We start from the raw sequence: 288,358 nt of genomic DNA, 5'->3' as shown, positions 1-288,358 counted from the left end.
ATAGAACTGAACTGTTCAAAATGAAAAAGAGTTAACTTTTTAAAACTCACAGTTGCTTTATTGAACACATTGCTGAAAATACTGTATAATGTAATGCACGAAACACTGTAAATATGGCAGTGAGTGAAAAAATTTATAGAGTTGCAGTAAGGTTTGGTTAAGACAGGTTCGGGTTTCACAGTGTAAATATGGCACTGAGTAAAAACAATTATAGAGTTACGGAAAAGTGTAGTTAAGGCAGGTTGGGGTTTCTGCCGTGGATTATTAGATAGGGGTCTTTCCAGCAGCACATTACATGATGTATTCAGCTCCTACAATTAAGAACAGCTGCTAATTATTGAACCGTACCGCACGTTAATTGTACTTTACAGTCTTACTTTCACCTCATGTTTGATAAGTTAGTACAGCAAAGATCATATTTAATTCTCAAATACCAACAGAAATAAACCACGGAAAATACAACAGTATTTTACATGCGTACGCAAGTTGAGAACCAGCTATAGCTACTTGAAACTTGCATCAATAAGGTTGGCAGATCGTCTGAAATTACACACTAGTTAATAAAGTATTGTAGGTTGTCGAATTAAATTGATAATGATATAGAAAAAAACATGTTGTTTATAGCTAGTCAGCATCCTTTAGTAAATAACTAAACAAACAAACTAATCAGATCAGTTTGTTGGTATAAACATCATTAACTTTTACATAATCAGAACTCATAACATTTCACTAAAATACACAGATAAGTTTTCAAAAATGATGAACATAACTCATTTTTTTGCAGCTAGATAAGAAGATGCCATATTACTAAAATAATTGTTATAGTGAATACAATATAGCTGAAGTATACTTTAACATAGCCTTACGTAAGTTGTTTAGCTAAATGCAGTAAACATGTTATTAAAACAGTGAATATTATAATATCATGAAAAACATCAACCAATGTAGCGACAGTTACATTTATTTGTTGCAGACCATGATTTGTCTAGAACTTCTGTGTATGCCATCAGTAGTTTAGATTCTTTATACATCCATGAAAGTTACAAGCTTTATAGTTGAGTATCATATCGACTATACTCTAATCATAATCAGCTAGTTATATTACTAGCTATTCTAACTCTTTAGCTACATAAATCCTTATTAGTTGTATATTGTAGGTAGTGCTTAGGGTGCTGTTTAACTTTATTCTGCCTGTGAAATTTTGTACAGTTACGATCTACCATCTAAAGGCAAAGAGTAACAGCTGTATAATCTTTGCTTGGCATTAAGTAATGGTCATTTGATAGAAAGTGAAAAGTACTAACTTCTTAAAGCGATTTTCTTGTTATTTTTGTTGAGACGGTAAAAAGGTGTTGCAGCTACCACTATTCAGCGGCAGCTGTTTTACAATATATTTATGTAAATGTCAGCGTTAATCGTTACCCTGAAATGCAGCATTAAAAAGCAAAAAAGAAAGAAATCATCTAAGTTTTTTAGAAAACTACTTCAACAGCATACTCAATCTAAAGAAACAAGAGTGATATGGTTACTAGATGTGTTGATGTCCTTGACAAAGAGTTTCAAATAAGGTAGTGAATGAGAATAGCCAAATCATTAATTTCTAAAAAAAATATTTATCAAGTGTTGATTCATAAGTTAGTGAGGACTATACATTAAATTCTGCACAAGCTGGTAAACTGAAACGGAAGCTTATTTATTAAAAGCTATTAAAAGCTAGATGAATTAAGTCTATTATTTTCTTGTCTGTTTGCGTTATTTCATCAATAATATATGAATATATACAAAAAAAACTAGACATCGAACATTTAGAGAAGGTGATGATGAGGCCATGTGCCTGATTTATTTATTCAGTGCTATTTCATAAAATATGTTGCTTACAATGTCTACAAGTTAATTTGAGTTTACTCGGTTTGTTCAGAGTTACCTTTCTTGGTTCGTAAATGATGAAATAATATTCTAAATTACATAACTTGCATTTCCCGTTGTTTTCCGAGCAAGGCTTGGCATGTGATAATTATTTGCCAGGTGATGGAATAGTTGGCGCTGTTTTATTCTAGGTCCCATAGGTAACTGTTTAGTTTGCTAGAGTGGCGTTTAGATAAGCCATTAAATGTAACTTTGTGTAACTTTGTAATTTTTTATGCAAGTAAAAATAAAGTGTAATGACCTGTAGTTACGCATAAGTAAGCCTCAGACTTTATTCGACCGGCACAAGTTGTGCTACCAGCTGCATTTGTTACAAAAAATATTTTTTAAAGATCTTATGTAAATTTCTACAAACACCCACAAAGATTGGCTTGTGAACAACCAAAAACATAAGCAAGTTTACCATTTGTTATTTCACGTGGCTAACTTTCTGCAGACTGCTCTAAAATAATTAAAGTGATTGACTCAAGCGATTGTTAAACTCCTGCTGTTTTATTGACTCTAACTCAGCTGAGATTACTGTATAATGTGATAAAAGAAATGAGTGTAAATATAGAACCAGAAGCAAAAAATTATAACAAAATAATCAAAAAATTACCATAGAAGTAGTAAGACGGATTAGTTGTTCTTGACCTTTCCGTCGAGGATATTTAGATCTGTCTTTTAAGCATCACATTACACCATGTCTTCAGCTTCTACAAACACAAACACCTATCAAGTGTTGAGGTCAGTTATACTTTACAACCTCAACATTATCTCATATTTAAAAACAACATTTAAAAAGGTGTCATTTAGTTCTCAAATACTGATAATATAGTCAGCAATAAGTAAAGTATTACTTCAAATTAAGTTTAAGAACTAATCCTACCAATGTGAATCTAGATCAACTTAGGACACTAGTTTAGAATACAATTAGCACTTTTAGGTTTTGGTGATACAAATTAAAACTAAAGTGAAATCACCAATTGTTCCTTGGTAGAAAAAGGTATAAATTTTCATTTGGACTAAGTTCATATTATCTTATAATATGCTTGATAAATTAAATTTTGCAATGTTAACTTCCATTAAATATTATAATTAGGCCTTTAAAGAAAAACACAATAACTGGTTGTACCTGTACTAACCTACTAAGTTGAAGGTAATTAACTGAATAAGAGCTAATGGTAACAAACTCACTTTTCTTTAATACTCCTCCTATTCAATCAGTGAACATCAGCAATAGAGTTTCTGAAATATAAAGTTTAATGTTAATCACATAAAATAACCCATTGGTGTTTGAGAACAGACAGAGTGATTAAGCTGATTATTGTGTACAAAAGATTTTTAACAGTTTAGCAGCCAGTAATCAAACAGATTAAACTTACCAGCTACCCAGTTAGAATCCATTTTTAGCTCACTCTGCTGAAAACAGCATGAACACCTTCACAACTGTCTGATGATGAGTTCATCTGTATATATATACAAACAGAAGTGTGAGTAAAGCAAGGAGCTTATCTAAAGCTTTATACTGTGTGTATTGTTCGTAGTTAGGTTACCTTATCTGCTAATCGTTATGTCTTTAACAATAGTTGTAGCTTTTATGTTTTGTGAAATTTAATATGGAATTAGTGACTGTGTGAACGCAACATAGTATCTAAGCCCAAGTATTTTACTAACAAGCAGAACGTTGATTAGAAAAAACTGTAAAACAAGTGAAAGGGTTCCCATTAACTAATGATCATATAACTCTGAACGTACTATCATAGTTTTTAACATAAAACACTTTTTGATGTTTACTTTCAATTATGTTTCTCACTTGCATTGAATTTTTATGAAACTGTCAATACTCTTATTTTGCATTTGCTGTAGATAACCATATATAATTATGATAATATAATAACTGTTATCGCAATGATAACAACTAGTGACATCATCTAAAACATTTTTTTTTTCTGAGCACTCTGTGTAGCCCTATAAATAATAGTTTTTAAAATCATCTTTAATACATTGAATAAACTAAATAAATGTGCTATCAGATATAAATTATCAAAAATATCAACTTTCCAATGATATACTGAACATAATGTTATCTCCAAGACTTTTAAAGCATAATAAATATATATCGATATGTATGCTTTAGCACTCAGAATATAGTCTAAAGATCAAGCAATATTCTTAGATACATCAAATTAGTTAAATAAATGTGCTATCAAATTTAAAATTCCTAAACTGTCAATTTTGTAATGATATGCTGAACATTATGCTACGTCTAAGATTTTAGGCATGTGAAATATACATGTAGACCTTGTCACTCAAAATATAGCCTAAAGCCAAAAATATATTCATCAGGCTTATATTACATCAACCCTTTTTGATATACTGACTTATTAGATCTTTAATAAACAGCTAAGATAAGGCTCATACTTACCAGGACTATCAAGGTAGAACTTATCTGTTATAAACATTAACTGAAATTTGATGCCTAGCAACTATTAAACCATAACTGTCACGTACAACTTTTATCGTAGTTTCTAGGTAAATCAGCCACACTGATTCCGATTTTGTACTCAAAATAAAAATTGGTCCACTAACCTTCAAAGTCGTTTAAACTTTTTTAAAGCGTTTCAGTATCCGTTTCGAAAACAACACAATCGGCATTACAAGCTCTGCCCACAAATATGTGACGAAACCTAGCTTTTTCAGGAACAGAAGTTAGGAATGTTTAGTCCAATTTAGAAGAATAGAGATCGGTGTCTTAAAACTCATATTGTCTAAATCCAGCCTCTAAAATAGTTGGACTCTTTTATGAAAGGTATATGAGCTGTTTAAAATTGTTCGTAACTTGTTACATGATGTTTAAATAGGCTGGACGCCGAGAAAAATGAGCTCAAAAAGCGCTTTATCACAAGCTGGCGTTGTCATCGGGCTTTTTTTAAATATGCAATGCTAAATAGCTTATCTACCTTTCAGAAAAGACTGAGATTATTTTTAAGGCTGAATTTAGATATTAATGGATTTTAAAACACCCATCTCTATTATTCTAAATTGATCTAAACATCCCTACGTAACTTCTGTTCCTAAAAAGCTAGGTACATCACGTATTTATGGGCGGAGCTTGTTGTGCCGATCAAGTTGTTTTCGAGACCGATAGTAAAACGGTGTAAAAAAACTTTCATTACTCTGAAAGTTAGTGGACTAATCTATATTTTGAGTGCAAAATCAGATTCAGCATGTCTGACTTACCTAGTAAATCCGATAAAAGTTGTATGTGACAGTTACGGTTTAATATATGTGTGAAGCGCCCAGCATTTGTAATATTTAGTTACACAGCCCATGACTACCTGTCATTGTGAAACAAAGAAACTATCACGTTAATCAACTTCTATATTAGTATTTATGCATCCTTTCGTAAGAGTATTATAAACCTCTTACGGAACCACTCATCCCCTTTTATTTAACCATTTTTGATATGATTAGGAAACAGCTTTCTGGACTCTTGGTAGCCTGACACGCCGGTTTGTTATTCCAACTTCCTAGCACCTGCTATTTTACTGCTTAGCATAAATGTTATCTGCTTCTTTGTACTTACTCGCTTACTGCCTAGGAAGCTTTGCAGCGCCCAATCGTCTGTGATCTACGAATGTGACGATTGCCTAACTGATTAGGCAAACATATATAAGCCTGCGTAGATGAGAAACAATTCGAATTCCATATTTTACTCACGCTCTACGTATCACTCTGCTCTTGTATCACTCTTTATATTTTTAGACTTGCGCAATTAGTATCAGCCATTGACTTGATTAGCCTTCATATATTTTATGTTTTTGCAATTGAAAGTTTGAATTTCTAATAAATATAATCTGTTTTTAAGTTTTCAGCTAAAACAAACCCGTCTAATTCTTGACATTAAATCTACACCTGAAATACAGTCCTCTAAATTTGCAAATCATAAACCAACTGCTTGAACCACCAATCCAGCACTTATAGTTAATAATCCTTTTAAACAGAGGGTCATTACATATGTCAGAAAAACTGACATGTCACAAATAGTGATCATATACATCAAGTAATCACACCATAGCCACTGCTTAAGGTTTCTTTTTGGATAAACTCCTTGTATGTGTGTGTGGTTGAAGATCCCTCAAAGGTCCTAATGTTTGTTTTGCTTGCTGCAAAGTGGTTTCTACAAACTTGAGAGCGGAAATTTGTAATCCTAGTCAGTGGTAAAGGAACCAAGACTTCTTTGACAAAAAACTTTTAAAAGTAAAAAAACCACAAAGTTTTTTTTCTACTTAAATTCTAAATAACCCACTACCATTATCAATATATCATGAGTGATGGTTTCTGTGTTTTAACCTCTGACATATTTGGTAATATTGAGCCTTACCTTAAAGCTGTACATCAAAGACTCAGTGAATCACAATATCACGGCAATTGGAGCAATCACAAATCGAAACTCGATTGCATCTGTTTAGCGATAGGCTTCTTGCTGTGCATATTTGCTATGAAAATGTAGATGGGTTTTTAAGCTGTGGTACTAGTTCGATCAGATTCATGGCATTTTATAACATATATGAGCTCAAGAGCAATGTACTAGTCAATTCATTGGCCACTAAGATTCACTCAATTGATGTTACCCATTAGATCTGTCAGCTTGTGTGTATGCTGTGACTAAGGTTTTAATGTGCTGGAATTGCCTGAACACAATGAAAGATTTGAATCATACTCAGAACAGTACACAATATTAATAATAAAGACAGATATAAGTCTATTTTGGTCAGCAGCAAGGGTCCTAAAGAAATATATCATCAGAAAGCGGGTCATTGGAAAACTTTTGTTTGGCCAACTTTAGACCATCTATTGTTAATACTACAAAGAAAAAAACATGGACATTTCTTATCTTCAACTGAAAGGCCATCAAGTTTCACAGTAGAAAAGCTTTGAAACCACTGATGTACCATTTATTTAAATGCTATGTTCTATATTTCCTGAACACAAATGAATGTTTCCATATTCTCCATTTTGATTGATTGTTTCTGTTTAAAAACATTATATTTTGTATAAATTCTTCCTATCATTTAATTTCATTAAATATCCAACTAACTGGTATTATATTATTATTGCATTAAAATGTGTATCCGTAACTCTAGACTGATTCCTTGCTATAATTTCTACAAAGTTTCTTCCACAAAAACATCTAAGCAAGTAAGCAAAGCTATTGTAGCGCTACCTTTACAGTGCCAAGGTCTACATGTATATTTAACATGCCTAAAGTCTCAGAAGTAGCCTCTGTTCAACATATCCTTAAAAAGTTGACATTCTAAAGGCTCTAAATCTGATAGCACATTCTTTAATTTGCAAGAGACGACGTTATTAGTAAACTATAAAAAATTATTGCATGTTTATATGTAGATTTACGCCTGACAAAAGTACGATAAAAACTAATAAAAAGATATCCATTTGAGTCAAGACTAAAGTTAAGGCTAGATAAATCACATTATGTAATAAAACCTGAGTTTTTGAAGTAACCCAACTTGGAAGGCTGGTCAAAAAGACTTCAGAGAAAAGCAATTTCGGTTTACCAAAGTGCTACATACAATTATTATTATTACTATTATTATGATTTTCCTTATTGATTTCTTCAACTCTTCAGGTGGTGATAAGTTGATATTGGGCTAGGGCCCCTAATCTGGGATATCCAACACCTTTCTTAGAATCCTCACTATTAGGAGGATAATGAAAAAGATCTGTAGATAATAGACAAATATGATTATTATTATTAATATTATTATAGACATAATTATTATTATTATTAGCTGTTCTATATACATGTACTACGTTTTGTGAAAAATTTATTCATAGAAATTTTGTTTTTGTTCGTTTCGTCACATCCTCTAAACCAGGGATCGGCTACCTTTTCCACTCGAAGAGCCATTTGGACCCGTTTTCCACAGAAAAGAACGCAGTGGGAGCCACGAACCCCTTTTCATATTTCAAATCAAAAAACATATAAATACCACATGTAACTTTCTTGTTTAGTTTTTAATGTTTTTATACAATATTTACATCAAAAAACGTAAAGTTGTGGCATGTATAATGATATAGTTGCTGAGAAAAACCAAAATTACACTTTTGCAAAGAGCAATAAAATATTTTCGAAGGTTTTATTGGTGCACAAATTGATAGGAAGTGTACTACCTGTATTAGTGTTGTTGTTGTTTGTCAGTAGTGTTGTTGACAATACTGTAGAACTAAGTGGCTGGCCAGCTTTACTAGATTTAGAAATGTTTAATTAATCCAGTCTGTTGACATAATTTCGGGAGATATCTCATAGCGATCTGACCTTCCGCGCGAATCCGCGCGAATTCGCGCGAATCCAAATTTTCACCATACTTGCCATTTTTAAAATGATATTACAAAATCTAGTGATCAAATTTCTATATTGTTAGGAATTACTTGGCATATGGTGATAAAAGGAGAAAATTCCAAAGTCAGAGGGAGCCGCAGTGAGGGGATGAAAGAGCCGCATTCGGCTCCAAAGCCACAGGTTGCCGATCCTTGCTCTAAACCATGGTCAGCTCATTTTTCAAGTAATGATTCACCAAGTGACCCGCTAAAATGTATAAAATGCTTTAGAGACAAAGACAGTTATCAGATTTTCTCACTATACAAAGGGGCTCTCAAAACTGCACCTTGGTTTTTAAAGTTGCCATCATATAATGATAAAAACTAACTGCATTACTATATTTTTAAAAAGAAAGAGGACATGTTTTACTTTGAAGGTTAATCTTAAGCTGCTTAAAACATGTCACTTTTTGATTTATACACCAAGATATAATAAATGCCATCAACAAATGACAAATGAATGTTACACACTTGGCCATTCACTAAGTGCCAGATGTTTAAACAGGCCTTTTTTGTACACTGTATGTTAAAGCACTACAATAGTTACACAGCTAGCTATATATGTCTAAGTGAAACATCAAATACCTTTCTTGAGCTGTATTAGAAAGTGAGCTATATCTTTGACAATTGTTTAACAAAGGTTAAAGATTAGGTTAATATGATTTCAAAGGTTAATATGATTTCAGGTTTATATATACCTCTAGAGCAACAGGTGAGATTAATAAACTCCTTCTACTTTATGGCAGTTGAGTTATCACTCCCTAAAACCATATCATCAGTAAATGATATAGGGCCATATAGGAGGCTCAGGACAGTTATACAGTACTATAAATAGATCATGCAAAACAAGCTGAGTGCTAGAACTCTATAACTTTTACTGTAACATTTCTATTTACTGTAACACAGCACACCCCTTTTAAAATTATAATCCAGATCATTTTATGAAACTCTCACTGGCTTGAAATACAAGATCACACCCTGCTCCTTCTGACAACTTTGAGAAGTGCGGCATATAGTTGCTTCTTTTCTCACTATGTGATAACTTTGTGACAGAAGTAATTAGCAGTGGAGTTGTCGCTTTTTGAAATCATGTCATCATAAAATGACTGAGGAGGTTCAGGGCAGTCATACAATTTTATCACTCAAAACACAGAAATTTTGACAGCAAATTGAAAATTGGAATAAGGATAAAAATGTCTGACTGTGCCCTCTCTTTAAAATTTTATTACTAGGAAACTTCGGTTTACTACCCATATATAGCGGGTGAGAAATATGTTTGTTCTTGTGGATTAACTCATCACAATAAGCATCATTTCACCGTACGAAGGCGTACAATAGAGCTTTAACCTCATGAACATAGAGTGACTTTAAACTGTCTACTAACAAGACAAGCAGTGTAAGGCTTTAGATAAGCTCCTAGCTTTACTCACTTCTGTTCATATATATACTGATAAGGTCACCTTCAGAAAATTGAGAAGGTGCTCAAATTCTTCAGAGCAGAATGAGTTATAGATGGAATTCAACAGGGTAGATGGTAAGTTGAATCTCTCTTTTTTTAACAGTTAAATCGATAGAGACACAACAAAGACTTGGAGACCAAATTTTTTGTATGGTTATAAAGATACGAGTTATTTAACAATGTATTTCTTAATACTTTAGAAACTCTTTCTGGTGTACAGCAAATAAAGGAGGAAAAGAAGAGTATGGAGGTAAGTAGTTGCTTAGTTCAGCTACAGTTTATTCTGTTTGTGTTGGTAAACTCTATGAATGTGATTAAAAATTACCAATACTTCCTTAGAGTGAACAAACAGTTTCAATTGGCTTTTTGCAACAGTTGGGCAAGCATATGCATTAGGTATTCGGTTGTAGATATAAACATTCTTTCAGCATTTGCATGTTCACATTTACATGTATATACAAAAAAATCATAGTCAAACTTTTATCTGCTATTGGCATTGGAGTATTAAATGTTTCTTTTGAGAGCTTGGAGATGAGTGTGGTAAGTTATAGAGCTATTTTGATATGTAATCCACTCTCACAGTCATGAGTTTTTGTTGTAGATGCATGGGCTGAAGAACTAGTATATTGTGATGCCTGCAATACCCATCTAATGATCTTCGGCAGATACGTCAAATGTGACTCGTCTGCCTTCCCACTCAACAGTTCTATGAAGACTTTTATTATTATGTTCTATATTTACACTCATTTCTTGCATCACGCTATACAGTATTTTTGGCCAAGTTAGAATCAATAAACCAGCAAAGAGTTTATGGGTTGTCGTCATCCACAATTACGTAATGTAGGATTCTGGTATCGAAGACTGACTGAACCTACCAAATTTGATTATAAAAGCATTCTCTAAACACTCAACCTTAAATCGCCACAGCGTAACATTGTTACGTGAGGCTGCACGTAGTTTCAACGTGTTCTAATGTGTTAAAATATTCTGCTGTTGTATGATATCAGAAAACCTAATCAAAATTTCTTAAACAGTTCAAGAAAAAATATATATTTCTAAATAAATATAGTAGTGTTACCGGCAAACAACAGTCGCTGAAAGACACTTTCTAGCAACTATGTATGACAAAAGAAATCTTCCACGTAAAATATGGTAATCTTTTACAGAGAATCTCATTATAATTATTTTTATATGTTTCTTTTTGACAAAGCTTCTATGTGCACGTTCAGCAAGATTGTGAATGGGGACCTCCTAAAGGCCAAGCATGATGCATGCTTGGCTAACTACAGACACAAAGCACCGGCAATATCAACAAGAAATAGGTGGGCCCTGACTTGTGGAACATTGGTTTCTCACATAAAACAAATATTTTTGCAAAGGTGATGAAACTGCATCACCTCTATATATCTCTACAGCATTGAATCACAAATGATGATTGCTTTTTAGCCTGCGATATTTTGATACTAGCCTATGAACTTTTCTTTAGCTTTCATCAAACATTTTTGAATCACAATTACATGACTATTACAGAAGTAACAATTCTCATAATTAAATTCAATGATCTAAAGGTAGCAATTTTGATTGATGTACATACTAGCTCTGGAACTGTTTGCGGGTTTGTAAAGTAGCTAATTTAGAGCAAATATAACGCACGTTGAAGTATATGATTTCTAGAGGAAAGCAAAAGTCATTGTGTATATTATAATTACTATGGTAACCATTTAGAGTTACTTGAATAATGTTAACCATTTGATATGTCAGTTCAGCTCTCTTATGACAAGGGTATTTTTATATTAAGTGAAATTGACATAATCCTGGAGGTATAACCCCCTTGTACACATACCAGAAGCTTGTTAAAAAGGAAACCACTAACAGTTTCTATAGTAGTTTAATTGGCTGTATATGATCACTGTCTATAAATGGTGAGCTTTGTTGAAACACAAGCGTGTAGACACCAAGTTTAGAGACTTTTAGCTATTTAACCAACAATATTTGGATATATAACTAACTATATTTGTCACCAATGGTCCATGTCATATTAATGGCAAAGATATATACTTGTTCCTTAACTATGTTAAGCACTTCTTTTATCCATGTTTTGTTTCATCTGACAACAGCACAATGTTTTTCACACATTACAACATTTTAATACCAGTACATACAGGCTCCAAACAATGCTACACTTCAATCTCACACTTTATAAAATGATCTTGCAAACAGATTTGGTAAATTAAGTCAAACTCTGGTACCAGAAACCTATAATGTAGACATTGAGATGATTACCTAAGATTAATAAAAAAGCGACCATAGAATTTTATGCTAGTTTATTGGCTCCAAACCTGGCTAAAATACTGTACTGTAATGCAAGAAATGAGTGGGATATATAACGTGATGGGAAAAGATCTTATATAACTGTGTCTAAGTTATAAAAAAGTATGTGAGTCAAACAAGTTACTCTTTGACGTACCTGCTAAAGATCATTAAAGGGGTATTTCAGGCATTACAATATACTAGTTCTTCAGCCAAGGCATCTACAACAAACACTAGTGGCTGTTAGACTGATTAACATATCAAACAAGCTCCATTTTGTTAAACCATTAAATATTCCTTATTGTGTGATATAACAGCTTTTAAATCTGTGAATTACTGAAAATGCTGCTTTTTTACCAAACTCACTCTTCAATTAAACCTCTAGCAGAAATGCTTATGTTCCTTAGCCATTTTCTTCTACTGTTTTGGGAGTTAAGGGTCAACCAAATATTTTTCGCTAGTGAGCTGACATACAGCAGCTATTGCCGAGATCAAAATATGGTTTGAAGGTCATTTTTCTATAAGAGTCTAATTCTGAAGTTGTTCGTCATTGCTGTATTGGAAGATATGAGTATAATAGTGAATCTTCAAGATATGTTTAACACTTGTGGTCATTTTAAAGATTGTTGACTGCAACATGAACATGACATGCTTGAAAGGAAATGGCCAAAACAAAAAAACTATTTTTAGTGCTATTCTTCAATGACTAGATTTGGTCCCATGCCGATCATGGGAGCTGATCATCGTTAGAGCATTGTTAAACTGACTGACCCATTTGAACTGGACTGTTTAAAAGTAAAAGCTAACTTTGTTAGACTCATTGATACTTTATTGGACACATAACTGAAAATACTGTATAATGTAATGCAAGAAACACAGTGTAAATATGGCACTGAGTAAAAAATAATAGCGTTGCAAAAAAGTTTAATGAAGGCAGATTGGGGATAATTAGATGGGCTGAGGCTGAGGCGGGCTGAAGGTAATTAGATGGAATTTTTCCAGCAGGACATTACACCATGTCATCAGCTCCTTCAATGAAAAACAACTGCCAAGTATTGAACCACACTGCATGTTAATATAACTTTACAGTCTCACCTTCACCTCATAGTTGATAAGTTAGTGCAGCAAAGAATACATTTAATTCTCAAATACCAACAGAAAAACCACAGGAAATACGACATTATTTTACATACGTACGTAAGTTGAGAATCAATTATACCTACTTGGAAGTTGCATCAATGAAATAGGCAGATCGTCTGAAAATACAGGCTTGCTTATAAAGCAATGTAGGATTTGTCGGAGTGAAATGGTAATGAGGTACAAAAAAGAATGTTGCTTGCTGTTAGCCATTACAATAGTAGCGCAAGTAACATACTAACCAACCAGATCAGTTTGTTGCTGTGAACACTTTCAATTTTTATCATGTCAAAACTCGTACCATTTTATGAATATGCTTCAAGAAAACTTTTAAAGAAGATGAACATCACTCTCTAGTTTTTCTCAAGTAAAATATGAACCATTTGTGTAAAGTGTATCAATATTTTTCAGGATTATTCTCATTCTAGTGAATTCACTCCTTAATTGAAAAAACAACAGAGACTTTTTTATATTTAAAAGGCCTCTTACAATCAGTGGACTCTAATTAATCTATTCATACTCAACAATCTAAAGTTAATTTAAGTTAAGTTCTCAGACGAGCTTTAAAACTTTTGTCAAGTCGATCTTCTGCTGAAATTTTAAATATGTTAAAATCATGGTCCTAAAGTATGGAAAAATTGGGTTAAAGTACTAGGCCTTAACATCCTCATCATCAGGCTAAAAACAACAGAACTTAAGCTGTAGGTATCTCGAAAAAGCTGACTTACCTTATCTTAAATCTCCTTTCCCTTTTCATTCAAGGCACATCAGCAATAGAGTTTCTAAAAATTAAAGTCAAAATTTACTAGCTTAAATCAACATTCGCATGTTCAAAAATTGACAAGCAGATTTACTTACATGTATAACACTCTCTCCTACTGACTAACCGTAATTTGACTATAAAAGGAAAGACGCTCAACTCACCATCTGACCAATTAAAATCCTTCTAGCTTTGTATCTGCTCATAAAAACTGAGCACAATTTCCATAACTTCATGATGGATCAACTAGCAAATATATACATTATAAAAAAGTATATATATTATATATATGTAAATATATATAAAAAAGTATGTTAATATATATGTATAGAAGTATACTTATATACTTATATACCTATAAGTATACTTATGAGTATACTTATATATAAGTATACTTCTATACTTCTACACTTATAAATATATATATATATATATATATATATATATATATATATATATATATATATATATATATATATATACTTCTGTACTTCTGTACTTCTACACTTATATATGTATATTAACATAAAAGTATATTATACCTTTCATGCAGAAAAGTGCGCTGTTGGGAATAGCTAAGATCTTGAGGCGAGTGCTCAAACTCCCAGGTCTCTAGTAGGAGACCCCAAATGGAACAGAAATTACCACCTATATGGGTTAATCGGAGGGAGGAAACAATTTTTTTATATATACATAGCAGATTCACTGCCTTGAAATCAGACAATACCCATAAAATAAAAAATAGCTCAAAGAATTCATCATTGTTTGTAATAAGAATCCTAACTCTGAGAAACAGTTGTCAATTAATATAGAGAAATTAACAATATATGTGTTTAGGTAAATTTCCCATCATAGCCATGTAACCCATTCACATTTTTCTCTCCTATTTTTCATCTTCTTTATACTTATGCCAGCATATTAACACTTGTTCTAGCTTGTCACCTTTGGTAATGACTCGTATGCTTGCACCAGAATTAACTTATACCAACGTTTTATTGGAAATTATAAGTATAATGCTACTTGGTGCTTTATAATGGATCCTATTCAAACTGTGATGGTGTATTATGTAAAAAATCTACAACAAAGATGTTTTCCCAAAAAAATCTTTTGACATATTTCTTCAATGTTTGTTAACATAAGACTTAAACTAGCACGAAGTAAGTTATATGTTGAATAATTAGAGAGGATTAGGTCAGTGTAGATTAGGTCAGTGTAGGTCAGAGTAGTGACCAATTTAAGCAATAAGATCAATCATTGTAACTAAATTTCCTTATAGTATAATCATCCTGAAAATTATTTCATTTGTAAAAATTAGAATTTAAAAATGAAGAATATGTGATATCAGTGTAAAACTTCTTAAAAATTATTGGTAATTAGTTTCCTTATAAATCAAATAAATACCTAGCATCTTTACGTGGAATGGTGGTGCACTCGAGCTGCTCATAGCGTACACATCTCAAGATTGTATGCACACACTACCTTGCTTATGTGAATTAAATTGTACTACGCAATAATACAGACATAAACATCCTGGCACCTGCTAACATTTTGAGCTGCATGTTACCAGAATAATAGTCATTTCTAATAACCAAAATTTTCTTAAACTCTCACATAGTCACACTCGCAAATAGAAAGCGAATACAAATGTTAAAACATGCTCTGGAAAAATGAGCAACAGGGCAGAATATTTTATGTACTAACCTGAGTAACTCTTTTGGCAGTTGAATCTTTTCAAGTGCTTATTAATAAGAAAATAATGAATAAATGAAAAGTGTTTAATAATTGCAATTAGCGATTACATTATCACCATCATCAACATCTGTAAACCAAGCAATATTTTCATAAATGTGATTAGGAATGTAAAAAGAAACTAAGGAGATCAAACATGCTTCTCTGCCAATTTACCAGTGCTAAAGTTTTTGTTTATTCACGAATAACAATATCATCTCACTGAGCAACTTGACAGCGCTGGATGTCATCATAATATTTTAATTAGAAGCACTAGTTGTTTCACATTAGTAGCATCAGATATTTAATAGTATCATATTACACAGGAATTAGCTTATTGTTAAGAATTCAAAAAGCTTCTGTTTAATTTAATTATTTATACAAGGCATCTGAATAGCATCTGTATTACAATCGTTTAACTCTTTGCCATATTATTGTGTCTGTCATAGTAAAATATATTGTATAGGATGATGCAGGAAATGAGTGAAAATATAGAACAGAGTCCTAGAATAAACATTTATAACAGATTAGTCTTTCTCAACCTTGTCAAAACTGACATTTTCTGTCAAAGATCATTTGATGGAGTCTTTAGAAAAAAGTAAAATAATAGAAATTCTGAACATGAAAGCATTTTTATTAGAAGTTATACAAAACTTGTTACCTGAAGGAGCCAGATTAAATTATTCACTAGAGAAAAAACAGCTAAAGAGTAGAAGATATTTCATATTCTAATAATGAAAACAACAAGTTTTTTTAAATAGTTTGTTTATAGATAGGTGAGTTAGTGACTCAGTGTGCATAGAAATGATGGCAAGTGTTAACAAGTGTGTCAGTTGTATGATAAACTACACTAACTCAAATCAGCCCTTCAGTTCTTTGTTTAAGTTACGGTATAAGTAAGAAATATAGTAAACCTTTCACAGTCATGCAATAAGTTAACTTACGTGTATGAACTGAAACTATGCAGATTTAGTTACAAAAGCTAAACTAAAGGCAATAACTACAGTCATGTAGTTTTTCAAAATTATCTATATCTCCAATAATATTCACGCAAAAGCAACAAAACTTTTCAATATTTTTAGATTCTATTTTACTTAATATTTATTCAAAGACTGTATTCCAAAGTCTAGAGGAACATTCGAACTGAAAATTAGGCAATTTGCAATTTTTGATTGATAAGTCAGACAATGCTTATTAAATATGATTAGTTCAGAATATACATGTAGTGTACATCTGGGCAAAGACGAGTCCAACTATTTACACACATATCTTTTAATATTGTGAACAAGAATATTTTATTACATTTTTATTTAGTGTAAGCTTACATATACAGTAATATTTTAAATTCTGCTAAATACTTCTTTTATCATTAAATCTCAAATCTGAAGCAAAAATGCTAAACACATATTTAGTTTCTTGATACCTTGAACATATTGCTAAAATAACAATGATTAGATGCTTAAATATTCTTGTTAGAGAAGCTTTGTAGAAATTGGAGAAAATATCATTGTAGAGGCAGGTATACACAATTTTAGGCAAAAGATAGCCTTATGCAGTGCTGGTCAGGTGAATATTTAATAAAAGGAGATGGCTAAAAAAAGTTATCAAAAAATGAATCTGTGGGAAAAAGACATCTGTTAAAAGAATGAATTAGAATACCATTTATCAACAGTCAGGCAAATATAGAGAATACACTAAAAGTGATTGGGTGATCAGTAAGTTTTGAGTTCTCTCACAGTGATGGTTGATAGTCTTTTGAGTTAGAGGTAAGAAATGTTCATGTATTTCTGTTTGTAGTATTAAAAATGGTTATCATAAAGTAGACTAAATAAAAGTTAACTAGTGACACAGCTTTTAGGGGTGGGTTTCTTTAGCACCCTGGCTGCTAACTCAAAGAGAATTTGATCTTAGTCTGTAATTATTGTTATTGGCTATGAATATGATACTACCCTCTCATTGTGTTCTAACAACTTTAGGTCATTAAACTGTTTGTCAGTGTATTGCATAAATGACTGATCTGACTGATTAAATTATCAATCTTTTAACTTTTATTGAATACTATAACCTTTACAGCAAAAGAATGATTGCACTGCATTCAAGCGGATTCCAGATAGTCGAATTTTACACCAATCATACAACTATTGCATCATCTAGGAGCAATTGTGGACATAATTATTACACATGACAATCTCTTACAGATCAAAAGACTGAGCATAGTAGTATTTATAATATACAAGAGGTTTTTGCTCACAATTTTTACTAAAATGGCTGCATCTTAAAACTTTTCTATTAAACTGCACCAAGTTAGCTTACGTGAAGCCGTACTGAAAATTTTAAAGGTACGATAATGTTGCCCACTAAATGCTTGATAAACAGCTAAAATAAGAATTATTACATTATACAAATCATTACACAACTAAGCACAAACTATCACTTATGATATAATAATATAAAGTCATTTAGAAGTCAAGCAGAAAGAAACACACAGTTTTCCAAGCTTTACAAGTTTTGTTATGTAGAAGAACAGGATCTCTTGCTGCTAGATTCGATCCTGTTTAGTTAAGAAGTGCTTTTTTGCAGTGAAGAAAACAGACTTTATCTTTGAGGGATCACCAACTCATACTCATGCAAGAAGAGTGTTAAAACAGTCAGTTGCTATAAGGTTGTTTGTTGTATTCAATCACTGTATGTGACATGTCAGTCTTTCCTTGCCGCGCAAGATTACTTGGCACCGAGTTTCAGCAATTCTTTACTACATATAAATACTATTTTAGGTTGATGTAAAAATGTATACTTTTTTTCAACTACTCTAAGTTCTTTTTCTATCACTTTGTTGTAACTTATAAAACCATGATGACCGTAACTTATTACAACATGTTAGTACTTGTACACATGTACTCGCATAACAATGTTAAAATTCAGTTATTTGAAGTTTAACAAATGAAATATGTTTTTGTAATCGGCTTTGGTAGATTTGGGCAGACTGTGGTAACAGAAACCTTTAGTATGCTCATTGAACTGATTAACTAAGTGTAGTGAGCCTTCCAACCCATAAACTCTTTGCTGATTTATTGACTAACTTAGCTGAAAATACTATATAGTGCGATGCAAGAAATGAGTGTAAATATAGAACATGATGGGAGAAAAACCTTATAGAACTGTGTTTGGCTATAGATTATAGAGTTAGTAAGGCAGATGAGTCTCTCTTGACGTATCTGCCAAATATTGTTTGAAGAGGTATTTCAGGCATCACAATATATTAGTCCTTCAGCTCCCACATCTACAACAAACACTGATGACTGTTGGACCGAATCATCTATGAAACAAGCTCTACAACTTATCACTCGTATCTCTTATATTTGAAATTAATTCTTGACCAAAAACACATTTAGCACTAAAATATCAATGGCAGAACAATCATCAACTAAGATTCGTTTCTGTTTAAACATACTAACATGCATTGGCATGATACAAAATGCTGATAAAACGGCTTTATTTACAACAACATAGTTAATGAAGATGATAGCCAAACTTTCTCAAAAGAAACATTTCAACCTCACTTGGATCTCTCTTGAGAACCTCCCTCATTAGGCACTGATAACTTAAAGCAAATTCTCAGATTCTATTCTAGCATAAACACATAATAAACTGTGGCTACTGAGCTAAGTTAACTACTAACCTTACTTAATACTCTTCGTCTTTTTTCATTCATTGCACATCAGCAAGAGTTTCTAAAAGAGCAAAGCAAAATTATACAGCAAAATAAAGTGACCATTTTTACAAGTTGAATAGTAAAACTGTAGTTACAGTATTGCCTTTAGATGTCTCACATCTATTTCACTGTTATGAACAGGGAGATTCAACATACCATCTGACCAGTTAAAATCCACTCATAGCTCACTCCGCCAAATAAGAACTTCAGCACCTTTGCAATGACATGATGATGATCATGTCAGTTTATATATGAACATGAATAGGTGAAGCTAGGGGCTTATCTTAAGCCTTGCACTGCTTGTTTGCTTTGTAATCAGCTTGACACTCAGCTATTCTCTCTCCATGTCTGAATGGTTAAAGCTTTTATTGTTTGTGTGATATTTTACTAAATATCATAAGTTAATCCGTAAAAACAATTTTGTGGTTTTTTCTAATTTATTTGTACTTTACTGTAAGTTACTGCTTGTTGCTGCTATGTATATGCAAGCATAAAAACCATATGTTTTTCATGCCCTTTGTTGTTGCTATAATAATGAAGGCTTATCAGATGACAGTGTGTTGGACCTTTGGAAATTTAAGGGGATTTCAAAGAACACAAAAAGTTCTTACTTACAAACACTTTTTTACTTACAATAAAGTTGAACCAATGATCAACAAAATAAGTTTGTATCACGGGCTCGAGATAAAAATCTGTTCGTTTTGAAAGAGAGTAAACCTCTATTCCAGTTTTTTTATATTTGTTTTGTGACTTGTTCTCATCGACAAAGTTAGTTAAACAAAAGAAAAAAAACTGGAAGAGTAATGAAGCCCATAATACGCAATAGCATAACTAGTCGTGGCATTGGGCTTGTCTTCTTCGCGTAATCAATGTCAATTTTTATGGGAAACTAGGTTTTATTGACCTGTTAAAAGATGCAACAAAAGTTCTCTCTTAAAACAGGCTACCTTCTCTATGCTTTTAATAATTTGGGAATTGGTTCCAAAATTTGCCTGTTGGTAATCCACCTTGCGATGGCCTGCATGGCAAGAAGGTTGTGGAAAATTTATACAGAAATTTTAGAATCCGGTTTAATATATTGTGCGAGAGATGTAATTACAATAAAATTCTTGATGAGCTAAAAGTTTAATGCGATATGACTAAAGTGAATTGATAGCTAGTATGAACTGATAGGTAGTATAGTGATCAACCATTTTCTGGAAGAACTTTGTAGCCAAAACACACACATATATATATTTATATATATATGTATATATATTTATATTTATATATATATGTATATATATATTTATATTTATATATATATGTATATATATATTTATATTTATATATATATATATATGTATATATATACATATATATATGTATATATATACATATATGTATATATATACATATATATACATATATATCCATATATATACATACATATATATACATATATATACATATATATATATATATATATATATATATATATATATATATATATATATATATATATATATATATATATATATATATATATATATATATATATATATATATATATATATATAAACTAGTCTGATATTCCTATTTCAGTACTGAACAATTTAACTGTGTTCATAAAAATAAACATTGAGTGTGAGCAGATTAGTGTTTATTTTAACACTTTGAATGCTGCCATCTTTGAAGTTGTTTGTGTAGCATGGCTGTTGTCACCATTTTTATAAAGCGATGGCAATAACAAAATACAGTTACACAATAACCTTAAGTTATACATAAATAAAAGTCTAGCCACTCAAGTAACATTATGATTATATGTACAGCTACGATTATACAACTACATGTATTACAAATTAAATCAGCTGATAAATCAAGAAAATTTATGAAGTTCTAATATTAACATCACGATTTATTAGTTTTCAAATACCAATTCTTAGAAATTACTTTATGCTTACGATGACTATACTGGCTATACTTACAATTACTGACCGTATTACTTAAATGGGTCACTTATCTGACTTAAATTGATCTAATTCATACATCTCTAATTTACACTGTCCTCTCATCTAATTATTCAACAAATAGCTTACTTGCTGTAATATACTATATACTGTATACTATATACTTACTTGCTGTTACTTGAAGTTTAATGATATCAAAAAATGACTAGTCTTTTATAAAATATTTTTCAAAACAGCTTTGTGGAAACTTTATTTAATACAATGTAGCATTCCGAGTGTTTTCCATTAAAAAGTACCGATAGCATTATATTTACCAATAAAGCTTTGGTATAAGTTAAATCTGGTGCAAGTATATGAGTCATTACCAAAGGCAGAACATAAGTTAGCATAAATATGCTAGCATGAGCATAAAGCAGATAAAAGTTGGGAGAGAGAAATGTGAATGGGTTTCATGGCTATGAGTAAAAACTTACCTTAACACATATATTGTCAACTTGTCTATATCGTTTGACATGTGTTTGTCAGAGTTATTTTTCTTATTACAAACAATGGTGAATTTTTTAGGTATTTGTTTCACCTCAAGGCAGTACATCCGCTAATATATTCCTTCCCTAACAAATTTAAGGTTGACCTCGAAATTGTTGAGCTGTGCTAAATTTTGTTTAAAGTTTCAACTCTAGACAATTTATGGATTATTTTCATAAATTTATGGTTCTAAAGATTTAACAAAAATAACTAGGGATATGCACTTTCAATACTAAGATTATGTAAAAGTAAACATGTGTCAGCAGACACTTCATCAAATAGAATTGCTTCCATTCTGTGCCAGAGTTGTTTAAAATATTTTTACAACTTACATTTCTATATTTTACGTTTTTATTTTTCTAGATCCTTCTATTGATTCTAGGCCAACTGTAGCAACTTTCTAGCCTATGCAGCAACTATTAAATAAAAAATGAAGGTTGACAATAAAATAGTTTTTACCAAATGGAATGATTGCCGCTATAAGTAAAGGTGACACTTGTACAACAGAAGCTTATATCATTAAGAAACATTGATAATAGCTGAATATTTAGGCTTACTACAAATTCTTCAGATAAGCTCCTAGCTTTCCTCACTTGTGCCTATATATACTGGTTGGGTTATCATGACATCACCGAGAAAGTGCTCAGTTTCTTTGAGCAGATAGAGTGGTAGAAGGATTTTAGCTGGTGAGATGGTAAGTTCAACGCCTTTGCTTTTGATGGTCAAATTACGGTGAGTCGGTGTAAGGGAGTCTTGTAAGTAAATCTGCTTGTTTAAGTTTGAAAGTGTGAATGTTGATCTAAGCTAGTAAATTTTGACTTTATTCTTTAGAAACTCTGTTGCTGATGTGTTGTTAAAGACGAGAAAGTGACTTGAGGTAAGGTGAGTAAGTTGGCTTTTTCAAGTTAGCCACAGCTTAGGGTCTGTTTTTTTTATAATCCAAAACTTTTTTTAATGGTGTCTATTATTTCGGCTCAAAGTGTCAATACTTTATCACCAGAAAATTTGAAATTTCAGCAGAATATTTAAAATTTTAAAAGTTTAAAAGTTTAAAAGCTCGTATGAGAACTTAATTCAAGGTTGTTGACTATGACTAGATTAATTAGATAGTCTACAGATTGTAAAAGGCTTTCTAAATAAAATTGGTCTTTCATCTCTTCAATTAAAAATGAACTCTCTCGAATTGGAATAATTCTAAAAGCTATCAATACTCTTCACATGAATTACTTATATTTTAGTCTAAGATTTTCTCACAAGTTGATCACGAAGCTAGTTTCTAGCACGGGCTCATTAACTTGACCTTGAACTACCAACTTGACCAACTAAGAAGTGACTGATAAGCAGGGGTTCTTGGATAAAAGTCTGCACTGCTCGAATATGCTTTTATTTGTCATGGGTCAGCGCTAAGAACCATTTGAAGAAAAATTTGATAGTGGTGTCGATTATTTTTGAAAAGCTTTCCTGTACCTTTTAGTGAAATGTTATAAGTGTTGATTATGTAAAAATCAACGATGTTTACACCAAACAACTGATCTGATTAATTTGTTTGTTTGGTTAGTTACTAAAGGATGCTGACTAGCTATAAACAACATGTTTTTTGTATTTCATTATAAATTCACTTCGACAAAACCTACAATACTTTATTAACTAGTCTGTATTTTCAGACGATATGCACACTTTATTGATGCAAGTTTCAAGTAGAAATAGCTGGTTCTCAACTTACGTACGCATGTAAAATAAAGTCGTATTTCCTGTGGTTTTTCTGTTGGTATTTGAGAATTAAATGTGTTTCTTGCTGCACTAACTTATCAAACATGAGGTGAACGTGAGACTGTAAAGTTGAATTAATTAACATGCAGTTTATTTCAATAATTGGCAGTTGTTCTTGATTGTAGGAGCTGAAGACATGGTGTAATGTGCTGCTTGAAAGATCCCATCTAATAATCCTCGGCAGAAACCTCAACCTGCCTTAACCAAACTTTTCTGTAACTCTATAATTTTTCTTACTCAGTGCCATATTTACACTGTGTTTCTTGCATCACATTATACAGTATTTTCAGCTATAGATCCAATAAAGCAACAATGAGTTTTAAAAAGGTAACTCTTTTTCATTTTGAACAGTTCAGTTCTATTGAGTTGATCAGTTTAATTAGTCTCTAACAGTTCCATGATCAGATCTGACTAAATCTGGTTATTGAAGTGTAATACTAGAATAATACACTGTACACATGTCTTCCAATAGAGCAATGATAAGATTCAGATTTAGACCTTTATTTAAAAATGCTCTTCAAACCATGTTACAGTTTTTAACATTGTTATCATATGCCAGCTCACTAATGGACTAAATATTTGATGTCAACTCCCAAGACAGTAGGAAAAACCGGCTAGGAAAAGTGAGCTTTTCGGCTAGAGGTTTATTTGAGAGGTTTGATTAAACAAAGCAGTGTCTCAGGTAAGCACGATGATTTGAAATCTACAAATGCACACAATAATGAGTTTTTGAAAATTCAAGTAGAACTAGTTTGGTATGTAATTCAGTCTAAAATTCAGTGGCGTTTGTTGTTGGTTGGTGTGTGAGCTAAAAAACTACATGTATATAACAGTATAAGACTCTATTATCAGAGTTTGGCTAAATTTACCAAATCTGTTTGCGAATGCATTCTCTTACCATGCAAATATAAATTATAAAAGTTTGACATTGTTTTGAGTCTGTGCACTAGTATTAATGTGTCAGATATAACAAAAATGCAAGAGAGAAGTGGTTAAGCTGAGCAAAAAGTAAATATTTTTGCCATCAATCTAGCTCAGACCATTAGTGACAAAGATAGTATACTATATGTTCAAATGCTGTTAGTTATATAGCTAAAAGTAACTGAAACTTGGCACCTACACGCTGGTGTTACACTGAAGCTGACAGTGGTCAGTGATCATATACAGCCATTAAAATTACTATAGCAACTGTTAGTGGTATATTTTTAATAAACTCATTATGCGTGCAAGTTGATTATACGTCAAGGATTGTACGTTTCACTTACTACAAGAATACCCTTGTCCACTATACCGCTGAAGTGACAGATCAGATGGCTAGCATGAGTTACAATACAGTTAAACCAACAGATCAATCGGCTAAAACATGAATCAAGTAAGTCTTAATTGTTACCATGGTGATTATAATACACAAGAAAAACTCTCGCCTTCCTTTAGAAATCATCTATGCTTCAACATGCGTTATATCTGCTCTAAATTGTTAGTTTACAAACCAGCAGACAGCTTCATAGCAAGTATGTACATCAATTAAAATTGCTACCTTTAGAAAATGGCATTTAATTATGGGTGTTGTTACTTTTTTTAAAAGTCATGTAACAAATGTTTGATGAAAGCTAAGGAGAGGTTCATAGGCTGGTATCAAAATATCGCATGCTCAAAACAACAACTATCACTTGTGATTCAAGGCTGCAGAGATATATAGAGGTATGCAGTTTTATCACCGTTGCAAAAGCTTTGTTTTATATAAGAAATTAAGGTTCAACAAGTCTGGGCCCACATATTTCTAGTTGATATTGCCAGTTCTTTGTGTCTGCGGTTAGGTAAGCATACATCATGCTGGACCTTTGAGAGGTCATCATTCATGATCTTGCTAATTCACAATCTTTAAAATGGATCACCAACATTTACGAGCAAGTTGCCTCTTTCTATACATACATGTAGTTGCTAACCATTGTGTTTCAGCAAATGTTTGTTGTCTATAACACTACTATATTTACTTGAAAATACATATTTGTTTCTCAACTGTTTAATAACTTTTGATTATTTTTTTTGCAACAGAATAACTTGGCACATTAAAATACATTGAAACTATGTGCTGGTTCGCGTAACAATGTTACACTGCAATGATTTAAGGTGGAATGTTTAAAGAACTCTTTTGTAACCAAATTTGGTAGATTCAGTCAGTCTTCAATACCAGAATCCTACATTACTTAATGGTGGACATAATTAATTAATTAACCTGTAAACTCTTTGCTGGTTTATTGACTCCAACTTATCTGAAAATACTGTACAGTGTGATGTAAGAAACGAGTGTAAATATAGAACATGGTGAGGGAAAAACCTATAGAACTGTGTTTGACAATTGGTTATAGAGTTATTAAGGCAGACGAGTCTCTCTTGACGTGTCTACCAAAGATCATTTGAAGGGGTGTTTCAGGCATCACAATATACTAGTTCTTCAGCTCACGCATCTACAACAAACACTAGTAACTGTTAGACTGATTAACATATCAAAATAGCTATATAACTTACCACACTCATCTCCTAGCTTTAAAAAGATACATTTAATGCTCCGATGCCAATAGTAGAAAAATGAGTTAACTTATTTTTTCTGTAGAAAAAGCGAACATGCAAATTCTGAAAGAATAGTTAAATCTGCAACCGCATATCTAATGCAAACCACCACCTAGCTGTTGCAAGCATCCAATTGAAACTGTGGGTTCTCTAAGGAAGTATTGGTAATTTTTAATCACATGCCTAGAGTTTGCTGACACAAATAGAATAAACTGTAGCTGATGATCTAAGGAACCACTTACCTCCATACTCTCCCTCTTCTTCTCCTTTACTTACTGTACACCAGAAAAAGTTTCTCTGAAGAATTGAAAAGATTTTGCCAATTAACTCATATGTATCTTTAAAACATACAAAACATTCAGTCACAAAATATTTTTTGTGTCTCTATCATTTATACTGTTGAAAACAGAAATATTGCACTCACCATCTACCCGGTTGAATTCCATCTGTAACTCATTCTGCTCTAAGGAATTTGAGCACTGTCTCAATCTTCTGAAGGTGACCTTATCGGTATATATATGAAAAGTAGCGAGTAAAGCTAGGAGCTTATCTAAAGCTTTACACTGCTTGTATTGTTGGTAGTCAGCTTAAAGTTACTCTATGTTCATGAGGTAAAAGCTTTTTGTCAACCTTTGTACGGGACATGTTGCTAATTATGATGAGTCAATCCCTAAAAACAAACATTATTCTTGTCAAGTATAGCTATATTGGTATTTAACAGAAGTTTTTTAATAATACAAGTTTAAAGAGAGAACAGTTAGACATTTTTAATTCCTAATTTAGAGACCTAATGATTGGCTGATAAGGTAAGCTGACTACAAACAATACATACAGTATAAAGCTTTAGATAATCTCCTTGCTTTACCCACACTTTTTGTCAAATGAGTCTCTGTTCCTTTTAGATTGAATAGGACTAAGAATTTCTGCATAAAAAGGCTATTTTAGATCAAAAGGCCTCTTTGCAGTTAGCGAAACAAGTATCAGGATATTAAAGCTCTTCACCCATGCGCACATACAAAAAGCTTATTTAAAAATAAACATTTAACACTGGCTATAGTGTGATTATTTGATGTATATGATCACTAGTTGTGACATGTCAGTTTTTTTCTGACATATATAGTTGCAAGGCATCGAGTTTCAGTTAATGTTTATTGCGGATAAACTCTACCGTGATAGTGTAGGTAAATATGAGCTTTATCTTAGCTGATAATCAAACATGTAATATTAGATCATCAAAGAATGTTGATGTAATAAGATTCTCATGAATAGATCTTTCAGCTTTAGGCTATATTTTGGATGTCCATGTCTACAGGTATATTTCACATGCCTAAAGTTTTAGAAATAGCATTATGTTCAACATATCATTACAAAATTGACATTTTAAAAGTTTTAAATCTGATAAAACGTTTATTTATATTTAATTAGTTTAATTTATCTAAGAAGATCTTAATACTATTATGCCTACGCTGAATGCTTAAAAGAAAAATATGTTTGAGATAATATAACTTGACGTTGTCATTGCGATAAAAGTTATTATATTATTATATTTATATATGGTAGTCTACAGCAAATGCAACAAAAGAGTTTCTAAAGTTTCATAAAAATCCAATGCAACTGAGAAATATTATTGAAAGTAAACTTCAAAAGGTGTTTTTATGTTAAAAACTATGATAGTACATTCAGAGTTATATGATGATTAGTTAATGGGAACCCTTTCGCTTGTTTTACAGTTTTCTCTAATCAACGTTCTGCAGGTTAGTAAAATACTTGAGCTTAGATACTATGTTGCCTTCACACAGTCACTAATTCCAAACTAAATTTCACAAAACATAAAAGTTACAACTATTGTTAGAGGCATAACTATTGGCTGATAAGTTAAGCTGGCTACAAACAATACACACAGTATAAAGCTTTAGATAAGTTCCTTACTTTACTTACACTTCTGTTTGTGTATATATATATATATACAGATGAATTCATCATCAGACACTTGTGAAGGTGTTCAAGTTGTTTTGAGCAGAGTGAGCTATAGATGGATTCCAACTGGATAGCTGGTAAGTTTAACCTGTTTGATTTCTGGCCGTTAAACTACTAAAATCTTTTGTACCCTATACTCAGCTTAGTCACTCTGTCTGTTCTCAAACACAAATAAGTTATTTTATGGGATTAGCATTAAACTTTATATTTCAGAAACTCTATTGCTGATGTTCACTGATTGAATAGGAAGAGTATTGAAGAAAGGTGAGTTTGTTACTATTAGCTCTTATTCAGTTAAATACCTACAACTTGGTAGGTTAGTACAATTACAGCCAGTTGGTTTGTTCTTCATTAGATGACTAATTATAATATTTAATGGAAGTTAACATTGCAAATTAATTTATCAAGCGTATTATAAAATAATATGAACTTAATCCAAATGAAAATTTATACCTTGTTCTACTAGGGAACAATTGGTGATTTCACTTTAGCTTTAATTTGTATCACCAAAACCTAAAATGGCTAATCTTATTCTAAACTAGTGTCCTAAGTTGTTCTAGGTTCACGTTGTTATCGTTAATTTTAAACTTTATTTGAAATAATAGCTTATTTAGCGCTGACGATATTATCAGTATTTGAGAACTATGTAAATGTACCCTTTTTCAGTGTTGTTTTTAAATATGAGATGATGTTGAGGTCGTATAACTGAACTCAACACTTGATAGTTAATTGTTTTTTTGTAGAAGCTGAAGACATGGTGTAATGTGATGCTTAAAAGACAAATCTAAATATCCTCGACGGAAAGGTCAAGAACAACTAATCCGTCTTACTATTTCTATGGCAACTTTTAGATTATTTTTTGATAGTTTTTTTGCTCCCGGTTCTATATTTACACTCATTTCTTGTATCACATTATACGGTCTCCTCAGCTAAGCTAGAGTCAATAAAATAGCACGAGTTTAACAATCGATTGAGTCACTCGCTCACTTTGATTATTTTAGATTAGTTTGCAGTAATGTTGTTTTGGATCAATGTCAAGTTAGCCATGGGAAATAACGAATGGTAAATTTGCTTACCTTTCTGGTTGTTCACAAGCCAACCTTTGTGGGTGTTTGTAGAAGTTTACATAAGATCTTTAAAAACAGTTTTGTAACAACTGCAGTTGGTAGCACAATTCGTACCGGTCGAGTAAAGTCCGACACTTACTTATGTGGAATTGCATGTGATTAAACTCTATTTTATTATGCATGAAAATTATAGGTAACTAAGCAATAACCTGTAATAAAAAAAATATCCAAATCATTGAGATGACTAACTAACCTTAATAACTAGTTTATGGGAGGAATGGATTCCCAGTTAATACTCTCCGAAAACTACTTTAAAAAAAGATATAACTATCACAAAGTTACATTTATTGACTTATCTAAACGCCACTCTACCAAACTAAGCAGTTACATGGGACCTAGAAGAAAACAGCGCCAACCAACCCATCACCTGGCAAATAATCATCATATGCCAAGCCTTGCTCGGAAAACAACGGGAAATGCAAGTTATGTAATTTAGAAAACTATTTCATCATTTACGAACCCAGAAAGGTAACTCTGAACAAACCAAGTGAACTCATATTAACTTGTAGACATTTTAAGCAACATAGTTTATGAAATAGCATTAAATAATTTAATCGCGCACATGAAATCCAGCACATGGCCTCATCCTCACCTCCTCCGGATATTCGTTGTCTAGTTTTTGTTTCTTTTGTATATATTCATATGTTATCGATGAAATAAAGCAAACAAACAAGCAAATAATAGACTTAATTCATTTAGCTTTTAATAGATTTTAATAAGTAAGCTTTGGTTTCAGTTTACCAGGTTATGCAGTATTTCATGTTTAGTCCTCACTAACTGATGAGTAACACTTGATAAGTATTTTTGTAGAAATTAATGATTTGGCTCTTATCATTCACTACCTTATTTGGAACTCTTTGTCAAGGAAACTGACACATCTAGCGACCCTATCACTCTGTTTATTTAGATGAGTATGCTGTTGAATTAGTTTGCTGAAAGTCTTAGATAATTTGTTTCTTTTTTTGCTGTTTAATGCTGCATCTCAGAGTAGCGATTAACGCTGAATAGTTGTAGCTGCAATACGTTTTACTGTCCCAAAAACCTAACAGGAAAATCTCTTCAAGGAAGTAAGGTTTTTTTCCCCACTTTCTTTCAAATGACCTTGACTTAATGCCAAGCAAAGATTATACAGCTGTAACTATTTGCCTTTAGATGGTAGTTCGTAATTGTACATAATTTCGTCAGCAGTATAAAGTTAGACAGCACCTTAAGCACTACCTACAATATACAACTAATAAAGATTTATGTAGCTAAAGAATTAGAATAGATGGTAATATAACTAGCTGATTATAATTAAAGTATAGTTGATATGATAATCAACTATAAAGCTTGTAACTTTCATGGATGCATAAAGAATCTAAACTACTGATGGAATACACAGAAGTTCTAGACAAAACATGGTCTGCAACAAATAAATTTAACCGTTGCTACATTGGTTGATGTTTTTATGATGTTATAATATTCACTGTTTTAATAAAATGTGTACTGCATTCAGCTAAACAACTTACTTGAGGTTATGTTAAATTATACTTCAGCTATTGTATTCACTATAACAGTTATTTTAGTAATATGACGTCTTCTTTTCTGGCTGCAAAAAAATATAAATTTGTTGAAAACTATACAAGTCTACCAAAACTGTATTGCGTAACAATATTAATTGGGATAAAAAAGTAAAAAAATAAAATGGAAATATAAGTTGAAAAATATGTTGAAAAATTTTAAGAATGAATTTCGTTCTATTTGACAACACGACGGCAGGTTTATGGTAACATTTATAGAATCTTAGCCTCAATTCGATCATTCCATTTAATCATACCATTTCTAGAATAACAAGTTGAAGTAAATAATTCATAAACTATTAGAGTTTAAACTTTAGACAAGGTGTTGTCAATGCATCCAATCCGAACAATAAATTTAGCCCTAGTTACCAGCCATTTTTGTAATATGAAACTTGTAGTAATTCTTATGCTTAGTCAATCATCAATACATTTCTTACCAAATTTACAGTAAGCTCTACTTCAGTATCGAGCACTTTATGCAAATTTTTAGCCTATATTTTATATAGAACAATATATATATATATATATACTTTAAAGTAACAAGTTAATTTAGTATACTTCTCCCACTATCTGATAACTATGCCAGTAGGCATAACTAGTAGTGGATTTGTCACTATTTAGAGTCATGTTATCAAAAAATTGTTCATGAAATCACAATCAGTGAGTCATATTAATGATTGGGCGTTTTTATCACAACTAAATTTTTGAAATTTTAATCCTGAAACATCCTAGCAGTCAGATTACAGCAAACACCAAAATTTATTGCAAATTATGAAAAAATTCTGATAAAAACTTTCTGATAAAATCTATAAAAAATGTTGTGGAATTTTATCTTTAGTTTTTATTTATATAGTATGTCTAGTAAGAACTAACATAACACAAACAGATAAAACTCATCAGCACACTTGAAATAAGTTCTTATGAATTGTTATAGACAATCAAGAACCATGTAGTCCACCTAGAAGAAATATAATACTATTTAGTATTCTAACTCAACAAGAATATATTTGATATACTGATATGACCAGTTGTCTACAAGTTTTATTTTATGCTCTTAACCAACTCTTTATTATTAGTAAGTTAGTTATTTTGGATTAACTGTTTCCCAATGTTAAACTTTAAATTTTTTATCAATGAAAGCAAATTAGGCTTTTTACCTAGTTTCCTTTTACCTTTGCTTATATTAAAACAGTTATAGTTTTTTTGGATAAAGACAGCCACATATTTACATGTGCTTTTATAATCCGCTGATTTGATTTGCAATGGTTGTATGACCATAGCTGTATCTGCAAATATAATGTTACTTGGGTGACTAAACCTTTCTTTATGTGTAACTTATGGATATTGTGTAACTATAATGTGTAATTGCCAAAGCTTTATAAATATGGTGACAGCAGCCATGCTACACAAACAACTTCAAAGATGGCAGCATTCAAAGTGTTGAAAGAAACACTCATCTGCTCACGTTCAATGTTTATTTTCATGAACAGAATTGTTCTTTCAATAGTGAAGGAGATTACCAGACTAGTTTGTGAAAATATTTTGTTCTGTACAACTTTACTCTACCCATGTCCTCTTACCATCTAAATGACTGTAATGGTCTATGATACTCATATTATATATTGTATACATAAAACTATTTTTATGATACAAGTACATGATACTACATATATATGTGCTGGCTATAAAGCTCTTCCAGTTCACTAAAAAGTTTTAATAGAGGTTTAGTCTCCCAAAACAAACAGAGTTCTATCTTGAGCCTGTAATAGGCTTACAAACTTAGTTGATTATTGGTTCAACTTTATTGTAAGTTGAATGTTTGTAAATAAGAACTTTTTGTACTGGTTGAAACTCCACCCACATTACCAAATGTCTAATACACCGTCATCTGATAAGCCGTGATTGCTGTAGCAACGACAAAGGGCATACAAAACATCTAATTTTAATGCTTGCATTTAATAGCAGCAACAAGCAGTAACATACAGTAAATTACAAATAATTGAGAAAAAAACGCAAGATTTTTTTACGGATTAACTTATCATATTCAGTAAAATATCACACAAACTAAAGCTTTAACAATTCAGACATGGAGAAAGAGTATAATAGGTGAGTGTCAAGCTGATTACAAAGCTAACAATCAGTGCAAGGCTTAAGATAAGCCCTTAGCTTCGCCTGTTCATGATCATATATATAAAATGACACGACATCATCATGCCATTGTGAAGGTGCTGAAGCCTTTTTTAGCAGAGTGAGCTACGAATGGATTTTAACTGGTCAGATGGTAAGTTGAATCTCCCATTCATAACAGGGAAATAGATGCGAGGCACCTGAAGACAATGAAAGCTGTAACTACAGTTTTACTATTCAACTTGTAAAAATGCAAAGAAGTTACTTTCTTACTGCTGTTACAAAATGTTTAGCTTTTTTAGAAACTCTTGCTGATGTGCAATGAATGGAATAAAAGAAGAGTATCGAGTAAGGTTAGTAGTTAACTTAGCTGAGTAGCCACAGTTTATTTTTTGTTTATGCTAGAATAGAATCTGAGAATTTGCTTAAAATTATCAGTGCCTAATGAGGGAGATTCTCAAGAGAGATCCAAGTGAGATTGAATCATTTCTTTTGAGAAAGATTGGCTATCATCTTCATTAACTATGTTGTTGTAAATACAGCCGTTTTATCAGCATTTTGTATAATGCCAATGCATGTTGGTATGTTTAAACAGAAACGAATCTTAGTTGACGCTTGTTCTACCATTGATATTTTAGTGCTAAATGTTTTCGTTGTCAAATTTCTTTCTTCAAACATAAGAGATACCAGTGATAAGTTGCAGAGCTTGTTTCATAGATGATTCAGTCCAACAGTCACTAGTGTTTTTTGTAGATGTGGGAGCTCAAGAACTAGTATATTGTGATGCCTGAAATTTCCCTTCGAACAATATTTGGCAGATACGTCACGATGGACTAGTCTGCCTTATTAACTCTATAATCCATTGTCAAACACAGTTCTATAGGTTTTTCCTCATGTTCTATATTTACACTCATTTCTTGCATCACACTATACAGTATTTTTGGCCAGGTTAGAATCAATAAACCAGCAGAGAGTTTATGGGTTGGAAGGCTCACTACAATTAGTTAATCAATTCAATGTGCAAACTAGAGGTTTCTGTTACCAGATTCTGTCCAAACCTACCAAATCTGGTTACAAGAGCATTTTTCATATTTTCAATTTTAAATTACTGAATTGTAACATTAAGTGAGTCAGTGTGTACAAGTATCTAAATGTTCTAATGAGTTAAAACATGCTGTTATAAGATATAACAAAGTGATGGAAGCTTAGAGTAGTTGAAGAAAAGTATGTGTTTTTACATCAACCTAAAAAGTATTTATATGTAATAAAGAGTCGCTGAAACTCGGTGCCAAGCAATCTTTCATGGCGAGAAAAACCGAAATGTCACGTACAATGACCAAATACAACAAACGATCTTGATAAATTGAGCAAAATAATAATTAAGCATCCAATCGTAGTTATTTTAGCAATATGTTCTGGTATCAAGAAACTAAACATATGTTTAGCATCATTTCTACTTCAGGTTTAATATTTATTGAAAAAATTATTTAGCAAAATTTAAATTATTATTGTATATGTAGGCTTACACTAAAAATATATTAAAGTATTATTTTTCAGAATTTGAAAGATTATCTGTAAATAGTTACACTCCTCTCTGCCCAGATGCATATTTTAATCTAATCATATCTAATAAGCATTGCTTGACTGGCTTGCTGACCAAAAACTGCAAGTTGCCTAATTGTCAAGGTGAACTTTCCTTTAGACTTTGAAACATTAAGTCTTTGTTTTAAGGTTGAGTAAAATAGAATCTAAGAATATTGCAAAATTTTTTGCTTCACGCAATTAATATTAGAGATATAGATAATTTAGGAAAACTACATGACTGTAGCTATTGCTTTTATTTTAGTTTCTGTACTTAAATCTGCACAATTTCAGTTCATACATCTAAGTTAAGTTAGCTTATTGTATTACTGTGAGAGGTTTACTATATTCCTTACTTAAACCGTAACTTAAACAAAGAACTGAGGGGCTGGTTTGTGTTAGTGTAGTTTATTATACAGCTGGCACATTTGTTAACGCATGCCACCATTTCCATGCACACTGAGTCACTAACTCACCTATCTATAAAAGATCAAAGTATTTAAAACAAAACTTGTTGTTTTTATTAATAGAATACAAAATAGCTTTTTTTCTTCAGCTGCTTCTCCTCTAGTGAATAATGGCTCCTGCAGGTAACAAGTTGGCATAAATTCTGATAAAAATACTTTCATGTTCATTTCTGTTATTTTGCTACTTTTTCTAAAGACTCCATCAAATGATCTTTGACAGACAATGTCAGTTTTGACAAGGTTGAGAAAGACTAATCTGTTATAAATGTTTAATCTATGAATCTGTTCTATATTTTCACTCATTTCCTGCATCATCCTATACAATATATTTTACTATGACAGACATAACAATATGGAAAAGAGTTAAATGGTTGTAATACAGATGCTATTCAGATGCCTTGTACGAATAATTAAATTAAACAGAAGCTTTTTAAATTCTTAACAATAAGCTAATTCATGTGTAATATGATAATATCAAATATCTGATGCTACTAATGTGAAACAACTAGTGCTTTTAGTTAAAATATTATGATAACCTCCAACACTGTCAATTTGCTCAGTGAGGTGATATTGTTATTCATGACAAAACACACTTATCACTAGTTAATTGGCAGAGAAGCAAGCTTTGATGTCTTTAGTTTCTTCTTATATTCCTAATCACATCTATGAAATTATTGCTTGGTTTACACTCTGTTGATGATAGTGATAATGTAATTGCTAATTGTAACTATTAAACACTTTTTATTTATTCATTTTTGCCTTATTAAAAATCAGTTGAAAAATTTCAACTGGCAAAAAGAATTACCAAGGTTAGTACATAAAATATTCTGCCCTGTTGCTCATTTTTCCAGAGCATATTTTAACATTTGTATTCTCTTTCTATTTGCGAGTGTGACTATGTGAGAGTTTAAGAAAATTTTGGCTATTAGAAATGACTATTATTCTGGTGACATGCAGCTCAAAATGTTAGCAGGTGCCAGGATGTTTATGTCTGTATTATTGCGTAGTACAATTTAATTCACATAAGCAATGGTAGTGTGTGCATTTTTTACATAATACACCATCACAGTTTGAATGTGATCCATTATAAAGCACCAAGTAGCATTATACTTATAATTTCCAATAAAACGTTGGTATAAGTTATTTCTGGTGCAAGCATATGAGTCATTATCAAAGGTGACAAGCTAGAACAAGTGTTAATATGCTGGCATAAGTATAAAGAAGATGAAAAATAGGAGAGAAAAATGTGAATGGGTTACATGGCTACGATGGGAAATTTACCTAAACACATATATTGTTAATTTCTCTATATTAATTGACAACTGTTTCTCAGAGTTAGGATTCTTATTACAAACAATGATGAATTCTTTGAGCAATTTTTTATTTTATGGGTATTGTCTGATTTCAAGGCAGTGAATCTGCAATGTATATATAAAAAAATGTTTCCTCTGATTAACCCATATAGGTGGTGATTTCAGCTCCATTTGGGGTCTCCTACTAGAGACCTGGGAGTTTGAGCACTCGCCTCAAGATCTTAGCTATTCCCAACAGCGCACTTTTCTGCAAGAAAGGTATAATATACTTTTATGTTAATACACATTTATAAGTGTAGAAGTATATAAGTGTACTTATATACTTATATACTAATATACCTTTTTATATATATTTACATATATATAATATATATACTTTTTTATAATATATATATTTGCTAGTTGATCCATCATGAAGTTATGGAAAATGTGCTCAGTTTTTATGAGCAGATACAAAGCTAGAAGGATTTTAATTGGTCAGATGGTGAGTTGAGCGTCTTTCCTTTTGATAGTCAAATTACGGTTAGTCAGTAGGAGGGAGTGTTATACATGTAAGTAAATCTGCTTGTGAATTTTTGAACATGTGAATGTTGATTTAAGCTAGTAAATTTTGACTTCAATTTCTAGATACTCTATTGCTGATGTGCATTGAATAAAAAGAAAAAGGAGATTTAAGATAAGGTAAGTCAGCTTTTTCAAGTTACCCACAACTTAGGTTCTGTTGTTTTAGCCTGGTGATGAGGATGTTAAGGTCTAGTACTTTAACCCAATTTGTCCATACTTTAGGACCATGATTTTAACATATTTAAAATTTCAGCAGAAGACTTGACAAAAGTTTTAAAGCTCGCCTGAGAACTTAACTTAACTTAACTTTAGCTTGTTGAGTATGAACAGATTAATTAGAGTCCACTGATTGTAAAAGGCTTTTTAAATATAAAAAAGTCTTTGTTGTTTCTTCAATTAAGGAGTGAATTCACTAGAATGAGAATAGTCCTGAAAAGTATTGATACACTTTACACAAATGGTTCATATTTTACTTGAGAAAAACTTGAGAGTGATGTTCATCTTCTTTAAAAGTTTTCTTGAAGCATATTCATAAAATGGCATGAGTGTTGACTTGATAAAAATCGAGAGTGTTCACAGCAACAAACTGATCTGGTTGGTTAGTTTGTTACTTGCGCTACTATTGTAATGGCTAACAGCAAACAACATTCTTTTTTGTACCTCATTACCATTTCACTCCGACAAATCCTACATTGCTTTATAAGCAAGCCTGTATTTTCAGACGATCTGCCTATTTCATTGATGCAACTTCCAAGTAGGTATAACTGATTCTCAACTTACGTACGTATGTAAAATAATGTCGTATTTCCTGTGGTTTTTCTGTTGGTATTTGAGAATTAAATGCATTCTTTGCTGCACTAACTTATTAACTATGAGGTGAAGGTGAGACTGTAAAGTTGTATTAACATGCAGTGTGGTTCAATACTTGGCAGTTGCTTTTCATTGAAGGAGCTGATGACATGGTGTAATGTCCTGCTGGAAAAATCCCATCTAATTACCTTCAGCCTGCCTCAGCCTGAGCCCATCTAATTATCCCCAACCTGCCTTCATTAAACCTTTCCGCAACGCTATTATTTTTTACTCAGTGCCATATTTACACTGTGTTTCTAGCATTACACAGATTATACAGTATTTTCAGTTATGTGTCCAATAAAGTATCAATGAGTCTAACAAATTTACCTTTTACCTTCAAATAGTCCAGTTCAAATGGGTCAGTCAGTTTAACAATGCTCTAACGATGATCAGCTCCCATGGTCGGCATGTGACCAAATCTAGTCATTGAAGAATAGCACTAAAAATAGTTTTTTGTTTTGGCCATATCCTTTCAAGCATGTCATGTTCATGTTGCAGTCAACAATCTTTAAAATTACCACAAGTGTTAAACATATCTTGAAGATTCACTATTATACACATATCTTCCAATCAGAGCTGTGCTACTCGAGTACAAATTCGAGTACAAGTATTACTCGAATACCGATTTCAACTACTCTCTACTTTACTTGAAGGGGCCATAATATGGGATAAATATACTCTACTTGTACTCCCTTGGGAAGAAAGTACTCGGAATCTACTTGCAAACTTAAATACTCTGCTCTACTTTACTCTACATCAAATATACTCTACTCTACTTTACTCTACATCAAATATACTCTAATCTTACTTGTACCAGAGAGTTGTCAACTCCCTGTTGACACATAATATTTCTCTTTACTTTACCTAGACTGTGATCCAATTTGTATTGTGTACTACCTGCTTTGTTCAGCACCACAATTTTTCTGTTTGTACTCTGTACGTGTGTAATCTATGTTGGAACAAGGGCTTTTTCTTATTGAAATGTCAATCCAAGGTCACATATACTACTGAAATGTTGTGCGAGTAACATGGTATGATAGTTAAGTGCCTGTGAGAATTCAGAAAAATAAAATGTGAGGAGAGATTTATTTTAACAATGGCAGAGGCAGGACCGTTGGTGTTCTGGCACCGAAAGCGGGAAATACTCTTCAAGCTGTACCCTCTTGCCCAAAAGGTGTTGAGTGTGCCGGCAAGTTCTGCTGCTGTCGAGAGGATATTCTCTCACGGTGGCATCTTGATGAGGCCACATCGCACCTCAATGAGCGATGCCGTTCTGGAGAACCTCGTTTTCTGCAAATGCAACAGGCTGCAGGGCCTAGTATAAATAAAGAAAACTAGAACCCGGGGATAGTTGGACATTATACTTTTATATTATCATATTATTTTATCATATTATTATCATACCCTAATCATTATCATATTATATATATAGGCCTACCTGTACTGGTTAATTTGGCTGTTTTACTTGTCTGTTCGTTTTACTTTAATTTACCGTACAGGATGAATTCATTCGCAGAATTATATTTCGCGAAAATTGTCTTTTCATGCATATTCGCGGATGAATTTATTCGCGGTTGAAAACTGCCACTCTCTAGGAAAAGTTAGCTCTATTACGTCTAGCAATAGAGTTAATCTTATGCATGTGCGGCTACGCGCATCGCGCATTTTGTTTTCTATTTAGCTTACAACTACGGGTGGATCGTGCTAAGCTATAAGTTCTTTGCTGCGTTCAGAGGTTTTCACGAATATTCATGGATTTGGAGGCCTTTGATGAACCAACAATTTGTGGTAAGTAATGAGTTTTTCACATTTACTAAATTAATTGAATTTAACTTTGGTTCTTCGGTAAAACGCAATATTTATTTTTTCCATCCCTACCGCTTCATTATTTGTTTTAGTGTGAGAGAGAAATTTTTCATCATACGCGGAAGAACAATGATTGCAAGGGTGGTAGATGTCATTCTTAGAAGATCACCAATCATTCAGGGAGGTCTTGAAATTGAGGTAGAAGTGGCCGCAGCTGCTAACGAGGATAATATATGTTTTAAAAAAGGAACAAAAACGCCTTTACGAGCACAAATCTTTGGCCTACCGGCAGAACTTTACAATAGTGAGCCACGAGGAGAGTTCTGATGATAACTTCTTTACCAGTCATGTAGTAGCAAGAGAATCGCCTTTGACATTTACCCAAGACAGTGACAGAGCTGCTATTACCTAAATAACTAGTCAGAGAGCACCATTACACGCTAGTATTTACTTATCAAGAGTACCAGTTTGATTTTATTGTTATATAACCGCCATAATGACTAAACTGTTTATATTTATTCCATTCATCGTTTGTAAAATTTTATTTGTATTTGAAATATTTTATTTGTACACTCAAGTTTGTAATAAATTATAATATATCTATACATAAAATAAAATATATAAGTTAATCATGTTTGCTGCAGCGATATCAAGGAGTTGTTGTCGATGAAGGCGTCTAAGTTGACTGGTTGCTTCTCTGCCAATATTCCTGCCTTGATGAATATTACTACGTGTCTATAGCTTTTGTAATCGGAGTAGGTTGTTTCATTCTCAATCTGCAGTAAACACAAAAAAGAAAAAAAATATTAACAAGTGTCAAGTACAAAAACAATAGCTAAAGTATTTAATGAAAGCAATCAGTTTTTAAACAAAATAATTAACTAATGCAGTTAATTATGGAAAAACGTATCTGCACTGCAAATCAATTACATACCATAATGTCCAGATCAGAATCATGATCGTCCTCAACTTCGGTATTAGAGATTGATGGAGTTGATTTCAATGTAAAAATACTAGGAGAGATTTTTTTGCGATGACGAAGCCATGCCAAATAACTTGTGAAAACCTTGAATAATTTTGTAAAGTTTGATGCAATGGCAATAAAACTCGAAGCCCGGCGACGACTTTAAAGAAGTTTTAGAACTCGGCTATGTTTAGTACTTCTGCTTAGTGGCTATTTTTACGATGACGCCATTCTGCATATCTTGTGACAACCTTGAATAATTTTGTAAAAAAATGTGATGCATTGGCAATGGTGTTAGCTCAAAGCCCAGGCAATGATTTTAAAAATGTTTTGGAACTCAACTACGTTTAGTATTTATATTAAAAACCAGCCTAGCGGCTAGTTTTTAATTTGATGCAGTAGTTATTCTCCCTTGTGATTAAAAATAAAACTAATTATTCACGGAATTTTATAATTCGCGGAGTTGCCTGTTCGCGAAATCGCGAATTTTTATAACCGACGAATATTTTCATCCTGTACGTTAATAAAAAGTACTTGATATTTGATTAATGTACTCTGTACTTGTACTTGAAATTCAGAAGGAAAACTCTGCTTGAACTTGAAATTTGAGAAATAACTCTACTTGTACTCAGAACCAAGTTGTGATACTCTACTTGTACTCGGAATCAAGTTGTGATACTCTACTTGTACTCGGAAGGCAGAAACATGTGTATACTTGTACTTGTACTCGATTTTGTTTTGAGTACTCGCTTACTCTACTTGAACTGAAAAAAGTACTTGAGCACAGCTCTGCTTCCAATACAGCAATGACGAACAACTTCAGATTAAGACTCTTATAGAAAAATGACATTCAAACCATATTTTGATCTCGGAAATAGCTGCTGTATGTCAGCTCGCTAGCGAAAAATATTTGGTTGACCCTTAACTCCCAAAACAGTAGAAGAAAATGGCTAAGGAACATAAGCATTTCTGCTAGAGGTTTAATTGAAGAATGAGTTTGGTAAAAAAGCAGCATTTTCAGTAATTCACGGATTTAAAAGCTGTTATATCACACAATAAGGAATATTTAATGGTTTAACAAAATAGAGCTTGTTTGATATGTGATTCAGTTTAACAGCCATGAGTGTTTATTGTAGATATGGGAGCTGAAAAACTAGTATATTGTAATGCCTGAAATACCCCTCTAATGATCTTCAGCAGATATGTCAAAGAGTCACTTGTTTGACTCACATACTTTTTTATAATTTAGACACCGATTTATAAGATCTTTTCCCATCACGTTATATATCCCACTCATTTCTTGCATTACAGTACAGTATTTTCGCCATGTTTAGAGTCAATAAACTAGCATAGAATTCCATGGTCACTTTTTTATTAAACTTAGGTAATCATCTCAATGTCTACATCATTATAGGTTTCTGGTACCAGATTTTGACTTAAATTACCAAATCTGTTTGCAAGATCATTTTATAAAGTGTGACATTGAAGTGTAGCATTGTTTGGAGCCTGTATGTATTAGTATTAAAATGTTGTAATGTGTAAAAAAAATTGTGCTGTTGTCAGATGAAACCAAACATGGATGAAAGAAGTGCTTAACATAGTTAAGGAACAAGTATATATCTTTGCCATCAATATGACACGGAGCATTGGTGACAAATATAGTTAGTTATATATCCAAATATGGTTGGTTACATAGCCAAGTCTCTAAACTTGGCGTCTACAAGCTTGTGTTACAACAAAGCTCACCATTTATAGACAGTGATCATATACAGCCAATTAAACTACTATAGAAACTGTTAGTGGTTTCCTTTCAACAAGCTTCTGGTATGTGTACAAGTGGGTTATACCTACAGGATTATGTCAATTTCACTTAATATAAAAATACCCTTGTCATAAGAGAGCTGAACTGACATATCAAATGGTTAACATTATTCAAGTAACTCTAAATGGTTACCATAGTAATTATAATATATACAATGACTTTTGCTTTCCTCTAGAAATCATATACTTGAACGTGCGTTATATTTGCTCTAAATTAGCTACTTTACAAACCCGCAAACAGTTCCAGAGCTAGTATGTACATCAATCAAAATTGCTACCTTTAGATCATTGAATTCAATTATGAGAGTGGTTACTTCTTTAATAGTCATGTAATTGTGATTCACAAATGTTTGATGAAAGCTAAGGAAAAGTTCATAGGCTAGTATCAAAATATCGCAGGCTAAAAAGCAATCATCATTTGTGATTCAATGCTGTAGAGATATATAGAGGTGATGCAGTTTCATCACCTTTGCAAAAATATTTGTTTTATGTGAGAAACCAATGTTTCACAAGTCAGGGCCCACCTATTTTTAGTTGATATTCCCTGTGCTTTGTGTCTGCAGTTATCAAAGCATGCATTGTGCTTGACCTTTAAGAGGTCCCCATTCACAATCCTGCTAAAAGTGCACATAGAAGCTTCGTCAAAAAGCAACCTATAACAGTTTTATAATGAGATTCTTTGTAAATGCTTACCATCTTTTATGTGCAAGTTTTTTGTCATACATAGTTGCTAGAAATTGTCTTTCAGCGACTGTTGTTTGCCCGGTAACACTACTATATTTATTTAGAAATATATCTTTGTTCTTCAACTGTTTAAGAAATTTTGATTAGGTTTTCTGATATCTTACAACAGCAGAATATTTTAACACATTAGAACACATTGAAACTACGTGCAGCCTCGCGTAACAATGTTACGCTGCTGCGGTGATTTAAGATTGAGTGTTTAGAGAATGCTTTTATAATCAAATTTTGTAGATTCAGTCAGTCACTGATACCAGAATCCTAAATTACATAATTGTGGATGACGACAACCCATAAACTCTTTGCTGGTTTATTGATTCTAACTTGGCCAAAAATACTGTATAGTGTGATGCAAGAAATGAGTGTAAATATAGAACATAATAATAAAAGACTTCATAGAACTGTTGAGTGGGAAGGCAGACGCGTCACAATTGACGTATCTGCCAAAGATCATTAGATGGGTATTTCAGGCATCACAATATACTAGTTCTTCAGTCCATGCATCTACAACAAAAACTTATGGCTGTTAGACTGGATTATATATCAAAATAGCTCTATAACTTACCACACGCATCTCCAAGCTCTCAAAAGAAAACATTTAATACTCCAATGCCAATAGCAGATAAAAGTTTAACTATGATTTTGTGTATATAAATGTGAACATGCAAATGCTGAAAGAATGTTTATATCTACGACCGCATATCTAATGCATATGCTTGCCTAGCTGTTGCAAAGAGCCAATTAAAACTGTCGGTTCACTCTAAGGAAGTATTGGTAATTTTTAATCACATTCATAGAATTTACCAACACAAACAGAATAAACCGTAGCTGAACTAAGCAACCACTTACCTCCATACTCTTTTTCTCCTTTATTTGCTGTACACCAGAAAGAGTTTCTAAAGAATTAAAGAAATACATTGTTAACTAACTCGTATGTATCTTTCAAAGCATACAAAAAATTCGGTCTCCAAATCTTTGTTGTGTCTCTATCCATTTAACTGTTGAAAAAAGAGAAATTCAACTTACCATCTACCCTGTTGAATTCTATCTATAACTCATTTTGCTCTGAAGAATTAGAGCACTTTCTCAATTTTCTGAAGATGACCTTATCAGTATATATACGAACAAAATTGCGTAAAGCTAGGAGCTTATCTAAAGCCTTAAACTGCTTGTCTTGTTAGTAGACAGTTTAAAGTCACTCTATGTTCATGAGGTTAAAGCTTTATTGTCCGCTTTTGTACGGTGAAATGATGCTTATTGTGATGGGTTAATCCACAAGAACAAACATATTTCTCACGTACTTTATATGGGTAGTAAGCAGAAGTTTCCTAGTAATAAAATTTTAAAGAGAGGGCACAGTCAGACATTTTTATCCTTATTCCATTTTTCAATTTGCTGTCAAATTTTCTGTGTTTTGAGTGATAAAGTTGTATGACTGCCCTGAACCTCCTCAATCTTTTTATGATGACACGATTTTAAAAAGCGACAACTCCACTGCTAATTACTTCTGTCACAAAGTTATCACATAGTGAGAAAATAAGCAACTATATGCCGCACTTCTCAAAGTTGTCAGAAGGAGCAGGGTGTGACCTTGTATGTCAAGCCAGTAAGGGTTTCATAAAATGATCTGGATTATAACTTTAAAAGGGGTGTGCTGTGTTACAGTAAATATAAATGTTACAGTACAAGTTATAGAGTTCTAGCACTCAGCTTGTTTTGCATGATCTATTTATAGTACTGTATAATTGTCCTGAGCCTCCTATATGGCCCTATATCATTTACTGATGATATGGTTTTAGGGAGTGATAACTCAACTGCCATAAAGTAGAAGGAGTTTATTAATCTCACCTGTTGCTCTAGAGGTATATATAGACCTGAAATCAAACACATTTGTTAAACAATTGTCAAAGATATAGCTCACTTTCTAATACAGCTCAAGAAAGGTATTTGATGTTTCACTTAAACGTATATATCTGTGTAACTATTGTAGTGCTTTAACATACAGTGTATAAAAAAGGCCTGTCTAAACATCTGGCACTTAGTGAATGGCCAAGTGTGTAACATTCATTTGTGATTTGTTGATGGCATTTATTATATCTTGGTGTATAAATCAAAAAGTGACATGTTTTAAGCAGCTTATATACTTATATACTCATGCTACAGACAGTACTGTTTCGGCTATTGAAGCCTCATCAGTGCAGCTCAGAGCTTAGGCAAGGGACACAAATCCCATTACCCATGAGAGTTGACTTCCTGCCATGAAACAACTAAGTTGCCTCGCAGACTTTAAAAAAGTCAATGTGCTGGCACCAGAGTGCTCAAATCACAAAAGTGATGAGCTTTGCACAAAGGCTAATAGTGCCGCACCTCTCACAGAGTGCTCAACCAAACCAAAGTGAGGGAGCATATACTCATGCTACAGACAGTACTGTTTTCGGCTATATATATATATATATATATATATATATATATATATATATATATATATATATATATATTTGACTATATATATATATATATATATTTGACTATATATATATATATATATATATATATATACTTCTAAAGTAATAGAATGATTGCAGCTATAAGTAAAGGGCTCACTTGTGCAGCATAAGCTTATACCATTCAGAAACATTGATAGTAGCTGTATATTTAAGCTTACTACCAAGTCTTCATATAAGCTCCTAGCTTTATTCACTTGTGCCTATATATACTGGTTGGGTTATCATGACATCACTGAGAAAGTGCTCAGTTTCTTTGAGCAGATAGAGTGGTAGAAGGATTTTAGCTGGTCAGATGGTAAGTTGAACGTCTTTGCTTTTGATGGTCAAATTGCGGTTAGTCAGTATAAGGGAGCCTTGTAAGTAAATCTGCTTTTCTAGGCTTATAAATGTGAATGTTGATCTAAGCTAGTAAATTTTGACTTTATTCTTTAGAAACTCTGTTGCTGATGTGTTGTTAAAGAAGGAGATTTGAGATAAGGTGAGTAAGTTAGCTTTTTTAAATTAGCCACAGCGTAGGTTTTGGTTTTTTGTCATCCAAAAGCTCAATGATTTTGAGGTCTAGTACCTTGGTTCAGAGTGTCAATGCTTTATGATCAAGATCTTAACATATTTAAAATTTCACCCGAGGATCGACTTGACAAATTTTTAAAGATCATCTCATAACTTAATTTTAGACTGCTGAGTACGACTAGATTTGTTAAATAGTCTACAGATTGTAAGAGGCTTTCTAAATATAAATATAGTCTTCAATATTTCTTCAATTAAGAAGTGAACTCACTTGAATGAGAATCATTCTAAAAGCTATCAATAATCTCCACATGACTGATTTATATTTTAGTCTAAAACTTTTATAACCAATTGATTGCTAGGCTAGTTTCCAACAAAAGCTCATCAACTCTATCAACTTGACCTTGATAAAAAGATGACTGATAAGCAGGGGTCATTGGATAAATTTCTGTACAACTAGAATATCTTTTTATTTATCATGGGTCAGCGCTAAGAACCATTTGAAGAAAAGCGACTGATGTTGAACATTTTAAAAACTTTTCTGTGTATTTTAGCAAAATGTTATGAGTTCTTATTATGTAAAAATTAAGAATGTTTTTACAAACAAACTGATCTGATTAGTTTGTTTGTTTGGTTAGTTACTAAAGGATGCTGACTAGCTATAAACAACTTCTTTTTCTATATCATTATCAATTTAATTCGGCAACTTACAATACTATATTAACTAGTGTGTAATTTCAGACGATCTGCCAACCTTAGTGATGCAAGTTTCAAGTAGGTATAGCTGGTTCTCAACTTGCGTACGCATGTAAAATAATGTCGTATTTCCCATGGTTTATTTCTGTTGGTCTTTGAAAATTAAATATATTCTTTCCTGCACTAACTTATCAAACATGAGGTGAAAGTGAGACTGTAAAATACAATTCATGCGGGTATGGTTCGATACTTGACCGCTGTTTTTAATTGTAGGAGCTGAAGGCATGGAGTAATGTGCTGCTTGAAAGATCCCATCTAATAATCCTCGGCAGAAACCTCAACCTGCCTTAACCAAACTTTTCTGTAATTTTTTTTACTCAGTGCCATATTTACACTGTGTTTCTTGCATTACATTATACAGTATTTTCAGCTATGGATCCAATAAAGCAACAATGAGTTTTAAAAAATTAACTCTTTTTCATTTTGAACAGTTCAGTTATATTGAGTCCATCAGTTTAATTAGTCTCTAACAGTCCCATGATCAGATCTGACTAAATCTGGTTATTAAAGTGTAATACTAGAGTAATACACTGTACACATATTTTCCAATAAAGCAATGATAATCTTCAGATTTAGACCTTTATTTAAAAATGCTTTTCGAACCATATTATAGTTTCTAACATTGTTATCATTCGCCAGCTCACTAATGGACTATATATTTGATAACAACTCCAAGACGGTAGGAAAAACTGGCTAGGAAAAGTGAGCTTTTCTGGTTAGAGGTTTATTTTCAGCATAGGTTTGATTAAGTAAAATTGTCTCAGGTAAGTACAATGATTTGAAAGCTCAAAATGCACACGATGGTGAGTTTTTAACATTTTAAGTAGAATTTGTTGGGTATGTAATTCAGTCTAACATTCATTGGTGTTTGTTGTTGGTGTGTGAGCTGAAAAACTAGTGTATTGTGATGCCCAAAGGACCCATCCGATGACCTTCAGTTGAAATTTCAAGTGACATTTGTCTATCTTGCAAACTTTTTATAATACAAGCCAAGTTCTATAAGATCTTTTCGGATCATGCTATATATCTACACTCCTTTCTTGCAGTATTACACAATGCACACATTAGTACACAATGCAGTATTTTAGCAAAATTAGACTCGATGAACCAGCAAAGAGCTTAATGGTTGCTACTTACTAAACTGGAGTAATCCATTTAATGTCTACACTACAGGATTCTATTATCAGAGTTTAGCTGAATTTAACAAATCTGTTTGCAAAAGCATTTTATACACATTCAAACCATAACTTATCAAAGTTTGATATTGCTTAGTCCAGGTGTACTAGTATTAATGTGCCAAATATAACAAAATACAAGAAATAATAAGTGCTTAATGTAGCTTAAGAACAAGTATACATCTTTGCCATCAATATGCTACATACCATTGGTAACAAAGATACAGTAGTTACGTATATATCCAGATATCTTTGCCTATATAACCAACAGTCATTGAAATTCGGCACCTACACCCTTATGTTACAACGAAGCTGACAGTCTATAGACAGTGATCATATACAGCCAACAAAACTACTATAGCAACTTTTAGTGATTGTAATAAACTTATTGTATGTGTGCAAATGGAATATCTCTCCAGGATTATGTCAATTTCACGCTATAAAAATATATCTGCCAACAATACAGCTAAACCGACAAATCAACCCGCTAACATAAATCAAGTAAGTCTTATTGGTTACCATAATAATTATAATACACAGGAATGACTCTTGCCTTCCTCTATAAATCATCTATGCTTCATCATGCTTTATATTTGCTCTAAATTAGTTAGTTTACAAAACCTCAGACAGTCCCATAGCGAGTATGTACATCAATCGGAAGTGCTACCTTCAGATCATTGCTCATATTCAGATCATTAATTATGGAGATTGCTACTTTTTAATAGCCTTTTTAACTGTCATTTACAAATGTTTTATAAAAACTTTAAAAAAATCTCACAGGCTAATAATATCAAAATAAAGCGAGCTAAAAAAAGCAACCATCACTTGTCCCTCAATGCTACCAAGATATATAGAAGCTACGCCGTTTGATCACCTTTGCAAAAAAATTGTTTTTTTTTACACACGGAGGTTCTACAAGTCTGGGTTCACATATTTATAGTTGAAACTGTTAAAGAGAGTTCCATAACAAGTATGTACATCAATTAAAATAGCTATCTTAGCATCATAGCATTCAGTAATGGGGATGTTACTTCTTTAATAGCCATAGAACCATGATTTATAAATGTATGATCAGGGGTAAGGAGAGGTTCATAGGCTCATTAATGAATATCATAGGCTAAAATAGAAACTATCACTTGTGATTCATTGCTACAGAGATATCTAGAGGTTATGCAGTTTTATCACCTTTGCTAAAGCTTGGTTTTATGCGAGACCTCAAGGTTCCACAAATCTGAGCTCACATATTTGTGGTTACGATTGCAAATGCATTGTATCTGCTAGTAGCAAAGCAGATTTTATGCTTAACGTTTAAGAGGTTCCCATCCATAAATTTGCTGCACCCCAAATTGGGTAGTTTTAATCAGTTTCTGATACTGGAATCAGTATTAAAAATAGTATCGGTTTTGATTTGGTTACTTAATTGAGCACGCCGACAACCCATAAACTCTTTGCTGGTTTATTGACTTTAACTTGGCTGAAAATACTGTATAGTGTGATGCAAGAAATGTGTGTAAATATAGAACATAATAGTAAAACCATAGAACTGTTGAATTATAGAATGTTGTAAGGCAGATGAGTCTAACTTGACGTATCTGCCAAAGATCATTAGATGGGTCTTTCAGGCATCACAATACATTAGTTCTTCAGCTCACTCATCTACAACAAACACTCATGGCTGTTAGACTGGATTACATATTAAACTAGCTCTATAACTTACCACACTCATCTCCTAGCTCTCACAAGATACACTTAATATTCCAATGCCAACAGTAGATAGAGGTTTGACTATAATTTTTTGTAAAGAAATGCGAACATGCAAATGCTGAAAGAATGTTTATACCTACAATCGTATGTTTAATGCAAATGCATGCCTAGCTAATGCAAAGAGCCAATTGAAACTGTCGGTTCACTCTAAGGGAGTATTTTTGACCACATTCCTAGAGTTTACCAACACAAACTGAATAAACTGTAGCTGATTAACTAAGCAACCACTCACCTCCATACTCTTCTTCTTCTCTTTTACTTACTGTACATCAGAAAGAGTTTCTAAAGAATTGAAAAATACGTTGTAAAATAACTCGTATGTATCTTTAAAACATACAAAACAGTCAGTCACAAAATCTTTATTGCGTTTCTGTTTTTTTCAACTGTTGAAAACAGAGAGATTCAATTTACCATCTACCCTGTTTAATACCATCTATAACTCATTCTGCTCTAAGGAATATGAGCACTGTCTCAATTTTCTGAAGGTGACCTTATCGGTATATATATGAACAGAAGTGAATAAAGCTAGGAGCTTATCTAAAGCTTTACCCTGCTTGTATTGTTAGTAGTCAGCTTAAAGTTACTCTATGCTCTTGAGTTTAAAGCTTTTTTGTCCACTTTTGTAAGGTGACATGTTGCTGAATATGATGAGATAATCCATAAGAACAAACATAATTCTTGTCAAGTATTGGTAAATCGGTAATCAACATAATTCTTTTCCAAAAATAGAAGTTTAGAGATAGAGAACAGTCAGACATTTTTAATCTTTATTCTAATTTTCAACTTGTCAAATTTTCTGTGTTTTGCGTGATAAGATTGTATGGCTGTTCTTAACCTTTTCGGTCGTTTTCTAATGATATGATTTTAAAGAGTGACAACTCTATTGCTAAATACTTTGATTACAAAGTGATCACGAAGTGAGAAGAGAAGCAACTATATGCTCCACTTCTCCAAGTTGTGAGAAGGACTAGGGTGTGACCTCGTATGTAAAGCCAGTAAGAGTTGCATAAAATGATGTAGATTATAATTTAAAAGGGATGTGTTGTATTACAGTAAATATAAATATTACAGTAGAAGTTATACATGTATATTTTAAGCACTCAACCTGTTTTACATGATCTTTTTATAGTACTGTATAACTGTCCTGAACCTCTTATATCATTTACTGATCATTTGATTCTAAAGAGAGACAACTCCCCTGCCAATTAATCCTGTCAGTTACCTGAATTTACCTGAACAAAATTAGGTAGAATGCAATTCTCTGCTCTACTAGGATCAGAAAAGATACTGAGAAAAGTGTTGGACATCCCAGGTTAGGGTCCCTAGTCTGATATCAACGTATCACCAGCTGAAGAGTTAAAGAAATCAACAACTTCAATAACAATAATAATAATAATAATAATTGTATGTAGCACTTTGGTAAACCGAAATTTCTTTTCTCTGAAGTTGAAGCGACCAGCCTTTCAAGTTGGGTTCCTTCAAAAAGTCAGGTTTTATTACCTAATGTGATTTATCTAGCCTTAGCTTCAGTTTTGGCTGGCATAGATATCTTTTTATTAGTTTTTATTGTATTTTTGCCTAGTGTAAATCTACATATAAACATGCAATTTTTTTATAGTTTACTAATAACGTTCTATTTTGCAAATTAAAAATTGTGTTATCAGACTTAGAGCCTGTACAATGTCAACTTGTCAAGGATATGTTGAACAAAGGCTACCTCCGAGATTTTAAGGATGTTAAATATACACAGAGACCTCTGCACTGAAGAGTTAGCCCTACAATTATATTATAACCATACTAACACGCTTAGATGTTGTTGTTAGAGAAACTTTGTAGAAGTTATAGCAAGGAATCAGTCTAGAGTTACAGATACACATTTTAATGCTAGGATAATATAATGCCAGTCAGAGTTGCGGATACACATTTTAATGCAAGGATACATATAATACCAGTCAGTTATGTATTTAATGAAAAGATTTGGTAAAAATAATTAAATGAAATAATGTTTTTTAAACAGAGACAATCAGTCAGAATAAAGTATTTGAAAACATTAATTTGTGTTCAGAGAATATAGAACAAGGCACCTAACTGAATAATAGGTTAGTGACTTTAAAATTTCGATTCTTGAGAATTTGTTGCGACAATTGCCATGATATTGTGATTAACTGAATTTTTGATGAACCGCTTTATAGTAAGGCTCCAATTTACCAAAAATACCAAGAATTAAAGCACAGAAACCATCACTCATGATATAATGATAACAATACTGCGTTATTTGGAATTTAGGTAGAAAGAAAACTTGGTGCTTTCCTTATTTTTAAAAGGTTTTTGTCAAAGGAGTCTCTGTTCCTTTGAGATGGAAGAGGGTTATAAATTTTTGTGTAACATCATAGAGGCCATTTTGCAGTTAGCAAAACAAATATCAGGACTTTAAGGCTCTTCACCCATGCGCACATACAAAAAGCTTATTCAAAAATAAACCTTTAACAGTGGCTATAGTGTGATTTTTTGATGTATATGATCATTATTTGTGACATGTCAGTTTTTTCTGACATAGATAGTTGCAAGGCACCGAGTTTCATTAAATGTTTATTGTGGATAAAATCTACCCTGATAGTGTTGGTAAATATGAGCTTCATCTTAGCTGTTTATCAAATATATAATATTAGGACATCAAAGAATGTTGATGTAATATGATTCTCACGATTAGATTTTTCAGCTTTAGGCTATCTTCTGAATGCCTAGGCTTACTTGTATATTTCACATGCCTAAATTCTTAGAAATAGCATTATGTTCAACATATTATCACAAAATTTACATTTTAGAAGTTTTAAATCTGAGAGCGCATTAATCTAATTATTTTAATGTATCTAAGAATATTTTAAAAACTATTGTATATAGGCCTACACTGAACGCTCAAAAGAAAAATATGTTTAAGATGATGTCACTAGTCGTTATAATTGTGATAACAGTTATTATATTATTATATTTATATGCGATAATCTACAGCAAATGCAAAGGAAAAGTATCTAAAGTTTCATACAAATCGAATGCAGCTGAGAAATATAATTCAAAATTAACTTCAAAAAGTGTTTTTTATGTTAAAACCTATGATAGCACGTTCAGAGTTATATGATGATTAGTTAATGGCAACCCTTTTGCTTGTTTTACAGTTTTCCGTAATCAATTTCTGCAGGGTAGTAAAATACTTGGACTTAAATACTATGTTGCGTTCACACAGTCACTAATTCCATATTAAATTTCACAAAACATAACAGCCACAACTATTGTTAGAGACATAATGATTAGCTGATAAGTTAAGCTGACTACAAACAATACACACAGTATAAAGCTTTAGATAAGCTCCTTGTTTTACTCACACTTCTGTTTGTATATATATATATATATATATATATATATATATATATATATATATATATATATATATATATATATATATATATATATATATATATATATATATATATACATGCTACAGACAGTACTGTTTCGGCTATTGAAGCCTCATCAGTGCAGCTCAGAGCTTTGGCAAAGGAAACAAATCCCATTACCAATGAAAGTTGACTTCCTGCCATGAAACAACCAGGTTGCCTCACAGACTTTAAGAAAGTCAATGTGCTTGGACCAGAGTGCTCAAATCACAAAAGTGATGAGCTTTGCACAAAGGCTAATAGTGCCGCACCTCTCACAGAGTGCTCAACCAAACCGAAGTGAGGGAGCATATACTCATGCTACAGACAGTACTGTTTCGGCTATTGAAGCCTCATCAGTGCAGCTCAGAGCTTTGGCAAAGGACACAAATCCCTAATATCCCTAAAGGACCAAATATATATATATATATATATATATATATATATATATATATATATATATATATATATATATATATATATATATATACACAGATGAACTCATTGTCAGACAGTTGTGAAGGTGTTCAAGTTGTTTTGAGCAGAGTGAGGTATAAATGGATTTTAACTGGATAGCTGGTAAGTTTAATCTGTTTGATTTCTGACTGTTAAACTACTAAAATTATTTTGTAGACTATACTCAGCTTAATCACTCTGTCTGTTCTCAAACACAATAGAGTTATTTTATGTTATTAGCATTAAACTTTATATTTCAGAAACTCTATTGCTGATGTTCACCGATTGAATAGGAAGAGTATTGAAGAAAGGTGAGTTTGTTACCATTAGTTCTTATTCAGTTAATTACCTACAACTTGGTAGGTTATTACAAGTACAGCCAGTTAGTTTGTTCTTCATTAGCTGACTAATTATAGTATTTAATGGAAGCTAACATTGCAAATTAATTTATCAAGCGTATTATAAGTTAATATAAACTTACGTCAATTGAAAATTTATACCATGTTCTACCAGGGAACAATTTTTATTTTCACTTTTGTTTTAATTCGTATTACCTAAACCTAAAATGGGTAATTTAGTTCTAAACAAGTGTCCCAAGTAAATCTGGATTCACATTTTTACGGTTAGCTCTTAAATTTCGTTTGAAATAATAGCTTACTTATCGCTGACTATATTATCAGTATTTGAGAACTAAATGTACCCTTTTCAATGTTGTTTTTAAATATGAGATGGTGTTGAGGCTGTAGAGTATAACTGACCTCAAAACTTGATAGTTATTTGTTTGTAGAAGCTGAAGACATGGTGTAATGTGATGCTTAAAAGACAGATCTAAAAATCCTCGACGGAAAGGTCAAGAACAACTAATCTGTCCTACTACTTCTATGGTAATTTTTTGATTATTTTTTGATTTTTTTTTGCTTCCGGTTCTCTATTTACACTCATTTCTTGTATCAAATTATGCAGCATTTTCAGCTAAGTTAGAGTTAATAAAACAGCAGGAGTTTAACAATTGCTTGAGCAACTCACTTTAATTATTTTAGAGTAGTCTGCAGCAATGTTGTTTTTGATCAATGTCAAGTTAGCTTTGTGAAATAACAAATTGTAAACTTGCTTACCTTTCTGGTTGTTCACAAGTCAACCTTTGTGCGTGTTTGTAAAAATTTACATAAGATCTTTAAAAATATTTTTGTACTGACTACAGTTGGTAGCACAACTCGTACCGGACGAGTAAAGTCTGAGGCTTACTTATGTAGAACTACATGTGATTAAACTCTATTTTACTATGCATGTAATGTATAGAAGGTAACTAAGAAATAACCTCTAATAAAAAACTTGTCCAACCTATTGAGATGACTTACTAGCTTTTATAACTAGTTTATGGGAGGAATGGATTCCCTGGTAGGACTACCAAAAACAACTTTATAGAACAATATATAACTATCACAAAGTTACATTTAATGTCTTATCTAAACGCCACTCTAGCAAACTAAGCAGTTACATATGGGACCTAGAAGAAAACAGCGCCACCCAACCCATCATCTGGCAAATAATTATCACACGCCAAGCCTTGCTCGGAAAACATTGGGAAATGCAAGTTATGTAATTTAGAAACTATTTCATCATTTACGAACCTGGAAAGGCAACTTCAAACAAACCCAGTGAACTTATATTTCCTTGTAGACATTGTAGGCAACATATTTTATGAAATAGCGTTAAATAAATAAGTCTAGCACATGGCTTCATCATCACCTTCTCTAGATGATCGATGTCTAGTTTTGGTTTCTTTTTACAGACCCGGAAAGGCAACTCTGAACAAACCAAGTGAACTCATATTAACTTGCAGACATCCTTTTTTGTAATAGTGTTACATAATAGACTTAATTCATCTAGGTTTTAAAAGCTTTTAATAAATAAGCTTTGGTTTCAGTTTACGAGCTTATCCAGAATTTCATGTATAGTCCTCACTAACTGATAAGTAATACTTGATAATTATTTTTGTCGAAATTAAAGATTTGGCTATTCTCATTCACTACCTTATTTGGAACATTTTGTCAAGGACATCAACACATCTAGTAACCATATCACTCTTGTTTCTTTGGAATGAGTATGCTGTTGAATTAGTTTTCTAAAAGTCTTAGATACTTTCTTTCTTTTTTTGCTGTTTAATGCTGCATTTCAGGGTAGAGATTAACGCTGACATTTACATAAATATATCAGAAAATAGCTGCCGCTGAATAGTGGTAGCTGCAATACCTTTTTACTGTCTCAAAAAACTAGCAAGAAAATATCTTCAGGGAAGTAAGATTTTTTCATTTTCTGTCAAATGACCTTGACTTAATGCCAAGTAAAGATTATACAGCTGTAACTATTTGCCTTTAGATGGTAGTTCACAACTTTACATAATTTCACAAGCAGTGTAAAGTTAGACAGCACCTTAAGCACTACCTACAATATACAACTAATAAGGAATTATGTAGCTAAAAAGTTAGATTAGCTAGTAATATAACTAGCTGATTATAATTGAAATATAGTCGATATGATACTCAACTATAAAGCTTGTAACTTTCATGGGTGTATAAAAAATCTAAATTACTGTTGGCAAACACAGAAGTTCTACACAAACCATGGATGATGTTTTCATGATGTTACAATATTCACTGTTTTAATAACATCTGTACTGCATTCAGCTAAACAACTTACTTAAGGTTATGTTGAAATATACTTCAGCTATTGTATTCACTATAACAATTATTTTAGTAATATGGCATGTTCTTATTTTGCTGCCAAAAAAATATAAATTAGTCGAAAACTATACAAATGTATACAAAAACTATATAAAAGTCTACAAAAACTTCACTGAGTAACCAGATGAATTGGGATAAAAAATAGAAAAGATAAAATAGAAATTTAATTTGAAAAACATTTTGAAAAATGCTGACTAAGAATGAAAGTACATATAGTTTTATTTGACAACACGACGCCAGCTTTAAAGTCACATTTATAAAATCTTAGCCTCAATTCAACCATACAATTTTATCTCTAGAATAGCAAGTTAAGGAAAATAATTCATAAACTGTTTAGAGTTTAAACTTTAGCCAAGGTGTGGTTGTCAATGCTTTGAGTCTGAACTATAAATTTAGCCCAAGTTAACAGCCATTTGTATAATATGAAACATGTAGTGATTCTTATGCTTAGTCAAACTTCAATACATTTCTTACTAAATTCATAGTTAGCTCTACTTTAGTATCAAGCACTTTATGCTAATTTTTATCTTAGACTTTATATACAATAATATATATATATATATATATTATTATATATATGTATACTTCTAAAGTAATAGAATGATTGCAGCTATAAGTAAAGGCGTCACTTGTGCAGCAGAAGCTTATACCATTCAGAAACATTGATAGTAGCTGTATATTTAAGCTTACTACAAAGTTTTCATATAAGCTCCTAGCTTTACTCACTTGTGCCTATATACACTGGCTTAGTTATCATGACATTATTGAGAAGGTGCTCAGTTTCTTTGAGCAGATAGATTGGTAGAAGGATTTTAACTGGTCCGATGGTAAGTTGAACGCCTTAGCTTTTTTTGTGTAATCTTACGGTGAGTCAATGTAAGGGAGTGTTGTAAGTAAATCTGCTTTTCTAGGCTTATAAATGTGAATTTTGATCTAAGCTAGTAAATTTTGACTTTATTCTTCAGAAACTCTGTTGCTGATGTGTTGTTAACAAAAAGAAAGGTCTGAGATAAGGTGAGTAAGTTAGCTTTTTTAAGTTAGCCACAGTTTAGGTTTTGGTTTTTTTTTGTCATCCAAAAGCTTGTTTAATGATTTTGAGGTCTAGTACCTTGGTTCAGAGTGTCAATACTTTATGATCAAGATCTTAACATATTTAAAATTTCACCCGAGGATCGACTTGACAAATGTTTAAAGCTCATCTGATAACTTAATTTTAGACTGCTGAGTACGACTAGATTTGTTAAATAGTCTACAGATTGTAAGAGGCTTTCTAAATATAAATATAGTCTTTTATTTCTTCAATTAAGAAGTGAACTCACTTGAATGAGAATCATTCTAAAAGCTATCAATAATCTTCACATGAATGATTTATATTTTAGCCTAAAACTTTCTAACCAATTGATTACTAGGCTAGTTTCCAACAAAAGCTCATCAACTCTATCAACTTGCCTCAATAAGAGGATGACTGATAAGCAGGGGTCATTAGATAAAATTTTGTACCACTAGAATATCATGGGTCAGCGCTAAGAACCATTTGAAGAAAAACTAGTAATGTTCATCATTTTTGAAAACTTTTCTGTGCATTTTAGTGAAATGTTATGAGTTCTGATTATGTAAAAGTTAATGACGTTTATACCAACAAACTGATCTGATTAGTTTGTTTGTTTGGTTATTTACTAAAGGATGCTGACTTGCTATAAACAACATGTTTTTCTTATATCATTATCAATTTAATTCGACAACCTACAATACTTTATTAACTAGTGTGTAATTTCAGACGATCTGCCAACCTTATTGATGCAAAATTCAAGTAGATATAGCTGGTTCTCAACTTGCGTATGCATGTAAAATAATGTCGTATTTCCCGTGGTTTATTTCTGTTGGTCTTTGAGAATTAAATATAATCTTTCCTGCACTAACTTATCAAACATGAGGTGAAAGTGAGACTGTAAAATACAATTAATGCTGGTATGGTTCAATAATTGACAGCTGTTTTTAATTGTAGGAGATGAAGGCATGGAGTAATGTGCTGCTTGAAAGATCCCATCTAATAATCCTCGGCAGAAACCTCAACCTGCCTTAACCAAACTTTTCTGTAACTCTATAATTTTTTTTACTCAGTGCCATATTTACACTGTGTTTCTTGCATTACATTATACAGTATTTTCAGCTATGGATCCAATAAAGCAACAATGAGTTTTAAAAATTTAACTATTTTTCATTTTGAATAGCTCAGTTCTATTGAGTCGATCAGTTTAATTAGTCTCCAACAGTCCCATGATCAGATCTGACTAAATATGGTTATTGAAGTGTAATACTAGAATAATACACTGTACACATACTTTCCAATAGAGCAATGATAAGCTTCAGATTTAGACCTTTATTTAAAAATGCTTTTCAAACCATGTTATAGTTTCTAACATTGTTATCATTCGCCAGCTCACTAATGGACTAATATATTTGACAACAACTCCAAGACGGTAGGAAAAATGAGCTTTTCTGGTTAGAGGTTTATTTTCAGCATAGGTTTGATTAAATAAAATTGTCTCAGGTAAGTACAATGATTTGAAAGCTACAAATGCACACGATGGTGAGTTTTTAACATTTCAAGTAGAATTTGTTGGGTATGTAATTCAGTCTAACATTCATTGGTGTTTTTTGTTGGTGTGTGAGCTGAAAAACTAGTGTATTGTGATGCCCAAAAGACCTATCTAATGATCTTCAGTAGAAATTTTAAGTGACTTGTCTTTCTTTCAAACTTTCTATAATACAAACCAAGGTCTATAAGATCTTTTCGGATCATGTTATATATCTACACTCCTTTCTTGCAGTATTACACAATGCACACATTAGTACGCAATGCAGTATTTTAGCCAAATTAGACTCAATGAACCAGCAAAGAGCTTGATGGTTGCTACTTACTAAACTGGAGTAATCAATTCAATGTCTACACTACAGGATTCTGTCATCAGAGTTTGGCTGAATTTAACAAATCTGTTTGCAAAAGCATTTTATACACATTCAAACCATAATTTATCAAAGTTTGATATTGCTTAGTCCAGGTGCACGAGTATTAACGTGTCAAATATAACAAAATACAATACATAATAAGTACTTAATGTAGCTTAAGAACAAATATACATCTTTGCCATCAATATGCCACATACCATTGGTAACAAATATACAGTAGTTACGTATATATCCAGATATTTTTGTCTATATAACCAACAGTCATTGAAATTCGGCACCTACACGCTTATGTTACAACGAAGCTGACATTTTATAGACAGTGATCCTATACAGCCAATAAAACTACTATAGCAACTTTTAGTGATTGTAATAAACTTATTGTATGTGTGCAAGTGGAATATCTCTCCAGGATTATGTCAATTTCACGCTATAAAAATATATCTGTCAACAATACAGCTAAACCGACAAATCAACCCGCTAACATAAATCAAGTAAGTCTTATTGGTTATCATAGTAATTATAATACACAAGAATGACTTGTCTTCTTTTAAAAATTATCTATGCATCAATGTGCTTAATTTGTATAATGTGCTTACAAAACTTCAGACAGTTCCAAAGCGAGTATGTACATCAATCAAAATTGCTACCTGCAAATCATTGCAATTAATTACGGAGGTTGTTACTTTTTTAACAGCCATGTAACTGTCATTCACAAATGTTTGATAAAAACTTTAAAAAAAAATCTCACAGGCTAATATCAAAATGAAGCGGGCTAAAAAAAGCAACCATCACTTGTGGCTCAATGCTACCAAGATATATAGAAGCTATGCCGTTTGATCACCTTTGCAAAAACATTGGTTTTTTTACACAGAGGTTTTACAAGTCTGGGTTCACATATTTATAGTTGAAACTGTTAAAAAGCGTTAAATTAGTTAGTTTGCCAACCTGCAGAGAGTTATAACAAGTATGTACATCAATCAAAACAACTACCTTAGCATCATAGCATTGAGGAATGGGGTTGTTATTTCTTTAATAGCCATAGAACCATGATATATAAATGTATGATCAGTGGTAAGAAGAGGTTCATAGGCTCATTAATGAATATCATAGGCTAAAACAGAAACTATCACTTGTGATTCATTGATACAGAGATATCTACATGTAGAGGTTATGCAGTTTTATCACCTTTGCTAAAGCTTGGTTTTATGCGAGACCTCAAGGTTCCACAAATCTGAGCTCACATATTTGTGGTTACGATTGCAGATGCATTTTGTCTGCTAGTAGCAAAGCAGACTTTATGCTTAACGTTTAAGAGGTTCCCATCTGTAATTTTGCTGCACCCCAAATTGGGTAGTTTTAATCAGTTTCTGATACTGGAATCGGTATTAAAAATAGTATTGGTTTTGATTTAGTTACTTAATTGAGCACGCCAACAACCCATAAACTCTTTGCTGGTTTATTGACTTCAACTTGGCTGAAAATACTGTATAGTGTGATGCAAGAAATGTGTCTAAATATAGAACATAATAGTAAAGCTATAGAACTGTTGAATTATAGAAGGTTGTAAGGCAGACGAGTCTAACTTGACGTATCTGCCGGAGATAATTAGATGGGAATTTCAGGCATCACAATACACTAGTTCTTCAGTCCACTCATCTACAACAAACACTCATGGCTGTTATACTGGATTACATATTAAAATAGCTCACTTACCACACTTATCTTCTAGCTTTCACAAGATACATTTAATATTTCAATGCCAACAGTAGATAGAGGTTTGACTATGATTTTTTGTATAGAAACACGAACATGCAATTGCTGAAAAAATGTTTATATCTACAACCGTATATTTAATGCATATGCTTGCTTAGCTAATGCAAGGAGCCAATTGAAACTGTCGGTTCACTCTAAGATAGTTTTTCTAATGTTGACCACATGCCTAGAGTTTGCTGACACAAACATAACAAACTGTAGCTGATTAACTAAGCAACCACTCACCTCCATACTTTTCTTCTCCTTTACTTACTGTACATCAGAAAGAGTTTCTAAAGAATTGAAAAATACGTTGTTAAATAACCCGTATGTATCTTTAAAACCATACAAGATATTCAGTTACAAAGTCTTTGTTGCGTGTCTTTCCATCTAACTGTTGAAAACAAAGAGATTCAACTTACCATCTACCCTGTTGAATTCCATCTATAAATCACTCTGCTCTAAAGAATTTGAGCACTTTCTCAATTTTCTGAAGGTGACCATATCAGTATATATATGAACAGAAGTGAATAAAGCTAGGAGCTTATCTAAAGCTTTACACTGCTTGTATTGTTAGTAATCAGCTTAAGGTTACTCTATGCTCATGAGGTTAAAGTCTTTTTGTCTAGCTTTGTAAGGTGACATGTTGCTGAATATGATGAATTAATCCATAAGAACAAACATAATTCTTGTCAAGTATTGTTATATTGGTAATCAACAGAAGTCTTTTCCAAAAGTTGAAGTTTAGAGAGAGATAAAAAATTCAGACATTTTTAATCCTTATTCTAGTTGTCAACTTGTTGTCAGATTTTCTGTGTTTTGCATGATAAAATTGTATCACTGTTCTGAACTTCTTCAGTCATTTTCTGATGACATGGTTTTAAAGAGTGACAACTCTATTGCTAATTACTTCTGTCACAAAGTGATCACAAAGTGAGAAGTGAAGCAACTATATGCTGCAATTCTCCAAGTTGTGAGAAGGACCAGGGTGTGACCTCGTATGTTAAGCCAGTAAGAGTTTCATAAAAAAATGTAGATTATAAATTAAAAAGAATGTGTTGTGTTAGAGTAAATAGAAATGTTACAGTAGAAGTTATACATGTATAGTTTTAGCACTGAACCTGTTTTACATGACTTATTTATAATACTGTATAACTGTCCTGAACCTACTATATCATTTATTGATCATTTGATTCTAAATAGAGACAACTCCACTGCCAATTACTTCTGTCAGTTACCTGAAATTACCTAAAAAAATAAGATAGATTTCAATTCTCTGCTCAACTCGGATCAGCAAAGATAGTGAGAAAGGTGTTGGATATCCCCGGTTAGGGGCCCTAGTTCGATACCAGGGTATCACCAGCTGAACAGTACTTTTGTCTAGTGTAAGTCTAAATGCAAACATGTAATAATTTTTTTGTAGTTTGCTAATAACGTTCTCATTTGCAAATTAAAAATGTGTTATCAGATTCAGAGCTTCTAGAATGTCCACTTGCCAAGGATATGTTGAACAAAGACTACTTCCGAGATTTTAAGGATGTTAAATATGTTAAATGTTACATATACACGTAGACCTTGGCACTAAAAATTTAGCGCAACAATTATACTATAGCCACGTTTACACGCTTACGTTGTTGTTAGAAAAACTTTGTAGAATTATAGCAAGGAATCAGTCTAGACTTACGGATACACATTTTAATGCTAGGATAATATAATACCAGTCAGAGTTACGGATACACATTTTAATGCTAGGATAATATAATACCAGTCAGAGTTACGGATACACATTTTAATGCTAGGATAATATAATACCAGTCAGAGTTACGGATACACATTTTAATGCAAGGATAATATAATACCAGTCAAACATATATTTAAAAAAAAGATTTAGTGGAAAGAACTTAAATAAAACAAGATTTCAAAGACTTGGTAACATATTTAAATACTTTATGTTTTTTGTGTCATTATTATACTTAAGCAAGTCTACGCAAAAATGGTTAAATTTGTTGACGAGATTTCAGTACAAGGGTTTGCGTCATTATTGATGAATAATTTTTTGTGAGTTGTGTGCACATGCATTTATCATAAAACTCTCAAACCTTCGCTCCGCTCATTTGATCATGAGATAATAATAGTAATGATAATAATAATAAAAATAATAATAATCATAATTAATAATTATTGTTAATAATTTAATATTAATTTAAAAAATGTGTTTAATTATTATTAAACACTCCCACTTCGGCCAAGCATACTTGGCCAGAGTGGGAGTGAACATGCCTTTTGAGGCTATACAGAAGACAGCCATATTAGGAACAGCTCACATATTAAGGAAGGTCCTCTTTTAGTGGAATTGAGGAAGATGTTGGATCTTTTGGCCTTTTGTTAAGCCCCGGACTTAACACGGACTAAAACCAGTCATTTACCACAACACAACTGTGAAGAAAAACCTTTACAATAATAATAATATTAATAATAATAATAGTTGTATGTAGCACTTTGGTGAACCAAAATTGTTTTTCTATGAAGTTGAATTGGCCAGCCATCCAAATTGGATTACTTCAAAAAGTCAGGTTTTTTTACATGTGATTCATTTAGCCTTAGCTTTAGTCTTGGCTGGCTTGGATATATTTTTATTAGCTTTTAATGTACTTTTGTCTGGTGTAAGTCTAAATGTAAATATGTTGTAATTTTTTTATAGTTTACTAATAACATTGTCTTTTGCAAATTAAAAACTGTGTTATCAGACTTAGAGCCTGTAGAATGTCAACTTGTCAAGGATATGTTGAACAAAGGCTACCTCCGAGATTTTAAGGATGTTAAATATACACGTAGACCATGACACTAAAAATTTAGCGCAACAATTATATTATAGCCATGCTTACACGCTTAGATGTTGTTGTTAGAGAAACTTTGTAAAAATTATAGCAAGGGATCAGTCTAGAGTTACGGATACACATTTTAATGCTAGGATAATATAATACCAGTCAGACTTATGGATACACATTTGAATGCAAGGATAATATAATACCAGTCAGTTATATATTTGATGAAAAGATTTGGTGCAAAGAACTTGAATAAAACAAGATTTTTTTAAGCAGAGACCATCAGTAAGAATAAAGGATTTGAAAACATTAATTTGTGTACAAAAAATATAGAACAAGGCAACTAACTGAATTGTAGATTAGTGATTTCAAAATTTCGATTCTTGAGTTGTTATCGCGACAATTGCCGTGATATTGTGATTAACTGAATTTTTGATGAACCGCTTTATGGTAAGGCTCAAATTTACCGAAAAGATCGAAAGTAAAAACACAGAAACCATCACTCATGATATAATGATAACGATTCTGGGTTATTTGGAATTAGAGCAAAAAAAAACTTGGTGCTTTCTTTATTTTTAAAAAACTTTTGTCAAAGGAGTTTCTGTTCCTTTGAGGTTGATTAGGATTAAATATTTATGCGTAGGATCATAGAGGCCATTTTGCAGTTAGCAAAACAACTATCAGTATTTTAAGGCTCGCCACCCATACGCACATACAAGAAGCTTATTCAAAAATAAACCTTTCAGACTGGCTATAGTGTGAATATTTGATGTATATGATCACTATTTGTGACATGTCAGTTTTTTCTGACATATATAGCTGCAAGGCACCGAGTTTCAGTAAATATTTATTGCGAATAAATTCTACCCTGATAGTGTTGGTAAATATGAGCTTTATCTTAGCTGTTTATCAAACATATAATACCAGGATATCAAAGAATGTTGATGTAATAAGATTCTCATAAATAGATTTTTCAGCTTTAGGCTATATTCTGAATGTCCAGGTCTACATGTATATTTCACATGCCTAAAGGCTTAGACACAGCATTCTGTACAACATATCATCACAAAATTGCCATTTTAGAAGTTTTAAATTTGATAACACATTTCTCTAATTAATTTAATGTATCTAACAAGATTTTAAAAACTATTATAAATAAGCCTACACTGAACGCTTAGAAGAGAAACATGTTTGAAATGTCACTAGCAGTTATCATTGCAATAAAAGTTATTATATTATTATATTTATATACAGTAATCTAAATCTAAAAGAGAGTATCTAAAGTTTCATAAAAATCCAAAGCAACTGAGAATTCTAATTGAAAGTAAACTTCAAAAAATGTTTTTATGTAAAAAACTATGATAGTACATTTAGAGTTATATGATGATTAGTTAATGGCAACCCTTTTGCTTGTTTTACAGTTTTCTCTAATCAATGTTCTGCTTGTTAGTAAAATACTTGGGCTTAGATACTACGTCAATAATTCCAAATTAAACTTCACAAGACATAAAAGTTACAACTATTGTTGGATAGATAACTATCAGCAGATAAGTTAAGCTAACTACAAACAATACACACAGTATAAAGCTTTAGATAAGCTCCTTGCTTTACTTACACTTCTGTTTGTATATATATACAGATGAATTCATCATCAAACAGTTGTGAAGGTGTTCAAATTGTTTTGAGCAGAGTGAGTTTTAAATGGATTCTAACTGGATAGCTGGTAAGTTTAACCTGTTTGATTTCTGGCTGTTAAACTACTAAAAATATTTTGTACACAATGCCTAGCTTAATCCCAATCCCTCTGTGTGTTCTCAAACACAATAGAGTTATTTTATTTTATTAGCATTAAACTTTATATTTCAGAAACTCTATTGCTGATGTTCACTGATTGAATAGGAAGGGTATTGAAGAAAGGTGAATTTATTACCATTAGCTCTTATTCAGTTCATTACCCACAACTTGGTAGGTTAGTACAGGTACAGCCAGATAGTTTGTTTTTCTTTGGAGGTCTAATTATAATATTTAATGGAAGTTAACATTGCAAATTTTAATTTATCAAGCATATTATAAGATAATATGAACTTAATCTAATTGAAAATCTATAGGCCTACCTTGTTTTACTAGGGAACCATTGATATTTTCACATTGGTTTTAATTAGTTTCACCAAAACCTAAAATGGCTAATTTTATTCTAAACTGGTGTCCCAAGTTGATCTGGATTCACGTTTTTACAGTTAATTTTCAAACTTTACTTGAAATAATAGCCTACTTATCACTGACTATGTTATCAATACTTGATAACTAAATATACCATTTTTCCATGCTGTTTTTAAATATGAGATGATGTTGAGGTTGTAAGAGTATAACTGACCTCAACACTTGATAGTTGTTTGTGTTTGTAGAAGCTGAAGACATGGTGTAATGTGCTGCTTGAAAGACGCATTTAAATATCCTCGACAGAAAGGTCAATAACCACTAATCCGTCTTACTGTTACTATGGCAATTGTTTGATTATTTTTTGATATTTTTTTGCTTCCGGTTCTATATTTACACTCATTTCTTGTATCATATTATACAGTATTCTCAGCTAAGTTAGAGTCAATAAAACAGGAGTTTAACAATTGCTTGAGTCACTCACTTTAATTATTTTAGAGTAGTATGCAGCAATGTTGTTTTTGATCAATGTCAAGTTAGCTTTGTGAAATAACAAATTGTAAACTTGCTTCCTTTTTGGTTGTTCACAAGCCAACCTTTGTGGGTGTTTGTAACAATCTACATATGATCTTTAAAACTCTTTTTGCAACATTTGCAAAATTGGTAGCGCAACTCAAACAGGTAAAGTCTGAGGCTTACTTATGTCGAGTTACATGTGACTAAACTCTATTTTACTACGCATAAAAATCACAGAAGGTAACTAAGCAATACTCTGTAACAAAAATCTTGTCCAAACCATTGAGATGACTAACTAACCTTAATAACTAGTTTATGGGAAGAATGAATTCACTAATAGGTCTCTCCAAAAACAACTTTAAAACAAGATATAACTATCACAAAGTTAAATTTAATGACTTATCTAAACGCCGCTCTATCAAACTAAGCAGTTACATGGGACCTAAAAAACAGCGCCAACTATTCCATCACCTGGCAAATATCATATGCCAAGCTTTACTCGAAGAAAACGGGAGATGCAAGTTATGTAATTTAGAAAACTGTTTCATCATTTACAGACCCGGAAAGGCAACTCTGAACAAACCAAGTGAACTCATATTAACTTGCAGACATCCTTTTTGTAATAGTGTTACATAATAGACATAATTCATCTAGGTTTTAATAGCTTTTAATAAATAAGCTTTGGTTTCAGTTTACGAGCTTATCCAAAATTTCCTGTATAGTCCTCACTAACTGATGAAGTAATACTTGACAAGTATTTTTGTCGAAATTAAAGATTTGGCTATTCTCATTCACTACCTTATTTGGAACTTTTTGTCAAGGACACTAACACATCTAGTAACCATATCACTCTTGTTTCTTTAGAATGAGTCTGCTGTTGAATTAGTTTTCTAAAAGTCTTAGGTACTTTCTTTCTTTTTTTGCTGTTTAATGCTGCATTTCAGGGTAGCGATTAACGCTGACATTTACATAAATATATCGGAAAATAGCTGCCGCTGAATAGCGGTAGCGGCAATACCTTTTTACTGTTTCAAAACAACCAACAAGAAAATCGCTTTAAGGAAGTAAGTCTTTTTCACTTTCTGTCAAATGACCATGACTTAATGCCAAGCAAAGATTATACAGCTGTAACTTTTTGCCTTTAGATGGTAGTTCGTAACTGTGCAAATATTCACAAGCAGTATAAAGTTAAACAGCACTTTAAGCGCTACCTACAGTATACAACTAATAAGGGTTTATGTAGCTAAAGAGTTAGAATAGCTAGTAATATAACTAGCTGATTATAATTAGAGTAGTCGATATGATACTCAACTATAAAGCTTGTAACTTTCATGGATGTATAAAGAATCTAAACTAATGATGGAATACACAGAAGTTCTAGACAAACCATGGTCTGCAACAAATAAATTTAACTGTCACTACATTGGTTGATGTTTTTTTATGATGCTATAATATTCGCTTTTTTAATTACATGTGTACTGCATTCAGCTAAACAACTTACTTAAGGTTATGTTAAAGTATATTTCAGTTATATTGTATTCACTATAACAATTATTTTAGTAATGTGGCGTCTTCTTATCTAGCTGCAAAAAAATTACATCTGTTAAAAACTAAACGAGTCTACAAAAACTTTATTGAGTAACAAGATGAATTGGGATAAAAAGTAAAAAAGATAAAATGGAAATGCAAGTTGAAAAATAATTTGAAAATGCTGACTAAGAATGAAAGTAGTTCTATTTAACAACACGACGCCAGGTTTATGGTCACATTTATAAAATCTTAGAATCAATTATATTATACAAATTTATCTCTAGAATAGCAAGTTAAGGAAAATAATTCATAAACTGTTTAGAGTTTAAACTTTAGCCAAGGCGTGGTTGTCAATGCTTTGAGTCCGAACTATAAATTTAGCCCAAGTTAACAGCCATTTGTATAATATGAAACATGTAGTGATTCTTATGCTTAGTCAAACTTCAATACATTTCTTACTAGATTTATAGAAAGCTCTACTATGGTATCAAGTACTTTATGCCAATATTTTTTCTAGACATTATATACAATCATATATATATATTATTGTATATAAATACATATATCTACATATATATATACTTCTATGTATATAAAGTCTAGGATGAAAATTGGCATAAAGTGCTCATTACTGAAGTATATAGATATATATATATATATATAGATATATATATACTTTATATATATAGGAAATATATATATATACTGTATATATATATATATATAAAGTGTACAGCAGACTGTGAAAGAAGAGGAGCAAAGCATCAAAGCATATGCAGCCTCCATGGCCATCTCAGATAAGTTGCTAGCTGAATTTCAATCGGCTGCTCTTACAACGGACCTACGCCTTGATGATGAGGAAATTGACTGGCACACGAAACCTCTTCATGGTGCTTACCACCAACAAATATCTAAGGTTGGCGATCTTCACCAGACATATATGTTGCTGAACAAAGGAAACCTAACGGCCAATACAGAGTCGCTAATCATGGCAGCCCAGGAGCAAGTGCTCCCAACAAGGCAACTCCAAACGAAAATCTATCACATTAGAGACGATCCTAGATGCAGACTGTGCAAAGATGCACCTGAGACCATCCAACACATCATCAGTCGATGCAAGCAGCTAGCAGGAAACGCATACACTGAGCGACATAATCATGTCACAGGTGTTGTGTATAAAAGTCTATGTGATGAGTATGGCCTTAATAAACCACAACACTGGTGGGAAGCTCCTGGTAAGGTCAATGAAAATGAACGCGCTAAGATCCTCTGGGACTTCAGCATGTCCTAGCAAACCAACCAGATATAGTGGTGGTAGACAAGGAGAACAAGAGGGCTACTTTAATAGATATAGCAGTACCCAATGACTACAATATAGCCAGGAAAGGAAAATAAAAGGTAGAGAAATATCTCCCTCTTGGAGAAGAAATTGAAAAATGCTGGAATGTAAGAACAACTGTAATCCCAGTAGTCATTGGGGCACTGGGCGCAATAACACCGGCGCATATAATGTGGCTTGCCCAAATACCAACAACAATCAACTCAGGTGAGTTGCAGAAAAGTGCGCTATTGGGAACAGCTAAGATGTTGAGGCGAGTGCTCAAACTCCCAGGTCTCTGGTAGGAGACCCGAGTTGGAGCGAATTTACCACCTATACGGGGTATCCGGGGTGAGGAAACAATTGTTTATATATATATATCTACTTCTAAAGTAATAGAATGATTGCCGCTATAAGTAAAGGTGTCACTTGTACAGCAGAAGCTTATACCATTCAGAAACATTGCTAGTAGCTGTATATTTAAGCTTACTACAAAGTTCTCATATAAGCTCCTAGCTTTACTCACTTGTGCCTATATATACTGGCTTGGTTATCATGACATTATTGAGAAGGTGCTCAGTTTCTTTGAGCAGATAGATTGGTAGAAGGATTTTAACTGGTCAGATGGTAAGTTGAACGCCTTAGCTTTTGATGGTAAAATTACGGTGAGTCAGTATAAGGGAGTTTTATACATGTAAGTAAACCTGCTTGATTAAGCTTATAAATGTGAATGTTGATCTAAGCTAGTAAATTTTGACTTTATTCTTTAGAAACTCCGTTGCTGATGTGTTGTTAAAGACGAGAAAGAGAATTGAGACCAAGGTGAGGTAAGTTAGCTTTTTTAAGTTAACCACAGCTTAGGTTTTGTTTTTTTTTTGTCATCCAAAAGTTTGTTTAATGATTTTGAGGTTTAGTACCTTGGTTCAAAGTGTCAATACTTTAGGAACAAGATCTTAAAATATTTAAAATTTCACCCGAGGATCGACTTGACAAATGTTTAAAGCTCATCTGATAACTTAATTTTAGACTGCTGAGTACGACTAGATTTGTTAAATAGTCTACAGATTGTAAGAGGCTTTCTAAATATAAATATAGTTTTTTATTTCTTCAATTAAGAAGTGAACTCACTTGAATGAAAATCGTTCTAAAAGCTATCAATAATCTTCACATGAATGATTTATATTTTAGTCCAAAACTTTCTAACAAATTGATTACTAGGCTAGTCTCCAACAAAAGCTCATCAACTCTATCAACTTGCCTCGATAAGAGGATGACTGATAAGCAAGGGTCATTAGATAAAATTTTGTACCACTAGAATATCATGGGGCAGCGCTAAGAACCATTTGAAGAAAAACTAGTAATGTTCATGATTTTTGAAAACTTTTCTGTGCATTTTAGTGAAATGTTATGAGTTCTGATTATGTAAAAGTTAATGATGTTTTTACCAACAAACTGATCTGATTAGTTTGTTTGTTTAGTTATTTACTAAAGGATGCTGACTAGCTATAAACAACATGTTTTTTTCTATATCATTGTCAATTTAATTCGACAACCTACAATACTTTATTAACTAGTGTATAATTTCAGACGATCTGCCAACCTTATTGATGCAAAATTCAAGTAGGTATAGCTGGTTCTCAACTTGCGTACGCATGTAAAATACTGTTGTATTTCCCGTGGTTTATTTCTGTTGGTCTTTGAGAATTAAATATAATCTTTCCTGCACTAACTTATCAAACATAAGGTGAAAGTGAGACTGTAAAATACAATTAATGCTGGTATGGTTCAATACTTGACAGCTGTTTTTAATTGTAGGAGATGAAGGCATGGAGTAATGTGCTGCTTGAAAGATCCCTTCTAATAATCCTCGGCAGAAACCTCAACCTGCCTTAACCAAAATTTTCTGTAACTCTATAATTTTTTTTACTCAGTGCCATATTTACACTGTGTTTCTTGCATTACATTATACAGTATTTTCAGCTATGGATCCAATAAAGCAACAATGAGTTTTAAAAATTTAACTATTTTTCATTTTGAACAGTTCAGTTCTATTGAATCGATCAGTTTAATTAGTCTCCAACAGTCCCATGATCAGATCGGACTAAGTATGGTTATTGAAGTGTAATACTAGAATAATACACTGTATACATATTTTCCAATAGAGCAATGATAAGCTTCAGATTTAGACCTTTATTTAAAAATGCTTTTCAAACCATGTTATAGTTTCTAACATTGTTATCATTTGCCAGCTCACTAATGGACTAATATATTTGACAACAACTCCAAGACGGTAGGTAAAATGAGCTTTTCTGGTTAGAGGTTTATTTTCAGCATAGGTTTGATTAAATAAAATTGTCTCAGGTAAGTACAATGATTTGAAAGCTACAAATGCACACGATGGTGAGTTTTTAACATTTCAAGTAGAATTTGTTGAGTATGTAATTCAGTCTAACATTCATTGGTGTTTTTTGTTGGTGTGTGAGCTGAAAAACTAGTGTATTGTGATGCCCAAAGGACCCATCTAATGATCTTCAGTAGAAATTTTAAGTGACTTGTCTTTCTTTCAAACTTTCTATAATACAAACCAAGGTCTATAAGATCTTTTCGGATCATTTTATATATCTACACTCCTTTCTTGCAGTGTTACACAATGCACACATTAGTACACAGTGCAGTATTTTAGCAAAATTCGATAAACCAGCAAAAAGCTTGATGGTTGCTACACTTACTAAACTGGAGTAATCAATTCAATGTCTACACTACAGGATTCTGTCATCAGAGTTTGGCTGAATTTAAGAAATCTGTTTGCAAAAGCATTTTATACACATTCAAACCATAATTTATCAAAGTTTGATATTGCTTAGTCCAGGTGCACGAGTATTAACGTGTCAAATATAACAAAATACAATACATAATAAGTACTTAATGTAGCTTAAGAACAAATATATACATCTTTGCCATTAATATGCCACATACCATTGGTAACAAATATACAGTAGTTACGTATATATCCAGATATTTTTGTCTATATAACCAACAGTCATTGAAATTCGGCACCTACACGCTTATGTTACAACGAAGCTGACATTTTATAGACAGTGATCCTATACAGCCAATGAAACTACTATAGCAACTTTTAGTGATTGTAATAAACTTATTGTATGTGTGCAAGTAGAATATCTCTCCAGGATTATGTCAATTTCACGCTATAAAAATATATCTGTCAACAATACAGCTAAACCGACCAATCAACCGGCTAACATAAATCAAGTAACTCTTATTGGTTACCATAGTAATTAGAATACACAAGAATGACTTGTCTTCTTTCAAAAATTATCTATGCATCAATGTGCTTAATTTGTATAATGTGCTTACAAAACCTCAGACAGTTTCAAAGCGAGTATGTATATCAATCAAAATTGCTACCTGCAAATCATTGCAATTAATTACGGAGGTTGTCACTTTTTAACAGCCATGTAACTGTCATTTACAAATGTTTGATAAAAACTTTAAAAAAAATCTCACAGGCTAATAATATCAAAATGAAGCGGGCTAAAAAAGCAACCATCACTTGTGGCTCAATGCTACCAAGATATATAGAGGCTATGCTGTGTGATCACCTTTGCAAAAACATTGTTTTTTTTTACACACAGAGGTTTTACAAGTCTGGGTTCACATATTTATAGTTGAAACTGTTAAAAAGCGTTAAATTAGTTAGTTTGCCAACCTGCAGAGAGTTATAACAAGTATGTACATCAATCAAAACAACTACCTTAGCATCATAGCATTGAGGAATGGGGTTGTTATTTCTTTAATAGCCATAGAACCATGATATATAAATGTATGATCAGTGGTAAGAAGAGGTTCATAGGCTCATTAATGAATATCATAGGCTAAAACAGAAACTATCACTTGTGATTCATTGATACAGAGATATCTACATGTAGAGGTTATGCAGTTTTATCACCTTTGCTAAAGCTTGGTTTTATGCGAGACCTCAAGGTTCCACAAATCTGAGCTCACATATTTGTGGTTACGATTGCAGATGCATTTTGTCTGCTAGTAGCAAAGCAGACTTTATGCTTAACGTTTAAGAGGTTCCCATCTGTAATTTTGCTGCACCCCAAATTGGGTAGTTTTAATCAGTTTCTGATACTGGAATCGGTATTAAAAATAGTATTGGTTTTGATTTGGTTACTTAATTGAGCACGCCAACAACCCATAAACTCTTTGCTGGTTTATTGACTTCAACTTGGCTGAAAATACTGTATAGTGTGATGCAAGAAATGTGTGTAAATATAGAACATAATAGTAAAGCTATAGAACTGTTGAATTATAGAAGGTTGTAAGGCAGATGAGTCTAATTTGACGTATCTGCCGGAGATAATTAGATGGGAATTTCAGGCATCACAATACACTAGTTCTTCAGCTCACTCATCTACAACAAACACTCATGGCTGTTATACTGGATTACATATTAAAATAGCTCTATAACTTACTACACTTAGCTTTTAGCTTTCACAAGATACATTTAATATTTCAATGCCAACAGTAGATAGAGGTTTGACTATGATTTTTTGTATAGAAACGCGAACATGCAAATGCTGTAAGAATGTTTATATCCCAACCGTATATTTAATGCATATGCTTGCTTAGCTAATGCAAGGAGCCAATTGAAACTGTCGGTTCACTCTAAGATAGTTTTGCTAATGTTGACCGCATGCCTAGAGTTTGCTGACACAAACATAACAAACTGTAGCTGATTAACTAAGCAACCACTCACCTCCATACTTTTCTTCTCCTTTACTTACTGTACATCAGAAAGAGTTTCTAAAGAATTGAAAAATACGTTGTTAAATAACTTGTATGTATCTTTAAAACCATACAATATATTCAGTTACAAAGTCTTTGTTGTGTGTCTTTCCATCTAACTGTTGAAAACAAAGAGATTCAACTTACCATCTACCCTGTTGAATTCCATCTATAACTCACTCTGCTCTAAAGAGTTTGAGCGCTTTCTCAATTTTCTGAAGGTGACCATATCAGTATATATATGAACAGAAGTGAATAAAGCTAGGAGCTTATCTAAAGCTTTACACTGCTTGTATTGTTAGTAATCAGCTTAAGGTTACTCTATGCTCATGAGGTTAAAGTCTTTTTGTCTAGTTTTGTAAGGTGACATGTTGCTGAATATGATGAATTAATCCATAAGAACAAACATAATTCTTGTCAAGTATTGTTATATTGGTAATCAACAGAGTTCTTTTCCAAAAGTTGAAGTTTAGAGAGAGATAAAAAATTCAGACATTTTTAATCCTTATTCTAGTTGTCAGTCAACTTGTTGTCAAATTTTCTGTGTTTTGCATGATAAGATTGTATCACTGTTCTGAACTTCTTCAGTCATTTTCTGATGACATGATTTTAAAGAGTGACAACTCTATTGCTAATTACTTCTGTCACAAAGTGATCACAAAGTGAGAAGTGAAGCAACTATATGCTGCACTTCTCCAAGTTGTGAGAAGGACCAGGGTGTGACCTCGTATGTTAAGCCAGTAAGAGTTTCATAAAAAAATGTAGATTATAAATTAAAAAGAATGTGTTGTGTTAGAGTAAATAGAAATGTTACAGTAGAAGTTATACATGTATAGTTTTAGCACTGAACCTGTTTTACATGACCTATTTATAATACTGTATAACTGTCCTGAACCTACTATATCATTTATTGATCATTTGATTCTAAATAGAGACAACTCCACTGCCAATTACTTCTGTCAGTTACCTGAAATTACCTAAAAAAATAAGATAGATTTCAATTCTCTGCTCGACTCGGATCAGCAAAGATAGTGAGAAAGGTGTTGGATATCCCCGGTTAGGGGCCCTAGTTCGATACCAGGGTATCACCAGCTGAACAGTACTTTTGTCTAGTGTAAGTCTAAATGCAAACATGTAATAATTTTTGTAGTTTGCTAATAACGTTCTCATTTGCAAATTAAAAATGTGTTATCAGATTCAGAGCTTCTAGAATGTCCACTTGCCAAGGATATGTTGAACAAAGACTACTTCTGAGATTTTAAGGATGTTACATATACACGTAGACCTTGGCACTGAAAATTTAGCGCAACAATTATACTATAGCCACGCTTATACGCTTACGTTGTTGTTAGAGAAACTTTGTAGAAGTTATAGCAAGGAATCAGTCTAGACTTACGGATACACATTTTAATGCTAGGATAATATAATACCAGTCAAATATATATTTAAAAAAAAGATTTAGTGGAAAGAACTTAAATAAAACAAGATTTCAAAGACTTGGTAATATATTTAAATATTTTATGTTTTTTTGTGTCATTATTATACTTAAGCAAGTCTACACAAAAATGGTTAAATTTGTTGATGAGATTTCAGTACAAGGGTTTGCGTCATTATTGATGAATAATTTTTTGTGAGTTGTGTGCACATGCATTTATCATAAAACTCTCAAACCTTCGCTCCGCTCATTTGATCATGAGATAATAATAGTAATGATAATAATAATAAAAATAATAATAATTATAATTAATAATTATTGTTAATAATTTAATATTAATTTAAAAAATGTGTTTAATTATTATTAAACACTCCCACTTCGGCCAAGCATACTTGGCCAGAGTGGGAGTGAACATGCCTTTTGAGGCTATACAGAAGACAGCCATATTAGGAACAGCTCACATATTAAGGAAGGTCCTCTCTTAGTGGAATTGAGGAAGATGTTGGATCCTTTGGCCTTTTCTTAAGCCCCGGACTCAACACGGACTAAAACCAGTCATTTACCACAACACAACTGTGAAGAAAAACTTTTACAATAATAATAATATTAATAATAATAATAGTTGTATGTAGCACTTTGGTGAACCGAAAATTGTTTTTCTATGAAGTTGAATTGGCCAGCCATCCAAATTGGATTACTTCAAAAAGTCAGGTTTTATTACATGTGATTCATTTAGCCTTAGCTTTAGTCTTGGCTGGCTTGGATATATTTTTATTAGCTTTTAATGTACTTTTGTCTGGTGTAAGTCTAAATGTAAATATGTTGTAATTTTTTTATAGTTTACTAATAACATTGTCTTTTGCAAATTAAAAACTGTGTTATCAGACTTAGAGCCTGTACAATGTCAACTTGTCAAGGATATGTTGAACAAAGGCTACCTCCGAGATTTTAAGGATGTTAAATATACACGTAGACCATGACACTAAAAATTTAGCGCAACAATTATATTATAGCCATGCTTACATGCTTAGATGTTGTTGTTGGAGAAACTTTGTAGAAATTATAGCAAGGGATCAGTCTAGAGTTACGGATACACATTTTAATGCTAGAATAATATAATACCAGTCAGACTTATGGATACACATTTGAATGCAAGGATAATATAATACCAGTCGGTTATATATTTGATGAAAAGATTTGGTGCAAAGAACTTGAATAAAAAAAAAATTTTTTTAAGCAGAGACCATCAGTAAGAATAAAGGATTTGAAAACATTAATTTGTGTACAAAAAATATAGAACAAGGCACCTAACTGAATTGTAGATTAGTGATTTCAAAATTTCGATTCTTGAGTTGTTATCGCGACAATTGCCGTGATATTGTGATTAACTGAATTTTTGATGAACCGCTTTATGGTAAGGCTCAAATTTACCGAAAAGATCGAAAGTAAAAACACAGAAACCATCACTCATGATATAATGATAACGATACTGGGTTATTTGGAATTAAAGCAAAAAAAAAACTTGGTGCTTTCTTTATTTTTAAAAAACTTTTGTCAAAGGAGTTTCTGTTCCTTTGAGGTTGATTAGGATTAAATATTTCTGCATAGGATCATAGAGGCCATTTTGCAGTTAGCAAAACAACTATCAGTATTTTAAGGCTCGCCACCCATACGCACATACAAGAAGCTTATTCAAAAATAAACCTTTCAGACTGGCTATAGTGTGAATATTTGATGTATATGATCACTATTTGTGACATGTCAGTTTTTTCTGACATATATAGCTGCAAGGCACCGAGTTTCAGTAAATATTTATTGCGAATAAATTCTACCATGATAGTGTTGGTAAATATGAGCTTTATCTTAGCTGTTTATCATACATATAATACCAGGATATCAAAGAATGTTGATGTAATAAGATTCTCATAAATAGATTTTTCAGCTTTAGGCTATATTGTGAATGTCCAGGTCTACATGTATATTTCACATGCCTAAAGGCTTAGACACAGCATTCTGTACAACATATCATCACAAAATTGCCATTTTAGAAGTTTTAAATTTGATAACACATTTCTCTAATTAATTTAATGTATCCAACAAGATTTTAAAAACTATTATAAATAAGCCTACACTGAACGCTTAGAAGAGAAACATGTTTGAAATGTCACTAGCAGTTATCATTGCAATAAAAGTTATTATATTATTATATTTATATACAGTAATCTAAATCTAAAAAAGAGTATCTAAAGTTTCATAAAAATCCAACACAACTGAGAATTATAATTGAAAGTAAACTTCAAAAAATGTTTTTTATGTAAAAAACTATGATAGTACATTTAGAGTTATATGATGATAAGTTAATGGCAACCCTTTTGCTTGTGTTACAGTTTCCTCTAATCAATGTTCTGCTTGTTAGTAAAATACTTGGGCTTAGATACTACAGTCAATAATTCCAAATTAAACTTCACAAGACATAAAAGTTACAACTATTGTTGGAGAGATAACTATTAGCAGATAAGTTAAGCTAACTACAAACAATACACACAGTATAAAGCTTTATATTAGCTCCCTGCTTTACTTACACTTCTATTTGTATATATATATACAGGCGAACTCATCATCAAACAGTTGTGAAGGTGTTCAAGTTGTTTTGAGCAGAGTGAGTTATAAATGGATTCTAACTGGATAGCTGGTAAGTTTAATCTGTTTGATTTCTGGCTGTTAAACTACTAAAAATATTTTGTACACAATGCCTAGCTTAATCCTTCTGTGTGTTCTCAAACACAATAGAGTTATTTTATTTGATTAGCATTAAACTTTATATTTCAGAAACTCTATTGCTGATGTTCACTGATTGAATAGGAAGAGTATTAAAGAAAGGTGAGTTTGTTACCATTAGCTCTTATTCAGTTAAATACCTACAACTTGGTAGGTTAGTACAGGTACAACCAGTTAGTTTGTTCTTCATTAGATGACTAATTATAATATTTAATGGAAGTTAACATTGCAAAATTTACTTTATCAAGCATATTATAAGATAATATGAACTTAATCCAATTGAAAATCTATAGGCCTACCTTGTTCTACTAGGAAACCATTGGTATTTTCACATTGGTTTTAATTAGTTTCACCAAAACCTAAAATGGCTAATTTTATTCTAAACTGGTGTCCCAAGTTGATCTGGATTCACGTTTTTACAGTTGATTTTTAAACTTGAAATAATAGCTTACTTATCACTGACTATGTTATCAATACTTGATAACTAAATATACCCTTTTTCAATGAAGTTTTTAAATATGAGATGATGTTGAGGTTGTAGAGTATAACTGATATCAGCACTTGATAGTTGTTTGTGTTTGTAGAAGCTGAAGACATGGTGTAATGTGCTGCTTGAAAGACCCATTTAAATATCCTCGACAGAAAGGTCAAGAACCACTAATCCGTCTTACTGTTACTATGGCAATTGTTTGATTATTTTTTGATATTTTTTGCTTCCGGTTCTATATTTACACTCATTTCTTGTATCATGTTATACAGTATTCTCAGCTAAGTTAGAGTCAATAAAACAGGAGTTTAACAATTGCTTGAGTCACTCACTTTAATTATTTTAAAGTAGTATGCAGCAATGTTGTTTTTGATCAATGTCAAGTTAGCTTTGTGAAATAACAAATTGTAAACTTGCTTCCTTTTTGGTTGTTCACAAGCCAACCTTTGTGGGTGTTTGTAACAATCTACATATGATCTTTAAAACTCTTTTTGCAACATTTGCAAAATTGGTAGCGCAACTCAAACAGGTAAAGTCTGAGGCTTACTTATGTCGAGTTACATGTGACTAAACTCTATTTTACTACGCATAAAAATCACAGAAGGTAACTAAGCAATACTCTGTAACAAAAATCTTGTCCAAACCATTGAGATGACTAACTAACCTTAATAACTAGTTTATGGGAAGAATGAATTCACTAATAGGTCTCTCCAAAAACAACTTTAAAACAAGATATAACTATCACAAAGTTAAATTTAATGACTTATCTAAACGCCGCTCTATCAAACTAAGCAGTTACATGGGACCTAAAAAACAGCGCCAACTATTCCATCACCTGGCAAATATCATATGCCAAGCTTTACTCGAAGAAAACGGGAGATGCAAGTTATGTAATTTAGAAAACTGTTTCATCATTTACAGACCCGGAAAGGCAACTCTGAACAAACCAAGTGAACTCATATTAACTTGCAGACATCTTTTTTGTAATAGTGTTACATAATAGACATAATTCATCTAGGTTTTAATAGCTTTTAATAAATAAGCTTTGGTTTCAGTTTACGAGCTTATGCAGAATTTGTACAGTCCTCACTAACTGATGAAGTAATACTTGACAAGTATTTTTGTCGAAATTAAAGATTTGGCTATCCTCATTCACTACCTTATTTGGAACTTTTTGTCAAGGACACCAACACATCTAGTAACCATATCACTCTTGTTTCTTTAGAATGAGTATGCTGTTGAATTAGTTTTCTAAAAGTCTTAGGTACTTTCTTTCTTTTTTTGCTGTTTAATGCTGCATTTCAGGGTAGCGATTAACGCTGACATTTACATAAATATATCGGAAAATAGCTGCCGCTGAATAGCGGTAGCGGCAATACCTTTTTACTGTTTCAAAACAACCAACAAGAAAATCGCTTTAAGGAAGTAAGTCTTTTTCACTTTCTGTCAAATGACCATGACCTAATGCCAAGCAAAGATTATACAGCTGTAACTTTTTGCCTTTAGATGGTAGTTCGTAACTGTACAAATATTCACAAGCAGTATAAAGTTAAACAGCACTTTAAGCGCTACCTACAGTATACAACTAATAAGGGTTTATGTAGCTAAAGAGTTAGAATAGCTAGTAATATAACTAGCTGATTATAATTAGAGTAGTCGATATGATACTCAACTATAAAGCTTGTAACTTTCATGGATGTATAAAGAATCTAAACTAATGATGGAATACACAGAAGTTCTAGACAAACCATGGTCTGCAACAAATAAATTTAACTGTCACTACATTGGTTGATGTTTTTTATGATGCTATAATATTCGCTTTTTTAATTACATGTGTACTGCATTCAACTAAGCAACTTACTTAAGGTTATGTTAAAGTATATTTCAGTTATATTGTATTCACTATAACAATTATTTTAGTAATGTGGCGTCTTCTTATCTAGCTGCAAAAAAATTACATCTGTTAAAAACTAAACGAGTCTACAAAAACTTTATTGAGTAACAAGATGAATTGGGATAAAAAGTAAAAAAGATAAAATGGAAATGCAAGTTGAAAAATAATTTGAAAATGCTGACTAAGAATGAAAGTAGTTCTATTTAACAACACGACGCCAGGTTTATGGTCACATTTATAAAATCTTAGAATCAATTCTATTATACAATTTTATCTCTAGAATAGCAAGTTAAGGAAAATAATTCATAAACTGTTTAGAGTTTAAACTTTAGCCAAGGCGTGGTTGTCAATGCTTTGAGTCCGAACTATAAATTTAGCCCAAGTTAACAGCCATTTGTATAATATGAAACATGTAGTGATTCTTATGCTTAGTCAAACTTCAATACATGTCTTACTAGATTTATAGAAAGCTCTACTATGGTATCAAGTACTTTATGCCAATATTTTTTCTAGACATTATATACAATAATATATATATATTATTGTATATAAATATATATATCTACATTTATATATACTTCTATGTATATAAAGTCTAGGATGAAAATTGGCATAAAGTGCTCGATACTGAAGTATATATATAGATGTATATATATATATATATATATATATATATATATATATATATATATATATATATATATAGTCAAATTGTAGTGAATAGGAGGCCACTTTGGAAAATATATCCACGATATAGGGCTTTTGGATAATAGGAGGCTTCTGATAGGAGGCTTCGCTAAAAACATGCTAAAACAACTCTACTCGTCATGCTGATCGCATACATATCTATTTTGCATTTTGCAAAAATTTTGCCGGAGAATGCAACATTTTGGAAAATTTTGCAGGTTGGGAGGCTCTGTAGTATGAATTGGAGGGCCTCCCATTAGCGCACAAATTGAATTTTTTTATATAAAATTTGGAGTTGTCTTCTCTTTTGCACAAGCAATTATCTTCTCTTTAATTTCATGGACTCCTATTAGGTTTTTGATGTCTAGCATTAGATAGTCTTAGTGTCAAGGTCTACATTACTTATTTTTATATGAATTTAGCTAAATTCCATATGATATTTAATTTTAAGGATTTTAGTTGCAATGAACCTTGATTGTAAGATAAAATGTTTTAATAATAGGTTGCAAAAGCCAACTAATTCGGTTTTCAGGACTTTGGTCAACTAATGCTAAAAAAAGACTTATTTGCAAATATTTTTGTACTTTGATCAAATGTTTGTCATATTGTTTATCCACATGAAACTTTTGTTTCACCCTTTATAGCTTGTTCATGTTAAGCAACGCAACAACTAGCATTTTGTTAGTTTTAAACAAGTAGCAATAATGATTGGATTGGTATCGAGATCATCATAGTTTTCACATAGAAACAAATACACTTTGTGATCATATATTAAAGCATCGCATATATTCAAGCATGCTGCAAATATGCCGGTTACATTCACAGAGCTAAAATGTTCAAAACATAAATTTCAAACATGAACTGTGACCACTTTCGCTACTAAAACATGTTCATCAAATCCAATCATTGTTACTAGCAGACAAAACTGGAAAAGATAGCATGTGGTGGCCTTTGAATTATAAAAAAATTTACGATAGGAGCATTCGATGAAACCAAGGAGTAACTTTGAACACACTGTGAAGATTACATAGATATTCATCTCGCATTTATCAACATTGGTCAACACTTTCATTTCAAAATATCATTCTTAGTCAAAAGAAAAACATGAATTCATAAGCGGCCCCTTTAGGGAGTGGAGTTTAGATATGTTATAAGCTTAATATAGGCGTGTCAAACAAATAGTTTAATTGAGTGCAACGATGACAAAGACAATATTATTACAAACAATGAGTTTGTATGAACCTAAAGGTCTTTTGTGAAAATGGAGCCAACCATCAAAAGCAGCCCAAACAGTTGTTGCAATACCAAAATATTGAAAATTGAAAGATTTACAAAGCATAGCATCAAACCTTTTGTCAACAAAAGTGGATTATCTGATTTTTTTCTGTCAAATAAAGTTTTAGAGCTTCAAAACACTGCTGCTACAATAATTGTCCTGCGATTTGTGTGAGCAGTCCCTTGCATGTTGAGTATAGCGCAATATGTTATGGTTAGTGTAACCAATGGCTAGGCACAATTTTTTACAATAATATTCTAGCAAGACATCTCTAAAGTAATTGGCAAGGGAACTTTGCTGATTGCAGACACGCCCAGTTGCAGAAAGAACTTCAAGCTTGGATGTCTTTCCTGTCACTGGAGGCCTTTTTGGAATTGGAACAACAACCTGTCGTTTGAAGGTCAGGCATTCTAGACCACTATGCTTCAACGGGTAGAGTTGCTGCTCTTCCTGCAAAGAAACCATTTAGTAACCCGCTTGTATAGTTGAAAATTAGGAGAATTTTGAACACTACCCATTTTACAGACTTTCCCAAAATATCAAGGAGGTTTTCTAACATTACTAAAAAGTGTGTTCCATCACGTTGTTTCAAAATACTTAGGAAATTGACCCGAACTTTAAAAGGAAGCTCTTGCAGCGGGTTACTTTGGCAGCACTACTACATGTAGGTGTGGCACAGAGGATGTCTTCCTACTGAAACTGCATAATTACATTTCTCCTAAAGATATTGCAATTCTCAGTATGCTGATGCTCCGCCTAACAATAAAACTTTAATCAATAAGCCTTTCTTTGAAAAAGTTTGTTTAATGTTGTGGTTAACACAAATCATTTCACTCAGTAAAATTAAAAACAATGATTATCATCAGTGATTTATTTCAAGCTAATGCTTGTTTGTCCAAATCTTAGTTAAGAATGGTATCATTGAAATATAATATGTAATAAATAGTTGGATTAAGAAAAGCTCTATTTTACAAACCAACAATTACAGCGGTACTGTTACTTTCCCTTCTAAGCAAAATGCACAAAAATCAACAACATTGTACACATTCAGCCTGTACTATTATGAGAACAGTATATGTCCATCTAAAGCCACAGTTGGAAATCAGAAAAAAAATTGTGTCACATAGGATTTAAACTTGCAAGATTCAACGCGTTAGACTGACACAATAACAATTGTGCTAATTGACCTTCTTGCAATAGTTTGTAATAATTGAATGTTTAATTATTGTAACTGACAATATTTTACCGTACTCTAGACTGCCATGGTATTTTTGGTACAAACCAAGTTTAGTCCACTCTTGAGCTGATTAAATTATTAACTGTCTAACAGTCAATGTTTTTTCATGCACAGATTGACTATTTAATTGTATAAAAATCCCTTATTATTCAGTTGGCCTTTAACACTCTAAGGTTGGTGTGTTTATATATGCCTATTGCTGCCATCCATGTACCAATTAAGCATCGGCTTACTGTCAGTCATTTTACTGAAAGATCGTGATTTTACTTCATGGTATGTTCGCGGGTTTTTTAAACTTCAAACTCTAAAACATTTTTGTAACATTTTATTTTGCAAATGTGTTACCAGAGCTATGCACCAAATCGACATGTTTATGCTTTGTGCATTACTAAACCTATGTAAAGCTGCGATCGCAATGAAACTAAAATGATCATCTCCAATGTTACTTACACTTACAAAACTATTATTTCCGTCAGAACTTAGCAGATTACCGTCAGAGTTAGTGCTGCGTCTTTCATTATCTTTCTAATTACTAAGCCAGATTTTGAATTGGCTGCAATTTCATCAACTTACGTAATTCTTTGTTTTTTAAGTCGCGAGGTACTTGCGAAGGCCATAATAACGCTAAATAGTTCAAATGTTGAAAAAAAGATGAGCGTTTCCGAGTTGAAATTTTCCAAACAAAGACTTAAAACAGACTTGCGAATTGATGCAACTTTCATAGAAAAATATTTAGACAACACTGTCAATACTATAAAAGTACTAAAGGTCGTTGGTTATGTTATCAACAAGTAATAAAATTAAGTTACTATGCGACTGCTTGAAAATTTGCTATAGTGTGCATATGACAGTTGGCCATACACTTTGCATAAATGCGCATATGGCAGCAAAAGGGATATCTTGCTATGAACAGTTTCTCTAGTTACATGTTTTCCATGCGCTTCTGCCTTGCCAGTATTTAGGTATTTTATATAATAAAGACATTTAGCTTTAGCTGCTACTTACCACACTCCTAACTGGTAATAGTTTGAAACACCAGAATAGGGTTGTAGTCTATAGCACTAAGCTATTGTACAATACTGTTTTGAATGCATCTTGGGGTGTATCATCTAAGTACTTTTACTATCGCAAAATTCTGCTTGCGACCTGAAACACGGAGGTAAAAAAACTGACTGAAACACGACCACACAGTGGGATGCCAATTTAAAAGCCAAGCAAAACTTCATTGAGACAGCTGATCTAAAAAAGAAACAACATTTACTTGCAACAGGCTGAAACAACATATACATACAGCAGGCAGTGCAGCTCGGCACAACATACGCGTATAGCCAAGATCAATGTTCTATGGCTCTTACAAATATGTTTGTACAAAACACATTTTTATTGAGTAGCTGATTAATTAGCCTGTCATACATGTACCTATTTGAAAGAAAAGAACCATCTGCCTGCATTGAACCAATAGAAAACATGTCAACAACCCTCACCGACCTGGGATTTTACGTTTTTTGGGAGCACATATTTTTGTTCTCGCAATTTTGTTTTTTACTACAAGTGTAGTAAAAAAACCTTGGTAACTTTAAAGGTCTGACACGGCTGGTTACTTAACCAGCCGTGTCAGACCTTTAAAGTTACTAAGGTTTCAGAAATGGGTAATCAATAGACTTTTGAAAATGGATTACTGATTGCTTCCTATGTTATTAGCGGAAAAAGCTGAGAACACGACCGAGCTCCCACTGCAACACACTTTTAGCTTTTTCTTTGCATCATTAGATGTAAAAAGTTCTGTTGATTGATATGTTTATAAAAATCTCATAGGCGGTGTGGTTCAAAAATAGGGGCCATTCTAACCTGAGGGCACACTTCATTCATTGGTGAAAGTTAGGTCTTTAACAAAAGCCATTACATTTATGAGAATAGCGATTTGTATACCAAAATATGTTGTATTCTAATAAAAAGTGTATTACGTTGATCTATATAGATTGATATGGTAATGATGCTACCACTACCAGGCACACTGGCTTTTTAGCTATAACTAAAAAACAATTTGTATTAACCGTTTTAGGCAACACTCTAAATTCTTGAGTTGTCTGCTCCTGTAATAATATTATGTCTTCCAAACTATGATACAATTAAAAGTGCTCTTGTGAATCCTGGTCATCAATTGTTTTAGCCCTTTTTTATAACATCAAATGGCAATTCAAATTTCCTCTCTTCCAACAAGATCAATAATTTTTTTAATCCGTCTTAGCATTTTCAACTTATTGAAGAGTGAAGTAATAAATTGTTCAAAAATCATGAACTTGTGGTATGACTCTTACTCTATTTCTTACATCTATCGCAAAAAATTATCGTCGACTTTTACGGACCTCAATTGCAATTTAAGAAAGCTTAAGATGAAGAGCTAAATATATAAAATAAGTACATTGAGTCAGTGCAAATTTACCAATTTTTGATGAACTGAAATAGAAGTAACATAAGTTGAGTCAGTGCTTTTATTGAATAACAACAGGTTTTATGTAAACTAAAATCATTTATTGTAGGCAGGTGACACTGGAGCCAAACATAAACAGACGAGATCTTCACGCACGCTTTTCGAGCAATGTGGATTTTATTTGTATTATTAATACTGATTACACTAAAACTATTTAGTTCTTCTCAAATGGCTAGTAATCAAATTTTGAAATCTCACATTGCAGATGCCTAGGAACCGACTTAGCGTTGGAAGGCATTTGACACCACAACGATCGTTTTCCCTATATATTTTAAGTATATTAAAAATCTAAAAAGTTTACATCACTTCTATCATTTGAATTATTTTTATTCTGTTCAGACAAAAAGTCACTAACGATTGCAAAATCAAATAATATTTTATTTTACTGTTTTGAGAATTGAGCTGATGTTGACTGGTTTTTCCAACTTTTATTCTTTTCCAAGGAGGCGTGATTTGTTTAGCTTTTAACACAAAGCAATGCTTTTCAGATAATCGTTTCATATTGCTAATCATGAACCGATATCTTGTTGATGATATTCAAATGTTACCAGTGTTCATATTATTTGTTTAATATTACTAGGCAACAGTTTTATAAACGTCTACCGAAAGCGACATAAAGTTTGTTTCCCCACGCAACCGGTAAACGACATTTTGGTCGTTTCCCTGCCAAAGGGTTAACACTAAAATAGTACGTCCATCAAGTCCAGCAAAATCAAGCAAAGTTCAAACTAACAAATTTTGTAAGCAAACAATTTTTTAACAAATATTCTTCAAGATATCATTTCTTACAGAAATAATTTTTTCAGTTGTCTAAGCTAGGATCATTAAAAATAAGTAAGCTTTTTTATAACTCGCATGTTTTTTAGACCATTTTTAATTACTCTTTCTAGGTTTAATGTTTTCTTCCAAAATACGCATGATACAACTAAAACACAATTAACATTAAAATAGTATGCCCTAAGCTCAAAAGAACAACATAAGCCTTCAATTGCTGTGCAGACGGCTTTTCTCCAAAAAATTGTAATCTATGTGAAAAAGGTTCAATGCTGGGACAAAAAATATGAAGTTGCCCTCTCGAGCACTTTAAACAAATTTCTAAAAATCTGACATTCTTAAAGTCCTTTAAATAGCTCAGAAGTTTCTAGTGGAACAGATTTTCAGCCTTGATTTACACGATTATGGCCTGTGCTTCTATAATAAAGCTACTCTGCCATTGGCACGCAAGTGCCACTGCGCCTGTTTGTTACAGTTCGTCTTTGTAACACTATTCAAGAAAACTGAAATAATTACTAGCTCAGCTAAAATTTCAACTTTAATGCTCATATCAACCGATTAAACAATTGAAAAAATTTCCGGTTAAAAGGCAGTAGACATGAATTTGGAGACAAAAAAGAAGGTGAAGTAAATAAAAGCAACAAAAGACTGATTGATACTTGTTGTTGCTAACTAACAAGGTGAAAGCAGTGTCTGTCTGAGTTTTCATTTATCCATCGTCGGGATAAAGTTAGGACCAATATATCTTTTGATGAGACTAGAGCTCATAACATTCAGCTGAGTATATCAATACTCCTATGCTTGCACCAATAGGTAGCTTTCAAATTTTTGTGAATTTATGAGAGGCTAGTCATTTTTTTCTATTTTTTGACACAACTGACATCTTCTAATGGCAAACTAGTTTAACTCTTTTGCTACTGCATAAAATTCTGACCGAACGATTAACCTACCCAAATTAATTCAAACGGTTTTTCGAAAAAAAAGCGATATACCGCTAGTATTTAAGCAATAACTCAAGAATGAAAACAGATATTATTCTACTGTAAAATGTATCTTATTTCAAAAAATGTTCTCTACAAGGTAAGCTTAGAATTGTTTGGTGAATCTCACTCTCACAATTTTTCTGACGCTTTATTTGCGATAACGATCTGGTTATGCCGTTTTGAAAAAAATGATTGGAAATTGAATAGTTGAACCAAAATAATGTATATTGGTTGCATGTGACTAGCAACAAAGTGGTCTCGTGCGAGACCAGATTTTATTAGTCTAGCTAATGTGTAGGTTTCGTAATGAAATGCAAAGTGAAACCCTATTGAAACGTCAATACACTGGCTTACTGTCTGTACTTAAATTACTGCGAAATGTTAGAATGGTTGAACTGCAAACGAATTATATTGGTCGCACCTGCTTGGAAACAAAGTTGTTTCATTGGAGGCATAATTTGATGTGTCTAGCTAATGTGTGGGCTTCCTAATAAAAAGAAATGTGAAACCCTATTGATAAGCTGATACATAGGCTTGCGGTGGCAAAATAGTTAACAATGTACTGAAATCTGTAATAGCGAACCCTATACATACTCTTATTGCTCCAGTTCGGCAAAAATGTAAACTATATTTTTAAGGCCAGCTATAAAATTCTCGTCATTGAATTTGAGAATTTGCACCAACTTGAGACTTTACTTCATGTGAAAGTATTTACGTTGCATCAAACAAAAGCTTTACATAAATTATTAATGTTAGGTGGAGTTCCCGTTATAAGAGGTATACATTATAAGAGCATTTACTGGACAGATATTCCAACCAGATAAAGTCCAAACTATGCCCATACACTTGAAGTTCATTCTTTGAATTACTATACTGGGATTGAAATTGAAATACGACATAACAGTCAATCAAGAGAACTTCAATTTATTTATCATACAGGAAACAAATACATTATGTTTAGAGAAAAATGCAAGTGTTTTGACAAAAAAATGTTGAGCCATGTATATATATTGTTTGAAAAAAAACTGCTTTTTATTTTGCAATTTCACTTTTCACAAAGAACCAATGTCCCTGTGTATCACGAAAAATGAAGGATAACTGCAAAAGATAGCTATGACAAGCAGAACGGGATTTTGAGCAAAAATTGGATTTCTCACAAACAGATTGTAAGTAATACTAATATGCGAGTCAATCTATTAACCAACATGAATGCCATTGAAAGTTAAAAAAGGTATAGCATGGGGCAAATTATTAACTCTTTCGCTACCATAAGCTGATGTTACGGCTTCCGAGGTAAAATAAGTACAGACCATAAGCAAATGTATTGGCTTATCAATAGGGTTTCACTTTTCTTTTCATTACGGAGCACACACATTAGCTAGACACATCAAACTCTGTCTCTACCAAAACAATTTGGTTGCCAATCACACGCAACCAATAGAATAATTTTTGGCCTATCAGTTTCATTTCTACTTATTATCAAAACAGGAAAACCAGATCATTATCGTCATGGCAAAAAGAAACACACAGCGTTCATTCAACGCAAAGAAAGCGTCAGAACATTTGTGAGATTGGGACTCACTAAACAGTTTCATAATTATTTTGTAGAATTTTTTTGAAAAAGATGCATTTTACAGTGAAGCGGTAGGTTTTGATTTTAGGGATATTACTTAAATACTAGCTGTATATCAGTTTTTTGAAAATTTGTTGAATTAATTTCGTTTGGTCAGAAATTAATGCGATAGCAAAAGTGTTAAATGTATTTGCCAAAAATAACATAATTGAATTTTTAAGACTAGAAGTGATTTTTTATCTCTATAATTGTAAAATACATCTAAAAAAAAAATTTTTTTTTTCACTAAGGCTCATTCTACGTTTCTCAATATTTTGGTCTATAAACACCGTGATTTACCTTCACTAAGTTCTTGTGTCCACTCTCTTCTGACCAGAAACATCCCAAAGATGTATGTAAGCTGTTGGAACCTTAAATTGCCAGTTCTGTAGATAACTTGGCTAGCATCAAGGTGGATGCAGGACATGTTATGGCAACACTCTGCAATGATTCATAGCAAAATAGAAATAACAAGTTTTTTTTAATAGAACCTTTTCCGATTTATATTAAACGTTTACATCATACGTTTACAGCTAATCGTTTGCAAGTTCATTGATTGCTGCAGAAAAAATAAAAACTGAGCAAGTAGAACTGTATTTGGTATTCTAGCCCTGACATTCAATCACAGCTTTTAGATTCCTCACCGGTGTAGTCTTTAAGCATTAGAAGAGCATGACTTAAACAATGTGAACAAAATTTCAAAAGCGATCACCAAGTCATGAAATTGATTGTCAGTTGTCTGACCTTGATTTGGACTTGGCTTCTAAATATTATTTTAAGGTATAGTTTAGAGCTCGTCACCATGGGTGTTAACTGCAAGTTTATGTTCCTGTCCCAGACGCTATGCTAACCTACAGTTTGTACAAGTGCTATCGCCGGTGAACAGGTAACAGGAATGCAAGAACACGACAACTATAAACATGCAAGGGCGAATAGGAGCTGTGTACATAATTGAAATTAAAGATGTAGTTGCGTCAAAATTTAAGTTGATCTTAAAAGAAAGCATTTTTTTTTCTCTATCAGTTGATATGTTGTTTGTTGTGTTACGCGATCGCATTGCCAAGATATTTGAAGATTAAAACCGAAAAAATCTGATCGCTGTAAAAACGCTCAGGCCACAAAAACGTGCCCAGCCTCGCCAAAAATGATGTCACGCGTTTGGCAACCTGTCTCTATCTCTCGTATTCACATCGGCTATTTGCGATAAAAGTCTAGTCTTACGCGGCTCTATTGGCATATATCTTATTTTGTATTTGCTCATGTTAGCTAAAATAAAATTTTAAATCCTGCTACAGATGCATTATTATGAATGTTTCAAAGGCCTCAAATAACGAAAATTGAAAATTTGTTCTACTCACTTTCTCCAAATGTTGTTTAAACATTTGGGTACCGACTACCAATTCTACCGGTCTACGGTAATTCTGTCAAGTCACTTTATGTAGGACGCGGTCTTTGTATCAGCAGTTTTGCAGCTACCCTATACAGCCTCCCATAAGCCCCGCCCACATTATGTCGCCTATTACATATCGCCTACGTACTAGTTTCTTACTAGTAGCAATGATATACATTGCTGTATATCATTGCTAGTAGTATTCTTATCGAATACTAAATTAATGAAATAAGCAAGCCACCTCTTTGAAAAGAATATAGACAGGGATAGAGTTTTAAGGATGAGAAGTCTGCTGCAAACTGGATTTGAACTCACATTCTTCAGTTCTGCGGACACCCATATACCATATCCGATTCACTACAATATTCTGCAAATCATGTTTTGCATTATCTTTAACAATATTATTTTATTATATAATTTTTACAAGCAAAAATATTTTCATCTCGGCATAAAGCTTTTATTAAAGATATTCATCAAGTCGTGGCCACTCACATAGTATTAGCTGATACAATAAGACAAATTCATCTACTGCAACAAACTCAACAAAACATCATCCAGCACGCATTCAATTCTCGCTTTCTCCTTTATGGCAGTTTCCACACTGACAAAGCTTCTTCGGCTGGTGGGACGACATAAACATTCTGTAATCAGTAAAACAAGTAAATGTAAACAAAGTAGATGCAATAAATATGTCATTCATAGATATGTCATTCTAAAGCGTATCTATTGACAGCTTCCAAATTGGGAGTTGAATAGATTGCGAGTGTAATTTTAAAAACGAATAAACATTTAATAAAGGCGCAAGTACGCCAAGCCAACGATTCGAAGCTTTGGTTCTGGAAATTAAAGATTTGCAATGATCAATCGATTTTACCCACTTCCTACGAGTGAAAATAATTTGTAATCATGACTCTAATTTACCAAAGAAAATTCGAAAAAAATATTATAGCTAGGTAAAACGGCAGATAAGCTATGAAACGATGATTGGAGATAGCAAAGAATTATCATTTTATTAATTAGTACATGTATTTATGACTATAAAAAATATTACATTTACTAAAGTATAGAAGACTCTAAGTTAATTTACCTCCATTCTCTCTTCTTCTGCAGCAAACGCCTGTCAGCTTTGGCCATAGGCTGTCTACTCTAATATTTTACTTAAAGTTGCTCAGAAAACTCTGAGTAGCGGTCGCTCGAACTTGAAGCCATTTTAAAACTATGTATAACTTAGTAATTGTTGAAACGCGTTGAATCAGAAACAATGAGAATGAATTCTCTATGACGAGAATCTTCGAGACCACAGACAACGCGTTTTACGAGTGATAACATTTATTACGGCCTATATAAAAATTTCGCACGCATGATTGGCTAACGAATCGACCTCATTTTTATCGCTCGTGGTTTCGTTTCAGATAACAAGCTTGTTACGTCACGAAATTGGCACCCGCTGGAACGTGAGCTTTTTAACAGAGGGTCTCATTCAAACGCATATATCTCTGGACAGGGTTGGTCTACAAAGACAAAAATGGCATCAAATTGTAGCTGATGTTTTAGCCTTTTATGGGTCCTAATTTCATTTTTGACGCAACTACATCTTTAAGCAGTTATTCACAGGGCATAGTCCAATTTGTAAAACATAATAACCAGAACCTGACGTTCAACCAAATTACTGTTAACCTTTTCCACACCGTTCTCGTAAATCTTATGGGCTGAGAGAGCAGCCTCAGCGCACCAAACCCGTAATTGCCCATCAGATCTGAGTCTTCTATAGGTATTTTTTAAATTCCTTTATTTATTTTAAAAACGGCACTAAAATTTTTCATTAATATTTTAAGGAGTTTTAAAAGATATCATACTACTGTTTTGAGGCTATAATTACTCCCTTCTACGCATGTGCAAAAAGAACACTTTGTTAGAAGTTGAACGGTCTTTATGGAAAGCTGATCATCATGAACGGATGCGATATTTGAAGCGCTGCTAAAAAGATTTGTTTACAGGAAGATAACGACTGGTTTGAAAGTGAAGAAGGGAATTTTAGACCGGAAAAATGTAAGGAAGACGATAAAAGTAAAAAAGAAAATCAACAGAATGAATTGGATTGCGAAAGTGAGACTGAAACGGCCGGCGTTGAAACGGCTAATAATGACGGATATCAAAGAGGAGCTGATTTAAAACCAAAATAATTACATTTTGCTGACAGTCTGGCAGGAGTATAAGTTTGAATTCTTAAACAGGTAGGTGTTTTTTATTATTCAAAGCTTTTTAAACATCGGCCATTATAAATATTATTTTGAACGGAACAAATAAATATGGCCTTCAAAAACATTGCGGATGCTTCGGAGCCTGTTGATGATAAAGATTTGGCGAGTTGTTTGTTTAGTTTTGCATTTAGGTATTCTCAAAAAGCCTACTATGCTGCCTTACTGGTCCACTGTGACATTCCTTTATTATCTACGCTGATTTTTTATCAATTTAAAAATTGAAAGAAAATTAGAAGCAAGCTTACACTTTATTGACAATTTTGAAGACCCTACTGGCAATAAATTGTTCAAGTTAGAAAATGTTTTTGCCATGACATGCAACTGGTTCTATCCTGTTTTTCTCTCTGATAAATTTGTATCTGTAGATGAAAGCTTGCTGGCATGGGAAGGATGGCTCAACTTCAGACAGTATATTCCATCTAACAGATCTAAATTTGGAATTAAGTTATTTGCTTTCCGTTGCTGTCTCTGGCTATGTGCACCAGTTGTCTGTATACATCGTCGATGAGCAAGCTGAATGCACTGGCAGCGAAGTCACATGTAGAATATATTTGTGCAAGTCATTTTTGATCTTTACCATGCTAACTAAATTTATTTACAAATGGTATATTATTGTTTCTGCAAATGCTCCACTGCTTTGTATTGCTAGTTTTTGTACATAAATTTGCTAATCTATTGTATTAGTTGTGCATTGGTGTGCTGTATTTGTTGCACACTGCCATCTTCAGAGTAGCAGTCTAATCAAAGAGTTCAGTTCTCATATTGTTTTGCAATCTAGCAGTCCATGATTTGCTGCTTCTGCTCATAATAAATGTTGCTTCCTGTCTTTTGCTGCTTCACCAAATGTGTGAATATAGGCTCACCACTTAATTCTTCTTGCACACAACCAGTTAACCTTTTGCTGCAGCACGCATGAACCGGTGCAATGACTTTATATGCAAAATTTTTACATAGATCTAGTCTCAAGAAATGCATAAAAACTCAGAGCAAAAAATCGTAGCTGCATATATATATATGTCAAGCTGCAAAGTTTTTGCAAGCTGTGTGGAGGAAAAAATCTCATTCTGCAGGACTATGTCTCAGCTTCCAGATGCATATTTATTCGCAGTTTTGTGCCAATTTGCATAAAAGTTGGAGCAACCTTGTCGGGTGACTGTCTTGCGCTGCTTATGGACAAGGCGTCTCGAGCATTTCCAGTGGCGCTCCCGCTATACATTGGAGCTCATAACTCCACTTTCAATGCTCTTGGACGACTAATTTTTTTTGAAAATTGTTGTGAACATATAAATCCATGCAGGAATTATTTATACAACATTGCAAATTGCTTTTAGCAAATATAAAAAATAATTGAAAATGACCAACAAAAATAAAAAAACTCGTCGCTTCAATGAATTGAGACTTTTGCAGGAAAGCAAATGCAAGCTAGCTACATAAAAAAATAATCAGCTTGTAGAGAAATTTCTCAGCATTCCTATGCATGTTAATTTATGTATCTACCTCAATTTTGATGAAAGTTGATGCGGTTTTTACGCAGTGGTATCGAAGGCTCAAATCGCCATAGTGAATGCTCTGGTGCGCTGGGGAATTTCCAGCCATAAGCCCGCGGTCGCTAAAGGGTTAGTAAGCACTCTGCACCAGCTTCATGAAGCTAAAAGGTCATACATAATAGTTACATATATATGGAAAAAGAGACAAACCAAAAAGCAGCAACACTTATTCAATACTAAGAATGATTAACAAAGCTGAGAATATTAACCAGCATAATGCTCAGTAGCACTGACATACATTTGCTGCTTGAATGGTATGTTTCCAAAAGAAAAGCGGGTTCATTTTTTTAAAAGATTACTCCCTAACAAGCAAAATGATAACAAGCCACGGAACTACGAGTTAGCAACCTAGGCAGCTAAGTTGTACATGTAATCCAGATGAGTCTATTACGGTTTTTAGCAAGGCAAATAATTAACCAATATTTGAGTATTCACCAAACTAAATTTTCTTCAATGAGCCATTTTTAGCGGCACAGAAAAATCTAATTTTTGATGATCATTTGCACCGACTTGAGGCAGGTGGTAAGAGTGAAACAAACTAGATTTGTTCGACTTAGTCAAAAGCGTATAAAAGCATTAGGCACAATTAGCCACATGAATACTTGTTACAGAAATATCTATCATACTAAGATAGAGTTTAAAATCATTTCTATGAAAAGCCTGTTGCAGTTGCTTCATTTTGTCCTGGGAACATTTAAAATCCTTTAATAAAAACTGTGAAACTTATATAAAATATATAATATAAAATTAAGACTGGTAGCAAATTTATGTTAGTGATGACATATTTTTATTGTAGTTTTACATTAGCACCATCTGTTCTAAACAGTGTGGTAACTACATGATGTATTTAACAAAAAAATGTCAACTCCTTTACTACTAAAGGAATTTCTTTACTGCGACATAAGTAATCAGTGACACCTAACTTCTAAAATGAGTCTGTATAAATGGTTATAACTTTAAACCACATGATCTATTAACAGTATTTTTATAGCAAGTTAATCAGTATAATAATATGTTAGTTGATGCCGCGAAAACTATCAAAAATGCGTTGCAGAATGAGAGGGAACACTTTTCGTTCATTTTGAAATTACCGTGAGGTGAGCATAAAACTCGAGTCAGATGATTCATGAATATTATTAGTTTACAATATATTATTACTGATAAAAATAATTACTCTCATCAGCACTATTACTCAATAAAATTACCCAGTCCATAGAACTAAAACTAGTAAAAATTTGTGGCTGTTATGCTTCCGACATGACTGTCATTTCTAAGAATAAATTGTCATAAAACAAGTATTCGCAAAGCGAAACCACACTTGGGTTGTAAACATATTTTATTGGTTCAACATATACAAACAATTGCTTCTTTCATTCAGGTATATATACAATAAAGTAATTTGTCAATTACTCACTAATAATTAACAATTTGGGTCATGATCTCAGAAACCATGGTTAAATCTGTGGTTTGAGATTGGGAGTTATCTACACTACTAGCAAAAGGAGTGAGTTCTCAGTTATTTTGCAAAAAAAAATTTTGATTTTACCTTAATTACAGCAGGTTTTATGGTTAATAAACTGAATGAATGTTCACCATTAATGCGAAAACATAGTTCCGAGAAAACAAATGTTGAAGTTTGAGAAACAAAAACTAATGCACAATTGTGTTTACATTTCAAAATGTCATAGCAACCAATATCAATCAAGATGTTGTGATATTTATCTAGATTTCTGAATTTATATCCAGAAAATTATGCTGAAGTTAAAAATCTAAACAGATTGTAGCTGGTTGTCAAAGAAATAGCTGTATATTTAAAAGAAAATGTATTACTTCTTCAGTTAGTGCAGCTTTATAGTCGGATAACTCAACTTCGTGGTTTGCGACTTGACCATGGTTTCTGAGATTGCGACCCATTCGTACAAAAGCTTGACAAAGCCACATCATGCAGCACTTGGCCATACGGAAACACTTTGACTAGCTTTACTGTACTACTAGGTTCACAGTAGCTAAGGAGTTGAACAATTTGATTCGCACTGAAACAGCTTCGTCAAAAGAAAACAGAAGCAATCAGTGTAAAATCTGCTTTGTATTACTTTTACGTCATGCTTTGCTGTATTTGAGAATCATATTGCATACGCGTATAATTCAGAAAAAATCAGGACCAGAGGTTTCCAAATTTTTAATAATAATCGAGCTAATTATTATTATAGCTAATTTAATTCTTAAATGATTAAAAAAATATCTGAGACAATTTATGTGTAAATTATTGGTGAGCTTGCAACAAAACTTACATTACAGTTATTTAGTCTCAAACCATTTACCATATCTTACTCTGCTGTGTTGTAAGTGCAAAATATGTGGAAAAGTGATCACAAGATCTTAAAAGATCAAAAGCAAACAGTTAAGCGCAGCCATCGCAAAAACGTCATAGGTTGGAATCCCTTTACGAAACGGCTCAAGTGGGATGTAAGTTGCGCAATGATGGCTTCTGTTTAAACTTTTGCGCAACCTCATTTGTCGAAATATTTTTAAAAATTTACCTCATGTATTCAATAAATCATGTCTATTGTCCTTAGGTGACTATTTCCTGATCATTGTAATGCTGCCACTTCGAACACTGATATCTCAAAACCTAGCCTAAAAATTATTTTATTTTTTAACTTTAGTTCGAAGGAATGTATACCATCCTCTAATGACATGAGGAGCCTGTTGGTCACCTGCGATAGTCAAAAGATTCTGCAGAAATTGCTCATGCTTTTTGACAGGAATTATGGGTCACATGATCAGATTACGACAAAAAAACTACACCAAGCTGAAAAAAATTGTAAAGTAGCGAGCATTTATAATTGAGCATGTATATTTGATGAGAGCTTCCCGGTAGAACCCGAAGTGTTTGTCATAAACTAGTGCTACGAGATGCTTTATACCGAGGCTGTGATTGGCTTTTAATTTTACGTGATAACACTGCATGTCAGAACAATAACTACATTGAGTTGAGTACGTAATCAAAATAAAGAAATTCTAACCTACGATGTTTTCCTGATGGCTGCGATTAACTGTTCATTTTTTAGCTTTTAAGAGCTTGTAATCACCATTTTACAAATTCTGCACCTACAACCCAGCAGAGTAAGACATGGTGAATTTTTTGATACCAAATAACTGTAATGTAAATTTTGTTGCGAGTCGACCTTTAAATGCAACTGAATTTTGACAGCATGTTTATAAGCAGGCTTGATGTAAGAAACAGAGTAAGAGTCATACCACAAGTTCATGATTTTTGAACAAATTATTACTTCACTCTTCAATATGTTGAAAATGCTAAGATGGGTTAAAAGATTATTGATCTTGCTGGAAAATAGGAAATTTGAATTGCCACTTGATGTTATAAAAAATTGCTAAAACTATTTGATGACCAGGATTCACAATATCACTTTTAATTGTATCATAGTTTGGAAAACACAATAAACTATTATTATTAAATAGGAAAACTTAATTGCCACTTGATGTTATAAAAAAATGCTAAAAACATTTGATGACCAGGATTCACAAAAGCACTTTTAATTGTATCATAGTTTGGAAAACATAATATTATTACATGAACAGAAAACTCCAGAATTTAGGTGAGCAAAAGTGTTGCCTAAAACGGTTAATACAAGCTGTTTTTTAGTTATAGCTAAAAAGCCAGTGAGACTGGAAGTGATATGGTAGCATCATTACCAAATCGTTCTATATAGAATAACGTAATACACTATTTATTAGAATACAACATATTTTGGTATACAAATCGCTATTCTCATAAATGTAATGGCTTTTGTTACAGACCTAACTTTCACCAATGAATGAAGTGTGCCCTCAGGTTAGCATGGCCCCTATTTATGAACCACGCAGCCTATGAGATTTTTTATATACACATCAATCAACAGAAAGTTTTACATCTAATGATGCGAACAAAAAGCTAAAAGTGTGTTGCAGTGTGAGCTCGGCCGTGTTCTCGGCCTCTTTTGCTAATAAAATAGGAAGCAATCAGTAATCCATTAATCAATTGATCAATTAATCAGCTACTCACTAAAAAAAGGTTTTTTGTACAGAAAATTTTGTAAGAGTCATAGAACATTGATCTTGGCTAAACACGTACGTTGTGCCGAGCTGCACTGCACAGCCTGTTGTATGCACTCAGTTAATGGACTACGTACAAACCTGCTTGTGTTTTAAAACGTTTCAATTCTGAGAACCAAATTCTAAGAGTTTCAAATTAAACTCATTAAAAAATTCAGTCAAACTCTGCAAAAATGGTTAATATTTTTATATTAACATTGAAATATTAATATTAAAAATTAATATTTTAATAAACTTTATACTAAATTTATGCATAGTTGAAATACTGTACATAAATATAAAAAACTGATAATTTGTACATACAACTCCATACATTAATATTTTGCATCCTAACTATTGTTTTAGTTATTTTTTTGATTGCCAGTGCTATGGTATTTTGGTTTAGCCAACTGCCCAATGTAATTAATGACTGCATTCTCCAGAGCCAACTATAATCATCAGAAGATCAAGACTAAAAAAAACAAGGGCTCATCAACTCACCCTTTAGCTTTTTTAAAAACTTGTAGACCGATATGATTGGTTCTATGAGGACATGATCGAGGGACTATAGTTCGGTGTGGAGATCTCATCTTCATTCTCCAGATCAAACAACTTCTACAAAAGTAAAATGTTAGTAACGTAACATTAAGTAAGAAAGTTGATGACCACTTTATGCATTGGGCCTCTGACCACCTTTTATTTGGTATTTGCAGACATGTTGAAAGTGGGCTACCGTTAAACCTATATTTGAATGCTAACTCTATTTTAATGGTACTGCTATTTGAGACCACTTAAGGCCATTGTTTGAAAAATTGAGGGCCATTTTTTTATTGAAGGATGGGAGTAGGACTGAAAGATAGAGTGTTGTTGCATCAAAATAGATGCGTTATGGTATTTTTTTGAGGTATTATTATCGCGTTTATCAAAAGTTAAAAAAAAAGTTTGGGGTATTGATCGAGTCTAAAATAAATTAAAATTATACCGCAAAAATGTTCACTTTATGCAAAGAAATTCAAAGCAACAGACAAATGGCAACAAGTGTTGAAACTAATGTGTTGAAAGGTCTATGCGAGGTCATTGAGTAAAAAGCTTATTAAGTGAACTAGTTAAGGATGACCTACCAGCCCTTGAAAATCAGGTTGGGTACGCATCCAATGACGGGCATTTGAGATCTGTTCATCATTGTAATATCTCTCAGGAAAGAGGACTTTAATGACTACGTAGGCCTAAACAGATAACAAACTACTGATCCACGACCAGTTGATATGTTGGTGGACATGCCGATAAATTGGATATAGGCATACTTAAAGTGCTTGCCAAATGGAAAGCAATACATGAGCTGTTATGGATGAGCAGCTTTCAATGCAAGCAGCTGGACAAATGGCTTTGTACTAGCCTTTGTTATGAAATATTACCCAAGCCTGTGTCAGTAGACAGCTCGCACCTCTGGTAGTTAAAGTGCTAAAATTTTCAAATAAATTAAGTAATTCCATGTCAATAAGATAATACCATAGTCGTTAAATATAAATACAAACTTGAAAAAATTCATGACTTGATGATATGTCGTGTTTTATCGCTTTGATCCTTGCCGATCTTATCAATGTGTGTCAGTAAACCTGGGCAATATTTTCAGCGATCCGAAGAATAGTATAATGATATTTGATCAAACACCAGTAAAAAACCTACCACTGATGTCATCAAACAGAAAAAAACGGTATTTCACCATTGTTCGGGCTGAAACTATAAACTTTTGTACAATTTTAAAAACTCGTAAAAAAAATTTACAGATCATATCCATCCAGCACACGCTCATCATCATTTCATGACTCAAAATATACTGGAAAAATATAGTTAGTAAAATATTTTCCACCTACAACACAACGAAGTAAGACATGGTTAATCTTTCCATACTAAATAACTGTAATGTAAATTTTGATGCAAGTAAACCTTTAACTCTTTCACTACCACATTAAAATCTTACCGAATGAATATTCAGCCCAAATTAATGAAACAATTTTTTGAAAAGCTGATATACTGCTGGTAATTATGCAATATCTCGAGAATAAAAGCAGATATAATTTTACTGTAAAATGCATCCTATTCAAAACAAGGTTTTCTACAAGATAATTACAAGGTGATTTTTACTCTTGTACAATATCCAACGTTTTATTTGTGTTGAACGAACGCAGTGTGTTTTTCCTTGCCATGACGATAACGATCTGGTTTCGCCATTTTGAAAAATAATTAGAAATGGAATAGTGGAAACAAAGATTTTTAGGTGCACGTGATTGGCAACACAATTGTTTCACTGGAGATAAATTTTGATTGGTCTAGCTAATGTGTAGGCTTTGTAATGAAAAGAAAAGTGAAACTCTATTGATAAGCCGATATATCGTTTTACGGTCAGTACATTTATCACCGCGATTTGTTGACAATATTTAGCTAAAAGATTTACATTGATAGCAAGTGATTGGCAACAAGGTTGTTTCACTGGAGACAAAATTTGATTGGTCTAGCTATTATATAGGCTTCGAATTAAAAGAAAAGTGAAACCATATTGAAACGCCGATATATAGGCTTACGGCCTGTACTTGAATTACCACTAAAGCCGATATATCGGCTTACGGTAGCGAAAGAGTTAAAGACAGGGTTTATTTTCATTGGAGGGTGAGTGAATGTCTCAATAGCTTAAAATCTTCCAGTTAGGAAAACCAGAATACATTGAAATCAAGGCTCAGAGGCTAACCATGACACTAAACCATAAAAATACTCATTTTAATATTATCACCAGAACTATATTTAATGCGAATTTTGGTTTTTTGTAATAACAGAGAAAAACCATTCTAAGTAGTAACTCTATGTTGTTATTATTGTTATATGAAACAATACCATTTTAAAGTTCTTGTTGGCATAAGTAACAGTAAAAAAACAACAAGAAAGGCGCACAGCTAATGACTAAGTCTTGGCAGTTGTTGTCTAAATTAGAGACCATATGAATGAAAACTTGGAAAGAAAATATGGAAAAAAGTTAGATTGTTTTATCTGGTCAGTATGTACCTGCAATCAAGAGCAAGCCAGGCATTGTAGCATTATTACGAAACTCAATATCAGACTCTACAAGAAAAAACGGTAATTGCTGATTAGCATCCATTTATGTTGGCCAAGGCAAGTTAGACAGTACATCACAAGTTAGACAAAGACATGAGTAATGAGTGTAACCAGTGCCAGCATGTGGTTTACAGTGATTGATGAGATTAGCTCTTTCTCTGAACTAAACAGCCAACAGGTATGAGATTACATAATGCCATACACTCAGCTATATACAAAGGGGTGTTTAAATAATGCTTCTTACTAGTTCAAGACCTTTATTTCTTGAACGGGTTCTATGTTTGGCTCTGAAAGCTAAAGCTAGCTCGAGACAAAACATGTCCTGCAAGACACTGGAGAACTATCCTGCAAATTTTTGTCACTGAATTTTCTGATTCTACCTGCAAATTCGTTGCAAACTAGCATATTAATGTGTATACGAAAAGCTTCACGATTTTGCATGTACCTGTATCATGGTGGGTTAGCGAATCTTCAACAAAATGTTTACAAACAAAAGCAAGGCTAAGTCAAAATAGTCATTTTATCTCAAATAATATCTGATACTGTGAATGTTTACATAACCAGATAAACTCATTCGCACCCATGCGCGAGTTAACGCAAGTTAACATGCGTATTCATAACCTTGCTAGGCACTCAACGCGTGTTTACTCACGTCTGAAATTTACCAACTGCTTGCATCATTATTTTTGAGTTATAAAATAATACTTTTGATTCTTTATAAAGAAAGATTTCTGGCCAATCAGACAAACTTTAAAATATGCTTATGTGACGTCTCCGGCAAAAATTATAACCAGATTAGTACGCCTATCTCAATATCTACCAAAACCGGAAATCATCATGCTGACTTGAAATTTTATCGTTTGTGATAATCTTTTTTCAACTCCAGCAGTAAATATGCAGATTAAAAAGTGGTAAGACACTGAAAGACTGCATAAATCAAATTAAAACATTATTTTTAATGTTTCAAAGTTTCTATGAACTTTCAATTTTGCCAATTTGAATCGTTATGCTCGAATAAAAATGCATTCTTCACGCTGCCATCTGTAGTCAGACTAACGTTATCTTTCAGTTTCGATAAGATCAGATTGGTTCTGAGAACTGTCTATAATACCTGAAAAGTCAATAACAGAGTTATTGAACATATTTTTATTATTTGAAACATTTTCATGAAGTTTTATTCGTGTTATATTGGCATATAGATTTGCTATGCATTTGTTTGAAGAAAAAATTCAAAGTTTCTCGATGGGAAAAATTCGAAGTTTCATGATTTTCGTGTTCGTGACTAACTACATCTGTAAAAATAATCTTTATAACTATGTATTGTCTGTAATAAATAACTAATTTCAGTCAAACTTAGTATATTTTGCAATTTCTATGGTGCAAATCTAACTTTGTTTCAGCAAATGACAATTTTTTGAAGATTGGAAATTTCCTAAAACTACCTTTTTTAATGCATGAATCTACATAAAAGGAATACGAGTTGTTTGTATGAATATAATATAATTTGAAAACGGAGATTTAGCTGGTTCTTGTGAAATTTGAATGAGTAAATTATCTCAAGTTTGTTTTTTGTAGTAGTAATTTGAATTACGGCAACTTTCCGAAAATCAGCAGTATCTGGGGCTAATCGCCTAAAAATTAGACGGGTGCGAATGAATTAATATCATTCAATAAAATCAATAATATGAAAATTCGCGACAAAGAGTTTTTCTCATGTCATGCATATCTAATACGCTTCACAAAGCCCTGCAATTATCAGTTCCTGCGAATCATTTGACATTTCTACCGCTTGCTTCAGCTTTTATGACTACGGAGCTATTATTGGCTTGCGCGCTCTGGTGGGTTCTTGTCCCAGCTTAGTGCTTTATGTATGTACGAAGATGTTGGTTCTAGTAAGTGTTTCCGATCAAGTTTTATTATTCACATGTGTGTTTTGCCACTTTCTAGCTAGCTCTGCCCTACAAGCCTGACTCTTATTAGCGCTGAGAGCCACATAATGCGTGCATAATGAGTCTGTGATAATATTGCAAAATACTAGATAAACCGCAGTGAAAACATTGGCCTTGCCTTGAATGTGGCATCAGTGAATAACAACCCTGTCATATCTAGCCATACCATGACAATTACCTTTTTTGGTCGCTATAACTTTATCTCTATCTCTTTCTTCAAGTATATGGAACAATTCAAGTACTGTTCCATATACTTAAATTGTAATTACAGGTGAAAATCATTTTCTATCATTTTGCAGGTACAACTACAAAAACATTGAATCTTAAATCCGAAGAATGGAGAGTAAACTTTTAAAAACACTACCCTGTTCATACTAAATTTAGCAAGTAGCATTGACTGAAACATGTTAGATATGCAGTGTTATATTTCAGCAGCCTAATTTAATCCATAACACCAGAATAGTAATTGTGATATTAAAATACCATTATAATTATTTCCATAGATGCATTAGGCCATAGCAGGCATAGTTGTTGAGTATTGCTCATCTTTCAAGTGACTAATCCCAGCATTTATTCATTGTGCTTCAAGAATTCATGTGCCAAACTCGATCACAGAAGTCAAAATTCTAGCAAACATGATAAAAATACTCAAATTTTCTAATGCCATAAATTGAGAGAAGATAAACTCGCATTTCCAGTGAGTATAATTACTCAGGACAAATATTAGGGGAGAAGTGGGATATATGGAAACAGGGGATACATAGGTAACCCCATTATTAGAAATTGTTTACTTTATTTTAGTTTTCTATTGCTTGTATAATATTGTCCAATCCAAAAATAGGTCACTGCTGCCATCTTAGTTTCTGTCAAAGTGAAACTGTCAAGCATGGAGGTAAGTTACCTTTCATCAGTACTGTTTCGTAAATTCACTTAATATTCTAGCAGGTTTAACATGCAGCAAATAAATGACGTTTACTCAAATTTTTGTTTTCAACATAAATAAACATCTTTTAACCAATTTGAGACAAAATTTAAAACTAATCTGTAAATAACTTGAGAGTTATGGCACTTTACAAAAGTTATAAGCTGGGTATACATGGGCCATTAAGGATGAGGATAGTTGGACCAGTTGGCCCAACTAATCTACTGCAATGCAAGCGCAAAAACGGATAGATGGGTCAAGCGGCCAAGTATAATTCTATCATAACCCATTCAATTTACGCTTTTAGCCAATACCATAGTTTTATAAAAAGAAAGCAGCAAAAATCTATACGTCAAATAATGTTATGGGTAGTGCTGTAATATGATATTAAATGAAAAGCTTTCAGTTATATGTATAGCCAAAGATCATGAAATTTGCCCTTATGCCCAAGTTTCCTCAAGTGGTGGCCTCTGAATCCTCCATACTGACCCATGCATCTTTCTTCAAGGATAGATGGCCCATTGACTTTACTATAGGAAATTATTTGAATGCAGTTGAGAGAGCAAAAGTAAAACCATGTTCACGGATGCACTTAACCAAGCTTTAAGAGCATGCAAAATTATAAATACAACGCAAAAAAAACCTTGGTTATTTCACATTAAAAATGTAACTCTTTTATTGGCTCAAGTATCCTACTTCTCACCTACTCTGCACTAACAAAAACCAACCACAATACAAGGACAGCACAGCGCAGGATGGGTAAGGTCTGTTGGTTAGGTTATCGAAAGCTGGCTGAAATCATCAGTGTTAAAGACAGGGTTTATCTCTATAGGGGGGGTCAGTGTATGTCTCAATAGCTCAAAAATTTTAAATTAGACAAAAACAGAATACATTTAACTCAAGGTTCAGAGGCTAACCAGGATACTACACCATGTAAATATTCGTTTCAATGTTATGACTAGAACTATATTGGTCGCTAAATATGATTTTTGGTAATTACAGAGAAAAACTATTTTAAATTGTACTCTTTTTGCTATTATTATTACTATATAAAACAATGTGAATATTAAATTTTTTGTTGGCATAAGTAACGGTAACAAAACAACAAGAAAAGCGCACAGCTAAAGGCTAAGTCGTCGCAGTTGTTGTCTAAATTAGAGACCATATCAATGAAAGCCTGGAAAAAAAATGGAAAAAAGTCAGATTGTTTTATCTTGTCAGTGCATACCTGCAACCAAGAGCAAGCCAGGCATTATAGCATTATTACGAAACACAATGTCACACTCTACAAGAAAAAAAGACATTTGATTATTAACATGCATTTATGTGGACCAAGTTAGAGAGTACATCACAAGTTACACAAAGACACATGAGTAATGGATGTAGCCAGTGCCAGCCAACAGAGACAGTGATTGTTGACACCCTGTTGACAGTGATTGATGAGATTAGCTCTTTCTCTGAGCTAAACAGCCAACAGGTATGAGATTACATAATGCCATACACTAAGCTATATACAAAGGGATGTTTAATTAATGCTTGTTACTAGTTTATGACCTTTATTGCTTGAACTGGGTTCTATGCCTGGCTCTGAAAGCTAAAGCAAGCTGGAGGCAATACATGTCCCGCAAGATACTGGAGAAATATCAAGCAAATTTTGGTCGTTGAGTTTTCTGATGCTACACGCAAATTTGTTGCGAACTAGCATAATAATGGGTATACGAAAAGCTTAATTATTTTTAATGTACCTGTTTCATGTTTGGTTAGTCAATCTTCAAAAAATGTTTAAAAAAAAAATCAAAGCTTATGGCAAAATATACATTTTCCCTTAAAGAATATATGCTACAGTCAATGTTTACATAACCACATTAATTATATCAATCAATAATATAAACATCTGCAGCAACAGATTTTCCTCATGCCATGTGTATTTAATATGCTTCACAAAGCTTTGCTAGCAAAGCTGATGCTACACTTAGTTCTAGGCTTCTAGCATTATAAAACGTTTATTTTACATGAATTTTTTTCGTCTTGAATCTCTATACCGAAAAGTTAACTACTGCTAACCTTTGCCTTGAAACGGTAGCTTTGATTAGCATATAGTACGGAACTAATTTTTGAATGAGTATTACAATATAGATTATATATTCTTTCAGAATTCAATTAAAAACTCTTTCTGTAAACCATTTTTAATTAAACTTTTGTTATAGATCTTTGAATCACTTGAATTTTTGAGAAGTTGAAAAAATTTGGGATTTTAAGGATATAACGTAAAGCATGCATCTGACATCCAGCTAGCAATGGAAAATTATTCAGTGATGCATATCTACCAATGTCTACCAATGATCGCAACACTCGATTCCTGAAAATCGGTTGACATATGAGCTTGACTTGACTTGAGTATGAAGCAAATGTTAGGCTACAGTCATCAAAGCTTTCATTGAAAGTCGTATATTTTTGTTACTTTGGATGAGCAACAACAACAAATCCTGTAGCCCAATGTAGTCCCCAAAGTTCAAGGTAAAGTAAAGTCTAAAGCAAAAGCACACATACCTGCTGCTTTCATTATCTGTTTCATTTCTTAAATACAGTATTATCTACTCACGTTGGTCTATATCAGAAACTTGCAGTCTCATAGATCTTCTGCCAGTTCAGTTGTCCTCCATTGATAATACTTGCACTAAAAAGGCACGTGGTACCTGCACGTGGTACCTTGGCACCTGCTTTGCTAGCGATCCCGAGTGCACTCCGAGTTCACGCAAGCGATAGTAAGTCCTACAGAAAGAAATGTGGTTATCAGCACAATTAAATTAGGTTGATGCCCATACGCAGCTAGACAATTTGTTTAATTTTTTGGCTGTTGTAATAATGAAAACTCAGAGTTTACACAGCTGTCTGCAGGTCTGAAGCAGGCCTTACCTCAGCCTGTGCAGAAACAGTATTGTAACTCTTTGATGATTTCAATATAACAGAGAGAGTTTACTACCAGGCATGTACATTTTTGATGGTTTTAATTTATACGCTACAGCACGTACACTAATATGTATAGACAATATACATACTGTATATGTTTAAACCAATAGCTGGGAGAGACTTGCCAAATGATTGGTTTAAAAGGCAATGATGAAAGCCTGCATTATTATGAGCACAATTTTTAAAAAACAGTATTTTTGTATTGTATAACATGTTCTAGGACATACAAGTTTGAACCATACCAGTGATTTTAATGCCTTGCCAACCCCTTCTTGTAATCTCTGCTATCTGGTATGCCTATGGGATTTATTTGAAGATCTTAGGGCTTTCTGCAATGCTTAAAAACAGCACACAATTCACAAGCTATCGGCATGCGAAATGCATCATGACTAATCGCTTGTCAAGGAGAGAAGTTTAAAAAACACTGTAACATTAAGCGTCAATGAATTTTTTTTTCAAATCAGTCAATTTGAAGTTAATTACGTGATTGCAGCAACATGCCCTATCTAGGGCAACAAGCCATAATGGAGAGCTAGATTTAATGATGAGAAGTTGTGGTTCATGTGACTCTATTTAACCCAACTGGCTCAATGTGAAGTCTGCATTGTGAACTACATGACATGTAAATCAATATAAAACAGTTGCAAATACTTCTAACAGATTAAAATATACATATTGGTGCAAATGTTTTAGAGGCAGCTCAAGTGAATAGAATTAGTCATAAATTGTAAAATAAACATGAAATCAGAAATAGGCAGTGAGTGTAACAAATATTAATGTGTGTAAAAGTTCAACAGTTTGCTAAAATGAAATACACAAAATAATTGAGAAAAAATTGCCTTGTTGCCTTCTGTGGCTCGTCTTGGTAGAATAAAATTGAAAATATTGTGGACTTTGAAACTTAAAAAGAAAACTTTATAAACTTAGAAACTTTATCACCAATAGGGTAAGCTTGTTAAGCCATATTGCTCAGGACAACAACTGCTGCTTTACTGACCAGATCTAGAGAGGACAGTAGACCCAGATGAGCCGAGAATGCGTAAAACTAAACAGAATTAGTGCACATCTTGGTGCCTAAAATAGTCCTAGTCTCAGCCCACCAATCGCCGCAGAAGCAGCAGCAGCTCTCCATCTTATTCATCCCAGCATTCAAAGACTGGAAAGATCATTAGAATTTAATAAAAATGTACCCGTTATATAGTCATGACACATCTGTTGAAGTAATTATCTATTACACCTTGAAAACAAAGAAGTCTGGGGCTGATTTTTACTAGAAATATGTTTAAGAAATGGCTAAAAATAATATAAGTATTTAAATTTATTACATATATGTTAAAGCCTATAAAGTAAAAGCCTACTCATATTAAAAGATTTGATTGCACTGAAATATCACTTGGTACTGCGCTATGATGACACAGTGTAGTGGCAAATTGTCACTGCCATTGATACAAGGTAAAAGATTTGGTAAAATGTTATCTCAGCATTACAGCATCTACTGAAATGTCAGTATCTAGGTCGTGTCCAAATGACATCCACTGCTTTCATTTAGCTACCAATTATGAAGCCTGGTTATGTAATGTTAAACCAATTACTCATAACACAGAAAATCCCTCTCGCTACCCCTTTTATCTAGATAGTCTGTAAATCATAGGCCAATCATGAGAACATATCATGTCCTATGCATATATAACAAAGTTATTCACTGCAACTGCTTGCTGTTTCATTTAATTTTTTTTCATATTTATTAGATAGAGCTATGGAAAAGCTAGAAACACTACACAAGTTTCTTTTCAGATTGATGATGTTTGATAGGTATAGAATTGGGCTCGATGTACCTCGGGTTTTTTTAATCTCTGTTGTCTAAAGCACGTCAACAGACTATCCTGCATACTATGCCGCAACTTTGATGCCACAAAATATCCTGATCTCACAAAAGGTTTGCTATTAAAAGTTGTTAAGTTTTTGAGTCATTATAATTGCTCTTTTCTTTTATTTCCACACAACATCACTTGCTTTTACCAATTCTTCCATTAGCCAGTAAAATAAACTTCATACCAACATGTCAATATCATGTAACTGCAAGGTTTAAAGACAAGGTCACAAAACATTTTTATGTTATTCTAATCACTTAGCTTTGGTAGGGGATTACGTTATTCTTGCAGATTAAGCGGATTAACAGTTGACATAAAACCATGGTCAGGGTTGTCACCATTATGAGAAAACATAACTACTCATTAATGAGCTCTGCCCTCACTTGTGCTTGTATATAAAACTCATTGCAATTTCAACAATTGCCAGTCTAGACATCTATATATTTGCATTAGCCGTGCAGTAGCACTAGTAAGTGTGTCACAGTCATGATGCTGTCAGGATAATTGCATTACAAACTTTTACTATGGGTAGTATGCACTATACATGCTGTACAAGTATTATATAATGCATACTAATGAGTATCGATTCAGTGACAGTATTACCTTCTGCACAGTGTGCAATGCTAGATACAGTGGAAGTGTTGCTAAGGTACATTTCGTAGTGTTACAAGCAATAAAAACCTCTGCATTACAGTTGATTGTACATACATGCACAGTACATTTTCATGAAATATCATTCCAAAATCAAGTATAGCGTTGAAAATTGCAACACAATTGCAAGATGTGGATGGTATTAAAATTTGAATGTACATGTAATTAGGCAAACAAGTTGATCACCACTAGCATATTGTAGCTTATATGATCGGAATCTGGAATATGATATGGGACTTACTAGACAAGTTCAGTAGTGCTAACAATAGTATTGAACGATCTTGTACAATTCAGTACAGATGCTTAGAAAGTCAGTAGTGTCAGCTGGTTCACAGTATCATTTTCATACTAATTCACAATTGCAGTACGCATGCAGTTTCAAGTATTTAAGAATGTGCATTAGTACTATGTATGAATTGCTGGGTTTTAGGTAATGAGTCATGAAAGTAAATAGGCAGTGGATGAAAGTAGGAAATTTACAGTAGGAGCACGGTTTAAGTAACAGAAAATGTCCATTTTGCCTTGTAAAGTTGTAATGCGGTGGAAAATTACTGCTTACTGAGCTGCAATTACACAATACAGATTTAACGCATCACAACTCTGAACCATTCACACAAATCAGCAGTCTGATTGCATTGCAATTGTTTAGCGGAGTTTAATCAGCAAGAGCTTGGTTTGAATGGGTCTAGTGTTATATCTAAAAGTACAAGTATACACCACAAAAAGTTGCATTGTTTCAATAGACATTATTAAAACTGCAAATTAATAAAATGTTGCAAATAATCAACATTTCACTGTAAGTTTAAAGTCTGTTGTTAGAAAATTCTGAACAATGTTCATACTCCTTGAGATAATTTAATCTTTAGTTTTGCGCAATGAGAATGCCTAGGCAAGTAAATGCATTCAGCTAGTTTATAAACAATGCTTACATTAGTAGTGCTGCGGCTCACTGAGATTTTTTATTTTTATAAACAATCATGAAAACAATGTAGCATAGTAACAAACTTGCGTTGGTAAACTAAAAATTTTCTTTCCGAACTCAGAGTCACGAAAAACTTCAAAGGCTGAAAAGAAATTAACTTCTAAAAGCTTTCCTTGAAGCAAAGCAGTTGCTACTGCTCAAGTATGTAAATTTGATGTAGCTTGTCATGTTTTCACTTTTCAGACCCCAACTATATATCTTACAAAGGCTTTAAAGATGTGGTTGCATCAAAAGATTTGATTTAATTAAATTAAGACCCATAAAAGGCTGAAACATCAGCTACAATTTGATGCCATTTTCGTTTTTGTAGACCAACCCTGTTCAGAGATATATGAATTTAAGTGGGGCCCGCTTTTAAAAAGCTCACGTTCCAGCGGGTGCTTCTTTCGTGACGTCACAAACAATATATCTGAAAAGAAACCACGAGCGATAAATATGAGGTAGCTTCCTTAGTCAATCATCAGCGCAAAATTTTTATATAGGCCGTAACAAATGTTGTCACTCGTAAGACGCGTTGGCTGTGATCTCAAATTTAGGAATTTTACTCTATTATTAAATCGCACGGACATCGATATTTACTAAATTAATTACCATCATTACTTTAATCAATTACTCGATCGACACGATTTATTGGCGAACAACATGATTGTAAAAATTGCTGCGAAGGTGACTGTGAGTTTTCTTGGCATCAGGTAGTAAAAGTTCTACGGAGGAAGATTGGAAAATGGAGGTAAATTTATCTTTTACTATGATTCTCCTATAGAGTTTCTTGTTGAGTTTACATTTAGATTATATTTCCCTGTTTGAGGCTGAAATGTAATTTCCTGCGCGTGCGAGATACGTATGTGCAGTGAATTTTTGATGGCTTCTTTTTAATCTTTAGCATCTAGCAATACAATGGCTTAGATTGATGAATATACTAAAGGTAATATTTTAGTACTCAATAATACATGTACTAATTAATAAAATTATACATTTTTGCTATCACTAATTATCTTTTTATGTTTTTTTATTGGTTCTCCTAGCTGCATTTGCTTCAAATTTTCTGTGGCAGTTTTATGTAGTAAATTAGATTTATGATTTGACTTTAGATGTTCACTTTTCACTTGTAGAAAGTGAAAAAAATTGATTGATCAATGCAAATCTTTAATTTCCAGAACCGAAGCTCCGAATCGTTGGCTTGGCGTACTTGTGCCTTTGTTAAACGTTTATTCGTTTTTAAAATTACACTCACAGTCTATCAAACTCCGAATTTGAAAGCTTTCAGTAGATACGCTTTAGAATGACATATTTATGAATGACATATATTTATTGCCTTTGTGTTACTGATTACAGGATGTTTATGTTGTCCCACCATCCGAAGCAGCTTTGTCAGTATGGAAACTGCCATAAAGGGAAAAGAGAGACTTGAATGTGTGCTGTATAAACCATGTTTTGTTTAAGTTTCTTGCAGTAGATGAATTTGTCTTATTGTAACAGCTAAAACTATGTGAGTGGCCACGAATTGATGAATATTTTTAATAAAAGCTTTATGCCGGGATAAAAATATTTTGCTTGTAAAAATTATATAATAGAATTATATTGTTGACGATAATGCAAAACATGATTTACAGAATATTGTATTGAATTGGATACGGTATATGGATGTTCGCAGAACTGGAGAATGTGAGTTCAAATCCAGTTTGCAGCAGACTTCTCATCCTTAAAACTCTATCCCTATGTATATTATTTTCAAAGGTAGTAAGAAACTAGTTTTCAGTGTTGGCAATGATATACGGCCGCGCCCCAAGGATAGGCGACGGACATAATGTGGGCGGGGCTTTTGGGAGGCTGTATACAGTGTCGTATAGGGACATGTCCCTATACGACACGGGCTGTATATCGTTAGTGTGGGTAGCGGCGGAAGTGTGCTGATACAAAGACCTTATTATACAGTTAACTTGACAGAATTACCGTAGACCGGTAGAATTGGTAGTCGGTACTCAAATGTTTACACAGCAATTAGAGAAAGTGAGCAAGACAAATTTTCAATTTTTGTTGTTTGAGGCCTTTGAAACATTCATAATAATGTATCTGTAGTAGGGTTTAAAATTTTATTCTAACCAGCATGAGCAAATACAAAATAAGGTATATGCCGATAGAGCCGCGTAGGACTAGACTTTTATCGCAAATAGCCGATGTGAATACGAGATATATTAACAGATAAATTCACTTGTGACATCATTTTGGGCAAGTCTGGGCATGTTTTTTTTTGCCTGAGCGTTTTTATGGCGACCATATTTTTCTGATTTTAATCTTCAAATATCTTGGCAATGAGATTGCCTAACACAACAAACAACATATCAACTGATAGAGAAAAAAATGCTTTCTTTTAAGATCAACTCAAATTTGACACAACCACATCTTTAACAGTAAAAGCCCTACCAACAGAAAACAGTATAAGCCTACAAGCGTTGCGAGGTAGCATCATATCCTAAAAAACAAATGAGCTAACAACGACTTTTTTCTATATATGTTGGGTAATATGTGATGTGCTCTCATGTGTGACACAACAGTTGTGATGCAGTCCACCAAAAAAATTCACAGACGTTGAAAATAATCACTTTTTGTCAGATTTAGCTTTCTGTAGCAGAGTTTAATGTATGACACGAGCTAATTAAAGTTATCAAAGCGTTTTTCATGAAAATATTAAAATGTTGATATCATCTACATGTAAATTGTTGCAACTTTTGCCTACTATTTATTGAGTATAACGCATAACTAATCTTGATGTCATTATTTGGCAAATAATTTCCATAAACTTTTTGAAACAAATATTTTGAAAGGGTCCATTACATAAAATTTTAAAAAGTGTTTTAAAAAACTATTGGCATTTTTCAATTTGTTGAATTTCTGCATGTGGTTTTATGTGATTTGGTTGCTGGGATGTTTCAAATTTAAAATTGTTAACATTTAAGTGCAATTATAAGGCTCAGAAGAAAAAGATTTCTCCAAAAGTTATGTCAATCGTTGCACTTCTTGTTTTTTCCTCCCGTGATGCCATCGGCTATTGCAGCCAAGTTGCAGTGTTATGCATCTTTATTGACATACATCTTATTTTGTGTTTGCTTATGGTTGTTTAAATTAAAATTAAAATATAGGCCTATACTTAGATACATTGCTATAGCTGTTTCAAACTTTTTAAATATAGTTTGATTAGAATTAGTCCCATTGTTTTCCATTAACTACTGTATGAACACATGAGGAATCATTGATAATGAGACAGTATGTCTATTTTGATAAACAACAAGCATGACTATTGATGTAATTTTTGAGGTCTGGGCACATTTCTTTTCTTGTGAGCATTGTAATTGGAATTGAGTTTCGCAAACTTTAATCTTAAAATATCCTGCTTGTCCGAACTCCGAAAACCACCAGCAAAATTCCATATGATAAAAAAACTTCAATACTTTTTGATTAACTCTTCAAATACTTGACAGGTAAAATTGCCTTAAAGGTATTAAAGCAAATGAACTATGTATAAAAATTGAGACTAAAATGTCACAAGCATCTTAATTACTGTTTAAACCATATAAGAATTGCTGACATTTCGGGAAGCACAGCGAGAGTTATATTAACGTGTAATAGACAGCAAGGAGAACCACACGTTTTTAAAAAGCTTGCGAAAAATCATGGCAGCTTTGACAATCCATCATAAGTGGCCTCTGAGCACAAGTTTTCTCATCCTGCATATATGCAAAAGCTGCAAACAAGATGCCTGGATGCTTGTATAGGCAGTTCATTAGCTCAGCCTTTTCATTAGCCTTTTCATCACCCAATACAAATTCCAACCAGTTCTATTTGTAGATGGATGAGAGTGTAAACTAATCAGTGGTAGTGTTTTTTTAAATAGTTTTTACAAATTTTTGTTGCTCCTTGCTGATTTACTAGCCATAGTACAAGATTGCTAGGATTGTTCTTGGTCAGTGTGACGACCTAATCTTCTAAGCTCTCATTATCCATGTGTTTTTCTTTTAACTGTCTCTGGCAGTAATGTTTCATGAATGGGTCAAATTCTAAAAACTATATCTCAGCAAATTATCACAGCAGGAATATATTTTTCAAAAATAATTTTTTCGTTGCAACTTTTCAGTCTTAACCTATTACAGAAAATTTTATTAAATTTTGCATGCTTGTCACACAAACTAAGCAAACAGCCCATTTATTCAGTAGTATCATTTTTAAACGACACAGATAATTGCTTGAGAATAGCAAAGCACATCTGCCCTTTATCTTTGGTAAACGATATTGTTATGAAAGTAATGTGCAAGCTATCTTCACAACTAACTGTCAACCATGGTAATGTTATGCAGATGTAAGTGTGTCATGAGTAGATTATCAACAAACAATTTTTTCCAAACTGTTTATATATACCAGTACAGCCTACACTAACATATGTGTCAATAAATTATAGTGAGTATGCCTAGGCAAACAATTTAAACCAATTGAAGCTGAATGGTGGAGCTGGTAGCGGCATTCTTGGGAATCAGTTTGCATGTTGTAGGTTTGACTTCCCTATTACGCAATGTTTATCCCAAACCTCCAACCATGGCTTGGAACCAAGGAGGTCCAGGGCTCTTATTACCAGAAAACTAGTAGCCTACCCTGTCAGTCTGGCACGCTGAATTTGCAAAATTATTACACATAGCTGCAAGGTGGTTAAGCTGAGCCATCGTTAGGGTGCACAGCTGCTCAGCCAAATATTTTGAGTTCAATTCTCTGTGCAATGTTTTTCCTAACCTTTATATTTAGCTTTAGACAGATGGACAGACACGGCTTTTATTAATATTTTTAGTATCATTCTAAAAACTGTCTTCACAACCAAGTGGCTGGTAGTAAGTGAGGCAAGGCCTTAGCTTGAGGAATTTGACTTTAACGAGTCCGTCTACTGAGGAGTCTTCCTTAAAATCTGACATAAATATTCCTATAAAGTATACCTATATGAGTATAGTCACTGATATGGACCATTACACAAAGAGGGCTCCTGTTTGTAAACTAAGGAAAGAGAAGATAATTCTGACAACTTATGGAGAAGTGCTTTCTGCAAATCCTACTATTTTAACTGATTTTAGATTCATCAGTATTCATAAGAATACTAGCTCCTAGCAGCACTGTTTTCTAAGTTGTTTGAAAAACTGTTGAGCACTGCCCTCAGAGAGATATGAGAGAAGCTAGCTGATTAATGTCTCAATCACTCCAATTACTACAGATAACACTTTCGCTTGGACATTCTCCAGCCTTCAAAGCTCAAATCTTGCCCTTTGTACATCTTCTTAATATCTTTTTTTTAGTCTTGCATCACCTGGGATGGTTATATAACTAATCTAAACCCATGTTGTTTCTTTTATGATTAGTTCTAAACCTTTCATTTTGTCATTTTCAGACACTGGCTCTACCCTATTGTTATACCAATATGCTGTGTGTGGCATGTGATGCTTCTCACAGAAAGTCCAGCAACCTGCTGCAGTCACTTGATCATGTCGATGGTTGTATTATGTTTGTGCAATCTTTGAGCACTCATTTACAATATGGCTGGTACATCCTTTGTCTTACACAATCTGAATTTAACATCATTCATACTCTTCTCAATCCATGCTTTCCTGGCATTGGTTTGCAGTGCTTAGTCTTGTGCTGCTGTTATTAGACTATCTACCTCTTTCTAAAGGCTTCTTCTTGTCATCCACTTTTGTGTCCCCGTACTCTCTGATTACTTGTTTTTATTTGTTATTTTTCATTCATCAGTTTCGGTGTATATTATCTGGCATAGCAAATTTCCGTTTTTCTCTAAATTCTATATTTGTATGTCTTCTTCATTGTTAGTTATCAGTTCATTTAAAATATGTATAATTTCTTCACTCTGGTCATTGTGTATTTCTTCAGAATGCGGCCTTCATACTTTACAGTTATTATTGTTATTATTATTACTAGTCCCATGGCAGTCCACTGTATCTTGAGGAATGGTCATGTGTGTCGATAATGTGCAGAGAATAAGTATATTTACGGTTATTCTATCCTTAAAGAAGGCAGCTCATTATTGCATGCGTTAAGGTAGTCGACTCTTAAGCTGTATACCACACATTTGAAACCAATAAAAACAATGATTTCTAAATCTCTAACCCTGGCTTCAGAGGCCCAGACAAAAATTCCATATACTATAGAAATTATTGACCAGTGTCTGTTCTGTTTGATGTGCTGTTATTAAAACAGGTAGAAAAAGAATGCCTGAACTGGTTCTTCATTAAATGAAGTAATGCGCTTAAGCACTCTCTGCTTGATAAGGTAGCATTTTATTGGCAAAAGGCAATGTTTTATTATTTACAATTATATAAATATAAAATGCTAGTAGAAGCAAGAAAATATCTTCTTTGTAACTATTGATGCATCATTGTAGTGGTAGCCAATGAACTAAGACAAAATAACTGGCGTTTTGCTGCCTTCATCGCAAAACTAGCTGCATGCGATTCTCACAGTATGTTTGTTCGATTGTAGACAGAACAGTGTAAGCTTGTTAATTAGTGGCTTGCTTAATGGCCTGTTCATGGTTTTCTGAACACCTGTTAAGAAGTCGATTAACACTTTCAAGCAGTATAGGCCGTGCGCCAAGGCAGTTTATCTTGCATTTCCGTTGGCACCGTTTTTCAGTGAAAATTTATGCAGTGATTTAGACTAATTGTTGTATGGATAATTCAAAGCTGAAGAAGTGCCGTAGCTGTCATTTCCACTTCTATGAGAGATTTGATAAAAATGATTTTTTAGGATTTATCTCCCCTGTAAAAACGATTCCTTCCATAGAAGCATCAGATTAGCAACTTTTTCATCAAAATTATTTTGCAGTGATTTAGAATGTCAGGGTAAAATCAAAATTTACCTTCTATCTATTGTTGAACATTCCATATCCTATGATTATAACATGCGCACTTAAATTATATACATGTACATACGTATATGTACATAGGTATATAACTGTACATTTCAATAGCTTGATTTTACAATTCAAAATAAAAACATTATAACTATGTTTTATAAACTGACACTGATGAATCATACAAAATAATAAAAACACATTGTGAACATTTTGTATGTGTTTGAATAATGGTGTTTCTACTTTTGTAGAAATTATCTTTTAAATTTATTTGTTATTGTATCATATTTTTTTAATTATGTGTCAATATGTTGTTGATTAATTAACATTAATAACCAAAGACAAATTTTTTAGCGTAGTTCTGCATGATCATACTATGTTTGCATAAATTTATTGATGTGTGCTATTTATTTTTGGCACCCTTGGGAGGTAATAAAATACAAACTAATTTAGTTGGTTTTAATGCATTTACAACTTTTTGGATAAAAATGTTAGGTAAACCAGCTGTTCTAGTACCTACCATTCAGTCCCTTTTTGCCATGACCATAACCAGTCAGCCAACATCCACATTTGCAAACTATATTTGTTGTGCAATAAATAAAATGCTATGAATTTTCGTACCTTGTGGAAAAGTAGCCAATTTACAGACAAGTTCGAAAGATAGACTACCATCATCGAAATCAAACCATCAGTTTTGCGGTTTTATATTCACAAACCACTTCTTGGTAATTCAATTCATAATTGGTTTGTTTTTCTTTTACATCCCAAAACACTTTGATTTCATGCCTGATAAAAACCTGCCTATAAAAGCTCTGCTGGCAGCCATCAGTTGTGCATTTTATGGCAAACTTTGGTGTAAGGAGACTTAACTTTTATAGTGTGAACAAATTTTACCAAAGAATTCATTAATTTTTGGACACAAATCAACGAGGAGACAACTCCAAGTTCAAAACTACCTCTAACGAAATTAAAAATATATCCATGATAGGAGGCAAAATTGTTCCGCCTCCTATTATCAATTTGCTATACACATTTTGAATAATTTTTATATATACGAAGGCCTCTTATTAGGGGGCCTCCCATCCTACATATTTTGAGTATATATATATATATATATATATATATATATATATATATATATATATATATATATATATATATATATATATATATATATATATATATATATATATATATATATATATATATATATATATATATATATATATATACTTTATATATATAGGAAATATATATATATATATATATACTATATATATATATATAAAGTGTACAGCAGACTGTGAAAGAAGAGGAGCAAAGCATCAAAGCATATGCAGCCTCCATGGCCATCTCAGATAAGTTGCTAGCTGAATTTCAATCGGCTGCTCTTACAACGGACCTACGCCTTGATGATGAGGAAATTGACTGGCACACGAAACCTCTTCATGGTGCTTACCACCAACAAATATCTAAGGTTGGCGATCTTCACCAGACATATATGTTGCTGAACAAAGGAAACCTAACGGCCAATACAGAGTCGCTAATCATGGCAGCCCAGGAGCAAGTGCTCCCAACAAAGCAACTCCAAACGAAAATCTATCACATTAGAGACGATCCTAGATGCAGACTGTGCAAAGATGCACCTGAGACCATCCAACACATCATCAGTCGATGCAAGCAGCTAGCAGGAAACGCATACACTGAGCGACATAATCATGTCACAGGTGTTGTGTATAAAAGTCTATGTGATGAGTATGGCCTTAATAAACCACAACACTGGTGGGAAGCTCCTGGTAAGGTCAATGAAAATGAACGCGCTAAGATCCTCTGGGACTTCAGCATGTCCTAGCAAACCAACCAGATATAGTGGTGGTAGACAAGGAGAACAAGAGGGCTACTATAATAGATATAGCAGTACCCAATGGCTGCAATATAGCCAGCAAAGAAAAAGAAAAGGTAGAGAAATATCTCCCTCTTGGAGAAGAAATTGAAAAATGCTGGAATGTAAGAACAACTGTAATCCCAGTAGTCATTGGGGCACTGGGCGCAGTAACACCGGCGCATATAATGTGGCTTGCCCAAATACCAACAACAATCAACTCAGGTGAGTTGCAGAAAAGTGCGCTATTGGGAACAGCTAAGATGTTGAGGCGAGTGCTCAAACTCCCAGGTCTCTGGTAGGAGACCCGAGTTAGAGCGAATTTACCACCTATACGGGGTATACGGGGTGAGGAAACAATTGTTTATATATATATATATATATATCTACTTCTAAAGTAATAGAATGATTGCCGCTATAAGTAAAGGTGTCACTTGTACAGCAGAAGCTTATACCATTCAGAAACATTGCTAGTAGCTGTATATTTAAGCTTACTACAAAGTTCTCATATAAGCTCCTAGCTTTACTCACTTGTGCCTATATATACTGGCTTGGTTATCATGACATTATTGAGAAGGTGCTCAGTTTCTTTGAGCAGATAGATTGGTAGAAGGATTTTAACTGGTCAGATGGTAAGTTGAACGCCTTAGCTTTTGATGGTAAAATTACGGTGAGTCAGTATAAGGGAGTGTTATACATGTAAGTAAACCTGCTTGATTAAGCTTATAAATGTGAATGTTGATCTAAGCTAGTAAATTTTGACTTTATTCTTCAGAAACTCTGTTGCTGATGTGTTGTTAACAAAAAGAAAGGTCTGAGATAAGGTGAGTAAGTTAGCTTTTTTAAGTTAGCCACAGTTTAGGTTTTGGTTTTTTTTTGTCATCCAAAAGTTTGTTTAATGATTTTGAGGTTTAGTACCTTGGTTCAAAGTGTCAATACTTTAGGAACAAGATCTTAAAATATTTAAAATTTCACCCGAGGATCGACTTGACAAATGTTTAAAGCTCATCTGATAACTTAATTTTAGACTGCTGAGTACGACTAGATTTGTTAAATAGTCTACAGATTGTAAGAGGCTTTCTAAATATAAATATAGTTTTTTATTTCTTCAATTAAGAAGTGAACTCACTTGAATGAAAATCGTTCTAAAAGCTATCAATAATCTTCACATGAATGATTTATATTTTAGTCCAAAACTTTCTAACCAATTGATTACTAGGCTAGTTTCCAACAAAAGCTCATCAACTCTATCAACCTTGACCTTAATAAGAAGATGACTGATAAGCAGGGGTCATTAGATAAAATTTTGTACCACTAGAATATCATGGGTCAGCGCTAAGAACCATTTGAAGAAAAACTAGTAATGTTCATCATTTTTGAAAACTTATCTGTGCCTTTTAGTGAAATGTTATGAGTTCTGATTATGTAAAAGTTAATGATGTTTATACCAACAAACTGATCTGATTAGTTTGTTTGTTTAGTTATTTACTAAAGGATGCTGACTAGCTATAAACAACATGTTTTTCTTATATCATTATCAATTTAATTCGACAACCTACAATACTTTATTAACTAGTGTGTAATTTCAGACGATCTGCCAACCTTATTGATGCAAAATTCAAGTAGGTATAGCTGGTTCTCAACTTGCGTACGCATGTAAAATACTGTTGTATTTCCCGTGGTTTATTTCTGTTGGTCTTTGAGAATTAAATATAATCTTTCCTGCACTAACTTATCAAACATAAGGTGAAAGTGAGACTGTAAAATACAATTAATGCTGGTATGGTTCAATACTTGACAGCTGTTTTTAATTGTAGGAGATGAAGGCATGGAGTAATGTGCTGCTTGAAAGATCCCATCTAATAATCCTCGGCAGAAACCTCAACCTGCCTTAACCAAAATTTTCTGTAACTCTATAATTTTTTTTACTCAGTGCCATATTTACACTGTGTTTCTTGCATTACATTATACAGTATTTTCAGCTATGGATCCAATAAAGCAACAATGAGTTTTAAAAAATTAACTCTTTTTCAGTTTGAACAGTTCAGTTATATTGAGTCGATCAGTGTAATTAGTCTCTAACAGTCCCATGATCAGATCTGACTAAATCTGGTTATTGAAGTGTAATACTAGAATAATACACTGTACACATATTTTCCAATAGAGCAATGATAATCTTCAGATTTAGACCTTTATTTAAAAATGCTTTTCAAACCATGTTATAGTTTCTAACATTGTTATCATTTGCCAGCTCACTAATGGACTATATATTTGACAACAACTCCAAGACGGTAGGAAAAATGAGCTTTTCTGGTTAGAGGTTTATTTTCAGCATAGGTTTGATTAAATAAAATTGTCTCAGGTAAGTACAATGATTTGAAAGCTACAAATGCACACGATGGTGAGTTTTTAACATTTCAAGTAGAATTTGTTGGGTATGTAGTTCAGTCTAACATTCATTGGTGTTTTTTGTTGGTGTATGAGCTGAAAAACTAGTGTATTGTGATGCCCAAAAGACCCATCTAATGATCTTCAGTTGAAATTTTAAGTGACCTGTCTGTCTTGCAAAGTTTCTATAATACAAATCAAGTTCTATAAGATCTTTTCGGATCATGTTATATATCTACACTCCTTTCTTGCAGTATTACACAATGCAAACATTAGTACACAGTGCAGTATTTTAGCCAAATTAGACTCAATGAACCAGCGAAGAGCTTGATGGTTGCTACTTACTAAACTGGAGTAATCAATTCAATGTCTACACTACAGGATTCTGTCAACAGAGTTTGGCTGAATTTAACAAATCTGTTTGCAAAAGCATTTTATACTCATTCAAACCATAACTTATCAAAGTTTGATATTACTTAGTCCAGGTGTACGAGTATTAACGTGTCAAAAATAACAAAATACAATACATAATAAGTGCTTAATGTAGCTTAAGAACAAATATGCATCTTTGCCATCAATATGCCACATACCATTGGTAACAAATATACAGTAGTTACGTATATATCCAGATATTTTTGTCTATATAACCAACAGTCATTGAAATTCGGCACCTACATGCTTATGTGACAACAAAGCGGACAATCTATAGACAGTGATCCTATACAACCAATAAAACTACTATAGCAACTTTTAGTGATTGTAATAAACTTATTGTATGTGTGCAAGTAGAATATCTCTCCAGGATTATGTCAATTTCACGCTATAAAAATATCTGTCAACAATACAACTAAACCGACCAATCAACCGGCTAACATAAATCAAGTAACTCTTATTGGTTGCCATAGTAATTAGAACAAGAATGACTTGTCTTCCTTCAGAAATCATCTATGCATCAATGTGCTTAATTTACATAATGTGCTTACAAAACCTCAAACAGTTCCATAACAATTATGTACATCAATTGAAATTGCTACCTTCAGATCATTGCAATTAATTCCGGAGGTTGATTCTTCTTTAATAGCCATGTAACTGTCATTCACAAATGTTTGATAAAAACTTTTAAAAAATCTCACAGGCTAATAATATCAAAATAAAGCGGGCTAAAAAAAGCAACCATCACTTGTGCCTCAATGCTACCAAGATATATAGAAGCTATGCCGTTTGATCACCTTTGCAAAAAAATTTTAAACAATTAAGAACAAGTATACATATTTGCCATCAATATGCCACAGACCATTGGTAACAAAGATACAGTAGTGATGTATATATCCAGATACTTTTGTCTATATAACCAACAGTCATTGAAAGTCGGCACCTACACGCTTCTGTTACAACAAAGCTGACAGTCTATAGACAGTGTTCATATACAGCCAATAAAACTACTATAGAACTTTTAGTAATTGTAATAAGCTTATTGTACATGTATGTGTGCAAATGGAATATCTCTCCAGGATTATGTCAATTTCGTGCTATAAAAATATATCTGTCAACAATACAGCTAAACCGACAAACCAACTGGCTAATATGAATAAAGTAACTCTTATTGGTTGCCATAGTAGTTATAATACACAAGAATGACTCTTGTCTTCCTTTAGAAATCATCTATGCATCAACGTGCTTAATTTGCATAATCTACTTACAAAACCTCAGACAGTTCCAAAGCGAGTATGTACATCAATCGGAATTGCTACATTTAGATCATTGCAATTAATTACGGAGGTTGTTACTTTTTTAATATTCATGTAACTGTTATTCACAAATGTTTGATAAAAGCTAAAAAACAATCTCATAGGCTAATATCAAAATAAAGCGGGCTAAAAAGCAACCATCACTTGTGACTCAATGCTATCAAGATATATAGAGGCTATGCCGTTTGATCACCTTTGCAAAAACATTGTTTTTTTACACATACAGGTTCTACAAGTCTGGGCTTGCATATTTATAGTTTAAACTGTTAAAAAGCGTTAAATTAGTTAGTTTGCCAACCTGCAGAAAGTTATAACAAGTATGTACATCAATCAAAACAACTATCTTAGCTCAACTATCATAGCATTCAGGAATGGGGTTGTTACTTCTTTAATAGCCATAGAATCATGATTTATAAATGTATTATCAGTGGTAAGTAGAGGTTCATAGGCTCATTAATGAATATCATAGGCTAAAATAGAAACTATCACTTGTGATTTATCGCTACAGAGATATCTAGAGGTTATGCAGTTTTATCACCTTTGCTAAAGCTTGGTTTTATGCGAGACCTCAGGGTTCCACAAATCTGAGCTCACATATTTGTGGTTACGATTGCAGATGTATTTTGTCTGCTAGTAGCAAAGCAGACTTTATGCTTAACGTTTAAGAGGTTCCCATCTATAATTTTGCTGCACCCCAAATTGGGTAGTTTTAATCAGTTTCTGATACTGGAATCGGTATTTGTCATGCAAGTGCCAAGTATTATTGGTACTTTGCCAACAAACATTATGCTTATTAGCTAAAGCTTTATACAAGCTAATATTATATAGTACTGTCTCATTATAGCTATTAATAATGCTTGTAGCTTTTTACAAAGCTTTTCTATGACCAAACATATAAATACTTGGGTTTTCTGTTATCAAATCAGTTGTCTCTGGAGAGTGCAATAAACCACATTTCTCTACTTTAATACTCTATTTGATTGCTTCTGTGCAGAAACATAACAGAAGCTAATTGGCGACAAGGATTTCTCTTTTGAACAGTTACAAAGAGTTTTGTTCAGATTTTATCATTGATAGAATCGATACAAAGAGTTCTAGTTTATTACAAGAATAACTGTTCAAAATTGCACCACTACAATGGCAGAAGTAGCAGACCTGATCAAGCTAATGCAGAAGCAGCAGGAGGACCAGAGACAGCAGCAAGAGGAATACAGACGTCAGCAAGAAGAGCATAGACAACAGCAGCATGAGGAGTTCAAGCAGCAACAAGAGGAATACAGACGTCAGCAAGATGAAAGAATGGAGGAGAATAAGAAACTGATGGAGCTACTACTACAAAACCTACAACGGAAACAAGAAACAGCTGCAACCGCTGTTCCAGCCTTCCCAGGTTTTGACCCAACAGCAGAGCTACTAACAGATTACATAGACAGATTCAACACCTTCATTGCAGCAAATTCTATTCATCAAGACAAGATTGCTGGCACTTTTCTCACCAACCAACAGCCTACACTCTACAAGCAGCTTAGTAATATGGCAGCTCAGCTTTCAACACCCAAGCAGATCAACGACCTCAACATGGATGAAATACTGGAATTTCTCAAAGACCAGTATGACCCTAAGCGCATCATTGTTAGATAGCGTTACAAGTATTGGAGTGACATGCAGAGGAAACCTGGAGAAACTATTCAAGAGTTAGCTGCCAGAATTCGTCAAGATGCAACTACATGTGCCTTCATAGACATTACAGATCCATTAGATGAGGCTCTCAGAACAAGATTTATCTGCTCTGTAAACAATGAAGCAGTTCTCAAATCTCTCTTCAAGGTCAAGGACAATGAACTCAACTTCAACAAAGCTATACAGGTAGCACAGGAAACAGAAGAAGCAGCTAAAGTTGCCAAAGAGACAGTTTATGGAAACTCGTCTAAAGTCAACAAGGTTGCTCAACAGAAATCAAGATACAAACCACTCCAGAAAAACAACTCTACACCTGACAAGCAGAAGGAAGGAAAGCTATGCTACAGATGTGACCGAACTAACCATACAGCGGATGACTGCAGATTCAAAGCAGCCACCTGCAACTTTTGTTCTAAACAAGGTCACATAGAAAGAGCATGCAAGAAAAAGAAATCATCTGCAGCAGGAAAACCAGTAAAGATGATAGAATGCACATCAACCAAGATGGTGAAACTTGCTGAAAACATCAAACTGGAGGGAGACAACTTCACACTTGAACTGGACACTGGAGCTTGTGACAACTTCATCTGTACATCAATATGGGAGAAGCTAGGAAAGCCAAACCTAAAACCTACTACAGTTAACTACAAATCAGCCTCAGGACATCTCATAGAGACGCTTGGCAGATGTGAGCTAACTGCCCAATTGGATGCACAGAAAGAAGTCAGACTACCATTTGTGATTAGTGCTGTACAAGATCTCAACCTACTAGGAAGAACTGCTATACAGCAACTAGGCATCTCTATTGATGACAAGCTACAACAGAACCTTGTATCAACAATCACAGAGAACCAGCCAGATGGGAGGTTACAAATCAAGTGTAAGGAGATGTGCAAAGAATTTCCAGAAATATTCAAAGACGAGCTAGGATGTCTCAAGAACTTTGAACTAGAGATAAACTTCAAACCTTCAACAAAGCCAGTCTTCTGCCGACCCAGACCAGTTCCTATTGCCTTGACAGAAGAGCTCAACCAAGCATACGAAGCAGGTGTAGCTAAAGGCATATGGGAACCAACTCAATTCAACCAGTATGGAACACCAGTTGTACCTGTACGCAAATCTACAACAGGTCAAGCTGCAGGGAAGATCAGAGTATGTGGAGACTACTCCAAGACTATCAATAATCAGCTAGAAACACATAGGAAACCTATCCCACTACCAGAAGATCTAATCAGAAAACTAGGTGGAGGCTATTGCTACACAAAGATTGATTTAGCAGATGCCTACAATCAAATATTGTTGGCACCAGAAAGTCAACGACGACTAGCACTATCAACACACCGAGGAGTACTACTACAGAAGAGGTTGCCCTTTGGCATAAGCTCAGCACCAGGGTATTTTCAAGAAATCATGGAGCAACTGACACAAGACCTCCCAGGAGTAGCAGTATACCTAGATGATATACTAGTGAGTGGAGCCAATGCAGAGAGCCATCTACAAAACTTACGTCGACTTCTTCAAAGATTAGAAGAAAGAGGGCTCAGATGTAGAAAAGACAAGTGCTGTTTTGCTCAACCGACAGTAGAGTATCTGGGACACAAACTCACTTCAAAGGGAATCACTAAAGGAAAGAAGGCAGATGCAGTACAACAGATGCCAGTCCCAACAGACTTAACTCAGCTAAGATCTTTCTTAGGAGCTACACAATTCTACAGCAAGTTCATACCCAATCTGTCACAACTCACAGGACCATTGCATAAACTGACACGCAAAGGAGAGACCTGGAAGTGGGGCACTGAACAAGAAAAGAGCTTCAACAAACTGAAAGATATGCTATCAACTGATAGTGTCTTAGCACACTTCAACACAGATCTTGACATTGGAATCTCATGTGATGCTTCAGAAACTGGACTGGGAGCTGTACTATTTCATCGTTATCCTGATGGAAGTGAGAGACCAATAGCCAATGTTTCAAAAACCCTGACCAGCACACAGAGGAAATATGGACAAATACAAAAAGAAGCTCTCTCAATCATATTTGCTCTAAAGAAGTATCACCAGTACCTGTATGGTCGACGGTTTATCTTGGTAACTGACCACAGACCTCTTCTCACACTTCTAGGACCTACCAAAGGAGTTCCAGCTCTAGCAGCCAACAGACTAGCAAGATGGGCACTGGTACTAAATCAGTATGACTACACCATAGAATACAGATCTACCCAGCATCATCAAAATGCAGATGTCCTCTCAAGACTGCCAGTTGGACCTGATAAAGAGTTTGATGCAAGAGAAGATGAGGATGATGTTGATACAGTATGCACTATTCACACTATTGGACAACAGCTCAACTCTACAGACTACAATGTTCTAGCAAAGGAGACAAAGAAAGACCCAACACTAGCCACAGTAATGCGCTACACAGCAGAAGGATGGCCTGGTAACAAAGAGATGAAGGAGACTCAGCTGTCACTCTTCCACAAGATCTCAGATTCACTTTCTATCACTGAAGGTTGTCTTCTATATGGCAACAGAGTAGTCATTCCTGTCAAGTTACAACAGGAAGTATTAAAGATCCTTCACCTTGGACACTTTGGAATGGAAAGAATGAAGAAGCTAGCTCGAACTGCTGTCTATTGGCCTCGCATTGACTCTGATATAGAGGAGACAAGCCGACAGTGCACTGCCTGTGCGGAACACCAGAAGCTTCCACAGAAGTATCCTATACATCCCTGGATGCTACCTGAGAAGCCATGAAGTCGTCTTCACTTAGATCATGCAGTAAACTTCATGGGCAGCCAATGGCTAGTGATGATAGATGCCTACTCAAAGTATCCATGCATACACAGGACTTCATCTACTTCTACCAGAGCTACCACAGACATCTTAGAGGAGATATTCGCACACTTTGGATACCCTCACGCCATAGTCACTGACAATGCTACCAGCTTCACCTCAGGAGAGTTTCAGCAGTGGTGTCAAGAGAGAAGCATTGTTCACCTCACTGGAGCACCCTACCATCCAGCTACAAATGGCGCAGCTGAAATACTAGTACAATCCTTCAAACAAGCCATGAAGAAATCGTCACTCCCACCTAAATCTGCACTACAACAGTTCCTGATGCACTATAGAAGGACACCACTTCCTACAGGATACTCTCCCAGTCAGCTGCTGAATGGAAGACAGATGAGATGCAAGATTGACACCCTATTGCCATCACCCGCACACATAGCACAGTTTCATCAATCCAGAGAAGTCAACCGATCTGCAGAAAAGACAGTTAGCAAGATACACAGCTACAATCTTGGAGCACCATGCTATGCCTTGTGTATCATGGACCTAGACGCAACAGACAACCTAGATGGGTTCCAGCCATTGTTACTAAGATATATGGAACTCGTAGTCTCAATGTCAAAGTGGTACCAAAGGGACATACTTGGAGAAGACATGTTGAACAACTCAGACCAAGATACTCAACAGAAGAAGATCAAGACCCTGGAGATAAACCTGATATAACAGAGGAGACAAAACTGCAACTACCAGCCCCTACAACTGTAACAGAGCAACCTCCGTCTAGAAGAAGACCACGCAACCCTCGTCTACCTGATGGAGATGAGTATAGCAGAGACAAACCCCGAAGGTCTAAGAGAACCAGAAAGAACCTTTAGCTTAGTGAGGAGGTGTCATGCAAGTGCCAAGTATTATTGGTACTTTGCCAACAAACATTATGCTTATTAGCTAAAGCTTTATACAAGCTAATATTATATAGTACTGTCTCATTATAGCTATTAATAATGCTTGTAGCTTTTTACAAAGCTTTTCTATGACCAAACATATAAATACTTGGGTTTTCTGTTATCAAATCAGTTGTCTCTGGAGAGTGCAATAAACCACATTTCTCTACTTTAATACTCTATTTGATTGCTTCTGTGCAGAAACATAACAGTATTAAAAATAGTATTGGTTTTGATTTGGTTACTTAATTGAGCACGCTGACAACCCATAAACTCTTTGCTGGTTTATTGACTCCAATTTGGCTGAAAATACTGTATAGTGTGATGCAAGAAATGTGTGTAAATATAGAACATAATAGTAAAGCTATAGAACTGTTGAATTATAGAAGGTTGTAAGGCAGACGAGTCTAATTTGACGTATCTGCCAAAGATCATTAGATGGGTCTTTCAGGCATCACAATATACTAGTTCTTCAGCCCACGCATCTACAACAAACACTCATGACTGTTATACTAAATTACATATTAAAATAGCTCAACTTACCACACTTATCTTCTAGCTTTCACAAGATACATTTAATATTTCAATGCCAATAGTAGATAAAGGTTTGACTATGATTTTTTGTATAGAAACGCGAACATGCAAATGCTGAAAGAATGTTTATATCCCAACCGTATATTTAATGCATATGCTTGCTTAGCCAATGCAAGGAGCCAATTGAAACTGTCGGTTCACTCTAAGATAGTTTTGCTAATGTTGACCACATGCCTAGAGTTTGCTGACACAAGCAGAAGAAACTGTAGCTGATTAACTAAAGACCCACTCACCTCCATACTCTTCTCCTCCTCCTCCTCCTTTACTTACTGTACACCAGAAAGAGTTTCTAAAGAATTGAAAAATACGTTGTTAATTAACCCGTATATATCTTTAAAAAATACAAAACATTCAGTTACAAAATAGTGGTTGTGTCTCTATCCATTTAACTGTTGAAAACAAAGAGATTCAACTTACCATCTACCCGGTTGAATTCCGTCTATAACTCAATCTGATCCAAGGAATATGAGCACTGTCTCAATTTTCTGAAGGTGACTTTATCAGTATATATATGAACAGTAGTGAATAAAGCTAGGAGCTTATCTAAAGCTTTACACTGCTTGTATTGTTAGTAGTCAGCTTAAAGTTACTCTATGTTCTTGAGCTTAAAGCTTTATTGTCCACTTTTGTATGGTGACATGTTGCTGATCATGATGAGTTAATCCATAAGAACACACATAATTCTCATAAGGGTTTTATATTGGTTTTCAAGAGAAGTTTCCTAATAATAAAAGTTTAAAAATATGGAACAATCAGACTTTTTATCTTTACTTTAATTTTCAACGTGCTGTCAAATTTTTTGAGTTTTGCATGATCTATTTAACAAACTGCATGACCGTCCTAAGATTCCTCAACTATTTTCTGATGACATAATTCTAAAGACTGACAATGTTATGGCCAGTGACTCCCGTTCGCAAGGTCATCACAAACTGGGAGGAGAAGCAATTATATGCTGCGCTTTTCAAAGTTGTGAGAAGGAACAGGGTGTGACCTCATCTGTCAAGCCAGTAAGAGTTTCATAAAATGAGCTGGATTATAACTTAAAAAGAGTGTGTTGTGGTACAGTAAATAGAAATATTACAGTATAAGTTATATACATGCAGACTTGTAGCATTCGGCTTGTTTTGCATGAAATACCTATAATTTATAAAGCTGTATGGCTATCCTGAACTTCCTCAATTATTTACTGATGATATGATTCTAAAGAGAGACAACTCCAATGCAAGTTACTCCTGTCGGCATGGCAGTCACATAGTGGGAAGTCACATAATATATATATATAGATATATATATATATATATATATATATATATATATATATATATATATATATATATATATATATATATATATATACTCATGCTACAGATAGTACTGTTTTGGCTATTGAAGCCTCATCAGTGCAGCTCAGAGCTTGGGCAAGGGACACAAATCCCATTACCCATGAGAGTTGACTTCCTGCCATCTAAGTGAGTAAGCATGGCTTTTGTAACACTACCTTTTTAGTGCCAAGGTCTACATGTATATTTAACATGCTTAAAGTCTCCGAGGTAGCCTTTGTTCAACATATCCTTAAAAAGTCAACAGTGTAGAGGCTCTAAACCTGATAACACATTTTTTAATTTGCAAAAGAGGACGTTTCTATATATATATATATATATATATATATATACATATATAGAAAAATTTATTCATGTAAAACCTTAGATAAAAACAACTTCATTACTATTAGTTTCATGTCTGTTACGCAGACAATCATCAGATAAAATTGTTTTGGTCCAACTGAGTTATATATGTTAGAGAGGTGTAATTACTATAACGACTGATAGCTATGTAATTGCATTTCGTAGTGTGTATTTAGCAGAATGTCGGCATGTGGAAGCTAGCTCGTTACGCTTTTTGAGTGAGCTCATTTCTGGTTTTGTGAGGATGATGTACTTTTCTGATATGCACAGGTTACAACGCTTGCTGGCTGGGTCGTATGGCCTTGCATGTTGAACGATTTTCCATTTAATTGTATACGGTGTGTTCAGGCCTTTTAGCTGCCAGATGTAGTTACTAAGCTCTGTGGCAGATTGCTTGTCCTGGTGCCTGAAAGATGATATGTGGCCGCTGAATCGTGTCTTAAAGGTATTTTCTGTGAGGCCAATATAACCTTCTGTAGGTTTGCTACCGTCGTCTGCGGTGACTACTGCTTGGTAAATGAGCGACTTGCTAAGACAGTTTCCCTTGAGAGGGCATTCATTTGTTGCGCGACAGTTGCATGTTTTGTTGTTTGCTGGGTGCGTCGAGGCGTTGTTCAAAAGCTTCTTATTGTGATTGGTGATGGTTTGTTTGATGGTAGGCATGCAGCTGTAGCCAATCTTTGTGTTGTTTCTATTAAATAGCTTTCTTAGAGGGTGATTGCTCGGAAAAGATTTATTTAATATTTTGATGAATGTCTGACCGATGTTATTTGCCACGTTTCTGCTATATGGTGGGTTGAACCATGTGATTTTTCTTCGTCGCCTGTGTTGTTTAGTTGGTGTAGTGGTCTCATGGGGTGTGAATGTCAGCTGGTGTGTATATCCGCTTGTTGTCAATGCCTGCTGGTACGGTGGTGCTGCTCGGTTGAACTCATTAGCATCGGATGAGATTGCTGATAGTCGGTGGTTGATTGCTTGAGGTAGCTGCTTTATAATGCAGGGTGGGTGGTTGGATTGAGTGTGGATGTATGACGGGATGTTATTGGGTTTGTTGTACGGTGAGTATTTCCCAGTTGTTAGGTCGAAGGTGACGTCTAGGAAGTGTGTCACTTTTTTGTTGGTTTCGGCTGTGATGTTTAGTCCGGGCTTCTTGAAAATAAGGCAGAGGTCTTTTTTTATTTTTTCGGCTCGGCGGGGTGTAGATCCTGTTACTGCTAAACCGTCATCTCTATACAGTCCTAGGTTGATGCTGTGCTTTTTACTGATCTCGTGTAGTAAGAATGAGCCAATTAATTCGCACGTTTCTGCTCCGTCGTAACTCCCCATTGTCACGTCAAAATGGGAGTTTTCTCCCTTTTTGCCCCACGTTGTATTTCCGTTGAATAATACTGATTGTTTGGTGTGCATGATGATGTCTGTGTCCTCAGGTGTAATGTTATCGTAGTTTGATGCAAATTTCAATGCTGATTGGAGGAGTTCGGCTGAGATAGAGGGGTAGAAATTGACTACGTCAAACTCTATAAAGATAGCTCTATCTCTGTTCTGGATATTCTTGAACCAGGTAATGACTTCTGCGGTGTTTTTCCACTGGTTGATGTTTAGACTCTTGCTGATGTTACAGTTTATGCGGTCGAGAATTGCTTTGCTTATGCATCCGATGTTTGATTTAGCAGGGTTTATTAATCTACATGCAGGGTTCTCTTTGAAGTTGGTTTTGTGGTCTTTCAATGTGATAAATGCGTCTCGTTGGGACATGCCATTAATTCTGTCGTCTATGTCGAGAGTTGTAGCGATCTTTTTGGCTTCTCTGTTAATACTCATTGAGCACTATTTGGCAGCTTTAACACACTACATTGAAATATATATATATATAGATATATATATATATATAAATTTGGTAAGAAATTTATTAAAATTTGACTAAGCAAAAAATTACTAAAAATTTCGTATTACACAAAAGGTGTGTAACACTCATCAGATAAAATGCTTAGTGAGGACTATACACAAGATTCTGCATTAGCTGGTAAGCTGAAATAAAAGCTCAGGTATTAAAAGCTAGATAGATAAGATCTATTATGTAATGCTATTTCGTAAAAGGTGTTTCTTAGCATGTCTACATGTAGATATTAGTTCACTACGTTTGTTAAGAGTTGCCTTCTCAGGTCTGTAAATGATGAAATATTTTTCTAATGTACATAATCTGCAATTTCCGGTGCTTTTAGAGTATGGCTTGGCGTGTGATAAAATCTTCCAGGCTATGTTGTAGTCAGCGCCGCTTTCCTGACAACTAATCCTGGCTGCAATTGCAGGAATAAGAACACCTGCCCGTTACCAGACAATTGCCTAGCAAAATCAGTGATATACCAGGCAAGCGTAACAACCACCGATAACAATAAACCTGCAGCCACATATGTAGGGCTAACCGAAAACAGCTTCAAAACTAGATATAACCTTCACAAATCCACATTCAAGGACATTTCTAAACGCTACTCTACCGAGCTAAGCAGCCACATATGGGAACTCAAGGAAAGCGGCGCTGACTACAACATAGCCTGGAAGATTTTATCACACGCCAAGCCATACTCTAAAAGCACCGGAAATTGCAGATTATGTACATTAGAAAAATATTTCATCATTTACAGACCTGAGAAGGCAACTCTTAACAAACGTAGTGAACTAATATCTACATGTAGACATGCTAAGAAACACCTTTTACGAAATAGCATTACATAATAGATATCCATCTAGCTTTGAATACCTGAGCTTTTATTTCAGCTTACCAGCTAATGCAGAATCTTGTGTATAGTCCTCACTAAGCATTTTATCTGATGAGTGTTACACACCTTTTGTGTAATACGAAACTTTTAGTAATTTTTTGCTTAGTCAAATTTTAATAAATTTCTTACCAAATTTATAGTAAGCTCTACTTTAGTATCGAGCACTTTATGCTGACTTTTAGCCTATACTTTATTGTATATATATATATATATATATATATAGAAACGTCCTCTTTTGCAAATTAAAAAATGTGTTATCAGGTTTAGAGCCTCTACACTGTTGACTTTTTAAGGATATGTTGAACAAAGGCTACCTCGCAGACTTTAAGCATGTTAAATATACATGTAGACCTTGGCACTAAAAAGGTAGTGTTACAATAGCCATGCTTACTCACTTAGATGCTGATGTTAGAGAAATTTTGCAGAAATTATAGCAAGGAGTCAATCTAAAGTAGAGGATACACATTTCAATGCAATGGTAATATAATACCAGTTAGTTGGATATTTAATGAAATTAAATGGTAGGAAGAATTTATACAAAATATAATGTTTTTAAACAAAGACAATCAATCAAAATGGAGAATATGTAAACATTCATTTGTGTTCAGGAAATATAAAACAAAGCATTTAAATAAATGGTACATAAGTAGTTTCAAAGTTTTTCTACTGTGAAACTTGATGGCCTTTCAGTTGAAGATAAGAAATTTCCATGTTTTTTTCTGTGTAGTATTAACAATAGATGGTCTAAAGTTGGCCAAACAAAAATTTTCTGATGACCCGCTTTCTGGTGATATATTTTTTTAGGACCCTGGCTGCTGACCAAAATAGACATATCTGTCTCTATTATTAATATCGTTTACTGTTCTGAGTATGATGCAAATTTCTCATTGTGTTCTGACAATTCCAGCCCATTAAAACCTTAGTCACAGTACAGACAAGCTGACGGATCTAATGGGTAACATCAAGTGAGTGAATCTTAGTGGCTAATGAATTAATAATAATACCATTCAGTTAGATATTTGATATTTTTAATAAATATTTTTTTAATAAATCAAAATGGTAAGAAGAACTTATACAAAACAAAATGTTTTTAAACAGAAAAACGATCAGTCAAGATGACGACTTTGGAAACGTTCATTTTGTGTTCAGAAATTATGGAATAATTAAGGTATTTAAATAAATGGTAGATCAATGATTTCTAAACTGATTTTTCTGATGAGCAGTTTTATATATATATATATATATATATATATATTTACAGTATTACTTTACTGGCAATAATTTCATTTCACAAATATAAATGTTTTTCAAATTAGGCCTTATAACAACAGTAAAACAAAAAAGGGGAAAAAAGCAACAGTTAGCCTTTAAAATTGAATAAGTAGTCTGACAAATGGTGTTTAAAATGCCTTTCTCTGCTAAGAGAACGGATATTTGGTGGAAGATTTTAAAAACAGCTGGCAATGATATTTTCTAAATAATTGTTAGTGATTGTATGCAATTTGTTCACATCACGTAAGTTGAAATGAGTTGAGAACCTGTAATTGTCATGTAAAAATTGAGGAGACAAACCATGAAAAATCTTGAAACATTGAATTGAAGCAAAATAAATATTTAGCATAGGCAGAGTAAAAAGACGCAGAGATTTAGAAAGATCATTTGTTGGAATAGTATATGCAGGAATATGATGTAAATTTGCAATGAGTCGGCATACTTTTTTTTGCAACAAAAATAAATCCATAGTGACATATCTTGGAGCTACTGTAGATTATAATAAATGTGGATACCATAAATAATATGGCAAACTATAAACTGATAACAAAATGCAATAGCGGATTTTGAGTTCATGTATGGCCTGCAAAACTGGAGCAGAGTCAATGACTTCGTGACCTTACTACAAATAGTGTCGACATGATTATTCCAAGAGAGTCGATCTGTCAAAACAAATCCTAACAATTTTGTCTCTTGTCTACAGGTGATGGATTCACTGTTAAACTTAAGAGTAAAGCTGTTTCGAAGGTTTTCATCAGTATTATAAAGAAGAAAGCGTGATTTTTGTAAATTGATTGTCATATGATTTGAGGTACATCAGTTGCTGAGAATTTGCATGATGAGATTGCAGTTTGCCTCAAGAAGCTGCACATCTTTGTGATAACTTACAAAACAGTATCATCGGCGTAGGCAAAGCCTTTTGGAATAAGTCTAAGAAGATCATTTTTATATATTAAAAATAATACTGGCGCAATAAGTGACCCCTGTAGAACACCAACATCTATTTTTTGTGTCAATGATTCATTGTCAATCAAGACGACCTTTTGGCGCCTTTGGTAAAAATAGGATTGAAGTATTTGCAACAATTTATTTTTAAAACCAGCAAGTTCTAGTTTATGATGTAATATTTTGTGATTGACGCAGTCAAAAGCTTTGCTGAAATCCAAAAACATCAAGCAAATCTTCCTACCTCGAGTTTTTAAATCCAAACAGTCTGATATTAGTTTATGAACAGCATCAGTGCAGGAATGACTTTTTTCTGAGACTACATTGATAAGGGTAAAATATCATTTTTGGATAAATGCGAGTAGATGTGGATATTTAAGTGCTTTTCAAAAACTTTAGATAAAATAGGGCGTACTGAAATGTAGGGCAGAAATTTAATGGGTTGCTATTATCTCCTCCTTTAAACAATGGAGTATCTCGTGCATGTTTCCATGCTGAAGGAAAACAGCCATCAATCAATATTCCGTTAAACATATCAGTGACAATACATGTAGGTACAATGAATGGAAAAGTTGCTTTTATCATTTTTACAAAAGTATTGTCTATGCCTGAGGCTTTGGATTTAGGTATGTTATTGATATTTTTTACAATATCATGAGGAGTTAATTTTGGAAACTCATTAAATGTGTTCTTCAAATCAGTGTTTTGACAAGACAAATAAGGATTAGATGACTGTAAAACTGAATTTGAAACTTTACTTGCAATAGACACAACATGTGAGTTAAGTTCTGAAGCTGACAAACAAGTGTCACAGCCTTGAGGTTTCTTATTTTTTACATTCAAAGCTTGCCAAAGCTTACGCGCATCACCAAGCTTTGACTGTTTAGCAAGTTCGTCGATACATTTTGTTTTTTTCTTTTAATGATATCTGTGACAAAATTGCGCTGCTTTTTGTAAGCAGTCCATTCTTTGCAGCTTTCAGTTTTTCTCTCAACTTTATATTTTGCTGTACTTCTTTGTCAAGCCAGATAGGTAGAGATTCTGACTTGATCTTTCTAGTTTTAAGAGGTGCTAGTTCATTGACAGCCATAGAAAACTTTTGATTAAATGGGTTAATCACGTCATTAGTGTTCTGTTTAATCAAAATGTCATTCGAACTGATGAAGGAAAACCTATTTAAAACATTGTCAAGAATGCCTTAAAAATTTACCTTAAAAGCTTTAAGGTAAGGCTGAAATTTACCAAAAATATCAAAGGTTAAAAACATAGAAACCATCACTCATGATATAATGATTAGGGTTCCGGATTATTTAGAATTTAGGTAGAAAGAGAACTTTGTGATTTTTATTGTTAAAAAGTCTTTTTCAAAGAAGTCTCAGTTCCTTTGCCATTGAATAGGATTTAAAAAAATTTGTGTAAGATCATGGAGGCCATATTGCAGTAAGTAAAACAAATATCAGTATTTTAAGGCTCTTCATCCATGTGCACATACAAATGAAGCTTATTCATAAATAAACCTTTCCCACTGGCTATAGTGTGATTATTTGATGTATATGATCAATATTTGTTACATGTCAGTTTTTTTGTCATATATAGTTGCAAGGCACCGAGTTTCAGTTAATTTTTATTGCAGATAAGTTTTACCCGGATAGTCCGGGAAAATATGACCTTTATCTTAACTGTTTATTAAACAACTAATAAGTAAGAATATTAAAGACTGTTGGTGTAATAAGAGTCCAATGAATAGATGCTTTAGCTTTAGGCTATATTCTGAGTGTCAAGGTCAACATGTATATTTCACATGCCTAGAGTCTTAGACATAGCATTATGTTCACCATAATATGGTGTCGATCAACTGGCAATCCAAGTGGCATCAGCTGGTCAGGCATGGAGTTATCGATTGGTTTTATATTGAAGGATTGAGTAGCGCTGAGGGTTGAATTGCTGAATTGTCTAATTGTTACATTTTCTGGTGATTTTCTATCAAATACAAACTGATGTGCTGTTTTGATTCCTGGAATTTTTCTGTAGTAAGTTTGTAGGTATGAACTCCAATCATACGTAGGCACAAGGACTTTTCCATCTTGTGAGCCTACAAGAACTCCCAAATTAAGAGTAGAAGATCTCTCAATACAGTGTTTTATTTCATCTAATGACGAAACAAACTCTTTCCGGTATCTTCTTTTGAATATTCCAAAAAAGAGATCAGGCCCAAACTTTGTGTGTCCCGCTATCATAAAATTTAACTCGACTCTATGATGACAGCCTTTAGCCACTCTCCAAGCCAGGTACATAAGCATGTAATTATTTTTATTTTGTCCTGCGCAATTATCTGCGTGTATGATCAGGGAGTTTTTAGCTTCGTCAGACTGGTGTGTCTCCAAGTAGTGATGCAGATAGGATATCACACTGTTGCATCCTTTGCCTATGCTAATCGCCTCGTCAACTAGGTAGTTTGTCTGACGGGGTAGGGATTCATCTGTGATTCCAAATATTGCACACTTTCTTGGTGTCTTAAAGTATACAGGTCCTGGCTGTAATGGATTTGATGGATAATGCACTTGCTGCGCCATATCAAATGAAATGTGCATGCATTTTTTTGATTTAGCTTTAGCTATCATATCTCTGTAATGTAATCTAGCCTGGGAGGCAACTGCTAGATGATCTTCCTGTTGCTTCAAGACTGCGTGTTTTTCCTCATCAGATTTAGATGTACTTCTACGATAAACAATATCAAACCTTTTACAAGAAAAAAAACTGATATGAAAACAATTGATTATTAAATCATAGCACAGACTGAAAATTAAATTATTGTATAGAAGCACACTAAAGAGTCTTGTATAAAGATAATTCAAGATTTAGCTACATCAAACATTAGACTATAGTAGCAAACCTTAGTATACTTACTGGTAAATAAAGGTGTTGTTCCGCTGACAAGTCCAGCACAGATCTGACATTGGTTTACAGCAGTGTACTCCAGGGAACAGCAACTTCCACAGTCGTTTAAAACTAGAGATGCTGACTTTTAAAAATTCAGCATTAGAGTTTGCTTCACAATATTTGCTGTAGACATATTTTTTAGTCATGTGTGAAGGCAACACTTCCGTAGCTTCTCTAGATATTCCGTTCAATCTACCAGGTAGCACTAAACTGTGCTGTTGCAGGAAATTTGTCATGAATCTTTGAAAGCATACGGACTGTTCATATGTGATTTTTGTTTTGCTTCCGCGATTTAGCTTCCTTGGAATGATTGACCGGACCGACTTGTAGTGCTTTACCATCTTGTCCAGCGTGTTGACACGTATAGTGTGCATATATGCAAACATATGTCTGCATACTGGCTTATTATAGTGCTTATATTCAGTTCTAGCTTTCTGTCTAAGTAGATTACTAGCTCTTTTGGTCGAAACTGTGTGCTCACTAGCATGAAATCCACATTCAATCTTTGCTAAGATAGCAATGTCCAACTCAGTAGTGGATAGCTCAGAGCAAGCATATCTACAGAGACTGATTTCATTGTTATCAAATTGAAGTAAACACTTGGAGCCTTCTGGTCCCAACTTACAGGAACATTTACAAAAAAGAGAGTGGTTAGGAAGGTTAACATTTTCATTACCAGCGTGAAGTTCACTTTCGTGAAGGAAATTTCCTAACGCAGTCTGAACTCTAACGGCTTCTTGCTCTTCTAACCGTGCAATTACCTTTTCATAATTATCTTCAGCATCGATCGGACATGAAACATCATCCACATCAAAACCTTCCTCTTCATCAGATGATTCTGTATCAGTTACATTGCCAAAGTATTCTTCGAAGGTATCATTTATTTCTTTATTAACACTCGAGTCGATGAAAAAAAAACGCTCGTTCGACTTTTGCGACGCCATGTTTTACTATTTCCGGTTTGCATAGCAACGGCTTCGCGAGGCAAATTTAGGCTGTTTTAAGCTTCTGTTCGTTAAACAGAGTTCAGATTTTGAAAGAGCATTCTTGATTGGCCTAAATAAATGTAGTTTTCAAAACACAACAAATGCACGTGGAATTGAGTTCACTAACTTGCGATCGCTATAACGCAAATTCAATACGTGCGACTTAACCCCACTTACCGAGATCGCGACCCATATCATTAGAAAATTGACATTTTTGAAATTTTTAAATCTGAAAACACATTTATCTAATTAATGTAATGTATATAAGAAGATTTTAAAAACTATTATATATAGGCCTACACTGAACGCTCAAAAGAAAAATATGTTTGAGATGATGTCACTAGTCGTTATCGTTGTGATAAAAGTTATTATATTATTATATTTATATACAGTAGTCCACAGCAAATGCAAAGAAAGAGTTTCTAAAGTTTCATAAAAATCCAATGCAACTGAGAAATATAATTGAAAATAAACTTCAAAAAGTGTTTTTATGTTAAAAACTATGATAGTACGTTCAGAGTTATATGATCATTAGTTAATGACAACCCTTTCGCTTGTTTTACAGTTTTCTCTAAGCAATGTTCTTTATGTTAGGATAAAAACATATATACCTGGACTTCAATACTATTTTGCCTTCCTAAAGTCACTAATTCCAAATTAAATTTCACAAAACATAAAAGCTACAAATATTGTTAGAGACATAATGATTAGCGGATAAGTTAAGCTGGTTACAAACAATACACACAGCTTAAAGTTTTAGATAAGCTTCTTGCTTTACTCACACTTCTGTTTGTATATATATACATATGAGCTCATCATCAGACAGGTGTGCAGGTGTTCAAGTTGTTTTGAGCAGGGTGAGGTACAAATGGATTTTAACTGGATAGCCGGTAAGTTCAATCTGTTTCATTTTAACTGCTACACAGATCAAAGCTTTTTGAAAGCCATGCTAAACCTTAATCACTTTGTCTGTTCTGTTCTCTTGATCACCTGACCAGTTCTCAAACACAATTGAGGTATTTTGTGGCTAGTTTTTATTGAACTTTGTATTTCAGAAACTCTATTGCTGATGTGAAGTGATTGATAAGGAAAAGTATTGAAGAAAGGTGAGTATTTTAATGTTAGTTCTTATTTAGTTAATTACCCGTGACTGATAGTCTAATGTTTACCTGGAAGTTTTAAAAACATGTTCAAGAGGATCAATGATTAGTAAAAATGTCTTTGTTTTCTCTTCACAGGAGTCAAACTTGAAACTCCATATTTAAAGCCTAATGTTTGTAGAAAAACTTCCAATTTACTTCCATCAGGCTGTTTGTTGCATCTTGTTAGCCACAGGATCATAGTTTACAACTTGAGCGACATTTCATTCGGTTTTTAAAACATTCTTCAAATTTTTTATAGTAAACAGAAGTCAGTTGGCTAAAATGCTTGTAAAATGCATCACTACATTTGATACGTAACTCAACCAAAGTAAAACTTTTGGCTGCAATAGGTTTTTGTGTTCCAAACTATGATAGCCTTTCCAAAAGGTGAGCCTCAGCATTTTACTATGTCTACTGTCCGAAAGTGACGGCCTCAGTTTCACAGAAAATTGACTTTAATTGGAAAAGGCATCAGTTTATATGCTATGATGAGTTAGTGATTTATGTTTCAGTGACCATGTATTAAAGGCCGTTTTATTTGAGACCAGCTGGCTTCTTTTTTTTTGAGATGTTATAAGGTGGTATGGGTTAACTTTGTAAATTTTAATTTATCGAGCATTTAGAAAATGATACAAAATTATTTTGATTGAAAATCTATACCTTATTCTACTAAAAAACAGTTTGTATTTTTATTTTGGTTTTAATTTATATTACCAAAATTTACAGTGGCTAATTTTGTTTTAAATTAGTGTCCCAAGTTGATCTGGTGATCAACTGGTGAACTGATGAGCTTAATCACATTGTTAGGGCTTGTTTTAAACTTTATTTGCAATAATAGCTTACTTATCGCTAAATAGATTATCAGTATTTGAGCACAAAATTTACCTTTTTCAATGTTGTTTTTAAATATGAATTGATGTTGAGGTTGTAGAGTTTGACGAGTGACCTCAACACTTCATAGTTAGTTGTGTTTGTAGAAGCTGAAGACATGGGGTAAGGTGCTGCTTGAAAGACCCATCTGAATATCCTTGACGGAAATCATTAGACATCTACACACACGCACGCACGCACAGACACGCACAGACACGCACAGACACGCACAGACACGCACAGACACGCACAGACACGCACAGACACGCACAGACACGCACAGACACGCACAGACACGCACAGACACGCACAGACACGCACAGACACGCACAGACACGCACAGACACGCACAGACACGCACAGACACGCACAGACACGCACAGACGTACGCACACATGCACACATGCACACATGCACACATGCACACATGCACACATGCACACACGCACAGACGCACGCACAGACACACGCACAGACGCACGCACAGACACACGTACCCATGCACACACGCACACACACGCACAAACGCACACACATGCACACACACGCACCCGCACACACGCACACACGCACACACGCACACACGCACACACACACACACGCACCCACACACACACGCACCCACGCACACACGCACACACGCACCCACGCACACACGCACCCACGCACACACGCACCCACGCACACCCACACACACACGCACACACGCACCCACGCACGCACGCACACACACACACACACACGCACACACACAGGCACGCACGCACAGACACACGCACGCACACACGCACACAGCAAAAAGAAACCTTGAAAAGTGGATATAATGTGATTACTTGATGCATATGATCGTTATGTTTGACTTGTCACCTTTTCTGACTTATACTAATAGTTGCTAGGCACTGAGTTTTAGTTGATATTTATTGCAAATAAATTCTACTCTAATAGACCTGGTGAGTATGGGCTTTATCTTAGCTGTTTATCACACATCTAAAAAATCGGAATATCAAAGACTGTTGATTAATAAGAGCCCCATTAATAGACCGCTTTGGCTTCAGGCTATATTCTGAGTTTCAAGGTCTACATGTACGTGTATATTGAACATGCCTAAAGTCTTGGAGATGGCTTTTTGTTCAAGATGTCTTACAAAGTTGACATTTTAGATACTTTAAATCTGATAGCACACTTATTCAATTAATTGCATGCATGTATTTAATATTTTAAAAGTTTTTATATATAGACAAAAAATATAAATTTATATCCCTAAAAATATGATAAAACATAGTTACTCATGTTTTAAAATATTGTATGTGAAAGTAGTTAGACTTTCTTCTGCTCAATTGTATATTCTAAAAAAATCATATCTATATGGTTGCCTGAATAGCTCCTAACCAAAACCTGCAATTTGCCTATTTGTCGGAGGCAACTTTTCTTTAGGGATTGAAATATATATGTTTGGTGGGTTTAACTAAACTGGTATTTGGAGAAAAAAATCCTGGGCTTTGCTGAGCCAGTTTTAATCCTTTGGAAGATATAGGCAACTTTTCAAAGCTACGTAAAGCAGTAGTAGTCGGTTTTGCTTTAGTTTCCGCTACAAAATCTGCACATTTTTGGCTCATAAATTACGTTAGCTAATACATGCATTACTGTGAGTAAGGTTTGGTAAATGCATTATTTATATTGAAACAAAAAGTGAGTTTATGTCAGCGTTTTGGGCTAAACTTGTTGGGTTTCCCATTTTGAGTTCATATCTGCTGACGGGAACAGCTTATTAGGTAAATAACTGTATCTAAATATTGTTTGCTCGTGAAAGGTTATTGGTCTTGCAACAATAGTACTTTAGCATTTATTTCCACAACCTTGTGTGCAATCATTATTAGTCACAAAGTGTGCAAAACCAAATTAAGCAGTCCTTATGCTTTGATAAAATTTTACATCTCAACCTCGGCTTCTTTGATTATTTTTCTAACTAAAGATATGTTAGTAAACTGGTAAAATTTAAACTCAAGTGAGTAAAAAGAAAGTGCTAAACAAGTTCAGAAAGCTTTTAATAGAATATGATAAAGTTTAAAGGTCTGCTTATCTTTGTTATCTGTTATTCACATTGCACGACCTGTTTGTTTGTGAATGTATTCAAACTATTTTATGACTATTTGCTTTTCAAAAATCTAGACAAAAAATATAAAAAGTGTACAAGTAATTATATAAACTTATTTTAAAGCGAAAATATTAAATACTGAATGATTATAATAATGAGTTATAGCAATCAGCTATTTACTGTTTCCAAGTTCAATCCCTCAAGTTCTTTTTCTTCAAATAACACGAAGTTTTTGGGACCATATGTGGGATTGTTTTTATGGATTGAATTGTCATAGTAATTTAAATGTCTCATAAGCAGTGGAAGTTTATTACCATACATTAATAAAGAACCTAGCCTCTAGAAAATAGTTTCTATTGATGCTGACTGCAAATAGTACAAGCAATGTAAAGCTTTAGATAAGTTCTTAGCTTTATTCACTTCATTGTATATATATATATGTATATATGTATATATGTATATATATGTATATGTGTATATGTATATGTATATGTATATATATATATACATGTATATATGTATATATATATACATGTATATGTATATGTATATATATACATGTATATATATATATATATATATATATGTATATATATATGTATATATATACATGTATATATATATATGTATATATATGTATATATATGTATATATATGTATATATATATGCATATATATGTATATATATATATATATATATATATATATATATATATATATATATATATATATATCTACTATATAAACGGCAATCGTTGTGTGTGTGTGTGTGTGTGAGTGTCCGCCTTATAGAGTACCGTACTTTTCCGACTATTAGCCGCTACTAGGTATTTAGGGCGCGGTAACGGGATTCTCCGGTTACTACACGCTTCTACTATACATAACCTATTCATAGTTTACACAGAGCACGTCATATCTGGTTAGCGCGCCTCTTTACGGCGCCCAACGACATTGGTGCGTTCGGAACAGCTAAATTGCGGCCGTGTGGAATAGCACCGTTCTGAGTTCGGCAGCCTATACAGCTATACAAATGTACTAATCATTAAATAAAATAGATTAATGAATAGTAATTTACATGCGATTAATATTTACTGCCAAGGTGTAATGAGAAAGTCACACGAACGTTGATTTCTTGCGGTCACGGGAAAACGCAGTTCTCACCTACTACATTTCTACATAAAAAAAGGTAGGTATTTCTTAATCAATGTTGTATTGTCTATGAATTGCCACACTTCCACTACATAAACCTTTCACTTGCGTCCGTGTACAAATTTAGCTATCGGCCTACTGCCAGCCATTTTGGCGATATTGCTTAATATGTATACGATATTTTTTTCAATTTCAAACTCCATCTATACTGTTTGTTTTGGTTATATATTTCATTTTGCCAACATGTTAACAAGCACTGCTATACAAAAAATCGTTGTATCTATATTTTGTGCATTTTAATTATCTGTCATGTGTCATCAACATAAGTAGTTATTTGTTTTTTTAACTCGGACGCATTTAATGAACTCGCACAAAAAATCTTCGTTTTTAAGTTAGAAATTCTCGAACGAAGATTTAAAATTAAGTTTTAGGCTAATTTTATAGAGAAATCTTTGGACAACACTATCACTACTATAAAAGTCTTAAAGACCGTTGGTTATGTTATCAACGAATAATAAAATTCAGTTACTAGCAATTGCTGGTAAAATTGCAAAATGTGTCTACGGCGGTCGACCATAGAAAACGCATAAATGAGTCTACTTCAGTGAAAGGGTTAAAAACGTTGGATTTGCCACTGTTTGTGATAGTAAACATGTTCACTTCGTTCTGAGTTACTTTTATTCTTTTCCAGCTACGAGTACTACAGCTACTACAGAACTTGCACGGGTACTGCTACTGCGTTTTACCTACTAAATTTCTACATCGAAAAGGTTAGTATTGTTGTATGTTACTGCTATTTACTATGTTATTGCTATGTTATTGCTATTGCTATTTTAATTATATGTGTAATCACAAAAATCTGAATCAGCTATGTCATAAACATAAGTAATTGTTTTCTAACTCGATGGCATTTTCAAAACTTGCACAAAAATAGTTGTTTTTAGCCACTTCGGCTACAATTGCATAATCCAATTTCGCGTTCAGGTACAATTAAATCATGATGCTCTACAGATTATGACATGGGTCAACAAAAGTCATTTTAACCGTAGAAGCACTCACATTTTTACATAGAACACCTATACTTTTGGAAAGCAAAGAAAATTCTGTATCTGATCGTATTATCTTTATTTCAAAAATTAAAAATAATAAATATTGAAAGTAGCATGAAATAGCGGTTTTATTAAAATTCGTGTTCTACGAACATTTTTGACTAATAAGGGTAGCATGAAAATGTATAAAACTATATATAATAACAAACAATTAAAACATACTGTGTATGCAATGCAATCTACAGTCTCTTCCATAGCTGTTAACTTATCTTCCTCACCGCTCTACTGGAAGTCTGTCATTTCTATCGCTGAATTGAAGCCTATAGCATCAACTACTAACTACTACGCGTTGTTACTAACTGATCTAGATGTTGAACTTTGAACCCAAATTACTCGAAATTCTTTCATTTGACCATAGCTGTTTGACCAGTCCGATGTCTGCAAACATGTCTGAAGGTCATGCTTAGCTTTGTAGATAGAGTGTAACTGTAAGCAGGCTCTAAATATAGATGGATGAGTAATGCAGCTACGCAAAGCCTAAAAACTGGCTAATGAACTTGAGCAGAATATACTCGAAGCCGCTATAGCGGTGCATGCACCCGAAGTGGTTAAGTTGGAAATTCTCAAACAAAGATTTAAAATTAAATTTTAGGCTAGTTTTATAGAGAAATCTTTGGACAACACTGTCACTTCATACAAGTTTTAAAAATCGTTGGTTATGTTATCAATGAATAATAAAATTCAGTTACTAGCAATTGCTGGGAAAGTCGCAAAAATGTGTCTATGGCGGTCGACCATAGAAAACGCATGAGGGAGTCTACTTCAGTGAAAGGGTTGAAAACGTTGGATTTGCCACTGTTTGTGATAATAAACATGTTCATTTCCTTCCGCAGCTGAGTTACTTTTACTTTTTTTTCCAGCTACGAGAACTACAGAAACTACAGAACTTGCACGGGCACTCCGAGCCTGGCGATAGGCAGCGGTGAGAAGAAAGCGAGCGGCGTATATTACAAAAAGCACACCATCTCATTCAATGTTAGAAATGCTTGAAGCAGTACAATGCCTTCCAAAAAGCATATTGCCCAAACGCAAAAACAGATTGATTCCCGTAAAGAGAGATCGAATTTGCGAAGCAGCAGCAAGACGAGCAGAAACTGCAGAGCAAACGCAGCTACGCCCACAACGAAACGGAACTGCTGCTGCTAGAAGAGCAGAAACTGCCGAACAAACACGGGTACATCGAGAGCAGGCCAGAATAGATGCTGCAGCCGCTAGAAGTGCAGAGACTACTAGACCGACCCCAGCAGTAACTCAAACGGCTCAGAGCAGCCGCTACATCGGCCAGACGTGCAGAAACCTCCGAGTGGATGCAGCGGCGACAAGAACATGATGCACTAGCTACAACAGCTGCTCACCGAGCTGAATTTTCGGAGCGGATGAAACGGCGACAACAGCGAGATGCACTAACTACAGCAGCTGCTACCAGGCGCCGTGTATGGACAGAAAACTTCGCGCTTGATTACAGTCATGCAACACAGTATAGGGTTGAATTTTTTATGGGACGAATGTCAAAAAATGCTCCAGATGTAATGCCTTACGTTGAAAAGGCGAGAGGCCATATATGTAGTTTATATAGTAGATTTTATTGATAATAAATTTTATCAACAACCGCATTACTGCTGCACAGTTTGTATATACCATGTCAAAACACAGGCTATAGACGAAGAACTGGTGAGTCATGATTAGTGTTTCAAGCATGCAGAAGTCTCAATTCAATAAAAGCTGGCGATAGCTAAGCAGTGCAACAGCAAAATATTTTCTAGAATTTCTTAAAATATGTAAAACTTTTCCATACTGCCAGTTTGAAGAGCGTCAATTTGCCTAGCAATGTCAATTTCATTATCAGTTCTTTGTACAAAATTAGGACAATGCCGATTTGAGTAGTTGGAGACTGATGCATTGTAGACTAGCTGTAAAACACATTGCATATCTCCAATGGGCTCTCCAACATTATTGACATGTACAACTGCATATGTGTATGCAGTCAGATCAGCACAAAAGTTTCAGTAGATTGCATATTTGGAGTTGTTTTACGGTATGAAAGACAACTCTCAATAAAACTATTGCTTTACGTAAATCTGTTCCCGAACACGGGTAATGCAGCTAGTATATATATATATATATATATATATATATATATATATATATATACACTGATAAGGACATGGTCACACTGTTGTAAAGGTGCTCAAGTTTTGGAAATGGTTTCTTTTTAGCTATAAAGCATAAATCAATTGAGCTTCCCTCTATGCAAAAAAATTAACATGAGTTCAACAAAGCCAAAAAGAAATGGACTCGCATACTAACGCTAGTAATAGTTTTTTACGGTGGCCAAACATTGCAATACCTGGAATGTGTTGTGGAACCGAATGGCTATGTTGCTAAACTGAAGACAAGGAAGCATGGAACAGTTGCGATGAGTTTTGCAGGGAAAGGCTCATTTTCTACAACATATTTTATTTTGCCAAACGGTAAAGTTGTTGGTCGTGGAACTTATGAAGAGCTCGAGCTGACAGAAGAATCTCTCAGAGGAAATTTTGATCGAACTTTTTCAATATGTGAAAGGCTCTTTAGCAACGTAGTAGCTACTAGTAGCAACTTAGTAACAAGATGATGAACTACTCACTCAGTGTCATAGTTCATCTTCTTGCAAAGTGCTTTTTCTCACCAACTTTAAACCTAACATGGATGAGCGGTTAGAAGTTTCTCTGCTAGGAAAGCTCATAATAGTTGGGCTAATTGACAAAGGGTTCACTGACATTCGCCCTATGTCATCAAACATAATGCTACCTTATACAGTCAAACGTGGATAACTCAAACTTCACGGGACCGAGCAAAAGTGTTCGAGTTATCAGAGCGTTCAAATTATCAGAGCACTGTCACAAGTCCATGTGTTTATTTATTTATTAGTAGATACATGTACATATACAAACTATAAAATAAATCAGAAGCATAAATGGCTTGTTTCAAATTAAATGCTTCTAATGTAAAGTTTAAAACTTTTTTATCAACAAGTATAGAAATTTTTCTATCACTTGAGATTGGTTTGTTGTTTGAGGTGATGTTATTGCCAGGACGCTTTTAAGATTAAAATTGGCAAAATTTGATCGTTAGTAAAATACTCAGAAGAAAAGACATCTTTTTCTTTTGAGCGTTATAACCAAGATCAATTTTGCTGATTTTTCTTGAAGTTTATGCGAAGGTTACCTCATCTTTCCTTGCTTCCAAAAGGCCGTCTCTAAGCGGATGTTTGGTAAAAATCAAGTTTCACCAAACCTTTAGAAAAGTCGTTGGCAAAAATATTTTGTCGGTGGAGGTAGTAACGACGCCTATGAATTACGAAAAGTTGAGGTTTACATATATGGCTTGGAATAAAGTGATTTTCTAAAGTGATAACAACCGTCTCGGTAGCCGTTGGGCAAAAAACTGTTCGAGTTAACAGAGTTGAGGTTGAGTTATCTAAAGCAATTTATCATTACGTGTTACGTGAGAACGGACCAAAGAAACCGTTCGAGTTAACCATGTGTTCAAGCTATCCGAAGGCGAGTTATCCATGTTTGACTGTATTTCAGAGTCTGTGACTGGAGGCCATTTAGCAAACTTCTCACTTGAGCGGATAGATTTCCTACCTCATTTTATGTCGAAAAATAGCTAGTAATCTAAGCTCTGTGCTATCAGATTACTTTGGTATTTTCAATAGTGTAAACCAGCTGCTCTACATCCTAAAGATGAATGGTACATCAAAACTGACTGTTAGAGAGCCTAATAACTACACTCCTATACTGTTTGTTAAAGGGCCTTTAGACTCAGATGCTAAAATGAAAGTAACCGTTCCACAGAACAAGCACTCTGGCTAGATTGAAAAATCATATTTATCGGACATTACAAACTATAAATGTTTTGGTATGAACCAGTGAGTCTTCAAAGAAGAACATCTGTAAAAGGTTTTCGACATCGCCAATTTGCCAGAAAATATTTTCTTGCTGAATTCTATACAAGTCAACTAGAAGAACTTTTGGTTCTGATGTGCCATCTGGAGTTTCATCCATTTAGAGTAATGATGTTAATACCGACTCTCTGCATTGCTGCTTCACAAAACTATGGACCAAAATATAAAATCATAGAAAAAGTTTCCAGCATTGATGAAATTTCACAAATGATAAAAAGATAAACCAATATTAAAATCATCGCACATTAATTTGTGCAAACACCTTATTTTTATCAAAATGGTAATTAAGCAAATAAATTTTAGATGTAGCAAACAAATTTATTGTAATTTCTGTAATTAACACCAATAAATTACAACTGTTGTTCTACAGTTGACTAAACACCCACAGATTATACCAAATAGGCTACAAATACCTACCTTCATGAGCATGCATGTAAGTTATGTGTGCTATTTGTCAGTTTATTTTGACAACATAACAAATAGTAAGACACAAACTAGCATAGCTTGGTGCAAAGTTACCTCATAAAAAATGTCACATCATTACTTGTAATTTTAGGTATTTAAAATTTTATATTTACAAATAACAGTTATACTTTATAATTCTAGTCACGAAAGAACTAAAAAACTTTAAATATTTACATTTGTTTTTACTAAAAACTAAATGAAGCCAACAGCATGTACGTTAAAATCAGATTTGAATGAAGTTTAAAAGTTCAACATTCACTGCTAGTAGTAAGTAAAAAATGATTGGGAATTTAAAGTTTGAATTGAAACCGAAAGAAATATTTGTGGAAACAGAATAAATGCAGCAGAGAGACCAAATACTAGTATTTTAGTTGTAACTGATTTGAAGTTGCTGATTTGATTACCTGCATAATTGTCAACATGGAGCAGCATTTCAAAATTTGATAGTCTCTGTAGTTACCGAAAATTAACAAAAAGTTTCTAGAATGTACAATACGCAGTGTTGGAATATTGCAAAATTAATTAATTAGTCTATTTCGTTCTTGAATCAAAATGGTTTTAAGTCACAGTACGCTTGTGTCTATATGCCTGGTAAAGATTGTAACCAAAGGCTTTGATTGCCATCTTTAAACTAAAATGGTTTAATACCCTAAATATTTGTAAATAATGTGCATATATGCAGCAGGTCCAATACATCATGTAAAAATTTTCAAAAACAAAACAATAACAGCACCCAAAAAAATTAAACTACAAAAGTTACACACTATCAGCTACCTGTGTTTTTCGGTCTAGTTCTTGTCTTCAAGATGATAGAAACATAATAAAATCCTATAACCTTCTTTACTGTGCCAGATGCTCTGCTAACTGAACAGATAGCATAAACCTGTAAAAACACTATTTTAGATTTCTACTGCTTTTCTCGTCTGTTGTTGCTGATATTGCCATATAATACTCTTTAATCTGTACAAAATAAAAACACATTAATTAGAATCGACCAAATTGGCCAATCTGTACTTTCTCATCTGTAAATTTTGATTTTAACATACAGAGTACAATAATTATTATTTGCTTCCTGACAACATTTGTTGACCCTTTGAACTTTTAATATCATTATTATTTGTCAGCGAGCAGTCTTCTGATTTTAGTAGCAAAACCTTTTAATCAACAACTCATTTGAAATCTCCTTTGTTGTAACTATCAATTTATTTTACGTTTACCATTTACGCTGCTTTCAGACTTTATAATTTCCTTTATTTCACTTATAAACATAGTCTGCTGGTTATATATGTTTACCAAGTGTTTGCATGTGGCTTGTGTTTGTTTAGCAAGTGCAAAACCTCTGGTATTGAACCTCTGAACAAATAAACTTGGAAGTCTATCAAAGTTGAATAAAGCATTTGTATGCTATCCAAATTTTACTTAGAGCTGGTGAGTCAGTGGAGCCAATATAAAACGTTTTCCAATTTTAATATTTTTTAAGCTTTTTAGGAGACCCTGCTTTAAAAAATTAGCAAATAAATAGTTTAAAAACAGTGCTTAGTCACCATTTTTATACATAAACTTGGAATTGAACTTCACTTACATTTTTTCATCAACATTTTATACACTTAACATGACGGCTTCATTTGGATTTTATTTTCACCTTTGCAATTATTTGTTAATTACTAATAAATGTTATAGTAGAGGTAAATAAGAAGAAAATCCTTTTCTTAAGTTTGGACTGACAACATTTAAAACATAACTGATGTAGCTTTTTAAAAATGCTTTCAAACCTTTGAGATGTTCTAAAAACATTTAATCCTCGTAAATCTAGAAACTGATGTCATGGAGATTTTAGATAAAATCTAGGAAATTGCTTTAAAAGCAAGTGAGTAAGCTATGGTACCATGAAAAATATATTAAGCTAGCGCTGTATCTTCATCACCAAAACTTTACTGCACCTTAAACTTTTTGTTTATATGATAAAAATGGTAAACATCATATTGTCTTAGTAATTCTCTTTATGCTGTCATTCACAATTTGCTTATACACAGTTTTATGCATATTAATTGGATTTCTACTAAGTAGCCAAACTCTTGCATTAAACAAATTAAAATTTAAACAAATAATGTTCTTTGTTTCAACATACGATTGTAGCTACCGACAAGCTGAAACATAAGTGTTTGACTTTATGCATGAATGTACTATCTATAATTTTCATGTTGATAGAAACGCTAAAACATGCAGGTTCTTGATAGCAACTGTAAAATACTGTAGTGGATGGCGTCCCCTTACATTTAGCCAAGCCCAGCCAAGCCCAAAGCCAAGCCAAGCCAAAGCCGTGGCGAGTCAAGACTCAAGACCGAGCCGGACCGAGCCGAGCCGTCCCGGGTCCAGCCAAGTAGAACGGAGAGGGAGCTTTCTAGCTATATAATCTTGAACTTTAAATAGAAGAGCAGAGCTGTTCTGGGCCTGTTCATTGCCTGTTACTTGATCATTCTTGTACCACTTATGAACTAAGCAGAAATATATGTATAAACTCATGCACCGAGTCTTGTAGAGGAAAAGTGAAAGTCGCGCAAAACCTTTACAATACTTTGTTCAATTGGTACAAGTCCACTGATATTGTTAATGACAGCAAGCTCTTACCAAGGTATGATAGTTTTGGCTGATTCTACATAAGAACAGTAGCTAGCTCTGATGACTACTGGTAGTAGAATTTTCTAAATCAAAGGTACACACAATTTTACCTCTTCAATTATTTCACACGAATTAGTGCTTCAATTTTCTTTAAAAACCTTTGCAAATTTTGTTTGAGGTTTCTACATGTAGGTCAATGTTCATAAGTAAATGGCTTTAATGGAAGCATTTTATGGGGTAGAAAATGGTTGTATTTCAAGCAGTCAATATGACTAGCTAAACAAAGATACAACAGCCATATCTACATGTAGTCTGTATATGTTGATTAAATAAAACTTTATATAACATTATGGCTGGGCTACAAAAATAAATGCCCCTACATAATAGCAAAACTGGTATAAACCGATTATTTTACCACAACTCATGATGTTGGTGCAGAAGATGTACATACCATTCTATTACCTCTGCACTATAAGTAAAATACTAAGTCTTTGAATGTTTGTGATTTTAATGTATATTTTCTTATGAGTGATGCTTCCTTTAAGTTAATAATAGTTAATAATTATTAGGCCTTACTCAAATATAGCAAAATAAATAATAAACTTTTATGAAGAAACATTGACAATGAAAGCTAGAATCAATGGCATTTCCTTTTTGTTCCTAAAAGCACTTTTTTCCTGAAATTCTGTAGCCAAATCGAGATTTTTTTTTATGTTTCAGGGTATTTTATGATTAAAAAGAATTTCCAAAATATTTTTCAATTGGAAATATTTAACAACTTTAATCATGGTGTTTTCATGATGGCAACATTTATTAGAGTTTATGGTAGCATGTAGTAATAACGTAGATATCTATCTACCCCAATGTATACTTACTAGCTGTTTAACACTTGTTTATGGTAGCATGTAGTAATAATATAGGTATCTATCTACCCCAATTTTTACTTACTAGCTGTTCAATGCTTTTAAGCAACATTTTTCCGTTTTAGATTTTACCTTTTTTCAGGATTTTTTCTGCTCAAACATGTATTTATATTACATGTTATTCCTTTTACTAGTATGGATCTTTATCAGAACATTTTGTTCTACTAGTTGAGAGCACTGTTCCTTATGTATTTTATGTTTTACATACTTGTCACTAGTATCTAGTGAATTGTACCATGGTGGCTATTTGCTGCATAACATTTTTTATTGTAGAGTGTATGAAGATTTTGCAAATTTAATTTTCAACAGACCTATGTGATTGATCAATTAAAATAACTACTATTAATCTATAGCCTGGCTGTTTATACACCACAGTTACTTTACATTAGTTAAGTTAGAAGAGTCAGCGTGAGTTTTGCTCCTGAGAGAAACAGATGAGTAAATAATTTCAATAAAATTGTTTATTTATAGTAGAAATACTACCTCTTTCTGATTATCAGTTAACTAACTGACAGCTGCCTGTCAGAGAAAGTTATAATGATGATTAGACTTAAAGATTTATCGTTCTTATAAAGTGTTTAGTTCATTCCTATTTCCAGCAGGTTGTATTGTAGAAGTTGTTTAACAAAGCACACTCTGTTAGTCCAAGTAGAGCAGATGAGTTGGTTTCAGGTTCCTTCCAGTGGTTCTAGCTGGTTGTATTTTAAGAAGCATTTAGTTCTACACTCTATGTACATAAATTTTAGCAGAGCACAATTGAGTTAGTCTCAGCTCTCTCCATTTAGTTTTAGCATGTTATACTATCGCAGGTGCGGGGTTCAGAACTTGCTATTAGTTTTAGTAGAGTTCATGTGAGTTGGTTGAAGCTTCCTCTTGTTAATTTCAGCAGGTTTCACTATAACGAGTGTAGCATATAGCATTATGTTGTTTTCAGCAGAGATCAAGTGAATTGATTTCAACTCCTTCCTGCTAGTTTCAGCAGGTTGTACTATAAGTGTACGATGTCAGTTAATTCTGTTTGATTTTGAATGTTGAGGTGGCAATACCTTTAGGCAAGTATATTTATTATGATGTTTTTTTATGTAATTTGCTTAAAAATTAAAAAATCATGACAAATATTTTGAATAATTACATACCGCATAAACAAAAATAAATGGTATGAAGCTCTATGAATCATGCTGTATGTAAAAACCCAGAAAAAACATAAAAAATGGTGGCCTTGTTTTAAAATCAAAATCATAGTACAACAGATAAATTTAAGTAAGTGTTGCAGATATAAAACACAAATATAAAATATAACAAAATATATAACACAAAATATATAAAACACAAACATTCATAACAACAGAGATATGAAATTATTGTAACTTGGACAGTGTCTATTTAAACTAACAAAGCTTCTTAATTTTTTACGCCAAAATTTTCAGAATATAATTCAAATTTTCCTAGTCACTATTTTTATTTGTATTAGTTCTGAGTTTTGTTGTTTCAGCAATTTAAATTTTTTCTAATACTTTTTGTATGAACTTGCATTTGTTACATTAGTAACTTACATTTGTTAGACTCAAAGAAGTTCGAATGTAGGTTTTATCTGTCCTTCCACTTACTTATGAAAGGAAAAATACAAATTTTTAGATCTACAACTATAAATAAAGTAAAACATAGAAAAATTTTGAGCTTGTGCACTCACAATCAAGTGTAGACTTAATAATATTGTTCACCTAAAAATTCAAACTTGCTAAATTTGCTCAACGTTCAAGTTTTCAACATATGTCATCCTTCTTGCTTTGAAGGAGAGGTTACATTCTAAACCAGCAGCAAAGAGTAAACTTCTGGAGAAACAAAAACTAGATTTTTGAAACAAGAAACATATTTTGTATACTTCAAAAACTTACATGCTTTAATAGTTTTCCATATACTCTGCATCTGGATGACTGAAACTGTCCAGGTTCACGTGAAATACTTGCATAGTGCTTTGCGTATAAATAACTGAAATTAGTAAAAGACTACTCAGAACTGAGCTGCATAGTTACAGTTCAAATCAAACATCCAAAATCCACGCTAAATATTATTGAGCCAATCAGGGTAAAGTTGGGAACATCGTACAAAGCGCTTATTGAAGACCCTTAGTAGATGAATAGGGAGACATGGTAACATTTAGCCAAGAATAATTTAGAACACAGAGATAATGGAGCAAGCATTGTTAAAATAAAACAAGGAATAGGAAGCAGTGGAGAACCATGGCTGCTACAATACAATGATTAACAGTTCTTTCACACATCTAGCCATCTATAGATTAATAGCATCAGTAGAACTGAGTGTGCATGCAATCATATACCATTTTCTCTTTCTCCTTCCTCCTTTCATCACATTTACCTACTCCATACAGCATCATGATGTATTACATATATATTTTTACAGTCTGCACTAGGGATTCAAGAACATTCTTGGTTTTTCCAAATAGTCCTAGTAATCCATGACTAAGAAGTGATTAACTTCATTAATTTGAGATCTGGTAAGTCTATATTCCTGATTTTCCTCTTTTAATAGCACAGATGGTAAAATAAAGCAAACAGCAAATAGATGAGGTGATCTTGAGTCTCCCTGCAAAAATACTTTTGGTATGTTGATTGTGATCAGGGTTGGACCTGCTAATATCAATGACTTCTTCCAATTTATCATATTTGATTTCATTAGTTTCTATGCTCTTTCAGCAATTTCAACTATTCTTTTTGCCTCTAAAATCCATAAATCTAATACTAAATCCTAAACCTTGTGAGAATCTGTTCACTCAATTGCGCATTTTGTCTTTCTTCTATTCTTCATAACCCAGTTTGTCCATGCTTATGTTTAGTTATTCTAAAAACTATTCTTTAGTTCTTCTATAGATTCTCGTGTATATTTTTGTTTGTTTTTGATTGATTTGTTACATTTAAAATATTCCATATATTTTGTTCAAATGACATCAATGCAGACACTTTTTATTATTGTTGGTTTGGTCACAGCATAAGCTGGTATAGTTTTCAGCTAACCACCTGCTTCACTAGACTGGGATGAACAAGTCCTTCTTAGAGATGCTAGCCAATCCTGACTGGGTTGTTTGTTTAAACACTGTTTGTTTATTCATATCAGTTCTCAGTAGAGCCATAAAATCAGTCATCTGATGTTTGGCACCACGAGCTCCTACTGCAATGAGAATAACTCGCGCTGCTGTTTTCCATATCCAATTCACCTTCAATGCCAAGTTTTGATATTTCCCAATCTTATCTGATTTCTCTCTCACTCAAAATCATCAGAGACAACAATATCTACCATCAGTGTTGCTGGCCTCAACTTATTTACCTTTACAATAACTAATATCTAGTCTTTTAGCCTCTATGAACTTGTTAGTGTGTTTATTAAAATCCCACAATAAAATTAAATTCTCGTTTTCTAGCACTAATTCAGCACATTGGTTGAACCAGTTTATCCTTTTAAGGAACCGATGAATACACCACAATTCCCTGCAAATGTATGGAGCCACACACTCATACCTTTTTTTATATAATTTTCTGGTGCTAAATTCTCACATGCGCTGACCAGGTCCTCAACTGTTTTCTCCTTCTGATTCGACATCCTACATCTTTCTCTCTATTTTTTCATAATTTTTACTTGGTAACTTGTGAAACTGTCTGATTTTAAGCAGTTAAAATTAATCATTCTGTTTATTTCTTTAGCTGCGTAGTTTTAACCAATTTCTGATGGATATATCATTGTCTAGTTCCTACAGTTACGTGTTTATATAAACTCATCATGCTTATTCATTGGTTTATCTAAGCTGTGCTTTATTGCTTTAAGCTTTATTGCTTCATGTGCTTTATTGCTTGGGCTGCATACCTTCACAACCCAATATGTAATGCTTGCTCTGTCTATTGTATCTCAGTTGGTTATGGTATCTTGACAAATAAACTTCTACTCGTTTCACACAAACTCATAATTCTAACAATTTCAAAAGCGAGTGTCTGCTTTTTCTACAGTTTATGGATACTGACAATGAAAAGCATTTTTTAATCCCTCAATATTTTCTGTTATAATTTCTTTGCGGTCTAATATTTCACAAAGTCATCCAAAATTGAATCTGCATCCAAATTAATTTCCTTCATGTAGTTTAACAAACCGCACCTCTTGATTATCACACATTCCTCAATTAAAACCCTTCATCTACCTCTTAAACTTCTGCTGATGCATTGTCTGTCTACATCTAACTGTATTTGTCTTTGGGTGGTACACAGAATTCATCGTCATCAGTTTTCTTGTCTTTCTATTAATATCTTTCAAATCATCAACAGTCCAATCAACAAATTCTGTTGCATAAAGCACTGTTGTTACTGCCCATGTCTTCATTGCCTTAACAATACTACCTCTCTTTAGACTTGAACCAACTATATTTGGCAATCTTAGTAGTAGATGCTTCAGCTGTTGTGCTTACAGCAGCTACTGAAAAGCAGTAAACTATAGCACAAGTAACACCCAGCCAGGTGCAAAATAATAACACAGTAAGTTTTATAACTTGGCCACAGAAAATTCTGAAGTGCTAGTTGAAAGTACTTCAACTAAACTGGTGGAAAGCGTACCTTTTAAAGTGGCCACTATAGTGTGAGTTGTAACTTTTGAGGTAGCCAATTGATTACTAGGGTAGTTTCTAACACGGGCTCTTTAACTCTACCGACTTGACATCGTTAAGATGTGACTTATAAGCAAGGGTCCTTAAATAAAATTCTGCACCGTTAGAATATTTTTCATTTATTATGTGTCAGCGCTAAGAACCATTTGAAGAAAAACTTGAAAGTGATATTGATCATTTTTGAAAGCTTTCCTGAGCCTTTTATTGAAATGTCATAAGTTTTGATTATGTAAAAATCAAGGATGTTTATACCAACAAACCGATCTGATTAGTTAGTTTGTTTGGTTAGTTACTAAAGGATGCTGACTATCTATGTACAACAAGTTTTTTGTATGTCATCAATTCACTTCAACAAAATCTATAATACTTTATTAGCTAGTCTGTATTTTCAGACGATCTGCCAACTTTATTGATGCAAGTTTCAATTAGGTATAGCTGGTTCTCAACTTACGGACGCATGTAAAATAATGCTGTATTTCCTGTGATTTTTGTGTTAGTATTTGAGAATTAAATGCATTCTTTGCTGCACTAACTTATCAAACATGAGGTGAAGGTGAGACTGTAAAGTTGAATTAACATGCAGTGTGGATAAATACTTGGCAGCTTTTCTTCAATGTAGGAGCTGAAGGCATGGTGTAATGTGCTGCTTGAATGATCTCATCTAATAACCCTCGGCAGAAACCCCAACCTGCCTTAACCAAACTTTTATGCAGCTCTATAATTTTTTTTGCTCAATGCTATTCTGCCCTGTGCTGACATAACCCTATATCTCCGGAATGTGAAATTGTTCAGCAGAGATGATTTAAGAGCGCTTGTTGTCTAGCCTTACCATATGAATATAATTAAAAAAAATTTCTTTTACAAGGTTTGTATGGTTATCTCAAATATAATTATCAATTGAAATTTTGATTCGAGTTAAACAATGAGATAAACAATGGGATAATTGGTTTAGTGAGCTAATATTGTCATTTTTTGACTAAAATTATGCAGACAAAACCCTTTACCTAGAGATATAGGGCTTTGTCTGCATTTTATCACCTGTAATAATCCACATATTAGCATGTACGTTTGAACAAATATGTATTAAATTATTGATATATGGTTTAGAAGAGAGAAACATTGCGTAACACATATGGAGATCAGTCAAATATAATCATTATACCACACCAATTATAAAACCTTGGTAACGCTATATAATAATTGAAGGATCACTTGCTTAACATATAGTTATATGGGTCTACTCAAAGTCTGTGACCAAGTCTACAGCATTGCTGACTACCAAATTTTTCCAAAATCGGTGACGGCTCGGTGGCATATGTTTCTCAACCAGGTTCTTGACCAGTCCCTGCTTCTTCTGCTTGCTTACTCCCCGATGTGCTGACTGCATCAGTCGTTGGTCAACCGAAGGTTTATACCGTGACTTTAGAAAGTCGAACTCCAGCCATGGAGTGTCGTTTTCATGATTAAGTTTGTAAGATAAGTTTCTGCTTCCTCTTACAAACTTTATCACACTAACTTCACTGAGCATTGGAGAGCCAGCTGCTTGCAGCTTAGGTTGCAATTATTGGCTCTTGTAGTTAACAAACTGAGTAACCTCAGGCACTGTAACTTTAACTGAGGCTGCTGCCACACACTTTGCGAAGTCATCAAAGTCGTAAACATTTACAGCCTTCTTCAATATCATGCTGCCTCTTTGCCTCATCTGTCCTCCTACACTTTGGTGTGGTGCCAATATCATTTTGGTTTCCTAAAACATAAACCATAAATTAATTATTGTCACTGGAATATAATAAAATATGACAAGATAAATATGCTATATCATATTAATATAGGAACAAGTTTATCGCCAAAAATTTGCTCGTGCTGGATGGATCGCAATAATGAAATAGGCATACCTGCTGCTGCTGCTGGAGCTACGATATCAAGTGGTCCGGTTTCTTCATCCATTTGGATATGAGGAAATATAAATTAAAAGTAGTACTTAGTTGTAAAGTTGAATATATCTGTGAGTTGTAAAGTTGAATATATCTGTGAACTCTTGTTGTTGGTTGACTAGCACTCACTGGTGAAATTAGTCTGCCAGCAAAACTTATATCACACAACTTCAGACAGTGTGATAGGATTCCATGAACTCAGAATATATTACCATTCTGCAAATCCTATCCATGAAGCCTCACAGTCTAGTCATTAACAACAAGGCAAACTTTTAGCGGCAAGAATTGCAAACAATTGATGGCATAATGTTGTTGATTGTCTTTGTCTGCAGGTTGGACATCAATTGAATAGCATATTATGCAGACAAAGCCCCGTATTAGCTGATATAGGGTTATGTCCGCAGTTTATATTTTATTAGTGGGAGATATAGGGTTTATGAAGTGTAAAAAATGGCTTTCCCATGGAAATTTTTGAGAAATATTTTTTTCCAGCTTACATTGAGCAAGGAAAATGAGTTTGAGACTATAAAATCAATTTTGAAAATTTGAAGAGATATAGGGTTATGTCAACATAGGGCAGTATTATTACACTGTGTTTCTTGCATTACATTATACAGTATTTTCGGCTATGGATCCAATAAAGCAACAATGAGTTTTAAAAAGGTAACTCTATTTCATTTTGAACAGTTCAGTTCTATTGAGCCGATCAGTTTAATTTGGCTCTAACAGTCCCATGATCGGATCTGACCAAACCTGGTTATTTCAGTGTATTACTAAATTATTACACTATACACATATCTTCCAATAGAGCAATGACAACCTTCAAATTTATACCCGCATTCAAAAATCCTCTTCAAACCATATTATAGCTTCTAACATCGTTGCCATATCCCAGTTCACTAATAGACTATATAATTGATGTCAACTCCCAAAACGGTAGGAAAAACTGGCTAGGAAAAGTGAACTTTTCTGCTAAAGGTTTATTTTCAGCATAAGTTTGATTGAAGAAAACTGGTCAGGTACGTACATGCTATACTCTGAATGTCCATGTCTACATGTATATTTCACACGCCTAAAGTCTTAGGCATAGCATTATGCTCAAGATATCATTACAAAATTGACACTTTAGAAGTTTTAAATCTTATAACACATTTATCTAATTGTTTTAATGTATCTAAGAAGATTTTAAAAGCTTTTATATATAGGCTTACACTGAACCCTGAAAAGAAAAATATGTTTAAGATGATGTCACTAGTCGTTATCATTGTGATAACAGTTATTATATTATTATATTTATATACAGTAGTCCACAGCAAATGCAAAGAAAGAGTTTCTAAAGTTTCATAAAAATCCAATGCAACTGAGAAATATAATTGAAAATAAACTTCAAAAAGTGTTTTTATGTTAAAAACTATGATAGTACGTTCAGAGTTATATGATCATTAGTTAATGACAACCCTTTCGCTTGTTTTACAGTTTTCTCTAAGCAACGTTCTGCTTGTTAGTAAAATAGTTGGGCTTAGATATTATGTTGCATTCACACAGTCACTAATTCCAAATAAGATTTCACAAAACTATTAAAGCTACAACTATTGTTAGAGACGTAACGACTAACTGATAAGTTAAGCTGACTACAAACAATACACACAGTATAAAGCTCTAGATAAGCTCCTTGCTTTACTTACATTTCTGTTTGTATATATATAATCATATGAGCTCATCATCAGACAGTTGTGAAGGTGTTAAAGTTGTTTTGAGCAGAGTGAGCTATAGATGGATTCTAACTGGATAGCCGGTAAGTTTAATCTGTTTGATTTCTGGCTGTTAAACTACTAAAAATCTTTTGAAAACAATGCCTAGCTTAATCACTTTTTTGTTTTCAAACACAAATGAGTTATTTTATGTGATTAGCATTAAACTTTATATTTCAGAAACTCTATTGCTGATGTTCACTGATTGAATAGGAAGAGTATTAAAGAAAGGTGAGTTTATTACCATTAGCTCTTATTCAGTTAATTACCTACAACTTAGTAGATTAGTACAGGTACAGCCAGTTTGTTTTATTTTAGAGGCCTAATTATAATATTTAATAGAAGTTAACTTTGCAAATTTTAATTTATCAAGCATATTATAAAACAATATGAATAAAATTCAATTGAAAATCTATACCTTGCTCTACTAGAGAACAATTTGTATTTTTACTTTAGTTTTAATTTGTATAACGGAAACCTACAGTGGCTAATTTTATTTTAAACTAGTGTTAGAAGTTGATCTGAATTGACGCTGTTACGGTTAGTTTTTAAACTTCATTTGAAACAATAGCTTACTTATCACTGACTATATTATCAGTGCTTGAAAACTAAGTGTACCCTTTTTCAGTGTTGTTTTTAAGTATGAGATGATGTTGAGGTTGTAGAGTATAACTGACCTCAACAATTGATAGTTATTTGTGTTTGTAGAAGCTGAGGACATGGTGCAATGTGATGCTTGAAAGACCCATCTAAATATCCTCGACGGAAAGGTCAAGAACAACTAATCCGTCTTACTACTTTTATGGCAACTTTTTGATTATTTTTTGATATATTTTTTTGCTTCCGGTTCTATATTTACACTCATTTCTTTTATCACATTATACAGTATCCTCAGCTAAGTTAGAGGCAATAAAACGGCAAGATTTTAACAATCGCTTGAGTCACTCACTTTAATTATTTTAGAGTAGTCTGCAGAATTGTTGACTTTGATCAATGTCAAGTTAGCCATGTGAAATAACTAATGGTAAACTTGCTTACTCTTTTTGGTTGTTCACAAGCCAACCTCTGTGGGTGTTTGTAACAATCTGTATATGATCTTTAAAACTCTTTTTGTAACAACTGCAGTTGGTAGCACAACTCATACCGGACGAGTAAAGTCTGAGGCTTACTTATGTGCAATTACATGTGATTAAACTCTATTTTACTAAGCATAAAAATTATAGAAGGAAACTAAGCATTAGCTTGTATCAAAAGACTTGTCCAAACCAATGAGATGACTAACTAACCTTAATAACTAGTTTATGGGAGGAATGGATTCCCTGTTAGGACTCCACGAAAACAACTTTAAAACAAGATATAACTATCACAGAGTTACATTTAATGACTTATCTAAATGCCACTCTACCAAACTAAGCAGTTACATATGGGACTTCAAAGAAAACAGCACCAACTATCACATCACCTAGCAAATATTATCACATGCCACGCCTTACTCAGAAAACAACGAGAAATGAAAGTTGTGTAATTTGGAAATACTATTTCATCATTTACAGACCCGAAAGGCAACTCTGAACAAACCAAGTGAACTCATATTAACTTGTAAACATTCTAAACAACATATTTCTATGAAATAGTGTTACATAAATGCTTTTAATAAATGAGCTTCTGTTTCAGTTTACTAGCTCATACAGATTTTCATGTATAGTCCTCATTAACTGATGAAGTAACGCCTGATAAGTATTTTTGTAGAAATTAAAGATTTGGTTATTCTCATTTACAACCTTAATTGGAACTCTTTGTCAAGGATGTCAACACCCCTATTAACCCTATCACTCTCTTTTTTTAGAATGAGTATGCTGTGGAATTAGTTTCCTAAAAGTCTTAGATAATTTCTTTCTTTATTTGCTGTTTAATGCTGTATTGCTTGTGCTTTAGTCTTCACATTAGCATTTGCATGCCAAGGTTGGGTCACTTGGATGAGGATGACGAAGTAATTAATTGTTTAGATCAGGTAACTAGCGTCATATCAATTAAAAATGATCATTACCCAAAAGCGTGCCAGCTTTAACAAAGAGCGAGGAATATATCGTAAATATCGGAAAGATCTATAGTGCAACTACAAATGGTTTAAATGGTAGGTCACAGAATTCACTAGCAGCGAGTAACTCCGAGCCAGCTTAAAGCATAGGAATACAGTGAATAGGTGGCAAAACTGTTGAAGAAATTCAAACCAATTTTAAAATAGTAAAGGTGGCAAAAATAAGTAGATAGAAAATGATTTGAAAATAATCATGTATTTAGTTTTGATGTAAACATGTCCATTTTAGGTGGACCGCCTAGATTGTTGTTTTATAACTGTTGAGGCTGCTGCAGTAGAGTTTATATAGCAAAACTAATCATCAAGAAAACAGCCGAGAATTTACTAAAGATCTTACTTTTCATAGCTTTTCTTTCTTCATTACAACAGTAAAAGAAACTAGAGTTGGCTTCTCATGTGCCAACAACTCCTGAGTATAATATGTCATTCCTTGAAGATATCATGCTCTGACATTAATTTAAAAATTATTAAAAAGCCAAATTGTCTGCATAAAGCAAGCAAAAATGTGAGCAAACGTTAGCACAAATAAAATTTACTATCAAATAGTTTCAAAGGGTGTATTTAAAGCAATCGATTATATCAGTACATTCACCACATATTTCAGTACTTCAGAATCTTGGATTTCAGATGAGCTTATATTCAATACACAAAAAATAATAGAACTATGAACAAAGGGGTGTCAAAAGTATGCCCTGCAATAAAAAAAACACTTGGTTGTTGTGCCCACATTGTGACGTCATAATTACCCTTTAGATTTAGGTCGCTGATTCCTTTCGCTGACATTGAGGTTGCGCTTTTCTGTGACAATCAGTGCTCTTAAACCCAGAGAGCGCTAATAATAAACTAGGATTCTAGATAATCAAAAATTCCTGGGGATCTTGCTAACGCCCGACTGATACAAATACTTTTGTGGGCCAAGCGCTTCGACTAGCTGCAGTGCTACTGCGCGTGTGGTAATCATCACGCTTTAACAATAGGAACTAAGCTTCTTAATATTGTTCAACCTAATCAATTATATTATAACTATATTTTTATTTTTGAATAGTGTTATACTTCTACTAATTGATGAAATAAAGTACACACACACGCACACACACAGAGACATGTTCTGGGTTGATAGATTTTGGGTGATTGATAGAGTTTGATTTTTTCCGCTTTTCGTTCCTTTTAATATTTTTTGTAATTTTGATTACATCATTTTTATGCCCCTGTTTGTAATTCGTATCGATTTCCATGTTGCTTTATAAATATAATTATGCTTCAATAGATATACGGTCGTTGATAAAAGTAATGAAACCATATCGATTAAATCGTGACCTGCAGTGGCGTGGCCCTAGAACTATATTTAAATTGCACTCTTGCGAGATCGCGCAATGCTTGAAATTAATTAGCCTCAGTCGTGCCCCTCAAAATTACAATTAAAAGAGAGAACTAGTGCATAATATCATTGGGAAAATATACTATGGTGCTTAGAATCTGAGCTATTCATTGAAGAAATAATCTGTGCATGGCAAGCCAAAGACACTGATTCCTTTGTCATCTTCATTGGTTCTCTGGAGTTATCCCATCTTTGCCTGCCACTAGTGTCATTATCTTAGTTGATAACTAAGCGGTAAGAGTACACAACACCAAATATGAAAAATGTGACTTCATAATTTGCGAGCCTATACGATAGAACATTTTTGTGGTAGGGTTATGGGGAAATCCTATAAAAACCAACCAATGTCTGTCTCACCATGTCAAACAATGGCTCATTTGTAAGCCAAGATATTGAAGAACCTGAATAAGCTGAAACAGTACTGATATAATCAATGGGATTTAAAAATTTTGTTGAGTTTTTTTGATGAGCTTTATAGGGCTATAACACTAAGTGCTGAAAAGGTTTTTACTAACTTGTATGGATTTTGCTAAATCGACAATCATTGCACTTTCTTATTTTTATAAGTCTTTCAATATTATATACTAAAATTCCACTGTCATACAGCCCACGACCAAAGTAATAATGGAAAAAAGAATGGGTACTGTTGGTTGTTGAAAAGGTAGTTCTCAGCAGGAATTGACAGAGTATAATGTAAATGAGACTTAGACCTGTAGACTGTAAAGCTGTAGACCTAAACTACTGTACGTAATTTAACAACAGCAATAATGAAATATGTTTATTATATCTCTGAAACGCAATATTAAAAGTAAAATATATTGTAATATACAGCTTGAAAGTTGGTTGTGTTGAATGTAGAACGGTTTTGACAGTGATATGTAACAGAAATAAATATTAATAAAATAAATATTTAACTATCTCAAACTTATGTTTTACAATAATAAAATAAATAATAATTCAAGTTGTAGACCTAACCTACTATACGTAATTTAATTAACAACAGCAATATTGAAGTATGTTTATTAAATCTGTTATTATATTGAAATGCAACATTAAAAGTAAAATGGCAAGCTGCCGTGTAATATACAATTTGAAAGTTGGTTGTTGGTTAAAATAAATACGTATTAATTCAAGCTGTAGACCTAAACTACTGGACGTAATTTAACTAACAACAGCGATAATGAAATATATTTATTGTATCTCTGAAATGCAATATTAAAAGTAAAATATATTGTAATATACAGTTTGAAAGTTGGTTGCGTTGAATGCAGAACGGTTTTGACAGTGATATGTAACAGAAATAAATATTAATAAAATAAATATTTAACTATCTTAAACTTATGTTTTACAATAATAAAATAACTATTAATTCAAGCTGTAGACCTAACCTACTGTACGTAATTTAACTAACAATAACAATGCTAACAATAAAAAAATATGTTTATTATATCTCTGAAATACAATATTAAACGTTAAACGGCAAGCTGATGTGTAATATACAGTTTAAAAGTTGGTTGTGATGAATGTAGAATGGTTTTGACAGCGATATGTAACCGAAAGCAAGCGTTGGCATTTACGCGACTGGAAGTTTTATGCAAACTGGAGTGAAATAAAGAAATATTCCTGTCATAAAAGGGCATTGTAGTAACGCCCTACCTTGTAGATAAGATGTAAAGAAATCTGGCTGATGTTCTAGATAATTTGAAAAACCTTCGGTAATTAGACAAAAACGTAGGCTGATAAACTGTGTACCACATTTTCGTATCTGTAAATCGGTCTACGCCTCAAACAGTACACAAACCTTCTTGGCAATTAAACAATACCATAGACTGGTGAAATGAGCACGTTTTTCTCGTGCTGAATTGCGCACTGCTAAATAGTTCTACTATCTGTCGCACGGCTTTATTGGCGTTTTGTAGGTCGGTCGAAACTATTAATAAACCAAGCTGGTCAAGCGTTTTGTGGCGATTTTCGGCAGAATTAATCTGTCTATTTATGTATAATCTGATCAGATGGGTTAGTTTTAGGAATTTGCGGTAACTGTTCAAAGGCTTGGTAACATATTTAAATAGGTCTATATGCGTTTTGTATCATTATTATACTTACACGACTTTACTGAAAAATAGTTAAATTTGTTGATAGGATTTCGTAACAAGGGTTTGGTGATGGCCGTTAACGGATAATTTTTCGGGAGTTGTGTGCACATGTGCATTTATCATAAATTTCCCAATCAATCGCTTCGCTCTTGTTTGGTCGTGGGATTATTTTATTGGCAATAATTTCATTTTACAAATAGAAATCTTTTTTCAAATTAGGCCACACAAAAATAGTAAAACAAAAAAAGGGGAAAAAAAGCAACAGTTGGCCAATAAAATTGAATAAGTAGTCTGACAAATAGTGCTTAAAACGCCTTTCTCTGCTAAGAGAACCAATATTTGGTGGAAGATTGTTAAAGCAGCTGGCAATGACACTTTCAAAATGATCGTTAGTAATTGTATGCAATTTGTTCACATCACGTAAGTTGAAATGAGTTGAGAACCTGTAATTATCATGTAAAAAACGAGGACACAAGCCATGAAAAATTTTGAAACATTGAATTGAAGTAAAATAAATATTTAGCATAAGCAGAGTAAGAAGACGCAGAGATTTGAAAAGATCATTTATTGGAATAATATATGCAGGAATATGATGTAAGTTTAAAATGAGTCGAAATGCTCTTTTTCGTAACAAAAATAAATCCTTAGTGACATATCTTGGAGCTTGATTATAATAAATGTGGAAGTTTCAATGATGCAGTTTCTTTCAACGAAGCAGCTTTGTTTGCATTTCAGTAATTTCTATTTGATGTCACAGTTGTGAGCTATTTAATTAGTATATTTCTTATTATTATATAATCCCACCACCAAACGAGCGGAGCGAATGTTTGAGAGTTTTTATGATAAATGCATGTGCACACAACTTACGAAAACTATTCATCAACAACGTCGCAAACCCTTGTATCGAAATCTCATCAACAAGTTTAACCATTTTTTGTAGAGTCGTTAAAGTATAATAACGATACAAAACACAAATAAGCCTATTTGAATATGTTACCAAGTCTTGGGAAATTGTCGACATATTCCTAAACCTTACCCATCTGATCGGATTATACACAAATAGACAGATTAATTTGGCCAAAAATCTTTATTAAAACTGGCCAAGGCTTCCTTTTATCAAAATTAGGACCGGCAAACAAACCCCCGAGCGACAGAGAATAGAACCATTAAGTCGTGCGCATTTCACAAAAAAACAACGTGCACATTTTACCATGCTATAGCATTGTCGAATTGCCGAAGGTTTCTGTAATTAACGTAGAAGTACGAAAATCGTGTCTTTTCTGCCAATTTCAAAGTAACTGAAATTTTGGAAACTTTTGAGTACTTTGGTATTCTAACTGATGTCCAAAGCAGTGAAAGTAAAGGAAATGACGATGATATGTTTTTTTAAAGATTCTTATGAGATTATTACAATATTTAATTATCAATTTGAATGACTATTAAAGTCTTATAGTCACACTAACAACATCGATGATGGGCAATATGTTACTGTTATTATTTTTTCTAAATAGTTTTGCTTAATAGATTTTCTAAAAATCTATGTAAATATCGCAACATTTTGTTATTGTTAGCTATTACGTTTGGAAGTGTAAACAAAATTGTGCATTGGTTTTCTATTATTACTATATTAATAATATAGGTTATTCTAATACAATCAGTGCATTTTACTTCTAATATTGGCCAATATTGCATTTCTCCTATTGCAGAGTTAGAGATATAAACATTCAATCTTTTCCTTTCATTATTGCTATTTGTTGTATATAATAACACCCACACCCAGTACATTACAGCTACCATTGCAGTTATCCTATTGCACTGCAGTGCCATTTGACTGCTAATATTGCATTTCTCAACCATCAGTACTCTTTCTTTTTTTCCAATATCACTTTGGTCGTGGGCTGTATGACAGGAGAATTTCTAGTTGTATTATCTTATGAAGAGTTCTTACTGCCAGCTAATCAACCTTTATAGGAAAGGAGATAAACAGCTAGCAATGATGATATAATAGCAAGATTATACCTTCATTCCTTACGATTATCAACGTGTTACTTAATATACAGTGTAGGTGCAAAGATTTATGAGCCTGCATCAATCTTTTCAACGTAAAATGCTTTTTATAGCCAAAGGAAACTCTAGTAATGATTGCATTATGAAAATATTTTCACTCAGTTCAGAAACAAACAAATATCCATGAAATGAGTAGGCTTTAGTTAGTTTTGCTATAATGTAATTTCTTTGATTGACTCTCTTCTAATGACCACTTGAAAGTCTTGAGCATTGACTAGCTCTATGCTTCAACGTGCCTTATATTTGCTCTAAATTACATTTAGTTTACAAACCTGCAAACAGTTCAATAGCAAGTATGATCTTCAATCGGAATTGCTACCTTTACATCATTGCATTGCATTATGGGGGTTGTTACTTCTTTAATGGTCATGTAACTGTGATTCACAAATGTTTGATAGAAGCTAAGGAAAATTTCATAGGCTGATGTCAAAATATCGCAGGTTAAAAACAGCAACTATCTCTTGTGATTCAGTGGTGCAGAGGTATATTAGAGGTTATTCAGTTTTATCACTTGTGCAAAAGTTTTGTTTTATGTGAGAAACCAAGGTTGCACAAGTCTGAACTTTCATATTTCTAGTTGATATTGCTGGTGCTTTGTGTCTGCTGTTAGCAAAACATGCAGCATGCTTGGCCTTTAAGAGGTCCCCATTCACAATTTTGCTGAATGTGCACATCGACGCTTCGTCAAAAAGAAACCTATAACAGTAGCTATTATGAGATTCTTTGTAAATGATTCCCATCTTTCATGTGCAAGTTTTCTTTGTTATACATAATTGCTAGAAATTGTTTTTAAGCGACGGTTTTTAGCTTGGTAACATTAGTATATTTATTTAAAAATATATATTTGTTCTTTAACTGTTTTAAGAAATTTTGATTAATTTTACTTATATCTTACAACAGCAAAACATGTTTAATATATTACAAATCATTGAAACTACATGCCAACTGGCGTAACAATGTTACACTGCAGTGATTTAAGGTGGAATGTTTAGAAATTGCTTTTGTAACCAAATTTGGTAGATTCAATCAGTCTCTAAACCAGAATCCTACATTAATTAATTGTGGACGTCGACAACCCGTAAACTCTTTGCCGATTTATTGACTTTAACTTGGCTAAAAATACTGTGTAGTGTGATGCAAGAAATGAGTAAATCTAGAACATAATAAAAGATCTCATAGAACTGTTGAGTGAGAAGGCGGACGAGTCTAACTAGACGTATCTGCCAAGGATAATTAGATGGGTCTTTCGGGCATCACAATATACTAGTTCTTTAGCCCAAGCATCTACAACAAACACTCATGGCTGTTAGACTGGATTACATATCAAAATAGCTCTACAATTTACCACACTCATCTTCTTGCTTCCAAAAGATGCATTTAATACTTCAATGCCCATATTAGATAAAAGTTTGACTATGAGTTTGTATAGAAATGTAAACATGCAAATGCTGAAAGAATGTTTATATCTACAACCGTATATCTAATGCATATGCTTGCTTAGCTGATGCAACGAGCCAATTGAAACTGTCGGTTCACTCTAAGGAAGTATTGGTAATTTTTTACCACATTCATAGAGTTTACCAACACAGAATAAACTGTAGCTGATGGACTAAGCAACCACTCACCTCCATACTCTTCTTCTTCTCCTTTACTTACTGCACATCAGAAAGAGTTTCTAAAGAGATGAAAAATACATTGTTAAATAACTCGTATCTTTAAAACCATACAAGATATTCAGTTACAAAAACTTGGTTGTGTCTCTATCCATTTAACTGTTGAAAAAAGAGAGATTCAACTTGCCATCTACCTTGTTTAATTCCATCTATAACTCATTCTGCTCTAAAGATTTTGAGCAATTTCTCAATTTTTTGAAGGTGACCCTATCAGTATATATATATGAACAGAAGTGAATAAAGCTAGGAGCTTATCTAAAGCCTTACACTGCTTGTATTGTTAGTAGTCAGCTTAAGGTTACTCTATGTTCATGAGCTTAAAGCTTTTTTGTCCGCTTTTATACGGTGACATGTTGCTGATTATGTTGAGTTAATCCATAAGAACAAACATAATTCTTGTCAAGTATTGTTAAATCGGTAATCAACAGAGTTCTTTTCCAAAAATAGAAATTTAGAAAGAGAGAGAACTGTCAGACATTTTTAATCTTTTTTCTAATTGTCAACTTGTCAAATATTCTGTGTTTTGCATGATAAGATTGTATCACTGTTCTGAACTTCCTCAGTCATTTTCTGATGACATGATTTTAAAGAGTGACAACTGTATTGCTAATTACTTCTGTCACAAAGTGAGAAGAGAAGCAACTATATGCTCCACTTCTCCAAGTTGTGAGAAGGACAAGGGTGTGACCTCGTATGTCAAGCCAGTAAGAGTTTAATAGAATGATGTAGATTATAAATTAAAAAGGATGTGTTGTGTTACAGTAAAAAGAAATGTTACAGTAGAAGTTATACATGTAGAGTTTTAGCACTCAACCTGTATACATGATCTATTCACAGTACTGTATAACTGTCCTGAACCTCCTATATCACTTACTGATAATATGATTTTAAAGAGAGACAACTCCACTGCCAATTACTCCTATAAGTTACGTGAACTTACCTGAAAAAATTAGGTAGATTTCAATTCTCTGCTCTACTAGGATCAGCAAGGATACTGAGCATAGTGTCGAAAATCCTAGGTTAGGGGCCCTAGTCCGATACCAAAACACCGGCAGCTGAAGAGTTGAAGAAATCAACAAGGGCAATAATAATAATAACAATAATAATAATAAGACAGTCATCTTAGGAACAGCTCACATATTAAGGAAGGCCCTCTCTTAGTGGAATTGAGGAAGATGTTGGATCATTTGGCCTTTTGTTAAGACCCGGACTCAACACAGACTAAAACCAGTCACCTACCACCACAAGACTGTGAAGAAAGTTTTTAGAGTAATAATATTATAATAATAATAATAATAATTGTATGTATAGCACTCCGTTAAACCCAAATTTCTTTTTTTCTGAAGTTGAATTGACCAGCCTTCCAAATTGGGTTACTTCAAAAAATCAGGTTTTATTACATAATGTGATTTATTTAGCCTTAGCTTTAGTCTTGGCTGGCATGGATATCTTTTTATTAGTTTTTATTGTATTTTTGTCTAGTGAAAGTCTAAATGTAAACATGTAATAATTTTTTTATAGTTTGCTAATAACGTTGTCATTTGCAAATCAAAAAATCAAAAATGTGGTATCAGATTCAAAGCTTCCAAAATGTCAACTTGTCAAAGATATGCTGAACAAAGGCTACTTCCGAGATTTTAAGGATGTTAAATATACAGGTAGACCTTGGCACTAAAAATTTAGTGCAACAATTGTATTATAGCCATGCTTAAACACTTATGTTGTTAGAGAAACTTTGTAGAAATTATAGCAAGGAATCGGTCTAGGGTTACGGATACACATTTTAATGCAAGGATAATATAATACCAGTCAGTTATATATTTAATGAAAATATTTTGTAGAAAGAACTTAAATAAAATAAGATTTTTTTAAAAAGAAGTAATCAGTCAGAATAAAGGATTTGAAAACATTACTTTGTGATCAGAAAATATAGAACAAGGCACCTAACTGAATTGTAGATCAGCGATTTCAAAATCTCGACTCTTGAGTTGTTATTGCAACAAATGCCGTGATAATGTGATTAACTGAATTTTTGATAAACCGTTTTATGGTAAGGTTTAAATTTACCAAAAAGATCGGAAGTAAAAACACAGAAACTATCACTTATAATATAATGATAACAATACTGGGTTATTTGGACTTTAAGTAGAAGGAAAACTTGGTGCTTTCTTTATTTTTAAAAGGTTTTGTCAAAGGAGTCTTTGTTCTTTTGCCATTGAATAGGATTAAAGATTTCTGCGTAAGATCATAGAGGTCATTTTGCAGTTAGAGAAACAAGTATCAAGATTTTAAGGCTTTTCACCCATGCACACATACAAGAAGCTTAATCAAAATTAAACCCTTAACACTAGCTATAGTGTGATTATTTGATGTATATGATCACTATTTGTGAAATGTCAGTTTTTTCCAACATATGTAGTTTCAAGGCACCGAGTTTCAATAAATGTTTATTACGGATAAATTTACCTTGATAGTGTTGGTAAATACATGTATGAGCTTTATTTTAGCTGTTTATCAAACATGTAATATCAGGATATCAAAGAATGTTGAGTTAATAAGATTCTCATAAAACTATTTTTCAGCTTTAGGCTATATTTTGAAAGTCCAGATCTACATGTATTTTCCACAGGCCTAAAGTCTTAGACATAGCATTTTTTTCAACATATCATCACAAAATTGACATTTTAGAAGTTTTAAAACTGATAACAAATATAGCTGATTATTTTAATGTATCTAAGAAGATTTTAAAAACTATTATATATAGGCCTACACTGAATGCTCATAAGAAAAATAGGTTTGAGATGATGTCACTAGTCGTTATCATTGTGATAACAGTTATTATATTATTATATTAAATACGGTAATCTAAAGCAAATGCAAAAAAAGAGAATCTAAAGTTTTATAAAAATCCAATGCAACTGAGAAATATAATTGAAAGTAAACATCAAAAAGTGTCTTATGTTAAAAACTATGATAGCGCATTCAGAGTTATATGATCATTAGTTAATGGCAACCCTCTCGCTTGTTTTACAATTTCTCTAATCAACGATCTGCTTGTTAGTAAAATAATTGGGCTTAGGTACCATGTTGCATTCACACAGTAGTAATTCAGAATAATATTTCACAAAACTACAAAAGCTACAACTATTGTTAGAGACATAACTATTGGCTGATAATTTAAGCTGACTACAAACAATACACACAGTATAAAGCTTTAGATAAGCTCCTTGCTTTACTCACACTTCTGTTTGTATATATATATACAGATGAACTCATCATTAGACAGTTGTGAAGGTGTTCAAGTTGTTTTGAGCAGAGTGAGGTAAAAATGGATTCTAACTGGATAGCTGGTAAGTTTAATCTGGCTGATTTCTGGGTGTTAAACTTATAAAAATCTTCTGTACGCAATGCCTAGGTTAATCGCTCTGTCTGTTCTCAAACACAATAGAGTTATTTTATGTGACTAGCATTAAACTTTATATTTCAGAAACTCTATTGCTGATGTTCACTGATTGAATAGGAAGAGTATTGAAGAAAGGTGAGCTTATTACCATTAGCTCTTATTAATTTAATTACCTTCAACTTGGTAGGTTATTACAGGTACAGCCCGTTAGTTTGTTTTATTTTAGAGGCCTAATTATAATATTTAATAGAAGTTAACTTTGCAAATTTTAATTTATCAAGCATATTATAAGACAATATGAACATACTTCAATTGAAAATCTATACCTTGCTCTACTAGAGAACAATTTGTATTTTTACTTTAGTTTTAATTTGCATCACCAAAACCTACAGTGGCTAATTTTATTCTAAACTAGTGTCAGAAGTTGATCTGGATTGACGTTGTTACGGTTAGCTTTTAAACTTTATTTACTATATATACCCTTTTTCAATGCTTTTAAATATGAGATGATGTTGAGGTTGTAGAATATAACTGACCTCAACACTAAATAGTTATTTGTGTTTGTAGAAGCTGAGGACATGGTGTAATGTGATGCTTGAAAGACCCATCTAAATATCCTCGACGGAAAGGTCAAGAGCAACTAATCCGTCTTACTACTTCTATGGCAACTTTTTGATTATTTTTTGATATATTTTTTTGCTTCCGGTTCTATATTTACACTCATTTCTTTTATCACATTATACAGTATTCTCAGCTAAGTTAGAGTCAATAAAACAGCAAGAGTTTAACAATCGCTTGAGTCACTCACTTTAATTATTTTAGAGTAGTCTGCAGAATTGCTGACTTTGATCAATGTCAAGTTAGCCATGTGAAATAATGAATGGTAAACTTGCTTACTCTTTTTGGTTGTTCACAAGCCAACCTCTGTGGGTGTTTGTAGAAATTTACTTATTATTTCAAAACTTTTTTTGTAACAACTGCAGTTGGTAGCACAACTCATACCGGACGAGTAAAGTCTGAGGTTTATTTATGTGGAACTGCATGTGATTAAACTCTATTTTACTATGCATAAAAATTATAAAAGGAAACTAAGCATTAGCTTGTATCAAAAGACTTGTCCAAACCAATGAGATGACTAACTAACCTTAATAACTAGTTTATGGGAGGAATGGGTTCCCTGCTAGGACTCCTCGAAAACAACTTTAAAACAACTATCACAGAGTTACATTTAATGACTTATCTAAATTCCACTCTACCAAACTAAGCAGTTACATATGGGACTTCAAAGAAAACAGCATCAACTATCACATCACCTAGCAAATATTATCACATGCCACGCCTTACTCAGAAAACAATGAGAAATGAAAGTTGTGTAATTTGGAAAAACTATTTCATCATTTACAGACCCGAAAGGCAACTCTGAACAAACCAAGTGAACTCATATTAACTTGTAAACATTCTAAACAACATATTTTTATGAAATAGTGTTACATAAATGCTTTTAATAAATGAGCTTCTGTTTCAGTTTACTAGCTCATACAGAATTTCATGTATAGTCCTCATTAACTGATGAAGTTACACCTGATAAGTATTTTTGTAGAAATTAAAGATTTGGTTATTCTCATTTACAACCTTAATTGGAACTCTTTGTCAAGGATGTCAACACCCTTATTAACCCTATCACTCTGTTTTTTTTCAGAATGAGCATGCTGTGGAATTAGTTTTCTAAAAGGCTTAGATAATTTCTTTCTTTATTTGCTGTTTAATGCTGTATTTCTGGGTAGCGATTAACGCTGACATTTACCTAAATATATCGTAAAACAGCTGCCCGCTGAAAAGTGGTAGCTGCAACACCTGTTTTGCTGTCTCAAAAAAATTAACAAGAAAATCGCTTTAAGGAAGTAAGTCTTTAGCTTTCTGTCAAATGGCCATTACTTAATGCCAAGCAAAGATTATGCAGCTGTAACTTTTTGCCTTTAGATAGTAGTTCGTAACTTTACATAACTTCACAAGCGGTATAAAGTTAAACAGCACTTTAAGCACTACCTACAATATACATCTAATAAAGATTTATGTAGCTAAAGAGTTAAAATAGCTAGTTATATAACTACAGTGTAGCTAATTATAATTAAAGTTGTGGATATGATACTCAACACTCAACTATGAAGCTTGTAACTTTCATGGATGTATAAAGAATCTAAACTACTGATGGAATACACAGAAGTTCTAGACAAACCATGGTCTGCAACAAATAAATTTAACTGTGGCTACATTGGTTGATGTTTTTATGATGCTATAATATTCACTGTTTTCATAACATGTTTACTGCATTCAGCTAAACAACTTACTTAAGGTTATGTTAACGTATACTTCAGCTATTGTATTCACTATAGCAATTAGTTTAGTAATATGGCCTCTTCTTATCTGGCTGCAAAAAATATATATAAATTTGTTGAAAACTATAAAAATCTACAAAACCTCTATTGAGTAACAATATGATATGAGATAAAAAAGATAAAGTGGAAATGTAAGTTGAAAAGTATTTTGAAAAAAGCCGACAAAGAATGAAAGTAGTTCTATTTGACAAGAGAACGGCGGGTTTATGGTCACATTTATAAAATCTTAACCTCAACTCTAGCATACAATTTTATCTCTAGAATTACAAGTTAAAGAAAAAGTTCATAAACTGTTTAAAGTTTCAACTTTAGACAAGGTGTGGTTGTCAATGCTTTGAGTCCGAACAATAAATTTAGCCCAAGTTAACAGCCATTCGTATAAGATGAAACTTGTAGTGATTACATGCTTAGTCAAATTTCAATACATTTCTTACAAAATTTATAGTAAGCTCTACATTAGTATCAAGCACTTTATGTTTATTTTTAGCCTAGATTTTATGTACCATAATATATATATATATATTTATACTTCTAAAGTAGCAAGTAAATTTAGCAAACTTTTTTGACTATATGATGACCTTGCCAGTAGGCATAACTACCCTAAATGATGAATTTATTCGCGGAGTTAAATTTTGCGAAAATTGCCACTTTGTGCATACTCGCAGATTAATTTATTCGCGGTTGAAAACTGTCACTCTCTATGAAGAGTTTACTCTATTATGTATAGCAATAGAGTTAACCCTACGCATGCACGCATTGCGCGTTCTATTTAGCTTACAACTATGGGTCGATTGTTCTAAGCTATAAATATTTTGCTGCGTTCAGAGGTTTTCACAAATATTTTTAGATTTGGAGGCTTTTGATGAACCAACAATTTGTTGTAAGTAATGAGTTTTTTCAAAACCATTTACTAAATTAGTCAAATTTTACTTTGGTTCTTCTGTAAAACGCAATATTTATCATTTCCATCCCTACCGCTTCATTATTTGTTTTAGTGTGAGAGAGAGATTTCTCATCATACTCGCAAGCACAATGACTGCAAGGGTGCTATATGCATTTTAAGAAGATCACCAATCTTTCAGTGAGGTCTGGAAATTGAGGTAGAAGTGACCGCAGCTACTTACGAGGAGAATATATCTGTTTTTAAAAAAGGAACAAAACGCTTTTACAAGCACAAATCTTTGGCCAACTGGCATAACTTTGCAATAGTAAGCCACGAGGAGAGTTCTGATGATAACTTCCTTATCAGCCATGTAGTAGCGAGAGAATCACCTTTAACATCTACCCAAGACAGTGACAGTGACAGAGCTGATATTACCAAAATAACTAGTCAGAGAGCACCATTACACGCTAGTATTCACTTATCAAAAGTATAAGTTTAATTTTATTGCTCTAGATAACCGCCATATAGACTAAACTGTTTATATTTACTTCATTCATCATTGGTAAAATTTTATTTGTATTTGAAATATTTTATTTGTACACTCAAGTTTGTAATAAATTATAATATATCTATACATGAAATAAAATATATAATTATATCATGTTTGCTGCAGCGATATCAAGGAGTTTTTGTCGATGAAGGGGTCTAGGTGGACTGGTTGCTTTTCTGCCAATATTCCTGCCTTGATGAATATTACTACGTCTCTCTAGTTTTCGTAATTGGAGTAGGTGGTTACATTCTCAATCTGCGGTGAACACAAAAAAGAAAAAATATTAATAAGTGTTAAGGAAGTACAAAGAAAATAGCTGAAGTATTTGATGAAAGTGATCAGTTTTTAAACAAAAGAATTAACTAACGCAGTTAATGTTGGAAAAACGTATCTACACTGCAAATCAAATACATACCATAATGTCCAGATCAGAATCATGATTGTCCTCAATTTGGGTATTAGATATTGATGGAGTTGATTGCAATGTAAAAAGATTAGGCAATTTTTTGCCATCACGAAGCCATGCCGAATAACTCGTGAAAACCTTGAATAATTTTGTTAAGTTTGATGCAATGACAATGAAACTTGAAGCCAGGCGATGATTTTGAAAAAGATTTGGAACTCGGCTACGTTTAGTATTTCTGCCTAGCAGCTATTTTTGCGATGACACCATTCTGCATATTTTGTGACAACCAACCTTGAATAATTTTGTAAAGAAATGTGATGCATTGGCAATGGTGTTAGCTCAAAGCCCGGGCAATGATTTTAAAAATGTTTTAGAACTCGTCTACGTTTAGTATTTATATTAAAAACTAGCCAAGCAGCTAGTTTTTAATTTGATGCAGTAGTTATTCTCCCTTGTGATTAAAAATAGAACTAATTATTCATGGAATTTAATAATTCGCGGAATTGACTGTTCACGAAATTGCAAATTTTTATAACCAACGAATGTTTTCATCTTGTAGGGTAGAAGTGGATTTGCAACTATTTTGTCATTATTAATCTTAAAACATCCTAGCAGTCAGATCACTGCAAACACCAAAAATTATTGCAAACGATGAAAAAATGCTGATACTTTTTGATGAAATCTATTAAAATGTTATGGAAATTTATCTTTAATTTTTATGTATCTAGTATGTTTAGTAAGTAGTGACATAATACAAACAAGTAAAACACATTAACAGTCTTGCAATAAATTCTTATGAATCTTTATAGACAATCAAGAACTATGCAGTCAACCTAGAAACGATACAATACTATTTAGTATTCTAACTCAACAAGAATATCTTTGATATACTGATATGATCAGTTGTCTACAAGATTTTTTCTATGCTCTAAACCAACTTTTTATTATTAGTAAGATAATTATTTTGGATTAACTGTTTCCCAATGTTAAACTTTAAATTTTTTATCAATCAAAGCAAATTAAAATTTTTACAAAAAATGCTCTTTCTTACTTTTGCTTATAAAAAACAGTTATCGTTCTTGTTGGATAATGACAGTGATATGTTTAGTTTTATAATCAGCTGACTTGATTTGCAATGGTTGTTTGACCGTAGCTGTATATGTAAATATAATGTTACTTGGGTGACTAGATCTTTCTTTATGTGTAACTTAGGGTTATTGTGTAGCTGTACAGTGTTACTGCCAAAGCTTCATAAATATGGGGACAGCAGCAATGCTACACAAACAACTTCAAAGATGGCAGCATTCGAAGTGTTAAAAGAAACACTCATCTGCTCACGTTAAATGTTTATTTTCATGAGGAGAATTGTATCTTTCAATAGCAAAAAAGATTATCAGACTAGTTGGTGAAAACATTTTGTTCTGTACAACTTTATTCTATACCCATTTCCTCTTACTAACCGTCCAACTGAATGTGTATGAAAGGTCTATGATAATCATGTACATGTATATATTTTATACATAAAACTATTTTTATAATACAAATACATGATACTAAATATATATTTGCTAGCTATTAAGCCCTTCCAGAAACTGATTATTTACTAATAAAATGTAATAGAAGTTTACTCTCTCAAAACAAACAGAGTTCTATCTTGAGTCCGTAATACAAACTTATTTAGTTGAACATCGGTTTAACTTTATTGTAAGTTGAATAATGTTTGTAAATAAGAACTTTTTGTATTGGTTGAAACCCCACTCACACTGCCAAATGTTCAGCACGTTATCATCTGATAAGCCTTGATTACTATAGAAACAAAAAGGGCATAGAGGACAACTAGCTTTTATGCTTGCATATAAATAGCAGCAACAAGCAGTAACATACAGTAAAATAAAAATAAATTATATAAAAAACATAAGACTGTTCTTACGGATTAACTTATCATAATCAGTAAAATATCACACAAACAATAAAAGCTTTAACAATTCAGACACGGAGAGAGTAGCTGAGTGTCAAGTTGATTACAGAGCAAACAAGAAGTGCAAGGCTTAACATACGCCCCTACCTCCACCTATTCATGTTCATATATAAACTGACACGATCATCATCATGCCATTGCTAAGGTGCTAAAGACTTTTTTGGCAGAGTGACTTTGAATGGATTTTAACTGGTCAAATGGTATGTTGAATCTCCTTGTTCATAACAGTAAAATAGATGCCAGACATCTGAAGACAATACTGTAACTAAAGCTTTACTATTCAACTTGTAAAAATGCTACAGAGTTACTTTATTTTTGCTGTTACAATTTGTTTTGCTTTTTTAGAAACTTTTGCTGATGTACAATGAATGAAATAAGAAAGAAAGAGTATTATGTAAGGTTAGTAGTTAACTTAAATCAGCAGCCATAGCTTATTCTTTGTTTATGCTGGAGTAGAATCTGAGAATTTGTTTTAAATTATTAGTGCCCAATGAGGGAGGTTCTCACGAGAGACCCTAGTTACATTGAATTGTTTCTTTTGGGCAAGCTCGGCTATCATTTTCATTAACCATGTTGTTGTAAATACATCCATTTTATCAGCATTTTGTATAATGCTGATGTATGTTGATATGTTTAAACAGAAACAAATCTTAGTTGACGTTTAGTCTGCCATTAATATTTTAATGCTAAATGTATTCGTTGTCAAGAAATAATTGCAAATATATGAGATACGAGTGGTAAGTTGTAGAGCTTGTTTCATAGATGATTTAGTCCAACAGTTACTAGTGTTTGTTGTAGATGTTAGAGCTGAAGAACTAGTATATTGTGATGCCTGAAATACCCCTTAAAATGATCTTTGGTAGACACGTCAAGATAGACTTATCTGCATTACTAACTCTATAACTAATCGTCAAACACAGTTCTATAAGGTTTTTCCCCCATCATGTTCTATATTTACACTCAATTCTTTCATCACAATATACAGTATTTTTAGCTGAGTTAGAGGCGATAAACCAGCAAAGAGTTTACAGGTTGGAAGGCTCACTACACTTAGTTAATAAGTTCAATGTGCATACTAGAAGTTTGTGTTACCACTATCTGCCCGAATCTACTAAATCTGGTTACAAAAGCATTCTGCATATGTTCAACTCCAAATTACTGAATTTCAACATTGTTAGGTGAGTATGTGTGTACACGTAGTAACATGTTATAACGAGCTAAGAACATCATGTTGTTATAGGATATAACAAAGTGATGGGAGAGGGGCTTTGAGTAGTTGAAGAAAAGTATGCATTTTTACATCAACGCAAAATCGTATTTATATGTGATAAAGAATAGCTGAAACTCGGTGACAAGCAATCTTGCGTGGCAAGGAAAGACTGACATGTCACATACAATGGTCACATACAACAAACAACCTTATAGCAACTGACTGTTTTTCAACACGCCTCTTGCATGAGTATGAGTCGGTGATTCCTCAAAAATGAAGTATGTTTTCCTCCCTGCAAAGAAAACAATTTTTTTAACTAGAGAAGCTGGAATCTAGTGGCAAGGGGACCTTTGCTTCTTCTACAAAACTAAGCTCGTAAAACTAAGGAAGCCGCATGAGTTTCATTCTGCATGACTTCAAAATAACTTGATACTATTATATCATAAGTAATAGTGTGGGTCTATTTATCCAATGATTGTCCTGGTCCTTATTTTACCTGTTTATCAAACATTTAGTGAACCACATTACCATGCCTTTAAACTTTTAGTAAGGTTTCACGCGAGCTTATTTGATGCAGTTTTACAGAAAAGTTGGAAGAGCCAACAATTTTAGCAAAGATTGTGAGTCATTGTTGTGTAATATAACTGCTACTAGGCTTTGTCTTTTGATTTGTGAGAGATCATCATGTATAATAAATATGCGCACAGTTATTCCTAGATGATGCGATGGTAGCATGATTAGTGTAGAATCCAATTATCTGGGTTTAGCTGGAATGTGGTACAATCATTTTTTTAACGCTCTCCACGTTTTTCAGATAGAGAGATGGGCATATCTCTTATTGCTGTAAAGGTTATAGTATTCAATAAAAGTTAAATGATAAGTCAGATAAGTAAGTACTGCATTACTTTGACAAACAGTTTATTGACCCAAAGTTTTTAGAACACAATGAGAGGGTCGTATCTTATTCATAGCCAATAACAATAATTATAGACTAAGATCAAAGTATCTTTGGGTTAGCAGCTAGGGTGCTAAAGAATTCCCACCTAGTTACTTTTGTTTAGTCTACTTTACATTGGCCATTGTTATTACTACAAAAAAAACATGAACACTTCTTTCCTCTAACTCAAAAGGCTATCAACCACCATTGTGACAAAAATCAAACTTGCTGGTCAACCAATCACTTTTAAAAATGTATTCTCATATTACCTGAAAGTTAATAAATGGTATCCTAATTCTTTATTTTGACAAATGTCTTTTTTCAACAGACACATTTTTTCTGATAACTTCCTCTTAGCCATCCCTTTCTATTCAATATTTACCTGAGCAGTACTGCATGATGTTATTTTTGCATAAAATGGTGTATTCCTGCCTCTACAATGATATTTTCTCCAATTTCTACAAAGTTTCTCTGACAATAACATTTAGACATCCTATCGTAGCTATTCAAGCAACATGTTTCAGGTATGAAGAAACTTTATATATTTTTAGCATTTTTGCTTCAGGCTTGATATTTCTTCAAAATGTAAGTATTCAGCAGAATTTAAGATATTACTGTATACGTAGACTTAAACTAAATAAAAATATAACAAAATATTCTTGTTCAGAATTTTAAAAATAATATTTGTAAATAGTTGGACTCCGCTCTGCTCAGATGTAATTTTTAATCTAATCATATCTAATAAGCATTGCTTGATTGGCTTGCTGACCAAAAACTGCAAGTTGCCTAATTGTCAGAGTGAACTTTCCTTTAGACTTTAGAATACAAAGTCTTTGTTTAAAGATTGAGTAAAATATAATCTAAGAGTATCACAAATTTCCTTGCTTTAGCGTGAATATTATTAGAGATATAGATCACAGAGAGAAAAAAATGATTGTAATTTGATTTAGCCAAGCTTAAGATTTAATATTATGTTGATAATGATCTAAAAATCACTGTTACCCATAACACATACCCATACTGATTGAAAAATGATTTGATAATGATAATTAATGGCAAATTAATCAAGAGCTGGAGTAAATAGTGAGTCTATCCTACATTCAACTGACAACTCAAACTTCAATCACAACTGATCATTCTTAAATCAGTGAAGCAAAATGAAAAAATCAATCATATGACACTGATGATTGATTTATTAATGATCACTAATTAATTGTTGACAGCCGGGACTATCAAAATTCAATCACATACTTCCTCATGAATCTGTTTTAAATCATTGTTGAAATAAATCAAATTTGAGACAGTTGCCATTTAATATTGATTCCACAATCCACAGTAGTTTAGACCAATAGTTGTTCCCACTTTAATCTGGTTACACATATCCCTACCACTACTTCTATTACTACTAGTACTACTACAAGTACTACAATGGTGCTGCCACTACTAGTACACAATGAAATTCTATACCCCAATAATAAATGAATCAATCATTCTCTGGTCCACCTCTTGTCGGTACTAATTTTGTTATGTGTCAGAGTTAGCCAGGGTCTTTGGGTGAGTGAGCCAGATCCTGGCCATGTCACAGAGATCCCCCACCACAGCTATGCTTCTGAATCTTTTGATTTGAATGCCAAATAGTCTGGTAGCCAAGTCCCAGCCAAGCTACAGAAAGCTACAGCCTTTGCATGTTACATGCATAGCTCAAACATAAATTTATTTCTATGAACAAAATATTTTGTACATAGCATTAATTTATCTATAAACTACTACAAAAAATACAACCATATTCAATTGTCTCTGTATGAAATGCTTAGAAGCATTCAATTTGCTAGAGTCCAACGCTATAAAGTTGCCGTGTGAGCTACCATAACAATTGTTTTTCTCTGTATATTCCAAGTATAATAAAAGTTCAAAAAGTTTACATCATTTCAATCATCTGAATTATTTTTTATTCTGATCTGACAAAAAATCACTGACGATCGCAGGGTCAAATAACTTTTATTTTACCATTTTCAAATTCGAGCCTATGTTGACTAGGTTTTTCAATTTTTATTCTTTTTCAAAAAAGCACGATTTTCTTAGCTTTTAGCACAAAGCAATGTCTCTCAGATAATTGTTTCATATTGTAATTCATCGACTAATATCTTGTTGATGATATTTAAAACTTACTAGCATTTACATCCTTTGTTTACCGCTACTAGACGACAGCTTTATAAACGTCTACCGAAAGCGACATAAAGTTCGTTTCTCCACGCAACAGATAAACGACATTAAAACGATAAACGATAAACGACACCCTTTCCCCAGCCCAAGGGTTGAAGTCAAGCAAAAATGACGTGAATTCCAGGACTTGTGCTTCAAAAAAAGGTACTGCCATGGCAGAAACCGCATTATAGAAGGATACGGCCCTGCATGGCAGTTTAGTGAACTGAGCTAAGAAATGTAATGCATTGTATTTTGAACGCATCAAGCTGGGGTTAGTTCATGAATATATCTGCTCCCTAATTGGAACTAGACAGAAGCGTTGGATTTGAACTTGGTAGTGGAAACTAACAGTCAATAAATAAAAAGTACTGGACATCCTTCCTTGCTGAGATCCGGGCCCTGCCCCCTTGATTGATTCATATGAACAATTTATACATTTGGAGAATTATAAATATATTAATTCGTCAGTTTGTTCAAACCTAGCTAGATATTCTCTCAAGAAAGGTTTTCAACATGGCATTGTTGAGTTCACTGAACTAAGGATTCTTTGCACAACTTTGCGGAAATGGTGTCTAGCCAAACATTGTTTTTGGCCCAAGACTGCTTTTGTCTGATCGCTGGGATAATGAAATGCTGGAATAAGACTACACAACAGAGTAAATTATTGAGAATTGGGTAACTGCATTAACCTGTTGCCTAAAAAATTTAAAATGGTAAAATACGAAATTTCCTCGAGCAACTTATCTCATCATAATATGTTTAGCTTGGATGTCAACAGTCTAGTAATATAAGGGCCAAGACTGAGATCTCATTAATAAATCCAGACCACCATATCATCGATTTAGCTGTACAGACTGCAGCAAGTCATATCTCACGTTCTACCAGCAACACAAAATTGAGCTGTCATTTACAAAGCTGTTTATTAACGAGCTTATGCAGAAGCAATGAAAGCTCTTTAGGCATGCTCTCTATCTAATGAATCCAATGAAATAGCTGGCCAAGGACTGACATGATCAACTTGCAATAGTTGTTTTAAATTTTCTATTAAACCTTGGACTGTTGTAGTAAGGAAATAGCTATGATCAGAATGTTGTTGAGTTTCAAATCTGGAATAATTGAAAAATTGCCTTATTGCATATTATTGGTCTACTCTGGAATGTCAACAGTATAGTTATTATAGACTTCTTTGATATTGAAAAAATTCATTTTGAAGCAATTGAAATTTCACAAGCATGACTAAGTTGTGTACATATTAATAATTAGAGCTTTGTATATATTCTTCTTGATAAACATAGAATTTTGTTGTGAAGCTCTTGAATAAATAGTTGTACATGTAAAACCAAGTAAAATTATAGTATCACACCTTTTCACACTTGCAGAAAATTGGAATGAGCTACAATAAAGGAATGTTGAAAACGGGGCAATCAGCCAAACATTGCTTTTGAAGACATTTTTAGATATAATTGATATCAATGGTAAAAACCCTCTATCTAATATTATTGGTTTTATTGTTTTATTTATTATTTAGTTTTATTGTAGCCTAAGCTCAGCCTGTCTCAGGTTAGTTGCAGTTGATATATTTTTATATATATGCTAGATGGTAAACTCATTGGCTGTTATGCTACAACCTTCCTAATTCAGCGAGCCCAATAATATCTACTAGCCAATGCGCTAAAACCTCTGTTGGATTGTGCATAAAATGCTATCTTCCACAATCTTCTACTACAATTATCTAATACTATATGATTGCTTATTTATAGCGTGGTTATACCTTGTCTTATTATTAACAGATGCTATGAGTTACATAACTTAATTTAATGATGGGATTTATGCTGTATATAAAACAATGACGCTGTGAGTTATTGGGAGTGCTTGCTTTTAGTATGGGCCAGCGCAACAACTAGAGCGACCTGGTAATATTACAACCACAGCTGAGAAGAACATTTTTATAGACAAGCATTTAGTTATTATTGTTGGTCACTTTATTCTTTTAGTTATCAGGATGTTTTGCTGAGCACTGTACACTATGATACCAAGCAGTCTTAATACTAATATTCTGTGATGTGCTTTTGCAGTAGAAACAGGTAGTTGAAACCACCACTTGACCGACAGCGAAACTCATGATGCTTTGAAATGAGTATGATTTAATTGTAAATTTCTATATGGCTTGGCACTTCAATTATGGTGGCCTTTTGAAGAAAGTGGTTTTTGGTAGAGCTTATTGTATGTCAGGTTTTGAGGCAACTGAAGCCATTCTCCCATTATCAATGAAAACAAAAATAAAGTTTCAGCTAATCATACAAAATTATTGTGCAATGCAGTCACAGTTGTTTAACCAATGCTTCATGGATATAATTAATGGCTAATTGATGTTTGTCACTAGTATGACTGTATTTCACCAGAGATACAAGAGCTAAGAAAACTTACCATCTTGTTAAAATTCAAGGATAAACATGACTCTGAATTCCTCTAATTGTAGCGTGTAGCTAATGTATCCAAACTGCTGCAATCTAAGCTTGAGGCTGTACTATTGACAAAATTTCATCACCTTACTATTTGAATGATGGCTTCAAACAACCCATTCGATGGCCATTGTCTGACTCAAATCTCCTAATTCCACTTTCCTAATTCAACAAACAAAATGTAGTTTGTAGAGTCGAATATAAGTGAATAGTATAGTATTAGTTGAGCCATCTGTAAGCTTTTTACTAGAGCTAAAAGGATGAAATACTAGATTAAATTACTACATTACACTTATTTAGGATGTTTTGCCTTGCCTGATATCGATAAAATACACTTATTACCAGCGAAACATTTGGTTGGGAGCAATGATCTGGCAATTTTTTTCACTTAATTTGATACATAGAAACCTTTAGTGTATTTTATTTTACTGAGTAAAGATTGATTTTTCCTATTAACCCAACTAACAATTTTACGTTCCTAGAACGTTCCAGGGATGTTCCAAAAAGTCCCAGAAACGTTTCATCGTAACGTTGTCACAAGATTATTTGTAGACACATTTTCAACGTTCCAGAAACGTTGTGGGAAATACATTGCTGGAACGTAACTCTCACAACGTTCCAGCAATGTTGTGGGAAATACATTGCTGGAACGTATTTCCCACACCATCCCAGCAACGTTGCGGGAAATACATTGCTGGAATGTTAGCAAATGATCTTGAAGCAAAGATTGATTTTTCCTATTAATTGTTGCATCGTCATTTGTAGTGCTCAGAAGATCTGTAATCTGTATGTTTATTTGACTTTTGTAAGTGTTGCTTAAAACATGGAGTTAAGGTGGTTATATGTGAGCCAAGGGGGTGGCCATGGTTTGCCATGAGCAGACATTTATACACAGTATCATATAGATGTCGATTTCGCTGTTTATTGGTGCTATACAGTATATACACAAAATTTGATTTACGTGGTAATAAGGAAAAACCATGATAGTAATGCATTCTTAACACTGCACATCTTTACCACTATTGCAACATCTATCTGATACTCAACCCAACTGTAATGGTTAATGTATCCATAATACAATATTCAGTATAAGATAAGCTATTTGTTTTCAAGTCAAATCAAGTAGCTACACTACACATATTGCGTGGTGGGGTAGAGGCACGGCTCTTTCCCTCTTCAAGAGAGCCTATCCAGACTAACTCATATTCATTATGTCTTTTTTTACTTATGTTGCCATCTTGGGGTTTTTTAAATTCTCTGTATTCCTAGCTTAAAAATACAAACTAAAATCATTGCATTCCACGGTTAACTATTATTCACAGTATTTTTGCTAAATACATGTACAACAAATTGGCCATGCCTTGCTTTAAAGATGTAGTTGCGTCAAAAAAGTCAATTTGATGAAATTAAGACCCATAAAAGGCTAAAACATCAGCTACAATTTGATGCCATTTTTGTCTTTGTAGACCAACCTTGTCCAGAGATATATGCGTTTGAATGAGGCCCTCTTTTAAAAAGATCACGTTCCAGCGGGTGCCTATTTAGTGACGTCACAAGCAAGGTATCTGAAACGAAACCACGAGGAATTAATATGAGGTCGATTCGTTAGCCAATCATGCGTGCGAAATTTTTATATAGGCCGTAATAAATGTTATCACTCGTAAAACGCGTTGTCTGTGATCTCGAAGATTCTCCTAATTAGAGAATTCATTCTCAACGCGTTTCAACAATTACTAAGTTATACATAGTTTTAAAATGGCTTCAAGTTCGAGCGACCGCTACTCAGAGTTATCTGAGCAACTTTTAGTAAAAGATTAGAGTAGACAGCCTATGGCCAAAGCTGACAGGCGTCAGCAGCGTTTTGCTGCAGAAGAAGACAGAATGGAGGTAAATTAACTTAGAGTCTTCTATACTTTAGTAAATGTAATATTTTGTATAGTCATAAATACATATACTAATTAATAAAATGATAATTCTTTGCTATCTCCAATCATCGTTTCATAGCTTATCTGTCGTTTTACCTAGCTATAATATTTTTTTCGAATTTTCTTTGGTAAATTAGAGTCATGATTACAAATTATTTTCACTCGTAGGAAGTGGGTAAAATCGATTGATCATTGCAAATCTTTAATTTCCAGAACCAAAGCTTCGAATCGTTGGCTTGGCGTACTTGTGCCTTTATTAAATGTTTATTCGTTTTTAAAATTACACTCGCAATCTATTTAACTCCCAATTTGGAAGCTGTCAATAGATACGCTTTAGAATGACATATCTATGAATGACATATTTATTGCATCTACTTTGTTTACATTTACTTGTTTTACTGATTACAGAATGTTTATGTTGTCCCACCAGCCGAAGAAGCTTTGTCAGTGTGGAAACTGCCATAAAGGAGAAAGCGAGACTTGAATGCGTGCTGGATGATGTTTTGTTTGAGTTTGTTGCAGTAGATGAATTTGTCTTATTGTATCAGCTAATACTATGTGAGTGGCCACGACTTGATGAATATTTTTAATAAAAGCTTTATGCCGAGATGAAAATATTTTTGCTTGTAAAAATTATATAATAAAATAATATTGTTGAAGATAATGCAAAACATGATTTGCAGAATATTGTAGTGAATCGGATATGGTATATGGGTGTCCGCAGAACTGGAGAATGTGAGTTCAAATCCAGTTTGCAGCAGACTTCTCATCCTTAAAACTCTATCCCTGTCTATATTATTTTCAAAGAAATGGCTTGCTTATTTCACTTATTTAGTATTCGGTAAGAATACTACTGGTAAGAAACTAGTACGTAGGCAATAGGTAATAGGCGACATAATGTGGGCGGGGCTTATGGGAGGCTGTATATCGTTTGTATGGGTAGCTGCAGAACTGTGCTGATACAAAGACCGCGTTCTACATAAGCGACTTGACAGAATTACCGTAGACCGGTAGAATTGGTAGTCGGTACCCAAATGTTTACACAACATTTGGAGAAAGTGAGTAGAACAAATTTTCAATTTTCGTTATTTGAGGCCTTTGAAACATTCATAATAATGCATCTGTAGCAAGATTTAAAATTTTATTCTAGCCAACATGAGCAAATACAAAATAAGATATATGTCAATAGAGCCGCGTAAGACTAGACTTTTATCGCAAATACCCGATGTGAATACGAGAGATAGAGACAGGTTGCCAAACGCGTGACATCATTTTGGGCAAGTCTGGGCACGTTTTGGTGGCCTGAGCGTTTTTACGGCGATCAGATTTTTTCGGTTTTAATCTTCAAATATCTTGGCAATGCGATCGCGTAACACAACAAACAACATATCAACTGATAGAGAATAAAAAATGCTTTCTTTTAAGATCAACTTAAATTTGACGCAACTACATCTTTAAAGCTATAAATACCCAATATCTATGATGATGATAAGCGGCTCAGGCGCTGGGCAGCCTATTCATCGCATTGACCAATGAAAACAAGGGAGGCATTTTCAAATCATCCTTGTAGAATTAAAGCTGGCAATGGTCATTTTGCACTTAATACTGTTAAAGCGATCACCTACATTGTAGGATACACAACACAATAGACAACTATTCAGATAATTAAAAAATATATCGTAGTGACGACATAGACAATATTGAAGCAAGTAACCATGAAGAGCTTGTGTTATCTGTGCCATCACACTTTTTGCAGTCATTTGGATAATCAATTGTGAAAGCCTGCTATGGTGAGTTTGTATAACATACAACATGGCACTATTTAGCCAAAAATTTATAGTAAATGTCATACTAATGTTTCTGTCACTAAGCAATGTAAAATTCCTGAGAACTACATCATTGGATATCACAAAAAATCATAGAACACACGCACACCCCTTGGAGCAAGAGTAATGGTGGCTGTATTGGGATTTTTAAGACTATATTCACAACCTCAAATATTTTATAATTTAATATATATTGCCTGTTGTTTAAAACATATAATAGAATATTTAACCTCACAGAAACAACAGAACAACTATGAAAAAATTGCTCACATATTCAACTAAAATATATCATTTAAATTTTTCTATCAATTTTGGACCAAGGCGTCGATGAAGATATTTTTATAGAACTGATGGAACACCAGCTGGCCAACCTTCAGCCTAACATGATCTCAAGAACTCAAACTCTCATTATTAGGAAACAGAAGGAGTTAAAACGAGTAAGTTGAAAAACATTAATTCAAATTGTAAGAGTATGTTGAGTATATCAATATTCCCCATTGAGTTAAATAACTCCGAATCATTAACGCAAAGTTAGATAACTCCTAATCATCTACCCTACCTACCAACATAACTATATTACTAGTTGTAGCCAGAGCTATTAATTATGACTTGTATTATTATCATCACCCAAACCTTAACACAGAGTTAGATAGCTCCTAATGATTAACGCAGAGCTAGATAACTCCTAATAATTTACCCTACCTACCCACATAACGATATTACTAGTTGTAACCAAAGCTCTTAGTTATGAATTGTATTATAATTATCACTCAATCCTTAACACAGAATTAGGTAACTCCTAATCATTAATCCTACCTACCCACATCACTATATTGCTAGTTTTAGCACATTTACATGACTATTAGTTATGAACTGTGCTATTACCTTTATGATTTTTACCTTTGTACCAATTTTTACCAATTTACCTTTGTGATGTTATAGGTGACAAGCTTGATGATGAAAAGCAATGTGTTTTGAGGGGCAAGTCGACAGCCACCAGCCTGTTTATGGAGAGACTTTCGCAAAGTAATTTGGATGAAACCAGCAGAGGAGCCATTGTATTGACAAATGAACAGGAATGCATCTACCTGGTTTTGCCAACGGGAGCAGTGTTCCTGATGGCAACTGAGGTAGATGCATGTCTGGCCTATGTTAAGTGTTTGTTTGTGGTTAACCAGAGGTACCACATCCAAGCCCATTCATCAGTTGGGGTTCTGGTGGAATGTCTGTTACTGCTGCTCTCATAATTGATGACAACAACCTCTGCATTGCCGATGAGACTTCTTCAAATGATGGGGATAGTCAAGTAACAGCTTCTCTAGAACTCCAACTGATGGTATCTCGGCTGGTGTCGCTAGTACTCAAAATATTTTCTCTTTTATAATTATTTGTAAACATTTACATGTAAATACTTCATTGCAAAACAGTTCATTTTTAACCTTTTTATTCATATTATAGCTTTAAAGTTATCATAATATATTTTGCTTATACATATATTTAACCTCAGTATTTCATGAAAATAAAAATAAGAAGTTCATAGTAATCAGTTCACTCAAGTGTGTAATTGTCTTCTCCTGGTATAAAATTACAATTTTATTGTGATTTAAAAATGACAGTACCATGAGTGAACAGGGAGCATCCATAGCAGCACAGCACTGAATCACAGAATGATTTAGTTTTGGTTATTTCCACAAAAAGCATCCCTGTACAACAACTCGACTATCAATCATAATATGATTGAAAAGGCACTAGCAAGGCTGTACAAAAGCTCAACTTTCAATCATTATATGATTGATCAAGCACTAGCATACCTGTACAAAAGCTCAACTTTCAATCATTATATGATTGAACAAGCACTAGTATACTTGTACAAAAGCTCAACCATCAATCATTATATGATTGAAAAGGCACTAGCAAAGCTGTACAAAAGCTCAGCTATCAATCATAATATGATTTAATAGCCACAGTATGCGTTGGCATAGGTAAATCATTATTAAATGCAAATTAAATCAAATTTGAGTACAGTTTTGTCACCCTGAATTTAGATTTATTAATGATTTAAAATTCAATCAAAATTTCTCTCTGTGATAATTGTGGAAAACTACATGACTGTAGCTTTTGCTTTTATTTTTAGTTTCTGCAACAAAATCTGCACAATGTCAGTTCATACATGTGAGTTAAGTTAGCTTATTGCATTACTGTGAAAGGTTTACTATATTCCTTACTTATACAGTTACTTAAACAAAGAACTGAAGGGCAAGTACATGTATGTACCTCAATCAAAGCATGTACCTTAACATCAACACATTCAGTAATGGAGGGTTACTTCTTTAATAGCCATAGAGCTGATTAGTAAATTTATGATTAATGGTAAGGAAATGCTCATTACATGAATATTACAGGATAAAAACAGAAATTATCACTTGTTATTTAACGCTACAGAGATATCGAAAGGTTATGCAGTTTCATCACTTTCGTCAAAGCTTTGTTTTATGTCAGAAGTCAAAGTTCCACAAATTTGGTTGGGCTCATACATTTTTGTTAAAGATTGCATAGGCACCGTGTCTACAAGTAGCAAAGCAGACGTCATGCCCAACCTTAAAGAAGTTCCCATTCATAATCTTGCTGCATCGAACACGCGCATAGAAACTGCATCAAAAGGAAACTTGTAGCAGTGGTTACAGTGAGATTACTTAGATTTGATTACTGTATTTGACATGCCAGTTTTCCCTTGCCATACATAGTGGCCAACCACTGTATTTCAGCAACTGTTCGTTGTCTATAACACGGCTCTATTTATACAAAAATATATAGTTGTTCTTCAACTGTTAACTTTTGATTATTACTTCTTGTATCTTACAGCTGTATGACACGTTTAACATTTTTAATGCTTTAAAACATGCCGATATTGCAAGCTGCCTTATGTAACAACTTCACACTGCAGTACTTTGAAGTTGAATGTTTAGAGAATGCTTGTTGCACCAAATTTGGTAGGTCAGATTCAGATAGCAAGATTCTATAGTACTGGTTTTGAAATGGTTACTTAGTTGATCACGCCGACAACCCATAAACTCTTTGCTGGTTTATTGTCTCAAACTTAGCTAAAAATACTGTATAGTGTGATGTGAGAAATGAGTGTAAATATAGAAAATGATAGAAAAATATCTCAGAACTTGAGCAATAGAAAAGGTAAAGCAGACGAGTCTCATTTGACGTATCTGCTGAAGATCATTAGATGGGTATTTCAGGCATCACAATATACTAGTTCTTCAGCCCACACATCTACAACAAACACCCAACTGTTACATTGGATCATATATCAAAATATATCTACAGCTCTCTACACTCATCGCCTAGCTTTCACAAAAAACAATTAATACTTTAATGCCAACAGTAGAAAAAGTTTGACCAAGACTTTTTTGAATAGAAAAGCAATCAAACATGCAAATGCTGAAAGGATGGTTATATCTACATGTACAACCACATATTTAATGCAGACCATTATCTAGTTGATGAACAGAGCCAATTGAAATTGTGGATTCACTCTAAGGAAGTATTGGTAATTTTTAATCACATGCCTAAAGTTCACTGACAGAAACGGAACAAACTGTAACTGATGAACTAAGTAACCACTCACCTCAGTACTCTTTTCCTCCTCCTCATCCTCCTTTACTTACTGTACACCAGAAAGAATTCCTAAAGAATTGAAAGAAATTTTATTAAATAAATCATATGTATCTTTATAAAAAAACAAAAAAATTCAGTCATAGCGTTTCATGTGTCTCTATCATTTAATTGTTGAAAACACAGAGATTCAACTTACCATCACCCTGTTGAAATCCATCTGTAACTCATTCTGCCTTAAAGAATTTGAGCACTTTCTCAATTTTCTGAAGATGAGCATTTCAGTATATATATGAACAGTAGCGAATAAAGCTAGGAGTTTATGTAAAGCTTTACACTGCTTGTATCGTTAGTAGTCAGCTTGCAGTTTTAGCTACTTTCTATGTTTATGAGGTAAGGCTTTTTAGTACACTTTTGTAAGTGTGACATTTTGCTGATTGCGATGATTTAATTCATGGGAACAAACATCATTCTCATCAAGTGTTGTTATATTGGTAGTCCGCAGAAGTTTCCTGATGATAAAAGTTTAGAGGGAGACAAAAGTCAGCCATTTTAATGCTTGTTCTAATTGTCAACTTTCTGTCAAACTATCCGTGTTTTCATGATCAATCTATAGTACTGTATAACTGTCTTGAACCTCCTCAGTCATTTTCTGATGGCATGATTTTAAAGAGTGACAACTCCACTGCCAAATACTCTTGTCGGCAAAGTTATCACATAGTAGGAAGAAAAGCAACTATACATGGTGTAAAGTTGGCCAAATATAAATTTACCAAGGACACACGCTTTCTGATGATGTATTTTTCCAGGACTCTGGCTGCTGGTCAAAATAGACTTGCATCTGGCTCTATTATTAATGTTGTTTACTCTCATGAGTATGATTCAACTCTCTCAGTGTGTTCTGGCAATTCTAGCACATTAAAAACACAATCATAATACAACTAAACTGACAGACCTAATGAGTCACATCAACAGAGTGAGTCATATTAGCATCTACAATAGTTAAAATAAATGGAATTGACTAATACATCACTTTTGAGTTCATATATGCTCTAACTCGTCACGAATCTGGTCAAATTAGTATGAAATCTTGAAAACCCATCTACACATTCATAGCAAATATGCACATTAAGAAGCCTACCAATAAATAGACGCATTCTATATATGGGTTGTTATTGCTTCAATGGCCCTGATATTCACTGATTCTCATGAGCATCAGTGATTAACTGAGTTTTTGAGGAACAGCTTTAAGATAAGGCTCAAATTTATTAAAAAATGTCAGGGGTTAAAGACACAGAAACCATCACTCATAATATAATGTAACAATACTGGGTTATTTAGAATTTAAGTAGAAAGAAACCTTTGTTGTTATTGAGCTTTCAAAAGATTCTTTTGTCAAAGAAGTTTTTGTTCTTTTGTCATTGAACAGGATTAAAGATTTCCGCTTTAGTTTGTAGAAACCATTTTGCAGTAAGCAACACAAACATTAAGATATTTGAATAGTCTTCACCAACACGTGCATTCAAGAAGTTTAACCAAAAATAAAACTTTAATTGATGCTATAATTTATTACTTGATGTATATGATCATTATCATTGACTTGTCACTTTTTTTTTACATATACTGTAGTAATAGTTGCTAGGCACTGAATTTCAGTGAATATTTATTGCAAATTAATTCTACTCTAGTAGTCCTGGCAAATATGAGCCTTATCTTAGCTGTTTATCAAACATCTAATAAGTCAGAACATCAAAAACGGTTGACATAATAAGAGTCTCATGGATAGATTGCTTTAGCTTTAGGCTATAGTCTGAGTGTCAAGGTCTTCATGTATATTTCACATGCCTAAAGTCTTAGACATAGCATTATGTTCAAAATATCATTACAAAATTGAAATTTTAGAAACTTTAAATCTGATAGCACAATTATCTAATTAATTAATTAACTAATTTAATGTATCGGAGAAGATTTTAAAAACTATTACATATAGGCCTACACTAAATGCTCAGAAGAAAAATATGTTTGAAATATGTCACTATAGTCATTATCATTGTGATAATAGTTATTATAATATAATTTTTATATACAGTTATCTACAGAGTTTCTAAAGTTTCATAAAAAACAATGAAAATGAGAAATATAATTTTAAGTAAATTTCAATAAGTGTTTTCATGTTAATAACTTTGATAGCAAGTTCAGAGTTATGTGGTAATTAGTATTAGCAACCCTTTCATTTGTTTTATAGTTTTCTGTAATCAATGTTCTACATATCAGTGAAATATTTGAGCTTAGATACTATGTTGCGTTTGTTAGAGCTTTAACTATTGTTAGAAACATACATATTGGCTGATAATTTAAGCTGACTACAAACAATACACATAGTGTAAAGCTTGAGATAAGCTCCTTGCTTTACTCACACTTCTGTTTGTATATATATATATATATATACAGATGAACTCATCATCAGACAGTTGTGAAGGTGTTCGAATTGTTTTGAGCAGAGTGAGTTTTAAATGGATTCCAACTGGATAGCTGGTAAGTTGAAACTGTTTTATTTTTGACAGTTAAACTGCTAAAAATATCTTTAAAAAAGTTCCTAGCTTAATCACCCTTTCTGTTCTCAAACACAAATGAGTTATTTTATGTTATTAGCATTAAACTTTTATATTTCAAAAACTCTATTGCTGATGTTCACTGAGTGAATAGGAAGAGTATTGAAGAAAGGTGAGTTTTTTACCATTAGTTCTTATTTATTTAGTTCCTTTAACTTTGTCTGCTGCTTACTAAACATTTTAAAAACATGCTCAAGATGATCAAGAGATGGTAATATGGTATTGTATGTTTCTTCTTAACAGAAGTCAAACTTTAAATTCTAAGTTTAAAGCTTAATGTTTGTATTAAAATGTCTAACTACAGTTTACACTTTGACCGGTTTTGTCGGATTGTATCTTGCATCTTGTTGGCCAAAGATACATACATGTAGTTCATAACTCCAGCAACATTTGGTTTTGTTAAACATTTTGTTGAGTTTTTCATGGTAAACAGCAGTCAGTTGACAGAATATTTGTAAAATGCTTCATACCTTTAAGCGGTTCTGGAAATTCAGTAAGCTTTGCTGGAATAGGTTTTTGTATTTCAAACTATGATGGGTTTTCTAAAAGCTGAGCCAAAACCTTTTAGTTTAAGCTGTTCAGTTTATCGGCTGCCCTAAAGTAACAGCGACATTGCCACAGAAAACTGACTTAAAGTGGAAAAAGCATAAGTTTACATGCTATGGTGAGTTAGTGACTTAATATTTCAGTGACCATATTTGAATGACCATCTTACTTAAGGTTAGTTGACTGATTTTTTTTCTTTACAAAATTTCATAACTGTCAACTTTGTAAATTTTAAATTAGTAAACACTTCAAAAATAATGTAAACTGAATCTGATAAAAATCTCTATAGCTTGATTTACCAAAGAACAATTTTTCATTTTTCATTTTGTTTTTAATTCGCATTATCAAAACTAACAGAGGCTAGTTTGTTTTTAAACTAGTGTCTCAAGTTAATCTGGATTCATAATACTATGGTTAGTTTCTAAACCTTATTTGAAATAATCACTTACTTATCACTGACTACATTATCAGTATTTGAGAACTAAATGTACCTTTTTTCAATGTTGTTTTTAAATATGAAATGATGTTGTAGAGTATAATTGACCTCAACACTTGATAGTTGTTTGTGTTTGTAGACCTTGTTTGTAGACCTGGTGTAATGTGCTGCTTGAAAAACCCATCTAAATATCCTCGAGGGAAAGGTCAAGAACAACTAATCCATTTTACCACTTCTATGATCTCTGTTTGGTGCTTTTCTATTCCTGGTTTTATATTTACACCCATTTCTTGTATCACATTATACCGTATCTTCAGCTAAGAGTCAAATAAAACAGTAAGAGTTTAACAATCGCTTGAGTCACTCACTTTAATCATTTTTAGGGTAGTCTTGCAGAAATATTATGTCACGATAGCTATGTGCAATAACAAATGATAACATGGTTTGCACGTTTGCTTGTGTACAAGCTAACCTTTTCGGGTGTTTGCAAAAATCTAGATAAGGTCGTTGAAAATATTTTTGTAATCACTGCAAAACTGGTAGCACAACTCACACTGATTGAGAGAAGTCTGAGGTCTACTTATGTGCAATTTCATGGGACCATACTCTATTCTACCATGATTATAACAAAGAAAACCATGTGCTGCCCTTCCATGTAAAAACGTGAGAGTATCTATTTAGTTTTCTGTAATCGATGTTCTGCGGATTAGTAAAATACTTGAGCTTAGATACTATGTTGCGTTTACGCAGTCACTAATTCCGAATTAAATTTCACAAAAATACAAAAGCTACACCTATTACTAGAGACATAACAATTGGATAATAAGCTACATGTAAGCTGGCTACTAGATTAATTAGAGTCTACAGTACGAGTTATTCTAAATATAAAGTTAGACTTTAATTCTTAAATTAAGAAGCAAATTCATTTCAATGAAATTAATTCTAAAACACATCAATACTCTTCACATGAATTATTCAAATTTTGGTGCGAATTGTTCAATTCAATTGAATACTAGGATAGTTTTTGACAAAAGCTTATTAACTCGACCAGCTGGACCTTAAAAAGCTTACTAATTAGCCAAAACTCTTGGATAAAATTTTGCAACGATTGAACAAGTTTCATTCTCCATTGGCCAATATTAAGAACTATCTTAAGAAAAACTTGATAGTGACTTTGACCATTTTTGAAAGCTTTCTTGAGGTCTTATTGTAAATGACATTCATGATTATAGACAGTGATCATATACAGCCAATGAACATAGACAGTGACCATATACAGCCAATGAACATAGACAGTGATCATATACAGCCAATAAACATAGACAGTGATCATATACAGCCAATGAACATAGACAGTGATCATATACAGCCAATGAACATAGACAGTGATCATATACAGCCAATAAACATAGACAGTGATCATACACAGCCAATGAACATAGACAGTGGTCATATACAGCCAATGAACATAGACAGTGATCATATACAGCCAATGAACATAGACAGTGATCATATACAGCCAATGAACATAGACAGTGATCATTTACAGCCAATAAAACTACTATAGCAACTTTTAGTGTTTTTTTACCAATGTTCTTGTATGTGTGCAAGTGGGTTATCCCTTCAGGATTATGTCGAGTTCACTTACTACAAAAATACCTCTGTTCACATTAGAACTAAACTGACAGATTGAATGGCTAACATGAATCAAATAACTCTTATTGGTTACCATAGTAATTATAATACACAACAATGACTCTTGTCGTCTTCTAGAAATCATCTATGCTGCATCGTGCTTTATATCTGCTCTAATATGGTTTGTTTACGAACCCGCAGACAGTTCCATAGCAAGTATGTACATCAACCAAAATTGCTACCTTTAGATTATTTCATTGGTTCAATTATGGGGCTGTTACTTATTCTACAACCATAGAACTGTGATTCATGAATGTTTGATGAAAGCTAAGGACAATCTCAGGCTCATATCAAAAATAATACAAGCCACCAACATCAACCATTGCTTGGGATTCGTCGCTACAAAGGTATCTATAAGTTTTATACTTGTTTTTACACTTTTTCTTTGTGGAAATTATTTATGTGAGAAGTCAGGGCTCGCATTATTCTAAAAAAAATGCAGATGCACCGTGTCTGCATGTGGGAAAGCATACATGTCAAAAATTTAAAAAATCACACATTTACATTCTTGCTGCACTCGCAAATGCCCATAGAAGCTTGTTCAAAAGGAAACCTTTAACAGTGGTTATAATGAGACTACTTACATGTACGTACAATTACATGCCATTTTTTCTTTGCCATATACCCATTGTTACTAATCATTGTGTTTCAGCAACCGATTGCAGTTTGTAACACTCCCTCTTTTTATACAAAATAAATATTTGTCCCTCAACTGTTTCAGAATTTGTTAACATAATTTCTTATCCCTACAATAGCGTGACATTTTAATGCATTATAACACACTGATACTACATGCAGCCTTGCTTGACAGTATTACACTGCAGTAATTGAAGGTAGAATGTTCCGAAAATGCTTTTTTTACCAGAACCTTACATTACGGCCAGTGAATTGATGCCTTAGTTGAGCATGCATGTCTGGTAACCAATAAACTCTTTGCTGGTTTATTGATTCTAACTTGGCCAAAAATATTGTATAGTGTGATGCAAGAAATGAGTATAAATATAGAACATGATGAAAAGATCTCATAGAACTTGAGTAATAGAAAGGTTGTAAAGCAGACGAGTCTCATTTGACGCATCTGCAGAAGATCATCAGATGGGTATTTCAGGCATCACAATATACTAGTTCTTCAGCCCAGGCATCTACAACAAACACTCGTGACTGTTAAATTGGATCATATATCAAATGAGCTCTATAACTTACCACACTCATCTCCTAGCTTTCAAAAGATACATTTATTACTCCAATGCCAACAGTAGATAGAGGTTTGACTAAGATTGGTATATAAATGTAAACATGAATCAAAAGCTGTTAAGATAGTTGTATCAATAACCAAAAACCTAATGCAAATGACTGCCAGTAGCCAATTAAAACTTTATAGGTTTACCCTAACAAAGTATTGGTAATTTTTAACCGCTAGCCTAGAGTTCACCGACACAAACAGAAAATAGTCTGTAACTGATAAAGCAAGCAACCATTCACCTCATTACTCTTCTTCCTCTCCTTCACGTACTGTACACCAGAAAGAGTTTCTAAAGAATTGAACAAAATGTAATCAAGTAACTCATATGTATCTTTAAAAACAGACCAAAAACCAGTTACAGCATTCATGCATCTTCCAACATTTTAACTGTTAAAAAACAGAGTGATTGCAACTTACCATCGACCCTGTTGAAATCCATCTGTAACTCATTCTGCCCTCAAGAATTCGAGCAACATTCTCAATTTTCTAAAGGTGATCTTATCGGTAAATATATAAACAGAAGTGAATAAAGCTAGGAGCTTATCTAAAGCCTTACACTGTTTGTATTGTTAGTAGTCAGCTTAAAGTTACTCTATGCTCATGAGTTTAAACATTTTTTGTCCATTTTTCTATGGTGACATGTTACTGAATATGGTGAGTTAATCCATAAAAATAAACATAGTTCTCATTAAGTGTTTATCGTGACCAAACATCAGCAAAGCGATTGTTTTGGAGCTTTATGATAAATGCACATGTGCATACAATTCCTGAAAAGTTTCCGTGAATGGCCAAACGCAAACCTTTGTACCAAAGTCTCATCAACAAATTTAACCTTTTTTGCATAGAGTCGTTTTGGAAAGAGAATCCAAACTACGGCGGTCTCGTGTGGCTGCGATTAACTGTTCTTTTTTTGCTTTTAAGAGCTTGTAATCCCATTTCCACATATTTTGCACCTACAACACAGCAGAGTAAGACATGGTGAATCTTTTGATACCGAATAACTGTAATGTGAATTTTATTGCAAGTCAACCTTTAAAAAAGGTAATTTAAAGCAAATGCAAAAAATAGTATTTAATGTTTTATAAAAAAAACAATGCAGCTGTGAATTACAAATTATAGTAAATCTCAAGTGTTTTTATGCTAAGAACTATGATGATAAGTTAAGAGCTAGGTATATATGATAATTATTAATGGCAATCCTTTCACTTGTTTCAAAGTTTTCCGTAATCAATGTTCTGCCTGTTAGTCAAACACTTGGGCTTAGATACTATGTCACCTTCATACTGTCACTAACTCTGAATTAAATTTCACAAAACATAAAAGCTACAACTATTGTTAGAGACATAACGACCAGCTGATAAGTTAAGCTGGTTACAAACAATACACACAGTATAAAGCTTTAGATAAGCTCCTTTCTTTGCTCACCCTTCTGTTTGTATATATATAGAGATGAACACATCATCAGACAGTTGTGAAGGTGTTCAAGTTGTTTTGAGCAGAGCGAGTTATAAATGGATTCCAACTGGATTGCCGGTAAGTTTAATCTGTTTAAATTTTGATTGTTAAATTGATAGAAATGTTTAGAAAACAATGTTTAACTTCATCACCTGACTAGTTCTCAAACACAATTGAGTTATTTTATGTTATCAGTTTTTATTGAACTTTGCATTTCAGAAACTTTATTGCGGATGAGCAGGTGCTGAAAACGAAGAGTAATGAAGAAAGGTGAGTTTGTTATTATTTCTTATTTAGTTCGTTACCTACAACTTAGCATGTTGTTTCCCTAGATTTAAAAACAAGCTCAAGAGAACTAGTTAAAATGTTTTTTTTGCTCCCTGCTTGCAGGAGTCTCCCTTGAATCTTCAAAGTTTAAAGCTTAATGATCATATAAAAATGTCCAAATAGAGCATTCCATTGTAACCAGCATATATGTTGCATCCTTTTGGCAAGAGGTACATAGTCTATAACTTTTTATTTGAGATTTCAACAATTCTTTAAAGTCTTTCATGGTAAGCAGCAGTCGTTTGGGCGGGAGTCTTTGTAAAATGCATCATTACATCTAATAGGTGATGCTAGAAACGTAAAGAGGTTGGCTGTGATAGGTGTTTGTGCTCCAAACTATGATATTCCCTTTAAAAGGTGAGCCTAAGATTGTAGTTTGGGTTGTTCAATTTTTCTGCTGCCTTAAAAGAACAGCCTTATGTCTACAGAAAACTGAGTGCGCAAGGCATCAGTTTATACACTATAGTTAGTTGGTTACTTATGTTTCAGTGACCACATTATAAAGACTATCCTATTAGAGGCCAGTTGGCTGGTCTTGCTTTTGAGACTTATTAAATTATAAAATTTCACGATTGCTAACTTTTTAAATTTCAATGCTTTAGGCACTTAGAAAATAAGATAAACTTAATATGATAACCCGATTAAAAATCTCTAGCTTATTCCACCAGAGAATCATTTGTATTTTTTTTTCATGTTGTTGGTAAGTTTTGTTACAAAAACATACAGTGGCTGATTTTATTCTAAACTAGTATCCCAAGTTGATCTGGATTCACAGTGTTACAGTTAGTTTTTAAATTTCATTTGAAATAACAGCTTACTTATCACTGACTATATTATCAGTATTCAAGAAATGAATGTACTCTTTATCAATGTTGTTTTTAAATATGAGATGATGTTGAGATTTTAGAGTATAATTGACCTCAACACTTGATAGTTGTTTGTCTGTAGAAGCTGAAGATATGGTGTTATGTGATGCTTGAAAGACCCATCTAAATATCCTCGACGGAAAGGTCAAGAACAACTAATCCATTTTACTACTTTTATGGTTCTACTTTGATAGTTTTTTTGCTTCCGGTTCTATATTTACACTCATTTCTTGTATCACATTATACAGTATCCTCAGCTAAGTTAGAGTCAATAAAACAGCAGGAGTTTCAAAGCCGCTTTGGTCACTCATTTTATGTTATCAGTTAAAAGTTTGACTGCAGAAATGTTGTCATTGATCAATGTCAAATTAGGCATGTGAAATATCAAATGATGAAATGGTTCACTCGTTTGTTTGGTTGTTTACAAGCTTTACCTTTTTGGGTGTTTGTAAAATTCTAAGTAAGATCATTGAAAATATGTTGGTAACAACTGCAAAGTTAGTAGCACAACTCACACTGATCGAGAGGAGCATTTAGTCTATTTATGGGGGATTGCGTGTGACTAAGCTCTATTCTACCATGATTATAATAAATAAAAACGTATGCTGCCCTTCCATGTAAAAACGTGTGAGTATTTATATGGTACACTAAGAAGCTAGATCTTACTAAAATTCTGGTATAAGTTAAATTTGATGCAAGTAACAGAGTCATTACCAAAGTACTACCTACCGTGAGCATAAACAAGAAAACTGTAGTTGAGCTTCATGGCTGTGGATGATTATTCACCTTGACACATCTATTGTCCATATTGAGTGACATTTTTTTCTCGGTGGTATTTTTTATTACTAACGATGATAAATTCTCCGAGCTATTTTTTTCACCTCAAGGCACTACAATTGCTAACATTTTTCTTCCCCAACAAATTTAAGGAAGATTTTGAGACTTAAGCTGTGTTAAAATGACAATGCTGTGCCTTGTATAGGTTTCAACTCTAAATAATTTATGGATTATTTTTATTAAATCAAGGTTCTGATTATTTAACGGACTCGAATAGTAAACTGCACTATCAATGGTGTGATTCTGCAGAACTATGTCAGTGTTGTTTAAAGTATTTTTAAAATTTATGTTTCTATTTTTCACTTTTTCTATATTCTGCTTCATTTTTGCTAAATTATATCAATAAAATTTATAGTTTGATAGAACGGAATCATTTGCAAGTTAACTTTAATATAAGCTTATGAGAACAAGTAAAAAATTCAGTGAAATTGCGTTCGCACCAGTCAATTTCAGGCCGATTCTCCGGCCGACTTCTCGCTGACAGAGACTTGCGTCATGTGAACAGAAAAAAATGCTCAAGAATGATTTTGTTCAGAGAAAAATTTATCAGGCATCGCTGTTTAGCATCAGATGTTTAGCTAAATGTGGTAGAAATACTACAGAAACAATGATTGCAAGACATCATAAACAAACCATCAGCCTACGTAACAACTATCAAATTAAAAATAAAAGTTTAAAATAGAGGCTTTTTGACTGAATAATAAGTTTTATAAATAGAATAATTTTAGCAATAATTAAAATTTCATATATGCAACAGAATCTTTTACTATTCAGAAACATTGATAGTAGCTTCTGATAAGCTCCTAGCTTTACTCACATCTGCCTATTAACATGTTTATACTAGTTGGGTTATCAGGATGTTATTGAGAAGGTGCTGAAGTTTTTTAGCAGAGAAAGCTGTGAATGGATTTTAACTAGCCAGATGGTAAATCCAATATCGTTGCTATTGATAGTCAAATTACACCGAGTCAGTTGAAAAAATTTTCCGTACTTGTACGTAATCTGCGTGATAGAAGAGACTTGAGATAAAGTTAGTTAGCTACAGCTTAGGCTCTGTTGTTTTTTTTAGCATAATATAAAGGTTTTTTAATGAGGACGCTGAGATCTAGTACCTCAGCCAAAATTGTCAATCATTTATGATCAAGATCTTAATATATTTAAAATTTCAGGAAAAGATCAACTTGACAAAAGTTTAAAGCTTATCTGAGAACTTAATTTAAGATTCTTGAGTGTGACTAGATTATTTAGATAGATTTTACAGATTGTACGGGGCTTTCTAATATAAAATAGGCATTTTTTAACTCTTTAATTAAGAAGAAACTTCATTTCATTGAGAATAATTTTAAAACATACCAATACACTTCCCATGAATGATTCAAATGATTGTGTGAAATGATCTAACCAATGGACTACTAGGATAGTTTCTAACAAAGGTTCATTAACTCGACCAGCTGGACCTTAATAAAATTATGACCAATAAGCCAAGATCCTTGGATAAAATGTTGAAACGGTTGAACAATTTGTATTCTACATTGGCCAATATTTGGAACTATCTTAAGAAAAACTTGATATTGGTGTTGACCGTTTGCGAAAGCTTTCGCGACGTCTTGTTGTAAAATGACATACTCGCTGACTTACTAGAAGTTGACATTGTTTAAAGCAACAAACTGGTCTGAATGTTTGGTTCACTACTTATGTTACTAAATGATACTGACTACCTGCAAACCACATGCTCTTTCGTACTTCATTATAATCAGTTCACTTCACCAAAACCTACATCACTTTATAAGCTAGTAAATATTTTCAGCTGGTCTGCCAATGTCGAAGACGCAAATTCCAAGTTAGTATAGCTGTTTTTTACATTTCATATACATGTACATGTAAATAATGCCATACTTCCTGTTGGTTCTTCAGTTGGCATTTGAGAAATAGATGTATTTTTGACTACACTAACTTATCAAGTATGAGCTGAGGGTGAGACTGAGTTGGGTTAACATGCAGTGTATTCTAATACTTGACAGTTGTTTATGATTGTAGGAGCTGAAGACATGGTGTAATGTGCTGCTTGAAGAACCTCATCTAATGATCCTCGGCAGACACCCAACCTGCCTTCACTAAACTTTTCTGCAACTCCACACTTTTTTATTCAGTGCTATATTTACAGTGTGCTTCTTGCATTAAATTATATGATATTTTTAGCTATGGATCTAATAAAGTAGCAATGAGTTTTACAAAATGCTTCTTTTTATATTTTAGCAGTCTTTTTAATTGAGTCAGTTTAACTATGCTCTAACAATCCTATGATCCTGATCATAACCCAATGAAATCTAGTTATTGAAGTGCACTACTAAATACAAAAGGGTTTTCATTTTAGCCATATCCTCTCAAACGTGTTGTGTTTATTTTGCGATCAACCATTTTTAAAATGACTGCAAGCTTTGAACATATCTTGGAGACATGATATACACATACCTTCTGATAGAGCTATGATAAGATTCAGATTTGAACCTTCTTGTAAAAAGGTCCTTTAAACCACTTTTTCAAACTTTTGCTGCATGCCAGCTCACCAACAAAGACTATTTGTTTGGCCGTTAACTGGCAAAACAGTAAAGAAAATTTGCTAGGAAAAGTGAGCTTTTCTACTAGAGGTTTATTTTCAGCGTAAGTTTTGAAAATAACTAGGTTTTTTAGGTAAGTACAACGATTTAAAAACCATTAATGTGTACAATGGTAAGCCTTTAACAATTCATGTAGAGATTGTTGGATATGTGATTCAGTTTAGCATTCACTAGGGGTAGTTGATGTGTGAGCTAACCAAATAGTACATTGTGCTGCTCTAAACACTGAAAGATCTTCAACAGACATTTCAATAAAGACTCATCTGCATTGCAAACTTTCTATAACACAGACACAGTGCTATAAAGTTTTTTCTCATGTTATTTATCTACACTAATTTATTTCATTATGCGCTATTTATGCAGTAAAGAGTTCAATTGTTGCCACACTTACTAAACTTGAGTAACTAATTCAATGTCTACACTATAAGAATTTATTACCAGAGTCTGACTGAATCCATCAAATCTGGTTGCAAAATCATTATGTACACAGTTAACCATAAATTGTTGAAATGTAACATTGTTTTGAGCTTGTATGCATTAGTACTAATGTGTTCCAATGTGTGAAAAACATTGTGTTGTTATCAAATATAACAAACATGTAGGAAAGAAGTGCTTAATATAGCTGAGGAACAAGTATATATCTTTGCCATCAATATGGCACAGACAATTGCTGACAAAGATAGTTATATATCCAAATATTGCTGATTATAAAACCAACATTCATTGAAACTAGGTGCTTACACGCTTGTTTGACAACAAAGCTGACAGTTTATATACAATGACCAGATACAGCCAATAAAACTACTATAGAAACTGCTAGTAGTATATTTTTAAAAAGCTTATTGTATGTGTTCGTGCAAGTGAGTTATCCCTCCAAGATTATGTCAAGTTCCCTTACTAAAAAAATACCTCTGTTCACATTAGAACTAAACTGACAGATTGAAGGGTTAACATGAATTAAATAACTCTTATTGGTTACCATAATAATTATAATACACAGGAATGACTCTTGCCTTCCTCTAGATATCATCTATGCTTCATCGTGCTGTATATCTGCTCTAAATTAGTTAGTTTACAAACCCGCAGACAGTTCAATAGCATGTATGTACATCAATCAAAATTGATACCTTTAGATCACTTCATTGGTTCGATTATGGAGTTTTTATTTCTTCTATAGCCATAGAACTGTGATTCATGGATGTTTGATGGAAGCTAAGGACAATCTCAGGCTCATATCAAAATTATGACAGGCTACAAACATCAACCATTGCTTGTGATTCGTCACTACAGAGATATCTAAAAGTTTTATAGATGTTTCAGCTTTGGTGAAACTTTTATGTGAGAACTCACGGCTCTAATTATTCTAATTAAAAATGCAGATGCACTGTGTCTGCATGTAAAAAAGTATACATGCCCAAAATGTAAAACATCATGCATTTACGTTCTTGCTGCACTCGCAAATGCCCATAGAAGCTTTGTCAAAAGGAAACTTTTCACAGTGGTTATAATGAGACTACTTACATGTACATACGATTACATGCCAGTTTTTCCTTGCCATATACACATAGTTACTAATCATGTTGTTTCAGTGACCGATTGCGCTTTACAACACTACCTCTAGTTATATAAAATAAATATTTATGCCTCAACTGTTTCAGAATTGTTGATCATTATTTCTTATCCCCTACAACAGCGTGACATTTGAACGCATTATAACACATTGATAATACATGCAGCCCTGCCCGACCGTACTACACTGCAGTAATTGAAGGTAGAATGTTCCGAGAAAGCTTTTGTTACCGGAATCCTACATTACAGCCAGTGAATTGATACCTTAATTGAGCTTGTCTGACAACTGATAAACTCTTTACTGGTTTATTTATTCTCACTTGGCCAAAATAACTGTATAGTGTGATGCAAGAAATGAGGGTAAATATAGAACATGATGAAAAATCTCATAGAACTTGAGCAATAGAAAGGTTGTAAGGCAGACGAGTCTCATTTGACGTATCTGCGGAAGATCATTTGAAGGGGTATTTCAGACATCACAATATACTAGTTTTTCAGCCCAAGCATCTACAACAAACACTCGTAAATGTTAGAATGGATCATAAATCAAACGAGTTCTCCAACTTACCCCACTCATCTCCTAGCTTTCAAAAGATACAGTTAATACTCCAATGCCAACAGTGGATAGAGGTTTGACTAAGATTGATTTAAAAATGTAAACACGCATCAAAAGCTGTTAAGGTAGTTGTACCAATAACCAAAAATCTAATGCAAATGACTGCCAGGAGCCAATTAAAACTTTATAGGTCTACCCTAACAAAGTATTGGCAAATTTAAACCGCGAGCCTAAAGTTCGCCGACACAAACAGAAAATAGTCTGTAGCTGATAAAGCAAGCAACCACTCACCTCATTACTCTTCTTCCTCTTCTTCACGTACTGTACACCAGAAAGAGTTTCTAAAGAATTGAACAAAATGTAATCAAGTACCTCATATATATCTTTAAGAGCGGACAAAAAAGCAGTTACGCTTTTCTTGCTTTTCTAAACATTTTAACTGTTAAAAAAGGAGTGATTGCAACTTACCACCGACCCTGTTGAAATCCATCTGTAACTCATTCTGCCGTCAAGAGTTTGAAGCGCTTTCTCAATTTTCTGAAGGTCACCTTACCGGTATATATATGAACAGAAGTGAGTAAAGCTAGGAGCTTATCTAAAGCCTTAAACTGCTTGTATTGTTGGTAGTCAGCTTAAAGTTACTTTATGTTCATGAGTTTAAAGCTTTTCGGTACACTTTTGTAACATGTAACTTTGTGACATGTTGCTGATTATGATGAGTTAATGCATGGAAACACACATATTTCTTGTCAAGTGTTGTTATATTGGTTGTCAACATAACTTTCCTAATAATTAAATTTTACAGAGAAAGAACAGTCAGCCAATTTTGTTCTCATTCTAATTGTCAACTTGCTGTAAGATTTTCTGTGTTTTGTGTCATCTATTTATAGCACTGTATGACTGTTCTGAACCTCCTCAATTATTTTCTGATGACGTGATTTGAAAGACTGACAACACGACTGTCAACTACTCCCATCTGCAAGGTCATCACAAACTAGGAGGAGAAGCAACTATATGCTGCACTTCTCAAAGTTGTGTGAAGGAACAGAATGTGACCTCACCTGTCAAGCCAGTAAGAGTTTCATAAAATGATCTCGATTATAACTTAAAAAGGGTGTGTTGTGTTACAGTAAACAGAAATGTTACAGTATAAGTTATACATGTAGAGTTTTAGCACTCGCTTGTTTTGCATGATCTATTTATAGTAAAATACATAGAGTTATCTTCCCCTAGAGTAATAACAGTGCCTTCAACAACAAGAGTGTTTCCAGTGCCAACAAGGAGCGTTTAGGCCACGCCTCATTTTTGTGCTAGTCAATTGTAGTGACTGACTAGATCAATAGCATCAGCCATGAGAATGGTTAAACAATGATCATGAATTTCCACAGTTAAAATATTAATTATTGCTAAGATTAAAGAAATGATGATTATAGTTTATTATTCTAATATATGCTTATTATTTAAAGCAATTCAATACCTACATGACTTGCAAAGGCACTGAATAGATAGTGTTAAGTATGTGAGTTAATACAATCAGTTACTCATAGATAAGATAGATAGTCATACTGAGGTTGTATTACATTGGTGTGATGGGAAGCTAATCGACTGCCATCAACTGAAAGTATTGACATTATATGGTGATAGAGTCATTCATTGACACCACAGTCCACAAACAGCCTTTGCATATAATATTAGACTTCAATACATATCAACCAAATACATAGACTAGCTTAAAGCAAGAATGTCCACTAGTTAGTGGAAATTTTTGCTTGATGTAAGCAAGCAAAACGTTTAAAAGTTAAAATGGCAAATGTTGTTATATGTTAAATAAAAATAAGTTATACTTAATTATACTAAATTATAGTTAAATAAAAATAAAATAGACTTCTTTATTTATTAAATAAATTTTTATTGCAATCATAGTTACACAGATTATATTTAGCCATTACTTGCTAATTATTTTATATTGACATTTAAACACATTAGCATTTTCATTTTTCTTCTTAATTGATTTCAACAAAAACATTGTTCACAATATGAAATTTAAAAGTTGCAGTTGTTTGAAAAAGCTTGAAAACCTTTACAGTTGTTTTTCTTTTCTCTCTTCTTTTCATTTGTTTCAATTACACAAAACACTTCTCATGATATGTAGTTTGAAAGTTAGACTGGCAAATGTTGTAATATGTAAAATAAAAATAAATTTTACTTAATTATACTAAATTACAATTATATAAAAACAAAATAGACTTTTTTATCCCCTTATTTATTAAATAATTTTTTATTGAAATCATAGCTAAACAGATTATATTTAGCCATTACTTGCTAATTTTTTTACATTTAAACATGTTTACTGTTTTGTTTTTCTTCCTAATTTATTTCAAGAAAACACTTATTTCATGATATGAAATTTAAAAGTTATAGCTAGTTGAAAAAGCTTGAAAACCTTTACAGTTGTTTTCTTTTTCCTCCTAATTCATGAGAACTGCTTAAAAGTATTTTTTCATGATATAGAGCTTAAGAGTTAGAATGGTAAATGTTATATAAAATAAAATTTTCTGTCCAAAGACTTTTTTATTACTCAGCAAAGGCCGGGTAGTACAGTTCATAGTTGATAGCAGTCGATTAGCTTCCCATCACCCTAGTTTAATACAACTCCAGTATGACTATCTATCTTATTTATGAGTAACTGATTGCATTAACTCACATACTTAACACTATCTATTCAGTCCCTTTGCAAGTCATGTAGGTATGGAAGTGCTTTAAATAATAAGCATATACTAGAGTGATAATCTATAATCATCATTTATTTACTATGAGCATTAATTACTACCTTAATTGTGGAAATTCATGATTCTTGTTTAACCATTCTCATGGCTGATGCTATTGATCTAGTCAATCATTACGATTGACCAGCACAAAAAGGGGCATGGCATAAATGCTCCTTGTTGGCACCAGAAACGCTTGTGTAGTCATCACTTTAGGGGGAGATAACTCTGGGGTACTGTATGACTGTCCTAAAAATCCTCAATCATTTACTGATAACATGATTTAAGGAGTTACCACTCCAATGCCATAAAGTGGAAGGAACTTATTAATCTCGACTGTTGTTCTAGAGGTATATACAGTATAGAGCTGTAATCTGATACCCTTGTTAAACAGTTGTCAAAAAAATAACTCACATTTTTATATAATTCAAAAAATTTACTTGATGTTTTGTTTAAACATATCTAACTGTGTAACTATTGTACAGCTTTAACATATGTGGATAAAGTACATGTCTAAACATGTAGCACTTAATGGATGGCTAAGTGTGTAAACTTCAATATGGTACTTTAATCAGTATATTTAATAATACTCTGTTTCAGTTTAGTACTTAACTTACTTATAACAATGTTTTTAGATTCCTACTATAACTACTCTGTTTCTAGCTTACTAAGGTTTAAAGGTGTCATTGTATGGCAATGGCTCAGGTAACTAAATCAGAAATAAACTCAGTCAGTTATGAAAGGGTCTAGCAGATCTGGCTCTACAGTTATATTGCTGAAATGTAAGTAAGTGTATTATACTACTGTTAATGTATTATCACTGCTTCTATTACAGAATTTACGTGAATTTTAACCTATCAAATGAAACCTTTGTTGAAACTGGCTCTTTTAACTCTGACCTGGCTAAAAAATAGTCTGGCTTCTATAATTAAAATATGTCACCAAAACTTTTATGTGGTGTGTCATTATTTCATCCTTGACTATATATTGAATAACACTTGAGTAAAGAAATTAAAGAAATGAACTTACATTCCTTCAGTGGATCAAACCTCTTACATATTATTTTAATAAAAACTCAATGATTATGGTCTTTATAGCAACTAAACTAGAAAAAAGTGTCTATGTTTAAATACATTTTAGTGACAGTATTAACTTTTACATTTAAAAAAGGTAGTTTACAGCAAATGCAAAAATACAGTATCTAATGTTTCATAAAAAACTGATGCAACTGAGAAATTTAATTTGAAGTAAACTTCAAAAAGGGTTTTTATTTTAAAAACTATGATAATAAGTTCAGAGTTATGTGATCATTAGCTAATGGCAACCCTTCCACTTGTTTTACAGTTTTCTCTAATCAATATTTTGCAGGTTAGTAAAATACTTGGGCTTACAGACTATGTTGTGTTCACACAATCACTCTGAATTAAATTTCACAAAACTTTAAAAACTACAACTATTGTTAGAGACATAATGATTGGCTGACAAGTTAAGCTGGTTACAAACAATACACACAGTATAAAGCATTAGATAAGCTCCTTGCTTTACTCACACTTCTGTTTTTATATATATACAGATGAACTCATCATCAGACAGTTGTGAAGGTGTTCAAGTTAATTTGAGCAGATTGAGATAAAAATAGATTCTAACTGGATAGCTGATAAGTTTAATCTGTCTGATTTTTGGCTGTGAGATATTGTGATGTGATTAGCATTAAACTTTATATTTTAGAAACTCTTTTGCTGATGCGCAGAGATTGATAAGGAAGAGTATTAAAGAAAGGAGAGTTTGTTAATCTTTTTTATTTAGTTCACAACCCATAACTTAGCCTGTTGTTTTCCTAAATGATTTTATAAACAAGCTCAAGAGAATCAGTGAAAATGTCTCTTTTGCTCCCTGCTTACAGGAGTCTAACTTGAAACTTCAAAGTTTAAAGCTTAATGATAATATAAAAGGGTCCAAATAGAGCATTTCATTTCAACCACCAAGTTTGTTGCATCTTTTTGGCCAGAGGTACATAGTTTATAACTCGAGCAACTTTTCATTTGAGGTTTCCACAATTCTTTAAAGTCTTTCATGGCAAACAGCCTTCGTTTGGCCGGCAGTCTTTGTAAAATGCATCATTACATCTAATAGGTGATGCTAGAAACGTAAAGAGATTGGCTGTGATAGGTTTTTGTACACCAAACTATATACCCTCTAAAAGATGAGCCTAAGGATTGTAGTTTGAGTTGTTCAGTTCTTCCGCTGCTTTAAAAATACAGCCTTGTTTCTACAGAAAACTAACTGAGTGCGCAAGGCATCAGTTTATACACTATAGTTAGTTGGTTACTTATGTTCCAGTGACCATGTTATAAAGACTATCCTATTAGAGGCCAGTTAGCTGGTCTTTCTTTTGAGACTTACTTATAAAATTTCATGACTGCTAACTTTTTAAATTTCAAATTTTCAGGCACTTATAAAATAATATAAACTTAATCTGATAACCTGATTAATAATCTATAGCTTATTCCACCAGAGAGTCATTTGTTTCTTTTCAATTTGCTGGTAACTCATATTATCCAATCTTATAGTGGCTAATTTCATATTGAACTAGTATCCCAAGTTATCTGGATTAACATTGTTACGGTTAGTTTTTAAACTTCATTTGAAATAATAGCTTACTTATCACTGACTATATTATCAGTGCTTGATAACTAAATGCACTCTTTTTCAATGTTGTTTTTAAATATGAGATAATGTTGAGGTTGTAGAGTATAAGTGACCTCAACACTTGATAGTTAGTTGTGTTTGTAGAAGCTGAAGACATGGTGTAATGTGCTGTTTGAAAGACCCATCCAAATATCCTTGACGGAAAGGCCAAGAACAACTAACCCGTTTTGCTATGTATTTCTATGGTACTTTTTTTATAATATTTTTGTTTTCGGTTCTATACTCACACTCTTTTTTTGCATGAAATTATACAGTATCCTCAGCAGTATCCTCAGAATCAATAAAACGGGAGGAGTTTCAAAACCGCTTTGGTCACTCACTTTATGTTATCAGTTCAGAGTTTGGCTGCAGAAATGTTGTCATTGATCAAGGTCAAATTCTCTATGAAAAATATCAAATGATAAAATTGTTCACTCGTTTGTTTGGTTGTTTACAAGCTTTACCTTTTTGGGTGTTTGCAAAATTTTAGGTAAGATCATTGAAAATATTTTTGTAACAACTGCTAAGTTAGTAGCACAACTCACACTGATGGAGAGGAGTCTTAGGTTTATTTATGGGGAATTGCATGTGACCAAGCTCTATTCTATCATGATTTTGATAAATAAAAACGTATGCTGCCCTTCCATGTAAAAATGCGTGAGTATTTACATGGTACACTAAGAAGCTAGATCTTACTAAAACTCTGGTATAAGTTAAATTTGATGCGAGTAACAGAGTCATTACCAAAGTACTACCTAGCATGAGCATAAACAAGAGAACTGTAGATGAGTTTCATGGCTGTGGATGATTATTCACCTTGACACATCTATTGTCCATGTTGAGTGACATGTTTTTCTCAGTGGTATCTTTTTATTACGAACGATGATAAATTCTCCGAGCTATTTTCTTCACCGCAAGGCACTACAATTGCTAACATTTTTCTTCCCTAACAAATTTAAGGAAGATTTTGAGACTTAAACTGTGTTAGATTGGAAATACTGTGCATGGTATAGGTTTCAACTGGAGATAGTTTATGGATAATTTTCATTAAATTAAGATTCAGATAATTTAACCAAATTGAATAATGAACTGCACGATCAATGGTGAGATTCCGCAAAAGTAAATGTAAGCAAGCAGTGGTTTTATTTAAATAGAATTATGTCTATTCTATGTGAGTGTTATTTAAAATATTTTTAAAACTTAGCATTTCTAGTTTTTACTTTTTCTATATTTTGATTCATTGTTCGGTAGGCTATATTAATAAAATTTATAGTTTGACATCATGGAATCATTTTCAAGTTAACTTTGATATAAGCTTATAAACACAAGTAAAAAATTGCGTTCGCATCAGTCAATTTCAGGCTGATTCTCTGGCCAGCTTTCCACTGACCGAGACTTGCATCATGTGAACGAAACAAATACCTGTGAAGGATTTTGTTCAGAGAATAAATTTATCGGGCAGTGCTTGATCAATGACTGATTCTAGGCTTATTTTCAATACGAGTAGCCAATGAAATCACTTTCACCGTGAGTCACACGTCGCCATTTGCAGTGAACAAAATATTGGTCTTCACATTCGTGCTTTGGTCACAGTTTACCTCAAGATAAATATTTTTATCAAAATTAAAAATAACTCTTTTAAAAGTACATCTGAAGGGTGTTATTAACAGAATTTGTGCTCAGATTGAATTATCATATCAACCATCTAATAGTTGAAGAAGCTGCTTTATCTCCTATATCGTTGCTGTAGTAGTTGAAGCCTATTATGATAGCAAAAGATCGTCCATCCTATATTTATTGATTGTTAGTGTTACACTGATATGTAGTTACCAAAAATCATCCTCCATATGATTATGCATTTTTAGTGATGAGCTACAGCAGTGCAATTTGATTAGTAAACTAACTTGAAACATCCACGAGAAACATTATAGGAAATAGTCAACGAAATGTAAAGCATGACTCACTAAAAATACATCAGCAAAATTTAACAAATACATACATTTATGTTTATTAAGTCAGATAAGAAAACATTGAATCACAAAATAGGTTTTATAGTGAACACAATAGCCAAAGAATACTTAAAAATAACCTTAACATGGTAAGATGTTTAGCTAAATACGATACAAGTACTACTGAAACAATGACTGGAAGACATCATAAACAAACCATCACCCTACGTAACAACTATCAAATTAAAAATAAAAGTTTAAAATAGAGGCATTTTGACTGAATAACAAGTTTTATAAATAGAATAATTTTAGCAATAATTAAAAATCTCATATGTGCAAAAGAAACCTTTACTATTCAGAAACATTGATAGTAGCTTCAAATAAGCTCCTAGCTTTACTCACATCTGCCTATTAACATGTTTATGCTTGGGTTATCAGGATGTTATTGAGAAGGTGCTGAAGTTATTTTTAGCAGAGAGAGTTGTGAATAGATTTTAACTAGCCAGATGGTAATTCCAAAGTCGTTGCTATTGATAGTCAAATTACACCGAGTCAGTTGAAGAGATTATCCGTACTTGTACGTAATCTGCGTGATAGAAGAGACTTGAGATAAAGTTAACTAACTACAGCTTAGGCTCTGTTGTTTTTTAGCATAATATAAAGGTTTTTTAATGAGGACGCTGAGATCTAGTACCTCAGCCAAAATTGTCAATCATTTATGATCAAGATCTTAATATATTTAAAATTTCAGGAAAAGATCAACTTGACAAAAGTTTAAAGCTTATCTGAGAACTTAATTTAAGATTGTTGAGTGTGACTAGATTATTTAGATAGATTCTACAGATTGTACGGGGCTTTCTAATATAAAACAGACAATTTTTACTTCTTTAATTAAGAAGAAACTTCATTTCAATGAGAATAATTTTAAAACACCAATCTACACTTCCCATGAATGATTCAAATGATTGTGTGAAATGATCTAACCAATGGACTATTAGGATAGTTTTTAACAAAAGTTCATTAACTCGACCAGCTGGACCTTAATAAGATTATGACCAATCATCCAAGATCCTTGGATAAAATGTTGCAATGGTTAAACAAATTTTATTCTACATTGGCCAATATTAAAAACTATCTTAAGAAAAACTTGATATTGGTGCAAACAACATGTTCATTTGTACTTCATTATAACAGTTCACTTCACCAAAACCTACCTCACTTTATAAGCTAGTAAATATTTTCAGTTGGTCTGCCAATGTCGTTGACGCAAATTCCAAGTTAGGATAGCTGTTTCTTACCTTTCATATACATGTACATGTAAATAATGCCATACTTCCTGTTGGTTCTTCCGGTGGCATTTGAGAAATACATGTATTTTTGGCTACACTAACTTATCAAGTGTGAGCTGAGGGTGAGCCTGAGTCGGGTTAACATGCAGTGTATTCTAATACTTGACAGTTGTTTATGATTGTAGGAGCTGAAGACATGGTGTAATGTGCTGCTTGAACGACCTCATCTAATGATCCTCGGAAGACACCCAACCTGCCTTAACCAACTTTTTCTGCAACTCTATACTTTTTTATTCAGTGCTATATTTACATTGACTTTCTTGCATTACATTATATGATATTTTTAGCTATGGATCTCGTAAAGTAGCAATGAGTTTTACAAAATGCTTCTTTTTATATTTTAGCAGTCTTTTCAATTTAGCCAGTTTAACTATGCTCTAACAATTCTATGATCCTGATCATAACCCAATCTTGTTATTGAAGTGCACTACTAAATACAAAAGGGTTTTTTATCATAGCCATATCCTCCCAAAAATGTTGTGTTTATTTTGCGATCAACCATCTTTAAAATGGCTGCAAGTTTTAAACATGTCTTGGAGGCATAATATATACGTACCTTCTGATAGAGCAATGATAAGATTCAGATTTGAACCTTTATTTAAAAAGGCCCTAAAACCATTTTTAAAATGTTGCTGCATGTCAGCTCATCAACAAAGACTATTTGTTTGACCGTTAACTGTCAAAACAGTAAAGAAAATTTGCTAGGAAAAGTGAGCTTTTCTAATAGAAATTAATTTTAAAATTATTTTTTGTAAATACCAGTGTTTCAGGTAAGTACATTTATTTAATAGCCATTAATGCGCACAACGGTGAGCCTTAAACAAATCAAGTAGATTTAGTTGTGTAGTAGTTGATGTGTGAGCTGAACCAAATAGTATAATGTGTCGCCCTAAAGACCGAAAGATCTTTAACAGACACATAAATAGAGACTCGTCTGCCTTGCGTCTTTCTATAACACAGACGCGGTGCTATAAAGTTTATTCTCATTTTATTTATCTACACTAATTTATTGCAACATGATGTATTTATCCAGTAAAGAGTTCAATGGTTGCTTCACTTACTAAACTTGGGTAACTAATTCAATGTCTACACTATAATAATACATCACCAGAGTCTGGCTGAATCTACCAAATCTGTTTACAAAAACATTCTGTGAACATTTAACCATAAACTGTTGAAGTGTAACATTTTTTGAGCCTGTATGTATTGACAATAATGTGTTCTAATGTGTAAAAACCATTGAGTTGTTGTCATCGAATATAACAAACATTTAGGAAAGAAGTGCTCAATATAGCTGAAGAACAATTATATATCTTTGCCATCAATATAGCAAAGGCCATTGCTGACAAACATAGTTATATATCCAAATATTGTTGATTATAAAACCAACATTCATTGAAACTAGGTGCTTACACGCTTGTTCGACAACAAAGCTGGCAGTTTGTAGACAGCGATCATATACAGCCAATAAACCTGCTATAGTAAGTGTTAGTGGTTTTTTTAACAATGTTCTTGTATGTGTGCAAGTGGGTTATCCCTTCAAGATTATGTCAAGTTTACTTACTACAAAAATACCTCTGTCCACATTAAAGCTAAACTGACAGATTGAATGGCTAACATGAATCAAGTAAGTCTTATTGATTACCATAGTAATTATAATACACAACAATGACTCTTGCCTTCCTCTAGAAATCATCTATGCTTCATCATGCTTTATATCTGCTCTAAATTAGTTAGTTTACAAACCCGCAGACAGTTCCATAGCTAGTATGTTCATCAATCAAAATTGATACCTTCAGATCATTTCATTGGTTTGGTTACTTATTCTACAACCATAGAACTGTGATTCATGGATGTTTGATGAAAGCTAAGGACAATCTCAGGCTCATATCAAAATTATCACAGGCTACAAACATCAACCACCGCTTGTGATTCGTCGCTACAGAGATATCTAGAAGTTTTATAGATGTTTCAGCTTTGGTGAAACTACTATGTGGGAAGTTAGGGCTCACATTATTCTAGTTAAAAATGTAGATGCACCGTGTCTGCATGTAGGAAAGCATACATGCCCAAAATTTAAAACATTACGCATTTCCATTCTTGCCGCACTCGCAAATGCCCATAGAAGCTTTGTCAAAAGGAAAGCTTTAACAGTGGTTACAATGAGATCACTTACATCCAATTACTTGCCAGTTTTTCCTTGCCATATACCCATAGTTACTAATCATTGTGTTTCATCGACCGATTGCTGTTTATAGCACTACCTCTATTTGTACAAAATAAATATTTATGCTTCAACTGTTTCAGAATTGTTGATCATTATTACTTCTCCCCTACAACAGCGTGACATTTTAATGCATTATAACACGGTGATATTACATGCAGCCCTGCGTGACCGTACTACACTGCAGTAATTGAAAGTAGAATGTTCCGAGAATGCTTTTGTTACCAGAATCCTACATTACGGCCAGTGAATTGATACTTTAATTGAGCATGTCTGACAACCGATAAACTCTTTGCTGGTTTATTGATTCTAACTTGGCCAAAAATACTGTATAGTGTGATGCAAGAAATGAGTGTAAATATAGAACATAATAATAAAAGACTTTGTAGAACTGTCGAGTGGGAAGGCAGACGAGTCACATTTGACATCTGCCGAAGATCATTAGATGGGTATTTCAGGCATCACAATATACTAGTTCTTCAGTCCACGCATCTACAACAAACACTTGTGACTGTTAGAATGGATCATATATCAAACGAGCTCTATAACTTACCACACTCATCTCTTAGCTTTCAAAAGATACAGTTAATACTCCAATGCCAACAGTGGATAGAGGTTTGACTAAGATTGGTATAAAAATGTAAACATGCATCAAAAGCTGTTAAGATAAGTGTATCAATAACCAAAAATCTAATGCAAATGACTGCCAGGAGCCAATTAAAACTTTATAGGTATAACCTCACAAGGTATTGGTAATTTTTAAACACGAGCCTAGAGTTCGCCGACACCAACAGAAAATAGTTTGCATGGGATAAAGCAAGCGACCACTTTACCTCATCACTCTTCCTTTTCTTCACGTACTGTACACCAGAAAAAGTTTCTAAAAATTGAAAAAATTGTGAAGTAACTCATATGTATCTGTAAAAGCAGACAAAGAATCAATTACAACATTTTTCCTGCGTCTCTCAACATTTCCACTGATACAAAACGAGAGGTTGAACTTACCATCTACCCTGTTGAAGTCCATCTGTAACTCATTCTGCTCTAAGGAATTTGAGCACTTTCTCAATTTTCAAAAGGTGACCATATCAGTATATATATGAACAGGAGTGATTAAAGCTAAGAGCTTATCTAAAGCCTTCCACTGCTTGTATTGTTAGTAGTCAGCTTAAAGTTACTCTATGTTCATGAGCTTAAAGCTTTTCAGTACACTTTCATACAGTCAAATGTTACTGATTATGATGAGTTAATCCATAAGAACAAACATAATTCTTGTCAAGCTTTGTTATATTGGTAATCAACATAAGTTTTCTAATAAAAGAAATTTAGAGAGGGAACAGTCAGCCATTTTTATTCTTATTCTAATTGTCAACTTGCTGTAAAATTTTATGTGTTTTATGTAATCTATTTATAGCACTGTATGACTGTTCTGAATGCTTCTCAATTATTTTCTGATGACATGATTCCAAAGACTGACCACTCTACTGCCAATTACTCCTGTTCCCAAGGTCATCACAAACTGGGAGGAGAAGCAACTACATGTATATGCTGCACTTTGTGAGAAGGAACAGGATGTGACCTCACATGCCAAGCCAGTAAGAGTTTCATAAAATGATGTGGATTATAACTTAAAAAAGGTGTGTTGTGTTAAAGCGAATATAAATGTTACATTATAAGTTATAGAGTTTTAGCACTCAGCTTGTTTTGCTTGATCTATTTATAGTACTGTATAACTGTCCTAAAAATCCTCAATAATTTACTGATAACATGATTTTAAGGAGTGACAACTCTACTGCCATTTAGTAGAAGGAGTTTAATAATCTCGACTGTTGCGGTAGAGGTATATATAGACCTAAAATCAAATACCCTTGTTAAACAATTGTCAAAAATATAACTTACAATTTTATATAATTCAAGAAATGTATTTGATGTTTTGTTTAAACATATCTAACTGTGTAACTATTGTACAGCTTTAACATATGTGGATAAAGTACATGTCTAAACATGTGACACTTAATGGATGGCTAAGTGTGTAAACTTCAATATGGTACTTTAATCAGTATATTTAATATTACTCCGTTTCAGTTTAGGACTTAACTTACTTATGACAATGTTTCTAGATTCCTACTATAACTAATCTGTTTCTAGCTTACTAAGGTTTAAAGGTGTCATTGTATGGCAATGGCTCAGGTAACTAAATCAGAAATAAACTCAGTCAGTTATGAAAGGGTCTGGCAGATCTGGCTCTACAGTTATATTACTGAAATGTAATTAAATGTGTTATACTACTGTTAATGTATTATCACTGCTTCTATTACAGAGTTTTAGTGAATTTTAACCTATCGAATAAAACTTGTGTTGAAACTTGCACTTTTAACTTTGACTTGGCTCACAAAATAGTCCGGCTTCTATAATTAAAACATGTCACCATAACTTTTGTGCGGTGTGTCATTATCTCACCCTTGATTATATGTTGAATAATACTTGGATATAGATATTAAATAAATGAGTATATATTATTTTAGCGGATCAAATCTTTTGTATGTTATTTCAATAAAACTCAAAGATTGTGGTCTTCATAGCAACTAAAAATAGAAAGAAATCATGAACCTTTAAATGCATTCTAGTGACAGTATTAACTATTACATTTAAAAAAGTAACCTACAGCGAATTCAACGATTAACTGTTCATTTTTTAGCTTTTAAGAGCTTGTAATCCCATTTCCACATATTTTGCACCTACAACACAACAGAGTAAGACATGGTCAATCTTTTGATATTAAATAACTGTAATGTGATCTTTGTTGCAAGTCAACGTTTAAAAAAGTAATCTGCAGCAAATTCAAAAAAGAGTTTTCAATTTCTTATAAAAAACCAATGCCGCTGTAAACTACAAATATTAATTTAAACCTCAAAAGTCTTTTTATACTAAGAACTATGATAGTAAGTTAAGAGCTATATGATAATTATTAATGGCAATCCTGTCATTTGTATTAAAGTTTTCTCTACTCAACGTTTTGCAGGTTAGTAAAATACTTGAGCTTAGATACTATGTTGCGTTCACACAGTCACTAACTCTGAATTAAATTTCACAAAACTACAAAAGGTACAACTGTTGTTAGAGAAATAACAATTGGCTGATAAGTTAAGCTAACTACAAACAATACACATAGTATAAAGCTTTAGATAAGCTCCTTGCCTTATTCACACTTCCGTTTATATACAGTGTATATATACATGTACAAATGATCTCTTCAGCAGACAGTTGTGATGGTGGTCAAGTTGTTTTGAGCAGAGTCAGTTATAGATAGATTCCAACTGGATAGCTGGTAAGTTGAACCTGTTTGATTTTCGACTGTTAAACTGCTAAAAATCTCTTTGAAAAAGTTTCTAGCTTAATCACTCTTTCTGTTCTCAAACACAAATGAGTTATTTTATGTTATCAGTTTTTATCATACTTTTTATTTCAGAAACTCTATTGCTGATGTGCAGTATTTGATAAGGAAGATTATGGAAGAAAGGTGAGTTTGTCACTGTTAGTTCTTATTTATTTAGTTAATTACCTTTAACTTTGTCTGCTGCTTACTAAAAATTTTAAAAACATGCTCAAGATGATCAACAGATGGTAATAATGTATTTTATGTTTCTTCTTAACAGAAGTCAAACTTTGAGTTCCAAGTTTAAAGCTTAATGTTTGTATTAAAATGTCTAACTACAGTTTTTCACTTTGACCGGTTTGTATCTTGCATCTTGTTGGCCAGAGATACATACATGTAGTTCATAACTCCAGCAACATTTGGTTTGGCTAAACATTTTCTTTAAATTTTTCATGGTAAACAACAGTCAGTTGACAGAATGCTTGTAAACTGCTTCATTACATTTGATAAGTGATGCTAAAAATCTATTCAGGTTTGCTGTGATAGGTTTTTGTATTTCAAACTATGATGGGCCTTTTAAAAGCTGAGCCTAAGCCTTTTAATTCAAGTTGTTTAGTTTATCGGCTGCCTTAAAGTAACAGCCTCGCTGTCACAGAAAACTGATTTAAAGTGAAAAACGCATAAGTTTACTTGCTATGGTGAGTTAGTGACTTAATATTTTAGTGACCATGTTTGAAAGACTGTCTTACTTGAGGTCAGTTGAATGATTTTTTTTTCTTTTTAAAGTTTCATAACTGTCAACTTTGTAAATTTTAAATTAGTAGACATTTCAAAATAATGTAAACTGAATCTGATAGAAATCTATAACTTGTTTTACCAAAGAACAATTATGCATTTTTCATATTGTTTTCAATTAGCATTACCAAAACTAACAGAGGCTAAATTGTTCTTAAACTAGTGTCCCAAGTTGGTCTGGATTCATAATATTATGGTTAGCTTCTAAACTTTATTTGAAATATTAGCTTATTTATCTCTGACTATATCATCAGTATTTGAGAACTAAATGTGCCCTTTTTCAATGTTGTTTTTATATATGATATATATATATATATGGTTCTACTGTATATTTACACCCATTTCTTGTATCACATTATACCGTATCTTCAGTTAAGTTAGAGTCAATAAAACATCAAGAGTTTAACAATCGCTTGAGTCACTCACTTTATTTTACAGTAGTCTTGCAGAAATATTGTGTCACGTTAGCTATGTGCAATAACAAATGATAAAATGGCTTACTCATTTGCTTGTTTACAAGCTAACCTTTTTGGGTGTTTGCAAAAATCTAGATAAGATCATTGAAAATATTTTCGTAACAACTGCAAAGCTGGTAGCACAACTCACACCGATCGAGAAAAATCTGAGGTCTACTTACGTAAGATTACATGTGACCAAACTCTGTTGTACCATGATTATAATAAATAAAACCATGCGCTGCCCTTCCATGTAAAAATGTGAGAGTATTTATTTAGTAGAAAAGAAACTAATCCTTACTAAAGCTATGGTATAAGCTAAATTTGATGCAAGCAACAGAGCCATTACCAAAGCACCACCTAGCATGGCCATAAACACGATAAAAAACTTCATGGCTGTAGATGGTTCTACACCTCAACACCCTTGACAAATATTGTCAATTTGTCCATATTGATCAACATGTGTTTCTAGGTGCTATTTTTTTATTACGAACAATGATAATTTTTCCCGAGCTATTTTTTTCACCTCAATGCACTACATCTGCTAACTTATTTCTTCCCTAACAAATTTAAGGTAGATTTTGAGACTAAGGCTGGGTTAAAATGGCAACACTGTGCCTAGGATAAGTTTCAACTCTAAATAACTTATGAATTATTTTTAATAGATTAAGATTATTTAATGGAATTGATTAGTAAACTGCACTATGAATGGTGAAATTCTGCAGAAGTAAATGTAAGTCAGCAGTCGTTTTTTCAAATAGAACTATGTCAATTCTATGTAACTGTTGTTTAAAATATTTTTAAAACTTACATTTCTAGTTTTTACTTTTCTATATTCTGCTTCATCTTTTTCTAGATTATATCAATAAAATTTATAATTTGTAAGAGCGGAATCATTTGCAAGTTAACTTCGTTATAAGCTTATGAAAACAAGTGAAAAATAGAGTAAAGCTGCATTCACACCAGTCAATTTCAGGACGTCTCTCAGGTCGACTTTCCACTCATCGAGACCTGCATCATGTGAACAAAAAAAATGCCTGCGAATGATTTTGTTCAGAGAAAAATTTCATCAGGCAGCGCTTGATTAATGGCCGATTCTAAGCTTATTTTCAATACGACTAGTCAATGAAATCACTTTCACAGCGAGTCACAGGTCGACATTTGAAGTGAACAAAATATTGGTCTTCACATTCATGCTTTGTCATAGCTTAACTTAGTGTTACGCTGATATTCAGTTACCAAAAACTCATCTTACATGTAGTTATGCATTATTAGTGATGAGCGTGGCAGAGCAATTTAATTAGTAAACTAACTTGAAACATCTACGAGAAACATCATAGGAAACAGTCAACAAAATGTAAAGCATGACTCACTAAAAATACACCAGCAAAATTTAACGAATACATACATTTAAGTTTTTATCAGTCAGATGAAAAAACGTTGTATCGCAAAATAGGTTTTATAGTGAACACAGTAACCAAAGCATACATTAAAATAACCTTAACCTGGTAAGGTGTTTAGCTAAATGCAGTACAAGTACTACTGAAATAGTTATTGCAAAACATCATAAGCAAAGCATCAGCCTATGTAACAACTATCAAATTAAAAATAAAAGTTTAAAATAGAGGCTGTATGACTCAATAAGTTTTATAATTAGAATAATTTTAGCAATAGTTAAAAATATCATATGTGCAACAGAATCTTTTATTATTCAGAAACATTGATAGTAGCTTCAGATAAGCTCCTTTCTTTACTCACATCTGCCTATTAATATGTTTATACTTGGGTTATCAGGATGTTATTGAGAAGGTGCTAAAGGTTATTGAGCAGAGTGAGTTGTGATTGGATTTTAACCAGCCAGATGGTAAGTGTAATGTTGTTGCTATTGATAGTCGAATTACACTGAACCAGCTGAAGAGAGTATTGTACATGTATGTAATCTGCGTGATAGAAGAGACTTGAGATAAAGTTAGCTAGCTATAGCTCAGGCTCTGTCTTTTTGTCATAATCCAAAAGCTTTTTTAATGATGTTGAGGTTTATTATTTCAGCCCAGACTGTCAACACTTTATGGCCAAGATCTTAATATATTTAAAAATTCAGCAAAATTTCAACTTGACAAAAGTTTAAAGCTCATCTGGAAACTTAATTTTAGATTGTTGAATATGGCTAGATTAATTAGATGAAGTCTACAGATTGTAAGAGGCTTTCTGAATATAAAGTTAGATTTTTGAAAGCTTTTTTGAGGCCTTATTGGAAATGACATATATGCTGACTTAGTAGAAATGGTCATTGCTTAAAGCAACAAACTGGTCTGAATGTTTGGTTTACTACTTATGTTACTAATTGATACTGACTACCTGCAAACCGCATGCTCTTTTGTACTTCATTATTATTAGTTCATTTCACTAAAACCTACTTTAATTTATAAGTTAGTTAATATTTTCAGTCAGTCTGCCAATGTTCTTGATGCAAATTCCATGTTGGTGTAGATGATTCTTAACTTTCATATACATGCAGTACAATGATGCCCAGTATTCTGTAGGTTCTTCTATTGGACTTGAAAAGTTAAATGTATTCTTCGCTCCCCTAGCTTATCAAATATTATGTGAGGGTAAGACTGAGTAGAATTAACATGCAGTGTAGTCCAATACTTGACAGTTGTTTATAATTGTAGGAGCTGAAGACATGGTGTAATGCGCTGCTTGAACGACCCCTATCTAATAATCTTTAGCAGACACTCTAACCTGCCTCAACTACACTTTTCTGCAACTCTATACAATTATTTTTATTCAGTGCTATATTTACACTGTTTTTCTTGCACTAAATTATATGATATTTTAGCTATGGATCTAATAAAGTAGCAGTGAGTTTTACAAAATGTCTCTTTTTATATTTTAGCAATCTATTTAATTGAGTCAGTTTAACTATGCTCTAACAATCCTATGGTCATAACCCGATGAAATCTAGTTATTCAAGTGCACTACTAAATACAAAAGGGTTTTCATTTTAGCCATATCCTCTCAAACATGTTGTGTTTATTTTGCGATCAACCATTTTTAAAATGACTGCAAGTTTTAAGCATATCTTGGAAACATAAAATACACGTACCTTCTGACAGAGCAATGATAAGATTCAGATTTGAACCTCTATTTAAAAAGGTCCTTCAAACCATTTTTTAAAACTGTTGCTGCATGTCAGCTCACCAGCAAAGACTATTAAATAGTCTTTAGTCAAACAAATTTTGTTTGGCCGTTAACTGGCAGAACAGTAAAAAAATTTGTTAGGAAACTGGTCTGAATGTTTGGTTTACTACTTATGTTACTAAATGATACTGACTACCTGCAAACCGCATGCAAACCGCAGGAAAATTGAGATTTTCTACTAAAAATTAATTTTCAACATCAGTTTTGTAAATAACACAGTGTTTTAGGTAAGTATAATGATTTAAAAACCTTTAATGCACGCAATGGTGAGTTTTAGCAATTTATGTAGAGCTTGTTGGATATGTGATTCTGTCAAACATTCACTAGTAATAATTGATTTGTGAGCTGATCAAATACTATATTGTGTTGCCCTAAAGACCAAAGGATCTTTAACAGAGATATCAATAGAGACTCGTCTGCCTTGCAAACTTTCTATAACACAGACACAGTGCTATAAAGTTTTTGCTCATGTTATTTCTCTACATTAATTGATTGCATTATGCAGTATTTATGCAGTAAAGAGTTCAAATGTTGCTACACTTACTAAACTTGAGTAACTAATTCAATGTTTACATTATAATAATATATCACCAGAGTCTGACTGAATCCACCAAATCTGGTTGCAAAAACATTTTGCATATATTAAACCATAAATTGATAAAGTGTAACATTGCTTTGAGCCTGTATCTAGTAGTATTAATGTGTTTTTAAGTGTAAAAAACATAGCAAAGGCCATTGATGACAAAGATAGTTATATTTCCAGATATTGTTGATTATATAACCAACTGTCATTGAAACTCGGCACCGACACGCTTACGATGAAACTGACAGTTTATAGACAGTGATCATATACAGCCAATAAACATAGACAGTGATCATATACAGCCAATGAACATAGACAGTGATCATATACAGCCAATAAACATAGACAGTGATCATATACAGCCAATGAACATAGACAGTGATCATATACAGCCAATGAACGTAGACAGTGATCATATACAGCCAATAAACATAGACAGTGATCATATACAGCCAATGAACATAGACAGTAATCATATACAGCCAATAAACATAGACAGTGATCATATACAGCCAATGAACATAGACAGTGATCATATACAGGCAATGAACATAGACAGTGATCATATACAGCCAATGAACATAGACAGTGATCATATACAGCCAATGAACATAGACAGTGATCATATACAGCCAATAAATTACTATAGCAACTGTTAGTGGTATATTTTTAACAATCTTCTTGTATGTGTGCAAGTGGGTTATCTCTTCAAGACTATGTCAAGTTCACATACTACAAAAATACCTTTGTTCACATTTGAGCTAAACTGACAGATTGAATGGCTAACATAAATCAAATAACTCTTATTGGTTACCATAGTAATTATAATACACAAGAATGGCTCTTGCTTTCTTCTATAAATCATCTATGCTTCAACGTGCTTTATATCTGCTCTAAATTAGTTAGTTTGCAAACCTGCAGACAGTTCCATAGCAAGTATGTACATCAATCAAAATTGCTACCTTTATATCATTTCATTGGTTCGATTATGGGGTTGTTACTTATTCAATAGCCATACAACTGTGATTCATGGATGTTTGATGAAAGCTAAGGACAATCTCATAGGCTCATATCAAAATATCACAAGCTACCAACATCAATCATCACTTGTGATTCGTCGCTACGGAGATATCTGACGGTTTTATAGTTGTTTCACCTTTGCGGAATTTTTTATGTGAGACGTCAGGGCTCACAGTATTCTAATTAAAATGCAGATGCACCGTGTGTGCACATAGGAAAGTATACATGCCCATAAATTAAGAAATCACACATTTGCATTCTTGCTGCACTAGCAAATGTCCATAGAAGCTTTCTCAAAAGGAAACCTTTAACATAGGTTATAATGAGACTACTTACATGTACATACGATTACATGCCAGTTTTTCCTTGCCATGCACCAATAGTTACCAATCATTGTGTTTCAGCGACCGATTGTGCTTTATAACACTACCTTTAGTTATACAAAATAAATATTTATGCCTCAACTGTTTCAGAATTGTTGATCATTATTTCTTATTCCCTACAACAGCGTGACATTTGAATGCATTATAAAACGTTGATAATACATGCAGCCCTGCCCGACCGTACTACACTGCAGTAATTGAAAGTAGAATGTTCCGAGAAAGTTTTTGTTACCGGAATCCTACATTACAGCCAGTGAATTGATACCTTAATTGAGCTTTTCTGACAACTGATAAACTCTTTACTGGTTAATTTATTCTCACTTGGCTAAAATAACTGTATAGTGTGATGCAAGAAATGAGTGTAAATATAGAATATGATGAAAAATCTCATAAAACTTGAGCAATAGAAAGGTTGTAAGGCAGACGAGTCTCATTTGACGTATCTGCGGAAGATCATTTGAAGGGGTATTTCAGGCATCACAATATACTAGTTCTTCTGCCCAAGCATCTACAACAAACACTCGTGAATGTTAGAATGGATCATAAATCAAACGAGTTCTCTAACTTACCCCACTCATCTCCTAGCTTTCAAAAGATACAGTTAATACTCCAATGCCAACAGTGGATAGAGGTTTGACTAAGATTGATTTAAAAATGTAAACACGCATCAAAAGCTGTTAAGGTAGTTGTACCAATAACCAAAAATCTAATGCAAATGACTGCCAGGAGCCAATTAAAACTTTATAGGTCTACCCTAACAAAGTATTGGCAAATTTAAACCGCGAGCCTAAAGTTCGCCGACACAAACAGAAAATAGTCTGTAGCTGATAAAGCAAGCAACCACTCACCTCATTACTCTTCTTCCTCTTCTTCACGTACTGTACACCAGAAAGAGTTTCTAAAGAATTGAACAAAATGTAATCAAGTACCTCATATATATCTTTAAGAGCGGACAAAAAAGCAGTTACGCTTTTCTTGCTTTTCTAAACATTTTAACTGTTAAAAAAGGAGTGATTGCAACTTACCACCGACCCTGTTGAAATCCATCTGTAACTCATTCTGCCGTCAAGAGTTTGAAGCGCTTTCTCAATTTTCTGAAGGTCACCTTACCGGTATATATATGAACAGAAGTGAGTAAAGCTAGGAGCTTATCTAAAGCCTTAAACTGCTTGTATTGTTGGTAGTCAGCTTAAAGTTACTTTATGTTCATGAGTTTAAAGCTTTTCGGTACACTTTTGTAACATGTAACTTTGTGACATGTTGCTGATTATGATGAGTTAATGCATGGAAACACACATATTTCTTGTCAAGTGTTGTTATATTGGTTGTCAACATAACTTTCCTAATAATTAAATTTTACAGAGAAAGAACAGTCAGCCAATTTTGTTCTCATTCTAATTGTCAACTTGCTGTAAGATTTTCTGTGTTTTGTGTCATCTATTTATAGCACTGTATGACTGTTCTGAACCTCCTCAATTATTTTCTGATGACGTTATTTGAAAGACTGACAACACGACTGTCAACTACTCCCATCTGCAAAGTCATCACAAACTAGGAGAAGAAGCAACTATATGCTGCACTTCTCAAAGTTGTGAGAAGGAACAGGATGTGACCTCACATGTCAAGCCAGTAAGAGTTTCATAAAATGATATCGATTATAACTTAAAAAGGGTGTGTTGTGTTACAGTAAACAGAAATGTTACAGTATAAGTTATACATGTAGAGTTTTAGCACTCGCTTGTTTTGCATGATCTATTTAAAGTAGTGTACATAGAGTTATCTTCCCCTAGAGTAATAACAGTGCCTTCAACAACACGAGCGTTTCCAGTGCCAACAAGGAGCGTTTAGGCCATGCCTCATTTTTGTGTTAGTCAATTGTAGTGACTGACTAGATCAATAGCATCAGCCATGAGAATGGTTAAACAATGATCATGAATTTCCACAGTTAAAATATTAATTATTGCTCAGATTAAAGAAATGATGATTATAGTTTATTATTCTAATATATGCTTATTATTTAAAGCAATTCAATACCTACATGACTTGCAAAGGCACTGAATAGATAGTGTTAAGTATGTGAGTTAATGGAATCACAGTCCACAAACAGCCCTTGCATATAATTTTAGACTTCAATACATATCAATCAAGCACATAGACTAGCTTAAAGCAAAGATTTCCACTAGTTAGTGGAAATTTTTGCTTGATGTAAGCAAGCAAAAAGTTTGAAAGTTAAAATGGCAAATGTTGTTATATGTTAAATAAAAATAAGTTATACTTAATTATACTAAATTATAGTTAAATAAAAATAAAATAGACTTCTTTATTTATTAAATAAATTTTTATTGCAATCATATCTAAATAGATTATATTTAGCCGTTACTTGCTAATTATTTTATATTGAAATTTAAACGCATTAGCATTTTCATTTTTTTTCCTAATTTATTTCAACAAAAACATTGTTCATGATATGAAAATTAAAAGTTGTAGTTGTTTGAAAAAGCTTGAAAACCTTTATAGTTGTTTTTTTCTCTCTTCTCTTCATTTGTTTCAATTAAACAAAACACTTCTCATGATATATAGTCTGAAAGTTAGACTGGGAAACGTTGTTATAAGTAAAATAAAAATAAATTATTCTTAATTATACTAAATTACAATTATATAAAAACAAAATAGACTTTTTTATCACCTTATTTATTAAATAATTTTTTATTGTAATCATAGCTAAACAGATTATATTTAGCCATTACTTCCTAATTTTTTTACATTTAAATATGTTTACTGCTTTGTTTTTCTTCCTTAGGTTATTTCAAGAAATCATCTATTTCATGATATGAAACTTAAAAGTTTCAGCTTGTTGAAAAAGCTTGGAAACCTTTACAGTTGTTTTCTTTTTCCTCCTAATTCATGATAACCGCTTAAAAGTATTTTCTCATGATATAGAGCTTAAGAGTTAGAATGGTAAATGTTATATGAAATAAAATTTTCTGTCCAAAGACTTTTTTATTACTCAACAAAGGCTGGGTAGTACGGTTCATAGTTGATAGCAGTCGATTAGCTTCTCATCACCCTTGTTTAATAAAACTCCAGTATGTCTATCTATCTTATTTATGAGTAACTGATTGCATTAACTCACATACTTAACACTATCTATTCATGCAGTGCCTTTGCAAGTCATGTAGGTATTGAATTGCTTTAAATAGTAAGCATATATTAGAATAATAAACTATAATCATCATTTCTTTAATCTGAGCAATAATTAATATTTTAACTGTTGAAATTCATGATCATTGTTTAACCATTCTCATGGCTGATGCTATTGATCTAGTCAGTCACTACAATTGACTAGCACAAAAATGAGGCATGGCCTAAACGCTCCTTGTTGGCACCAGAAACGCTCATGTAGTCATCACTTTAGGGGGAGATAACTCAGGGGTATTGTATGACTGTCCTAAAGATCCTCAATCATTTACTGATAACATGATTTTAAGCAGTTACAACTCCAATGCCATAAAGTGGAAGGAACTTATTAATCTCGACTGTTGTTCTAGAGGTATATGCAGTATGGAGCTGTAATCAGATACCCTTGTTAAACAGTTGTCAAAAAATATAACTCACATTTTTATATAATTCAAAAAATTTATTTAATGTTTTGTTTAAACATATCTAACTGTGTAACTATTGTAGAGCTTTAACATATGTGGATAAAGTACATGTCTAAACATGTAGCACTTAATGGATGGCTAAGTGTGTAAACTTTAATATGGTACTTTAATTAGTATATTTAATATTACTCTGTTTCAGTTTAGTATTTAACTTACTTATAACAATGTTTCTAGATTCCTACTATAACTACTCTGTTTCTAGCTTACTAAGGTTTAAAGGTGTCATTGTGTGGCAATGGCTCAGATAACTAAATCATGAAATAATCTCGATCAGTCATTAAAGGGTCTAGCAGATCTGGCTCTACAGTTATATTACTGAAATGTAATTAAATGTGTTATACTACTGTTAATGTATTATCACTGCTTCTATTACAGAATTTACGTGAATTTTAACCTATCAAATAAAACCTTTGTTGAAACTTGCATTTTTAACTCTGACTTGGCTCACAAAATAGTCCGGCTTCTATAATTAAAATATGTCGCCAAAACTTTTATGTGGTGTGTCATTATTTCATCCTTGACTATATATTGAATAACACTTGAATAAAGAAATTAAAGAAATGAGTTTACATTCCTTAAGTGGATCAAACCTCTTACATATTATTTTAATGAAAACTCAATGATTATGGTCTTTATAGCAACTAAACTAGAAAAAAAGTGTCTATGTTTAAATACATTTTAGTGACAGTATTAACTTTTACATTTAAAAAAGGTAGTTTACAGCAAATGCAAAAATACAGTATCTAATGTTTCATAAAAAACTGATGCAACTGAGAAATTTAATTTGAAGTAAACTTCAAAAAAGGCTTTTTATGTTAAAAACTATGATAATAAGTTCAGAGTTATATGATCATTAGATAATGGCAACCCTTTCACTTGTTTTACAGTTTTCTCTAATCAACATTTTGCAGGTTAGTAAAATACTTGGGCTTACAGACTATGTTGTGTTCACACAATCACTCTGAATTAAATTTCACGAAACTACAAAAGCTACAACTATTGTTAGAGACATAATGATTGGCTGATAAGTTAAGCTGGTTACAAATAATACAAACAGTATAAAGCTTTAGACAAGCTTCTTTCTTTACTCACGATTCTCTCTGTATAAGTACACAGATGAGCTCATCATCAGACAGTTGTGAAAGTGTTCAAGTTGTTTTGAACAGATTGAGATAAAATGGATTCTAACTGGATAGCTGGCAACTTTAATCTGTTTGATTTTTGGCTGTGAGACATTGTGATGTGATTAGCATTAAACTTTATATTCTAGAAACTCTTTTGCTGATGCGCAGAGATTGATAAGGAAGAGTATTGAAAAAAGGTGAGTTTGTTATTATTTTTTATTTAGTTCACAACCAATAACTTAGCCTGTTGTTTTCTTAAAAGATTTTATAAACAAGCTCAAGAGAATCAATAACTAGTGAAAATGTCTCTTTTGCTCCCTGCTTACAGGAGTCTAACTTGAAACATCAAAGTTTAAAGTTTATTGATCGTATAAAAGCGTCCAAATAGAGCATTTCATTTTAACCAGCCTGTATGTTGATTTTTTTGGCCAGAGGTACATAGTTTATAACTCGAGCAACTTTTCATTTGAGGTTTCCACAATTGTTCAAAGTCTTTCATGGTAAACAGCAGTCGTTTGGCAGGCAGTCTTTGTAAAATGCATCATTACATCTCATAGGTGATGCTAGAATTGTTAAGAGATTGGCTGTGATAGGTTTTTGTGCTCCAAACTATATTCCCTCTAAAAGATGAGCCTAAGGATTGTAGTTTGAGTTGTTCAGTTCTTCCGCTGCGTTAAAAATACAGCCTTGTTTCTACAGAAAACTGACTGAGTGCGCAAAGCATCAGTTTATACACTATAGTTAGTTGGTTACTTATGTTCCAGTGACCATGTTATAAAGACTATCCTATTAGAGGCCAGTTGGCTGGTCTTTCTTTTGAGACTTACTTATAAAATTTCATGATTGCTAACTTTTTAAAATTCAAATTTTCAGGCACTTATAAAATAATATAAACTTAATCTGATAACCTGATTAAAAATCTATAATTTATTCCACAAGAGAGTCATTTGTTTTTTTTTCATTCTGCTGTTAACTCATATTACCAAAACTTACAGTAGCTAATTTTATTCTAAACTAGTATCCCAAGTTTATCTAGATTAACACTGTTATGGTTAGTTTTTAAACTTCATTTGAAATAATATCTTACTTATCACTGACTATATTATCAAGACTTGTTCAGTAAATATACCATTTTTCAATGTTATTTTTAAATACATGTATGAGATGATGTTGAGGTTGTAGAGTATAAGTGACCTCAACACTTGATAGTTAATTGTGTTTGTAGAAGCTGAAGACATGGTGTAATGTGATGCTTGAAAGACCCATCTAATTATCCTTGATGAAAAGGTCAAGAACAACTAATCTGTCTTACTAATTCTATGGTACTTTTTTTGATAATTTTTTTGCTTCTGGTTCTATATTTACACTCATTTCTTGTATCACATTATACAGTATCCTCAGCTAAGTTAGAGTCAATAAAACAGCAGGAGTTTCAAAGCCGCTTTAGTCACTCACTTTTTGTTATCAGTTCAGAGTTTGGCTGCAGAAATGTTGTCATTGATCAATGTCAAATTAGGCATGTGAAATATCAAATAATAAAATGGTTCACTCGTTTGTTTAGTTGTTTACAAGCTTTAACGTTATAGGTGCTTGTAAGATTCTAGGTAAGATCATTGAAAATATTTTTGTAACAACTGCTAAGTTAGTAGCACAACACACACTGATGGAGAGGAGCCTTAGGTCTGTTTATGGGGAATTGATGGAGAGAAGCCTTAGGTCTGTTTATGGGGGATTGATGGAGAGAAGCCTTAGGTCTGTTTATGGGGGATTGATGGAGAGAAGCCTTAGGTCTGTTTATGGGGAATTGATGGAGAGAAGCCTTAGGTCTGTTTATGGGGGATTGATGGAGAGAAGCCTTAGGTCTGTTTACGGGGGATTGATGGAGAGAAGCCTTAGGTCTGTTTATGGGGGATTGATGGAGAGAAGCCTTAGGTCTGTTTATAGGGGATTGATGGAGAGAAGCCTTAGGTCTGTTTATGGGGGGTTGATGGAGAGAAGCCTTAGGTCTGTTTATGGGGGATTGCGTGTGACCAAGCTCTATTCTACCATGATTATAATAAATAAAAACATATGCTGCCCTTTCAATTAAAGCGCGAGAGTATTAAAATGGTACACTAAGAAGCTAGATCTTACAAAAGTTCTGGTAAAGTTAAATTTGATGCGAGTAACAGAGTCATTACCAAAGTACTACCTAGCATGAGCATAAACAAGGAAACTGTAGTTGAGCTTCATGGCTGTGGATGATTATTCACCTTGACACATCTATTGTCTATATTGAGTGACATGTTTTTCTCAGTGGTATTTTTTATTACGAACGATGATAAATTCTCCGAGCTATTTTCTTAACCTCACTACAACTGCTAACATTTTTCTTCCCTAACAAATTTAAGGTAGATTTTGAGACCTAAGCTGTGTTAAAATCGCAATACTGTGCCTTGTATAGGTTTCAACTCTAAATAACTTATGGATTATTTGTATTAAATTAGGATTCTGATTATTTAACGGACTCGAATAGTAAACTGCACCATCAATGGTGTGATTCTGCAGATGTAAATGTAAGTCAGCAGTCATTTATTCAAATAGAACTATGTCTATTCTATGTGAGTGTCGTTTAAAATATTTTTAAAACTTACATTTCTAGTTTTTACTTTTTCTATATTCTGCTTTATCTTTTGCTAGATTATATCAATAAAATTTACTAGAAATTCAACTGTCATACAGCAACATACAGCCAGGTGGTTGAGAAATGCAATATTAGCAGTCAAATGGCACTGCAGTGCAATAGGATAACTGCAATCGCAGCTGTAATGTACTGGATGTAGGTGTTATTATATACAACAAATAGCAATAATGATTATATGTTTATAAGATAAGTTTGAAAAGATTATATGTTTATATCTCTCCCCCTGCAATAAGAAAAATGCAATATTGGCCAATATTAGAAGTAAAATGCACTGATATTATTAGAATAACTAATATTATTAATATAGTAATAATATAAAACCAATGCACAATTTTGTTTACATTTTAAAACGTTATATCTAAAAATATCATGAAGAGATATTTATATAGATTTTTAGAAAATCTATTTAAAAAAGTGTTTGGTCATGACAAACAGCAATAATGAAAAGAAAAGATCATATGTTTATATCTCTCCCCCTGCAAGAGGAGAAATGCAATATTAGAAGTAAAATGCACTGATAGCATTAGAATAACCATTATTATTAATATTGTAACACAGTAATAATAGAAAACAATGCACAAGTTTGTTTACATTTAAAAACGTCACAGCTTACACTATCAAGAAGTATCAAAAAGAATATTCAAACTTAGTAATAGTAATACAGTAGTAATAGAAAACCAATGCAAAAATTTGTTTACATTGAAGAATATCCAAACTTATAATTAAATATTGCAATAATCTCCTAAAAATCGTTAGAAAAAAATATCATCGTCATTTCATTTACTTACACTGCGTTGGACATCAGTTAGCATACCAAAGTACTCAAAAGTGTCTAAAATGTCAGTTACTTTGAGATCGGCAAAAATGAAACGATTGCAGTAATCCTACGTTAATTACAGCAACCTTCGGCAATTCAACAATGCTATAGACTGGTGAAACGTGCACGTTATTTTTTGTGAAATGTGCAGAACTTAATCGTTCTATTCTCTGTCGCTCGGCATTTCAGTTACCGGTCTTACCTTTGATAAAAGTGAGGCTTAACAAGTTTTAATAATGATTTTCGTTCAAATAAATCTGTCTATTTGTGTATAATCAGATCAGATGAGTAATATTTAAGATAATATCGACGACTTACAAAGATTTGGTAACATATTTAAATTGGCTTATATGTGTTTTGTATCGTTATTATACTTTAACAACTCTACAAAATGATGGTTAAATTTATCGATGAAATTTCGAGACAAGGGTTCGTCTCATTGTTAATGAATGATTTTCGGGCGTTGTGCGCACATGTGCATTTATCATAAATCTCCCAACTTGCTCCTAATATAGCCTATATACTCCCAACTTACTCTACTGAACCTCCCCAATTATTTTCTGATGACATGATTCTAAAGACTGACCACTTTACTGCCAATTACTCCTGTCCGCAAGGTCATCACAAACTGGGAGAAGAAGCAACTATACGCTGCTCTTCTCAAAGTTGTGAAAAGGAACAGGATGTGACCTCACATGTCAAGCCAGTAAGAGTTTCATAAAACGATGTGGATTATACCTTAAAAAGGGTGCGTTGTGTTACAGTAAATAAAAATGTTACAGTAGAAGTTATAGAGTTTTAGCACATGCTTGTTTTGCATGATCTATTTAAAGTACCGTATAATTGTCCTAAAGATCTTCAATCATTTGCTGATAACATGATTTTAAAGAGTGACAACTCCAATGCCATATAGTGGGAGGAGTTTATTAATCTTATCTGTTGCTCTAGAGGTATATACAGTATAGAGCTGAAAACAGATACCCTTGTTAAACAGTTGTCAAAAAATATAACTCACATTTTTATATAATTCAAGAAATTTATTTGATGTTTTGTTTAAACATATATAACTGTGTAACTATCGTAGAGCTTTAACATATGTGGATAAAGTACATGTCTAAACATGTAGCACTTAATAGATGGCTAAGGGTGTAAACTTGAATATGATACATTAATCAGTATATTTAATAATCAGAGCTGCTCTCAAATCATGGTGATTCAAATATTCGAATATTCGAATATTTGAAACAAATCATATTGTACTGATTTGACACAAATGGTGATTTGATTCGACTTGAAAAATTCTGGAAGTAACTTGATTCGATTTGAAGTTTCGGGCTGATTTGAAGACCTGATTTGAAAAATAAGTCAAATCACATCGCTATCAATAACCTTGTCTTCTGCAACCTATCAAAACATTTTTACGGCGTTTGCGAAGTTAGCCCGAACTTTGGCAAGAAATGCGCACCTTCGATACCGAGGCTAAGCAATCGCCCGCGTGTCCCTTTGCAGAAAAAAGAAAAGGACCGCGTGTCGTGTGTGTAGAAGAAATCAACATGAGCAGCTCTGGTAAGTTGTGGAAAAAGCATGTTTGTAGTTGTGGTGATGGCATTGAATACTTTGATGTCAATTACTTGATTGCTAGAAATTGGTTGTGACTATCCCATTCTAACCTCACAGTCACTAATCAAAATAAAAATGACTTGTGCTGTGCTTACGGCATGAATGAATGAATAGAGTATTATAATATATAATATTCTATACAATACTATTCCATGCCGCGAACACATTAAATATTCACAGTAATGACAATGTTCATGATTATAAATATGCATTGTATTATAACTGGGTAAAATTTAATTAATAAAATAAATTAAAATTTTATTTGTTATATCAAATTCATTAGAATAATATTAACCCTTTAGCGACTGCAGGCTTACGGCTGGAAATTCCCCAGCGCACCAGAGCATTTACTATGGCGACTTTAGCCTTCGATACCACTGCGTAAAAACTGCATCAACTTTTATCAAAATTAAGGTAGATACATAAATTAACATGCATAGGAATGCTGAGAAATTTCTCTACAAGCTGATACCTTTTTAATGTGGCTAGCTTGCATTTGCTTTCTTGCAAAAAGTCTCAATTCGTTAAAGCTACGAGTTTTTTTTATTTTTGTGCGTCATTTTCAATTTTATTTTATATTTACTAAAAGCAATTGGCAATGTTGTATAAATAATTCTTGCATGGATTCATATGTTCACAAAAGTTTGCAAAAAGAATTAGTCGTCCAAGAGCATTGAAAGCGGAGTTATGAGCTCCGATGTATAGCGGGAGCGCCACTGGAAATGCTCGAGACGCCGTGTCCATTAGCAGCGCAAGACAGTCACCCGGCAAGGTTGCTTCAACTTTCGTGCAAATTGGCACAAAACTGCAAATAAATATGCATCTGGAAGCTGAGACATTTTCCTGCAGAATGAGATTTTTTCGTCCACACAGTTTGCAAAAACTCTGCAGCTAGACATATATATATATATATGCAGTTACGAGTTTTTACTCTGAGTTTTTATGCATTTCTTGAGACTATAGATTTATGTAAAAACTTTGCATATAAAGTCATTGCACAGGTTCATGTGTGCTGCAGCAAAGATTAACTGGTTGTGTGCAAGAAGAATTAAGTTGTGAGCCTATATTCACACATTTGGTGAAGCAGCAAAAGACAGGAAGCAACATTTATTATGAGCAGAAACAGCAAATCATGGACTGCTAGATTGCAAAACAATATGAGAACTGAACTCTTTGATTAGACTGCTGCTCTGAAGATGGCAGTGTGCAACAAATACAGCACACCAATGCACAACTAATACAATAGATTATCAAATGTATGTACAAAAGCTAGCAATACAAAGCAGTGAAGCATTTGCGAAAACTAAATAAACTACCATCTGTAAATAAATTTAGTTAGCATGGTAAGGATCAAAACATGACTTGCACAAAGATATTCCACAAGTGACTCCGCTGCCAGTGCATTCAGCTTGCTCATCGACGATGTATACAGACAACTGGTGCACATAGCCAGAGACAGCAACGGAAAGCAAATAACTTAATTCCAAATTTAGATCTGTCAGATGGAATATACTGTCTGAAGTTGAGCCATCCTTTTCATGCCAGCAAGCTTTCATCTACATATATAAATTTATCAGAGAGAAAAACAAGATAGAACCAGTCGCATGTCATGGCAAAAACATTTTCTAACTTGAACGATTTATTGCCAGCAGGGTCTTCAAAATTGTCAATATAGTGTAAACTTGCTTTTAATTTCCTTTCAATTTTTAAATTGATTAAAAATCAGCGTAGATATAAAGGAATGTGGACCAGTAAGGCAACAGAGTAGGCTTTTTGAGAATACCTACATGCAAAACTAAACAAACAACTCGCCAAATCTTTATCATCAACAGGCTCCGAAGCATCACAATGTTTTTGAAGGCCATATTTATTCGTTTCGTTAGATATAATATTTATAATGGCCGATGTTTAAAAAGCTTTGAATAATAAAAAACACTTACCTGTTTAAAAATTCAAGCTTATACTCTTGCCAGGCTGTCAGCAAAATGTAATTCTTTTGGTTTTAAATCAGCTCCTCTTTGACATCCGTCGTTATTCGCCGTTTCAACGTCGGCCGTTTCAGTCTCACTTTGCAATCCAATTCATTCTGTTGATTTTCTTTTTTACTTTCAGCGTCTTCCTCACATTTTTCTGGTCTAAAATCCTCTTCTTCACTTTCAAATCAGTCGTTATCTTCCTGTAAACGAATCTTTTTAGCAGCGCTTCAAATATCACATCCGTTCATGATGATCAGCTTTCCATAAAGAACGTTCAACTTCTAACAAAGTGTTCTTTTTGCACATGCGTAGAAGGGACTAATTATAGCCTCAAAACAGTAGTATGATATCTTTTGAAACTCCTCAAAATATTAATTTAAAATTTTAGCGCCGTTTTTAAAATAAATAAATAAATTTAAAAAATACCTATCGAAGACTCAGATCATTTACATTTACTCACTACATTTGTACATTCTTGCTTAAAAGCTTAAATAAAAGCAAAGTCACAGCCATGACCATAAAATGTTACATAACCCTCCAATTATTCATTGATGTATCGAGCCAATGGTAGGATGTGCTCTGCAATGATGTTTTAACCTACCTCGTAGAACAAAGAACAAAACCGTATCTAGTGATGAATTTAGCATACATAATATATATAGTGGTACAGAGATACAGCTATACTATTCCTATCCATAAAATACAGAATGGGCAGGGGGGGCAACCCCTACCCTTTTCCCCCTAGTTCAGGTCCTATGGATAGGAGAACAGGCTACGCCGCTACAGCTATACTGTGGATTGATCATACTATGCAACAATTGAGCGAACAATTTGAAAGAGTATTTCAAATCATTCTCAAATGATTCAGGATTTGAATTCGTTAATAGGCTGATTCAATTTGATTTGATTTGCTTCGAATCTGCTAACAAGGATGGGGGATTTGATTTGATTTGTAGTTCGCCGGATATGATTTGATTTGATTTGAGTCATAAAAAGGTGATTTGAAAGCAGCTCTGTTAATAATACTCTGTTTCAGTTTAGTACTTAACTTACTTATAACAATGTTTCTAGATTCCTACTATAACTACTCTGTTTCTAGCTTAATAAGGTTTAAAGGTGTCATTGTATGGCAATGGCTCGGATAACTAAATCATGAAATAAACTCAGTCAGTTATGAAAGGGTCTAGCAGACCTGGCTCTACATTTATATTGCTGAAATGTAATTAAATGTGTTATACTACTGTTAATGTATTATCACTGCGTCTATTACAGAATTTACGTGAATTTTAACCTATCAAATAAAACCTTTGTTGAAACTGGCTCTTTTAACTCTGACTTGGCTCACAAAATAGTCCGGATTCTATAATTAAAATATGTCACCAAAACTTTTATGTGGTGGGTCATTATTTTATCCTTGACTATATATTGATTAATACTTGAGTATAGAGATTAAAGAAATGAGTTTACATTCCTTTAGTCGATCAAATCTTTTGCATATTATTTCAATCAAACTCAATGATTGTAGTCTCCATAGCAACTAAAATAGAAAGAAATATATATTTTTAAATACATTCTAGTGACAGTATTAACTATTACATGTAAAAGTTGACTCGCAACAAAGTTCAGATTACATTTATTTGGTATCAAAAGATTCACCATGTCTTACTCTGTTGTGTCGTAGGTGCCAAATATGCGGAAATGTGTTAACAAGCTCTTACAAGCTCAAAAACGAAAATCAGCCGTAAATTGGCATCTCTTTATTTCTCTGACATTGTCATTACAGTTTGGTTATTTTCTTGTCACATTATGTTCTCACGTGAATTGAAAGGCCAATAAAAAGATCAATATAAAACCTATCGTAGCACTAGTTAATGACAAACACCGGGTTTTACCAAAGACTCCATATCAAATATAGATACTCGCTACTTTACAGTTTTGTTTCAGCTTGGTCTAATCGGCAAGTCGTAATCTGATCATGTGACCCAATACTTCGCAAATAATTTCTGCAGCACTTTTCGAGTATCTCAGATAACCAACAGGCTTGTCATGATTATTCGACAATGATATGTACATTTTGAGCTAAAGTTAAAAAGTTAAACGAATTTTTTCGGTAAGTTATAAGATATCGACGCTAAAATAAATAGCATTATAATGACAATAAAGCAGAAGCGTAAGAATAATAGACTTGGTTTTATTGAATGCGGGAAGTATATTTGTGAAAATATTTTGACGAATAATGTTGCAGGAAAGTGTAAACAAAAACCATCTACCACAACTATGTCACATTTGAGCTGTTTTGGAAAGAGAATCCAAACTTTGGCGGTCTCGTGTGGCTGCGATTAACTGTTTGTTTTTTAGCTTTTAAGACCTTTTAATCCCATTTCCACATATTTCACCTACAACACAGCAGAGTAAGACATGGTGAATATTTTGATATCAAATAACTGTAACGTGATCTTTGTTGCAAGTCAACCTTTAAATTCAACCTTTAACCGATCAAGAAAACCTTTAAAGTAAGTAATCTACAGCAAATGCAAAAAAGAGTTTCTAATGTTTTATAAAAAATCAATGCAGCTGTGAATTACAAAATAAAGTAAATCTCAATTGTTTTTATGTTAAGAACTATGATAGTAAGTTAAGAGCTATATGATATTTATTAAAGGTAATCCTTTCACTTGTTTCAAAGTTTTCTGTAATTAATATTCTGCCTGTTAGTAGAACACTTGGGCTTAGATACTATGTCGCCTTCATACAGTCACTAACTCAATTAAATTTCACAAAACTCCAAAAGCTACAACTATTTTTAGAGACATAACGATTGACTTATCATTTAAGCTGGCTACAAACAACACACAGTATAAGGCTTTAGATGAGCTCCTTGCTTTACTCACACGTTTGTCTGTATATATAGAGATGAACTCATCATCAGACAGTTGTGAAGGTGTTCAAGTTGTTTTGAGCAGAGTGAGATATAAATGGATTTTAACTGGATAGCTGGTAACTTGAATCTGTTTAAATTTTGGTTGTTAAATTGATAGAAATGTTTAGAAAACAATGTTTAACTTCATCACCTGACCAGTTCTCAAACACAAATGAGTTATTTTACTACTAGTTTTTATTGAACTTTGTACTTCAGAAACTCTAGCACTGATGCGCAGTGATGGCAAACAAAGAATAATGAGGAAAAGTGAATTCAATATTATTATTTTTTATTTGGTTCACACTCCATAACTTAGCCTGTTGTTTTCCTAAATGATTTTATAAACAATCTCAAGAGAATCAATAATTAGTGAAAATGTCTCTTTTGCTCCCTGCTTACAGGAGTCTAACTTGAAACATCAAAGTTTAAAGCTTAATGATTGTATAAAAGGGTCCAAATAGAGCATTTCAGTTTAACCACCAAGTTTGTTGCATCTTTTTGGCCAGAGGTACATAGTTTATAACTCGAGCAACTTTTCATTTGAGGTTTCCACAATTCTTTAAAGTGTTTCATGGTAAACAGCAGTCGTTTGGCCATACTATATAATCAGTGTTTGAAAACTAAATGTACCCCTTTTTCAGGGTTGTTTTTAAGTATGAGATAATGTTGAGGTTGTAGAGTATTGACTAGTAGTAGTAGTGATCATATACAGCCAATGAACATAGACAGTAATAATATACAGCCAATAAAACTACTATAGCAACCATTAGTCATTTCTTTTTAACAATGTTCTTGTATGTGTGCGAGATAGTTGTTCCTTCAGGATTATGTCAGGTTCACTTACTATAAAAATACCTCTGTTCACAATAAACCTAAACCGACAGATCAATTGGCTAACAACATGAATCAAATAACTCTTATTGGTTACCATAGTAATTATAATACACAACAATGAATCTTGCCTTCCTCTAGAAATCATCTATGCTTCAACATGCTTTGTATCTGCTCTAAATTAGTCAGTTTACAAACCCACCGACAGTTCCATAGCAAGTATGTACATCAATCAAAATTGATACCATTAGATCATTTCATTGGTTTGATTATAGGGTTGTTACTTATTCTACAACCATAGAACTGTGATTCATGGATGTTTGATAAAAGCTAAGGACAATCTAAGGCTCATATCAAAATTATCACAGGCTACAAACATCAACCATCACTTGTGATTCGTCGCTACAGAGATATCAAAAAGTTTTATAGTTATTGCAGCTTTGCGGAATTTTTTATGTGAGAAGTCAGGGCTCACATTATTGTAGTTAAAAATGTAGATGCACTGTGTCTGCAAGTATAAAAGCATACAGGCCCAAAATTTAAAACATAACGCATTTACATTCTTGCTGAACTCGCAAATGCCCATAGAAGCTTTGTCAAAAGGAAACCTTTAACAATGGTTATAATGAGATCACTTTCATCCGATTACTTGCCAGTTTTTCCTTGCCATACACCCATAATTACTAATCATTGTGTTTCAGCGACCGATTGCTGTTTATAGCACTACCTCTAGTTATACAAAATAAATATTTATGCCTCCACTGTTTCAGAATTGTTGATCATTATTACTTCTCCCCTAAAACAGCGTGACATTTCAATGCATTATAACACGGTGATATTACATGCAGCCCTGCCCGACCGTACTACACTGCAGTAATTGAAAGTAGAATGTTCCGAGAATGCTTTTGTTACCAGAATCCTACATTACGGCCAGTGAATTGATACCTTAATTGAGCATGTCTGACAAACAATAAACTCTTTGCTGGTTTATTGATTCTAACTTGGCAAAAAATACTGTATAGTGTGATGCAAGAAATGAGTGTAAATATAGAACATAATAATATAAGGCTTCATAGAACTGTTGAGTGGTAAGGCTGACGAGTCACATTTGACGTGTCTGCCGAAGATCATTAGATGGGTATTTCAGGCATCACAATATTCTAGTTTTTCAGTCCACGCATCTACAACAAACACTCGTGACTGTTAACATAGATCATATATCAAACGAGCTCTATAACTTACCACACTCATTTCTTAGCTTTCAAAAGATACAGTTAATACTCCAATGCCAACAGTGGATAGAGGGTTGACTAAGATTGGTTTAAAAATGTAAACACGCATCAAAAGCTGTTAAGATAGTTGTATCAATAACCAAAAATCTAATGCAAATGACTGCCAGGAGCCAATTAAAACTTCATAGGTTTACCCTAACAAAGCATTGGCAATTTTTAACCGCGAGCCTCGAGTTCGCCGACACAAACAGAAAATAGTCTGTAGCTTATAAAGCAAGCAACCACTCACCTCATTACTCTTCTTCCTCTTCTTCACGTACTGTCCACCAGAAAGAGTTTCTAAAGAATTGAACAAAATGTAATCAAGTACCTCATATGTATCTTTAAAAACAGACAAAAAATCAGTTACGCTTTTCCTGCGTCTCTCAACATTTAAACTGCTAAAAAAGAAGTGATTGCAACTTACCATCGACCCTGTTGAAATCCATCTAAAAATCATTCTGCCCTCAAGAGTTTGAGCACCTTCTCAATTTTCTGAAGGTGATCTTATCAGTATATATATGAACAGAAGTGAGTAAAGCTAGGAGCTTATCTAAAGCCTTACACTGCTTGTATTGTTGGTAGTCAGCTTAAAGTTACTCTATGTTCATGAGTTTAAAGCTTTTCGGTACACTTTTGTAACATGTAACTTTGTGACATGTTGCTGATTATGATGACTTAATTCTTAGGAAAAAACATATTTCTTGTCAAGTGTTGTTATATTGGTGGTCAACATAACTTTCCTACTAATAAAATTTTAAAGAGAAGGAACAGTCAGCCAATTATGTTCTTATTCTAATTGTCAAATTGCTGTAAGATTTTCTGTGTTTTTTGGGATCTATTGATAGCACTGTATGACTGTTCTGAACCTCCTCAATTATTTTCTGATGACGTGACTTTAAAGACTGACAATGCGACTGTCAAGTACTCCCATCTGCAAGGTCATCACAAACCAGGAAGAAAAGCAACTATATGCTGCACTTCTCAAAGTTGTGAGAAGGAACAGGATGTGACCTCACATGTCAAGCCAGTAAGAGTTTCATAAGATGATCTGGATTATAACTTAAAAAGGGTGTGTTGTGTTACAGTAAACAGAAATGTTACAGTATAAGTTATACATGTTGAGTTTTAGCACTCAACCTGTTTTACATGATCTATTTATAGTAGTGTACATAAAGTTTTCTCCCCCTAGAGTAATAACGGTGTCTTCAACAACACGAGCGTTTCCGGTGCCAACAAGGAGCGTTTAGGCCACGCCTCATTTTTGTGCTAGTCAATTGTAGTGACTGACTAGATCAATAGCATCAGCCATGAGAATGGTTAAACAATGATCATGAATCTCCTCAGTTAAGTTATTAATTATTGCTCAGATTAAAGAAATGATGATTATAGTTTATTATTCTAATATATGCTTAATATTTAAAGCAATTCAATACCTACATGACTTGCAAAGGCACTGAATAGATAGTGTTAAGTATGTGAGTTAATGCAATCAGTTACTCATAGATAAGATAGATATTCATACGGAGGTTGTATTACATTGGTGTGATGGGAAGCTAATCGACTGCCATCAACTGAAAGTATTGACATTATATGGTGATAGAGTCATTCATTCACACCACAGTCCACAAACAGCCTTTGCGTATAATATTAGACTTCAATACATGTCAACCAAATACATAGACTAGCTTGAAGCAAAGATGTCCACTAGTTAGTGGACATCTTTGCTTGATGTAAGCAAGCAAAAAGTTTGAAAGTTAGAGTGGCAAATGTTGTTATATGTTAAATAAAAATAAGTTATACTTAAATATACTAACTTATAGTTATAACAAAATAAAATTGACTTCTTTATTTATTAAATAAATTTTTATTGCAATCATAGCTAAACAGGTTATATTTAGCCATTATTTGCTAATTATTTCATATTGACATTTAAATGCATTAGCATTTCCATTTTTCTTTCTAATTTATTTCAATAAAAACATTGTTCATGATATGAAATTTAAAAGTTGTAGTTCTTTGAAAAAGCTTGAAAACCTTTACACTTGTTTTTCTTTTCCCTCTTCTCTTCATTTGTTTCAATTACACAAAACACTTCTCATGATATGTAGTTTGAAAGTTAGACTGGCAAATGTTGTAATATGTAAAATAAAAATAAATTATACTTAGTTATACTAAATTAAAATTATATGAAACAAAATAGACTTTTTTATCACCTTATTGATTAAACAATTTTTTATTGCAATCATAGCTAGACAGATTATATTTAGTCATTACTTGCTAATTTTTTTACATTTAAACCTGTTTACAGTTTTGTTTTTCTTCTTAAATTATTTCAACGAAACTTTTATTTCATGATATGAAATTTAAAAGTTATAGCTGTTTGAAAAAGCTTGAAAACAGTTGTTTAAGACTTGTTTACAGTTGTTTTCTTTTTTTTTCCTAATTCATGAGAACTCCTTAAAAAAATTTTCTCATGATATAGAGTTTAATAGTTAGAATGGTAAATGTTATATAAAAGAAAGTTTTCTGTCCAAAGACTTTTTTATTACTTGGGCAACTCGGGTAGTACGGTTCATAGTTGATAGCAGTCGATTAGCTTCCCATCACACTAGTTTAATACAACTCCAGTATGACTATCTATCTTATCTATGAGTAACTGACTGCATTAACTCACTTACTTAACACTATCTATTCAGTGCCTTTGCAAGTCATGTAGGTATGGAAGTGCTTTAAATAATAAGCATATACTAGAGTGATAATCTATAATCATCATTTCTTTAATATGAGCAATAAATACTATCTTAACTGTGGAGATTCATGGTCCTTGTTTAATCATTCTCACGGCTGATGTTATTGATCGAGTCAATCACTACGGTTGACTAGCACAAAAAAGGGGCGTGGCCTAAATGCTCCTCGTTGGCACCGGAAACGCTCGTGTAGTCATCACTTTTGGGGGAGATAACTCTGTGGTACTGTATGACTGTCCTAAAAATCCTCAATCATTTACTGATAACATGATTTTAAGGAGTTACAACTCCAATGTCATATAGTGGAAGGAGTTTATTAACCTCGACTGTTGCTCTAGAGGTATATAAAGTATAGAGCTGAAATCAGATACCCTTGCTAAACAGTTGTCAAAAATATAACTCACATTTTTATATAATTCAAGAAATTTATTTGATGTTTTGTTTAAACATATCTAGCTGGGTAACTATTGTAGAGCTTTAACATATGTGGATAAAGTACATGTCTAAACATATAGCACTTAAAGTATGGCTAAGTGTGTAAACTTCAATATGGTACTTTAATCAGTATATTTAATATTACTCTGTTTCAGTTTAGTACTTAACTTACTTATAACAATGTTTCTAGATTCTTACTATAACTACTCTGTTTCTAGCTTACTAAGGTTTAAAGGTGTCATTGTATGGCAACGGCTCGGATAACTAATTCAGAAATAAACTCAGTCAGTTATGAAAGGGTCTAGCAGATCTGGCTCTACAGTTATATTACTGAAATGTCACTAAATGTATTATACTACTGTTAATGTATTATCACTGCTTCTATTAAAGAGTTTTAGTGAATTTTAACCTCTCGAATAAAACTTTTGTTGAAACTTGCATTTTAACTTTGACTTGGCTCACAAAATAGTCCGGCTTCTATAATTATAATATGTCACCAAAACTTTTATGTGGTGTGTCATTATTTTATCCTTGACTATATGTTGAATAATACTTGAGTATAGAGATTAAAAAAATGAGTTTACATTCCTCTAGTGGATCAAATCTTTTGCATATTATTTCAATCAAACTCAATGATTGTAGTCTTCATAGCAACTAAAAATAGAAAGAAATATATATTTTTAAATTCATTCTAGTGACAGTATTAACTATTACATGTAAAGGTTGACTCGCAACAAAATTCACATTACAGGTATTTGGTATCAAAAGATTCACCATGTCTTACTCTGTTGTGTCGTAGGTGCCAAATATGCGGAAATGTGTTTACAAGCTCTTACAAGCTCAAAAACGAAAATCAGCCGTAAATTGGCATCTCTTTATTTCTCTGACATTTTCATTACAGTTTGGTTATTTTCTTGTCACGTTATTTGCTCACATGAATTGAAAGGCCAATAAAAAGATCAATATAAAACCTATCGTAGCACTAGTTAATGACAAACACTTCGGGTTTTACCATAGACTCCGTATCAAATATATATACTCGCTACTTTACAGTTTTGTTTCAGCTTGATCTAATCGGCAAGTCGTAATCTGATCATGTGACCCAATACTTCGCAAATAATTTCTGCAGCACTTTTCGAGTATCTCAGATGACCAACAGGCTTGTCATGATTATCAGACATTGATATGTACTTTTTTGAGCTAAGGTTGAAAAATTAAACGAATTTTTACTGTAAGTTATAAGATATCGACGATAAAATAAACAGCATTATAATGACAATAAAGCAGACGCGTAAGAACAATAGACATGGTTTTATTGAATGCGGGAAGTATATTTGTGAAAACATTTTGAAAAATAAGGTTGCAGGAAAGTGTAAACAAAAACCATCTACCACAACTATGTCACATTTGTGCTGTTTTGGAAAGAGAATCCAAACTTTGGCGGTCTCGTGTGGCTGCGATTAACTGTTCGTTTTTTAGCTTTTAAGAGCTTGTAATCCCATTTCCACATGTTTTGCGCCTACAACACAGCAGAGTAAGACATGGTGAATATTTTGATATCAAATAACTGTAACGTGATCTTTGTTGCAAGTCAACCTTTAAATTCAACCTTTAACCGATCAAGAAAACCTTTAAAGAAAGTTATCCACAGCAAATGCAAAAAAGAGTCTCTAATGTTTTATAAAAAATCAATGCAGCTGTGAATTACAAATTAAAGTAAATCTCAAGTGTTTTTATGCTAAGAACTATGATAGTAAATTAAGAGCTATATGATAATTGTTAAAGGTAATCCTTTCACTTTTTTCAAAGTTTTCTGTAATCAATATTCTGCCTGTTAGTAGAACACTTGGGCTTAGATACTATGTCGCCTTCATACAGCCACTAACTCAATTAAATTTCACAAAACTACAAAGCTATAGCTATTGTTAGAGACATACAGATTGGCTGATAAGTTAAACTGACTACAAGCAATACACACAGTATAACGCGGTAGATAAGCTCCTTGCTTTACTTACACTTCTGTTTGTATAAATATACGTACAGATGAACTCATCATCAGACAGTTGTGAAGGTGTTCAAGTTGTTTTGAGCAGAGTGAGGTATAAATGGATTCTAACTGGATAGCTGGTAACTTGAATATGTCTAAATTTTGATTGTTAAATTGATAGAAATGTTTAGAAAACAATGTTTAACTTCATCACATGATCAGTTCTCAAACACAATTGAGTCATTTTATGTTCTCAATTTTTATCAAACTTTGTATTCCAGAAACTCTATTGCTGATGCCCAGTGATTGAATATGAAGAGTAATGAAGAAAGGTGAGTTCCTTATTATTTCTTATTTAGTTCAATACTTACAACTTAGTCTGTTGTTTCCCTAAAAGATTTCATAAACAAGCTCAAGAGAATCAATAATTAGTTAAAATGTCTCTTTTGCTCCCTGCTTACAGGAGTCTAACTTGAAACTTCAAAGTTTAAAGCTTAATGATCGTATAAAAGCGTCCAAATAGAGCATTTCAGTTTAACCACCAAGTTTGTTGCATCTTTTTGGCGAAAGGTACATAGTTTATAACTCAAGAATTAACTAACAACAATTTTTTAAAATCTTTCATGGCAAACAGCAGTCGTTTGGCCGGCAGTCTTTGTAAAATGCATCATTACATCTAAAAGGTGATGCTAGAAAAGTAGAAAGTTTGGCTGTGATAGGTGTTTGTGCTCTAAACTATGATATTCCCTTTAAAAGGTGAGCATAAGCATTGTAGTTTGGGTTGTCCAGATCTTCTGCTGCTTTAAAAGGACAGCCTTCTTTTTACAGAAAACTGACTGAGTGCCTCAGTCAACTAAACTGACTCAGTTTATACACTATGGTTAGTTGGTTACTTATGTTTCAGTGACCACGTTATAAAGACTATGCTATTAAAAGCCAATTGACTGGTCTTTCTTTTGATACTTATAAAATTTCATGACTGCTAACTTTTTAAATTTCAAGTTTTCAAGCACTTATAAAATAATATAAACTTAATTTGATAACCTGATTAAAAGTCTATAGCTTAATCCACCAGAGAGTCATTTTTTTCACTTTTCTGGTAACCCATATTACCAAAACTTACAGTAGCTAATTTTATTCGAAACTAGTATCCCAAGTTAATCTGGATTCACATTGTTACGGCTAGTTTTTAAACTTCATTTGAAATAATAGCTCACTGACTATATTATGAGTTTTTGGGAAGTAAATGTACCCTTTTTCAATGTTGTTTTTAAATATGAGATGATGTTGAGGTTGTAGAGTATAACTGACCTCAACACTTGATAGTTGTTTATGTTTGTAGAAGCTGAAGATATGGTGTTATGTGATGCTTAAAAGACCCATCTAATTATCCTTGACAGAAAGGTCAAGAACAACTAATCCGTTTTACTATTTCTATGGTACTATATTGATAATTTTTTTGCTTCCGGTTCTATATTTACTCATTTCTTGCATCAAACTATACAGTATTTTCAGCTAAATTAGAGTCAATAAACCAGAAAAGAGTTTATGAAACGCTTTACTCTCTTACTTCAAGTTATTAGCTCAGAATATGGCTGCAGAAATTTTGTCTTGGATCAATGCTAAGTCAGGCATGAAAAATATCACATGGTAAAATGACTACCCTTTTTGGTAGTTTACAAGCTAACCTTTTTGGTTGTTTGTACAAATCTACGTAAGATTATTAAAAAGACTTTTGTGACAACTTGAAAGTCGGTAGCTCAACTCACATCGATCAAGGAAAGTCTTGAGACGTACATATGTGGGATTGCATGTGATTAAACTCTATTCTACTTGGCATATAATGTATAAAGGGTAACTAAGCAATAGCCTGTAATGTAAGCTTTACCCAAACCATTCAGATGATTTATTTAGCCTAATAACGAGCTTATTTGAGGAGTTCGGTCAAGACTATGTATTTTGAACATCATTAAATTCACTTTATAAGCATACATGAATCTCAGTGTTTTTCCTTTGTCTGTCCGGTTCCAGTAATAAAAATGTGACAACCCATAATCACCTTTGTACTGGATTTGAAATACAAAGTCTACTAACAACTACCACAAGTCTGGTAACAAGCGTGTGTAACCACAAGGCCAAGCCATTTGTATCACACTCATCGCTCTTATAATATCCAGTATATCCTCTCCATGGCTTTGCACACGCCAAATGTTCACTTTTTATTATTGTTCAATACAGTGAGCCTTCAATTTATGGTGTCCCTATTGTACAAATCTTCTTGGTTTAAAAGTTGAACACAGTGTTTTTTCAATTTTTTTGCCTTACAATATCAACAAAATAGTCTATCAAACTTAAAGTTTGGCAGTCGGTGCTGATAATGTTAAATTAATGGATGTACTTACTTGCTACTTGCAGAAATCTTTCTCACAACACTTGAAAGAGATGTGATGATTGATTGCTTTCTATCTAAGTTTAGTGTTATTTGTAGTAAAAATGAAACAGAAAACAAGCGATATAATTTGAGCGTATGACAAAGATGATATTAGGTTTATTAAAACAATTACTAAAACTTAGCGTAAAGTATGATTTTAGTAAGCTAAATTCACTTAGGTTAAATTCAATGTTTATGTTATTTGCTTGTCATGCAAGTAGGAACTTCCCATGGTACGTACTGCGTCTACGTACTACGTAGTACATTTTCTTGCAGATCATAACTACTAAATACACTAAAATTACTGTAGGCTACTGTGGTTATTAAGATTAACAAACTATTTAGGTTAGTAATTTTTAATATATGTTCAGTAGGTATATAACATTTTGATGATTTTGACCAGAGGGCATTTGGTATATTTACTATGGGTTTTTATACCACTCAATATGGCAGTTTTACCTAACACTAAATGTGCCAACACTAAAGCTAATTATATTTTTTCATTGTAATCATAGCAAAACAAACGTTATTTAGTCGTTATTTGTTAATTATTTTACACTTAATATTTAATATATAAAATATATATTTATATATATTATAAAAAATTATTATTATTATATAATAATAAAATAAATAAATTATAAATAAAATTATATAAAGTTTATATATACAAAAATTTTAAATAACATAAATAAATAAATAAATTTATTATATAAAATATATTTAAATATATTTAATATTTTACATACTATTTATTGTGTATTTAGTCGTTATTTGCCAATTATTTTACATTTACCTTAGAACATCTTTACAATTAAAGGATTCTAATTAGCTGGTACTTTAATTCTCTGTTGTCAACAGTGGAAACTCTGAAAGTCACTCGAAACAAAGCAATAAGTAGTATTCATGTTTGCTTTGAATCTAACAAATAAGCTGTTTGATTTGCAATTTTAAGATTCTGATTTTATTCATTAAAGCTCCATCGCTGATGTGCTGTAAATAAGAAGAAAGAAAAGGAGACTCGAGATAAGGTGAGTTAGGTTGCTACTTCAAGGTTTTCATAGTATGTTCCTTTGTATACTTTTAACAGATTTCATTAATGTCTTTACCGCGATTAATGCCCACTTGATCTAAATAGTACTTATGAACACATCTCCGAGGACATGTTTAAAGCGAGTGCTTTGTTTACTTTTGTGTTGCTCTGAACTAATATTTGTATTAAATTAGAACACTTATGAAATATCCATTCAATTGATAAGATGATGTTTACTTGATCAGCACTCAAATACTAACCTAACATCTATTTTGACTACAGTATATTTTGATGTAGACAGAACAATGTAGACTCAATAACACGACTATTAACACTACAGGTGTATAACATAGTTTTAAAGAATGTGGTTATAACAACAAATGCTGAAGTTAGTGTTGTTGTTTTACAGTAGTGCAGTAGTTCACGAGCCCTACTGTTGCTATTGAACAAGTTGAAAGCGTCCATGCTATGATTTAGTGCTGAATATTGATATATTTGATGAAACCCATCTGAAGACATTTATAAACACAGTTTATTTTATGTTTCATGAGTTTAGGCGGCTGATTGATCAAGATTTGTGTGATTTCCTCTTGTGTTTCTTCTTTTTCTTGCTACCTCTTTTACTCATTTTATCTGGAGACACATCAACCACTTCATTATTGTAACTGCTTGCCAGAACATCTGCTGGAGTACGTGGCTTGTAGAGATTATCCTGTAGTTGGTTTTGCGCGGCAGTTTGTCGCTGACCTTTTGAAGGTGATGCGAGAGATGTTTGTGAGTTTTTCTTTCTACCCAAACGCTGCTTGGAGTCGGCAGCAGCTTTGTCTTTCCGATATATTGTTGATATGATAAGTACAGCTATCAGAGCCATTAGACCAATCCCAGCAGCACCAGCTGCAACTAAAATATTATAATTAATAACTAAGGAGTTTAACTGGTAAATACTTAACATAACCTTTATTAAAATACCGCGAGTTAAACAAAGTTGAGGTATCTGAGACATCAGTTTTACAACAAAAATGATAAACCTTATGTTTTGCTGCCACTTGCAGTTATGTTAGTATATTATTCTGTTATTGATATGATATCACGCTCGACTTAATTGCAGACTAAATAACTTTTTTTAATTTTATCTGTTATTCGTTGAATATTTTGCTATGTTTTGCGTGATTGCGGCTAAATTTTTTGTTTAATTCTCTTTTTATTTCAAAAAATTGTAGAATCTAAGCTTTCACAGCAACCTCATAAAATTACTAAATTGAATATAGTTGGCTGTATATCATGCAGTGATCATATCATTATGTCATGCAAGTGCCAAGTATTATTGGTACTTTGCCAACAAACATTATGCTTATTAGCTAAAGCTTTATACAAGCTAATATATTATAGTACTGTCTCATTATAGCTATTAATAATGCTTGTAGCTTTTTACAAAGCTTTTCTATGACCAAACATATAAATACTTGGGTTTTCTGTTATCAAATCAGTTGTCTCTGGAGAGTGCAATAAACCACATTTCTCTAATTTAATACTCTATTTGATTGCTTCTGTGCAGAAACATAACACATTACATATTATCATTTTATACTACTATTTGTAGTGTTTCGCAGAAAGTACATATTCAGTAGAGCTCATTGATAGATTTCTATTTACTATAACTTTTACAGTCAATTTTATAGAAACCTTAATATAGAGGAAGGTGAATCACTCCAAGGTGCTAAAAACCAGGAAGATAATATAAATTAATAAACACGCGAACATAGTGAAGGAATTTGCTTCTTACTTATGCAATTCCAATGAAAACCATTCCAGCCATTAACATCAGAACAGAACTTGATGTTGAATCCTCCAGAAACTACAAATATATTAATTCTATTGTTTAGATATGTATACACTTAATGGTTTAAAAAATCCTAACTTTTTGAAGTAGAGTAAAAGATGCCAAAAAAGATTTTTGTAAATTTGTAAAAAAACAAATATATAATTTTGTATCAAAATGGAATTTTTCAGGTATTGCTGAAGGTAATATAAAAAACTATTTCTATTTAGAATTGTCTGCTCAATATTTTCAAGTAATTTTTACAAGCAAAAATAAAGAAACTACAGAGGCTAATGTAGATGAGCCCAACCCAGCGCAGCTCAACATTGAGCCCAACCCAGCGCAGCTCAACATTGAGCCCAACCCAGCGCAGCTCAACATTGAGCCCAACCCAGCGCAGCTCAACATTGAGCCCAACCCAGCGCAGCTCAACATTGAGCCCAACCCAGCGCAGCTCAACATTGAGCCCAACCCAGCGCAGCTCAACATTGAGCCCAACCCAGTGCAGCTCAACATTGAGCCCAACCCAGCGCAGCTCAACATTGAGCCCAACCCAGTGCAGCTCAACATTGAGCCCAACCCAGCGCAGCTCAACATTGAGCCCAACCCAGTGCAGCTCAACATTGAGCCCAACCCAGCGCAGCTCAACATTGAGCCCAACCCAGTGCAGCTCAACATTGAGCCCAACCCTGTGCAGCTCAACATTGAGCCCAACCCAGCGCAGCTCAACATTGAGCCCAACCCAGTGCAGTTCAACATTGAGCCCAGCACAGCTCAACTTTGAGCTAGCACTCTTTCCCACGTTCTAGGTAAAAGGTCCGCAAAAATAGATTTAATATTAACATAGACTAAAGGTTTTTGTTTTTCGCACTTTTTAAAATTTTTGTCCTATCGTCAATATTGGTTTCTTAGAGTAATTTAAATAGTTCTTTAAAACCCAGCTATCAAAATATATATTACAAAGAAATTTCTAAGTTCCTGTTCTAATATTAAGAGCTTAGTGTAACACAACAGCGCCTTTATAAGTTAAAGTGCATATCATTTTTATGGAGGTCTTACGGGCTTGGCAGGTGAGGTCACTTTCTGTTCCTTCCCAATCCTTTTGAGAAGTGCAGTATACCGTTGGTTCTCCGCCCACTATGTGATAACCTTGCTGACAAGAGTAATTGGCAGTGGAGTTGTCACTTTTTAGAATCATGTCATCAGAAAATGATTTGGGAGGTTCAGGACAGTCATAGAGTACTATAAATAAGTCATGCAAAGAATTGGGTGCTAAAATCATGTGGCAATCAAATCAACAGGCAAATATTAGAACTTTGCTTGTCGCAAACATACACAAATTTTTTCAGGCTGCTTGTATTGTTATATATATATATATCCAGTTTTGATTAATTTTGTTGTTTTTCAAGCTCAACATATCTTCTTTTGCAGTTTGTTTTGCAAAGATGCAGATTGTGTTTTAAGCAAGTAATGTTTATTTTATACCCTAACCCCACGCTATCATTCTAAGAGCATTAAAAATGTTTCAACTTCGTTTTTTGAAATTATTGATTTGTAAAAATTGGTCAAAAGATGAATCTGTGCACCATCATCTATTTTATTGTAATATATATGAGTCAATCAGGAAAATAATCTTTCGGTAGAAAACATAACTTGATCCTGATTAAAATGCTCAGATCAGGTGCTAGCATCACTATAGTAAATATCAGCTATTGCATTCAACTTGCTGCATTGAACGTCTCTATTCTGTCTGTCTCTTTGCAACTATAGACAGTCTAATCGTACTCTCGCTTGATCTGAGCACTTTCCTCGAGATCAGGTCTTGTTAATTTTAATTTTCAAACATTTTGGCGATCAGATTGCCTCGATCATCAAAACAATCACAAATGATAGCAAAATATTGCTACTTTCTGATAAAATCTATTAAAATTTCACTCCTAAATTCATCTTGATTTTGGAAATGGTGCTTAGTTAGCTGTATAATAAATATCGTTGTTTTTATCAATTTTTGAAAACATATTCACGGTAATTAACAATCTATACTTGAAAATTATTAGAAATTTGGTTTCTACTAACAGCTTGCTTTACCTTAAAGACTAAAGCATTTATTAGGAGTTAGAAACTTCTTTAAAATCTCAAAGTTACTCAAAAGCAGAATTATCCTAATCAAATTTTAAATTTAGACACTTATCGGATTATATATTCTCTTTAATTGGTCGTTCTAAAAGCTCAACAGAATTGATTAGCGATTTTTCTCTTCATTTTCAAGATTTTATAAATGTGACGAAAAAAGGCGCTCTTCTGTAAGCTAAGATGGCTGTCACACGCATGGCTGTTGCTTTGCTTGGTAACCATTTAATGATATAAATACAAGTTTAGGTGCAATGACGACACAGTTCCAGAAAAGAAAGTAGCAACCAAATATGTGCTCTGGGTTTGGTAATATTGTATAGCTCTTATAGTCTGGCTTGCCACTCTAATCTTTAACATTAGGGGAGGCTTGCCAGCCCTCCCCCTGATGTTTCCAAAAACTACCAAAAATACTACTTGAAGGCTGGATTTCAATTTAACAACAACTGACAAACTTTCTTGGTGTCTATCTTCTGACTATCTGTCGCTGTTCGCTATCTTTGTCGTTATTCTAACCTCGCTTTTGAATTTTTTTGCTAGTCTTACTGCTTTTGTTGTAGTTATCTGTAGATTAATGGCGACATGCGGGACTAAAGATAACTAGCCCAAAAGCCTATTGAGATAAAGGTATCTAAAAACTGAAATCAGCTTGGAAGGAGCTTTTAAAAATACCCATTGATCGTCTGGAAAATGACTCAATTTCCTGAGGAAAATGGCCATGTAGTTTGAGATTAGGCAAACAAGGCATTTGTCTAATTGGAAGCCTCAGCTGCAAAAACTGAAACTGAGCAGTTGATAAAAAAAAGTTCACCAAGACATTAAGATGTTGACTATTTTAACGCCCTGAAGAGTTTGTTTATTTATAAATTAATGGCAACAGAAATCAATCTTTTAAAGTTGTTACAACAGCAGAGGTTAATAAAATTACAAAAGATTTGGTCTGGCAGTGAGATGTGGAAGTCAAACTAAATGAGGTGAAGCTAAGGGTGTATAACAATACTATTATTAATAACATTACCATGTTCCAGTGTTTGTTTGTCTACCAGGGTGGGTTAAACATTTGGAGGAGACAAAGCAAAACCTGATTCCTGCCGTTAGTCTTGATGTTGTGTAAAAGCTGCCTATGTTGTCACTACAGTTTACTATTTATCTTTTGTACTTGCGGTACAATTACTAAACATACACATAAACTGCGTACCAAAACCCATTTTTACAACTGTAACATAATTAGCTTTCAATTACCAATAATATGCAACTACTATTTTTTGTATAGTGCTTTATCTCAGCGTTCTCCTTCGCTTTTTTTCTGTTTCAGCATTACCAGTCTGTTTAGATTGCTCTAAGAGTATGCATAAATACCATCCAAATATATTACTTACGCATAAACGCATCAATCTCCCTCGCTAATTGGCATATCTGCCCATAATTCTAGTTCAACCCTTAAAACCAGTAAGAGTCTTGTAATAATAAACAGATTAGATAAAACTTAATTTTCAACGGCACTACATAATTTTTAAATATGTTTCGCAGGGAACTTAATTGATAAAAGATATCAATAAATGAAAGTTACTCACATCTTACTTTTTTTATATGAATGAAATTGTCAAAGCAGAAAATAAATTTCTGCTGGTAATAGAGTTGGTCATGTTTGTTGAATGTTACATCCCGTAGTAAAAAGCAATAAGCAAACATAACATTTCAATTAGACAGCTTTAATAGCAGCTGAACTACAGTTAACACTAGCCAACTCAACCCTGAACAAGGCCAATTGACTAGCTTGTAGGTTAGCAAAGGATAGGGAGATGACTCATCCTAAGTTTTTTATAGAGCATTGGCTGCAACTGTCTGTGTAGGACAAAAATTGAGCTCTTGTGATAGTGCATACATATCAACTTTTGCCTCAATAGTTTTAACGTACTACTTACTTTGCATCCGTTATTTATGAGTTTGTATAGAACTCAGGTCTGTGTCCAACACATTGTGGGTATTTACAAACTGTAAGAGATTTATCGAGCGTATTTGATAGATGGTCTGATTGAATAGAAGTTGGTGGATATACAACATTAAGTGTATTCATTCTCATTTGTATTTGGTTACTGTGTCTGTCCCAGATAACTCGATCAGTATTCACTGCGTATAGCATAACACCCAATTTCTCAACAATAGTTAATGCTAGCCATTTTGGTTGTCTAATGTAAATTCTAGCATAAACCAATGTTTCTGGAGTGAAATATCTCCACGATTTGTCTGGTGTTAAAGTAAACAATTGCTTCTTTTTTGGCTGGAGTAAAGAAAGCAGATTAGGAGACTGTTTTCCATGAAAGATTTCACCTAGAGATTTTCAGCTTAAACTTGGTTGAGGTAAGCAGTGATACATGAAGGTAGTACAGAACAACAGTAGTGCAATCTATAGTTCCTCTCCTTTAGCACATTTCTATTCTATGCCTCTCTTGAGAAACTTTTTTCACCTTTAGATGCTGGATTAAATGGTGGAAAAGTCAAATTCTTGATGCCATGTGCTTTACAAAAGTTCTGGAACTATTGTCAGTGAAATGAGGTCTATTACCCGTTATGATAGTCTCTAGTAGGCTTTCGTTAGTGAAGATGTGGCATAAAACTGCATATGCATAGCGACACATAGATATCGTGAATGTCAGTCAACTCGTACTAGCCACATTTTTCCTTTGAATGGGCCAGCATAAACTATGTGGATGCGCTGCCATAGTTATTTTGTTTCTGGTCACATGCTGTATTGACGAGCTGGATCATTAGCAGACACTTGACAGGGTGCACATGCTTGTACTGTTGTCTCAATATCCACATTGACTGTTGGCCATCAGATGTAGTGACAAGACATGCTTCATTCATACCATTCTCCAATGACCGGTATGTAACACACTTAGTGTTCTGCTGACTAGTTTACTTCTTTTGATGAACGCTTAGATTTTTAGAAGCATGGCACATAAGCCTTCCTACCCCATCTTTTACTAGCAGAAGAGCAGCACCAATTCAATGTTGAAAGGCATTGGTGGCAAGAATCAGAGGTCTGTAACAGACCTCTGATGTTGTCATCGTAATGAGTAAGCTGTGTAGCATCGACAATGTCTTGCTTTAATTTGTGAAATGCCTTGTCATGTTCAGGCCCCCCACATAAATTTAGTGTCTTTGTGTAGACACTCATAAAGCGGAGCAGCCTTTTTAGGTAGGTTAAGTATGAACCTGCCATTGTAGTTTATTTTACCAAAAAACGTGCAGTTTACCTCAAGTGAGTTTCTCAATAAATGTATCCAGATTTGGCAGAGGAGGCTGGTCTGCTGATATTTGTTGATTCTTCTTTTGAAGTCAACTTATGTGTATTTTGCCTTTAGGCTTAGATACTACAACTGTAGGTGCTGCATAGTCCCTGTAGTCAATATGTTTCAAGGCATCATTCTTAACTAAGCATTCTAATTCTCGCTTTACAGATTATCAATGAGAAAAGGTATACTTTTAGGTTTGAAGAATGCAGGCGTTGCATCAGGCTTTAGGTGAGTAGGTATTTTGATTTTAGTGCACAAGCCTAATCTATCTTTGAAAACATCAGGACATTTAGCAGTGAGCTCATAAACTCTTCTGTGTCCTAGCAAATGGTCGGTAACAGCTCTTGTGTCATGATCTTGACTTAGTGCTGCTAAACCCTGTTCAGATAAGTCAAATGTGTAATTTTAAGGTAGTTTTAAAAGATTGGTTCTATCACTGGTGTCAACAAAAATTAACTGAAGATCAGTCATATGTTGTTGTTCTACCTTCACACCAACAGTGCAGACACCCTTAATTGGAAGTTGGCAGTTCCCATAGCCTGTCAAGCGTGCTGGCACAGCCGCGGGTGGAAGTGAACTAAGTTGTCTATAACCATCTAGGTCAACTATAGAGCACGGAGCACCAGTGTCTCAATGAAATCTAGCTGTCCATCCATTGACTTCTGTGTCTATCCAGATCTGCTTACAAATTTGCTAAAACACACTAGTCGATAGTTGCTCTGTGCAAAATCCCCTTTGATTTTAGATTGGCAGACAGAGCTTATGTATCAAGAACGTTGGTAGCTCCTGCATACAAGGTGTCTTTTAGAACATAGTTTTTTTTCATGTTTTACATAACAGTCAGGGCATGGCTTGTTGCGTTTGTTTTAAATCTGTTGTTTTTGACCTTTGTGTTAGATTTGCTTCTGCTGATACTAGCCTGCCATCTTGTTTATCAAAGCTAGAGAAACCTTATTAGGCTAGATTTTTGGTATGTTCTGCTGCTCTGTTTGTTAAGTTTGAGCAGTTTCCTAAACTGCTGTTGAAACTGCTGCTGTTGCATTGACGCTTTTACATTCTCATCCATATTTTCACTTGATGACAGCTAAATATAATCTAATGTTAGTTGTCTGTGATTTGTAAGTAAGGTTTATGTATCCCACTTCTGACACCAGTTGTTACATTTTGTAGTAAAAAGCAATAGGCAAATCTAACTTTTCAATTAGACAGCTTTATAGCAATCACAGTGTTAACCACAGTTAACACTAGCCAACTCAACACTGAATAAGGTAAGCTGACCAGCTAGTAGGTAAGCTAAAAATAGGGAGATGAATCATCCTAAGCTATTTATAGAGTACTAGTTGCACATTTTTGGGCAGAAACAAAATGCAACTCTTGTGATAGGGCATACATTTCACTGACCATAAAATACTACCTGTCTACTTACTGTACTAACTACATTTGTGGTATGCAAATTAGATCATTCACAGGAGTCTATAAGACTATGGTTGACAACTATTAACGGTCATTCCACTATTGTTTATGACCAGTTTAAATTGACCCTCTTTAGAATAAAGCTCACCTAAATTGCAGAATGCTCAACATTGTAGTGTATAAAACATAACCATGCCTTACTTCTTTTACACGTTTGCTGAATCACTGGCCAGGTTCGATCTCGTTGGCACAGAACTTCACTGGGATTGCTGAGCATCTCAAAACCAGAAATGCAGGTGTAATTCACTTTGTAGGACTGCTCAACCCAATGTGGTGAGGAATTTGGAACATCTGGTGGTGGTTTATCACATTTAAACATAACTAAAAAGGAAAATATTTACAAGCATATGTACATGTATGTGTTGATAAAAGGTTGCCACTGAAACAAATCCAAAGTTACTAAAGTATACATCGCAACGTGCAACTGACAAAACTTTTGTAAAATGAGCTATTGTAAATCATTTTGTTTTTTACATGTTTGAATAAGGTGTTACAGTATGCGTGTTTTGTAGACAAACAAAACCAATGATAGCAACGTATTGAAAAGATCATAAACATCCTCAGTGAAAGCCATTTTTATCTATAAAGTTGAAAATAGCATGCTAAGAGAATGGGTCTTCATCGCCTGTACTGTTAACTTTAGAGCACTTAAATTAAAAATCTGAAATAAAAACATGTAGGTTGATAGTGGGAGAAAAGTTAGTTTAACAGTTAAAATTGATTAGCAAGAGTGCGTTCACATGTAGGTTCAGTAAAATTAAGTATAATCATGTATTCAAAGTAATGGTAGACACTGGGTAGCCTCCGTTCGCCAATGGCTACCACCTGAGTTTACCACAGTTTATGACAGTTTAGGACAGTTTAGACAATGGTGTCATAGGTAGTTATTAGGAAGTTCCACGTCTTCAATTAATAACATACTATATTACTGAGACGCTAAATTTTACCCTCAAAAAATCTACTTCAAAAAGTAGCTAGGGTTATGTAACCACAACAATTCCACTTCTCCATTTTTTACTTTGTAAGTGACATCCATATATTGGGAGTTTTATCTCAGACCAAGCCGTTCACCAGTCTGATGCCTTGACCACAAGACTACGGAAGTTGAATAGCTAGCCTGCCAATATAATTCATTATATCAGAGCAAAACCTAACCGCTTTGTATGTGCCGAGGGTCATAGCATAACGTCCCGAGAAGCTGTTTGCTCACATTATTAAACTTGCTAATAGCAAGACTTTCACTAATTCTCATTGTTTATAAGACAAAAAACTTTTCTCATGATATGTAGTTTGAAAGTTAGAATGGCAAATGTTGTTATATGTTAAATACAAATCAATGTTCTGTTCGAATATTCTTCTATTGCACGGGCAACACCGGGTGGCACATCTAGTTGAACATAATTTGAAACAGTTGATAATTGTGCTTTTGTTCAGCTTATTTCATAGAATTATATTTAGACTCAATAAGAATAATTTTGTTTTTCAATTTTCAAATTTAAATTGATTTGCAGTGTTTATTAACAAATTTATGAGCATTACCTTTTGCCAGTGTCTGTATGATGGTTTAATATTTCAATAAAGCCTCTTGCAAAGCTACTTTGCAGGCAGTAAAACTAGACAGATAAACTAGACAGATACAGAACAATGTTAACTCATATGAACACTTTCAGCTTATGACCGATCAGAGTTCTGGTAAGATTGCCGTAGAGGTAAGAGGCTTTCAAATAATTACTAGCAAAACATTATGGCGTAAAAGCTTTACAATAGCTGTTCAAAATTTAAAAAAGCTTGCAATTTTGGTCCTTTATGTTGTGTGTTTGTATAGCTAATCGCTCCAAGTAATAGAATTATTTATTTTAAAAAGTCTAAAACCTTCCAGAAGAAGGAAATATCACTTATTAATACTATAGACTTTGAATTCTTACCTTCAGTCTTGTATAGTAAATTTTCATCAGCAGAGTACCAGAACATGCTGTTATTTATCACCATGACTCCATGAATACTTTTCTCCGACAAATGACAGGATGTGTTGTTCTGGACAGACACTTCGCCATCACATACTTTAGATACACTCTGACTCATGGTATCAATCAGATATAAACACTGGTTGTGAGCAAGTATATACAACTCCTTGTCTAAATATGCAAGCATATCACGTATCATGAGGTTTCCTGCTTCTGAGAAAGGTCCACCTACTGAGTCTATTCTATTTTCATCACTGAAAATTGTGTTTACTTGTGTTATATTGTAGTTATCATCATCGACAGCAATCGACACCTCATCCATATGCGTTTGGTATACGAGAATGATTTTATCTGATAAATTAATGTTGGTCATCAGGCTGATAAGATTGGATTGTGTATAGTATAACGTGGCTATAAATTCAGCTACAGTGTCAACATATCGAACAAAGTTAAAAGCTCCATTTCTATCAAGAACAAAAATCAGTTCTGACAGTCGACCTTGACCTGGCACTGCAGATATTATCTTCTGGAATACAGCTTCAAAAAGATGACCATCTTTAAAAGCCCCGCTAAAGCAGACTCCGGCGTAATGAGATATGTTATTGCTAGCTCGGTCCAGAATGTAAATACATGAACCGGCGACATTGATTAGTATGATCTGGTCCTTACCAAGCTGTGCAATTGTTAGAAGGAAAATAGATTGTGAACTCAAGGAAGCCTTATCAGCCAAGACTTGTGAGTTCATTCCGTCCGTAGTTATTATCCTATATGGATATGCAAGTATAATGTTGCCTGGTATGTAGGCATCGTCATCAATGTTTATTATAAGACCATAACCTATACTGAGATTCGCATAAACGCTTGTTTTGCCAAATTTTATTCTAAAACATAAAAGTTTCATATACTACTATAATAGGAGTTTTGTTTTTGTAAAAGATTGGAACAAAGAACCAATACTTGACTCCAAAGACTTCAGCTAAAGAAACAATAACAGGTTAGCAAATGTGTGTCAGAAAATTAACAGCTCTAAATTTTAAGCCTTTTCGACGAACAACTGAATAATAATTGATAAGAATATGTGAAGTTACGTCATGCCCTATTTTACTTCTTAATGAGAGAACAAATTTATTATCTAATCAAATCACTGAAAAGCTTTGCGTTAGTAAAATGATTACATCACATCCACATAATAATTTTGTTTTCAGTAAACTGGTTGCATTGAAAAGGTTTGATTAACAGATTTAAGCCGTTAAACTTTGTAAATGCTTAAGATTGTTTTTACTCAAATATAAAGGAGTAGTAGGGATTAAAGTAAAGCCAATTGTTTAGATTATTAAAATAAAGGTATTTAAAGTGATGTTATCTGTTTAAATTACTAAAATAAAGGTGTTTAGAGTGAATTTATATGTCTAGTTTACTAAAACAGTGGTATATAAAATAAAGTATTCTGTGTGGATTAATAAAATGCTTCTTTTACGATTTTCTAAAATTCTGTGAAATTTAATGTAATGTATAACTTCAATTTTCAATCTATATATATATATTTCTCAAAGTATGTCTGTGTGTCGTATGTGGTATATCTGCCTGCATTCCAGCTATAGCTATTATTAGAATAGCTGAGCTGGACAACAATGCAGACGCAAAGTCATGGCTTACAGCCATTAGAAGCCTAGCTTATCAACTAGCTTAGGGGAATTTTCCATTGGCAATATGCCAGGCTGATAGCCTGAAAGGTGCAGTTGTTTGACGAAGTTTTAAAACCTTTAGTTGTTTTTATTTTTCTCTAAACTTATTTCAACTATACAAAATACTTCTCCCATGTTATGTACATGTAGTTTGAAAGTAAGAATAGGAAATGTTGTTATATGTTAAATGCAAATCAATTTTCTGTTCAAAGACTTTATTATTACCTGGGCAACACTGAGTGGTACAGCTGGTTAAAGTATAAAGTAAACATATAAAGTAAAACAGTTTTTAAATAAAGTATATTTCAAAATGAGCAGGCCGTATTTGACTTTTATTTGGCCTTTTCTTTTCTCTACATCGTTGTTTATGTTTAAGAAAAATTAATTAAATAACAGCTCAATAATTAAAATATAGTTCAAGATATCAAAGTTACAATTACGATTTTCTGATTTAAGTTGTAAGTTTTTTGCTAAGACTCACCAGTCGTTCTATTTGCAATTAAATACATAAGCCTGCTACAATTATACATGTGTATATATATACATATATATATATATATATATATATATATATATATATATATATATATATATATATATAAATTGTTTCCTCACCCCGGATACCCCGTATGGGTGGTAAATTCTGCTCTAACTCGGGTCTCCTACCAGAGATCTGGGAGTTTGAGCACTCGCCTCAAGATCTTAGCTGTTCCCAATAGTGCACTTTTTTGCAACTCACCTGAGTTGATTGTTGTTGGTATTTGGGCAAGCCACATTTTATGCGCCGGTGTTATTGCGCCTAGTGCCCCAATGACTACTGGGATTACAGTTGTTCTTACATTCCAGCATTTTTCAATTTCTTCTCCAAGAGGGAGATATTTCTCTACCTTTTCTTTTTCTTTGCTGGCTATATTGTAGTCATTGGGTACTGCTATATCTATTATAGTAGCTCTCTTGTTCTCCTTGTCCACCACCACTATATCTGGTTGGTTTGCTAGGACATGCTTGTCAGTTTGGATGTAGAAGTCCCAGAGGATCTTAGCGCGGTCATTTTCATTGACCTTACCAGGAGCTTCCCACCAGTGTTGTGGTTTATTAAGGCCATACTCATCACATAGACTTCTATACACAACACCTGCGACATGATTATGTTGCTCAGTGTATGCGTTCCCTGCTAGCTGCTTGCATCCACTGATGATGTGTTGGATGGTCTCAGGTGCATCTTTGCACAGTCTGCATCTAGGATCGTCTCTAGTGTGATAGATTTTCGTTTGGAGTTGCCTTGTTGGGAGCACTTGCTCCTGGGCTGCCATGATTAAGGACTCTGTATTGGCCGTTAGGTTTCCTTTGTTCAGCCACATATATGTCTGGTGAAGATCGCCAACCTTAGATATTTGTTGGGGGTAAGCACCATGAAGAGGTTTCGTGTGCCAGTCAATTTCCTTATCATCAGGGCGTAGGTCCGTTGTAAGAGCAGCCGATTGAAATTCAGCTAGCAACTTATCTGAGATGGCCACGGAGGCTGCATATGCTTTGATGCTTTGCTCCTTCTCTTTCACTGTCTGCTGTACACTTTTGAGTCCCCTACCGCCATCTTTCCTATCAAGATACAATCTAGTAGTATCAGATTTTGGGTGGAGTGCTCCATGCATGGTCAGCAGTTTACGAGTTGCTATATCTGTTTCTTTGATGGCTTCCTCAGTCCACTTTATTATGCCTGATGGATATCTTATTACTGGCAGTGCATAGGTATTTATTGCCATGACTTGGTTCTTGGCATTGAGCTGGCTCCGTAAGACCTGCCGAAGGCGTTTCTTGTATTCGGTAATGGCTTTGTGACGTACCTCGGCTTCGTGGTTGATGTTGCTTTGCATAATCCCCAAGTACTTGTACCCTTCTTCTATATCTTTGATAGTACCATTTGACATTCTTAGGCCATCTGTGGTCTATATATATATATATATATATATATATATATATATATATATATATATATATATATATATATATATATATATATATATATATATATATATATATATATATATATATATATAGATTTATATATATATATAGATTTATATATATATAGATTTATATATATATAGATTTATATATATATATAGATTTATATATATATAGATTTATATATATATAGGTTTATATATATATATAGATTTATATATATATAGATTTATATATATATATAGATTTATATATATATATAGGTTTATATATATATAGATTTATATATATAGATTTATATATATATATATATATATATATATATATATATATATATATATATATATATATATATATATATATATATATATATATATATATATATATATATATAGATTTATATATACAGTGAAACTCGGATAACTCAAACTTCAAGGGACCGAGCAAAAGTGTTCGAATTATCAGAGCGTTCAAGTTATCAGAGCACTGTCACAAGTCCATGTATTTACTTATTTATTAGTAGATACATGTACATATACAAACTATAATATAAATCAAAAGCACAAATGGCTTGTTTCAAATTAAATGCTTCTAATGTAAAGTTTAAAACGTTTTTATCAAAAAGTGTAGAGATTTTCCTATCACTTGAGATTGGTTTGTTGTTTGAGGTGATGTTATTGCCAGGACGTTTTTTAGATTGACATTGGCAAAACTTGATCATTGCTGAAATGCTAAAAAAAAGACATCTTTTTCTTTTGAGCGTTTTACCCACGATCAATTTTGCCGATTTTTCTTGAGGTTTATGCAAAGATTACCTTACTTTACCTGGGATTCGTTAGGAGCAACACTCCGAGGCCCTTCAATTAAAAGTTTTACGAGGTTTGACGGTACATTGTATATCACTCACACTTTTTGAATGGATACTTATTGAATGAACGCACGTATTCTGTGTTTAGGTCAAACGATGAATAGTTTTTTTAGCTAAGACAATGTATACGTTTAATTACAACAATTTTTAAGACGTTTTAAACATTCAACATTCCGACGTTGATTCAACACGGAATCAACGTCGGAAAACTATTCATCACGGGCTAGCCGGGTCACGCACTCAAAGATTTTTGCCACGCAAATACAAAACAACATGCTGTTTTTGTTTTGTATGTGCGTGGCAAAAATCCTTGCGCGCGTGACCCGGCTAGCCCGTGCTATTCATCGTATAGCAGTATAAATCAAATTTCACCAAACCTTTAGAAAAGTTGTTGACAAAAATATTTTGCCGATGGAGGTTATAACGACGCTTATGAATTACGAAAAGTTGAGGTTTACCTCTATGGCTTGGATTTTCTAAAGCGATAGCAACCGTTTCGGTAGCCGTTGGGCAAAAACAGTTCGAATTAACAGTGTTGAGTTCGAGTTATATAGAGCCATTATATATTATATAGAGCCAGTTATATATATAAAGCCTGGTGCAGTTTCTCAATAGTTCATAAACTTAGGTGTTGGTGGCGGATTACGTAGCTGTTTGCCCAACGTGGAGTCAATCATCAACAGCCAAAACAGCAAATTATTAAATCCGCCACCAACACCTAGCCAAGATGTACTTACTAAGAAATGCAATTGTAGAAATAAAACACAATGTCCACTGAAGGGAGAATTCATGGCTAACAATATCATCTATCAGGCCACTGTTCGAACAACAAACTCCAGAAACCTATATTGGTTTAACATCAACCGAGTTTAAAACAAGGTTCGGAAACCACACTGCATCTTTCCGCCACTGCGAAAAACGTTTGGCAACCGAACTCAGCAAGTATGTCTGGAATTTGAAAGACCAGGATATTGACTACATCATCGATTGACGTATTATTACCAGAGCCGCAGTCACTTACAACGACAAACATATGTGTAATCTTTGTATTGTTAAAAAATGCTATATTTTATGTAAACCTGAATGGACGAGCTTAAACAACAAACGAGCTCTCGTTTCCTCATGCCACCATTTGGGTAATTTTATGCTTTCCAAATTCAAACCATCCTAAGTTTTAATGTTTTAATCTTTTAGCTTTTATTTGATTGAACTGTATTCTTTTATAAGATCCGCAAGACACAAATTACCATCAGTGTCTCATGAGTGCTAAATATGTTAGCATCTTTTCAGCATGAAACTCTAAGTTATACAGTTTTTTATCAAATTTCACACTGCTCTTTTATTATCTATGTTATAGATCAGCTCAGAAAACTTTGAGCGATTTCATGGACAACGGGATACAATTTTGATTGTTATATATAATATATATAACAATCAAAATTTCTCTAAGGATTGAAATAAATACATCTATTCCTCTATTGTAACATACCTGGACATATGTAAGTAAGTTCCAAACCCATTGAATGTGTGCATGTTATATTTGACAGAAAGACATAGCAAACATAGGCGAATGCTTATCGTAACAGGTGGCAACCTGTTTTTAAATTTAATTACAATCATTTAATCATTTTTATCAATCTTGTCTTATCTTATCTTATTGCTATCAATAAGGCTGATCTTGTCTTATTGAGATAGCAATGATGGTCATTCATATCAATTTTGGGGTGCTTGCTATTGCTATTGTGCAAGTAACACAGGCTATAGATAGAGAATATAGTTTGATGTAGCCGCACCAAAGGTCAAGGTCAATACTAAGGTCGCGACCTTAGAAAATTTATTGATCAGGTTCGCAGCGTCAAGTTTAGTCTGTGCTCAAATTTTCATTCCAAATGATGCGGTTGATGATGCTGTTTCTAGGGACCAAACAAAAAAGTTAGCGCTTTGCTGACTCTCCAGATTTAAACTCTTTTATTCTCAGAACAATGGATTATGTATTCCGCTGACATTCGCTGTCAGAAAACACAGCTGACAAGGGTAGGATGGCCGGATTTGAAAAATTCAAATTGATTCAGAATCCTCACAGAATTCTGCATCTGATTATACATCATACTCAGAAACTCCAAATTCACCTCAAAGTCTGAAAATGACAGCCCCTGTCACATATATATATATATATATATTAGGTGACATTGATCAGTATGATCTGGTCCTTACCACCAGGCAAATGTGTCGCACTTGTGTTTCAAATTTATGTTTGTGATATGAAATTATTCATATATAAATATATCTCCCATTAGCACCCAACCAACTTCCAACTGATCCAAGACAAAGGCTGGGTGAAATATTTACTTTACCGTAAGTTCACCAAATCAGTTAAAAAATAAGTTTTCCGCACAAAAAGTAAATCAATGTATCAATATTAAAGTCTTCATCTTGACGTCAATTTATAAAACTTTTGCTAAGCTTTAAACACTCTCTTTCAGCAAAGATAACTGGCGTCTATTAATGAAAGTGACCATAAGCTGTCGGGCAACTTGATTTATTAATGGAAACATTGACTGTACATAAATTGAACCAATGAGTTGAACGATTTTATGTAAATTACTCTTGCAATAAATTAAAATTTATTTTTTGACATGAAAGCTATAACACCATCACTAGAGCTGGAACAAAGCTGTAAATACCTGGATTTAAACTTATCAAGCTAACAACAAGTAAAAAAATTCAAAACATACTAAAAATTTGTTTACACAAAACATTATGCGCAAGCACTTGATCACTAAATAGCATCAAGATATGTTTGCAATGAAAGTCAGCAAACCATTCGTGTCAGCCAAACAACCAAACAGCCGAACAGCCAAACAGCGAATAGCGATAGGGCAGGAATGTTAGTGGCAGTCCACATATCTCCTTCTTGTTTTCATCATTTCACCATTTCTGCTGGCTATTATTTTACCTGCTGGCTATTATTTTACCTGGCTACTAATCAACTTTACAAGCAGACACAGATATGCTTGTATCAATTCTTCAGTATTATTGGTTGTACCATATTGAACTTTATTGGCCGATGTCAATTTTCTAGTTAAAAACTGTTGGTCAGCTGATGAAAAAAGTTGCAAATGCAATTTTTTTTTCAAAATATTTGCCTAAATTGGTTGCTCTCAAAATTACTTAATGAAAGCCATCTTCTGTTTACATACATACATCTGCTGTTTGCGTATAGATATCCTAGATCTACTGTAAGGGTGCTTATGCACTTTATATAAATGTCAAGTACATTAGTCAGCACTACCAAAAACAGATACATGTTTACTTGCTGAGAGATTGTCTGCCTCTACTAAACCATCTACTGTTAAATATTTTTACATTTTTAACATATATGCATATTTGCTTAGAAAGATGGATTTCTTCAAAAAAATGCCATATACTGATAACAGCAGCTCATATTAGTTCGTGCAGTAACTATATCTAAAAGGTAAAGTGTATGTATACAGTATACTGCAGCAGTGAGCATTGCACGGTGAAAAGCTAAACAAGGCTTACCCTATTTTTTAATCAAGCAAATAAAAGCTGTGAAACATTTTGAAGTGTTACATAATTAACTGTTTGTTTTATGACTTAAAAATAAATCACTGGTATAAAGATTTTCAATAAATGAAAACAATAATAAATGATAAACTTTACTATACCTTATGCAGCCTCTTACGTTAGCTGCCTCACCCGGCAATACCCGTTAAAAAAATCTTTGGATTATGCATTATAAATTAAAGGCTGTTCTCAAAAAAGATCTAATGTAGAATACAACGGATTGCATACATTGACATAAAAACTCAAAACTTTTAATTGAAATATTTGAATTACTTTTTGCTTAAGTTTGACTAACTTGCTGCTAACTGCAGCTAAATTTTTAGTGGTTTTTAACAGTTACTGCCGCTACATGTAACAGTTACTGCTGCTACATGTAACAGTTACTGCTGCTACATGTAACAGTTACTGCTGCTACATGTAACAGTTATCGCTGCTACATGTAACAGCTACTGCTGCTACATGTAATAATTACTGCTGCTACATGTGCTTTTGTGACGTCAAAGCTTTTGTGAACATATCGTTATAGCTGTAATATACACATCTATATGTATAATAAAACATGATTTTAATGAGCCATATAAAATCTATTAGGAGTTAAAAGCCTATTGATTAATTTAGAAAAAAAATTAAATATAAGATTACAGAAATAGTTGGAAATTTTAACCGTGCAGTAGGAGTCAATTTTAGCTAAGCGTAAAGTATGAAAATTCTGTTGCCAGGAAAATAAACATGAATAAACCAAAAGCATATGGCGCTTAGCAGTGACAAAATTTAAATGACTTTCTTTATAATGCAACCTTTGGCTCATTTGTTGAATTTTACACAAAAAATTGAATCCTGATTTTTTGTGTGAAACAGTCAACTTTAACGAAAATCAAATGACTACCTTATTTCTATCAATGAGCAGATTTACATCTGATAAAAATAATAACTCAAAATATTTAACAACTTCATAATGACTAATTTGATTGGGACAGATTTCGATTATTTTATTACTGGTTAATGCAAATACTGTTTGTTTGGGACATTACAAACAAGCCAAATTAAAATAATTTTTTGACAAGCTTTTTAGCATTTCAAAATATTCCTATAAGTGTGTCCAAGTTTTATCTTTCAAAAATCGGTTTCCTCTTTGTTAATTTGTATTTCTTTCTGGCCATCATTTTTCATCCATCATCTTTTATTTAATCAACTATCATTGCCCTGTTTTTCTACTACTTGCAAGCAATAGAATGACCAAAATTACCCTTCTTCCCGGTCTATCTATTTTGTTGACACGCGGTTTATGACACTAACAGTTTCGGAGAAAAATTATTTTAATTTTCTTTTGGATAAAAACATCTAGCATGATCGGGTTAATAACTGCTTTATTGTAAACAAATGAAAATAAAAAAGCTATTTAAAACCTTTAATTGGTGTGAATTCCTTCAAGCGAGTGTAAAATATTTAAAGGGAAAAACATGGTATGGTTAACAGTTTTTCTATCAGAAACTGTTGTCACGCAAAGAAAGCATGCTATAGAATGAATCTGTGAACTTACCCAGAGTGTTCTATTTCTCTTGTATAAATCTCTGCTGGTTCTATACATGCTATCAGAAAAAACTACAAAATTTTAGATATACTGTATAAGCTAATGTAAATGTGAAAAAAAGGATTTTTTAGGATGGGAGCAGGTAGCATAAAGAAAACTCTGAGTATTCTATTGTACTCTACTTTTTTCTCTTCTCTTTCTCTCTATCTCTCTCTATCTATCTCTCTCTCCCTCTCTCTCTCTCTCTCTCTCTCTCTCCCTTTTTCTCTTTCTCTCTCTCTTATTGTCTCTCTCTCCCTCTCTCTCTTTCTCTCTCTCTCTCTCTCTCCCTCCCTCTCTCCCTTTTTCTCTTTCTCTCTCTCCCTCTCTCCCTTTTTCTCTTTCTCTCTCTCTTATTGTCTCTCTCTCCCTCTCTCTCTCTTTTTCACTCTTTCTTCCTCTCTCTCTCACTCTCTCTCCCTCCTTTTCTTTCTCCTTCTCTCCCTCTCTCTCTCTCTCTCTCTCTCTCTCTCTCTCTCTCTCTCTCTTTCTCTCTCACTTTCTCACTCACTTTCTCACTCTCTCTCTCACTCTCTCTTTCTATCTCTCTCTCTCTCTTCCTTTCTCTCTCTCCTTCTCTTTCTCTATCTCTACTTCTCTCTCCCTTTCTCTTACATATTTTTGCATTATTCTATTGAACATCGTTTTACACGTCTAAAACAGCTATGACATAGAAAAATGCTACGGTTTCTGGTTTTTATGTGTGTCCAAAAATAGTCCTGCAATGTTGGAGAATGCTCTGGCGCGCTTCTTTACTTTAACTGATATACATTGTATAAGGTGCTATCTATCTATATCAGTGCAACAGTAACAAATACCAATCATACTATTTCCTTTTTTGTTTCCTCATCACCAGTGATGGAGTGACTGTTTCCTTTAAAAGTCTGTATTTGTAGTCGGAGGTTATCATCATGCAAATGTCTTATATTGTAAAAATAATTGGAAGCAAACCAGAAGAAGCTGTTTTTTCTGCGCAAAATAATTCGTTGACCTTTACAGGCTGACCAGTAAAAACAAGAACTTTTATAAAAGGTAAAGTCCAGTTAAGATTTGCAGGACTTTAACTGCATTCTGTAGAATGAAGCAACTTCTATGCCGTGATGAGCCTCCTTTTTTCATTCTTTATAGTTCAATAAACCTCACCACTTTACATTGGCTATGCAATATGACCAAGCAAATGTGTCACATTTGTAAGGCAGAGTTGCTTTTTCTGGTAACCAGAAATTGCTTGAAGAAACAAAAAAGGGTGAAACAAAAAGAATAAATATTTAAATTCAGAAACTCTGTGTATCATTTACTTGTAACCACTTTTAGTGGGCATCCACTATTATGGGATTTAAAGTTGCTAGAAATGGAGATAAAACTTCATACATTTCACCATTTATTTTTTCTAAAACTCGGTTTCAGCTGTGGCAGGGTTTGCTGTTACTGAACATAATCTAATACATGACAATATTAAAAATCAATTTTGATAAAAAATAGTATTTTGCATTTTAAAACGAAGACTGCCAATAAATGTTTAACAAATGCTAAAAAATACAGCTTAATTCATTCGTAAACTTTTGAAACCTAGTTCATCTACATTGCCTTATTGCCTCAGTTTGCAGCCAAAAATGTTACAACTGCTCCTCACAGCTATTTGCCTCAAAGATACAGCAAAAGGAAAACTCAACAATTTTTTCGAACAGTAAAACATGATCGCAAATCATTGTTTAATATGTGTGGCATTGTGCAAGCAGAGGGACAGTGAGCATAATAACTTGTGGCTAATTATAAGTTGCATATTTCAAGATTGCTTCACGTTTACTTTGTCGCTAAAGTAGGCGTACTAGAACAAGGTGTATGCTTTGCTTAAATGCTTATATCAAGTATATGGTGTGTTAAAACTCATTTAGCTGTGAACTGTAATGAAGCTGCAGCAACATACCATAAAGAAAGTTTCCAGCAAGTGATTCTCCATGATCTTTTCTTCCAGATCCTAAATAAAGATATCAGCAAATATTTGGAATACCAAGGCTTCATTGTTTTAAAATACTTTTTCACTCACTGCTACATTGATAACATACCATACAAATTATTTCACATGTACATATATTCTGCATTAAAATCAAGATTTATAATTCCTGCTACAAGTAGGAGCATTCTAGGAAGAATATACACTGGGTTTTATTATGGGGTTCACCTATCCTCCAACACTGCGTTATCAGGTTTGCATCTGGTTTCACTGTAAACTATCACTTTAGTTTCGTTACTAAATCAGTATGAAAAAGAGTTATTATGTTTGTATTTAATTTATAAATGTTTGTTTATTACTTTTGTGTTGCAAAATCTTTCACATTTGCTCTTAGCCAAGTTTGCTAATGCATTTGGTGATGCCACTCATTAGTGCATGTAACAACTCTATAAAATATTAAATGAAAGAAACACTCTTTGTCACTACATATTATTTTGATAAAAAGTTCTTTGCTGTAGCGTTTAAAACTACTAGGACCCTGGTGGTCTAATGTGTTAAAAAACGTTTTCAAGTGGGCTGATAAAGCACAAAGAATAGATATGTGCAAAATAATCTTAACTACTCGAAGTCGGTTTGATTGGTGCAGGTGTTATAGCGGCAGTCTATCAAGCTGAATATTTTGAGGTTCAATCTTTTTTATAGCATTTGTATATCTCAATTTCAACTTTTTGACAGGCAGTCACACCTTTTACTGTAGTAAATATTACTAGTTCCCTAGAGTTTTACTGCGCTGTTACATATACTAGTATAGGAAAGGCTGTTAGTTCATTGGTAGTCTAGTGTGCCAGGAGCAATCATGAGGAGCGCAGACAAAAAGCAAGTAATACATATGTGCACAATTATTCTGAAATGCTTGATGGTAGTCAGTCAGCGCAGGTTTTAGAATTTTGGTACACTAGGCTGAAAGTCAAGTGTTCCAATCTTTATAGCCGCCTTTTATCTCAACTGCTAACGTCTATACTATATAGCTACTGCTGTAGCTTTATAAAGAAAGATGGAGGGACACAACTCCTATTATAGTAAAAACTATTATTAGTAGAACTCTGCAGTTTAGGATATAAATGGTAAGTAGTTCTTTTCCACGACCCAGGAGAACGGTTCAAAATCTCATCTCCGCTGATAATAGCGTGGCTGAAGTTACATCTGTATGTTACAGTAACATTGTTTCTATGCCAACTTCTATTTAATATAGAAGGAGGAGGATCAGTGCATCCAAAACTTTCTAAACAGATTACAATACACCTTGTTATATCGACTTTAATAGAACTCAGCACTATTTTCAGTATGCACTTTTTATGTTAGACAACGGTAGTCCCAGTTAATCAAAGCTGATATTGGCTGATATATTTGTTGTGTCAACAGCCTTTCCGCTTTCTCTTCACCACATATATAAGGTTATAATAAGAATATAATCAGTAAGGATTGGTACCTAAAGCACTTTTCTTTGTACAATGTAAAAGTTGTTTGAAGTACTTTTGAGTAATTTTGAGTTGTCTCATTATATTCTAGTAGAATTTGCTGGCAGACATAGTAAATTAGATAATTCCAACAAGCAAACACATATAAAGGCAATGCTTGAGGTGGGAGCGCAGATTATAACTGCTTGAGTACATTCTGAAGCTATTTTATCAACTGCTAGATGGTTTAGATGACCCGTTAACCACTTTCATAAAAATTGCAATTTAAATAGGAGCTATTTACTGATAACATCCTGATATTTTTCAAAATTGTTTCTCAAACTTTGACAGTATTTTTCTATAACTGCTAAATGAAAAAAAGAACTATGTTTAAAAATAGTTGACGGTAAGTCAATGTTAAAATGTTGATTCAGGCCTATATACCAGCCTTTATGCTTCTTATTGGTGCCGCTCTACATTTATTAGAAAACACTCGTACCAAGTTATCAACAATTAATTGTGTAATAAAATAACAATAACAATGATTCATTGACAAGATATGACAAAATAAAGTCTGTGAAGCTCAGATCAAGTTTAGGATTTTGACTTTCGTGATCGTTTCGACTTTCGAGATTTTTTAGATCGAGTGCTTCTTTTTCTAGAGCCAATGCTTGTTAGGCTTTTCATTCTTTCCTCTTTATAAGGTACTTCTAGATTTTGAGGAACTTCTGACTGTTTCTTTGCAACAACAGCATGATCTGTTTCTCTCTGAAGTAGTCTACTCCTTCTTCTTCGTCTGCCCATAGCAACAGCAGAAGAGATGAGAAGCACAGATAATCCCGCAGTAGCTACTAGAATAATTGTCAGAGAGCCTAAAATTAAAAAAAACATTTCCAGTATCACAAAATGTGTTAGTCCAATGATTAAAATTATTTATACAAGATTTTTATTTTCTGTCTTTATAAACTTGTGAGCAAAAATGACAACGAATAATAATTTTAAATACAGAGATTTAAAGCAGTTTACTCACTCTGACATGAAACTGACAAGCCAATCCATGAAAGAGAGTAAGGACATTTTGTTCTTTCCTTCTCCAGAGCTTCAGCTGTATCATCTAGAAGGGTTGAAAAAGTTATATTAACTAAGATATATTTAGAGTTATTTTAAGAGAATAAAACTAATTGAGGTTATCCATGTTTACCTTGTTGGCAGATAGGGATACGTCCCGCCCATGTTCCTTTTATACAGGTGACGGCTTTGTCACCAGAGGTCACAAGAAAACCTGAATTACACTGTATTATAGCATCAGTCGTGTTTCTAATCCAAATACCATTATAAACATGAGGTGGAAGGTCGTCACAACTGTACTCGGCTGTAAGCAAACAAAAAGTACTCAGTAAATTAAAATATTTTCCTCAAGAGCCAGAATAGGAAAGATGAGGTGGTGCTTGTCAATTACGGTGATACCAAGAGTTGTATGGTCATAGAGTTATACACCTCCTACATGCTCTCAGTAGAATACTCTAGTTAAAAACTTCTGGCTGAGCAACACAGTCAGGTACCCATCTTGTAGTTAGTCTAACGTCTTGAAATGCTGCTTTTTTTATTTGTTCCTCGGATACAAAGTGATCTTTAGTTTTTAACTTGTCAACCCCTTATTTTACCTGTTATTTTCTTTTTTTTATCCTTTTGTTGGTCCTTTCCCATCCCCTTGTTTTTTATTTATATCTTTCATGATAATAAGGTAATACAAATGCAAAAATTAAATACTTTATTTCGTCAGATGACAATGTTTTTAGAAATTTGATTTTCAAAATTTTTTACTTTCTGTGAGTGTAAAACGTGGATAGTGAACAGAAGTGGTAAATAACATTTTAAATTGAGATATCAACATGAACATATCAAAAACACAATTTAACGCTACAATATTGCCATACCCACTCTGTTGTGCAATAAATGACAATTTTTATAGTTTTCACTAATAAAATTCAAATCACCAAACAGAGGGGTTAGTTTAGACTATAACTACAGATGTTTAAATTTCAGCAGCGCTTCCAAATGAAACAAAGTTCTCTTTGGTCATCTGGTTCAAGAACACCTAGAAGGTCATCTGATTCAGGAACACCTAGAAAGTTATCTGCTTCAGGAACACCTAGAAAGACAATTTTTTTATGGTCTTAAACACAACCACATTCCTTTTTTTTCTAAGTTTGCCATATCCAGATTTATCTATAATTAGTGACAGGCTCCTACATTTAATACTCTGAAAGTTCAGAGCCATATTTTTCATTCAATTAAGTAAACTTGAAGATATAAATTTAGGAGTATGTATGTTTCTTTACTAAAACTCTGTGTTATATATGAGCTTATATATAGTGTTGTGTGCGCATTACAGGCATGCAAGAGAAAAACCTACGAAAAAATTCCTTATTCGTTGTGAATTGATAATGTTTTTTTCATTGTTTACATCAACATTTCAAACAATGAATTTATAGCAAAACACAGGTTTTTCACTTGACTAAGCTACATTGGCTTTAATCTTTATCGTATTTTCCTTGCATAGTAGATGTTGACAGTTAAATGAAGAGGTAAACAACCCATAGTTGTAATACTTTAAAGGCTAAATTTTTGCTATGATCATTTTTTATGGTTCACTAAATACATGTAGTTCCATATTTTTTATATTCTGATATACACATGTGAATGTAATTGTTTCTTAGCAATTCGCTCTAGTTCAAAAACTTCTGTTGTTATCAAAAGCAATGTTTATTAAGAAAAGTCTGATGTCACTTAGCAAAAACATTGTAATTTAATTTAAACTTTTTGGTATAGGCCTACTTATTTATGCTTTAAAAAAGTTAGATTATGCCGCACTGATTTTAGAATATTTGCTAAGAACACATATAAATGTCGGGTTTTTAATTTAATTTTTACCCTAGATCATTTACTGTAAAAAATAAATTACATCTTAAAAACTGCTGTTATATTATTGCTTAATGGGGATCAATCAAAGAAATTGTAGGAGACAGGCTGAATTTTCGATAGAACATTCACAAGCTTTCGAGGTAGTTTGAGTATATTTTAATATATTTTCTGATGGCGCATACAATTCAGTAGTCTCAAATGACAAAAGAAAAACAATTAAAAAAGCGAACGACCTTACATGTAAATAACAATATTTGAAGAACGCAAGTTTATTACATTAGCTTACACGGCTTCAACGTGATGATCCAATGTGATGACTCAACGTTATATCTTAAGGTGACGAGTCAACATGATGATGACTAAAGTTACGGCTTAACGCACCGAAATTTTTAGATGTTTCAGCCGAACTCACAAAATTATACTAAAAACATGAAAATATTTAGTTGAAACTCACAGAGTTGTCAGAGCTGTGCATGGATGCCAAGCCAAAATTGTCAACGAAACGCTTTTAATTGGCTAAAGATCTATGAGCGAGAGCAAATTTAGCAGCCATTGCAATTGGTAGAGTCGGACACACATATAGCAAAACAAAAGAAAAAGACCAACGCAATTCAACATAATAAATACGATGCAATTGATTAGATTGCATTAAAGATGGCACCATTTTTAATCAGTCTCATAATACAGTATTTCCAATGTTGATTTGCGTTGGTATTTTTCTTGGACCTCTTTACATGTAGATTGTTCTTCAATCTACATGTAACGACTGTCAAATGCTAAAGCTGCTAAATACAAGCTCACTAATAATTTGTTCAACCAATTGAAAGCATTTCGTTAATGAATTTGGTTAGCATGCATGGAGTTAAACATTTTGTGAGTTTCGGTCAAATATTTTCGTGTTTTTTAAATATTTCGTGATTTCGCCAAAACTTCCAAAGATTTTCGGGTAATGTGGCAGTACTTTAAATGTGATAATTAACTGGGAGAATTCTATGAAATGATTGAATTTGATGACTCAAGTTGATGAATGACCTACAGAAATGCTAAGAATAATGCTTCATCGCAAAACATGATGATGCCATTTCATCAATGTTTTTACCTTTTACTTTTTTTAAATGCATCAATATGTATCTCTATTTGAATTAATTAAATTGTTCTGTTTAAAACCTTATCAATATAGGTATCAATAATATACCTAATTCAATAATATCATCCTAAATAATATACCTAAATCAATAATATACCTAATTATATTTACTTAATTTTAATTATATTATCCACACTTAGCAGGAAAAGTGCTATTAAACCATGTATCAGTGATTATGTATGCAAATGCATAAGCAACACTCACTTATGTTGCATGAAGGTATTTCGCCAATCCAGGAGTGATTATAACACTCAAGTGTGTTGTCTCCTTTGGCAAAGAAGTATCCATCATTGCAGGCTAATTTTACATATATATTATCACCAATCCACCTGCCATTTAGTACTTGGGGAGGAGGCGTAGAGCATTCATTTTCTATTTCTGCCAATCGCATAAGTTTTAAATTCAACATTGAAATGAAAGCAAAGGTATCCTAATAAGAACAATTGCAAGCTATAAATAAGACTAGATGAATGACCAGTGTTGCACTGGTATTAAAAACAGCTTATAAACAGTGACAGCAAATGTAGTTGCTTGCCACTTGCCATTAGCTTGGCGCATTGATAATAACTCATTGGAGTAAGCTACTATCCTTATTGCTAAACTCACTAAAAGTAGCTGTGAGAACAAGCTTTAGTGGCGTTGCGTAACACAGAGTGTTATGCGTATTTTAACCAAGGTTAAGACTCGTATCGCCTAATGAATCAATTGCATCTTGTGTAGCTTAAGTGATTATGATATCACTTGGTGAACAGGAGGTTCTGAGATCAAATTTAGCAGGAAGTGGATCTTTCATTCCTAGATTTCAATAACTACAGCTTTACAGACAGAACAACGACAGACTTTGAGCTTTGTATATATATATATATATATATATATATATATATATATATATATATATATATATATATATATATATATATATATATATATATATATATATATATATGTATATATATATATATATATACATATATAGTATATATACTGTCAGATATATATATAGTATATATATATATATGTATATATGTATATATATATATACATATATACATATATATATATATATATACTATATATATATATCTGACAGTATATATACTATATATATATGTATGTATATATATATATATATATATATATATGTATATATATATAGTATATATACTGTCAGATATATATATATACTATATATATATATATATATATATATATATATATATATATATATATATATATATATATATATATATATATATATATATATATAGTATATATATATCTGACAGTATATATACTATATATATATATATATATATATACATACATATATATATATATAGTATATATACTGTCAGATATATATATAGTATATATATATATATATGTATATATGTATATATATATATACATATATACATATATATATATATATACTATATATATATATCTGACAGTATATATACTATATATATATATGTATGTATATATATATATATATATATATGTATATATATATAGTATATATACTGTCAGATATATATATATATATATATATATATATATATATATATATATATATATATATATATATATATATATATATATATATATATATATATATATATATATATATATATATATATGACAAAAAAATTGAGATTTGAGAATGAAAAATGCTGGGATGTAAGAACAACTGTAATTCCAGTAGTCATTGGGCACTTGGCGCAATAACACCGGCGCATAAAATGTGGCTTGCCCAGATACCAACAGCAACTCAGGTGAGTTGCAGAAAAATGCGCTATTGGGAACAGCTAAGATCTTGAGGCGAGTGCTCAAACTCCTAGGTCTCTGGTAGGAGACCCGAGTTGGAGCAGAAAGTACCACCCATACGGGTTAACCGGGGTGAGGAAACAATTTATATATATATATATCTATGTATATATATATATGTATATATATATATGTATATATTTATATGTATATATATATGTATATATATATATATATATATATATATATATATATATATATATATATATATATATATATATATATATATATATATATATATATATATATATATATATATATATATATATATATATATATATATATATATATATATGTATGTATATACATATATGCAATCTTTAAAGCTTACAAAGTTAGTCTTCTTTCCAGTTTAATAATCTACACGTTGCCTGATGCTGGTTATTTCTTTAATATATCAATATTTTGCTGAACCTTTTGTCATGACCTTTCATTGATGTTTTTACAGAACATAATAACCCGAATATACTACATTATGCTTTTGTTAAGGAGCTAAAAACATAATAGAAACTCACAGTTTTACCTTTT

The 288,358-nt window shown here is 33.1% G+C and overlaps 2 protein-coding genes and 1 long non-coding RNA gene across 3 annotated transcripts in view; 1 reads left to right on the top strand and 2 right to left on the bottom strand.

Moving 5' to 3' along the window:
• Positions 1-73,791: 73,791 nt before the first annotated feature.
• LOC137396895 (uncharacterized) lies at positions 73,792-223,874 on the bottom strand. The gene is made up of 4 exons (XR_010978646.1): positions 223,806-223,874; positions 212,144-212,166; positions 130,908-130,931; positions 73,792-73,976 (listed from the first exon to the last, which is right to left on the bottom strand). It is a non-coding gene; the product is annotated as an uncharacterized lncRNA (long non-coding RNA).
• A 35,587-nt stretch (positions 223,875-259,461) lies between these two features.
• LOC137397579 (coagulation factor V-like) lies at positions 259,462-260,759 on the top strand. Its single transcript, XM_068083872.1, has 2 exons — positions 259,462-259,483; positions 260,206-260,759. The coding sequence occupies exons 1-2, from the start codon at positions 259,462-259,464 to the stop codon at positions 260,757-260,759; spliced, it is 576 nt and encodes a 191-aa protein (XP_067939973.1).
• Positions 260,760-283,970: 23,211 nt separating this feature from the next.
• The window catches only part of LOC137397578 (CUB and sushi domain-containing protein 3-like), a 16,147-nt gene continuing 11,759 nt past the window's right edge, over positions 283,971-288,358 (bottom strand). The window contains exons 10-11 of the mRNA XM_068083869.1: positions 286,205-286,378; positions 283,971-284,080 (exon numbers count right to left, since the gene is read on the bottom strand). Of these exons, the coding sequence (XP_067939970.1) occupies positions 283,971-284,080; positions 286,205-286,378 (284 nt within the window). The remainder of the gene's footprint in view (positions 284,081-286,204; positions 286,379-288,358) is intronic.

Source organism: Watersipora subatra, chromosome 5 (assembly GCF_963576615.1).
Source record: "Watersipora subatra chromosome 5, tzWatSuba1.1, whole genome shotgun sequence".
Classification (NCBI taxonomy): domain Eukaryota; kingdom Metazoa; phylum Bryozoa; class Gymnolaemata; order Cheilostomatida; family Watersiporidae; genus Watersipora; species Watersipora subatra.
This window is presented reverse-complemented; position numbering and strand designations above follow the sequence as displayed.

What these genes read in the sequence shown, in the direction of transcription:
- LOC137397579 (XM_068083872.1), top strand. Translation starts at nt 259,462, where the DNA reads ATGCAAGTGCCAAGTATTATTG. An exon ending in GCAAGTGCCAAGTATTATTG is followed by an intron (nt 259,484 to 260,205) that starts GTACTTTGCCAA and finishes ATTTCTATTTAG; the next exon opens with AATTGTCTGCTCAATATTTT.